Genomic DNA, 227,340 nt, shown 5'->3' with positions numbered 1-227,340 from the left:
GAGGCAGGACAATGAACCATGGTGCTCAGTAGTGAGCAGAGCAGCAGAAAATAGGACAGCTAAGATACTAGATTTTGAAAATGCAAAGTGTTTCATACATTTGGATTGAAATCTGTCTTTCAGTTTGTTTAAACTAGGAAATCAATCAGGGCAGGGGCCATTTTTTGTTACAGAGGCCAACTCTTATGGCACGGCTTGCTCCCAGAGAACAGCCCTTTTACCTTTCCCAACACACACAGGGTAGCTCCATCCAAATTTCTCACAGGGCATGGTCCCAAGGGCTGTGCAAAGCCCAGCCTGGCATGGGCTGACCAAGGAGGTGAGCTGGCACAAGCAAAGCTCAGCCTGGGAGCTCAGCAGCAGTGCAATGCACACAAGCCGGACCTGATCCCTCTGGATGCCTGCAGATGGACCAGGCATGTCTGTGTAACCATCCCAGAGCCAGAGAGAGCCTAAACTGAGGCCCAGCACAGTATTAGTGAGGCTTTAAAAGTGTTTTTTCAAACACTTCCTGTTTTTCCACATTCAGAGTTGCCAAGCCTCAGGTGTGCTGACAAACACTCGGAAATACATTACAAAATGCAACTAACTAAAAAAAATTTACTATTCCTAGGTGTCTTGGGAAAAGATGAAAAGAGGGTATGGTGCAGAGTGTGCCTCCAGTCCAGGACTAGAAACCAAGACTGTCTTTCCATTGAATTCTAGATATGAAATAAAACTAAGAAAGGGGTGGGGGCACGGGGGTGGGGGAGAACATAACAATAGTTATAATATCTCACATGCAAATCCTACAATGATTAGGAGAGGTGCTAAATGCTGACCTTACCTTCTCTTGCTGAAACAGCCACAAAGCTGTATCCCCACCATTATCTGAGCAACCTGTTATGCTGACCTCAAATTCCCACATTAAGCATTTCAGTTAATATTTTTATTTTTCCAGCAGGGCAACTAATTCCCTGCCTTCAAGTGCTTCATTAGAGCTGTGTATTTCCTCTCCTAAGCAGCTGAAACCCCTTGTCTTTGAATGCAATTGAACTTCTGGAAAATGAACAGGTTAGACCAAAGTCACAGTGTTACTGCTTTCACTCCACCTTCATGCCCACCCACCAAAGAATACTCTTTGATAAGTAGCTGAAAGAATTTTAGAGCTTGGAGGAAAAGGCCTAATCCTGTCTCTATTTAAACAATAAAAAGTTCAGAAAATGTTAGTTCACTCCAGCAAAAAAAATATTTTGGAGGCATTAAAATCCCTAGAAAACTGTATTTCAGTGTGAAATGTTTGTCTAAATAGCATAGAGAGCTGAAGGAAATACTAAGGGAGAAATTGGAGCAGTCTGGATTCTAACATCATATTACAAACATCCATGTGTAGTTACTGAGGAGTAGCTACTGATGGTGGTACAAGAACAGTATCCCCACATTCCCACGTAAACGCAGAGCATGCCTACCCCATGAGCAGTGCAGTCCTGCTGACTCCTCCACAGCCAGAAGCATTTCTATCAGTACTTGAACTCTACTACTTAATCCTCTCACCTGTGTCATCTCCTTGCTCCTCTTGTCTCTTGTAGCACCACCAGGAGCTGCTCCCTGGTGACCACATCAGGGTGTTGGTAACGTGTTGTTAGACTTTAGTCCCAGACCCATCACTCAGTTAAGCTAGAATGCCTACCAAGACAGTGTTTCCCTTTTGTACTCTGCTCTTATTAATTAGCCCCCTAATCCCCTGATTAAACAACAGGAGCTTGCAAAGGAAGGGAATCTGTCCTGCTGCACCTTTATTTTGATGAGCTGACAGCAAACTTTCAGCAAACTCTTGGGAAAAGCCACAAGAGCTGACTTTTTAATCTGCTTGACCTCATAAGGTGAGACCCTGTGAGAAAGGCAAATCCTGCAAAACAAACAGTAAAAGGGAATTTCCAAGGGTTTGTTTTTCACTCACTACCCCAGATAATGTATAGGAGAGATATGCAAAGTACAGAAAAACACATCAATGTGCAGACTTGGGCTTTCTCTGCTTACTTGAAATGCATGATTAATCCCACGATTTATTTATTAGTTTGTTACAGTATGTGTTACAGAGCTTGTTATTATGTAGAACTACATTTCTGATGCATTAATCTCTGTATCTCTTCCTTCATAAATAACAATCAAGCCTCATTCAGCTTTTATTTGCTCTTGGCCATTGTGCAATTTTTGAACATGAAATTCGCTCTTCTATTGGTTTATTTGTCGTTTTGCATGTTGTAACTAGTGGAGCCTTTAGCCAAAGTGAGGAGGGAAAAAAATACCCAAACCAATTTAGAGTGAGGAAACTCACAGGCAGTGTTTGAGTAGGGTGGAGCAGAGCTCCTTAGGGTAAATTATAAATGGATGGTATGAAGTCTAAAGAAATAAACAAGTTCCAACACCAAATCGCTGCTCTATCCACTGAGGATTTAAAAGAGGCAACAGTATGATTCGCTACAACAAATGCCAAGAGAGCTCTAAACCACTTCTATTCTTTCTGAAAAGAAAAGCTACATACAGCCATAAAGCCTTGAATGTAATTCCTGCAAGAAGGATCCCATCATTTTGAAATCCATTCTTGGCTTTAAGAAGAATGTATATTAGCAATAAAAGTATTTTTTGGAACACATCCAAACTTGTGTGGTTCCTGCAATAGGTGATAGGATCAAATTTCACCATATGGAGCTTGCACTAGTTCTACTTTTAAAATAACCTCAGATGCAATGTGGAAACATAAATTACTTTTGCTCATTTGACCATTCTTGGGCTGGACATGGAACAGATTGGCATGGGGACTGGGAGTCCAAACATCTGTTCACAGAGAAATTTCTCATGCTTTCTTTCTGTAGTGATTGGAGAAATAGTCTAAAATCCCCGGTTTATCCATCTTATATTCACTACAGTGATCCTGTCAGCTCTGTGCTCAGTCTAGTTTGCACACTGTAGCAGGATGAGGTCTCCTGAAGGAGCTTTGAGCAGACAGAGATCCTCTCTGTGGTGCCCTGTCCCAGCGAGACAGGGGTGAGTCGGACAGTGACAGAGCAGGGCTCCCATCTGCCTCCTGCCATGGGCATGGGGAACCTGCAAAACTGAGGAATTCCTCTTAGTTTTCCGCTTTCATTTTTTATTAGGCTTTGTCTGGGATCACAGAAGATTGCTCTCTGCTGATGTGCAGTCCCAGACAATGAAGGCACCCAGCCTGAGGGTAGGATGTAACAGCAACCAGCACAGGTAGTCTGAAAACCAGCGAGTTATTTCTTACTTGGTTTTGGTTTGTTTTGTTTTTTTCATGTCTTATATGCTCTTAGTTTATTTGAAATAACAGGTAATAAATAATGCCCCCCTCCAAAATCTAGTATTATTCACTTCTAATGTGTGGCACAAAACATCCAGTTTCTTTCCAGTTGCTGGAAAATTGTAAGGTTGTGGAATAAATTGTGGTTAAAAGCTGTTTTATTACTACCTGTTGTGGTTTCTTAGATTATTTTCTCAAAGTGTTACTTTAGCAGGAATAGATCACTGGAGCATTTGTGAAGTAAATAAACGCAGTTATGAAAATGTGATACATGTATCAATTTATGTTAACACTAAGTATATAGAGATCTTGCACAAGATATAAGTTGTGTTGCATGGATGCCTAAATTGGAGGGTAAATTTTCTTCTTCCCCTAGGCAAGAGTTTAGAAGACAAAATCCCTGGCTTGGAGGGGTGGGAGATACACTGCATATTACTTTTTTTTGCAATGTATTTCATAAATCCAATGACAAAAAAACTTTTCACCACTCTTGTTCCTTATAAAAAAATGAAAAATGAACTATTTTAACACAGCATTACTGAATGTGAAATTTTAAGTCTTAAGTCTTTCCTCTAAGTACTGGTGGGCTGAGATAAGAAAAGCTCCATTTCCTTCTATAAAACCACCTCTTCCACAGGGATGGATTTACACTGAATCACTTTATTTCCAACGTTTAAAATACTATTGGATCTAGATGCAGGCAATGCCAGCTTTGCATGAGCCTTCCTCTGGGCTACAGTCCCAATTAAGGAATGATTCCTGATCTCTCCCCTGGTCTTGTAAACTTCATATTTTAGGAAAATCCCTTATAGTTTAACTACTTTTTTTTTTTTTTTTCTATCTTTTTTTTTTTATTATTTCTCCGTTTTCTTTTAAATTCACTTTGGAAAGAAAATTGAAATATTTCACACTTAGACAAGTTGAAACAGCTTTTTTTTTTTGGTTGTTTTTGTTTTGGTTTTTTTTTAGCTGTGAAATAAATATGTCATCAATTGGTACTAAGGAAACAAAGGGTCAAGGAAAACCTCACCCGCTTGCATTTTTAACAGACGTCACTCATCATGGTGTTGTCAGTGTGATTTCTTCTATAGGAAAAGGACTGTTTATATGAGAAAAAAAGCTTAATGGGAAAATCTTCAAAATCAGACACAAAGAAAATATCTGGTTTTCTTGGAAGGATCAGCTAAATCACTGAAAACTTGCCAGCTAACACAAGCTAGACATGTACTTCTGTTTTTGCTCCCCACCTTGAGTTGCCTTTACCAAACCTTCTGCCTCACCGCTGCTTCTCTGACTCTTCTGGACCCACAGAAGCAGCAGCAGAAACAGATCCCCTCAGCCCTGACCTCTGATCTAACAGCGACCCCTGTCTCCATACAGAGAGATCTGGGAACAGGCATTAATAATTTCATCACTGAAGAGTCATTTGAGTTGCCAGAGTGTTAAATAAATCATTCCTTTTGCTAGAGCAGTGAGTCAGTCGTAAAGACTGTATTCACCATTTTGGATTTCAAATCTATTTCAATGGCAAAATAATATGACAAATGGTGTCATGCATGCAAGGAACAGTAAGGATAGTACATTTAATTAAAAATAGTGAAACATCAGATCATCAAGGAGAAATTGTCTGGAAATGGAAGGCAGGTCATACAAATAGGGAAAAGATGGAGGATTTTGTTTAATCATACACAAAATCGGTTTATGCAGAAGATATTACAGGATCTTCTCAACTCACAGTTGCGCCTAATTGCAATAAAAAGAAAAAAGTTTAAATTGTCCCTTCTTACAAATTTATTTTATCTTGAAATATGTGCTTGGATCTCATTTTTGAAGAGCCAAGAAAATATATTATTTTATAACAAGAGGTTATTTTTCAAATTGTGGGCATTAAGCATAGCAGCAAGAAAATGTAGAGTGAAACAAGGAAAGTATGAACTTAAACTAAAGTTTCCTTATGCAAATCCCAATTTAATATTGATTAATCTAGCTACCATGTGAGTTGCTTCATTTCTGGAGTGCAAAACAGGTCACTGCATCCACTCAAACTCAATAAACAAATGGAAAGTTATATTTAATTTTTTTAACTTTCTTTTAATGAGTGATCATTTTCATCAGAGGATATGCAAAGCCAAGTAAGTTTCCAAATTCCATTGTTAAAAATCCCTAACTGGGTAAAGTTGAATCAGCAAGACATCTTCCAAAACCACAATTTAAAAAGTTCTTTTTCCTCCTGACAGACCTGGCAATTATCCAGATGGTTGGGATTCTTTTTTTTCTTCCCTCCCTCCCTTGCAATAATGCATTTCAGGGAATGAAAGCCACTGAAAGAATCTGTTTTATTCACAGTCTTCTTGTAAGTGCTGAAGAGCCTGAACCGACAGTGACAGATTGCACTAAAAGTTGCGCGCCAGATCCCACAAGCAGCAAAGTTTTGCAAAATCCCAGTCGGCAGCCGTGGACTGCTCGTTGTTCACCATCCCATGTCTTCTTCCTACATAAAGATTTTGTACGAGGGATGTCTGTGTATTAGCATCGGTCTTTGCCGCCAGCGGCAAACAGGGCGAGCTCCACAGGCAGGGAGAGAAGGCAGGCAGGATGAGAAGGCAGGCAGGCAGGAGAAGGCAGGCAGGGAGAGAAGGCAGGCAGGAGAAGGCAGGCAGGATGAGAAGGCAGGCAGGAGAAGGCAGGCAGGGAGAGAAGGCAGGCAGGATGAGAAGGCAGGCAGGAGAAGGCAGGCAGGATGAGAAGGCAGGCAGGATGAGAAGGCAGGCAGGAGAAGGCAGGCAGGGAGAGAAGGCAGGCAGGAGAAGGCAGGCAGGAGAAGGCAGGCAGGGAGAGAAGGCAGGCAGGGTGAGAAGGCAGGCAGGATGAGAAGGCAGGCAGGGTGAGAAGGGAGGCAGGAGAAGGCAGGCAGGGTGAGAAAGCAGGCAGGGAGAGAAGGCAGGCAGGATGAGAAGGCAGGCAGGAGAAGGCAGGCAGGGTGAGAAGGCAGGCAGGGTGAGAAGGCAGGCAGGATGAGAAGGCAGGCAGGGTGAGAAGGCAGGCAGGGTGAGAAGGCAGGCAGGGAGAGAAAGCAGGCAGGATGAGAAGGCAGGCAGGAGAAGGCAGGCAGGAGAAGGCAGGCAGGGTGAGAAGGCAGGCAGGGGGAGAAGGCAGGCAGGATGAGAAAGCAGGCAGGATGAGAAGGCAGGCAGGAGAAGGCAGGCAGGAGAAGGCAAGCAGGATGAGAAGGCAGGCAGGGGGAGAAGGCAGGCAGGATGAGAAGGCAGGCAGGATGAGAAGGCAGGCAGGGAGAGAAGGCAGGCAGGGAGAGAAGGCAGGCAGGGAGAGAAGGCAGGCAGGGAGAGAAGGCAGGCAGGGTGAGAAGGCAGGCAGGGTGAGAAGGCAGGCAGGAGAAGGCAGGCAGGATGAGAAGGCAGGCAGGATGAGAAGGCAGGCAGGATGAGAAGGCAGGCAGGAGAAGGCAGGCAGGGTCAGAAGGCAGGCAGGAGAAGGCAGGCAGGGAGAGAAAGCAGGCAGGGTGAGAAGGCAGGCAGGGTGAGAAGGCAGGCAGGGTGAGAAGGCAGGATGAGAAGGCAGGCAGGATGAGAAGGCAGGCAGGGTGAGAAGGCAGGCAGGGTGAGAAGGCAGGCAGGATGAGAAGGCAGGCAGGATGAGAAGGCAGGCAGGATGAGAAGGCAGGCAGGGTGAGAAGGCAGGCAGGGTGAGAAGGCAGGCAGGAGAAGGCAGGCAGGATGAGAAGGCAGGCAGGGTGAGAAAGCAGGCAGGGTGAGAAGGCAGGCAGGAGAAGGCAGGCAGGAGAAGGCAGGCAGGATGAGAAGGCAGGCAGGAGAAGGCAGGCAGGGTGAGAAGGCAGGCAGGGAGAGAAGGCAGGCAGGGTGAGAAGGCAGGCAGGATGAGAAGGCAGGATGAGAAGGCAGGCAGGGTGAGAAGGCAGGATGAGAAGGCAGGCAGGGTGAGAAGGCAGGCAGGATGAGAAGGCAGGCAGGTCTCTCGCTCCCCGAGCCGCCCGCGCCTCCCCGCCGCCCCCAGCAGGGGCCACTGCAGCCGCGGGGATGCGGCCGCAGCTCGGGCGCACCGCTCAGGCGGCCACATCGCGAAGGGAAAAGTAGCGCCACATAAAGTATTCAGCACAAAAAAGTCGGTGAAACATTTTCATGCGGGGTTAGGCTTTGCTTCTTCCCACAGAGGTTTTCGCCCTGACCATCATTATTTGCGATTGCCCCAAGGAAATCTTTTACTCAAGGCTCCAGGTCCGGCCGGCTGCTTTGCGTGTTTCAGAGAAAGGCGTGAGCCCGGCAGCAGTTCTTGCCCCGGGGTACCCTTGGCCCCCTACACGATGCTCATTTTGCCCTGGAAAGTAGTATCACTTTATTCCCCCCCGACTCCCAATAGAGAGAATTTAATAAAGTTCATTTAAATTCATTGCTGTTTAACTTTGCTCTGGACGACAGATCTGAGACGACAGGTGGCTGCTGCGCGGGGAAGCGGCCGAGAGTCTCCGTCCGCATGGGGCAGCGGAGCAGCCGCAGCGGGACCTGCTCCGAGCCCGCACGGCCCCGCCGGGCCGGGCAGCTCCCCCGGCCGCCGAGGGGCGCCGGGCGGCGGAGCGGGAGCCCCGCGGGGCTGAAGTCGGCCCGGCCCCCGCCGCCGCCGCCCGGGAGGGGCCGGGCGGGGCCGGCAGGAAACCCCGCCCCGGGCAGCGCCCGCCGCGCTCCGCGCAGCCTGCGCTGCTCAGCGGAGCCGAGCCGAGCCGAGCCGAGCCGGGAGGCTGCAGCGGGACGGGACGGGACGGGACAGGACGGGACGGGACGGACGAGGCGCGGCGGCTCTGCCGTGTCGCGCAGCCACGCGGGACCGCGCCGCCCGTGGGCCGGCCCCGCCGCCGGGGGGGACCCCGGTATTTGATTTTCTTTTCTTTTTGGCGAAGGAGAGGAGCAGCAGGTTTATGCTAATCGCCCTCTGGGGAGCGGCGGCGGGAGGAGGAGAGGAGCCATTTTGAACTCACTTCAAAGTTGAAGGTGGAAAAGTTGGAGCTCTCCAGCCCGCTGCCCGCGGACCGGGACGGGGCGCGGGGCTCGGGGCCGGCGGTGCCCGGGAGGCGAGGGCGGTGGGGGGGGCGGGCCGGCAGCTGATGGATGCGGGCGGGCGGGCAGCCCGGCGGGTGGATGGATTGTGCAGCAGCCCGCTGCCCGGCCCCGCTGCCCGCTGAGCTCCGGAGATGCCGCGGCTGCTGTCCGCCGCCGCCTGCGTGTCCTGGGCCGCGCTGCTCTGCGCCCTGGCGTCGGCAGGCGGCGGGGACCCGCGGCCGCCCCGCGCCGCCCCGCTCCTCCACCTGCCCGCGGGGCGCCCCGCCGCTGCCGCCGCCGCCGCTGCCGCCGCCGCCGCCGAGCCGCCGGCGCTGCCGCCCGCCGGGCGCCTGAGGGCTGCGGGGACCGCGCCGCGCCGCGCTCCGCCCGCCGAGCCCCGCGGGCCCCGTGGCGGCGGCCCCTGCCCGCGGCGCTCCCGGCACCGGGCGGCCGCCGAGCCCCGCGGAGCCGCCGCCGGCTGCGCCCAGCCGCCGGGCAGGGAGGGCGGCGGGCGGCGAGGAGCGCGGCGGGCGCGGAGCCTCAACAACCCCCCGCAGTTTCAGCTGCCCAGCTACCAGGTCTCCATCCCCGAGAACGAACCGGCCGGCACGGCGGTCATCGTGCTGCGGGCCCAGGACCCTGACGAGGGTGAAGCCGGCCGGCTGGCATACTCCATGGAGGCGCTCTTCGACGAGCGCTCCAACGACTACTTCACCATCGACGCCGAGACGGGCAGTGTGGTCACTGCCCGCAGCCTTGACCGGGAGACGAAGGACACCCACGTGCTGAAGGTTACCGCCTCCGACCATGGTTCCCCACGCCGCCGCTCGGCCACCACCTATCTGACGGTGACTGTGAGTGACACCAACGACCACGAGCCAGTGTTTGAGCAGCCCGAGTACCGGGAGAGCATCCGGGAGAACCTGGAGGTGGGTTATGAGGTGCTGACCATCCGTGCCACTGATGGTGATGCCCCAGCCAATGCCAACATGCTTTACCGCCTGCTGGAGCCAGGAGCTGGTGATGGAGTCTTTGAGATTGACCCGCGTTCTGGGGTTGTGAGGACACGAGCCTCGGTGGACCGTGAGGAGGTCTCTGAGTATCACCTGGTGGTGGAAGCCAATGACCAGGGCAAGGATCCAGGACCACGCAGTGCCACGGCTATGGTGCACATCACTGTAGAGGATGAGAATGACAACTACCCTCAGTTCAGTGAGAAGCGCTACCTGGTCCAGGTGCCAGAGGATGCCCCGGTGAACAGCCAGATACTGCAGGTACAGGCCACAGATCGAGACCGGGGCAGCAATGCCCAGGTGCACTACAGCATTGTGAGTGGCAACCTGAAAGGCCAGTTCTACATTCACTCTTTCTCTGGCGCCATCGACCTCATCAACCCTCTGGATTATGAGACTATTCGGGAGTATACGCTCCGGATCAAAGCCCAGGATGGGGGCAGACCTCCTTTGATCAACTCCAGTGGCATGGTGTCGGTGCAGGTTGTAGACGTGAATGACAATGCCCCCATCTTTGTGAGCACTCCTTTCCAGGCCACGGTGCTGGAGAATGTTCCTCTGGGCTACTCAGTGCTGCACATCCAGGCTGTGGATGCTGACTCTGGAGAGAATGCCCGCCTGGAGTACAAACTCATAGAGATGGCACCGTCCACTGGGAGTGCCCCTGCAGCAGGTGACTCTGGATTCCCTTTTCAAATCAACAACAGCACAGGGTGGATCACTGTGGCTGCAGAGCTGGACCGAGAGACTGTGGAAAACTATCACTTTGGGGTGGAGGCCAGGGACCATGGTGTGCCGGTCATGACCTCCTCAGCCAGCGTGTCCATCACTGTCCTGGATGTGAACGACAACAACCCCACCTTCACAGAGAAGGTGTATCACCTCAGACTGAATGAGGATGCAGCTGTGGGCAGCAGTGTCCTGACCCTGACAGCAGTGGACAGGGACGTTAACAGCGTTGTGACTTACCAGATTACCAGTGGCAACACCAGGAACCGTTTTGCCATCACCAGTCAGAGTGGAGGAGGGCTGATCACACTGGCCTTGCCCCTGGATTACAAGCAAGAAAGACAGTATGTGCTTACAGTCACTGCCTCTGATGGCACTCGCTTTGACACCGTCCAGGTCTTCATCAATGTCACAGATGCCAACACACACCGCCCAGTCTTCCAGAGCTCCCACTACACAGTGAGCGTCAGTGAGGACAAGCCCATTGGCACCTCTATTGTCACCATCAGTGCCACTGATGAAGACACGGGGGAGAACGCGAGAATCACTTATATTTTGGACGATAATATCCCCCAGTTCCGCATTGACCCTGATACAGGCACCATCACCACCTTGATGGAGCTGGACTATGAGGACCAGGCCTCCTACACATTGGCCATTACAGCCCATGACAATGGTATCCCCCAGAAATCGGACACGACGTATGTTGAGATTCTCATCCTGGATGCCAATGACAATGCACCTCGCTTTCTGCGCGACCGCTACCAGGGATCGGTTTTTGAGGATGTGCCACTCTCCACCAGCGTTCTGCAGCTGTCTGCCACTGACCGTGACTCTGGCCTCAATGGCCGTCTCCTCTACACATTCCAAGGTGGTGACGATGGAGACGGAGACTTCTACATTGAACCCACTTCTGGAGTGATACGCACACTGCGCAAGCTGGACCGCGAGAACGTGGCTGTCTACAGCTTGCGGGCCTTTGCTGTGGACAGGGGCAGCCCACCACTGAAAGCCTCTGTGGACATCCAGGTGACTGTGCTGGACATTAATGACAACCCCCCCGTCTTTGAGAAGGATGAATTTGATATCTTTGTGGAGGAGAACAGCCCCGTGGGCTCTATTGTGGCACGAATCAGTGCAGCCGATCCCGACGAGGGGACCAATGCACAGATCATGTACCAGATTGTAGAGGGGAACATCCCTGAGGTCTTCCAACTAGACTTGCTCAATGGAGACCTCACAGCCCTAATGGACCTGGATTATGAGAGCCGGACAGAGTATGTTATTGTGGTGCAGGCCACTTCAGCCCCTCTTGTGAGCCGAGCAACTGTGCACATCCGCCTCCTGGACCAGAACGACAATCCACCCGTGCTGCAGGATTTCCAGATCCTCTTCAATAACTACGTGACCAACAAGTCCAACAGCTTTCCCTCTGGCGTGATTGGCAAGATCCCAGCTCATGATCCCGATGTGTCTGATAGCCTGGCCTATACTTTTGTCCAAGGCAATGAGTTAAACTTGCTCCTTTTGGACTCTGCCACTGGGGAACTCAAACTCAGTCGTGATCTGGACAACAACAGACCCCTGGAAGCCCTTATGAAAGTGTCAGTCTCAGGTAAGCAAGTATTTGAGTGCATGATTTTGTTTGTGAGACCTGTATAGGGGCATGGGCAGAGATAACACACTTGCAGTTTAGAGTGTAGCTGTTGGTTTCCTGAAGCAGCAATTTATCTGTGAAATTTTTGGAGAGGAACCACAAAAATGTATCAAGCCTATGTGCTGTGGATTGAAGTGGTGCTTTGAAGTTATTTAGTAAATGTGGATCGTAAGGATAAATAAATATGAGTGTGCATGGAAGGGAGCATACTCCCTCAGCTGAGGTGGTACCTTGGCAGAAGGTTTTCTCCTGTGGTTCCATGAAGGTAGTAAATGATGTAACATGCAACGATGTAGGGAATGCATGTGTATCTGTATTGCTGTCTCCCCTCTTCATTTTTCTGTAAAAAACAAAGTTGAGATTTGATATCTTTTGCTTTTTCAGCAAAAAAACAAGTTTACTCCCTCTGTGTACCCAGAAGTTTGGCTGGTAGTTCCTCAGACCTCAGCCCAGAGCTGGTGTGGCCCAGATGGATGTGCTGCTGTGCATTTCTGACCTGCACTCCTGTGGGAAATGGCAGCTCTGAAAGCAATGAGTTCTGGCTGTGTGATAGCTGATAACATGGCTAATGGCACTGGAGTTGCTTTAGTGGTACTAGGGGCAGATACTGGCCAAATGCAGCCCCCAAACCAGGGCCGTTAAGGGGAGGGAGAGAAAAAGAGAGGACCTTTACTTACCATGGCATTAACTTCGTTGGAGAACTTGTGTCTCTCAGTGTGTATGAAGACTGTTCCATATTGTCCAAGATGTACCTTTATTTGAGCACAAACAGGCTCTTAGGATATTATTCTTTTTCTGCTCAGTTGCTTGTTTATCATAGAATTACTTTTTATGCCTCTAATTGTGACATCAATCATCCAATGAGTAATTTCCTCTGCAGGTGCCACTCTATAAAGTTTACTGTGGACCTGATCCCATATTTCTGTTGACTTTCAAAGGTTTAGCCAAATACTTTCCTTGCTGTCTTTCTCTGGAAACTAATACTAAGATTTGTGTTGTTTTTGTAAAAAAGAAAAAAGCCCAAAGTACTAGGGGAGATTATTAGAAAAATAGTAATAAAACTGTGCAGTAGTTTGATTACTAATCAAATCCCAGCAGCAGTTGTTTGGCTGTAAAAATGTCCACAGCGTGCATCAAGGCCTCGGAAAAGTGAGCCACACTTTTCCTTGTTTGCAGGCTTGGGATCCTTTTTGCTTCAGAAAAATGAAAGAGGCATTAACTGAGCTGACTGATTTTGCTGCAGTGTATCTCCTGAAAAGCCACTCGTGGTTCTTCCAAAATGCTGGGGTGCAGCTCATGTAGTAAGGTAAATGTTGTTTCCATGTCCTGTGAGAACTAGCGGGAGAAACAGACAGTAGGCTTGTGACCTTAAAGAAAAACATTTGGATTAAGGTGCAGATGATTGCATGGTCACTGTCTGTTTGAACCAGTAGCTCTTTATCTGGTAGCAGAAGATAAGCGCTCATCTCGAGGACAAAGCTTGGAAAAGTTGTTAGACCAGCTGAAGTGTGTGTTCAGTGCAGAAGAATAGTTGACGTGAACGATTCCTTTCTCAGTATGATTTACACGGTTTAAGTGGGTGAAGTCTCAGGTAGGACTGAAGACCTGTTTTCTTATGCAGGCAATTGATTATTTCTGCATCATTTTCATGTTTTGTGAAGGTGTGAACTTTGAAGCTGTGCTGTGATGTTCATCAAAATGGACTGTCTGCTGCGTGTCTTGAGATACTAGAAATGTTAAAGTTTTTTATGGCTAGGATTTTAAGATAATTTTATCTAACACTGAACTACATTTGACATTTATTTGGAGAAGTTCACTGTGTGGAAATTGGAAGGGCAGTTTGTCGTTGTGTGATTAGTCCGTGAAGGTCTCGCCTGCCTGATTTCTCTGATTTATCTGATGCAGTTCAAAAAAGAAAAGAGACAGAAGAAGCTCAGACAGAAGTACTCCACAGGGTTATCTCTAAGTATTGCGTAACACCTGCAAATCATCTGCTAAAATGACCTGCCAGTTAACCGAAAAAATGTGTCTATGGAGTAGCCATTAACCTCTCAACCCAGACAAACACAGTCCTCCGCTACTCACAGCTGCTCTTAGGTCAGGGAAGGACTGGAACTCTTTATGAACTTGGGGAATTTGATCTCTGTATGAGTCGGAAATAACAGTGGGGCTATAAAAATCTTATTTCTATCCAGCGATGTGCTGTGCTGCAGAGGCATGTGAATGTGTGCAGTGCTAGCGAGGAGCCCTGCTACTCCTCTGAGTTACTTTGAGACACTGATACGTGGCTAAACGCAGCACTCTTTCATTTGACTTGGGGATTATTCAAATAAGCATGATCATTTTTGCCTTCCGCTTATAAACAAAATTTAAGAATCATGAAGACCAAGCAAATGGAGCTAATAGGCTTCATAAAGCTGTCCGAAGTTGCATGTCAGCATTGTCAGAAGCTCTGTGGGATGGTGAGCAGCTGGGGCAGGCTCTGCCCTTGCCTGGGTGCTGGGGTACCTGTGGGCTAGCCCCCAGAGCCAGCCAGGAGCCGACCCAGGCGCAGGAGGGAGGAGTGTGGGTGTGTGGATATTAGCATTTTGCTTTGGATTGGGAAGGAGCTTTTGAAGTCTGTTTCTTTTGAAGTGAATGTCTCTGGGTGCCCCTCTGCCTGTGCCTGTTGTACAGAGCGTCTGACTGAACAAACTGGGCTCCTTTTGCATGCAGCTGTTCCAGAAGTGCTCCAGGGGTCCATTAAAAGGGTGCATTCTCCTTTTTCTAGTGTACCTTCAAAATTCTCCTACAGAAAGACAGAGCTTTGGCTTTATATTCCCATGTCTGCACATTGTGTTGTTTTAACAACTGGGGTGGAATCTGGACTCTGCTGAAATCCTGCCCCTACTTTCCAGAAAGGGCAGGATTTTACTGTGACCTTCTAAAGCAGGTGGTCAAGAGTCAGTCAGTCTGTGATTTCTTAGTGTTACTAATAAATGCATGGCTTAAATTGAAAGTATGGTTGAATATGATTACTTTTTGTCCACAGTGATGTTCATGATAGTGTTAAATTGGGATTTATTTGGTAAAAAAAATGGGTTAAACCTTGCTGAAGTCACACTGCGCTTGCTTGCTAAACATTATATTGCTGTTCCTGCTGGGGCAGCGCGGGGAGGGGGAGGGAGGAAAGGCTGGTGTGAGCATCAGCTTTGCATAAATGTTACACAAGTTTGCCTGGGTATCACATTGCAAACACTGCTGGCACCTGCTTGGCTGTGTTGCCACAAGTAGTCCCACTTATCATCAACGACAGCTCGGTGGGATACAATAGATGTGTGTGCAAACTCCTCTGGGAACCCAGCCTAAATCAGCAGTGCGGACAAAACCCAAACTGCCTGGATGCTACAGCTTTTGAGTGGTCCAGATAAATGTGAAATATTATGCAACATACAATAAACAATTCTGTTAAGGCGTTGCACCTCAGGCAGTGAGGGATAGGCACCCAAGCATTTTTGAGGAATGAGCATTTTTGAGCATTTTGTGCAAGCTCAATTATCGTGTTTTGCATTTCTTTAGCTTTAAATATCCAGTGGCATTCAGTGAGGTTACTGACTATCAGCGAATAGAAATTAACATAGAGCTTGTGTTACAATCACCTTTGGGAATTTTTACTTAGAGCTTGGTAAAGAATCTTCATTATTATTGTAATTTAAAAGTCATTGTTGCTAATGATCCTGAATTTCCAGGTTTGTGCCTTTTCCATACAAATATAGATGATGCAATACTTCGCTGCCAACCTTCTGAGAAAGGTGAGGCCACAGCTGTGCCTGAGATACAAAGTACAGGGGGTTACTTGTGTGTGACAAGATTTGAGATGAAAGGAAAATAGGAAATTCTATGGAAAAGGTATCCTTACATGTACAGGGACACCTCTGGGCACAGAGGATGAGCATGGCATGGCCTCTCAGACTGTGTGCTGGGCACTGGGGCAGTGCCAGGGTGCAGCCCAGCCTCATGTCCCCACCTTTGGGCAGCAGGGCAGGTGGGGCCTCGTGAGCTCTGGGGGCTGGTCCACAGGGCAGCTGCTGCTGGCTGCCACCAAGGATGTGCTTCCAGGGACAGCAAGGGACACCTGGCGCCCAAACTGCTCTCCTTTCCAGGGAAACATTCCTACAGGCAGCTGGTGTAGGGATCCCTGTGAGCTACACAACTGTGAGATGATGGGAATGGATGGGTGGAGAGTTCTCCCCTTGGAGCAGGAGAGGTGTTGGAGCCTGTTGTTGTGCACGCTGGTGTCCCAGGGACCTTGGGCTCTTGCTCTTCCCTCCTGCATCCCGCTGCAGAGCGCTGCCGAGGCCCGGGAGGCAGTGGTGAGGGACCCATTTAGAAAGATGGCATGATGCCACAGGCTGCAGGATTGTATCCCCAGTCGTTGTGTGGTGTGTTTGGTGGGACTGAAGGATAATTGGTAATAGCTAGTAGTGGTGACTTTGGACATTTACATTAATTTTCCTAAAAATCAAATCAAGAACAGTTACCATAAATTAAAGTTAGAGTAGTTCCTGGATCTGCTGTGGCTACCTGTATCCTTTATTGCATCCATATAGGTTCCATATTCTAATTCATGCTACAGCAAGATGCATTGTACATATGTGTCCCTCCAGCCTGCTGGAATGTGACTCTCCATTTTCAGCTGTATGATGTGTTCCAGCTGACAAAAAGCTGTGGTTGCCTTGTTGCTTCCCTACAGGCTTCCTTCCACTTCATGCCTGGATTTCACAGGAGTGGGGTGTTTTTGTCTCAAAAGACAGGAAAACATCTGTGGCAATGAGGGAAAATTATTTAGTGGGAGTCTGACTGACAAAGTAACTTTTTACTGAGATAAAAGGTAAAACATGTAATAATGTTTTATTAAATTATTATAAAATATTATTTATTTATTTATATTATTATAAATTATATATTATAATATTATAAATTATATATAATATATTATATGTTTATTTATATTAAATATTTATATATTTATAGACTATAAATTATTTATTATAATTTAATAAAACATCTTATTCAATAAATAAAATGTTGATACTTTGTTCGGCAATTTCTGGGAAAGAGAGAAGCTAAGGTAACAAGGAGAAAGTGTAAGAAGAATGAGAATGGAGATATGACATTGAGAAGGATCTAATAAGCTTTACTGGATAATTCCTTATGGGAAAGAAATTAAATGTAGAGAAGATTAGTGGTGGGATTACCTTGAAAACTTTTTTGCTCTCATTTTCACATTGTTTGCAAATGAGGAGGTAGTTGTCATAAGCATTTTTAAAAATTGGATTAGTAATTGGTTTATATTTTTTGATTACTTTTTAAGCCTCAGGGTATATTAAAGAATTGGTTTCCTTGGTGTATTCTTTTGTGATTTCCTTCCATCTCAGACATCACTGAAGTATTCTTCCTTCTGACTTGCACTCATGAGTTGAGAAGAATCCTCTCTTATGTTTTTCTGGTTAGGCATTTCAGAATTGTTTTAGGCTGGGACTGCAGAACCTGCTGCAAACTGCAAAATACAGAATAAACATTGTTGTCCAAGTAATGGCAAGAGAACTCTTTGTTTAGAATACAGGAGCAGTTTTCTAAGTTTCGATGTTAGCATGATAGTAAACTTGCAGTAGAGGTAGTGGTGGGGAAAGTAGGTGATGTGAAGCAGTGGGATTTTATACTTCATTATCTCCAACATCCCAGGCGTTACCTGAGGAAGTGTCTGGCTGCTGATAAAGCCTATCATTTTACATCTGTTCACTGAATGGTCCATTTTCCTTCAGTGCATATACTTAATACCTTGGAACTCCCATCCATTGCTGACTCTTGTCTTGGAACTAAATAAATTTTCTCAGACTTCCCATGGCTGAGGAACATAATGTGAGGTTTTAAAGTACAACATTAGGTGAAGTAGGTAGTGTGTGCTCACTGCTCTTCTGTAGGGGGATTGAGAGACCCTTAGCAGACACTTGGATAGGAAGCCAGACATCCTCACATTTCAACCAGTCTGGTCAGAGCATCTTGATCAGAGCATCTTGGCATCCTGGTATCGCTCAGTATCTTCACAGAGGGTTTGAGGTGTTGCATTTGTGATCTGCCTCCTCCTCCTCAGAGTGTGCAGCAGGTCTGTCAGACACCCCTCACAAGTTGTCTCCAGTCTCCAGTCTTTGGGCTGGCCGGGTGCTCAGAATTCGTGGGTCAAGGGGCATGTGACAGCATGCCACACCTATGATGGTGATTCCAGTTCAGCCAAACGTGTAGCTGCTGCATACATTGGCATAGCTGAGCTCACATCCATCTGGTTATCTTGGGTACAGCAATTGTTGGGCACAGGTTTGACTTGCAGTTTCACTGGGCCCCTCAATTCCCTTGTGGGTCAGGTGAGACTGAGACAAAGACCCCAGGAACATGACTGCTCTGAAAGCTGGAGAAGGAAACAACTAAATGTGAAGCAGAAACCTCTTTAAACCTTTTCAATATTTAGCAGTGGAGGCAACCCTAGCAGTAATGCTCATGCATGGAGGATGAGTAAGGGAAGGATCAAATGTTAAGACACAAGATCTATGCTTTCCATTCCTTCACCCTCTCTTTCCTAAGCCCTCAGGGTTTTGAGAGTCAGTTGGTGAGGACAAGCTCTCTGTGTCTGAGTACTTGAGATAACAACACAACTTACCTGCTTACCTCAGTATTGCCTAAGTTACAGGGTTTGGGCAACTCTCTCTTTTGGCTTCCTTTGGCCTACTGACTTGCATTTCCAAAAATATCTATGGAAAGTATTTAGGAAATGTAGGAGGGTTAGAAGAGTTGAAGATACTCAGATCAGATCTAATGACAGTCTTTGGCAATCTTCAGTGTTACAGTTTTTCTGTCCTGGTTTCAGTGGGAATTATGAAGTTCTTAGACATTATAGTATTCCTAACTACTCTGACATCCACTTTGCTATTCAAGAAACAAACCTGGTAGTACTGTGTTTTCTGCACGATAGGTTTTTTTGTTGCCGGCTCCTTTTTTAAGACTAATTGGACAAAAGTTGCATAAATCAAAGTACAGAACAAGTAGGCAAGGAGTTCAGTTCTTCAAAGATTTATTCACAGTGGTTGTCCACTTGAAACAAAGAACATCTGAGATCTAATTAAATTCAGTTTTGCCACTTTGTATTTCTGTGACAAGTGACAGTATTATTATTCCCCCTGCAATGGAACTCTTTTTTCAGTGCTGAAAAACATTGAGCTATTTATAGAAGTAATACAATTTTCCAAAAGGGGAAGGATGTAATCTTTATAAAAAATTTTGAAATCTGTTGAGATTTGCCTAATTTTTATTTTTTCTATATATAATTCTTAAGACTGCTTGAGAATGAATTGCAATGTGTTGATCTTGTTGCATTAAAAACAGCACTATCAAAGGTACAGCTTTTATGGTCAGATCTCTATCTGGTACCATCCTCTATATCTCTTCAAATGCCTCAAATGCAGATTGCAGCCATGACTGGTTGATAAGCAGGAGGGCTGTTGAGTGGCAATGTCCATCTCACCTTACTGATTAAAGAGGAAACATAAATGACTGACTTGGGCTGATTGCATTTTTGTTAGGTGGCTAAAGTTCAGTGGGATGAACCCACCCTGAATGTGTGTGCCAGAAAGGAAGGGTTTGTTTTCTTTTGGAATGATGATTGTACTTATTTCTGTTACAGCAAACTACCTGTAGTAACAGGCTTAGCAGACTAGATAGAAAAGATGGGGGAGGCTGTAATTTGCAAAGAGGAAAATGCTTTGCCATAAATAATGTTGGGATATACTTTAGATATTGTCAAGGGTTTGAGTGAATGAAGGGGGAAAGTACACTTTTATGGGGATTTGGCATTCAACAAAGAAAGAAAATTTTAAAATACTTCAGAAAGATGATCTTCGCACTAGAAGAAAAACACTCAAACAGAAAAGTAGGATTTGCTGCAGAGAAAGGAAAACTGTTGGACTTTGTTTCAACAAGTCGTTAATGCTGCTAAGCTGTAACCACCTTCATATTTATTCCAGTGTTTACCCTTGCCAAGCACAAAAGAAGCAAATAAATGGAACAGCAAACCTGTAATAAATCCTCAGGAGACCACATGATAATCGTAGACATGTTATGTTCATCACATACAAAGGAAAGTAATCTGTTTTCAACACCATTGCCTGACATGTGATAGATGCTACATTCCATCAGGTCCCCAGCACTTTTGGAAATGACACATATGGTCAGAGTATCTCAGTGCTTTTTAAAGGAGGCAAAAGAAAAATCCCTCGTTAACAATTGCTGTCAACATGACGTCTCCTGCCTGCTGTGGAGTCTTTGGGCTAGGCCCAGTTTCAGGAAGAAAGGTTCTGGACCCCACACAAAGGGGCAAAGCAAGGACTATGTTATTAGATTTGAGTTTCCAAGGTGTGATGGCCAGCACCTAGCAGTCTGTCAAATCCCAAGGGGCTGTTAGGTTTGGAAGCCAATATGGTCAGGGTGTATCTCTGTAGCTGCCATGCCACCAGAGCACACATCATGGGCACAAAGATCTGCTGGATTGGTTGGGTTTGCTCTTTCCTTTCACTAGCCACAGATCAGACTCCTTGATCCTATTCAAAATTGATATTAGCAAGACACTGAGCTTATTGCTTTGAATTCCTGTCATAGCACTTTTGAACTTTCCAGGAACTGGCTCAGCCTCATTTATTTGTGTGCTTGCAGTGGTGTTCGTGCTGGCTGTGTTTCTAAAGGAGACCCTTGAACATCCAAGTTGTGATTTTTAGTTTTAAAATTAATTTGGCTGTGTGCATTTAGTTTAAGTCATGTAAAAGCTGTCCCATACCAGTGCATTTCTTGTTTCAGCAGCCTCCAGACACTGCGGGCACCACTCAGTGTGACTAGGGAGAGGCATTTGGCACCTTTCACCTCAGGTCTAGTAAGAGAACTTGGATCAAACCAGCAAGTACTACAGCATTTCACTTGTAGGTGCCTGTTCCCTGCAGCCCTATTCTGTTTTAAGCAGTTAAGTGTCCAATAAAGTGGCAATACTTGAAATACCATCCCACTACAGCTTGGGCACTTCACTCAGCATAGCGATCAGGACACTCAGCGAGGCCAGAGATGGGGTGGGCTCCAGCCCTTGATCTAAGAGCTCACACTGTGCTATACATTAAAGAGGAGCTGAAGAAGGTTCAGAAGCTGTTGTGGGACTCACATTTCCCATCTCCTTGGTAAGTGCCATAAGCCACAGGATCACACTCACTTGTGGAGGGTGCAGGAGAGGCGGCTTTCTGGCTCATGTGCATGGGCACCTCTGCTTCAGCAGCAGCGTGGGCAGTCTGGCTTTTACCCTCAGCCACTGGATGCTGTTTAGGCCATAACAAAAGTGGGATCATGAGACATTCAGGCCATGTCAGGACTAGGTCACTTCTGGTTGTAACCAGGAACTGAATTCTTCTCACCTGGGAACTTAATGGTAAAATAAACAAGAACTCTGGGAATTTCCATGGAGTACTTTCCTGTTAGTCAGAGATGATTTGTTTGCCTCCTGGCTTTAACTGTTTGTTACTGTATTCTGATTTTATGTGGAGCAGCCCCCAGATGGGCTAAAGGGTTGGTTATGGAAGAATTCATGGGCTCAGACTTAAATTAGGCTGCTAAGTATTCAGCTGCTAAATACCCAACCCATCTTCACCTACTGTTTAATCATCTTTCTCACTGCAGTTTGCCATGATGATAGACTTGCTAGTAATTGTCGACGTGTTGCTGCTTGTCGCTTGGATGCAGTGGCTTTTCCCGCAGTGTGCTCGCTGATGCTGTAGACAGCCAACGCTGCCCTACACATGTGGTAAAGGTCTCTTGGCAGCAACGACTGGGTTGAACTATCCTGTTGGCTGACTCAGTTTCCCTTCTCACGGGGTGTATTTCTGATGTTGGCCTCCTCTTACTGACACAGTGTAATTTAGTGATGTGTGCTCTGCACGATGAGCTCTCCATCTGGCAGATAATTGCCTGCTAGTTTAAATCCCATCTTAACTTCAGTTTCTCAAGCTCATGAACCTGCTGGTGCCTTCTGGTTAGTTTTGCAGGGTGTTTGCAAAAGGATTTGGTATAAGTTAGAGTGATGTGTGTACATTTCTTTGAGGTTTTTTTATCAATATTTAAGGCAGATTAATTTTTAGGTCCTACTTACCAAGCTACCTGACATTATTCTGCATTGAGTTTGGCAGCCTGACACCTGGGTTTGTAGACAAAGCTGCTGACAGCAGGCACTGGTTGTTTGCACTGGTTATGCAGAGTAGGAACCCTGAGTGTATTCTGGGACCTGGTAGATGCTGAAAGCTTGTTACACAGTGTATGCTGGTGTTCCTCTTTCATTCCTCCATATTTTTTTCTCCTTTCTCCCTTTGCACTCACTGGATCTGTTTGCCCTATTCTGTTGTGCAGCAAGGTGTTGCATCTCTGGAGTTTGCTTGCTGCAAGTTTGTACAGAGCCATGCAGAGCAGAGACCTTGTTGGGCTGCTTTTGTAATACCTGCTGTAAATAATGAGGATAACCAGCAGGCATCGGCTGAGTGAGTGCCCTGTGAGATAACACAGCAGTGCTGGGGATGTCCTGGGCCCACGGTGTCTGCAGCAGGCACAGGGCTTGCTGATGGTGTGGCAGCCTCCTTTGTCACCGCCTTCCCTCTTGCATTTGGGGAGACAGGGCAGATCTCTCATCCACTCTGCACTCTCTTCTGACCCCTGTGCTGTCACTTAGGCGGGTATGCTGGTGCAGGGCGAGGGACAGGGTCCATCCCTTCCTGGGATGTCCCTTGAGATGTGCCTGGTGAAGCAGTGCATTGCCCATGCAGCCCGTGCACTTCCACTCGCAGTTCTGGGGTTGAGACTTCAGCGGTCACGGCTGCTGGTTGCAGCTTCCAGAGGTTTTGCAGGCACAATCCTTTACCTTCTCCTCGTGCAGAGCCCTGGGAGCCACAGCATAAGGTGCTGACAGTCCCACAGAGGTCACCAGCACAAGCAGTCACGGGACATCTGTGTGCAGCTCCAGGTTGCAGGGCATGCTGCACACTGAGTGTCAGTGCTTGCTGTCTTTGCAGTCTGTGGGAGCAACACGTGTGTGGGCCAGTCTGGGTATTGATGTTGACTATTTTTTTCCTATCCCTTGTGAAAAGGTACAGTTGCCTTTATTGACTTGCACTTTTGTGCCTCAGCTACCCTATGGCTCAGCTAATAACAGTGTCTGGCACTTTATTCAGCTTTAAGAGGCTTTAAACTAAGAAATTCCTATTTACTGCTAACAGCATTGATGGACATGACTGATTAATGGCAATAAACTCAGGTGAGAGCTGAGAGACAAGGACATTTTTTCTGTTCTGTGCAGTGAACATGCTTGTTTTGTATGACTGAGTTTTACAAACTTTTGTACGATCTGCTCTTAAAATACATCCTTTGCCAAGTGGTGGGGATTTCTTAAGCTGAGATGACTGAATCACTCCTTTATCTCAGCCAACCTGCATCAGACTGGGCTGAAGCTGAGATGCTGAGATGATCAGATAAAATTCTTCACACCACTTCTGGCAGTTAAGTATCCATCCCCTTTTTTCCCCTGGGGCAAGTCCTCCAGGAGGGTTTCTCCTGCTCTGAGGTTGTGTCAGTGACTCCCTGGGTTTTTGCTCTGAATCTCTTTGATCAGTCTGAAGCTGTTAAAAGATTCCATTGCTCTTTTCAAGGCCTAAAGGGAAAGGAAAGTGACAAGTTTTGATGGCCAGTTTGAAAGCTTTCTCAGACTGGAAAGCATCCCATGGGGCAAACAACTTTACTCACACTCTACACATCCAATACTGGTCATATAGGATGGCTTAGTGCTGCATGGAATTTGGATGTTGTGTGTTTTCAGCTATTTCAATGAACTTATATAAGTGACTAATGATAAGAAAACCCTAATTAAATTTTGTTCCTGTGATGAAACTGAATTTTAGAGAAATCAGGCTGAGATTTCAGCAGTTGTGAAATTCCCAGTGTTGTTCTTTGCACTGTAGAGCCTTTGTGTTTACTGCTGTAGTCATATTACATGACATTGCCTAATACCCAGCAAGGCGTATTCTTGGCTCATTCAGCAGGTAAGATTCCCTGAGGGTCACTGGATCTGTCCATGCACTCAACAGAGAGCTCAGTCTGGTGATTTCACAGCCATGTATTTGCATTTCCAGTGCTTTTTTTCTTTTTGCCATACTTCTCCCTTTTATTCTACCATGATTATCAAAACCAAGGCTCTGACTAGTTTTGTGACCTATGTCATCCCTTCCTGCATCCCACTTGTGTCAGTCAGAAGTCAGTTAGCTGTTGGTCTGTCCTGGGGGTGGGATTTCACTGTTGAACCCCCAGTTCCATCCTCATGATGCCGTGGGAGGGGCCCACAGGTGTAGGAGATGGTCAGGTCATGGGGTGGGATATTGAACTTGCAGCTGAGAGCTCGTCCTCTAGCAAATGAGAAGCTGACCCATTAGAATTTCAGGGTAATATAATCCCTTTGGAAAGCACAGTAGTCAATAATCCAACACTTAGAAAGCACCACTGTTTCTGTTCCTTATTAGACATCTTGATTATTTTATTTTCTGCTTCTGTTCTTAGGTATTTTGTAGCATTTAATTTTCTCTATGATAATTTATGAGTCACAGAATCTCTTGGAATAGGTTAGCTTCCATGTGATGGCATTTCAGCACCTCTTGCATTTCCTTTGGTTCGATCATGTCTTGCTGCTTGTTTGGAGGAAATGCTGCTGCTTCTCTGAAGAAATGAATATATTGTTACCTGGGTGTGATATGCCAGGGTCACAATGCCCTCTCTTTGGAGATGGGCCCTCCATCAACTTACATAGTACTTACAGTGCTTGTCAAATACTGGGATGGAAAATTACTCATTTTTCTGAAATTACACTGTTTGGGTGACTTAATTTTCTTGCCTGCCCACTGTCTGTGTATTTAAGTTGTTTTGGATAAGTGGAAGCATCAGACCACCAGAAAAAATGCAATGGTGCATGGGATTTCCACCATAGGGGCTTAGTAAGTGAGATGGGCTTATTATATAAAATGAAGTATTACATGCTGTTGTACAAGGCAATGCAAATATCTCATCTTGGTCCAATACTGATTGTTCCTAGTCAAGAAAAGTTAATGTGTATTGTAAAGAGGAAAAATTGGGGAACAGAGAATTTGTTTTACCTGAGGTGTCCTTTATGGTAGAATATTGCATCCTTCTTATTGCAAAATAAAAGAAGACTGTGACTGCTACCTACATCCCTGAAGTACAGGAGCAGGGCAGTTTAAAGAAAAAAATGTGTGAGTGAACATAATGAATTTAAGGTGGAATATTAGAAGGCAACTTCAGAGAAGCAAATTTCTGGGATAACCTCTCTATGAAGGGATCCAAAGAAGTGCAGCTGGGTTTAAGATAAAGCTTGATAAATTGATAAGCTTCACAGCTCGAAGTAATATTATGCATATACAACACATTTCCTTGAGAGCCTTCCTTAAATAGAAAATTGAACTTGCCGGTGGAAAAATTATTTCCTGTTCTCTTTTTGCTACAGAAACTAAACATACATATTAATAAAATTGTGAGAGGAATTAGCCCTTTGAACTGCCTGAGCTTGTGTAATTTGTTGTGTGCCGGTAACAGCATTGCTATCTTCTCCTAAACTTGGTATCAAAAGAAGCTGAGGAATCCACAAGGTAACGTTGTTCAACAGTACGTGAATGGGGCTGGAATTATTCACAAATGTCACAGGATGCAAGTTGCAGCAAGGATGCATCAATCTTGGTTCTGGCTGTTACAGCCCTTTGTTTCCCATCATCTGTATGACCCTGTGCTGGGCTGTTTCCATGCACCAAGTTTCTAAAAAGCCAACCTGCTGATAAAAAGCCCCAACCAAAAAAGCTTCTGCCATAGCATGAAGAAACAGCTGAGTTCATTGGGTGAGTAGAAAATAATGCAAGGGAGGATGAGAGTTGACAAAAAGCCAAACTAGCAATAAAAAACAGAAAAAAAAGTTCTTACTTGGTGTGAAGAAACTGTTCAATGCAGTATGAGTTCCAGTGTAGAGGTGGAGAGGAGCTGTGGTAATCAGCCATTCATTTAACTTAGGACTGCTTTGCATTTACAACCAAAGCAAAACTATTTTTTCTTATTTGTTTGTTTGTTTGTTTGTTTGAGTAGGATTTCTGTTGCCTTATGCTGGAGCAGTTCAGTGCATGGTTGGACAGACACGGGGATGGTGTTAAAGGAGGCAGTAATTAGGTGGGTTTATGCTCTGCCCTTGGCTTGGTGGTTTCTCTGCTGCTTTTTCTTGAAGGGGATATTATATAATTTTGCCCATGCTTGCTTTACATCCCTCTGGAAGGTTAAAAGTTTCTAGAAAGTCCTTTTAAGTTATGAAAATGATGTACTGTCCCTTCCTCAGGCCTGTGTGACCACATGGGCTCATACCAAGTGGATTTTTTCCAGTGCTCTGTGAGCAATACTCAGCACCTAACCCATGTAGGCAAGAGTGTCAGCACTCACCACTTTCTTCTGTGGGTACAAAGCTCCCAACTTTCATTTCTGTGAATTTCTGCCACCTAGAAATTCTACGGCTTGAACCTACCACAGATGTTGTGATACAAAATTCAGCTGCACTGTACTAACGTCAAAACCTCAATAAACATGTTTAAAAACACCTGTCCTGAAAACACACAGAGCACATGAAAAAACAGTAATAAATGGATGCAAAAATAAACTGAATATATTTTTCCTGTAGATTGCTGCCTTTCTAAGTTCATTAATTTAAAAAATTAACAATTTCAGTTTAAAAATGGAAGAGATTCTCTGATAATAAGAGTTTTGTATTGAGATGTGTACATATTTATGAGCTCTGGCTTAGTGCTTTGAATTATCTAGGCACTACTGTAACCGATAAGTGAATGCTGATAACCCTGTTAATATTTCAAGGACTCTTTGCAGCTATAGGGGAGCACTCAGTAACTATCACATTCCTTTGCACTGCAGGACAGGTTTTTTATTTGCTATCTTAATGGTATTATATACATACAGGTTTTTTTCTAGCTCAGTTCACCATGTCTCACAGCAGCCCCTTGGCACACAGCCTCATGAGCTCTCTAAGATGCTTTTTCAGCAGCTAGGCTCATTGCCTGCTCTGGTGTGGCTGGGATTTGTATTGCAAATTCCTGATCCAAACAAAGAAGGGGAATATAAAGGGTTGGTCTCTGGCCTCTCTCACACTTTAGGAAACTTTTCTGGCTTCAGAGGATTTTTCTGGTAACTCTGGTTACACTACCCAAAAAAAAAAAAAAGGCCTCTATCTTAACAAAGATGGGTGCAGCACAACCAGTTGGAGAGAAGTGGTTCTGGGGAGGCTGCTGGGATTTCAGGTTTCCTTGAGTTTTATCCACACTTGTTCTCTTTTTCCCTCCTGCTTTGTTTCCTCCAAACCGTGGGTCTGGAAATCCATGAGTTTAGAAAACTCATGAGAGAGTGGGGAAAAAAAACCAAGATGGAGACGAGTGGCGTTTGGAGGAAGTATCCACATGCGTTCCTTCACCGGCGTGTTGGCTGCACACAAGGAAGGGCCCTGCAATCTGAGAAGCAGCTTCCTGTAATTGATTTCATGAACCAGTACCAACTGGGTAGGATTTGGCCTGTGCTGGCTTGTGTTCCTTGAGGAGCAGAGGAGAGGAGTCAAACTAAACAGGGTGACTCACAAGAGTCAGGTTCCTGCAATGGTTTGTATAAAAATGCTCAGAGTTGGGAAATGGGCTGTCATGGTCGTTAAATCATTATCTCCCTTTGGCTTGCCACTCTTTGGAGCCATTGGAGAGGCCCATGAAGTCCCTGTCAGCCACAGTCAGAGGAAAAATCTGTGTGTGACCAACACCTAGCTGCCCAGAGGCTCTGGACAAGGACAACCACATTATTGCAGGGCAGCTGCTGAGACTAAACTTGTGTGTTTGTACCTGGGGTTCCCTTTTTGCTGTCCCTATTATTAAAATTGACTAAAATTGCTCCGATCACTCATTTGCATGTAAACCTCTAGGGAGGACTTTGCACAACGGGCACTGCTGGGCTAAGCAGCCTGCAATTATTCAGTGTTTTTGTTTTAAGTGTGGTGACTGCTTCCCTGAAGCCAGATTTGTGCAGTGCAATGAGGAAAGGAGCTGCTTTGCTGTCTCTTGAACTGTGTTTTGATTTCACACCATTCTCCCTCTTCTCTTGGGCATTTGTGTGTTAAAGATGTTCACCACATGCTGGAATCTCCACCTCTCTTGTGGCATAAAATCATAGATCTTCATCTTAATGGTCTGGGAGGGACCAGGTAGAGCCAGGGAAAAGGTGGCCAGATGGACACCGGGATTACTCTGTCCCTTGCACTGGGGTTGATCAGAAGAAATCCAGTCAGGGATGCTTTTTTCCCACATGAGAAAAATCCTCCTGAAAAGGGAAACTGGAAGGTAGACCCAGTTCTCCTCTCTGGGAGGAAAAGCTTGTTTGATCTGCAGCTGAGAGCTCGTGTGGGTGCAGAGCCAGGGTGGTGGCCGGGAGCAGCCATGGGAGCAGCCGGGATGGTGGCCGTGGGCGGCAAGGAGCCCCAGGGCTCCCTCACACTGATCTCTGCAGTCTCATGAAAGCGTGGTCTTGAATATGATATGCACAAAACAAGCCTCTGGGAAAAGCTGGTGCTTGCTGGAGATGTTTTTTGGGTGTATCCTGCTCTGTGAGTTACAATTTCTGTGAGATACAGCACACCCTCTTTGGGTGAGTTTGTTAGTCAGAAAGTACACTGACTTCCTCCTGTTTCAGAGGAAGCAAGGCTGGAGGAGAGGCAGGTAAACAGCGTAAGGGGATCTCCTGGCATGGCTCATTTTAGAGCTAGGAGGCCTCCGGGACTTGGCTGGGCTGCCTGGTCAGTTCCAGGAATATAGGTAATTAAGATATATCCTCCAATTAACCTGAGTGGCCCTTTTATTGATGTGTGCGATCGATGAGCCAACTGCCATACAAACAGCAGAAAAGAGTCTGGATGATTTTAACCACTGCTTTGCATGTTTAAGTAATTTAGAGATCTGCCCTGTTAATGTTTACAGAGGCTCATTAGGCAAGACAGGTATGCTTCCCTGCCCTGCAGGTTAAATGGCAGAGACTGGCTGGGCTGGGATGGTTCTCTGTGCTTTGTCCATCCTGGTATGGCCAGATCTGTCCCTGCAAGTGAGCCAGCTCAGCAGGCTGCTGCTGCACCTGCCAAAAATTGCCCCAGGTCCAGGGCTAACACTGCTGTGCTATGTGGCAGCACTACATATGTATGTATGTATGAATGTATGTCTGTGGTGCCCTGTTTATTTAGTGCCATAAGCATCACCTCTCAGACCTGCTAAATGCTATGTGGCCAAAGGGATGTTCAAACTAACATCCACACTCCTGCTCTGCCTAGCAACATATCCCAAGGAAAGTGAATGAGAAACAGGACAAGTAGAGACTGATCCTTCCCTCCTTGTGCTGTTCCAGCTCGCAGCAGGCAGATGTTTAAGGGCTTTTGGGGCTACAGGTTTCCCCTGATCATGGCATTGACTCACTGTGGGACAAGCCAGTGCCACTATCCATGCCCCTCCTCATCTCTCAATTTCTTTATTCCCTCTGAAGTTTCTGCTTTCCCCAGTGCCCCATCACAGTCCCCAGCATTCAGATACACACACTTGCAGAAATTGTTTTCTGTTAAAACATGTTGCCTGATCATCTCACTGGGTGATCTTTAGATTTTATATTGTGAAGGACAAGGATTATTTATTTTTTGTTTCCCTTCTTGTTGTGATTTTATATATCCTTGTCATGCTTCATCTTAGCCATCTGTCTTTCCATTCTATGAGGAGTGCTCCTAGTCTTGTAATACACTGTCAAGATGATTTCTCCAGATGTGCCTGACTTGCCCAGGGGAGGTGTAAATGAAAGCATCCCAATGTATGTGGGTGCATTTATGGCCAAACCATTTCCAGGGAAAAGGCAAACTGAAGAGGTGATAACTGTCTACAGTGTCCTCAAATGCTTTGAGCTTTGTATTTTTTCTGCAAAAATTTTACTGTATTTACATAATTTTTTAAAATTTCTTTGCAAAACTTCGGCTATAGAAACATTGCTGTCCCCAGATAGCTGCTTCTGGTGGCTGCTGTTTGAAGAGCTGCAGGGTACTCCATACAGCTTTTTCTTACTCTCTTCACTCATCCCTTTAGCTGGGCTGTTTTGGATACTGGGCTGTTTTAATGCCCATTTCAATACACAAATAGTAGCTATATTGCCTTCCCACTCATGTCAGAGCAAAGCTTAGTCATATATTTCAGAGAATAAAGAACCAGGTGCAGCAAATGTATTTTTACTTTTTTATTTGTATTTGTTGGCAGCATTTTAGCCTGCAAATTGTCAACATAAGAGCAGGCAGGAGAGCTGTGCTGAGCAGTGTTTGCACTCCTCCCTCACTCAGTGCTGCTGCTGATCTAGGATAGCTGTGACCTGGGCTGGGCATCTTGTCAGAATTAAGATGTTCATCCCCATTGGGCTCTTGCTTACATTTGGGCCCATCTCCAGGTAATTGCTGCTTGTGGAAACAACCAGGAGAGGGTGGGAGATACCTGTGACGTCAGGGTCTCTGCACACCCTAAGCCAGAGTGTGCAGGTCACACCTGCCGAGCTGGTCCCTGCTGGGTGCTGCGCGGGGAGCTGGGACCACTGTGCCTCTCTCGTCCCTGGGGAAAGGCTTGACTCCAGATGAATGTTTTACCCCAATCATGGTTTGGGTTTGTTTGTTTATTTGTTTATGCATCTGGATACTTTTGCTTTTATAACCACATGAATTGTGAGCACATCTGAACTTGATACTTTAATTGCTGTATGAATTGCCTTTGAATCGCTAAGGGAAAATCCCTGTTTTTTCCTTTAACGTTGCTGTCTACCTGGTCAGGATTTTGCTTTGAGGTGGGGCAGGTGTGGCTGCCTGGTTTCTTAGACCCCTTTGCTCAGCCCTTTGTGTTTGAAAGACCAAGGTGAGTGCATGTGGGCAGATTATTTTTTTTACAAGAACTCTTTCTGCTAAAATCAGAACACACTGAAGTTTTTTTTAAGAAAGTCAAAATCAGCTCAAGAAAGATGATTTCTGTAGGCTTCTGAAGAAGACCAAAGCAGTGAGAATATTATCTGCTTGCCATATGGAGTACAGGTCTTTGGGAGCTTCATGGTGATGTGGTAGAGTGTCTTCACGGGGCCTCTGTCACCAGTCTTTTGGAGAACAACTTCACCCAAAACAGGAGCTCAGCACTTGGCAACAACATTGGATGTTATTTTTAGTTGTTCAATTTAAATTTGTCTCTGTTTACTGTTTAAAAAAAGGGACAAAAATAAAAAGCAGAAAATCTTAAGCATCATTGTTCGAAGGACATAAAAAGCAAAGTTTTTCTTGTGTTTATATTTTGGGTCATAGGGGCTTGATCTTGGTTACACTTTAGATTATAAATCATTATAATAAAATGAAAAAAGCCAGCAAGCCTGCTTTGCCTTGCACAATACAACATTTGCTTTATTTAATTTTTTCAAATTTTCCATATATGCTTTTGATTCCACTTTTAGACTTAACCAGAATTGTATTGGTTGTGTCTTGGTCACAGATGATTGAGCAGGGAATTATTAACCCAGAATAAGAGCTAACATGAGGATTACTGGAAAGTTCCTGCCTGTGACAGCTTTAAGTGAACTGTGTTACTGCAAAAGCTGCAGAAAGTTCAAATTGCTTGAGATCGTGCCAGAGGACTGTCAGTGGTCTTTTGTTAGAGGCTGACCACCTCAGGCAGGGCTCACAAAGGGAGCCTATTTTGTTTAAACCAAGCAGGGCTAGTTCTGTGCTCCAGAGTTACAGCCTAGCTACCTTCCCCTACATCAGCATTTTGGATATTAAAACTGTTACCCATGTCTCCAAAAGCCTCTGGGAGGGAACCTGGCAGTGCTGTCACTTGGGTTTTACCAGTTTTAATGGGAACTTACTGCAAAGCTCCTGCTGTGGACCACCTCTGTTTTTACCTAAATCATAAAACTTGGTTTTGACCAAATACTGCTGGGTGATGGCTCCATATGGCTGGCTGACACATGGGTCATCAGTGCTGGACTGGACATTATCCTGCTGAGGCTGAGCCCTGTCATGTTCATATGTCACTGAAATAGAGCAGTTCCCTAAAGCCTGAGCAATCTAGATGAGGCTCTGAGTCTTTTCCTGACTGTGTAAAGTCAGGAAAAAGTCACTTCCTTTCCAGTGCAAAGCTGTGATGGAGACATCTGCAAGGACCCTTGTGTGGCAGAGGTCTGGGGAACAAGCCTCCACAGCCACCAGTTACCTCCTCCAGGCACAGCAGAGCTAGCCCGGAGCAGCAGCGTCAGTAATCTGTCTACAGAAGCTGTAGATAGCCCAGGGCTAAGTGTATGCTCTCATAGCTCTGCTGCCCTAAGAGCAAGAGGTTGCATGTTTGGAAGGGAATTTGTTGCTGTCGTGGAGAGAAGCACTGCCAGTCCTACCCCATTGGCATGTCCTGCCCACTCCCAGAGGTCCTTTTTGCTTAGGCTGGGAGGCTGTGGACACACAGCCTTAACTGGATGTTGTGTCTTGAAGGTGAGGTCTGGTTTCTTGTCCCTTTACTCATGTAATTTTTCTGACAAAGCTTATTTTCATTAGCCAAATATATAGGCATTCATGTGAATTCTAGAAATGCTTTCTAGAAAAAATCCTCAGAACCTGTTGCTTAACACTTCAGAGCTCAATTATTTTATTTTTTTTTCTCTGATGATAGCATGACAGAGACAGAAGTATTGAGTATTTGGTGGCTGGACCTCTAGGAGGCCTATAAATACTTATATTGCTACATTTTTCAAGTTTATTGTGTGCCTGTATGTGACCATATATCACTGCAACTATTCTTGAGGTAAAAATATGGAGAGATTAAAATAGTGGCAGTAGCATGAGACAATATCTTGTGTTATTTTGACCCTTTCAACAACTTTGAAGCAGCAGGTAGACCCTGGTGAAGCAGAGGGACAGATATGCAGGTTTATGTGGATTCTTTCAGAAACAGAGGTGTTTCCCCAGCTCCTTTAATTGTTGTAGGGGTTTTTGTAACATCTCTCTCTTACACACGTGTGCTGCTTCTAGAAGAGAAGGTTCAGTACAGTAGTTGTACTCTCAGCAAGTCAAAGGCTACCCTGCAGCACTGTATTCTACTCAGGCATGTCTAACATAAAATTAGCTCCTTTCTTTTAACTACTGTGTATTGTATAACATAGCATTGTTATTGGATAACACTGAAGTCCTCTTTCTTGTGTGTGTACCCACACGTGTGAAGAACACACTGTGGTAAAAGGGAACAATTCCTGTAACACTTTGTTGTTCGGGCTGTCAGCTGCTGATGCCGGCGGTGGTTGGGGGTGTGTGTAGCCTTTGCATCCCTCAGATTCAATAGCAACAGCTGCTAAGGCTTTTGTGCTGGCTCTGATTGCAAAACCACGCTGTGCCTGTTTCTCCCCGTGCCACCCCTGCAGCAGGCTGCGTGCAAGCTCTGGGCAGCGTGGCCATTTGTACAGGATGAGTCTCCAAAATCCTCATTTTGCGCTCCAGCAGCTGCCACTGATTCACTCTGATTTACTGTTTTAGCTGTGCCACGTAACCTGTGTTTATTCATTTCCCTGTCAAAGTAGTAACAGGGCAGAAGTCAGAGCAGAAAATGAGCTCGCTGTAACCGAGGTGGCTGCAGATCCTCACTGAAAGGGAAACCAGGGCGGCCACATGGCTCCAGAGCATCCCGCGGGAATGCAGGGCTCGGGAGGCTGAGTTCGTGTGCCTCTGAACTGGCACTGGTGAGAACTGCACTGTCAGTGTTGAAGTCTCTTTTATCGTATTCACGGTGAGGTAATTCTTATGCAGTGAAATCAAATTATTGATGAAGGGCAATTCTCATGGAATAACATCAAATCATAGATGCAAGGGAAGCCCTTTATTTGCTTATTCTAGAGAGAGATGGCAATATAGTACAAGAAATGCTGTGTAAATATGAGTGGCAAGAAATGGTTGCATTTGATTTTTGTTGGTGGAGATATGGCAGACACTTGGCAAATAAAGACTGACAAATGCTAAAAAAATCCCTGTTGTGGATTGAAATAAAATGCAAATGTGCAGAGGTGTGTAATCTTCTCCTTATTCCCATTGATAAACATATAAAGATCCCATGCATCTTTACAAGTTTACAAACTCATGAAGTACCAAAACCTTTAGATCCCAGAACACCCATGTTTTACTCAACTGATGCTTATGTCAGGTTGGTCTGCCCTTTTTTTTTCCTTCTTATTCTTTCTGTTATTTTCTTCCTTCACAGCAGCAATCTTTTGGCCAGCTATAATGTAAAATTCCTGATTCTTTTTGAAAACTTGTGTTTGCCAAAACGGTAACCTCATAGATTATTCTCTTGTCAGCAAGGCTTTTAACCACAGTTTTGGCAGAGCCTTAAAACATGCCCTTTCTCAAGAAAAGAGTTGTCTGGGCTAGAAAATCATTGGCATTAAAAAGAGGTTGTCATAGTGATTGAAACCTCCTCGTAGACATTCCTTAGGAAAAGTAGGCTGCAAGATGCACCTTTGTAGTCCCTTTTTTGAGTAAGGGACCCTTTAAATTGAAGAGCCTATTTCATTGTCTAAATGCAGATTTTTGTCACTTGTAAAACAATAGGACTCTGGAGTGCTGTTTGTGTATCAATGCTTCTTTTAATTACTTTCTACAAGAAATGACTCAATGGGAATTAAGTTCCAATTTCTTGCTATTGCAAAGCACCAGGTTTTAGGTCTAAACCAGGATCACAGCTTGGCTCCCTAGATTAAGAGGAAAAGATTCGAGGAAGACACTCCAGCTGAGCCCTGAATGACCAGCTCTGAGCAGGCTTGAAAAGCACAGCCTGGGAAATCCTTCCTTACAGAAGTTTGGTCTCTTGCCTGAAAAGACCTAAACAAGGCTGGGAATTAACTGTTAGGTCTGGAGCAGGCAGATCCAAAAGTGTCATCAGTGTGTTTGGCTCTGGACAGAACTATGCAGATACAAAAGAGAGAATTGAGAACACGAACAAATCATTTTTATGCTAAATCTAGAAATACAGTATTGAGTCAGTATGGTGGGGTTTTTTTAATAGAGAGATGTAATCATTTATTTGAATCACTGCTATATCTGTGCTGTATTTCTCAATAAGACTAAAATAAGATGAGGAGGCACATGTTTCTTGGATGGGATCTTTACTATATAAAGTGAATCAAAATGTATGCTGGATAATCTGGGAAAAAATTGGAAGATAATTAAACTAGGAATAAAATATGTGCAGGGGCTGGGGTGAGGTTGTAGAAGTCTCTTGGCAATTATATCTTTCACTGCTTGGAGTCCCTGGATGTGCTTTATTCCACACACCTACTTTCAATTCTTTCATAACACATGCACATGCAAGGAATATTAATTAGATGAAAGCTAAACTCGTGGCTAGCCCAGAGCCATCTGTTAGGAACCTACTTTTTTACCTGGCTGCCCAGCAAGAAAGGTCTAATCCTGAGCTATTTGGGGACAGTGGCAGAATGAGAGGTGTTGATGTGAGCTGCACTGGATTTCGATGCCTGCTCCTGCAACAAAATTAACCCCAAATTCCAGTCCTGTTGGGATTAAAGAAAGAGACAAAGGAAGAGACCTTTAGGAAGATCTTGTTATTTCTGGAAGTACCCAAAGCCCTGCTGGGAATGAGGCCTAATGAGAACCTATTATTGTTCTTATTGTTGTCTCTGAAGTCAAAGGGACTTCTGCAATCGATTTGAAAGGAGCAGGACCTGGGAGCCATTTATTTTACTTTCATTCCCTGCCTGAGAGTTCATCCGTTCCAGAATAGTAACTTCAGGGTTTGTGGGTATGGGAAAATCCATCTGAGGGAGAAACAGGGACTATTTTTTTGTATTGCATCAGGGTTTCTGGGGAGTTGGCAAAGCTGAAAGCTGTGGTGTAGTTTAAATGTCTCACATAGGTGCATCTATGTCAGCGTTTTAGTTCAGATCACGAGGATGCTTTTGAAGCAGATCTGCTGATCATTTCTACTTACTCCTCTGCAAGGTGCACTGCGATGTGCTTCGTGCAGTCACTTGTGAGTGCAGGAACTGGGCTTCTCCCAGATGAAACTTGTCCAGAGTGCTCACTCTAAACACAGCCAGTTAGTTCTCAGGACAGGTAAGAGCAGGAACCCCTGAAATGCATGCAGAGAGGTTGTCAGCCCCTGCTCTGTTTCACCTCACAGATCCTGTTGTACTGCCATGTCAACATCATGTGCCTGTGCTGCCGCAGCAGCCTGGAGGGGAATATGTGCATCACCCCACGCTTCCCAGTTGTCCACCCTTGTCTGGATATCAGGCTGTAGGTTGGAGCAAGTCTGCAGGGTCTCATCAGGTGAGGAAAACCCACAGGAGGGTCACTAAGCTCACAAGAAATGAGGAGACAGGTTTTGTCATTTTAGCACACAACCATGCTTGCCCCATGTCTGCCTTCTCTTGATCTTAGGGTGCTACCACAGCTGCTGGGTTACTGCTTTCATAGAAGAGTTTTTATTTTCACATATGCAGCTGATTTTAAATATTTCAGAAATACTGGAATATTGAAACATGTTTAGTAACAGATTTTTAAAGCAGCTTAGCGTGGTTGGACATTTGTCATTACACTTGGTAAAGGGATTGCTACAGGTGAACTGATGGTTGAAAAAATGTTTTGAACACTTTTTTGTCAGTCCTTTTTTTTTTTAAAGCCCTGAAGTTAAGGAGGACCAAAATCTGGATCCTAGTCATAATTCTTATGTGTTTTCTCCACACGAGAAAAGTGCTGTAAATACTCATTCAAAAATCCTTTAGGAAGAATAATAAAGACATTTGTCAGAATTTGGCAAAATTTTCTTCACTACTCCCTTTATGATTACTCCCACCAGCTACGGGTTCTTTCCAGTGCTGTTTCAGCTTGGAGACTTCCCTGGTCCCCCTTCCCTGGGGTGTGTTTCACGCTGCAGCCTTTCATCCCCCTTGCCGTGCGCGTTAGGGACCTGCGGGAGCGCTGGGTGCAGCCTTTGTCCCCGAGTTACTCATCAATCCGAGGGGCCGGGGGCTCGGGAGGGCTGCCCCGTTGCTGTGGTTACCGGCAGCATCGCCCTCCGCTTGTAAATGCGATCTTTGACCGCAGCCGCTGCACCGGAGGAATTTTCACAGCTCCCGGAGAGGACAAAACTCCGGTAGCCGGGATGTAAAAGGTTATCTGATACAAGGTGGATGAAGCGGAGGCTTGTTCTGTGTGAAAGCGAATCCCTCTGCCTCACAGTGAGGGAAATGTTGGGAAGATTTTAAAGTTTCAGGCGTATTCCCTTGCAGCTATGGTCTTGTTAAATTTGTTTTCTCTAGCTCCGGTACAAGGGTCGTACACAGCGGTAGGAGTTTGGCCGTTGGCCATTTGCAGAGCTATAAGGTCACTCAAAATTGTTCTTGCACTTGTGTGTTCGCAGCAAGAAAATTTTAATGAGTCTTTCATCGGTAGCAGCCAGATCGTATCTGCTCCAGGGTATCACTCATCTGGCCCCAGCAGAATTAACGCGTTGAATGCCCTGAGCTACCGGCTGAAGTTGCAGAAAAGGAGCTCAAGTCTTTGTCTGCGTAGCCACAGCAACAAAACTATGGGTGAACTATAAGTTTCTCCAGGATCTGACAATAAACGTGCTTTAGCCTGAAAGATTGTAATCACCTGCGTATAAGAGGGTGTTCTCAGTCTGGGCTTTTTGTTTATCTTTTACAAATTGATGGGTCACTGAATAACAGAAACTGCGGCCAGGGCACTGGAGACACCATAATATCATTTCTTTTACTGTTGTACTTTGTCTCACTTGTTCAGTGTTACATTATGTTAATAACTTTATTTTTCAGGGGAATTTGTACCCATAGATCATATGTACCTATTCTGAATCACATTTTTATTTACTTGAATTGCTTAAAAATGTTTAATTCAAGGCATAAGTTTAACAGGGGAAAGGCTGGTGTGGTTCTGGCTGAAAGAGAAGTGCAAGAGGTGCATGTGCTGGGATTGTCCCCTCTTGCTGGGACTCTGCCTCCCTCCCATGTGTTTCAGACATTCAAAGTTCTTAGGATTTTTGAAGTCCCTTCCTTCTTCCCATATGTATGAGTTCAGGTCTTATCTGTCTCTATTCTTTCAGTTCTTAAATAGAAAATACACAGGCTCCTCTGCAGTTAATGAAAATGCAAGAAATTATTGCCTGCCTGAGTTTAAAGTCTGTGTGATGGCTCTGAGCAGCTCTTCAGCCCTTACAGAGTGAAGATGGCAGCTTGCTGCCAACAGTGGAGGTCCTGCCCCTGGGTCAGAGGACAAGAAAGGGTGACAGTGACATGCTGTGTTGGCTCCAGGTTTCAGGGACTGGGTGAACAGCTGGTGTCTTGGATGGCGTCAGCAATGAAACCAAGGTAATTAATGCAGTTAAACCTGCATCCAGTTTTTTCTTAGTTCCCACTTTGCTACTGTGGGAAGCTCCCAAAGCGAGTATGATTCAGCAGGGCCAAACAATATGAGCTTTTGAAGATGCTCTCCTTGCACCACTTTGGGAGCTGCATTCAGATCGTGAGAGGTGCCTGCAAGGAGAGACATCCCAAGGCAAGCATGCGGGTGAAGGCAATCAGGGGGGTGTAGCAGGTGGGGGCTCCATGGTGCTGCAGGATCACAGCCCCAAACAGAGATGATAGGCTAGATACAGTTTCACTGGGGCTTGTACTGTGGCATAAAGGGTTCTTTTTTAGTGCAGCCAAGAATTCCATTAGCCTTTTCTTTCCCCAAACAGCCTGTCTCCTATCCGCTGGCAGTATGTTTTGGTTACCTTGCATCATATAGTGTGTCCTATATGGTTTTGTTCTAAAATGCATCTCTTCACTTTTGCTCACATTACAGCGAATTCTGTCACTTCACTACAACCAGCTCCCACAAGCCTAGTCATACAGTGTCCTGATGATTCCATAAGTCTGTTCCCACTGGGGAGGTGAACAGAATTTGGCTGCTAGTGGGACCAACGCCTGCCCAGCTCAGTCTGTGTGACGTGGGACATTAAATGTATTGAAGAGATTTGAGTGGTCTGCAGTGTGAAGCCTTAGAGCCTGTGAAATTGCAGTGATACAATGACATTGTGAGGTGTTTGACTTTACGGGAATTCTTTTACTTCTTTCTTGTAATTTTTGAACATCTATCCCATTTGTAATGACAGAATTCCCCCATCTCTTCCACTTGAATCCTCTGAGAAAGTAACACTTCTGTTGTGTAGCTAATGTTACAGTACTGTCTGTGTGCATCCTCTCATCCCTATAATGTCACATCACTTTGGACTAGGAACTTGAGAATAGTAATTCATTACTTTAGTAATGAATTTTAGTAATTTTAGTGGAAAAAGCACCCAAAAGATCCAAGATACCATCAAAATTAAAATAGTAGATATTAGGCACTGTCATTCTCAAGTTAGTAATTTTGGCTGCATTAGAAGGAATCTAATGAAAAAGCTTTTATCTGCTAGTAAAAGTATCTTAAAACTATTTATATTCTTCGTGAATTACACATGAATGGTCCTTCTGCTATGAGAGGTAAATACTGGTTTAATTGCACTTTTTGGTGGAGCTGTTTTAGTTTTCCTGTAGATTACCAGCACCTTTTACCCATTCCTGCCATTACCCATCATTGCAGAAAGCAGACTCTCCAGTGCTGACTCTCAGAATAAATTGGTCTGAGAAACTGTTGGCAAACAAACACTGCAGTGAGATGGTTTAGAACAGCACTAATGAGGATAAATTTGGAGGGATATTTGGCGTGATTCAGCGTGGCTGTCAACCACATTTGCTGTTTATGCCCAAAATACTAGAACATGTGTAATTTGGTTGCAGGTGGTTAAACAGTTTTCAGGTATAAACAGGTCAATTGTCTATAGAGCAGAGACACCAAAGCTTATTATAATAATTTTCAGGTCAGAAAGCTCTATCATTCATAAATATCTCTTTAGGCACCAACACTACAAATTCTTGCCTGAGTGAGCTACCTTGTCTACCTTGAGCAATTTCATTAACTTCATTCTAACTGCCTGGGTAGGGAGAGGTTTGCAAGACCAAGTTCCTTTCCCACATGATGCTAGACTTTATTGTAACAAACTCCTTGTTACCATTTTCAATTCATTTTTAGGAGGAAAGACTGGTGTTGATAAGCGATCTAGACCCTGTTGTTTGTCCTCTTTTCGTATGGATTTTTCTTGCCTGTGGATTTTGTAGCATTTTTCTCTGTTGAGATCTATTCTTTTAAGAATTATTCTTTTCCTAAGAGCCGTTGGCTTGCAGAGATTTGCGTACCTAAAGTGCTGAGGTTGCTTGTAGAGTGGATTTCCATGTCTCGCGTATTTGTCTCCCTGTCGGATTAACTGTTCTTGCTGTGCCACTAGGAACATCTGTCAATCTTTTCTGCCCTGTCTGGCAGCTTCATTAAGGATCTCAAATGCAAGTAAACACCTTGGGGCTGGGTCTGTCTCTGACTTTCCTCTTGGCCAGTGCAGCGTGTCTGGGAAGTGCTGCACCAGCGACAGTTCTAAGTAACACACACAGATAGTTTGTGAGTACTCAGAAACAGTAGGAAATTCATGGTCTCAGTTTGAAGGGTTTGGGGACCAGCTTATCTCACAAAAGTCATTTGGATAGGGAAAGCTTGGACTTTGCAGGTCAAGCTTTTAATCTGCAGAACATCCAGGTTCTCTTCTGTACTGCAATTTACTGTTGGAAAGGTATTTGAGGTCTTGGTAGTTTTGTTTATTTAATGGGGTTCTGTGTGACCCCTTAATGTGTGACCACTTAAGGGAATCAGTGAGTTCTTAATTTTATTAATTAATTATTAATCAATTTAATGATTAAAATTAAAAATTAGTTAATTAATTTATGTTTCTTAATTTTATTTTATATTTGCATCACATAGGTTGTTGGACAGATCAGAGACACAGTTTGTTCTTGGTAAATGCACTTCAAATGAAATTTCCAGTGGTGGTCATAAAAAAAAGAAATCCAAGAAATGTAGAAGCCACAATCCTTTTTTAGGGTACAATTACTTTTCAAAGGTGCATAGATGGAATATGCCTTCTAATCAGGAGATACTTCAAGGAGAGGATAAGACCTTCACTGCCTGGCTTGGGAAGCAGAGGGGTGGGGCTGGCAGTCACTGGGACTTTGCCTACAGAGTGGATGTGGAGTGGGATGTCCCAGCCTGTGCATTAGGCAGGTCTGCTGTGAAATACAAGGTCTTTCTCCTTTTTCTTTTGAAGTGCATTTTGTCCTTTTTTGGAGTTCAGCTTCCTTGGGCTGAGCATAATTCAAATAATCTGTGATAAATAGCTGTTATCAGTGCTTCTCTTCTCAGGCACATTTCAGGGATGGTGTGAAGAGATGGCTACCACAAGTCAGGTCTGCCCCATCTAGAATGGATTTATTCCATTTTTATATGGAACCTGTTCTTCAGAAATGATGTGAAGACTTTTTTAGCAGATGAATTATGTCACGTGAGTTTTCAGTTGTTTTCATTATGGAAAGTATGTTACGTTTTCTGACTTGGCTCAAACAATTCACTTCAGGTTGCCCAAGTCATGGGATCAAGAAGGTGAGGGACTTCTTATAATCCTCTTGCAAATTTGCTGAGGTCAGTAGAGTTTTCCTACCTGAGCCCTTTGAGCTGACCTTTGAGAAAAATAGGGGTGCCTAATCTTTCTTATGATTTCCCTCAGGGTAGGTGACATGCAGTAGTTAACTGTAGTCAGAATAAAGCAATAACATCTCTCGCATGCATTCAATACTCTCCTAAGCTTCTTTCCAGTGCTTCTACTGTCAGTGCCAACATAGCTCTTGCTAATTAGTGCACCCTCGTGGGACTTCTCACTTTCCCACTGGGTGTGGATGGCAATCTAGGAGCAGGATCCTTCTGTGTACTCAAATACAGAAGACAAGGGACTGTAGCTATAGCTCACAGAGGAATTTGGTTTTTCGTTTTGCTCTAACTTTAGTTCAGTCTTTCAAGGAGTGCAGATGGCCCAGTTCTGAATAGTGTAGAGACTTGCATTTCCTCTGTGTTTTTCTTTTTAAATTGTCTTTTTGTCCATATTTGGGAATGTACCAATATCTATATATATTTCTCTTTCGATTAGTTTAAAATCTTGCTTTTTAAGGCAATGACAAACTATGGTATTATTAAAAGATACAAACATGTTGCCACCTTCTTATATTTAGCCCAAATACAATGAGTGGAGAGTGATTTAGTAGGGCTGTGAGAATGTAATGAGTGCATTAGCAGGCTTATAAAGTCAGATTGTGAATCAAATCCTGACTCATGCAAAAGAAGTTTTGACTTGCTGAGTTAGTCTGTTGGATTTCACACAGCCAACAAATTAATGAAGTGTATGAATTATTGGCCTTTCAGCATCTCCCTTTTCCTTTTTTAGTTAAAATGTTTTCATTTTAAGTATGGACACATTATAAAACTGTTTTGGTAACTATAGACTCCTTGTTAGCATTTTCCTGCCCTTTCACGGTAAAATTGATGCTGAGGTTTCCAGGAGATTTGCACTGGCAGAAGTCAGTGTCCAGCCTCAAAGGGCTATGGGTGCCTCCTGCTCAAAGACTGCATCTCATCCTCCTTCCAAGCTGCTCTTTGCCCATGGAGCAGATGTGGCATGGTTGGGATGGCAAAACAGGTTCCTGAGCCAGAGGAGTAACGGAGATGGCATTAGCACGTTTTTATAGCATGAAACTCTTGCAAGCAAGCACACTTACTGGTTTTCTGAATGCCCTCACACCTGAGCCCTGTGATTTCACAGCTATCAATTTTTCATTTTGGGGGTTAAAAAAACCAAAACACTTTAATGAGCAAAGTTTTAATTGCTTTAATATAAGATTTCCCAACCTGCTGCAATTTCATTTTAAAATCACGTGTTGTTATGAGAAAGCCATACTCTGACAGTTGTGCCGCATTTTAATAGAGTCCTGGGGCTTAATTCTGCCATGTTTGCATTAAGCAATGCTTTATTCCAGGAGCAGTTGTATGGCAATTACCAGGTGTACATTACTGCACACCGTGTGTAAGTATGTGATTTAATTACCTCATGGGAGATTCTCATTGATGTAAAAAGAAATATTGACTGTTCCAAAATCTAATACCTGAACTTCAGTGAAAGTAGATACAGTGTTTTCTATCTGAATACCAAGTGTACTAATTAAACAACAGGAGCTCACTGTAGAAATCTAATAGGAAAAGCTGGCCAGTTCTGGAAGAATTGTGGTATGGGCTGGAGCCTGTGCTGTTCCCAGGAATGGGAGCTTTTCCTTTGACTTGGTGAAGAGCAAGATAAAGATCAGTTTGCTGAGTTCTGAGGGACCAGTTAAACAACTCATGTTGGTCACATTCTCACGGTAAGCCTATGGACTAAATGTGCAACTACTTCAACAAGTAAATGCCTCTAAATTAACACCAATGAATTAACTAACCTAATCCTTTGCTGTAAATAATGTCTGTTGTGCACCATATTTTTGCAGTCTGAAGAGATTTGTAACAGAAGAGCAGAGTATGCACTCTAATGACTCTAACAGTCTGTACACACACCTTACTTTTGGGGTTCACAACTGGACACTAATCAGTAGAGACTTTATTAGCAATATTCTCCTTTCAAGTTTGTTTACATGTAATGCACTAAGCACCTTTTATCAGATTTTCTTTCATAGGGAGTGGCAAGGATCTCTGATGATAAAACTTGTGTCAATGTGTTGTTTGCAGGTAGCTCAAAGGAGGAGGTGTATGCTGTACAGTTTATTCTCATCAGGCAGACAAGAATCCACTCAGTGCTCATGGGGTTTTCTTGATTTTCTTTGGTTGTTCTTCATTAAGTGTTCTACGTTTTTGTTTGAAAGATGTATTGCTGCCCCATAGATTTCTCTATTGTTTGTCTCTGTAAAGTTGTAGAACTGAGTTCTCAGCTTCTGACTCTGAAGGGACATCTCATATGATGATTTTGAAGTTGGAAGCCAGATGAGCAGGAGATCTTTGTGTGTGCTCAATTTATCTTCAAATAATTTAGGAGTTAGTTTCATGGGGCAGGGAATCAGGATCTGCCTCCTTCCCTCACTGAGTCCTTTCTGGTCTGCAGACTAAACTGAGTTGTCTATCCTGCCTTCTCCACATGACTATTGCAGCCAGCCTTGGAGCGTGTGCTGTGGTGAGGAAAGGGTGCCTGGAAATGCTGGGGCAGGATGTGAGCCCGGGAAGGGCAGGGACAACCATTAGGTCTCCAGCATTGGAGTCGCCTTTGCTTCCTAAGTCACACATCCTGAGGGTTACACAGTGTATAGTTTTGTTCATTGTCTGAAAAACTTGTGTGACTAGAGGAGTCCATAATCTGTGGTCTCTTTATTCATAAATACCAGCTCAGTAATTTTGTTTAATTCCTGAAAAATTTGTGGAACTGTAAATGCCTGTAGAGGCTATGCCCTTATGGATAGCATTTTCATTGGGATCTTAACTTGCTATTCAGAGAAATTCAGAGGAAAAGTGTACTCCTGCTTAAGTATATAACATCTGTTCAGATTATTTGCTGCCTGACTTGCAGATGTGATTGGATTCATATGCCTTGTTGGTATGTTTGCCTTGCAGTATATATATTACCAAATTTGAATGTAAGGTTGCTGGAATACAGCAGACACCAAGTCTACTGTACCTTCTGCACAGTGCAGTTGTCATGCAGAAAATTCATTCCTTGTGCCACAAAAATATCTTGGTTGGTTCTTGTTCCTAAATGAGGGAAATAGGTTTCTTATTTCATTACTTTTGTCCTCTCCAAAGTGTTGGGTGAGGACTCTGTGTCAGGCAGCATTGAAATGCTGAAAAGTGGAAGACAATGGAAAGTCAATGATGTGTCCCTCTTCACAGCAGGAATCCCTCTTTTTATTTAAACGGAAAAAGTATTAATCTATAAATTCCCTTTTAAAACTTACATCTATTGAAACAGAATTAGTTTAACAACATAATAAAGGAAGTTATATAAAGTTTTTAATGGTGTGCCATGTACCGCTTTCAATTATTCATGGAGAACTTTCATCAGTGTATTTTTCTGTTTTGATGAGTAAGTGTTTTCACCTGAAGATGATGAATGAAAACTATGAAAGTTCTTGCGGAACACCTTGCTCTGGCAGATGGATGGCCTGGGGCTGCTTGGGGCAGCTCATCAAGTAGGTGCCCGTTGTTCCTGCGGTGCCAGTGGGAGCTGCTTGGAGGAAAAACACTGCTGGACTTCTCATCCTAGTGACCACCTTGCTGCTTTCAAAAATATGGCTGTCAAAGAGCTTTGTTTATGCTGGTTCAAGCACCAGCTTGATCATACAAGCCTGACTTACTTCATCATATTTGTCCACCTAGACCAAGACCAGAGGCCACTGCAGAGTGACTCTGAGAAGAAAATCATACCAGGGTGGACCTGAGGTGAGCTAGAGCTCTGGCACAGGCTCTAGCTCCTCCCAGATTGGCCTTGCAGGGAGATTCCTAAGGGGTGTGAAGGTTTTGAGGACCAGAGGGGCAGATTAACAGAAACGTGTTTAAATAAGGAGATTTATAAACTTTGTGTGTCAGATATGTAGATAGATATTTAAGAACTGAACTAGTCACACATGGGATGTGTTAAACAGTTAGAGCCATGTAACAATTTCCAACTGTGACACCAGGAGAAATGTAACTTACTCCTTTGGTCACCACACATTGTCTTCAGTTCAAAATATTAGCCTTCTGGATTTTTTTATTTTTTTGCTGCTTTTATAAACCTTTGGGCAGGATCAATGCATTCTTGGCATTGTTGGGTGTTTTGGGGGAACACAATTCCATGCATTCTTAGTTTTGGGAAGTGATCAGGCAGAAAGGTGTGAGCTAATGTCCGATGATTTATCATTGTTCCACCAGAAAAGGGACACAAGACTTTGAACACTTGCTGGCTGTATAAGCTCAGAATGCTATTTTACTTGGGGTTGTTTAAGCCCAAAATAGGAAAAGTGGCAGCCTTACATACTGGAAAGGTGCACTCCTTTTTAAAGGTATTATTTAAATATCCTATTTAAAGGTATTATCCATAGGTATTATTTACTTGGATGATAATTTTGATAATGCAATAATGAGGAAAAGTGTATAAAGGAAAGATTTACTTTCAGGAAAAATATAAAGACTCTGAAAGCTTAATATGTCAAAATGTTGGGTACTTTGTTCAGTCAGGGAGGTCTTTGTATTTGTGACAATGGTCTTCTCCAACCTAGGATTTAAGTTTATTGATGGGCTGTCTTGGTGAATGAAGAACTTCCTTTCTGTGCTGCTGAGAGAAAGAAAGCCGCATACTTGACTGAGATTCCTCTTTTATTAAATCCAAACTCAGTTGCTTGACAACTGATCATATGTTCTCAAGTTTTTCACAGCAGAAACTTTTTATTTAAACCTTGTTTTCATTCTACAGCATACATCGTGTAGTAGAAACTCTCTAATTTAAATCCACTAGTTGTAAAAGGAATAGTCTCAATAGCGCTCTCTCAATTTCACTCTCTTTCAGAAAGCCTTGGCAAATCACATAGGTAGTAAATTGTTTAAATTTGCTTATTAATGCTGTAAAAATTAGCTACAAAGTCATCATGTTCTAGGTTTTCTTGGGCATGTCTCCTTTCTCCTCCCAGCAGTTTTGTCCAGGCAGAAAGACAGGACTTTGCCTATATGAAAGCACATTATGTTAGGCCCTTAGTGTTTGAAAATTCTGCCTAAATTACCACTGCTGCTTAGGCTTTAAAGATAACACTGCTGTGAAGACTTGTCTGTTTTTAGGCACACAGTATTCTGGGTGACAGTCTTTTGAAGTTTGTGATGGACTACTTTGTACAAACACATGCATGAAGTGTTTCCAGCCCTGGGTCATGATAAGGCCTCTTTAAAAGAAATTGAGTTGTGTATTTTGTTCTGGTTCATAAAAGTAGTATTGAATAACATAGTGAAAACCTTTGCTGCTTAGTGAATCAGGAGAGGAGAAGCAGTCTGGCCTTGAGGGGAGGAGAGCTGGGTGTACAGAGCCTCGAGAAGGTGAAGTCTCAAGACCTTTGGGTTTATGTTCTGGAAGAGATAAAGTGCATTTTCTTTTAGACACAAGTCAAATTCTGACTTCCTTCAATTGGGAACCATGGGCAGAGTCAGGAACCGGTTCTGAAGCAAGGCAGGGTGAGGGGGTGAGAACTGGAGGATCGGGAGGGAAATGAGAAGGCTGGCTGTTGTGGGAAGCTGCTGGAGTTGGACACTCTTACTTCAACTGAAGTTTTCCTTTCCTGACTGTTCCAGAGCTCCTTCCCAAGCCTGCTGGGTGAGAAATACCTGGTGTCCTGGATCTGGCAAAATATCTGTCTCTCAAGGCGTAAAGATTCCTGTTTACAGCTTTACTAAGAGAAGCAATATGTGAAAGGGGAGAGTGGGAGGGGAAGAATACATGCTGTGTCTTGAGGAACTTGTTTTGTTTCCCAGCATGTGAAGGACACATGAATTAAACTCCCTGCTTGAAAAATATGACTCTCATTCATTGTCAGTGTTTGTCCTCGCTCTATGTATATATATTTACCTATGTGTGTGTGTGTGTCTTTGTAGTCATGTACTGGGATTTTTTCGTTCTGTAAAGAAAGGGTAGAGTGAGAAATTGCTTGTATTATCATATAATTACTTAGCAGCATTTGAAATAGATGGAAAATACTGAACAAAGTTCCTTTGAGTTAAAAAAGAAGTCATCACTGAAAGCCCCCCAGCAAACAAAAAATCCATTTCCAATACATGAAAAATTTTCGTATTCAGTCATTGCAGATGGAAATGCTTCACCCTCAAGTCTGAAAGTGGAGGGAGCTTCCTTAACATGAAGGAGTTGGGGAAAAAAGAAAAAAAAATCCCAAGTCCAGAGACATTCAATTTCAGAAGTTTGAACTTTCATGCTCTAAGAAAGGGAAAGCATTTGTCTTTTTTCAGTATACATACACATGTCTGTTTACAATCATAGTGTAAACCTCATCAGAACCACTGGGATTATTTCATGTTGACACCTGTGAGTATAGTATTTGTCTTGTGATCTTAATGTTTTAGCTACTCACCAGAACTCAAATCCACAGGTGAAACATGCTGATATTTTCCTGAGAAAGCATGAATTCACAATGGAAAACCTGAATGTGTGGAGTGGTATCATTAAAGTTGAAACCTAGGGGAAATCATGCAAAGTCCCAAAACACAGACACTTAGGCTTGGATCTGCTTCCATTATAGCAAATGCCAAAACTCCTATTGTTTTCCTTAGGAGCTGGATTGAGATTTCTATTGATATCATGCCAGTTTGAATTCCTTCTCTTATTTTTGATCTTGACAATCACTTTTTCCATTGCAGTTCCGTTAAAGACTTATAACACAGTATAATAAAACTAGGTGAAAAAAATAACTTAATGCACTTAAGTTATTGGTACAAATTAAATGGTACAAATTAAAATGCATTCACATAATTGAAATTCTCTCTTTGCAGCAAACAACAGAATCAAACTTTATTATTTTTGCTTGCTAATCAATTTTCAGTTCATTGTCCCTTTTTTTCAAGCGGTTTCTAGAGTATCAAAGTAATTGAAAATAATTGGTCTTTCAGTTGTTTTACAGTTAGTACTTGAATAATTAAAAATTAAACAGATTATGCATGTTGTATTTTAATAGAACAATTAATTCAGTGGCATTATTTAGTGGCCTCTGTGGAGCATGCCTGGCAGCGCTCAGCCCCAAACCAATGGAGACCAGTCCAGAACAAAGAACTGGCCTCAGTATTTTGGCAGCCACTGAAATTGCTATTATGTACTCTCCACAAGGAAACAAAAATAAAAGGACTGAAGTATCCTTTTTCTAATCCAGGAGAAGCTGCTGCAGCAGAGATTTGGGAGCAGTGGCAGTGAGAGGCTCCAGGTGTCAGAGGGTGCTGGGTCAGCTACACCTCTTCTTCTTTCACTTTGGCTTGTTTTCTAGGACTGGGATAAAGGTGTCTATGTGGGGATCATATGTAGATCTAAATAAATAGTCCTTAGTCAGTGTCAACATAGTAAATTCTGTCACAGTTGACCTCAGTATGGCCATCTTCCAAATTACGTATTTACATAATTCTGAAAAATTGTAAACTTGGTTTTAATGTGTATTGGCTCAGAATTTGCATGTAGAAGTAAATGGAGATACTGTAGGCTGTCAGTGTGCAACTTTGCTCTCACTCAGGCTGATCATGGTTTATTTTTGTTTATATTATTTTTATATGAATTTAAAGATGTGATAGCAAACATACAGTTTGAAGAAAGTTGATACATTGCATCTAAAATGTTTGTGGTGAAGAACCAAAGTGTCTTATGCCATTTTGGTTTTGGGTCTCCACAACGTGCATTCCTTTGCCTCCAGCATTTGCACAGGTCAGCTGTAGGAGCATTGCTGTACTGTTTTACCACTTCATACAGCAAATATTACAGACAATTAAAGACACTTTGAAAAATGCTTTTATTTTTCAGATTTGAAAAAGCTTTGGTGGATAGACCAGCCTCCTGTCTACAATACACAATACAGTTTTTCATATTACACCAAGTAATAAGGCACAGACAAGGGGTGTTCTGCAAGCTGCGTCTTTTTTGGGACATTTCCATTGCTTGCCTGCATGAGCAGGGTGTTCAGGTAGGGCACACAAATACTGAGGAAATAGTGGCACGATAAAAGGCGTCGTTCCCTCTTCAAACATTGTTTCCTGTTCCGTGCACACGCACACACAAGCGTTGGCTGCAGCGCTTTAAGTCAGTCCCAGCAGCCTATTGCTCCCTGTGGAGCTCAGGCCAAGGCCTTTACTGGTTAATGAAGCAGACATTTATAGCCTCCAATAATTTTCACTGTCCTTGTGACAGGGCAGGTTTTTAGTAGGGATAATGGGGGGCTGTGGAATCTGTTGCATTCGCTCAGTGCTCTGTGGTGGCTCTTAGGGAGCAGGAGCATGATTCGGTGTTTTCCCTTTGGGGCTGGATCATGAGAAGAAGCGTATGTTAGATAAACTCCGTTAATGGAAATATTAGAGACAGGTTGTCCCTAGGTTTTTCCCCTTCTTTTCATACATTTCATTCTACATACATTTCAAAAGGAGCAGGTATTGCCGAAAGGAATGAGCAGCATGCAGGGACAATGAAACCTGAATTTGGCAGCCTGCAGCCTGCCAAGGGCTGGGAACCAGGGGGTGCAGCCTTCACAAGGCGCCAGACTGAATAGGCTAGACCACATGCAAATCTTGATTTGAACTGTAAAGACAATTTTGGGATGGGTTTTGCTGGGATGGGTGTTCCAGATCGTTCTCATATGCCCAGGGCAGATGTGTTACTGTTTGAGCATTTGGTTGAGACTCAGAGGGATGCTAGCTTTACTTCTGGAACCAGGGATGCCAAGTTCTCTCTTCATAATAGCTCAGTAAGCCTCAGCAAAATCAATGGAGTTATATCAGGTTGGCATCTTTGGGGGTGAGGACAGTGTTTCACTTCTGGGCAGACTTCAAATACACAGATAAAATGGGACAAGTCCCTTTTGTCTTGCAACAAAACAGCCAGCTCTTCTCTGAGCATATTTGAGTGGGTTTTGGTGGCCTTCATCCATAGTGCCTGAAGCATGGTGTGAAGCTGCTCTGCTTGAGCTCCCTTGCTTTGCAACAGCTCTGTACACATGCTCATAGCTGGGTGGGCCTGCCTGGAAATGTGCACTGAACCTATGTGGTTTTATTCTTCAACCGTCTCCTAACACTCCACCCAAGAGTTGCTAATAAAATTGTCCTTTCCATGGAGGTCTCAGAGCATATGAGCTCTACTTTTAGCAAATTTACATTATTCCATGGCATGTGGTGACAAGTCTGAAGTGCTGCAAAGCACTGGGGTGACTTCTGCACCCAGGGCTGTAGGGGCAGCTCCTGATAGATACCCCTTGGCACATACACAAAAATCTGTGTCGCTTCTGACTGCAGCAGGTTTGTGGGCTGTGCAAAGGGATTTCAGTAGGTGTAATCCCCCTTGGTGCAGCTGCAAGGACATCAGCAGAGCCACTGCTGACAACTTTCTGCTTTTTCCTTTCAAAGGTGAGACACATAGTTTACGTGGCTAGTTTGGAGTGTTACCTGTCTAAAAAAATCCCTTGATCCCTATACTCTCTGAGAGGCCTCTCAGGTGGGTGATCACAAGCTTAGTAGAACACAAGAGCTCAAATAGTAATCAGGTGGTTGTTTGGATAGTAATACTTTTTTATCATTTTCTTCACAAAAGGCTTAGTGAAGGTGTGGATTACTTGCTAACAGCTGAAGTCAAGCAGTGATAGGCAAATCCTTTCTCTCTATTTACACAACATAACGCCAGAAAGCAAGAAATGTTTTTGAAATAGTCTCTGTAAGCACTGTAAAAACAAATGTCTCCACCCTTCACAAATAAAAGCTTTGCTGGAGAGGCCATTTGCCATGTATAGAGCAGAGAAAAGGAAATAAAGCTGGTAAAATACCCTGCTCATGATGGAAGTGAGAATCCTGGCTGCTCTTCTGTCCCTGTTTGCAAACACATCTCTGGTGACTCCATGAGCTTCACAGAGCTGAGCACGGAGGAGGAAGAGAAAAGCTCTGGGGGAACAGTCAGAACATCAACCACCTCCCAAACCGGTGCATTTTCAAAACAGGTTTGAGTAGAGTGTAATGTCATTTGGGTTTTCAAAGAGCTTAGCATGGATTGCTGGTGGGGGACTCAGTTTCTGAAGGCCAGTGCTTGGCTATAGCTCGCTCCTGCCCCGAAGATACCTGTTCCTGTCCTAGTTAGTCACTGGTCTTAGATTTTGTACATGTTAGCTACTGCTTCCCAAGCAACCAGAGGTGAACCACAAACAGGTTGCAACAAGACCCTTTAAAATGCTGAAAGGTTAAAATGCAGCAAGTGGGATTTTCGGCATGTTAAAGAAAATTCTTGTAAACCCTTCAGCCCCAAATTTTTAATGGACTTTTTGGTGTGTGTGTGTGTGTGTACCTTTCTAGGAATAAAAAAAATGATTTGAGGAGATCTAGAAGTATAAATAAACTGTAAATTGAATTGGGAAGGCACTGCCAATTAAAGAGGGAGAATAAGACTCCTCTCTAGCATTTCTGAAGTTGTGCAGTAGGATACAAGACCTTTTAATGATTTTTCCAGTTGTTTATTTTTTCAATATGGCTACTCTTCTGTCTGCCTTTTACCCATGAGAGGAGGCTTGGTATGAACTGGGAGGTATCTCAGATCTCAGCAAATAGTTTCTGAGCCCTACATCAGCTCTATTTGCTGTATTTGTGGGGTCTCCCCCACACCGAACAAAAATCACAGAAAGGAGTATTTTTTCTCTCTGTGCTCCTGCAGAGTAGAGGATTACTTAGTTGTCTTCCTTGCACTGAAAAAGATCTGTGGAGGCTTCAGTTGCAGACCATGCAGCTCTTTGAAGTCTCTCAAACTCCTGTTTCTGAAGCAAACATCTCCAAAACAGCAGAAAGACCTTCTGATGCACTTTGGAAGCTGCATGGTGCTTTCAGTTTAATACATGCTGTTCAGGTGGCATCTTGGTGCTCAGTCTCGTGGCCCAAAAAGCACAGCCACTGCTTTTGCAAACCTTTCCCAGTGGGGGCTCCAGGAGGCATTGGTGGAGGTGGTGTTCAGGAGGTGGGCAGCATCTGGCAGGGCATGGGGCCGGGGATGGATGGGCAGGGGAGCGGGAGCTGCTGCTGTCCTGGGGACACTTGTACCTGGGGCATGTTAGCAGAGTCTGGTGCTGGAGTCTAAAGGAGCTGGGCAGCCCGGGTGGGCAGTGTTGGAGTGAGTGGCAGTGGACAAATGCAGTGAAAATCCTAACAGTAATTATCTCTTTTAAAATCCCTTTTTACGTGCTATAATAAGTGGTAGAATTATGATGATCAGCCAAATAAGCTGGGGTGGCAAATGAAATGACCTTTATACAGGAAAGGGTGTTACATTGCTGTTCCCATCTTCAGATGAAATAGGTCCAGTGCATTTTTCTATTGTTTAAATTGCTTAGTTGCTATGTTCTATAAAGGCATTATTTTGCTTGCCTTATTATTCTTTAATTTGTAAGGTAAACTTTAATTTGGGGACAGAAGGTCAGATCAGTCATATTTTTTAGTTTTTAGTTAAATAATTTTGCTTTTAAGAAGTCTTTCAGTGCTAATTCGCCGTGTCCTGTAAACTAATTCTTCACTGAATAAAATGAGGAATAAGAAACATAGGCTAATAATAAAACTTATCAGGAGCAGGGTGCAACTGGCTGACCTGGTGCTACTATTGATCACTGGGTAGGCAGCATGTCACCCTTTGCAGAAGCAGCTTCTCCAGGAACTTGCTTAGTTTCTCTTGGCAAAGGTAGTCTCTGATGCAAGGAGGAAGAACTCCCCTGGGTGCCAAGCCTTGAAAGGCTGCAGACCCCTGAGCTAACCAGAATTAGTCTAGTGGAGACAGATTGATGTGCTTCTCCCAGCATGTTTTAAAATATTGCTAAAACCTTCTAAATGCTAGTCTATACAAGTTAATCAGCTGAATTTTATCCCTCTTTGGTGCCCTCGGAAGGCGTGCTCTGTGTGTCTGAGCTTTACCTGAGCTCGGCTGTTTGCTCTGCTTTGGAGAAATACAGCAATAACAGATGATAGACATTCTTTCTCACAAACGTATTCTTTTTTCCATACTCCTCCTTGAATGAGCTTGTGCCAGAAGTTGCTGAGCTGTTAGGAAGGTGCCGGAAGCTGGTAATTTGCTCTCCTATAGCTTCACAAAAGCTACCAATTTTTTGTGTAGTTCCTACCATCTAAAGGCAAATATAATTAAAAAATTTAGTTAGTTTACAAATAGGTCATGGACCATCTAATAAACTGCAATTGTTGACATTTATGGAGGCTTTTTCTCCCAAACATTGTTTATGAAAGGCAACTGGCAAAAGCAATGAGACAAAAACTGCTGTAGGCTCCTATTCTGGGCAGCGCTCAGCCTCTCCAGCTCCTCCTCCTCTTTCTCTCCCCAGCATATCTTTTGAAGCTCCCTTTGAGTATTTTCATGTATGTACATGTGCTGCACTTCAAATGGCTCAGTAGTTGATTTTCTTGTACTGAGAGCTGTGGGTTGTTAATTGCTGGGCTGGTATTAATGGGTTTCATCCAAATTCTGGCTCTCCTCCGGTGAGGCTGTGGTGCACGTTGGTGATTTCAGCTGCCATGCAGGCTAGGCAGGGTGTCCCAGCCAGGCACAAAGTGTCCTGCCAGACCTCCTGCGGAGCTGTCACCTTCACTAGGTCAGTGTGGAGGACTGTCTGTATCCAGCAGCACCGACATTTGTGTGTCAGCCCCAAAACTACCTCTGGAGCAGCTGTAGGTGCATGTATGGTCTTGTTCTTTGTGGGAGAGCAGCGGTATGTCAAGCACCAGAGATGCTGCAGGCAACAAAGGGTCAGGGTAGCGTCTCTTCTTAAAGCAGACAGTAAATTTACCGACAGGTTTTTCTTATTTCAGTTTGCTGTGCATTGCATCTCATTTTGTACCAGAATTATTTACTCCAGTCAGAGGCAGCTGATCTGAACGAATAAAACTCTTGCTGGAGGTAAAATGCATATTCTGTCTTCATTAGCCACACCAGACTGGTGAGAAAAAACAAAGGGGGAGTCAAGGAGAACCAGATCAGGGGAAGAGTTGAAAGCAGAAGCTTGGTCTGCATTCAGTTTTTTGCCCATGATTTTGTGTGCTCAGAGGTGTGGTTAGTTGGATTCAGGAGAAGGAAAATAAGGGTCAGTGAAGGAATGACTTCAACCTGATCTTCTCAAAAACTGGCAGTATTGGGTTGTGAAGTTGTGGGTCAGCACTATTGTTAAAGGGGCAAAACCAAGACTGGAGTGTAAGCTGCATCCTGTGAGGATCTTCAAGGAGCAATAGCATCTTTCATACTTCATGTCTATAAAAAGCATGAATCAACTCACCTGAGGCAAGAGAAGTCAGGAGCAGCTGACATCAACCACCAGGAGCTGAGTTGCTCATTCTTTTGGAATTAGTGCATTTTCTGACCAACCTAGCCTGCGCTCTGGAGGCCAATCCCTCCTTCCCTGCCAATATGAGCTGGGGCCAGATGTTTCATGTACTTCTGCTGCTGTGTCAGACAGCTCACCAATCCCACGGAGTCCACCATGCAGGAACATGGTGAGAGGCCCATGACACTTCTGTTGCCGGAGATAACCCCGGGCAAGAGGTGTTGGGTCGTGCCCTTGGTGGTGTCCTCACCATGTGTGATACCCTGCACCACAGAGGGTGTTGAGAACAGTCCTACCCTGAGTGGTAGGGGACAGGCCTGCCCTCCCTCACAATGGGAAGCTGGAGGTCAGTGTGCAGGCCTGGGGTTTTTGGATGGTTCATACGCAGTTCCACAGTTGTGTATGAGAGGCCACTTTCTTTGCACCCAAAATTACTACAGTTGAAGTTTTAATTTACCCATGACAAAACCCCTTGTAGCAAAATCCCACCCCTTCCTGCACGGCTTGAGTCAGTGTTTCAGACATCAATATGAGCCAGAGAGAAGCTAAATTAAACTAATTTCTTTTTCTTCTTTTGCCGGGACACTCAAAGTAGTGTGAAAGACTCCTATTAGCAGGATTATTCTCTTGTCAGATGGAAGCTGGAGATAGTTGTCCCAGATGTGCATGTCTGGTTTGAAAGCCTGATTATCTTGTTCATGTCACTTCTTGGCCTCTTATCAAAGGAACTCTCACGTACATCACCTTTCAGCTCCTCACTCTCAGCTCTGCAAGGAGGAGGAGTACACTTAAACCATTTCCAGCTAGTAAGCCGATGTTTGTAATTGTTTTCCTCTGGGGCAGTAGTAGTAGTGTCAAGAGGAACAGGCTCCTGAGCGTGTCAGGTGGAGGGAGGATGGAAGAGGGTTTCTCATGGCTGAGGACAATAGATGAGGAGAGAGCTGCTGTGCTGCAGCAGGACGATTACAGCACGGTGTGTTTGCCAAGCGTGAGGCACTTCTCGGATGGAGCCTTCTGGATGGCTGGGATTTGATTTAAAATAGTTTTAAAATACTCTTTATTGGTGAAATGGAGCTTAAAGCCTGAAAATGTTATCGGGTGGCTCAAGAGGAGACCTTAACGAAAATTCAGAAGTACTGTAAATACCTTTTAGAAAATAATCTATTATTACTTTTATCAATATGTCAATAGATTAACTAAAATTTCTGGTATTTCTGGAGTCGTTTACATGAACCACTTAGTAACTTTTTGTAACAAAGGTATCAAGAAGAGAAACAAAGTATTTCCTGTTTGTAAAATCCCCAAACATTATTCGGTGCCTGTCAAGGCGTCACCAGGCTAAATAGAGGCGTATGTCCTTCTGAAACCTGCCTGAACATAATAAATGCAGGAGCTTCCATCTCTGTCATTCACTGGAAGGCAGAGCTTGTTCTTTCCCAAGGCACATTGACAAGGGGCTGTTTAATTGAGCTGAACACACTGGTCCTTGAGGGGCCGGGGCGGGGGAGCTGCCGGAGGATGAGCAGCCCTGGCTGCGGGGCAGGCGTCTGGCTCGGCTGGGAAAGTCGCCTTCAGCGAGCAGTCCCAGCACGGAATGGTGAATGTGCATCTCCGGGTGACCTCATGGAGTGCCCAGAGCCAAGCCCACACTGCGGCTGGCAGCGGGGAGAACGAGAGGAACTAAAGGAGAGGAAGGGGGTAAGAGTTAAAGCGAGTCAGTGTGGTGCTCGCAGTTAGATTGGCACAGGCAGCAGTTGTGAATTCAACACTCTGTGACCATCTCTCAAGTCCAGGTGGACTGGAAGTTACTTCTGAGATTCCAGTAAAAACACTCTGAAGATATTCCACTTTTAGCATGTATCATTTTTATCAGTAGCTAGTCTACATTAAAGAAAAGTGAAGTTCATGTTGGGTTGACTTCTGTCATGTCTGAATCCTGCAGATGGAAGCATTACTAGAATTAACCATTTACATGTATTTGGCAAATCAGTTTTAACTGTGCTGTCTGCTGTATTTGTGCATTACTAGCGCTAAACTGCTACATGTTGCATTACCAATGTTACCAACATTAGTAGTTCCTTTTATTCTTAAGTCCTCTCAAGTCTCTTTTCTTGTAGTTAGATTCTACTGTTTCTGTATCACAGAGATGTTCTATAGATCTGCTAGCAGAATCTAGCATGTGTGGAAATGCAAGGTGTGTTAAAATTCCCTTCCTCTTTACAAGGAGGAAAAGCCAAGCAAGTTTGTATTGTGCTGTGGTCTGTTCATGATGCCCAACTTTGGTTTCCTCATACAGCTGCTTTGGGGTTTGTCCCATTTATTCACTCCCATAATGTTTTACCTCCTTATTTTCTTCATTGTCATATGGGGTTTTGTTAGCACCATCTAGCACTTCACCCACCCCTCTGCCTCCATTCTCTCTCTCCATTGCTAGTCCAAGAATCATTGTTCTCTGTTTGGTGATGTTGCCTAGGTCACAAATTGCATCATTTATTAACATTTTTGCATAGCTCACTTCTTTCCCATACCCTCTACATAGTGTGTGTACATTGATATAGCTGTCACCAAGCACTTATATTTCACTTTTTAAATTAGTATTTTGACTTTTCAGGGTTTCTTTAAGCCATAAAAAGGAGCAGAGAGTTGGCTTTGCAGAGTAACATACTCAGGCATTTCCCCAGGCTTGCAGAAAACCCAGCTTACACAGAGCTGAGAGGTATGTCTGTGTGAGGAAGATGTTTTCATACTGGGGGCCTGTCAGCTGTGGAGGCAAACACCAGCCATCAGTGTGCCATGTGTGGCTTGGCTTCTTGTAATGTATATTGTGATGTACAATTGAGGAGTGAGAATGTATATTTAGGGAGTAAGAAAAACATTTACATTTTCTTTTACACTCTATGCTGGGGCCTGTTCTGAGACCTCTGAGCCAAGTGCCTCCTGCGGTGTTTTGCACTTATCTTGAAGCTCTTCTGAACTGTCAGTTGTGAACACAGGGAGGTTAGCACCCTCTTTGCTTAAGACCATGTAATCTTAGTACTAACCTTTCATTGAAGAAAGCACCCCTGAGCCCTGCCACTGCAGGTTCATTTCTGTGGCACTCCTGCATCCCTTGGCTGCTCTGCAATCTCTGCTGACCTGCAGTGGGTACCAGAGCAGCTGCAGAGGGGCCTTCCTCTTGGCTTTTCTAGTCACACATTTCTGCATGATCCTATTAAGCACTGACTTCCCTGCTGCCCTTCTCATTAGTTTTCACTTGAAAATACTGACTCAGAAAATTCCCCGGTATTCTTCAGCTGATCCACCCTCCATATGTTTATTGTATTAATCCCATCCTAAACTCCCAGAAGGTAACATCCCATCCCATTCTCTTTGTTACAAACTACAGTAACTCTTCACCGTGAAATACCAGCCACAGTCACTTAGGTCATATCTCTGTCCGCAGGCTTTGGCTCTGGTTTGCTTTTTGACTGTAAGTTTGTAGAGTTTGGGGTTACGTGTGTCCTTCTCCATGCACTGGTCTCTGCAGGAGCTGCAGCTCAGTCAGTCTGAGCAGTCTCTAAGCCCACACAGTAAATTCTCCACAAACATATGCCCCGGGACCATAAATCCTTTTCTGCAAGAGACACCTTTGTTTTGTTACTGTTATCTTCTTGCATTTTAGCAGCCTGCTGATAACCAGAGCCAGGCCTATGGAACAGGCAGCCCCTGGGGCTGGAAAAAGAGATGGTAAATTTTGCCAGGCTCACTCAGGGTGAGGGATGGTGGAAGGGAAAGGCCATTTGTCTGTGTACTTTGCACCTATGTTTGCAGCTGGGACCTTCCCTTGTCCGCATGAACATGTGAAGAAGCCTGGGTGGCTGCAGCCACTTGCGCCTGCTGTCACCTGCCATCACAGGAGGGCAGTTTCCCATGGGTGCTTCAGAAGAGAGGAGCTTATAGTGAGAGACAGAGGGAGAACTTTGTGGTCATTCTGGGAGGTGGAAAAAGGGACAGACACTGAGAGGAGAGGAATTGTAGGGTAAATCTGAGTCTGGGAGATGGAGCCTGCTGTGCTGAAAGAGCCGAGGCTGAGTGGCAATGTATCACAAGTAAAGGCTGCAGAGTGACCTTAATGATGTGGAAATCTTGACATGCCATGCCTACAGCAGAATGGTAGCTCTCTGATGTTATGCCTTAGCTCATGAGGATCCTATGAGCCACCACCCTAACGCTTTGAGGACTATATTTGCTTTTGTTGATGAGAAAGCTCTCGTTCTTTCCCATCTCCTTTGAGCTCTGAGGGAGGATTTCCTACAGCCTTCTTTGCAAGCTGTCTGCTCCAACAGAAGCATGAGCTTCAGGTAGGGGCTGACAGGACCTGAGCCCATACTGGTAGCACCAAACAAAAACTAATATGTAGTTACCCTTGAATGATTAGTTTTCATATCTGCATTCATAGTTTTCCCCTCCATGTGCTTCTCTGCCCACTTCTTTACTGATCCTTGGCAATTTGCATTTGAAGTAGCTGGCTTGAGTATCAGTAGATGTTTTGTGACATTTTGGGGTGCCAAACTGGGACCTCTTAACCTCCTCAAAGATGCGTCTGCCTCTTTGCCCTGCTGTGCAAGTCTAGCAACTGAGTAGAGAGGGATTAGTCTCTCTAGACAGGGCTTTCAGAAACAGCCTTTAATTAAAGGTGCAGGATGGAGCTCAGTGATCACCTCTGATTACTGGTGCAAATGCTTTAAGAAGAGAAATTAGAGCAATGGCGTATTAAGAGGTGGATTCTCAGGTCTTTATCTCAAGCAGTTCAGTTTTTTTTAAGTGATTTGGCCAGTTTCTGCCTCCTAGTGCCTGTGTAGAAACCTAAAATCATTCCAATACACCAAAGGTGCTCCAGAGCAGAGCAGTTACTTTGCTGCTTTGGGTAGAGCCTGTTTTGAGTTCAGCGTTGCTGAGTGTGTTAGTCTGTGCTTGGAAAGAAGAGAGGGAAGCACCCAATTTATTTTACAGTAGTAAGTGATAATAGAGAAATAGTCTGTTTCATGCTCAAATGACCTTGTTGCCGCATTATTTCTTTTGACATTTCTCAGCTTCTGCTGGTGTCTTGGGATTTTGGTTTGGTATCTTCTAGGACTGTATAATTATCCAAATCCCATGTCTTGCACAGCATGCACCAAGTGAGCTCAGTACTTTAAAGTAGTTACAGAAATATTACTTGATTGGCAAATAAAAACAGTTGTGAAAGAGAGGTACAAGATGCACTCAGAGACCTAAGGAGCCCCTCTGTACTTCCATAATCTCCAGAGTATCCTGTGCTTTCCAGATGACTCAGTCAGTAAAATGCAGCAGATGTTAAATGATGCTGTATTTTAAGAAATTGTAATATCATACCTATTGACCTCAAGTAGTGTCTGGGTATGAGTCACGGACCTCTACAAAAAACCCCTAAATTCTGATTATGAGTGTAAACATCTGAAGACAAAAAGGTGCATTAGGTATTAGGTAGGTAATATTAAAATGTTTCTTTTTTTCTGGGTGCTGACTTCATTTTGACCACCTGTTACAGCATTTTCTGAAGCCTCAGGTTACTGCTGGAGAAACAACGTATGTAGGAGATGCCTTGAGCCAGCCGAGAAAATGAGTTGAGAGGTCATTTACAGAGCTTGAGCTGTTTTAAAGTGCACAGGAGCCTGGTGTCACAGCACAGCTTCCTGTTCACAAGAGACTCTTTCAAAGACAAATGTGAAAGGGTTTATCCACTAAACACAGAGCCAGCAGCAGTCCTGAAGCAAGAACGTGGCATTGGATTTCTGTAAGAGGAGACAGTGAAATGCCCTCTGCCAACCAGGTCTCTGAAAAGGACACAGACAAAAATTGGTAATATTTTGAGGACTAGAATATCTTGAGCTTGAACATTCTTTGGAATTTTCACAGGATTTGTTGGTTGGTTGGGTGGGTTTTTTTGTGGTTTTTTTTGTTTGTTTGGGGGTTTTTGTTTTGTTTTTGTTTTAATTATATATCTATCCATTCTAAAATTTTAATGTTTTTTTTGCTTTTAATTATACATTCATCCTTAATTAGAAGATTGTTCTCTATTTTTAATGGAACCAAAGTAGAAGATAAGTTTTTCAACTGGGGAAACACTTTTAAATTTTACTGTAGTCCAGTTATGAAATCTTGAGTCTGGCCAAACCCACCCCACAGGCTTCATGCCCATGAACAGTTTTCCACCACGGAATGCACTGTTGGGGTTTGCTTCTACATCACTGCTCAGAGCAGAGTGCCCGTGTGAACTGTCCTTTTCTGCCTCCATGTCCTTGTAGCTACAAATGCAGCAGTTTGTTTTTCCTGGGAAGACAGAAATAAAAAAAAAAATTAAAAAAATAGGGGAGTAAAAGCCAGCTTCTCTGGGACAATTCTCTGTTCTTCTAGGGGTGGTGGAGGAAGAGCTGCATCCACTTTCTGATAGTAGTCATGGGAGTCAGCCTGAGCTGGAGATCAAGAACTTCTACAGTTTTGGAAGATTTCTGGTAGAAATGTTTCTCCACTTGATGCTTTCTCCAGACATTGCAGCCACCTGTCATGACACTTCCATGTGCATCTTGCTCTGAGTTTTCTGACATGAGGAATGTGTGACAAACTGTGGAGCTGGGTTGGGTGACAGCTGGGCAGCACCACTGGTCACCACGCTGCCCCCACCCAGCCTCCTGCCTGTGCTCCCTCTGACCTGGAGCATGCTGAAGCTGTCCCTGGCCTGGCACACTTTATGTGATTTTTGCTGAGTTCCCCTAATAGTGGCCTGTGTTGAGCTGCTGCTTCCTGTGCTACATGGGCACACTGGCAGCCCTGAAAACCTCCTGATCAGGGTTACAACTGCTTTGCTTTTCTTCCCATTACCAGCTGTCGCATCCAGAGAGAAATAGTTCTTTCCATGCAAATACTGAAGTTCTAGTTCCCTTTTGCATGAGCCCACTTGTGAGACATTCAAGGAAATTAGTGCTTCAAGCAACCAGTGCTGTGAGGTCCTGCAGCTGTGGACCGCTATGGGTAGGATTTTGCTGTCTTAGAACCCCATCTCAGGAATCAGCAAGTTTCCTGCAGTCTGGGAAGTAGAGGGGGTTTCTGGTAGGCTCTCTGGAGAGAAGGAGCTGTTTTTGGGGTTATTAATGCAGTACAATGCCTGCAGGTGTTAAAACTGAGTGTTTTTTCAGAATTTAGGAAGCTGAAATCATAAAGCATCATAAAGATGCTCAGCACTGGCCACATAGAGAAATATCAGACTAAATATAAACAGGGCTAAAGAGGTTTTGAAAACTGAGGAAATTTAAAAATACCTAAAATGCATTTTTCTTTTGAGAACTTTGTCATTTAGTTGAGTGATGACATAAGCCTAATTTTATATGGAGAGAGAGAGAGAGAATGAATGTCTGGACTCAAAGGCATGGCCCAAAGAGCTGATGTATAGTCTGTCCAGTTGACCACAGAGCTCAGGTTGTGAAAAGATGTGCTCTGGACGTTGAAACACAAATGCTTTCTACTAATTAAACTTCAGCAATTGTCTGAGCTCTTGGGAAGTGACTCCACAGTATGAAGCATCCTGCAGAAATTCAGATAAAGTCTTTGCATGGAAAAATCCTGATTTACAGATGGCTGCTTTTCACAGTGTGTACTACTAAATTTTAAAAATTCTATTTCAAAAATAATATTAGAGTTTATATTCTCTCAGGGATAACATTTATCTCATATTACATGTGTACAAATGGAGGATGGGTACCCTGTACACAGGGTATGTTTTAGAGAAAGGTGATAGGATGAACCTCTCCTAATGCTTGATGAAATTTCATCCTCGTGACTCAGTGGTTTCTCAGGAAGCTGCACATTCTTGATGTTGTACCAAAGTAGTCTCGGAGCTCAGGCTGAAGGCTTCATGTCCAGCAGTCCTGTAATGCTCAGGCTGTGCTGAGATGAGTGGGATTGTAGGGGTAGGGATTCCTAGAATGAAGATTTCCATGTTTTACCAGAATGATTTACATTTTAAGGCTCTGTATTAATGGTGACTGTTTTTTCAGTATATTTTACATAGTATTTTTTATTTTTATATCAGTATTTTATATTTTTCCATAAAACATAACTAAAACAATGAAATACAATGCCTTTAAAGATACTAATAGGAATGTACTGGTACTGTAATGAAGGTGATACATAAATTCTTTAGCTTTTGTAGAACATACAAACTGAATGTACAATGAAACCTTTCTTTTTCCATAGTTTATTCCATGCTAGTTGAAAAGTGCTATTTCCATGACACCATTAAGGTCATCATATATCCAGCTTTCACCCTGTGCGTCCTCTTCTACACTTGGAAATTCTGCTTGGGTTGAAAGTGAAGGCTTTTCTACAGATGTTAAGATGTCCAGTGAACTGGTGGGAGCATTGGTTTCAATGGGTTGCCTGGAAATGGTGAATTAATTCTCACTGAACTGGAAAAACTTTGTGCTGTCCATGATGCAGGTGTCACAGGGAGTCATCCTGCCCTGTTTTGTGGTGAGCACATGCCTGCTGGGTCTTGCCACGCTCGTGTAGTAAGGCTGTTTGTTGTTGAATACTCTGATCTCACCAAATACAACTTGCCTGGATTGTCTGCAAATTTGGCAGAGCAGGAAGGACAGAACCATTGCCCAGAAGAGAAAGACACAGTCATCCAGCCCTTAGCCAGAAACGTGACTGCTCGGCAGAGCCCAGCCCAGCACAGTCCTGGTGATGCCCTGCTGATGCTGTGCTAAGATCAAGCATATATCGAGAGCACAAATCTTCTCTCTGTTTATCCATTATAGTAAATTCCTTTAAAGAGAATCTTTTCCTTATGGAATTTGTTGGATAGTTTTAATTAGCCCTAGAATGCAAAATTTTGCTCCAGATCTGTGTCTTACAAAGTGTCTGGCAGAAAACCTTATCTGATTCTTAGAGACGTGAATCATGTAGTTATGACTTCATTTCTACATTTCAGTGAATAGGAATCCTTAGATAGGCATTTGAGATTACAGTATCATTTCTGAAGATCAGTGTAGTTTCTGTGTTTCACCAGTGGCTCCGAGTCACTGCATTGCCCACTTTCATCTGTCATAACTTGACCTGCCCTTTCTCTGCGCCGGCTTCCCGAGGTGACGTGCAGCGGTAGGAGTCAAGCTCTTGCATTCTCCACATTTTGTATGGGGGGGTGCTTTTGTCTTTGGGAAAGTTTTGGGGGGAAAATACACACTGCAGGTTCAGTGCTATAGAAACAGGAAGCAAGTGCTTTGTCTCTTTTGATTCTTGTCCAGCATTCTAGTTTTAACGGCAGAGATCCAAGAATAATTTCAGTTGACCATGCAGCCAAACCCACCATGATCTCATTGCCAGTGGCCAGTGATGTGTAGGTGGTTAGTTAATCAAAAGAGGGTTGTTTTTGCATTACATTTTTAGAAGATTGTGTAGGTCGCCTATCAACAGAGAATCTGGACAAAGTACACAGCATTTTCCCTATAAATATTCCCAGTGCATGGTGAGTCTTTCCCAAAATTGTGAAGGTTTGGTAAGGGTGGTTTAGCCTGTTTATTTTGTCTTTGTGTTCTTACTTATTTAATCACATGATGCAGGCAATTTTTTTTTATTTACATTTCTTATTTGCTTACATTTATTTCCTCAAGTTTCTGATTTGCTTACTTGCTTCTTATGCTGCTTAAGTCAGTAGACCTCAGTTAACAGAAAAGACCAGCTAAACTGGTCAGCTGAAAATCTAGTAACAAAAATTAAAATTATTCTCTTTGAAACCAAAAATGAAGGAAAATGTGATATTTTATTGAATATTTTCACTCTGGGGATTTTTAATGGATTTAAGCTATTTGAAAGTCTAAATTTTTCAGGCTGTGGGAAGTGGGTGTCTTTTTGGTCAGATCCCAGCAGATGGACCATAATGAACCCCATCTCTTCTCTTGAATTTGATCTGCTTCTTATTAAAAAATCCTAAATATTAATTGAGCTTGAGAGAGGAAGGGAGAAAAGGTAGAGTTATAGAGGTCTCTGAAACCTTTTCTTTTGGACATGTGTATTGCAGGTGGGACATCCATGCCCTGTCATTGCTCCATCAAAACATTTGAGATCTGAAGCAACCTGAGAGTGTTACCTTGTTTATGTGGGTCCCTCATGTTTGAGTCTGAGTCTCCTGGGGCAGAAGGAGTGGCTGAACCAACTTCTCCTGTGCCCGGTGCATTGCCTGGTGTGTGTGGAACAGCATAATGTAGCCATTATTGCTCACCCTGTTCCAGAGAGATAGCCCTCTGTTTTTAACTTGTATTAATTTGCAAATGCCTTAGGATGACAGAAACCACAGAAAACCAAGAAGAAGTGCCCATGTGCCTAAGAACCCTCTCATTTCCCCAAGCTGGGCCTCCATAGTGCACAGCCAGCAACCTGTTGAGCTACCACAGCTGAATTTTTCTGATGTTTTTTCTGTTTCAGAGAGCTGGGCAAGTCTGCATCACCCCATATATCAGAAACTTTCAGTTGATACATAACTGTTTTGAAAGCTTGTCTGAAAACAGAAATGACATCAGAAAAACATAACTGTTGTCTTTCTTTAGTTGTTCCCTTCTTTTTTTCCACTCAAGATAGCAAAGCTGAACCCCATCCAGCAGGAAGTGTCCCCATGATTTTACTGTGGGTCACAGCAATGAGCAGAGCATATCTCCAGGCAAAAGCAACACAGGAATATGGAGACATTTAGAAAAATAAACCTGATGGGTTTAATTTAGCTGATTCTGTTTTGAAAGGGTATCTTTGAGGTTACTAATATGCAGTATGGGTGCAAACAGTGAGGCAGAGAAGCAATTTCCTTATCAATGCTCCCAGTTTTGAAACTGCCAGGCCCCCACTCCACCTCACCCTTGCCATCCTCAAAACAGGCTTCATCCATTTCTGCTTTGAAACTGCAAAGAGAGAGATTTGAATAGAGCTCTGGCTTGCTTGGGGAAGTTCTTGCTTTAATCAGACAGTGAGTAAAAACGTTGTCAGGGGATGTGTAGCTGTGAGGAGAAGGGAGGATTTTATGGCGACGCGTGGGTTGTCCCCGCAGCAGCACAGCCAGGCACCCCACACAGGGACTGTCCCTTTTGAAGTGGGGTAAGTCAGTAAAAGCATCACGGGGTAAACACGCTGCTCTTATGTCCTCTGCACAAAATGCATCATTTACTTGAAGACCATGGCCTGAATGAAGATTTAATGCTGGAGCATCCCATGACTGCAGTTGTTTGTCCAGTGCTTTAGTGGATTTTTGCCTCCTGTACACCACTGGTTACAGCTGTGGAGGTGGAGGCTCAGGAAAACCCTTTGGCTGTGGGGTGAGTGGACAACAGTTCTCACTGTCCCTGGGCTTCCTACACCCCAGTGCTGGCTGGCATCTCTGCCTGCCCAGCAGGGCCCCACACGAGCCACCGTGGCCACCACTGTGGCCACCACTGTGAGATGAGGCTGCAAGCCATGCTTGAGTCTGCTGGGAAACTATCTTTTGGCTAACAGCATTTAGTTATGCATTTAATTAGAATTAAAATGTGAATGATATTAAACCCCTCTCCCTTTAAAGTTCAGAGAAAATTATTGCAGTAATTAGGCAATAGTTTTGATTATATATGAAACAAGATCAAGCTTTATGGGAGGTGCTGGAGCCCCCAGCAAGTCAGTCTATGAATTTATCTGGTGTAGCGATCTGGAGTGGAGTTTTTCAGCTGAACAGGTCAGATGAGTGCTGTAAGATGCAGTTTCCATGGACATTAGCATTAAATGGAAATCCTTGTCTTCAGTGCAAGTCCGGAACCTGCATTGTGTCTGGCAGCTGGCTGTGGAGAAGCAGCAGGGTGGGCTGTGTACCCCACCAGCAGCTGGCAGGGCTCAGAGCAGGGCAGGTTTTGGGCTGTGCACCCCACCAGGGGCTGGCAGGGTCAGAGCAGGGCAGGTTTTGGGCTGTGCACCCCACCAGGGGCTGGCAGGGTCAGAGCAGGGCAGGTTTTGGGCTGTGTACCCCACCAGGGGCTGGCAGGGCTCAGAGCAGGGCAGGTTTTGGGCTGTGCACCCCACCAGGGGCTGGCAGGGTCAGAGCAGGGCAGGTTTTGGGCTGTGCACCCCACCAGGGGCTGGCAGGGTCAGAGCAGGGCAGGTTTTGGGCTGTGCACCCCACCAGGGGCTGGCAGGGCTCAGAGCAGGGCAGGTTTTGGGCTGTGCACCCCACCAGGGGCTGGCAGGGCTCAGAGCAGGGCAGGTTTTGGGCTGTGCACCCCACCAGGGGCTGGCAGGGCTCAGAGCAGGGCAGGTTTTGGGCTGTGCACCCCACCAGGGGCTGGCAGGCTCAGAGCAGGGCAGGTTTTGGGCTGTGTACCCCACCAGCAGCTGGCAGGGCTCAGAGCAGGGCAGGTTTTGGGCTGTGCACCCCACCAGGGGCTGGCAGGGTCAGAGCAGGGCAGGTTTTGGGCTGTGCACCCCACCAGGGGCTGGCAGGGTCAGAGCAGGGCAGGTTTTGGGCTGTGCACCCCACCAGGGGCTGGCAGGGTCAGAGCAGGGCAGGATGTGCAGGTGGGGAGCCGGCCCCACCGCTGAGCACAGCTGGGCAGGGGAGTCTGGCCAGTCCTTGGTAACAAGGAAAACCAGCTGAGGTACACAGAGGTGTGCAGAGCCCTGAAGGAAAATTGCTTTGCATTTTAGCTAGAAGGAAAATCTCCTCTCTAGTTAAATAGTCTGTAAGGAGCTGGTTGTTAGCATGCTCATGCTATCTTCCCACATATCGTACTTCCCTCTAAGTATCCCAAATCCCTTCTACTTGTGCTTTCTGCTCGGGACACGGACTTGTTTCCTTGTTCAACCTGTTGCTCCTGCATCCCTGTCAGCATCCCCTGCCTGCATCTCATCCCCTACAGAAGCTATAGCCTGTGAGCACCAGGTACCTGAAGAGCAAGAAGTGATTCTGTGGGAGGGTGTTCAAGGAAATTGGTTGTATCTTCAGCCTTGCTGCAGTTAGAACTCAAGAGTGTTTATTCCTGCCAGCATATCTAACTTGCTTTACCTCCTACCCTCCGGAAATGTTCCCCCAGACTAGTGTTATCAACCCAATTAACATTTCAAAATTCCCAGCTTGCAGGTGCTGGTTTCAGAACAACAATCTTCTACAACATTGAGCAATCCAGTTGGCATAAATTTGTTCTTAATTCCCTGTTCAAGATACAGACTGAAATATGCTCTTTTTCTTTTCAGTATTGTGTACAAAGTAAATAATCCTGAACAGCACAGGCTACATTAAAGATAATGATGCCAAAATTGGTTTGTTTTTTTCTCTTAAGCACATTGGGAATTCACACTTTCTTTGTGCACAATTTATCCTCCCACAGTTTGGGTATTTTTATCTGATTTAGCTGGTACAGCTATGGCTGCTGCCAAAGGAACTGTGGAGTGAGAGCCCCAAGTTCCACTGCCCACTTTCCCCTGGTGTCCCAGATATTCATCTTCTTTGCAAAAAGAAATACATTAAGGTTTGACTTGAAATTAAGAGTGCCTGCAGCTTGTGAGCAGAAGAGGTGGCTTTGCCTGGAAGTGTCTGAACACATTTGCTGGGATTTGTTGCTTGCAATGACCCTGACATCATTTCACAAGTGGGGATGTGGCTGATGCTGCCATGGGCAGTGCAGTGACAAGGCACAGCCTGGCATGGCCGTGGCCTGGGTGCAAACCCCGTGGCCTGGGTGGCCTGGACAGACACCTGGGGTGCTCTGAGTTGCCGCAGTGGCAGCAGCAAAGTCCTGGAGGTAATGTGATTAATGCTGGTTTGAGGAGAGCTGGTCACTGGCACAATCACACTCTGGCACTCTGCAAGTGTGGACTATTGCTTGTCTTCCATCAGTCTGCCAGTTAATCCCAGATACTTTCTTTTCCCCTAAAGACATGTCTTACCCAGGACTTTGCCCTTCCTTGCAGCTCAGTCAGGACTGGGTATGCCAAGGTACTTGCATACACCATGTACCTCAGCTGCCTCCTTTTTTACCTCACCCTGTAATCTAAAATACCCCTGTAACACCAGGTAACATGTCTTCATTTTCCCTTTTCCTGTGAGTGCTCCAAGCCTTCTTTCCTCCAAATGATGCTGGGCAGCATTGGCCAATGTTTTCAGAACAGAGCATCTGCTGAGGGGTGACTGCAGCTGCTCATCCTTCCTGGAAGTTGAGAGATGTTGAGGTACAAATTCAGACACCTGATTTTAGGAAAACACCACCTTTATGACTCAGGAAGTGCAGCCCATGTGGCATGTTTCTAGTGTCCACATGCTTGCCCTGCTCATCCCTCATGTTTTGCTTTCTGCTCTTGCCATCCTGATTTTTCAGCCCCGAGCCATTTCCTGGGCAAACTGTTCTTGTGTGGGGCTGCAGGGTTGGGAGTGAAGCTCTGTGTGAGTGCATTGGCAGTGACTCTGGGGATTAGGCTCTAGGCCAAATTTTGGCAGGGAATGAAGCCCACTGAAGTCAGTGGGAATCTTCCTGTTGGTGTAATGGGCTTGGGAGCAGACCTGGACTTTGACATTATTCAGAGCAGTGGTTCCAGCATGAATCTCTGGCATTGTGTAATAGATAGTTATTTTTATATATTGTTTCCAAAGCCCACAGCTTGTGTTGGCAGTCAGTACTCCTAAATGCAGGAGCTGACTAGCAGCTTGAAACAAAGGGGACAAAATCAATAACATAAGCTTCATGTGGCCAAGGACATCTCCATGTAGCTGCATCCAACTTGACGTAATGACAGAATTGCTCATCAGCAGTGTTTCTAATTCCAAGAAACGGGAGGCTTTGACAGAATTCATTAGTGCCTGTCTAAGAAATAGTAGGATATTATACACAATATATTTATGTTTTTACAAAGCAAGTGGTGGAGTGTATTTTTCATGGATGTTATTTTTCTGTTACTGTACCATTTAAGATCACTTTTCTCTAGCACAACAGGCTTTTGCACTTTGAGCTGTTCCTGCTACAGAACAGCCTCTTTAGGGACACAGAGAGGATATTTGCCACTGGACATTGCTCTTGTCTTTTGGAAAGTTACAACCAAAACCATCCCCTGCTTCCTTTTCCCTGAGGAGACGCTCATACACACTTTCTATCCTGAAACACTTCCTCAGTGAGGCTGCTTGCTAAGTGGGAAAACACTGAGATGGGGTATCTGTAAAGTCACAATTATGCCCATTTTCCTTTCTGGTCATTTTTCCCTGGTATTTCAGCAAGGAATCTTACTTAAGTTTTCACCTGCCATTTTCTGTACAGGTTATTTTCTTTCAGGGTATTTTCTTGGCTTTATAAGCTCCTGAACTTTTCTCTAACATAGAAGATATTTTAAGGAGTTTATCTTATGGGTGTTCATTGAGTTCTTATTTCTACTCATGGAAGTGAAGCTTTGTAGTGCCTACAGCAATGGTTTGGAAGGAACAATATTAGCACACTGATATTTTATGTATTTTAAATCTGCTTCCATGGTGGTAGAAGCACAATGAAAGGAAAGGAGTCAGCCTTGCAATGCTGATTCTCTGAAGCAAACCAAAGCTCAGTGCAGGACTGTGCACTCTGTCTCACTTTTATTGACATCTGCTGATTTTTCACTGCTGTTTGCTCAGCAGGAAGTGTGGTTTGGGTGCCAGCCCTGCTCAGACAGCCAAGCATTGCCTGTAGTATTCATTCCTGCAACCTGGTGCTTCTGATGTGCTACTGCCACCCAAGCAGTGGGAGGGACCCTAAAAGCATGGCATCCTCATCAGTAATGCCAGGTTTAGTGCTGGACTGGGTATGTATTAACTCCCATATGTAAAGACATGGCTGGAAGCAATGGGGACGCAGCTTTGATGATTCCAAGGCCTTTTACCGAGCAACGGCTGCTACCCATGGCCATGGTGCTTCTTATGATTTGGGAGGGACAAGAGGTTATTTGAACCTGTGGATTGCTAGGCAAGCATTTTGCATGGCTATTGTAAAGACTGACATCTGCTATTTCCAGATGTGTTATAAAGCAAAATTAGAAAAAAATAGAATAGTTTTAGATTAGTATATCTGTGAAAGAAAGCTGTGATGCTAAAGTATTTGTATAAAGTATGCAGCTTTCAAAATTGGTACTAAGACCTTTGTATGTAATAAGCTGAATGTACGTAAAAAAAGTGTTAATTGTTTTATTTCTTCAAACTTAAAATTTTTTAAGCAACAAAAGAACCTTTCTGGCCAGGTGCTGCCATTGCCAAATATGCATTTCAGTTAAACTTTGCTGTGTTTACATTTCTAGATAATAAAATTCTTTGGTTTATGGACTGCCAGAAGATAGAAAGCTGAGATTAAAGTATCAGATTTGATAAGGTTTGTTGTAAAGTTAATAATGAAACAATACTATTTAGTCAATTTTCTAGTTATTGATGTACTTTAGAGAACATCAAGCTTTCATCAGCTTTTCTTGTCTTCTCTTTACTTTGTAATGCATCAGGACATGTGTTTGTTATTAGACCTTTTCATTAATTTGATGAAGGATGAAGGTGACTTAATTCTACTTTTGCGTCTTCTCTTCAGCAATGACAATGACTCAAAAGACAGCAGTCTTCTTTTTCCACCTTCTAGAGAGCACTTCTGTGGAAATTATACATAGAATAATATTGCCAGAATAAAAATCCAGTGTGCAGGGACCACCTTTGTAATAAACACATTTTTGGTGTTGCAACCAGGCTGTTCAGAATTCCCTTTGTTTTTTCACAGGTCTGTGAGACATTAGGAGTCTTATTTTAATCTTTCCACCTTGTTTTTGATAAACTTGGCTGCAACAACTCTTAAAATAACTTTTTATGATTTCTTAAGGACATTTGTGTTGCTTTTGTTACCTCAGTGTCTCACCATTTCATCATCTGTACCCTCTACTTCAGGGTGCCCGTGTTAAATGCTATTATCCCAATTTTATGGAAGAGAAACTCAAGGACGAAGTGACAAAAGCCATTGGTACAGGGATTTAGGAGCCAAGCCAACAAAAGGACTGCTTGAATCTTTTTTTTTTCCCCTTTGGTCTGTCTTGTGTTTCCCTTTCCTCAGGCTATCCGGGTGGCTTGGGCTGCTAAGATCCAGGCTGTCTGCTCAAATCTCTCTTAGCAGGATGCCTGCACATCCTGTCTGCCAGAATGATCTGAGGGTTTAGAGCTCCTTCAGGAAGGCTCCTGCATCCAGCTGGTTTGCTGAAGCCCCTTCATGATGGCTGTGAGAACTGGTGACAGCTAAGCATGGGGAATGTGTGTGTACTCATCTGTTCCAAGATCTGCTCCAAAGAGTAAAGCGTAGCCAGAATTTTTCCGTGTAGCAACTTGAAGGTTGTTTCACACCACTGACTAAAACCATCTTGCACCTGCCATAACATGATAGGGACTTCTTATAGCTGTATCATAACACCTTTGGAAACTCAGATGGTCTGATCCTTTTTAGCAGATTGGGCAGCTGCATATGGTGGGCATCTCAAACGCTGAAGGCCACCAAGTATTGCCACTCCACAAAATAGTACTTCCTAATGATAATTCTCTGGCATTTTTGGCAGAAATAATTTTAAACATTCATGGAGTATTTCAATTGTAAATCTCAAAACACATACATTACTGGGTATTTAGGGCTTAAGCCATTTCCCAAAAAAAGACAAATTCCACTTTCTTTATTGCGCTTGTTCCCAACCTCAAAGCGAATGTTGTCTGTTGAAAGTAGAATAGATACTAATTTGGTCTCATAAAACCACAGATTGTTTCAACTTTCCTTGAGTTTCTGAATGAATAGATGATCAGATCCTGTGATGCTGCTCTCAGCCTAACTGGTAATATGAAAGAGGCGCTTGTCCAGCCAGCTCTATGGCTGTGCCATTCTTTTGTTGCCTATAGTACACACGCTCTGCTCCTTTTTTACTCTCTTTTTATTTTAATGCTCTGCAACAGGGTTGCACAAAGCTGAGCTGGCTTTTAAAACACAGCTTCATTTTGCAGCTATATGTCTGTGCCCAGTTTTCTTTTGTGCTGCCCATGGAACAAGGAGGCTGTGTGGTATCTGACACCAGGCTTTTCCCAGTGATTTATTAACTGTGTCAGAATAGCTGTTGTGAATGCTGGGAAGCTCTTGCATGTTGTGACAGTTGATATTGATTATGACAGTTTGTAGACTCTACTGCATTGTCAGACAGTGGATCGTATTTTGTCTTCTTACTATACATACCATGGGCTATAGATCATAGTGTTGTCTTAAAAAAGGGACCCATTGTCCAGCATTCTGGCTGGAATGAGAGAATTCCTGTAGCATGTTGTGCAACAAATAGCAAAATAGTTCAGGCACTCTATGGGACAAATAGGCAAATGTCAATTGCTTTAGGAAAAAAAATAGTGAATAGTTGGTTCTGGCCTTTCAGGGGAATGAGCTGTGCAAATGATAAGCATGGGTAAACTAGTCTGAGGATGTCATTTATAAAAATGGTATCCTGTATTGTCTGTTGGCCAGAAATCCACAGACCCTGTAGGAGGAGTTTGCAATGAGGATTTTGGCTACCAAACATTTGTAAAGATTGCTTTGGGTCTTGATGGAATCCAAGACTACACATTTCTGGAATGAATCTGAGGGATAGAAGATAAAGATCTTTGCAAATGTGGGAGAAAATGAAAGCTGGTATGTGAGCTTCTGTAATGGGCACATAGAATCATAGAATTGTTTATTTTGGAAAAGACCTTTAAGATCATCGAGTCCAACATATAGCCCAGCCTTGCCAAGCCCACCGTTTAACCATGTCCCTAAGGGCCACATCTACACATCTTTTAAACACCTCCAGGAATGGTGACTCCACCACTTCCCTGGGCTGCCTGTTCCAATGCTTGAGCACCCTTTTGGTGGAGAAATTCTTCCTCATACTCAATCTGAGCCTCCCCTAGAGCAACCTGGGACCATTTCCTCTTGTCTTGTCACTTGTTACCTGGGAGAAGTCAAACAGATCACTCCAGACAATGACCCCTCCTGACTGATTGGTTTTAGCAGGCAGTAGTTAAAGTAGCATGAAGAAGAAGGGATTTTTCAATTTGTGTAAAAGCTGCTTCAGTGGGGAAAAAGTCAACAGCTGAGCTTTTACAAACAACCAGATAGGAGGAGGGAGTCAAGAGCCATTTTGTTAGTTATGCTGCTGTGATTTACTATATTGCTGCTATAAAACTGGAGGAAAAATCTTCCAACAATACATTTCTTTTTAAAACAAAACCACACTTGAGATGAAGTGGTGACAGTGAGTAGGAAAGAAATCATTCTGATTTTTTCTGTTCTATTTCTCTGTGACCATAATAGGTCATAAAGTTACACTTTGAGATAACAAACCTTAGCAAAATGACATTTAGCAGTCTGTGCTGTTAGAATTTTGGTCTCACACTGATGGATTTAAATGCAGCTCCTGATGCAATTTTACATTGATGTGATTCAAAATCCATTTCTGCATGTACCATGTGGTTTATTTTAAGTCAGGCTTAATAGAAGGTTACTTGTGTAATCATTACCAGTGGGATACTTCAGACCAAGGCTGTGACACTGAGCTGTGGTCTAAGGAAACTGTGCTCAGTTCTTAACCCCCACTCAAACGAATTCATCTCTCTCATGAGATGAGCTCATGCCCATTTAAGGTTGTATGTTTACACTATGACATCTTTCAGAAGGAACATTTCCTATTGGAAGCCACTCTTGATCTCATCTGGGATTTCTAGATGCTGCTCTAATGCTAACCATATTTTCTGTAATGCAATCTGTATTTTAATGAGTCCCTAATGTTAGCAAGGAGACAGATTTAAAGTAAGTGATTTGATTTCAGTGATGATGTAACTTCCCATTCCACACTTGCATTGAAGTTAGATTAAATTTAACACTCACTGTGTGATAATTATTTTCCGTAATGACAGAATAATCTCGAGTTTGTACATTCACAGCACTACTGTAAGCCCCAGGGTGTACTGAAATTTTACAGTGGCATCTCTCAGTCCAGTGTCAGGTATTAGTGCTATATATTTATAATTACGTGTTTTATTGCAGAACAGCCACAGCAGTATCAGAAATGCCTTAAAGAAAGAATAAAATGGAAGAGTTTTTAAATGTCTGCTTTTCACTACAGGCATATTTAAATTTTTTTCTCATATTCATAAAATACTTTGAAGAAGTTACATATGAGAAATGAAGAAGTTCTGGCACTCAGATTTGAAGATGTGCTTCCTTAAATGACTTACATCTGAAGCTCTGGTCACAATTCTCTGTCTGTGCAGAGTTCTGGCTCCTTAAGCCTGAGACCATACCCAAAGAAGATAATTTTGGTACTGTGCTGTGAAAAGCAGCAGCTTCCCAGCACCAATTGTAGACTAGCAGTCACTGTCATGAGAGTCCCCTTCCTCTTGGTTTCCCTTGGCCATCATAGGGCCTTCAGACTGTTTCCATGCTAACTCTTGCTAGTTATTTGTCTGGGATCTTTTGGCCTCTTGGAGATGTCTTGGGTCCTTTGAATTACAATTCTTAAGAAATTTTATTTTGTTTTCGTGAGAAAAGGCAATGGTAATAACTGCAGAAGGTGGGTACATATCCATCTCTCATCCTGGTGCCCTGAACTGTCTGCAAGTCTGTTTCATTTTCAGGAGGCTGTGGGAGCCTCCTTGTTTGCAGGTTGAAGCCTGCTCTCTGACATGTTATTTTTCTCGTTTCCCTTCAGATGGTGTTCACAGTGTCACTGCAGTCTGCACCCTGCGTGTCACCATCATCACGGACGACATGCTCACCAACAGCATCACAGTGCGGCTGGAGAACATGTCCCAGGAGAGGTTCCTTTCTCCCCTCCTGTCCCTGTTTGTGGAGGGGGTGGCAACTGTGCTCTCCACTGCCAAGGACGGCATCTTTGTTTTCAACATCCAGAATGACACGGATGTCAGCTCCAATATCCTGAACGTGACCTTCTCAGCCTTGCTCCCTGGCGGCATTCGCAACAAGTTCTTCCCCTCTGAGGACCTGCAGGAGCAGATCTACCTCAACAGGACGCTGCTGACCACGATTTCAACGCAGAGGGTGCTGCCTTTCGACGACAACATCTGCTTACGTGAGCCCTGTGAGAACTACATGAAGTGTGTCTCTGTCCTGAAGTTTGACAGCTCGGCCCCGTTCATCAGCTCCAACACGGTCCTGTTCCGCCCCATCCACCCCATCAACGGGCTGCGGTGCCGATGCCCCCCGGGCTTCACGGGGGACTACTGTGAGACAGAAATAGACCTGTGCTACTCCAACCCTTGCGGGAGCAATGGGCTCTGTCGAAGCCGAGAGGGGGGCTACACTTGTGAGTGCTACGAGGACTACACCGGTATGTGTTTATCTTATCTTTGACCCATGATTTATATGTTAGACCATCAGCCAGGCCAGCTCTGTGTCAAGCTGAAATTGCTGGCATTCTTAGTCAAAGGGAGAAAAACTCCTGGTGCTGCCTTCTAGTCAGGAGAAGGTTTGTGAGTGTCACTTAGGGCAAGTCCCGTATCTCTGTGCGTGCACGGTGGTAGGAACCATGCCTTGCTCCAGGTCACGCAGGGGGACTGTCAGCTGCTGAAGAGATTTGCACTGTGTGAATTCTGCTCAAAATGCTTTATGCAAACGCATTTCTTCTGTCTGGAATTAAAAAGGTGGGACTCATCCCCTGGTTCATGGGTTTGCATGTAAACCCATTCCGGGCCCCTTTGCATACCAGGGCATAGTGTGGGTGCACAGCCTGGGTAGGAGCTCCTCAGCCCTTTGTCATCAGCCAGCACAGAGCATTAGGATTGTTCTTGTTCCCAAAATGCTGCAATAATACACACTTAAGGGAAAGACTGTAAGTCAACTCTGGTTTGTAAATGCTCAGATGAAACTCCAGAAGTACGTGGCTGACTCCAGGCCTGTCTCCGCAGCCCGCTGAGGAGCGCACTTTGCCTCATCATGGACTTGACAGCTAATAAAGATCAAAGTGCTGCTTTTCACATACTCCTGAGAAGTTACGAAAGAATATTAGGTGAATGTTTTCTGGTGCTTCAGTGAAGTCAGTGGGATTATTTATGTATTTGAAATTGCACACACATTTAAGCATTCTGCACTGACGTGCTGCCAGCTGTAATTTACACTGACAGCTCAGCAATGTCTGCTGTGACCCCCGCAAACAAGGGGTGAAGCTGAGGGGGTTGGCTCCCAACACTGCCTCCCACTGCTGAAGTTATAAAAAATTGAAAACATAAATTATTTAAATTCTGATGTAAAAAAAAAATCTAGTTGATGTGGATTCAGCCCTCCAGGTGTAAGGGTTTTCCTTCACAGTCTCTGGCTTTTGCCTCAGGGCTGTCATCAAAAATGTGACTGTGGAAGAGGCCAGGAATTAGTGAGCAGGCACATGGCAGCAAAGGAACTGGGCTTTGCCCACCATGTAGGACAGGAGATGCTCCCTCAGATTTATGCAGGGCTTGGAGCAGCAGAACCTTTCTGTGAAGATGGGGACAATTTTTTTGCCTGATGGGAGAAACCCTGAACAGAACTGTGAGATGGTTGGGATATTTAATATTTAAGGAGTTACTTTCCTGCCAGGCTTCTCCTGAATGACTTCCACAGTGAAATACATTTAAAAGTCCATTATCAATAAATACACAATACACATAGAACTGGGCATCACAAAAGAGATTTTATGGTCAGTAGATTTCATTAAAAATGCTTGTATATTATTGTACTGTAAGTGGGAGTGCTTAGAAGGAGAAAGATTCATTAACCAAAGGTATGCATAAGAGTGAATACATCCATGTCTTAGTTTTGGAATGACATGCATTCCATCACATTTTTAGAATATCATGCTAGAAATCTTCAGAAAAAAAGGCTAAATATACTTTTTAAATGAAAGATAATAAGTTGATATGAATAATTGATGAACATGTTTAATACTTAATGCTGTAGTCAGAATAAACACAGTACATATTTAGAAGAGAAGCACAATATTATTCATACACAAAGAAAGATTTGATCTGTAAGTCCGTTTTCAGTGCATAGTTGTTGAGTTAAAAATTAACCATCCTGCTGCCAGGATATTAAAGTGGTCAGAAGTCAAGGAGTGAGCGCTGCTTATGGCTTTGCTGTCTTTAGGTTTCAGAGTTAGCTACACTTAAATAAAACACTTTCTTCTTTGGAAGGACGGTTTGATCACATTCAGATTGGCCAAGGAAAAACACTTCCAACCATGATAAAGAGAGTTCTGGAATACCCTATCTCAAAAATTGATACAAACATCGTTCAATATTTCTGTTTCATTACTGGATGAATGCAGTAGAAATTTAGTGTCTGTTCTGTGGTTCATTGAAGTTACTTTGACGCCTTTGGGTTCCACGTCCCAGTTTTGTTCATCAAACCCAAACATCTACCCACATATGGTGGCCATTAGTTAGTTGATTTTCATCCCCTTTACAGAGCAAGGTTGAAAATGTTATCAACAAGTAATTTTTTACCAGAAATATTTAATGAAGATTCATTATTGAATTTTGTGCTAATCTCCTCTAAGTATTGTTATTTTACCTAAGATTTTGATACTTTCTTTAAATATATTCGTATCCATTTTCAAGTTCAGTTTATATCTGTTAATCATAATATTGTGTTTTCAGTTTGGATGTGAATTTATTGTTTACAGCAATCCAGATTTTCTATCTACCTGATAAATAGCATAGGTTGGTTTGAATAGCAGCAGTGTGTGTTGGCTCATGGGATGCAGTTGCCATAAACTGGAATGAGCAGAGAATTGCTAAGTCTGAAGGTTGGAAGATTCTCATATCACTGAAATTTTATCATGGTACTAATTTGGTGCAGTAACATACCAGTATGAGGTATTTACAAATATTTGAATTAATTGTAAAAGATGAAATATGACTGGTAATAGTCTATGAAATGCAGCCTGCTTTGGGAGCTCTTGTGTTTCCATTTCCCAATTAAGAGCCTATATAGAAAGATAATTCTAAGAAAATACTAAGATCTGTCATCTCTCTGGGGGGATAGGCTGCAATTTGATGAGGAATCACGACACAATCATGACCCTGTACTGATCCTATCTGACTGGTCACCTGCTAAAAATACAGTGTTTATTTCCTGTACAAGACAATTATGTCCTATCTTAATAGGATGGAATTTCCCCCCATTTTTCCATCCTGCTTTGAAGGCCTCCATTTGGTTTGATGTAATTGTTAGTCATTTATACATGATGAAAGTTTTTCTGTCTTCAGGAGTCTTCTGTTACAGGCACAAAGGTAAACTGAGCTTCTACAAGGTATTTCTGAAATCTGATTACTGGCTAGGCTGGGGTGACTTGGAATTCACTTCCTGTGATGTAAGGAAGTGAGTAAGGAAGTACATATATTTTTAATCCTTTTTTTTTTTTTTTCAGACTTACAACCTCTTTAACTTCTTTATATACAAATTAATGTAGAGAAGTGAACAATGTACACACTAATAATTGTGCCATTGATGGCAGAGACCTGTGTACATGACCAAAGGTTAAAGAATATAATTTTAGTTAAGCAAACAAATTTATTGAACACATTATAAAAAGCCTGTATAATTTTTCCAGCTTCATTTCATGTATCTTTGAGTGCTGCAGAAGCAGCTGAGATGAGCTTAGCACAGGTGGAATTGTCTGTACTCCCCAGGGGACAATCCCCTGAAGAGCAAATGCATCATGTCATCCACACCGGTTTTGGGGGCATGGGTGCCACAGCATTTCCTGCATGAGCTGTACTTCCAGCCCCATCCTAGTGCCTCCTACAGAGAACACTGTGGCCATAAGTCAGCACCTTTTAGGGTGTGAATTCCCACTGTTCCTGCCCTGCCATGAGTGGGTGCCTCCTCCAGTGCTACTCTTGCTGTCCTCCTGCTCAGCAGCCACCAAGACTGCTCTCCTCTATGGTCAAGTTCCCAAAAAGCAAAGTTTAATTGACACAGAACAAAAGCACTCTAATGGAAAAAAACCTCACCAACTCTTGAAATGAAGAGATTTAATGTTCCCACAGTTCTTCTTAGCATTATCACATTTTCTCTGCCTCCTTAGCTATGCAAGGAGCAGTTTGTAGGGGGAAAAAATCATCAGGGAATTCCCCATATCCTTTGCATCTCTCCTTGGATTTCACTTCAGAGAGAGGAGAAATCTTACGTGGTTATAAATCTTCTAGTAATCAAATACATCAATTAGAGATCTTTAGCGTGTTACATTTTTCCCCTCGTAGAATGTATTTGTGATACCATATTAACATGAGGAATCATGACATGTAATGTGCCTGCTATGAATTCAAACTTTGTGTCATGAGAAGGTAATTATAGCTGGTTTCCCAGCATCCTGCCAGAAGTTCCTAATCATATTGCTTAGTAAGTTCTCAATGTTTGATTCTTGCCAAACATAGAACATAAAAGTAAATGTGAGGATATCTTCTGCTTTATCTTTGCTTATATCCATTCTTCAGATAGTAATTTCTCAGCTCACTCTGATACCAGATTCTCCTATTTCAGGCCAGAGGGATTTATTTCATGGAATTTCAGCTTTCAGGTAGAGAAATCTGGCAGCCACAGTAGTCATAATGAGTGTTTTATCTTGTGCAAGAAGGTCTGAAATTCCACTCTCAGTTGCACTTTGCAGCTTGGTGGGATCACAGGTGTGTAACACCCAAATCCTGTACAGCAAATCTAGCTTTGATTCCTTCCTCACTGCATCTTTAACTCCTTGTTTAGCTTATGAAAGGCTGTGGTTTTGTGACAGCAAGTATGAACAAAGGTTATCCTTACAGGCCTGTGGGGCTTTGACAACACTTTTGAGCAGCTGTGACCAAGTTTTTCTGTAATACAAAACGCCACACAAGAAATTCTGTCATTCACAAACAGTGCCATGAATGTAGGGACATTGTCTTGGCCATGTGACATCTTCATGGGTCATCTCTCTGATACTTCATCCAAATATTGAGGGAACACCATGAAGATACTGAAATGTTTGGTATCTTTCCTGCCTTAACTGTATCTTTTAGTCTAGGTCTTCAGAGTTACATTACTGGATTCCAGGTGGTTTTACATACTAAAGAGATAAAAACCTAGGCAAGGTCTAATACTCTAAAAAACATATAGTCAATTTTAAGAGTTTAAATGCAATAACAGTTATTAGACTGCTGGATGATTTGCCATATTTCCAGAATTTGAACTCTTAATGGGTTTTTATGAAGTTTTTCTGCTGATTTTGGCTGCAGGAAAAATTGAAGAAGAGTGCTGACTAACTTTTTTTGTTTCTCAATAATGATTCAATTCATCTCAAGTAAAATACCTGGTTGCCTTACCTTGCAGTTTCTGTATGGCTGTGAAAAAGCTTGTGGAGGGTGATTGCATTCCAGTGAAGGTCTGGACAGTGTTGAAGATTTGGACACTTTTCTGATTTTTTTTTTCTTTTTCAGCAGTGCTATGCCATGCCATTATTCTGATGCTTGCAGTGAAACTAGGTCTTCACAACAGCATCACCACTTCCCTTTGATTGCTGTGGACCTGACTCTCTGCAGCTTTTCCACATCTGATGGAAAGATAAATAATTGTTTTCTTGTAAGATCCATCCTTACAATTAATACTCATTGGCTGATGTTCCAGCACAATCTTTTCCACCCATCTTCAACTTTCAAGACATGGCAAGCTGTGCCCCCACATTGGCAGCAGTTGAGTACAGCCACATTTCCTCCCAGCCCCTTACAGCTCTTGGGTGGCTGGCAAGGACCCCGTAAGCAGTGTGGTGGATAGTCCAGAAGCAGACCTTAAATCCTCCAAACACTTATCAGAGCAAGGTGTAAAAGCTGGAAAAGGCTATCATTATTGTTATTTATTATCTTCATCAGTGGCATAGACAAAGGGATTGAGCACACCCTCTGCAAATTTCTCAGATGACACCAAGCTGAGTGGTGCAATTGACACCTGAGGGATGGGATGCCATCCAGAGGGACCTGGACAAGCTGGAGAAATGAGCCCATGGGAATCCCATGGGGTTTAAGAAGACCAAGAGCAAGGTCCTGCACGTGGGTTGGAGCACCCCTGGTATCAACACAGTCTGGGGGATGAACAGATTGAGAGCAGCCCTGCTAGGAAGGACTCAGAGGTGCTGGTAGATGCAAGGCTGGACATGAGCTGGCAATGTGCTCTTACAGTCCAGAAAGACAATTGTGTCCTGGGCTGCATCAAAAGCAAGTCAAGAGCAGCTGAGGAAGGGCCATTCCTGGGCTGCCCATGGCTGGAAACCTGGGGAGAATCCCTGTGAAGGGCATTTCTTTCCTGACACAGATTCTCAGCAGAAGTCTGCACGCCCACTCACCTGGTGTGTTTAACTCTGGGATTTGCTGTGAGTGTTAAAACAGGTTCTTGTTTCTTTTTGTGGCAATGTTTTCTGTTCATGCATGCAGGGATGGGTCAGCATGCCACAGCCTTATGGCTGGATCCGGGTGATGCTGCACTGGCTGTGGCCCAGATATCACAACTGCACGACTGCTTCCTCCAGAAGATAAGTGAAACAAGAAAAACAGAGTAAAAAATTTCAGTCAAATTCTGAAGTCTATTATTGTCATGTTTCTGTTGATTATATTCCTGTCCATGTCTGTCACCAAGTCACAGGAAATGAATATTGCAAATCTGGAGTTTATATCGCAGGACACACTGGTCTACCATTTCTCTAGGTGGGTTTTTATCTGGAGGATATTTCCTTCAGCTAATCTTCAGCCTACGCTCACTTGTCAGGATGCAAAAAGCCTTTGCTAATTGGATTACTGTGGTGTATTTGTTGACAGTTTAGTTCTCAAATTATGTACATGGCCTGCAGCCTTCACAGCAATCTGCTGTGCTTTTTCTTAAACCAGGCAAAGAGTTTTATCGCATTACCCTCATCCTGATGTGCTTAAACTAGCTATGTTTAAAGTTTTTCAGTTTTCTCAGTCATGTCCAAACCCTCCTTGCCTCCACCTCAAGGTGCTGCATGTGGGATGGTCTTTGATTCAAATGACCTGCTGCAAGTGCTGGGGATTCAGATGCCTCATCTGCAGCCTTGTGTCTTATCTTCCTTGCCCATGGAAATATTTGCACTGATCAAAGTCTTTTGCTGTCATGTGGAAACCTAGCTACAGACTTAATGTTGTATTTGTTCTTTTTAATTAGTTTTACAATTATTTGACAGGACTCATGTTCTTCCTGGGTGCTCCTGCAGTGGAGGCACTATGGGTGCTTTGTAGAAGCAAGTAGCAGATCACACACCAATGTAATCACTTAGCTCTGGCTTCAGGAGCTACCTTAGCAATTAATCTCCAATATACTTATGAATCCAGCTCTTCCAAACAGTTCAGTGACTAGGAAATCCTCCTTACTGATTATGGCTTATCTTCTTTTGCTTCTCCATAGGACAGCTGTGGGGCTGGATTCTTCTTCCCTTCATTTAGCCACTCCCCTCATTTGTCAGCTGAAGAGTCCATCACTGATCATTTAACACTTTCTCCCCAGATTTTGATAAGAATAACAACACCAAAAAGTAGCATGTAGTTAAAATTCAGTAATCAGATAACTTGGGCAGTAACCTGTTTCAGAATGGTTCCATGCTCACAGTTACATTTTTACACTTGCTGGCTCTAATGCCCTTGGTGTCTGTGTGGAATGTGGAGCGAAGGCAGGTTTTTGGCTGTGAGCTGTACAGTACAAAGTCAAGCCTTGCGGACAGGAGAGGCCTGCAAGCACAGACTCTGGTGGGACAGGGTTGCAGCTGTGGGAGCAGTGCTGACCCAGCTCTTCTGCAATGCAGGTGTTTAGTATCTATCCCTGATGGCCAGGTGTAACCTCAAGATGTTTGGGGTTGGAAGGGACCTCTGAAGATCATCTAGTCCAACCCCCCTACCATACCCCTACCTAGCCTTGGTTTCAGTCTCTTTTTTAAGTCAAATTTCATGAAATGCCCATTGTGAAAATAACACATTTGACCCTGACACCGTGCCCAGCTGAGCTCCTGTTTGCTTTGTGGGAGCACAGCAAGCTGCTGACCTGCCGTGGGTACCTGCCTGCCGTGGGCAGCTGGAAAGGAAATGTGCTACGAGTATGAGCTGATCGCTGGTGTCCAATGGCAGAGACACACAGTGAGCACCTCAGGTTTCTACTGGCATCCTGGTTAACAACAGACTGGTCTAAACTCAGGATTCCCTTTATTCTAGCAGCACATGTGAAATCTCTTTTATTGCATTTCATTGTGTATGATATTGCTCTGTCAATTTTGAGCAGTTTCTTGAATTATTTTCTAGCTTTGTATTGATGGTATTTCTGTTACCACACCTAAATGGGAGTCACAATTCTCCCAGGCTTTTTGAAAATCATTGTTATAGAGCGCTTTCTTATCATCATTGGTAAAACTAAAATAAAAAAAGTGGGAAGTGTAATTAATCAAAGTGGAGGTATTTGATATTATAATTTTATAGGTACATGTAAAACCCCTCCTCACTGATGTAGCTAAAGTCCCACACACTGTCATAATTGTGAACATATATAGGCATTGCAGATCATTGGTCTGACAGAAATTACACACATGGAGGCTTGTTTTCATTAAAATATTCTAAATAGCAGTTTATTAAACAATAGCAAATTTCTCTGTGACCATAGTTTATAATTGTGTTTTTATTAATTTAGCCAAGTTGAACCTTGTATAATGTAATTTAGGGGGGTTTCTTCCCATTGTTTAATTTCAAAAAGGTTAACTGGATAAAATTTTAAGCACAAGTGGATTCTCATTACCCAAACACACACTTGCTAAATGTCAAAACAACCCATGTGTCAGACTATCCCTTAAGCGGTGGTGTTATTTTCTCACTGAAAACAAATCAGATAAGAAAAAAGGAGGAAAGAAAGGAGGAGAAAAACCCAAAAACTTGCCTATAAGTTATTTGTGCAGATGATAAAATTATAATGAGATATTATTTTTTTCCAGTATACCTTATGTTCTGAAAATTCCCTCAACAGTGTTCACAGCAGATCAGAGGTAAAGACAAAAAAAAAATTCCAGGACATCTGAAGTGAAATATTCTAGATCTTCCAAAACAAAACAGGTTTAGTTTCCAAGGATCAAGGTAATGGGGCTACTTTTCTCCTGTCTGCAACTAAAAAACTGGGAAACAAAACCAGGAAGCAGGAAGACTGAATTATGAAATACATCTTGGACTTCTCTGTATATATTTATAATTTCCAAATTAGACATTTCTGTTTCCATCATTGGATAAACAATGGGAAAGACGCAGGAAGGATGGTTGTGTGCAGAGATGAGGGTATCAGGATGATAGCCTGTTAAGAAAGAAAAAAAGCATAAAACAGTTTCTTGTGTGTCTGTTCTTTGTGTTATGATGATTGAAAGTTTCGACAGTTGAGCACCAGACTGAGGCACTTGGCCTTGAACATCAAGATAATTACAGTTGTGCAGAGCGTGGTGGGAACCACAACTTCATTGTTGTTGCAAATGCTCTTTTGTTTAGAGCATCATGGTTCAGTGCCTGCATCCCAGCCCTGCTCCTCCTGGGGCGGGTTTTGTTCTGCGACCCGCACTGTGTGGTGCCCCCGAAGCACAGCTTCCAGAGCAGTCTCCAGTCTGAATTCTCAGTTTCTAAAAATCAAGATGAAGATACTTTACTCCAGGCTGTCTCTCAAATTCTCCATAGAGAAGCATACGAGACCTTTTATACAGCATTATAAAATAGTATAATTAGAAAATATGTGTTAATTAGATAGGCCATCTTCAAAGGGTCAGTGCAACTGATGTGCATATTGTAAGAAAGATGAAGATATGAAGATTAATGCCTTATATTAATAATTAAACACATTCTAATTGAGACAATGAAGTGTATTAACTCTAATAAGATGATAATAATTTAAGGTTACTTTAAAATTGAATGGTATTTAACAAAAAGGCAGTATTTTAATTCACTGGACTGCTGTAAGCAGAGTTAATTACAAGCTGTGAAAGCTGGCTGGATTAATTTTTTATGAGTCCATTTAAAAATATTTTTTAAGAAAGTAATTTTTGAATTTCCATCTGTTCTGTAGGTTTAAAAATACATGGATTTTGAGATTTTCTATGCAAGATGTGTGTGACATTACAATCCCTTCTTCGTGACTCATTAAAAAAAAGTCAGTTTTCTTGCTTGAGTTGCTTTTTGTTTTCAGTTTGTGTTCCTGCACTCAATATATGTTTGAGGCTACCAAAACATAAGATTATGGGATTATCTTTTTAACCTTAATCCTTATAATTTGACAAGCAAGGGGGTATTTTTGATAGGGGTTTTTTCAGAATTTTCTTTTAATGTATAACAGTGAGAATCTGATGAGCATCAGATTGTTTTGCCAACGCTACCTATCCCATGATGCTAAACTACTGAACTATGATTCACAGTAAAGACAGTTAGACAGTGTTTTTAAGTGTACCTTTATTTTAAGCTGTTACTTCTCTTATAAAATAAAAATACAGAGCTCTGAACTCCTAGTTTCCTAACACATACTTAGAACAGTAGATTGACTTTAAGCACGGTTTTCTGTTGTGTTATTAATATTTTATGGCTTATCTTCAGTTATTCTCACTAATTGGCCATTACGCTTCTTTCCACCAGAGCTTCTGGGACCACCTAGGATGTTAAGGGGCATGCTTTTATTTGTGGCATTTGATTATGCCTGGTTCTAAATTGCCATGATATTTACCATAGCATTGGATTACACAGAAAATGGGAGAGTGAGATTTTCCTGGGAAAACTTCTAATTTATGGAAAAAACAAAATGCGGGCTCTCACCAGCCTTCCTTCAGTGGAGATGTATGGAGTTATCTGCTTGTGCAGTCAGTCCCAGCAGGCTGCTGGAGACAAGGGGAGATGGCTTCTTCTGTGTTTCATCTCCTGTGAGCTGAATCATCATGTCTGTAACAGCTACATGGAGAAAATTAAGTGGGATCTTAGTGAAATAAGGGCTGAACTCTCCTAAAGAAAAGAGCAATGTTTGCCCTTGAAAGGGAGACACTGGTCTTCTTTTCTGTGTATTCTTTAGCCTTCATTTTTCTTCTTCTTTCTGAGGGCAGTTATTTGCAGATTGCTGCCTTTTTGAACTGCTTTGAGATGCTAGCTTGATCAAAAACAAGTGCTAGAGTTGTGCTCTTGCCCAGCAATTTAGGAACTGGGGGTTGCAACTCTTTGGTGATGTCTTTGTAAAGCAGCTTAGGGAAGCCAGGCTGAAAGTGAGCAGGAAGCCTGATGGTGCCTGAAAGCGTGTCTGGTTTTCCAGCTCCTGAGTTCCTGTTGATAAAAGATGTTATTGCACACACACCCCTGCCACTGCCACCACGCCTTGCTTGCTTTCCTCATTCACATAAATAGTTTAATGTATTTTGAAAAGCCCAGCGTGAGGCCAAAACAGCCTGTGGAACAGCAGCCTTGTTGAGTTAATGGTCCTGGTGGTGGCATTTGTTGGCCAGGAAAAATTGCAACTCTGTGGGATGAAATAATCTTTCTTGTCATCTGAGTGGAAGCACAATGAGTCTGTCCCCTTCTTCTATCTCACTGCTGCCCATGGAAGGAGGTGAGAACTCGGCCTGGCAGGTGGTTCCCATGCTGAAGTGCCTGCAGGCATGCAGAGATGCAAATATGGATCAGCCAGCAAAGGTTGTCCCAAAGGGAATCTGTCCTGACAGCCATGGTTGCTGCTCCAGCCTTTGCTTCCCTCCATGTGCCCCTCCTCCAGTAACACTCCTGGAGAGGAATCAAGGGGCACAGAGGGCTGAGAAGACAAAATATAATATCAGATGAATATATAGTAAAGGGAGAAGGTGACTGTGGCTCTTAAAAATAAATGGAGGGAATGATATTCCTTTGTAAATGAATGTTTTATGCAAAGGGATGCTTTGTTCTTACACCTCCAGCTTCTTCATCAGTTTTAAGGTGGGATTTTTAGGAAGAGATTTATCCAAGTAATAATGCAAATTGCAGACACAATGGCATAATCTAGTTTGAGGTTTATCTTTGACATCTATAATAATGTTATCCCCCTGATAATACATCCAGAGATAAAGCTTAGGCTTTTATTGAAAGGCACTGCTTCATCACCGTATCTTACACCAAATCACTGCAATTTGCATTATGATGAATTGTCTTACATGTAAACCTGCCACAGAGTTCAACATAGCTGGAAATTTTTGTGCATTTCTTTTTTCTCATGTGTAGATTTGTATTTAGCTGTGTTTAGCTCTGTGAGAGAGACAGAGCCTGAAAAGACTCTAAAGCTTTACCTTAAAGGTCAAATGCAGAAGGAGATGACACCTTGCAAGGGCCCTGTACATTACAGTTGATGGCTCAGTAATTTAGAGAGCTTCATCACAGTTGTCAAGTCAGCCAAGAGTAAAGATTAAGACATTGAGAAATTACCCACTGGACCCCATAAGGCAAAATTTGTCATTAAGTAAAGGCTTGGATGCTTAAGGCCTTTTCCAACCAAAATGATCCTGTGATTCTATGGGTTTTTCTTCTCCACCACATCTAAAGCATTCCAAAAAAGTGCTTTTCCTCGCATTTCCTCAAAAGCCTGGGGGTGATTATGTCTGGTGCTGTGGGAGCAGGCGGCAGGGAGAAACCAGACATGTTGTGTGCACCCCTGCCCACTGGCCCATTGCAGGACACACATGTGCCCCACCTCTGCAAAACAACCATCTGGGGCTTTTTTTGGAGGTATTGGCACCAATCCATGGGCTGCAAAATCATGAGTTACCTCTTTTCTTTGCCAAACCATAAGGTGGGCTTCAGAATTGGGTGTTTTCTTAAATGGAGAATATTTTACTGTGGTATGTGGCTCCTTGCTCCATGGTGCTGTCAGGGAAAAAAAAAAAATCACAGTACTTCTGATAAATCTTGGTTGCACTTCTGATGCTCACATCATTTTGGCTGGAAGGTGAAAGGTGAGTTTCCTGATGTACATAGAGTGGAAACTTAATGCCTGGGAATTTTTATTCCTCTACAAATACACAAGGAAGAGAACACAAGTATTCAGTTGTGACTTTTGTGTATTCTCTGTTCTTGCTGGCACTGGTGGAAATTGCATAGGAGAATGAGTTTCAGTGATCATGCAACATTGAGCATATATGATCTTGAGAACATGCTCATAATTCTGGAATCCACAGACTAATTCATTTCTCCAACAGATGTGCCCCAAATATCACTAATCCTCCTCTGTGTTGTTTCTTCTCCCTCCCACCTCCCTCAATTATTCCTTCTCATTTAAATGCAAAAAACACAAAACAACCCAAATCATCAATCCATCCATCCTTCTCTGCAGGGTGTCTTTTGTTTTGCTTTGTTTTGTGACCAGGGAAGGGGAGGAGTCCAGGGAAAATGGAACATCTTTGCTCAGACTGATGCTGTTCTAGGATCCTGAGCCTGGTTTGGGGCTGTCAAAGAGCCAGGCACTGTTGCAGTGGCTGTTCTGCAGGTGCATTGCATCAGTGGGCACAGCCTGAAGCAGCTTGAGACCTGCTTTTGCTGCTTTTGCTTTTGTAAAATACAGTTTAGCTTGGTTTCCAGTGGGGAAGGACCAGCATGTAGAATGGGGTCCTGGCCTCTCCCCTGCCTGTTTGACCCATGGGATATTTTCATGGTGGTCCTCCTTCTCCTGCCAGAAGCTTGCAGGACTTCCGAGCAGCCAGGGTGCAGATATTTGCCTTGAGGACCCTGGTGGGAAGAGGAACTGGGAAGGCTCAAGTAGCATCATCCTGTTGAGGTGTGAGTAGAAATGGGAGCTCCCTCAGAACAGACAGTTTGGGCTGGAATTTGACCACCAAAAGCTCTCACATACTTTGAGACCAGCAGATGACACCCATAGCTTCAGAGGCAAATAAAAAGCCTCTCACATTGATTATTTTAAAATATCTCATGATTAAAAATCTTAGGAACCTTATTTATCTGAGTCTTACGGGTTTTGAAAATCTCAGTTGTGAGTCATCAGGGATGCCTAGGGGGAACTTCATAGAAGAAGCACAAGGAAGGGAGAAAGGTGGTGATGAAGGAGAGGTCTAAGATATATAGATATATTTGTATCCAAAAGAGCAGTGGTAAATCTGCACACTTTTTTCCCACCAGCTCAGAGCTTAGTGCTTATGCCCACGGAAAAACTAAAGCAGATCCAGAGATAAAAGGTGATTTCCAGAGTATCTTACTATAGAATCATTTCTACATATCACCTCAGAGAACTACTTTGCAAGCTATACACATAGTGTGACAGGAATGTTTTTGCTGTTACTTTGCCTAGTGTTGTACACTAAGAGAGACTTGTACTTATATACTAAAAGAGAGTATATATAGTCTCTTGTAAGTACATAATATTAAATCTGGGATGGTTAGCAACTGAAATTCTGCAGGACAGCTGTCACTGGAAGTCAGCAGTTTGAGTGTGCATGTGTGGAGTATATCTACGTAGGTTTTATGTATTATTTTACTTTAACCTGTTTCTCACAATATGACTTTTTAAGTCAGAAAGCAGCAAAGGAAGCAGAAAGCAAAAGAAAGGAGGGAAACTTTAAAATAGACCTTAAGCTGGTATTTCTCCCTATAAGAGGATTTGGGATAATTTAAATTAACCTAGATCAGGTCCCAGTTCTAAAAACATAAACAAATGAGTAAAAGGAAAGACCAAAATGTATTTTCAAATGTAAAGGTTTAGTAGCAGTGTCATTTAGAAACCTCACAAAGTCATGACCATCACTGTCATGGTATGGAGCCTGCATGGTCTCTCTGAAGTGGCAGTATGGGTTTGGCCCTTGATTTTACATCTGGTACTCAAATAACACTACTGAGTCACTCATGTGAAATGGCACATGAGTTTAGTTGTCCCCTAATTAATCTCTGTCACTAGTACACCAGTGGCTTCTAACTTTTATTTGATCCAGCTTCTCCATCATTCAGAATGAGTTGGCTAATGTTTCTGGGTAGCTGCTCTCTAGCTTCTCTCATAAACCCAGTAGATGTTTGTTTGTTTGTTTGTTTGTGTCACATTTCATTGGTAATTGGCACTTGCTGCCAATTTGCTGGGAGGTAAGGAAACCCAGTAGATTCTGAGGGTAAACTCCTGTACCACAGAGCCATTGAAGTAATGAATTTCCCTTCATGGACAAAATCCAGTGCTATTTTTTTTTATTTTAATTGCACCTATATTTTAGGCAAATTTTCCTGCAGTACATCCATGTACAATCAGTGGAGAGAGGTGGGAATCTACTGGAGGTATTGATCCAGTTCACCTAGGGCAAGCAATGAGCCACTAGACTCACACATGAGCCATCTAAAATGGCTTAAAGCTGTATTTCCATAACAGTTAAACCTTTCTAAGACCATTCCTTCATTCTTCTCCCTGGGTGCATTGTCCTGCCTCCTTCCCATGTGCTATTCATCCCATCAGTCCTAGAAGGGACTTAATCTGAAGATTGCTAACGCTTCAATAAAGAAATGAATGGTGTTTTGCCATCTTAGCTCTACAAATCAGTCAACTGCAGGATTACATGAATGCCAGCACAAGGGAGGGGGAGGAAACTGCAGCATGCTCAGGGAAAGGAGGGGACTGTGGTAACTCCCACTCAGTCTGAACTATGGTGAAACCACCCCTAAAGCGCAGGATCCCAACCTCTTTATCTCTTGTCCTAGTAGAGATTTCCAAGCTGATTCTGCAGCTAATTTGTTTTTAACAACCTTCTTATTACTTAGTGCACTGATTGCTTTGATGCTAATTGCCATGTAAGTTTAGTAGTGCTTTAATTACTAGAGGAAATGGAGGATTGATTTCCCATAATGTCCAATACAGCAAATACATTTTTAATATAGTTGGTTCTCTATTAGGACAAACAGTCAGTGGGAATTGTTTGAAGAATTTAGTTGTTCTGTTCCTTGTTGTTTTTCCTTTTGCCTTAATTCTTGTGGATTCTCCTTTCCACTTGAAAACATATAATTTTAGGTGTGCTGCTTCAATCAGCTGCTCAAAATGCTTTCTATTCTGGCAAAGCAATTATAAACATAGAGAAAATTAATATGTGTCTAGAGCAAGTGGCAGGATGAGAAAAGAGAAAATAATCAGTTCAAACAATTACAGACAGTGAGTAAAAAATTAATGTGTCCAGGAAAACTGAAGAAAAAAGAACATCAGTACAAATCTGCTGCTTCATGTAAATATGTATTTAATGTACTGTTTCAGTTGAATGCAATCAGAGAATAGTAAAAGATTTTGAGGGCTGGTCTGTAAACCAGTGTATTGGAGAAACACACTGCAGTAAACTGACGTGAAGAGGAATTCTGTATGTATTTGGATGCCATCATCTTGTTTCCAGAAAGCTTTCAAACATTATACATTGTTGTAAGGTCAAATAACTCATCAGGAAAACCACAGTCAGATTTCTGCAAAGACTGGCTCATTGATGCACACCAGTGTGTTGCTTGAAACCCACAGTGTTTAGCTACAAAGCATTTGTAATTGTGAGATTATTGTCTCAGTTTTGAGACAGCTTATTTTTATTTCTTTTCACTTTTTGCATCACCATTTATTGTTTTTTAGTTAAACTTCCATTACTTTCTTTGGAATAGGTCAGAGGAAGGCCAAATCTAGCCAACCTTTGTATTTGACTGTTCTTGCTATTTTGCACCTGCCATTGTGGTGTCCTCACTTACATAAACTTACTAATAGAAACTTTATGATTTACATCTTTGTGACATTAGTCCTAAAATTGAAGAGGATAGGGATGTATTAAAGATAGGATGTTTGTGAGTAGGATGCAGTGTCAAAAACAACAGTGACATTTCGATCTCAAGGGCTTTAAAAACAAGAAGCACTACATAAAGGGCTGCAGAAAAGCCACAGGACTCGTAGCTTTAAGAGTCATCAATATTAATTAGGAGCCTATAAGATGAGCTATTGTCATGTCACAGTAAATAATTTCCTGGCAAGGGCAGAATTTTTTCAAAGCCCAGGAATCTGCTGGCAGATTACAGGCAGCCACAGTCCATGTTATCTGAGAGTGCATGCTTTAGCTTTAGCAGCTGGAAGGGCTGAGCTTCACATCCCCTGCTTGGATTTCACAGGGCTGTGATGTGTAACTAGTTTGTTCAGTGATTCCTCAAATGCAAGCCAGTGTGAAAAATGAAATTATGTTAGTCAAGGAAATGCTGTGAGGAGCAAAGGAGAGTTGCACAGGCTGGGTGAGTGACTGAGCCATGCCGCCATCTCCAGCATCACAGACTGACTCCAGGCTGTGCATGACTGCTGTTTGGGCTCTGCTTTTATCACCCCAGCCCCTCCAGATCCTCACTGCTCAGCAGCTCTCCCTCTCCTGTACTATTTTTTCCTACCAGACTGTAAGGCCACCCTTTTGATGGCACGTCCCAGCCCTCCAACCTCCAGCTGCAAGCAGGCACACAGGGGCTTTTCATTCCCAAAGGCTGGCACGTGCAGCTCCCTTCCTTTTCTGCTCCTCAAGTAGCTCTTCCCTTAGGGCCTTCTGACTCCAGCCAGCAGCCAGCTCTTCCTTCAAGTCCATGCAGGCTTTGGTTCAAATTCTGAGGATGGTTTTTAGGCTGTGCCTCGAAACTCCTGCAGGGCAAAGCTGTGGGACAGTGGTGGGTCCAAGGGTAGGTGGCTGCCCTTGGAAGTGACAAACCCAAGGGTGACACAAAGGTGCCTTCTGCTGCCAGTCCTGATCAAAGCAGTGCTTCAAATTCTTGCTCAAATGGCTACTCCAAAAGGCAAAAATGCTCTGTTTCTAAATAATTCCAGGCAGTTTTGGAGAAAAAGGTAATTACAGTTTTTAAGTGTAAAAAGCAAAAGGTTTTTTGACAACCTTTGTGCCTCAAAGTGACACCTTGGATTTACTGTTGAGATTTCAAAACCACTATTTTAATATATTTTGGTAAATAGACATAAAATATGAAAAGTCAACATCAAAGAATATGCATCAAATGCAGTTCTCATTTACATTACAGACTTAAGAGAATTCAGAATAATTTTAGTAACTGGGACATCAATGATACTACAGCTGAATGAATATAGGACAAAGAATCTTGAAGTATTTTCTTTTAATTTGCTTCTTCACACATCATAATAAAAGCAGTGATAAACACAGTACAATAGAACTTTTCTGTAAGTTTTTCTCTTAAATAGTTTTATGCCTGATAGGTATCTAAACAAACGGTCTATACAGAATTAATACAGAAGCATCAATGACTTCCAGCTTAGGCTTTTATATTTCACCTCTGTATTGCCATGGCATTTCCACAGCATGATGCAATGCCAGGAATCTCTCCTTTTAGCTCACCCTTTTTCTCTCTGTGTATTCAAGCCTTCGTGCTATTTGCTTTTACAAAATACATCATTCTGTTCTCAGAAAGCCTTGAAGATTACATTCTTCTCTGAGTCAGAGTTATTTCACAAAATATCCTACCTCTTTGTTTAAAGCAGCAAACCTCTGTTTTCTGTCTTTCTATAGGAATTTTGTTTTTCCATTTTTTGAATGTTTTGGTACACAAGATACATGTTTAAGGGCTGTGCTTATGCAGTGGTTCATCAAGTGCTTGGTGTAGTGTCCTCTTAAAACATCTGATGCATGTGTGCACCATATCCAGTATACTGAGGGATGTCTTGGATGATGTATACAATGTTTTCCAAAAGAAATACATGATACAGCATTTAAAAATATTAAGGAAAGTGTATTCACATAATCTTGCCTGATACGTAGAGCTGATGAATGGAAACAGGAAGATATTTATCAAGTGATTTTCACAGCATTTCATTTAATGTGTTAAAGAGAATATAGGAACATCAGTGCTGAAGGGGAAAAGCTCTAAACACAGGCTTGGGCTCAAGGTTATGTAGATTATCATTTCAGAGTAATGCACAGAGCAGGTCCATCCTCCAGATCTGGCCTCACCTGGATGGGGTGTGCATCCAGGCCTGGCTCTTGATCATAGCAGTCTTGTGTTTGCTCCTGCATTTTGCCAGCTTGAGCCATACCTGTCTTAAAAGTCAAGTGATGTTGATGCAAGAAGAAAAAGGCAGCAAAGCTGGAGAGCCAAAACCACAGAGCTGCCCACCTCATCTCAGAGATCACTGCCCTTGGGGCATTGGCTAAACCAGCTGCAAACCCTGGCAGTTTAGAGCCTGGCACACAAAGGAGGTGCAGATCCAGGTCTGGGAGCAGCAGTACTGCTGCAGTGTACTTCAGCCTGCTTCCAGTGTGGGCAGCCTTGGTGTGGGAACCTGTGGGAGCAGGGCTGTGGGGCAGCAAATGGATGGAACAAAACTTTCCATTTAAATTTGCCTTTGTTAATGAGTCACTGCCCACAGCTCCTGCTGCTTTTACTTTCCTGCAGGAATGTGTTTTCACAGTTTTAACTGTGCTTGAATCAATCACAGGACCAGAATGGTCAGGATTGGAAGGGGTCTCTGCTCCTCCGAACCCCTGCTAAAGCAGGTCCACCTACAGCAAGTTGCACAGGATCACATCTGGCTGGGTTTTGAATATCTCCAGAGAAAGAGACTCCACAGCCTCTCTGGACAGCCCTGACAGTGCTCTGTCATCCTCAAAGGACAGAAGTTTTCCCTCATTCTCAGATGGAACTCCCTGCTGTTCAGTCTGAGCCTGTTGCCCCTTATCCTGTTGCTGAGCACCTCTGCAAAGAGCCTGTCCCAATGTAATTGTATCATCTGCTGGTATCATGCAAACATTGAAGTGTTAGAAACATTTTCTTCAACTGGCTGTGTCCAGTAGTATTGCTCTACATTTGTATGTCAGACACCATTACTGGTGGTGTATGCCACCTCGAGTTTCTCCGAACAGTTTTACATGTGGGATGTGAACATGCTTTATACCATAGGAAGACACGTGTCAAAACACTAATGTTAATTAATTGGCTCACACAGAGGGTTTGGCTTTCTGTACAATGATTAATTCACCAGCTGCTTTTGTCCCAGCCACAGCAGATTTTTTAAAATTAATATCCTCTTTACATTACTTTTTTTAAATTGGGATTCATTCTCAGATTTTGGGCAAGCACAGGACAAAAACCCACAGCACACATACAAAGAAAGACACTCCATCTTTAGTATTGTATTTAGCAACTCTTACTACATGCTTTGGGGATGAATAAAGACAAAGTATTTAGGGGTGAAGCAACTTCAGTAAGTGATGCACAGAATCCACAATTTCTGTGGAGAGTTAACATGCCCTGCTCCAAAAGGTTCAGAAAATGGTCATCACCTTTAGAATGCATGTGTAGGAAAAGGTGGAAGCAATCCCTATGTCATCTGTACCCTGCTTGTTCTTGCTATAGACATTTTGAGAGCTTTGTCATGAGCTCAGCCATGTTCTGCTGTCACCATGGGCAGCAAAGCCAGGTTCCATTCAGGACAAAGTGCAACCATTTATCTGTTTTACACAATTTCCAACTATAGTGAAACACCAAAACAATTTGCATGTATTTTGGTTGACAGGGAATGTGCGGGGTTTCTACCTTCTCCCATCTAGATCTGTGTGTCACCAGTTGTATATTTGTTACCCAGTCTGGAAGCAGCCAAGGAATCTGAAAAACGTAGGCCAATGTTGTTGGATATTTGCAAGAAGATTGCTCAGCAAATCATATTCTGCACTTCCCTGAAAATCCAGACTTGTAGAAGATGCAGCATCCTTACCCCCAGCAATCACGGGCTTGTACCTCAGTTGCTTAGGGGATCAGGTGTAGAGGTTTGGAAGCAGTTTAACTGCAGCAGAACCACTTGGGTAGCTGAGTGTCACAGCTTGGTGCTGGGGTGAGGTGTCACCTTCCCTGATGTCTGCTTCTCGCCTTGCAGGAGAGTACTGTGAGGTGAACGCGCGCTCCGGCCGCTGTGCTCCGGGGGTGTGTAAGAACGGAGGAACCTGCGTGAACCTGCTCATCGGGGGCTTCAAGTGCGAGTGTCCCCCCGGAGAGTACGAGCGGCCGTACTGCGAGATGACCACCAGGAGCTTCCCCCCTCAGTCCTTCATCACCTTCAAGGGGCTGCGGCAGCGCTTCCACTTCACCGTCTCCCTCATGTAAGTCCCAAGGGGAAGGGTTCTCTGGCTGGTGGTTTCTTGCTTGAGCTTGGGACTGTTTGTCACTGATGCCCACCAAAGACCTGCCCCTGCAAGTCACTGCAGGGCTTTCTGACAGTGACTGCTGCAGGCAGGGCATAGGCATGTTATCTGAAAGGATTTGATTTTCTGCTCTGCTGTGGATGTTTCTGAGTTGCTGACTCACGACCTTCGCTGTCGTAACACAGGGTGACGGTGCGGGGAGAAGTGACACCAGGACCACTCTGGCCACCCATCAGCAGCCTTCAGCCACAGAAGTGCAAGGGTGGATGTTGGGTTTGACACTTTTACTAGCTGGGCCTTTGGCTTCCTGGCCTTCAGTCCAGCTTCAGAACCAATACATTTGTGTTCCTTGTTTAGGAGAACTCTTCCCATCTCCTGCTTCCTCACCTGTGAGGGAACCTGGGCGTGTCAGGCCATGGCTGAGCACAGTCTGGTCCTTCTCAGGTTCTTGCTTTCCAGTGGTCCCCAGCTTTGGGCCTGGGACAACTCCAACTGATCCAGGTCCTCAATTAGCTCCTTCTGGCCTTCATACCCAGGTCCTGCTTCTGGTCTCATCCCACCTCCCAGGCACAAGTAGTCTTAGCCCCATCCCATCTGTGCCAACATCCCCATGTTGGGCAGTCTCCTTCTTTCCCCTGGGGGTGCTCAGGAAGGCAAGGAGGAACAATGATAGCAGCCACAGTCATGAGCTCTCCCTCACCTGAGAAACACTCCTCTTCTGGAAAAAACTTCTTGGTTCAGGCATAGGGGTTGCTTGGTGTGGAGACAGAGCTCCAGGGACACAGATGCCTCTTCTCTGAGGAGGGGGTAGATTTGCAGCTTTCCCATGGTTTAGCTGGTCAGGATTGATTTTCATTTTCCCTCACAGCTGACTGTGAGTAAGCAACACAAAATGTGTTAGTCCTGACCTCAAAGAGCAGAGCTGGGGATTTTTTGATAGGTACAGCAGCAGCTGCAACAGTGAACTTGTTTGTGTGTATGTCCAGAGAAAGTGCTCAGGAGATGAGACAGGCTTCAGGCTTATGTCCCCTCCAGTACCCAGCCATTATCTTGTCAGGAGCCAGGTCACTGTTTTACAACATGTTTTTCAGTACTGTCCTTTAGCACAGTTTACTTTCCTGAACTAAAATCCCAGAGAGGCTCCCCATGTAACACGATTCTGTTAATATAAGTAATGCCCCATCCTTGTAAATGCTCAAGGCCAGGCTGGATGGGACTTTGAGCAGCCTGGTCTAGTGGAAGGTGTCCCTGCCCATGATAGGGCATTGGAACTGGATGGTTTTTATGGTCCCTTCCAACCCAAACCATTCTATCATTTTATGATTTCATTTTATCTTTCATCTGCCTTAATCCTGAAGTCAAAGTTTTATGGAATCTTGAAATTTTGGTTAAATCAGAAAGCACAGACATGGTTTGCACACAAGCCAAGGCAAGGGAGAGTTGTGCTTCTGAAGATTGTTTTAGGGCATCAGGTCTAAGTACACAGAAAAACTGAGGAGCAAAAGGCTCTTGGATTTGTCAGACCCACAGTGAGAACAAACAAAGGCGCGGTCTGGGCTGGCTGCCAGCATGAATTGTCTGCACTACCCTTGACTTGTCCCCTCAGCCATGAGGTGTCATTTTTCAGGCTTTTGGAAAGAAAGCTTTGACTTTTAGGCTGCTTCAAGTTAAAATTACTCAAATGGCCTGTGTAGGGGTTATTGAGAAATGGCAAAGTACTGTAAAAAGGTAGTCCTGATACCAGGGTTTCTTCACTATCTTTAGAACCACAATGGCTTATTTAGTCATGAGCTAAACACTACTTAGTCCACTCAGTGTGATATAAGAATTCTCAGCCATTATGACATTCATCCCACTGTCTAGAATGGCAACACATTTAGCTTTTCATACCTGAAGTTCATTTTTATTTACACTAGCTATTTCTTTGGCTTTTATTATCCTTCAGTGGAGGAGGAAAACATGTGAGGATCAATCAGCAAGAATTAGCAGTTTGACTGCTAATGATGATGATTTGCCACTGTGTATTTTGTGATTTGGGAGCATTCCAGGGTGTCCAGTTTCCCTTGCCCTCAAGTGACTCATGACCCACTCCTAGCAAAGAGCAGAATATTTGCATTGTCCAGTCTCATAACTAAAATTTTTTTTTAAGCATTTAGGTTACTGACCATGCATGTCTTTCTGCTCCCAATGTTATGTATCTTCTTGCTTAATTCCAACACTTACTACTCATTCCCTCCGAGAGACACTATTAGTGGAGAAGTTTTCTCATTATTTATGCAAAATTTGGTAAGAAAGAGAAGCTTTTGTTTCCTGTGTCATGAAATGAAACATATCCCTTCTATTAAAAAACAGTATTTTTCCCCCCAGCTGGTGGGTGATAACCAGACAAGTTCAAAAGTAGTAGTGCTTTTAATGAGTATAATACAAAAGTTGCTTTTCACTAGTGGTGAAGAATGGAACTGAGCACAGATAAAGAAATCTACAAAATGGCTAAATAATGTAATAGTTTAATAAATAATGGTTTGATACTTAAAATTATGGTAGGAAATTGTAAGAATATGAGAAAATGAATTCAAACAAAACTAAGCTTCCTTTTATTGCTGCCAGACTAAATCTTCCTGCCCACTGAAGAAGCACCACTAGTATTATTCCCTTTTCCTTTGCTCATATATATTCTGGATAAAATATTCTGATAAAAATATTTGGATGAAGCAGTTATCCATGAAAAAATAGTCTTAGGAAATGTATTACAGAAACTGTATTCCTTTGGATGAAATGCTTGATGGTGAAAAGTGAAAACTAAATCCATGTTTTGATAATATTGATACATTTCAATGGTATAATTGTAATTAATTTAGTTTGTCTTTTATTTGTATAATATATTATGATAAACAAAACTAGAAAGAAATGTGTATATCAAAACTGATTTAAAGTAATCAAAACATTAATATTATGATGGACTATAATGCATATTCTTTGAAATTTGAATTTTATAGGAAATATCAAATTTGTGACTTCTGTTTTTTGAACAATTCATTATCCTTCCAAAACATTAAAAATATATAAATAAAATTTCCTGTTCTAGGTAGCTTAAATTGTGAAAGTTCTCTACTCAGTGTGATCCACAACATACCGATGTCTGACAAACAGCTTCTAGTAAAAAATATTCTTTGTCTTTGGAAGTTTTTCTTTCAAATACCTACCCTAGTATTCTAAAATACTGCTTCAGTCCCATTCTTTGAAATGCAGGTTCTGTTGCATCACATGAGAGTTTTGCTATTAGACATGATATGACAGGCACAAGAGTCACTTCTTGCGTCCGTGGAAGACAATTTTCATTAGCTGTGTTCAGTAGTTCATTCATTTGTAGGAAAAGTGGGTTAATTTAAATCAGGCATATTTCCTGCAGTTCAAGATACAAAATCAGATTAAATTGCCATTGGGAAATGCATGAAATTCCCATGGTTTCTCTCTTTTTTTATCTCTTTATCTAATATTAATCTCTGTAAAAATGCTTATGTGAAGTGTAATAATTTTTTTTTTTTTTTGCATTTCTGAGTAGATGAAAGCTGTGTGCAACTCTCCAGAGATCAGAGAATTCAATTAAAAAATATAAAATACAACAAGCAGAAATTTGAAAAAAATGTTCTGTGCTGACAAAAATAACCCCAAAAACCAAGGCTTTTTTAAAAGTGGGGTTGCCTCTTTTTCTGCAAGAAAGATACATCCCATATTAGTAGCACAAGAAAAATAAAATCCAAATGCACCCATTGGTGCTGATCTAGTGAAATTTTTAAGTGTTTATTTTCCTTCCTCCAACTGACTGACCTGTTGATTGACTGATTTTCGACATGGCACTATTGAAGTAACTATATTATAAAGCATTATAAAGTAACTCTTATCATTCTTTCCCCTTACCTCCCCATCAGGCTTTTTTAATCAGTTGGTGACTGTCCTAGGACCCTGTAGCATTTAGACAGCACGCAGGCAGCCAGGATCCCACTTTGATGTGAAAATGCTTTCTAGCTCCCAGCCTGTTTGCAGAGTGTAGTGTTGCTGTTTGATCAGTGTCAGATACTGCTGTTGCATCTTGTGTCTGCCTAATTTTAGCCCTCGTGAGCATCAGCAGATCTCTGCAGAGTAGATTTCTGTAATTTCCATCTGCTTGCCTTGTTGACTGTGAAAGAGTAGATTTGTCCTGTGGCTGACTCCTCAGTTTTACAGTTTTCTGTCTGAAGATTGAGTCAAAGGCTTGTTTATCTGCTAAACACAATGCCATCTTTCTTCTGTGTGACTTGACCATCAGTCTTTAATCCATAAGCTGTTAAGCAAGAGCTAACTCCATGTCTCTGTGTTCTAGGTTTGCAACCAGGGAGAGGAACGCTCTCCTACTCTACAATGGGCGTTTCAACGAGAAGCACGACTTCATTGCCTTGGAGATCATTGAGGAGCAGATCCAGCTCACCTTCTCTGCAGGTGAGGTTTCACTTGAGTTCAGCGTTTCTGCTCGAGGTCAGGAGAACCTCTCAAGCCGTTTGGAAATGCACTTCAGTGATTTTATATGGCTATTTGCTGCCTCATTAATTTACTGGCTGGCATTGCGCAGTAAACAACTGATGCCGGGTGTACTCCAGATTGTAGCGGTTTGTGGTGATTGCACTCACTGTCGTGGGCAGGAGCTTGTCAGCATATCAGTTATAAAAGCCAGAGTTTATGACTACTATAAAAGATTGGCACTAGCCTGAATGTTGGCCTCCAAGCCAATGTTTGCTTAAATGAGACTTCATTTTATCATGCTGTGATAAGTTTTGTGTGTTTATGCATGTTTACACTACACCATCAGAGGAGCATAGGTGCATAAATGTTATCTAAAAAATCTATGCAAGCCAAAGGAAAAGCTAGCAGAAGTGAAAACTGCCTGCCATTTATTAGGGATTGGGAAGGAGCAGTGCTGTCTCTAGAATGCATTTCTGCACTGGAGAAGCACCTCCTCTTAGAAGAAGCCATAAACAACAATGAATTTAGGAGAACTTCACGCTCAGTGCTACAGTGGGCCAGGAAACAAGTGGCAGCTTTGGCTTTTGCTTGCTTTCTGCACTAGGTCTAAGCCAGTGTCTTTTGGTGCTTGTAGGAAGAGAGAGGAGGGCTGAGAAGCAAAGCTCAGGCAGGACATCTGCCCTGAAGCAGATCTGTGCTTTCAGTGGCAAGGTTTTGGTGACTTCATGAAATCTCAGTAGTGTAGACAAACTATAGTTGTCACAGGTTTAAGGTGTTTTTCTATTGAAACTAAAACGAATATCTGGAAAGGGCTGTTGTCCTGTAAGTCAAGTGGAGCTATATGTAGGTCAAGTGAGATGTTTGTGCCTCTGTATTGGGCATATAATTCAGGAAATAATCCTGCTATTTCCCATTATCCATATTCAGGGTAGACACATGGGCTCAAGTCAACTCCTGTTTTATTTTTGGGGAAAGTGAGAGATTGCAAGCAGCAAAACCATAGAAGCAGAAACACAGCCCACAATGATGTTGCACACTCATCACCAGTGGTGGCTGCTGCCCTCAGACCCCATGGTAAATCCTGTGTGACCCCATTGATTTACCAGTGATGCTTAAGTGCATATGTGAGCCCTTTTGGTTGAAGATATCTGGTTACATTTCCCCTTTATTACCTCAAAGTTGTCCAAATTAGATTTTAAGGCAGGTTTCTGAATGGATTAGTGTAAGGAAATAACATACTGCAGAGAGATGTGCTTTCTGCTGTAACTTTGCTTCACCTGTCTAAACTTGAATCAAATTGCTTGGAAGGTACCCTGAGGATGAATGGGAAAAAAATAAATTCTGCTTGCACTTATATGCATTTAAATGTGAAGGAACTCCTTTAAGATACATGAAACTAAATTTAGATTTGCACTGCTGCACCTGAGAGCAGGTCTGGTCCTGCATATTACAAATGGTATTTTCTTTGGAAGGAGATGGTTTATGTTTTATAGTTTTAAGTGGCTTTTAACGAACAGTACAAGTTGTGGACACCTGATCTCAGTGTGTTACGTGTTGCAACAACTTTTTCACAGAAAGCAGAGTGAAAGGATTGCAGAACATCTTGATCTTCCTTTTGCAGACACTTCATAGCTGAATAAAAAGCCCAGTTATTTGTATAGATTTTATCACTATATGACAAAAACCATCGCAGCAGGATGTCATACAGGCTAAGCTTAAATATGTATTGTTTAAATAACAGAAATACATGGTATGGGAGTTAAAGGAGAGTAGGGGACACAAGAATAATACTTGACTTATTTTTTGCAAATAGAGAGTTGAAAGTGCATTTTAAGTTCCACAATACTATGAGCTTTGTTAGTTTACAGGAGGAGCTACCTTTCTTGTGGTTTATTATGTAGGATTTTCCAAATGTTAAAAAAATTAAAAAAAAAAAAAAAAAAAAAAAGAAAGCGGCCAATCCCTTCTCTGTGCCAGGCCCATTATCTACTTTCAACATGAATGTTTATTTTGCTGCTACCTCAAAACAGATATGCCTGGTTACTGAGCTGGGTCTGCTGACTCAGTCCTTGCTTAAAAGCTTCAGCTTTCCAATTACAGTGGTGAAGTCTTGCTTTCAGATTTGAACACTGAAAGACTGCCAATAATTTCATTAATCACGGGTAAAAGTTTGCTGAGCCCAAGGATACCATGAGTATTATGCTAGAGTACTTTTGGATATCACTTTCTTAGATCTAACAGGGAGTTGCTTCCCTCCTCTGACAAAATATCCTGTCACAATACTCATCATACCAAAAAAAACCTCAAAGGGTGCTTTTGGCAAAAATGCAGAAAATTTCACGTGCAGTTCTCCCTCAGTTCATCACCTCAGCAGTAGCTGTATCTATTGCTGAATGTATCTGTTACCATGCTTTGCAGAAGCATGATTAAATAACAACATAACTCACCCAAATGTCCCAGAGGCTGGTTTTTGTGCACCGGAGTAGCTCTGTGAAACTGGAGATATTTATTGTCTTGCAGGACAAACCCAAATTCCTCCCTGATGGAGCAAGGTGGGTGCATCCTGTGCCCACTGAGAGTCTCCCTGTGTTTCTTGCAGTGATGGTGACTTATTTTTCCCTTCTGCCTGTTTTTGCAGGGGAGACAACCACGACAGTGTCCCCGTTCATTGCGGGAGGGGTCAGCGATGGGCAGTGGCACTCGGTTCAGGTGCAGTACTACAATAAGGTAAGACTAATTGTGGTGGTGATAGCCCTGCTATTTATACAGCAGTAGAGGTGTGGGTCATCCAGCTCTGACCTGACATATGCAGGTGACCTGAATTTTATTTGTTTAGCCAGGCACATTGGCACAGCTCTGTACAAATGGTACTGGTCTTGCTTACCTTGCCTGGGACAAAAATCCTCTCATAGGACTTTGGAGTTTTGACTCAGGAAGGCAAAACTAGATGTACATTTTTTTCAGAGCTACTCCTAGGGAAACCTTCAGGTACTTGGAGCTATTTTCATTTTCAGTTTTTTTAATATGTTATAAATATATAACTATTATATAATTATAGTGTTAGTGTATCTAAACCAACTGATTCACTTGTATTTTGTTAAAAAATTGTGGTGTGCAGGAGCCTTCAGTGTAATAACTACCAAGCATTAGTGCAGAATTTTCTGAAACAAAGAAAATTCTTCCCTATAGCTGTCTTTTCTTGTCAAATGACAAGTTTAGCTAGCACTAGCTTCTCTGGTTTGGAAAATATGATTATTAAATGGTTCACATCTTTCAGTAATAAACCACTGTCTTACTAAGTAATTTTTTGTCTGCTATACACAAGAGAAATGCAAAAGTTGTCACTGCAAGCAGTCCATGGCACTCAGAGGTGGACTCTGGGGTCCCTGTCCCTCATCTGCCCCCTTGGTCACTGCCACTTGGTCACAGGGTCAGTCTGACTGAAGTAAAAGGATTGCAGGCTCTCTGTGCAGAGCAGCCATTTCATGATGAACCAGAAAGCAGGCTTTTAGAGTGTACAGTGTCACTATCTACAGGTAGATGTCAGAGATCTTCTATAAACCATAACAAAAATTAAAGAGTTCATTTAGTGACTAAGAAGCATTCCTTTTAAGTCTGACATGATAGCATTTTGGGGGATCACATAAGGAAATAGAGAAGCATTGTTGGCTGTTAAAAAGGAAACAGGATACTGGTGTAGGAAGCTGAATAGAAGGTGAAGGATTAATATGATCAGCAAGTTCTTTATTTTCCAGTGCTGCATCCTTTCATCACAGTTTGTGTGGCAGTTTGAATGGGAGGATTAAAATTTTATTTTGACTCCTAGATAGGATCTCCTAGCCTAAGGATATTTTATTGAGGTAATGAAAAGCTTTCTATTAGTATTTTATGGTTTGTTTTTTTAAAATAAAACTTAAGTTTTGTGCTTAATATACATAATATACTTTCTGCTATCTGGAGCCCAGAGAAGTAGAAGCGAATCTTGGTGTGTTGCCATGCACACATCTGTGGACACTATGAAGCTCTTACTCTGTTTCCATGTGTGCATATTTCTTAGAGGATTACTCTGGCAGAATGAGCAGTACTTGCTGAGGCAGTGGAGGCACACTCCAGCTTTCAGGCTCGTGGGCACAGCTGCAGGGAGAGCCTCTGGACCAGCTCACTGAAGTGCCAGTGAGCAGATAAGGGGCCCAAGCAGCAGAGGAATGCTCTTTAAAAGGAGATCTGACACAAAGAGATCTGACACAGATTTAAAAATAAACTCTTGCCTCATTTTCAGAGCTTGCTGTGGTTCAAGCAGACTGGTAGGTGAGCCATGTTAGCAGCTGGTGTTTTCTTGTTGTTAACACATGTCCTGTCATCATTTTCTTCTTCTGCCCCAGTTTTTTGAAGTGAAATGAGCCAGTCTCCACTGAACAGGAAAAAATTCAGGGCAGAGAGGGAGAGCAGAAGGAAATGCCAGGAAACATTGCTGACTTCACTGCCTTTGCCACTTGTGTGACATGAAAGTGATGAAAAGCAGGGTCACTGTGTGGAGAGCAGCACTGTGCCCTTTGCTGTCCGTGTCAGAGACTGAGGTCATCACCTTCCCCCTAGCAGCATTTATTGCAGGATGGTTAAATTTGGGCTGGAGGGGGGAGCTCACAACATTGAGTAAATGGCACAAGTAGGATACGCTCACCAGTGTTCCGCGTGCTCTCGGGACTCCCGCACATCTGAGAATCGCACGTGTTGCACCAGCTCTCCAGAATGAAGGAGGGAGTGGGTGCTGCAGGGCAGTGGCAGCTGGAGGCAGCTCTGCAGCCCTGCCTGCCAGGCTGCCCCCACACCCTGCCCCAGGGTTAAGCCTTCACCTCGGCTTCTATTTGTTTGTACAGCAGTTTCTTGGCTACTTCATGTTTTAACAAAACTGGAAGTAAAGTTCCTGAGGTTTTAATGAGGAGGTTGAAAAGACAGAGATAATTTAGGGATTTCAGTTGTGCTAAGATAAATGGGATAAACTTGGCACAGTTGAGATGTTTGAATAACAGAGTACCAAAACTCAGGAGTTACCTTAAGTTATGCACACATATTAGTTTGCAGGTACTGCATCCTTCCACTCTTTCCAAAATCCTACTGCAGTGTCAGTTTGTCATCCCACAACTACATAACCCCTTCATTCTGCTCAGACACTGCACAACCTTTCTGAGCACACAGAGCTCCCCTGAGCTGTCTCCCTCCTCCCTGTCTCCAGCTCATGTTTGATCCACACCTTCAGGCCCTTCTGGAGTCTCCTCCCTCCTGTCTGTTTCTGTCTTTTCCTGGCAGCAGGGCCATAGGGGCTACCTCCACCAGCATCCCTTTGGTGCTCCTTGACCCTTTTTTTATTCTGCTGGGGAGCTTCTGGTCTTTGCTCTTTTTTAGACTTTTTTAGACTTCTCTTGCCAATGTTGCCCATGGGAAATGAATAACCATTATCACAGATATCCATAGAGGTCAAATTTATTGATTTGTCTTTCTTGCATTAAAAAACCTTCAGCAGCAGCTATTTTCTTAATAGACACATCCTGGCAATGTGCAGAGTCACCCTGCACAAACTCAGGTTTTTTTCTGATAACCGTAATGAAACAAGAAGCAAGTGTAGAAGCGACTCCTGCAAAGTATTTTCTGTACTTAGCTCAGAAGTGATGTGCTCAGTAATATTTATCTTTAGTGTTGTTGAAAAATGATGGTTTAGAATTAACTGCATATCATGAAGGTTCCCTGCCACTTGGGGCCAAACACTGGAGCCTCGTCAGTAAAAGTAAAAAGTAAAAGTCAGTAAAAGTGTCTTATCCACTGTGTTTGCAGAAAGGCATCAAACCAGTTCTCTGCCAGCTCAAGTATTTGATGCTTTCTTACAATCCTGCTATGTGCCAGCACTGTAAAACATTGCAGTAAGGAAACAGATTGTATCAGAGGAAGGAAGAAATGTCATTTCATTTACTGTGTAGTGATGGAAATGCCCTGCATTGGAGAAAACCAGCTAACACACTTGGTTTCAGTAGAAGTGCCTGAGGGAAGCACATGGAACTTGTACTAAGTGTTGGCTCTGTATTGAATTTCTGGAAGGGAAGACACTGAGGGAGAGGAAATAGAAGTTATAAGACAGCAGAAGTGTTTTATAACCATTTTCTAGTTTCAGTTATATATTAGACATTTTTCAGCTTCCCAGTAGTAAAGTATCAGTTTACCTGTTAATTGCCATTATAGATATTTGCTATCAGTGGGAGAAAACAAGGAGGAAGGCCACTCACTGACTCTGATAGCTCAAATTCATTATTTAGTGGGGTCCTGATCTTGCAGCCATTAAAATCAATGGGAGGTATTTAATTAAAGGTAACCTGTGGGTGACCTGCTTTCTCAAGATACATATATTGATAAGAAATTTAGAAGAAATGGAATTTAAAAAATTATTTTGGAAGAAAAGGTGGGAGGAAGGGGAAGATTTCAGCCTGATAAATAAAATTGATTAAAAAGTAGTAAAAATAGCCTGCTGCTTGTCCACAGGATAGCTGGTGTAAGAGGCAGCAGCAATGTCAGCTGCCCTATTTGCCTCAGTACTATACTTCCTTTCCAGGTGATGAGAATATAGTCAGCCTCTGATGGAGTTTGGTCCTCATCCTCTGGCCTGCCAGCATGAGTGACAGTGACCAGGTTTAGCCATGCTGATACTTGTTTGGAATAGGAGCAAAACCATGTTTGATGGTAATGATGCTCAATAGCAATGGCATCACATGAACTGTCTGGCATTCACTGCACAGGATCATGTATGAATGTAGGTAGTGCTTGGAACAGCAGATTTTACTGAACCCAGTACTGAGTGGTGTTTTTGATTAAGTGAAAAGTTCAAGCCACTCTCCCAGACTTCTGATGAACACAGTTTTGTTCAGAATTTGAGATATACCATCAAACTTATGTTAATGTTTTACCTGACTCATTACCTCAGGGTAGAATTCATCATTTGGCACAACATAAAAATACTTTGAGTATGGACATGCTCCTTTAATTATAGAGGGCATGTACCTGTATATTTGTACTTATATGTTCTGTATATTATGTGTTACTTATGCATACATGAGATCCAAGTTGCTCAAGGATGTTAGTGTTCTATAGGAGGAAGGTACTTTAAGGGATGCATGTCTTTAAGGGAGCACAGGATCATTTTACCTCAATGACAGAAAACCTGAGAAAAGCATATAGAAAACTATCAGTGTCTGATGTGCAGTGCAGTAATTCTGGGGGATAGGATGAATAAAACCCTGAATGACTCATTGAATGACTCACAAAAGTAACAAATTCTGTGTGCTGTTAGGCTGTGTCCGTGGTCAGGAGGTGTAAAATGATGGGTGCCTATGAGAGTGTCTCCACTGCACTGGTCTCTTGAGTTACAGTCTCCTAGGATGAGCTCTTCAGGACAAATATTATTCTTTTTCCATAACTGGGATGAGGTTTCTTCTCATATCTGATAATCATTAGTAAGCTGCTGTTCTTTCTCACCCTCCTTGAATGTCTTTGATTGAGACATGCCATGGTTTTTGTTTCAGATACTTGGCTGTCTTGGGAGTAGCCCACCCCTTCAGAGTGATTGCTGTTAGTAGGGACCTGCTGATTCTCATCCCTGTGTGCTTCCCACCCAGACCTGCACTTAGCCTGAAGTCAGCTGCTGGAGAAAACAGGAAAATTATTCAGTTAGAGATAAACTTGAAAGAAGTGAAGGCTCCTTAGGATTGATCTTTGGTGTGTTGTGAATTCAAAGAACAGGAGGTGCATTGCTCTCAATTAGACTCATATATGAATTCAAAAATTTCCTGCCTGTGGTAAGTGATGGTTTCTCTTGAGTTAACTGGCCTTCATCTGGGGCAAGCTGCAGCTTGTATATCGCTGAAGACTGAGTTAATAAGTGTAGAGATTTAGCTCTCAGCCCACTCATGCACTAGAATTTGCCAGTACCTTCCCATCTCATGGAGGTTTTATCCCTCATCCACTGGCTGAAAGCTGTTCACAGGTGCCAGAGCACCCTGTGTTTCAGTGCCAAGTCCTGCACTCTATTTTATTTTCCATACCTGGGGTGGGCACTGCAGCTCTCCCCTTGTGCTTACTGAGCAGGCAAGTGAGTGGGCGGGAAGGCAGCTCTCTCCCTCACCTGAGGGCTCCTCAGCCAGAGCTCATCATGAAGGGTTGTTTTATCATGACCATACAGCTGTGCTGTAGCACCAGCAGAGCTTCATTTTAAGTCTGTATCCACAAATCCTCCATACTGTGGATCGCAAGTAGTGCCCACAGACTGGCTGTTGATGCCAGGGGTAGCCTCTGGGCAAAACCCACCACCTCCATATCTGGGACACCTCAGTGAGCCCCATTTGTTCCTGCCTGAGAGTGGTGGCTCTCCAGCACTGTTGGACAGAGGCTTGTGTACTTTGCTATGATCCAGATGAAGCTGTTGGCAGCTGAGGGTCTTGAGGATGGTGTGAATTTGGGACTGCTGCCAGCTCAGGTGTACTTGGGATGAAGCTGTTCGCAACAGAGAAGCAGATCCTCTCTGCACTTGCTTGGGACTTAGGATAAAGTGGAAGGAAGGGCAGGGTCATGGAGGAAAAAAAAGGAAGAAAAACAATCCCAGACCAGGTCAGGGTTTCATAGGATTCTGTTCCTGTAGGTAGTCAGGCAATATGATGGTCAGAAAGAGAAATGTCATAAGAAGTTCTGTGAATATAACAAAGAGGTATAAATTAAGAGCATACTTGAAGATAGTATCTGCCAATGCTCTTAAAGTTAAAACAAAAAGCATCTGTTCTGAACCACCCACCTTCACTCCATGTACACTCTTCACCTCCATGTACAATTTTTGTCATGCCCAAGTGTATTGGGTTTGGCTGGGATAAAGTTAACTTTCTTCACAGTAGCTAATATGGGCTGTGTTTTGTATTTGTACTGAAAGCAGTGTTGGTAACACAGGGATGTTTGGGTTGCTGCTGAGCAGGGTTTACACAGAGACAAGGACTTTTTACTCCTCAGACTGCCCCACCAGTGAGGAGGCTGGTGCTGCACAAGGAGTTGGGAGGGGACAGCCAGAAAGCTGACCAGAGGGTACCCCATGCCATATGATTGAAGGGAAGAAGAAGGAATGGGGGAATATTCACAGTAATGACATTTGTCTTCCCAAGTCACCATTACATGTGACAGAGCCCTGCTTTCCTGAGGATGACTGAACACCTTTCTGCCCATGGGAAGTGGTGAATGAATTCCTTGTTTTGCTTTGCATGTATGCACAGCCTTTGCTTTACCTATTAAACTGTCTTTATCTTAACCCACACATTTTCCCACTTTAACCCTTCTGGTTCTCTCCCCCATCCTTTTGTGAGGAGAGTGAGCAGCTGTGTGGGGCTTAGCAGACAAAGACTTTCTATAATTCCTCTATAAGGAGGAAAGACCTTGAGATAAAAAATGCAATGTTTACCTGCCAAGCTTGGATATTTAAAGGGAAGGTTATTGGGTTTGGGATTTGCTGAGTTTTTGCATTTCTGGGAGCGGAGGATGCATTCCCCCCCCATTTTCTAAATTCAGCATAAAAATCAACCAGTTTCAAAGTACAGTCCTGTACAACCCCTGTATTTCTTATACTCTTGCATGCATTATGTTGGCCACATGTTGGCAGAATTATCTTCAGGATTATCTTTACAGCAAATCTCTTCACATTCATCACTGCCTTTGTTTTACTAGAGCCTCTGTTTTGATTCTGGGAGCTTGTGTCACACAACTGCCTAACACTGGCCAGAGGCAGAGCACTGCTGAACAACTTGAGGATGTGTACGCAAAGCTTTTCTTTTAAAAACTTGTGTCCACCCCTGTTCTCCCACCCAGGAGCCAGCTGAGACCAAGTTTCACACAGCCACCCATCACCGAGGTGGGGGGTGACACAGTCACCAAAAATTAAGATCTAGAGGGCTGTGTTTTGTTGTAGTCATGGGAAACTGAGGCTTGGTGGCCACTTGCAATCCCCTGCCATGGGCAGGCAGGATGTGCCCTTTAATCCAAGGGCTAAGCACAAGTGGCACAGGCAGACACAGGCAGTGGGAGTGGTGCAGGTCTGTGTTGGAGAGGTTAATGTGGCAATTTGTTTTGAATAGGGTGGGATGAGTGCAGCAACCTCTGACAGTCTGCTGCAGAGACAAGCACAGACCCTGCTGCCTCTGGCACACGTGCCCCTGCATGAGGTGCCTTTGGAGCTGACAGATAGGTCATCTCACTTCCTTCTGAAAACACAGACCTTCTCTGATGATGGCAAATTTGCTTGTTGTGGAAATGTGTTCAATATCCAGGACTGACAATTCATTTTGCCACTTTGCCTTGGAAAAAAAAAGGCAGAGTGCCTTTCACTACAACATTGTAGTGAAACTCAGACTGTGACAATTGTGCCAAAAGACAAGGATGGCACTGATTACTGCTTCCTTTCCTGTAAAGGGAACCAATCCTTTTTAGAAGTTCTGGGTTCTCAGCACTCTGTTGCCCCAGGACCAACAGGCAGCATCACGCAGTAGCTCAGCACAGGCTTCCCTGTGCCACCCCACTCCCACCTCCTGCGAGCATTCCAGCACCAACACCCTGTTTGCTCAGCTCTTGTCTCCCTGCTGAGCCTGCCAAGGAGGCTGCCAGCGCTGCGGGTGATTTATGAGGCAGGCACATGCCTGCAGCTGAATAGGGATTGCCAGCTCCTTGGAGAAAAGCCACATAGCTGCCACCAGCTAGGCATAACTTTAGTCATTGGACCCTGGGTGAAAGACACTGCCCTCACAGTATCCAGGACACCACCCGGTATCGTTTGCTTCTTAATCTGAACGGTCAGGAAAAGTGGTTGGCAATTAAATTCTTAGATAGGTATTTGGTATTACCCCTTGTGTTGTGGAGCACCTCTCGCACCAGAGCAGGATTGCCCAGCTGAGTGCTGAGTTTTGTAAGTTGGTTGGAAAAGAGAGACCCTGACAGAAGTCAAATAACTGGAAAACAATTAGCAATAACGTTTGGGTATGACTTATGCAAATGTCTGTCACCGGTGACATCTGAGCAGATGTAACTGTGATCTGAGGAGAATTTTTGAGTTAATCCTCTTGGTGGCTTCCAGACTAATTTGTTAAGGGATTGAGGGAGATTTTTTAAATAAACAATGCAGTTGTTGAAGATTATGGTAATGCCATTGTTGATCCAATGTGGGCATGGCCAGAGTTTGGATTTTGCTGGCTCAGATTGACTAGCTGTGTTTACAACATTTGTGATTGACACAGATGTGCTCCAGCTTTGCTTGGCATTGTCTGATAAAGAAAAATGCAGAACGGTAATTGCCATGTCAAGCAAACCATGGAGGTGGGGAGGTACTGGAAATACTGAAAATGTTATTCAATTAGGAGCAACTTACTTCTTTGGGTATATTTTTCCAGAAAGAAATATATTTTTGTGGCATGTCAAAACCTAAATTCATAATGTTTCTAAGAAATACCAATGTATCTTTTAAAGGCTCTCTTAAGTGTGCAAGGCAGAAAGCATGTTACGATGTAGTGCTTCCTCTTAAAAGAAACCACATATTCTTACTTAACATTTAACCATATTTCTTCCAATTTTATAATTTCCTTATCACCCATCTCATTTTGAATTGTTTAATAGCAGAATGTACAGCAGGGTTTAGAGGTCAGTGGTGTTACAGCAAAGAGGTGGTGGACAGTGCTAACTTCCAGCAGAGCGCAGATGGTGCACCTCACCAGATCATCAATTTGTGCTGGATGCCTTTCCTTCTACGGCATTTTCATGGGATCAAAAGTTCTGCCATGGCTTATGCACAGCAAAGCTTGCAGGACACCAAAACCACAGGGAGCATAACTACAGTCAATTCATTAGCTCAAGTTTTTGAGAACTTAGCTGTATTTACCCATGTAACTGGGGGGCCTGTTCATCACAGAGAAAGTTACCAGGGTTCCTTCAGCTTTGCAAGAGAAAAAAAGCATTTCAAGTGTAAAGGTCACTTTCATTTCTAGATACAACCAAAATTTTTTAAGCAGCATCCTGAGAGACATTCATGTTTAATTTACTTCTCGTCTCAAGAGGGTAATTTGGTAATGGAATACCAAAGTGGTTAGCCAGAAGCAGGTTATGACAGTTATATTCACAACTTTCTTACAAGAACAGAAGTTGCTGTATCAGCAGATTATTGTGCATTTTGGTGGGTAGGCTTGTATACTGGTGAAAGATGTGGTAGGTAGTGCTGGAGGCTCATGTAAAATATGAGAATATGAGGAATTTGTAACTGAATTTGTATTACTTATCTGTGCTATGTATTTGTGGTGCTACTGGGCATGGCCATTTAAAAAAACCCTAGCAATTAAAATTACAAGCAGCTAGAGGAAAGAAGCAAATTGGATTTTTCATTACTGAATGCATTCTGCAATTTACATTTAAAGTTCAGAATGTTGTTTTAGTCAAACGCATAAAATATGTTCTTTGTGTCTGAATTCAAAAGATGTCATTTCCCACATGCTCAGAACTCAAATTTTAAAATGCCATGAGAAAAGGTAATCTCAGAAAAAACAGTTCTGTTTATGAGTCATTTCCTGACTTTCTGGCTCATGATTCACACTCACATCCTTGCTGAGGTCAAATTCATCCTCTTCCAGCCAAATCCAGAGTATCATCAATGAAAGTCCTCCTCTAGGTAGGACCATAGATTTGCTATATAGAAAATGAACCTTGACGGAGTCTGAATAGAATTAATATACCTGCCCACAGTGCTGATGCTCTTGCTGTCCCTTGAAATCTCTAAATCAAGTCCATATCTCCCTTTCTAAAGGAATATTTTTGCTTGGGTGCAAGTGATGTTATTGAGCAGGACTCACTGGGTTATGTTCTGTGGTTGTATCAAGCAAAAGACTGATTAGATGAGAACATGAGTCCCATTGATTCAAAAAATGCAACAGAATCCTGTGAAAACCTGTCGAGTTCCAGCCTGCAGTATTGCAGGTGGAAAGCTTAGAGAGAACAGAAATGTTGCACATTTGCCCTGTTCTTGCACACTTCCACAGCATCTGCCACTCCCTCAGTGGGACTTTGGTCTGGCCTATGGCAACCATTTACATTCCTAACATCTCCTGAAAAGCACTGGAGGGCTGCCTGGCTAATATTTACTTTTTCTTGCTCTGGCTGGTTGTGGAGCCCTTGCAGGTGTTAGTGGGTGTAAAGGGGTGGGGGGTGGGCAGCTGATCTGCCCTTCCAGAACAAAGATATGTGAGCCTGGACTTTAAAGCCCCTCCCTGCAATTCCAGCAATATTTATTCATGTGGATTTCAATTAGTAATTGTTTTTGTTGGTGTTTTGTTTGCTTTCTGTTTTTTTCTGGTAGAGGGTAAGTGTGAAGTGATTGATATCTGGGAAAGGAAATCAGGATTTGGCTGTGGAGCGACATTCCATTGTCTTGACACAAAATAACAAATAGCTCACCTCTAAATCTGTGTCTCGGGAAATTAAAGTGTAAAGCAGTGAAAGTCATTTGGAGGTCATTGAGATGTAAAGTGTGACCTGGTCCCCAGCTCTGAGTAGCTCTGCTCTCAGTGACAGCTTTGAGAAACCTCTCCCATGACTGGGGAAGGAAAGCATGTACCAGTGCCCAGCTTGTTCTCTTCCCCCGCCTGCTTTTGGAACTGCTGCTCTGAGAGTTTGCAAACACCACCTGAAAACACTGATCATTGTGGTGGTGATTTTATACCCAAACACGAACAGTAACTTTTCAGAAAACATCTGCACAGTAGGGGACCGTGTCTTGGCAAAACCAGCCTGAGTCCCTCCTCTTTTGGAAGCCTCATCTCTAGCAAGGCTATTCAGTACTTACTCTTTCCACATCACCCAGGTTTCAAAGGCTTAACTTGTATGCCCACCTCGGGTGTATGCCTCTCCCCTGAGCTGGGTGTCAGCTGGCTCTTAGTCCTGGTGTGGAGCTCTCAGGTCATCCTGGGGAGCCTGGCACCCAGCAATGCTCTTTGAGCCCAGTTTGTTCAAAGCCATCTGACACCTCTGCACTGCAAAAATCCGAAGACATTTAGTGCCACCTCCCAAAATGGTGATTTTCGACTCCTCCTGAAGGCTAAGGAGATGTAAGGGATGTCCATGAGATCTGGCAGAATCTGAATGGTCCTTGGCTCACTGTAAGGCCCTGAGGACAGTGCTTGAAGGTTGTGCTGTGCAGCCCAGCCTGGCAAAGCCTTGCTCAAAGCCAGTGGAGGAGTCACTGGAATGGCACCTCAGGAATTTGGTGTGAGTTCTTTGAAGTGCACTGTTATCTGCATTCAATCATGTAGTAAATTACAGTAACTCACTGATTTGCAGTAACTTTTCAGGTATTTTGTATCTGTCTGTGTAGTGAGAGGAAGCAGCATTTTGCAGTTACCTGGCCTTGCAGAAGCCTCTGTGTGCCAGGAGACACAAAGATCCAGCCATGGGGGCAGGGAGGGAGCCCACAGAAAAGTGTGGGATTCCTGGATTTTATAGGCTGAAATGGGACTCTGTTACCCACACTAAGCAGCAGTTTGCTTGGCAAGGTGTCACCAGGGATTTGTCCAGGGAGGAGTTAGTTGCTGTACATAAGTGTCACAGGTATTTCTTGGACTCTGAGAGCAGCAACACTGACATCCTGAATGCAAAAATACGTCAAAGACCTTACAAGATTTATGTATAGCCAGAAACATTTGGGAAAGGCTCTTCAGCAGGTAGATAGGTACAAATGGCAAAGGGAGAAGGATTTGCTGAACTGGGAGAGGACAGCGGGGGAAGAAGAACAAGGGGGCTCTTCCAGCATCAAAGGATGTGTTCCTCTTCCCAGTTTTCCAAGGGTGCTGGAGAACATCCTTGTTGGTGAAAAGAGAGACAACAAAATAGGCAGAAAAAGGGTTCAGAGAGCAGGAGAAGTCAGGGAGAAGTGGAGTCAGCCACAGGGGCAGGTCAGAGCGAGGAGAGGGCTGCAGAGGAAGGACAAGGACACCTACAGCAGCAGAGCACTGCGGTGGGTGCTGTATCCCACATGGAAAACTGAATGTTGTCTTGAGAGAGAGAATGATCTCTTAAGAGCCAAAACAGGTCTGTCTTGCTGTGTCACTGATTCAGCATCAAAGAGCTGAGAAGCATTTGGGAATACACATTTGAGGATAAAATTTCCATTCGCAGACTCATCTTCTCATCAGCACTACAGCAGCCCTTGCCAAAATCAGTCTAAACTAAGAATATACCCTTTGCAGTAGCTGGATGATATTTGTGAAGATATTGATCATGCTGTAGAGGGAAAGGAGCATATCTGGATGCCATGCCTGTGTGACCATGGCTTTTCACAGCCCTTCTGTGCCATTGCCACATGTTGTTACAGGAGGGGCTGCTCCTCATCTCTGCCCCAGTACTGGAAGAGCAGCAGCAATTCGGGAAGTGCCATTCACTAGTGCCAGGTCTCATAGCTGTGCTGAAAGCCTCCTGCTTTGAATATCAAAGTTTAGCCTCTGGATGCAGCCCTAAAGGAGATAACAAATCAGGCCAGTAAAACTCGATTGACTTTGTGGGCCAGCTCAGATCCTGATGATTAGTGTTGCAGGGCGTTTCTCTAGGAAAAGGAACTGGTCTGGTGGCTTTTCAGGATTTGCATTTTTTACTCACTGATGGCAAGCTCTTTGGTTTTCCTTTTCACTGTCATGGGCTCTCGTGTTTCTGTACAGACTTGAGCCAATTTGTATAAAGAAATTCCATTAAAATATTCTGTGAATAAAGGGGATACATACATCAAAGGAGTAAGGGGGTTATGTGAAATGACTTGTCCTGCCTTTCCCTGGTGACTCATCGGGATCTGTTCTTCACACCATCTATTTTAAAGGTGCTCTGGAAATCTGTAGGGGGAAACTCTAGAAAACAAAGATTAATGTTAGTGGTTTCTGTAATCTAGCCTAATTTGGAGTTTCCTGATTGATCAGAGTGGTCTGCAAGTCCATGCTAAGCTCCTCTGGCACTTCCTAGTCTCTCCCCCCAGGACTGTAAGCCATGTGCTTTCCCTGTTTATTTTTTCCTGTTTATTTATTTATCTATTTTCCTGGAGGGGTGGGGGTGGGCTGGGCTCCAGCAGCTTGTCCAGGGAGAGAGCCGCTTCCATGGGCCCTTAATGAGCTTTTTGAGCAGTGAAGCAGCACAGCATCGCCTGGGAATGGCAGGGGTTCCTCCTGTCCCCACACCAGGCCGCGCAGCAGAGGCCGGCGGGTTAACGAAGCAGCGGGGCGGCCTAATGAGCGCCAGGGAACCGGGCTGGGGGACCCCCGCGGCAGCCCGAGCCCCAGCAGCAGCCTCCAGCAGGACACAACGCCAGCTGCTCCATTTTTTCCATCATTACTGTAGCTGGAAGCGTTAAAAAGTGAAGAGCCCTAAAAGGTATGAGTGCAAGGCATTTTTCACCCAGCACTTTGCGGAGTGGTGGGGTCTGAACCAGCACATTAACAATGAAGGGGGGAGTATTAAAAAAAATAACTTGGAAACAGGTTCTTTTTAACCTTTAACCACACCAAACAGCCAATAAATCATTAGCTACTAATTAACAAAAACAGAAGGGTAACTTACTGTCTGGTAAGCAGACTCTTGGAATCACTGAAAGGCTGGCACTACTTCAGGATGGCTTTTCTTACACATTTTCACTTATTAAAAAGACAAGCCAAGCCCTGAATATTAAGCTGTGCCATGCAAAGCATTTTGCTAAAAGAACCAACTTTCTAAAATAAATGTATTTTTAATGTATACAATGAGCTGAGCAAATGCAGAAATTACAATATGCAACATCTGACCCCCAAAAAATAAATCTCCTCCTGGTGCCAAGTTTAACAAGGTAGGCTGTGTCTCATCTGCAAGCAATACTGGTTTGCTGTTTCTAAGTCTTGGCCATACTTACAGTCTGCTGCTGAATCATCTCCTCAGCTCCTTCAAAAGGCTCAATGGGGTGGCTAAAGCAGGCGGAAGACCTCCTGGCTGAGGTTTGGGCTGGAGAGCACAGCTTTCAGTCTGAGCTCAGGGAATATCTGTTATGTTGGAACACTCTGATGGCTGGCCAGAACCACTCTCCCACTTCGCATCTGTGAGAAAAGTCAAGTGGCAATTTTTTATCTAGGAATGGAAGTTGGAAAAAAGTTTCCTGGTGGAGGAAATGTTTGTGAGACCTCTGGAACAGGCTATTATCTTGCAGATTAACTAGTAAAAGGGTGAGATCCAAGAATGTGAGTGTCTCCACTGCTGCTGATTGACTAAACAAACATTTGAGCTTCTGAAATATTACTCTTACATGTACAGACACTATCTAGTCTGGTCTAGTTTAAAATAAGTCTGCCAAAGATTGGACTACTTGCTTAAACCTCTCCAACAATTTTGCATCCTGACCTGGAATCAGTAGGACATATGATCTAAATACAAGGGTTAAGTGTTTAGGACAAGGGCTCCCATTGTCCGTTGATCTGTATGTCTTTTCCATTCACTGTGCATCGTTACACCAGCTGTGTCTTTAATCAGTAACTGTGTGGGCTCTCACAGTTTAAATATTTACTTAAACATAGAGAATCCAAACAAAACTGAGATACATGGGAATATCCACATCTGACATTCTAAGTGGAATCAGAGTGGATTGGTGCAGTAGATTTGCAAACTATAAACAGATGTGTTTTGATGACTTTCTCTCCTCTGTCTGGTCTCCACTTACAAAACACAAGTTAGCAGATTAAACTTCTCAGGGTTTTTCACCTGGGAGAACCTATATGTCTTTCTTGCTGTTGAATTTATGGGGAGAAGTCCAAACATTGCTCCATAACTGAGTTTCACAAAAATCAGATTTGGCATCATTAGTAAAATACCTCCACTGTGGTGTTCTCTTACTGCAACCTGAGAAAGTCACTCCAGGTAGCCAAAGGGAGTTCCATACCCCATTGCAGCTCTAGGTCACTCCTCCAGGTCACTGCTGAGGACAGTGGATGAGTGTCACTGTTATCTCTGCTATGGTCAGAAAGGGAGCTGGAATGTTCAAAAGACATCCTAGGAGGCTGTCATTCCTGTAGTCACGTTTTGCCTGTGACTCTCTCTGGGCAAGGGTGAATGTCATGGGTTAGACATGAGATGGGAGATTGTCACTCACAGATCAGAACCACTGATCTTCATGAAAGCACAGTGAGGCAAAGTTGAGTTTCATTACGTTGTTTACAGTTTTAGGTACTAATTGCCATCATCTGAGGAACATAAGTATGGTTCATCTTGGTTTACAGACAGAGAAAAAGGAAAAGGGACTTATGCTGTCACATGTGGATCCTGAGATCCTGAGGACTGTTTCTTTCTCTTCTCCGAGTGACCCTATATGTGACTATAACATAAAAACATAAAAGTCAGTATAACAAACAAAATTAATTTAATTATGGGATACACAGAGTGTTTGAAGAATCATCATATGATGGTGATAAAACACTGCAGCACTCAGGGTTTTTCTTTATTCCTTTCATTTGAGTCCCGGAATAATCCACTTCTTTCATAGTTTGTTTAAGGGAGACCAGGCTTTCCTCCTGGCACTGTTTGGTACCTCTTCTTGCTACTCAGTGTTACAGCATGTGGTCTTTGAAATTTGAATCCCAACTTCTTTCTGGAGAAGCAGTAACTGAAAAGGCAGCCTTTAGGGTTAGGCAGCGAAAGGTAAATTTTCAGCTCCATGAGCAGGAACTCAGTTACATGACTTGCATTACTATTAACGGGAGTCATGCTGGTAAATTCCTGTACACCACATTGCACATTTATTCATGAGTGCAGAATTGGCACAGCTAATGAAACTTGCCTTTCGGGTAGCATGTGTTTCAGGAGATGGGTCTGACAGGCAGAAAGGACTGCTAAGTACCCAGATGAAAGTCTGGCTTTTAACTCCCTGAACATATTTCCAGAAAATAATAGTGTGAATTAATGCTGGTTAGTGTTAGCTGTTCCTACTGTTAGGGATCAGTCGTGCTCCAGTAGGATTTCATTGAGGCAAAGATCATGCCTGAAATGTGAATGTGTGTGCTGTCATTTAGTGTTGGCGATTCACTTTCTGGTGCATTTTCCAAGTACTACTTACTGTTGCTTATTCTCTTTCAAGCCAGTCCTCTGCAAACACCACCTTCTATAATCATAAACATGATTTTATGGTCTTTTTATTGTTTTCACCCCTGCTACTTTCCCAAAGATGATCCCTTCTGTGGCTGAGCAACACCTGGTGATTACCAGCCTACATTACCCATAGGCATCTTATACCCCTTTATTCTTGTACTGTGTCCATTGCAGTGACGGTATCTAATTCCAAAACTCTTCTCCAGCCTTTACTTTGCTAGGCTAAACATGCCAAGTCCATTTTGCATGTTTGATACGGTAAACTTGGCACTGCCCTGGCTGCTGTTCTGTGCACCTGCTGTAATTGGAAGGTATTTTTAGTAAATGAAAACAAAACTGCCCATTCTACCCTTTTCAGTGTCGTGAAACTTTCCTCATATGCATCTGTGCACAGCCCAGTGTTGTATTGCCTTTTTAACCTTTTAATCTCACCATGGTTCCTCATTGTTTTGTAGTTAATTAGTAGGGTTGTTTTATTATTTTTCATCATTTAGTGCTGAGAGTCTCAGAGTCTGCAGTAGGAATTCTTGTCATTAGATCCCAAGTTTCATGTTGTGGGATTAATTCTCTTTCTTGCATGAAACTATTCAAAGTGATTTTTTTTAAAAAAAGCTCTAAATATCCTTTGAATTACCAGTAACCTATATTTAACATTAATCAAAATATTTAATTAATAAAATCTGTTCCATGATTCATTGCTGAAGAAGCTCCTAACTTGGGCTTTCTCTGATAAAGTATTTTATTTATTTCTCATTATTTCAATTACAGAGTGTTTCCTATGTTAGCTGTTGAGAAGCTGAGTAGTGTGTAGTACTTACCACACGTTTTGAGTTCTTGTCCCATTAAATCAGTCAGAATATTTCTCCTTTTCTTTCCTACTAACATATTCTTGCATTTTGGAAAAAGGCTGTCAAATGAGCCTTTTAATATGGTCAGAAAATCACCTCGTGTTTGAACTAAGTATGTTTTGAACTGCTGAAAGATTTCTTTTCATTCACTGGAATATTCCCTTTCTTCATGGTTCTGTGTGGTCATCAGAGCCAAAGACAGCCAGAGAACTGTACTGCAGTGAACAGTCAACATCTAGAGAAACACCTTTCAGTTTCTATGTTAAATAAAAGCAAAAAATAAAAGTAAAAAAAATATCAATTTGCTACTGCAGCTAGTGACTGTGAAGGAGCAGCTGCAAAGTGCTGAGTCTCATCAGGTTGCAATCATGATTAACATTGGGCAGATCCCCCCTGCTGAGGGAATAAATACCCTGCCTTTGTCAAGGCTCCCATGTAAGGAACAATAGATTATTTCAGTGAAGCACAAGAACATAAATGTTAATCGAATCATTCCTCCAAATGAATGGAAGTAGCACCCAGAATGTAAACATTTTAATTTTGGAAGGGAAGGTCTGCCTGTCAGTTCGTTAGTTTTCCATGTGTTTTTTCATTTACTTTGAAAAGCTGCTCACTAACATTGCCATCATTGCATACAATAACATTTTCAGCACTTCAAATACACATGTTTCCTTTCTTTCCAAGCTAGGCAGTGGCAAAGTGCAGGGAGTATCGGAAAAAATAAAATCTGCCTTAATATTACTAAAGAGAGGTCAAAACCTTATACTGAGTAACTGCCAAACTATGTGATCACATTAGTTCTTGGTAGAGGAAATGGAAAATACTTTCCAACTGGAATTGACACCAGGAAACATGTTTTTAAAATGTTTTTTATACATTTGGATAATTACCCTTAAAAATAAATCTGTCTCTATACAGATGATGAAAGCGGCTGTAAGTATTTTAACAAATTTATGTGTGTGTAAGTGAAACAGAAAGAAGTAATTTATCCCCATACTGCTTCCTTTTTTGCTGTACAAATAAGGAATTTTAGAACACAGTCAAGCAGTACATGTTTTAAAGCAAGTGTACAGCAATATACAGATGCCCAGCCATCTTCATTTTCATATGGATACAGCTATTGTTGCTTAACACATCTATTAAATATGTTTTGACTTTCTGTACTAGTTTGAAATCAAACCAGTGAGAGATCGCAAGTCAGAATTATAATTTAATAGGAAAATGATAAAAAGAATAAATGCAATAATATCAAAAACACTGACAGAGTCAGAATACAGCCTGGAACCCTGTTAGGGTGATGGTAGTCGTCCAGATGAGGTGGTCTTGTTGAAGCGTGATCCTCTGGAAGAAAGGGGGTCTGGTCTTCAGCTGAAAGTCCAGCAGTAGCTCCTGTCTTCTGGAAGTCCCGTAGGTAAGGGCTGCTGTGGTGTTCGAATTCTCAGCTTATATCCAGTATGGAATGCTTGGCTCCTCCCAAGGGGAGGAGCATCTCACAATGGGATGGTGAGTCATGAGATAAGGCCTTGATGAGCCATTAACAGAAAACAGTCCAGGAGGAAGTTATCTCTGAGTCATGCAGCAAGGCAGTGGTGGGCCCATTAACAGGGGACAATACAGGGGGAAGTTATCTATGAGTCATGGGGCAGGGCATTGATGGGCCCATTAACAGAAGGTAGCCCGGGGGGGGGGGGAGGCAGGGAGCACTGCCTCACCTGGTTTCAACAGTACATGAGGATGGTGATAGAATATACTGCAACCCAGGACATAATCCACCCCTTATTCTATTACCATCTACATAATTCCAAATCAGTACCTTCCTTAAACTCCACACACACACACACACATATATATATATATATACAATGGAACTTTACACACAGTTCTCACTTAAAATGAGGTCTCCTTGTGGCACACATCGTGTTTCCTCATCTTTCCGCATTACTCACCAAGTGCAACCAGGTCCTTGAGCGAAGACAATCCCACGGATAGGTTTGCTCTTGCCTGAGGTGGGATTAATCCAAACAGTCTTTCCTAACATACTTCTCATGTGTACCACAGGGACTTTATCTCCATCCACCGTGTGCAAGGGTTCAGACTGGGCAGGACCAGCTCGATTGATGGATCCTCTGGTGTTAACTATCTAGGTGGCCTTTGCTAAGTTCACTTCCCAATTTTTGAAGGTTCCTCCACCAAGTGCTTTTAGGGTAGTCTTGAGTAGTCCATTGCACCGTTCAACTTTCCCAGCAGCTGGTGCATGATAAGGGATATGATAGATCCATTCAATTCCATGTTCTCTGGCCCAAGTACTTACGAGGCTGTTCTTGAAATGCGTCTCGTTGTCTGACTCGATTCTCTCAGGGGTGCCATGTCTCTAAAGGACTTGCTTTTCCAGGCCCAAGATGGTGTTCCGGGCAGTAGCATGAGGCACAGGGTATGTCTCCAGCCATCCAGTGGTTGCTTCTACCATGGTCAACACGTAGCGCTTGCTTTGGCGGGTTTGGGGAAGGGTGATGTAGTCAATTTGCCAGGCTTCCCCATACCTGTACTTGGACCATCTTCCACCGTACCACAGAGGCTTTACCCGCTTGGCCTGTTTGATTGCAGCGCAGGTCTCGCAGTTGTGGATAACCTGTGAGATGCTGTCCATAGTAAGGTCCACCCCTCGCTCACGAGCCCATCGGTACGTTGCATCTCGTCCCTGATGACCAGAGGCATCATGGGCCCAACGAGCTAAAAATAATTCTCCCTTGTGCTGCCAGTCCAGATCCACCTGTGATATTTTCACCTTGGCAGCTCGATCCACCTGCTCATTGTTACGGTGCTCTTCATTAGCCCGACTTTTGGGTACATGAGCATCCACGTGTCGAACCTTCACGATCAGCTTCTCCACCTGAGCGGCGATGTCCTGCCAAATCTCAGCGGCCCAGATGGGTTTCCCTCTGCGCTGCCAGTTGGCTTTTCTCTATCGATCTAGCCATCCCCACAGAGCATTAGCTACTATCTAGGAGTCAGTGTAGAGATAGAGCCTCGGCCACTTCTCTCTTTCAGCAATATCTAAAGCCAGCTGGACAGCTTTAAGTTCTGCGACCTGACTCGATCCACCCTCTCCCTCGGTAGCTTGTGCAACTCGTCGTGTGGGGCTCCATACAGCAGCTTTCCATTTCCGGTTAGTGCTTACAATTCGGCAGGAACTATCGGTGAAGAGGGCATATCGTCTTTCACTCTCCGGTAGCTCATTATATGGTGGGGCTTCCTCAGCACGTGTCACTTGCTCCTCTTCTTCAGAAGATAATCCAAAAGTCTCACCTTCAGGCCAGTTTGTTATAATTTCCAGAATCCCAGGGCGGTTCAGGTTTCCAATACGGGCACGCTGTGTAATGAGGGCAATCCATTTGCTCCAAGTAGCATCGGTGGCATGATGCGTGGAAGGAATCTTTCCCTTGAACATCCACCCCAGCACCGGCAGTCGGGGTGCCAGAAGCAGCTGCGCTTCAGTACCAATGACCTCTGAGGCAGCTTGGACTCCTTCATAGGCGGCCAAAATTTCCTTCTCTGTTGGGGTGTAGTTGGCCTCGGATCCTCTGTAGCTTCGGCTCCAGAATCCCAGTGGTCGACCCCGAGTCTCACCAGGCACCTTCTGCCAAAGGCTCCAGGACAGACCATTGTTCCCGGCTGCAGAGTAGAGCACGTTTTTCACTTCTGGCCCCGTTCTGACTGGACCAAGGGCTACCGCATGAGCGATTTCCTGCTTGATCTGGGCGAAAGCTTGTTGCTGTTCAGGGCCCCAATGGAAATTGTTCTTCTTGCGGGTAACCAGGTAGAGAGGGCTCACAATCTGGCTATATTCAGGAATGTGCATTCTCCAAAAGCCTATGGCACCTAGGAAAGCTTGTGTTTCCTTCTTGTTGGTCGGTGGAGACATCGCAGTGATCTTATTGATGACTTCAGTGGGAATCTGACGCCGTCCATCTTGCCACTTTACCCCCAGGAACTGGATCTCCCGGGCAGGTCCCTTGACTTTGCTCCTCTTGATGGCAAAACCAGCCTTCAGGAGAATCTGGATGATCTTCTGTCCCTTCTCAAATACTTCTGCTGCCGTGTTCCCCCACACAATGATGTCATCAATGTACTGCAGGTGTTCTGGAGCCTCACCCTTTTCTAGCACAGTCTGGATCAGTCCATGGCAGATAGTAGGACTGTGCTTCCACCCCTGGGGCAATCGGTTCCAGGTATACTGCACACCCCTCCAGGTGAAGGCAAACTGAGGCCTGCACTCTGCTGCCAGAGGAATGGAGAAAAACGCATTTGCAATATCAATGGTCGCGTACCACTTTGCTGCCTTGGATTCCAGCTCATACTGAAGCTCCAGCATGTCTGGTACGGCTGCACTCAGTGGTGGCGTGACTTCATTCAGTCCACGGTAATCCACCGTCAGTCTCCATTCTCCACTGGACTTACGCACTGGCCATATGGGGCTGTTAAAGGGTGAACGAGCCTTGCTGACCACCCCTTGGCTCTCCAGCTCACGAATCATCGTATGGATGGGGACCACAGAGTCTCTGTCGGTGCGGTATTGCCGACGGTGCACTGTTGCTCTGGCAATTGGTACCTGTTGTTCTTCAACTCTCAGTAGTCCCACAGCAGAAGGGTTGTCTGAGAGACCAGGCAAGGTACTCAGTTGTCTGATGCCTTCTGTCTCTAGAGCAGCTATCCCAAAAGCCCAGCGATAACCTTTTGGGTCTTTGAAGTACCCGTTCCTGAGGTAATCTATGCCGAGGATGCATGGGGCCTCTGGACCAGTCACGATGGGGTGTTTCTGCCACTCATTCCCAGTTAAACTCACTTCAGCTTTCAGTACCGTGAGCTCCTGGGATCCCCCTGTCACCCCAGAAATAGAAATGGGTTCCGCTCCCACATACCTTGATGGCATTAGAGTGCATTGAGCGCCGGTATCAACCAAAGCCGTATATCTTTGTGGGTCAGATGTGCCAGGCCATCGGATCCACACTGTCCAATAGATCCGGTTGTCCCTCTCCTCTACCTGGCTAGAGGCAGGGACCCTCTAATCCTGGTCATGGTGCACGTTGCTCTCCTCCGGTGAATATGCTCTTGATGTCCCTTCAAGAGGATCACTCATATCATCATTTCTATACCTTCTGATGTTCTGGCCACGAGAGACCGGAGCGGCGCTGGCTCTAGATGAGCTCCTTGTGGTAGTTGTCCCTCTTTTTAGTTCACGTACCCGGGCTGCTAAGGAGGAGGTGGGTTTTCCATCCCACTTCCTCATGTCTTCTCCATGCTCCTGGAGAAAAAACCAGAGGTTACCTCGTGGAGTGTATCCTTTCTCCCTGGCTGGGGAATGCCTACTCCTAATAGCAGAGACTCTTGTTGGTTCTGGGGAGACGTGGTAAATTTCTTCCTTAAGTTCCTTTTTTAGTTTCTGATGGCCCTCTTCAATCAAGCTCCGGACTTGCTCAGCCAGCCTTGTTTCCACAGATGAGACATGGGTGCGAAACGGGGCAGTGACAGTGTCCTCGTAGATTCTTAGTTTATTGGCCAGGACACCCACCCTGTCCTCACCTTCCCTCCATTGCAGTGTTGCCAGGTAACGGGAGTACATCTCTGGTCCAAGCCGTGCAAATCTCAGCCACATCTGTGACGTGCATTGGACACCATCTGGGCTCTTAGGAAATCTCTCATCTTCTGCAAAAATGATCTCTAGCACAGCCAACTCCCTCAGGCATCGGATACCCTGTTCCATTGTGCTCCATTTTCCCTGGTGCACCTGGAGGTCTTCTTTGCAGAGGTATCTGTCCCTTACACTTGTCAGCAGTCGCCTCCAGAGGCTGAGAGTTTCTTGGGTTCTCCCAATCCCCTGGTCAATGACCACATCCCGGGACAGCGATCCCAGTTGCCTGGCCTCACTTCCATCCAGGATGGTGTCGTTTGCTGCAGCGTCCCAGATGCGGAGCAGCCAGGTTAGGATGGACTCGTTCGTCTGGCGGGTGAATTCCCTCCGCAGGTCACGCAGCTCACCTAGGGATAGAGAGCGAGTGATAATCTCTGGTTCTGTCTCCTCCGCTGCGTGTGAAGGTCCTGCCTCACCCTCATCAGTCACTATGCGGACTGATTTGCTTTTTGATTTCTTTTTCTGAATGGGGGCAACTTCTACCGGTTTAGGCTGCTCTGGTTCGGTGACTGTTTGTGTGGAGGTGCTCATGGCCCTTTTGGTTCCTTTCTCCTCTGTGGTAGTCTGCGTAGACATGGACGCTGTTGTTTTGCTCTTGGTTCCTTTCTCCTCTGTGGCAGTCTGAGTGGACACGGATGCTGTTGCTTTGCTCTTGGTTTCTTTCTCCTCTGTGGCAGTCTGCGTAGACACGGACGCTGTGGCTTTGCTCTTGGTTCCTTTCTCCTCTGTGGCAGTCTGTGTGGTCATGGATGCTGTTGCTCTGCTCTTGGTTCTTTTCTCTTCCTCCTCAAGAAGACGCTGTACCACACCAAACAGTGCTTTGTTTCTAAGCATGGTGTACATGGTGCAGGCCATGCAGAGAAAACAAAACAGCAAGACTAGGCTGTCCTTGGCATCCAGAGAGAACTCAATATTTTTAAAAACTGCTGTGCCTGACCTGAAAGGCTGGAAGAAACCACTCTCCACTCTTCCCACCAAGGGCAGGGTGCGATTGTTGAGAAGGTCCCAGATGTAGCAGCCCAGACTAGGACAAGCAAACAAAATTGAGTATATATTCCGAATGGTATTCATTGCCTCACAGGTTATCATGCCATAAGCATAATAAACCAATAAAGCAATTCTCATACCATTCCCTGGTCTCAACAGGAGCAATACAACAGGCAAGTAGTTCCCCATGTGAGGGAAAATATAGAGAGCAAGATACAGTACCCATATAGACAAGCCAACCACCATGGTGGATAGGTTTCTGTTAATATGAAATTGCAATTCTGACTTTCTCTCAGGTTAATGCCCCACGTTGGGCGCCAAAATATGTACTAGTTTGAAATCAAACCAGTGAGAGATCGCAAGTCAGAATTATAATTTAATAGGAAAATGATAAAAAGAATAAATGCAATAATATCAAAAACACTGACAGAGTCAGAATACAGCCTGGAACCCTGTTAGGGTGATGGTAGTCGTCCAGATGAGGTGGTCTTGTTGAAGCGTGATCCTCTGGAAGAAAGGGGGTCTGGTCTTCAGCTGAAAGTCCAGCAGTAGCTCCTGTCCTCTGGAAGTCCCGTAGGTAAGGGCTGCTGTGGTGTTCGAATTCTCAGCTTATATCCAGTATGGAATGCTTGGCTCCTCCCAAGGGGAGGAGCATCTCACAATGGGATGGTGAGTCATGAGATAAGGCCTTGATGAGCCATTAACAGAAAACAGTCCAGGAGGAAGTTATCTCTGAGTCATGCAGCAAGGCAGTGGTGGGCCCATTAACAGGGGACAATACAGGGGGAAGTTATCTATGAGTCATGGGGCAGGGCATTGATGGGCCCATTAACAGAAGGTAGCCCGGGGGGGGGGGAGGCAGGGAGCACTGCCTCACCTGGTTTCAACAGTACATGAGGATGGTGATAGAATATACTGCAACCCAGGACACTTTCAGTGAATCTGGTCAGATCCTGCTGACTTCATGCCTTTGGGGTGTCCCTTTGCAAAGCCAGTACAGTTCAGCTCAGTGCTTCTCTTTACCTGTAATATCCTCAGAGATCTTGCACCAGAGGTAGATGAAGACCTCTCAGCTCTATATGAACACTACACATGAAAACAGTTTTCTTACAGGACTTTCTAGTTCTTCACCAAGGCTGCTATGCTGCTGTTTATACACTCACCCTTTTTAACTGTCATAATGTACTTCTCCACTGGACAAATCTGTCTCATGAGTTTCTGCACAGTAAACATCATCTCCTGTCAGTCACTCTGAGATACATCACAGATCCAGCAATGGGCAGTGGTTTTTCGTGCACTCCATCTTGTAGTGGGAAGAAGCAGGTTTCATACAAGTTTCCTCACTACAGCTTTTATAGAGGCCTGAACTCTGTTTCTAGTAGCCTTGACAGAGTATGCCCATCAGAGAAAATGTGATTTAAGCCTTTAATTTAAGCCTCAATTGTAATAATACATCATTTTAGGGTTTTCATTCCCTTGAGGTGAAGAGGTGCAAAATGAACATAATTTATTAGAATTTATGCAGAAGTGAGAAAAAACCTGTTTGATGTGATTTGGGCCAAAGTGGTTCAGCTGTGGAAAAGACCAAAGCCACTTCTGACCACCTTGTGTATCACACTGAGCATGTGTAGACTCTGACTGAAGTTTTCCATCAGGGTCTTTCCTTGCCTAAATGTCCTGGGACAACCTTTCTGCTGTTTTATTTACATCTTTTATTTTTCTCCTCTTTACGGAGCAGTAAGAAGTGTGTTGTTGAGCTGACTGAGCCAGCATTTCAATCCCATGTGTGTGACATGTGCCATTTATTTTTGGAAGCCAAACATTGGCCGATTAGGAATTCCTCATGGGCCCTCTGGAGAGAAGGTGGCTGTGGTGACTGTGGACGACTGTGACACAGCAGTGGCCGTGCGTTTTGGGAGCCTCATTGGAAACTACACCTGTGCTGCCCAGGGAACTCAGACTGGCTCAAAAAAGTAAGGATTCCCTATATTTGTGTTTTCCACTCATTCTCTTTTTCCAGTGGAGAGTCAACAGTAGGCAATTAACACTGAGCACTAAGTGATTAAACCAGTAAACTGGAAAAACAGATATGACGTAACAAGAAAAAGTAACCAAGTTTAGTTTGGGATGTGGAATTATTTCCATCATTTAAGTTAAGAGTGCTATCTTAAAAGGAGTAGACATAAACAATATAAACAAACAACTGTTGAAAATCATTGGGTGTGAGAAAGGTTCTTCTGTGAAGAATGAAAAAAAAATTAGTACTTTTGAGTTTAAAGAGCAGATGAACAGCAAGAAACATAGGAGGATATAAAGTAACGAGTGATAGCAGAGAGACTGCTGAGATACACATGGTGCTCTAATATCCCAAGAGAGGCACACTGTAAAAACTGGGGCTAATCCAAATGACCAGATGATAACACTTCTCACACAGTGTGGAGTCATTTAGTAGAACCTACATCCACTAAATGTCATTAAGACTAAGATCTTCAGAGGATTTTAAAATCCTCTGGCACTATATAATAATTAATTAATTACATAAAATTGTACTGCTTCTCAACCTTGTGCTGAGTGGCATCAGCCAGTCCCTGTGTGACTGGTGTCATAAAGAAGTGTCCTGTCGCTACACATTTTTCTCTAATTTTCATTTTCTTCTGCATCCTAGCAGCTGTTAGGGACAGGTCACTGGATTCTATATGCACATGACAACTCCTATGTTAAAAGCTAGTATTACTTGACAGTCCTTTGATTACAAGCTCTGGAAGTGCTCATGTAGCAGAGGGAAGTGCAGCTTAAATGTGCTTATGGAAGGAGTAAGATGAAGAACAAAACAAAACAAATTCTTTGCAATAAATTATGGGCATTTCTTTGTTTCTTCAGATCTTTGGACCTAACTGGCCCTCTCCTCCTTGGTGGTGTCCCAAATTTGCCTGAGGATTTCCCGGTGCACAACAGGCAGTTCATCGGCTGCATGAGGAACCTCTCCATCGACAGCAAGCCCATCGACATGGCTGGTTTCATTGCCAATAATGGCACTCTGCCAGGTATGGGCAGCTAGTGCCCCAAAGGTCAACACCAGAAACGTCTCTGCCACAGCGGTGCGTGTGGCACAGCTTAGGGTGTCAAGGAGGCTGGCACAGCGAGGAACCCCAGGAAAGGGAAGGGGGCACAGGGTTCTGTGGAAATGACCCCTTTGCCCACTGTTGAGGGCAAAGCAGCTATGGCACAGGGACATAAGGTGCTGTATGGCATTGCTGCCATTGTATCTCTGGCCAGACCGCATTTGTTTGAGCAAGGTGCAGTCCACAGCTGTGCCAGGGAGGCATACAACAGCCTGTGGCACAGGGCACACTTCCAGGATTCAGCAGCACACAGGAAAGGGCTGGGCTTGTTTAGACTTTCTGCATTGCTGGGAGTTTCAGCCAGGAATTTACTCCTAAATTAACTTTTCGTCTTCTATTTTTTAACTACCTATTAAATGTCATTTTGCTCTGAAAGCCGGTGGGATTCGTTCATGAAAAAGACAACACATACGATGACTTTTTAATAAATTGTGTTTGTTCTGTAAATAAAATTCTGCAATCCCCCAAATGTGAAACCTGCTTCATGGAGCAGCCTGTTAGAGGTTCTGATTTGGTTTCCAGTCCTTGGCTCCCTGATCAGGATTAGTTCTGGTGATTAGGTATACAGAATGTTCTCATCCTAAAGTTGTCTCTTACACACAAAAATGGAAAGTCCCTTCTGTCCCTGCTGCTGAAAGTCTGTGTAAGAGCTAAATTGCAGTTTTAAAGTATGCTGCATTGATTGTGGATTAAGGAGGGAGTCATAGCATATGCCTTTGATAGACAGACTTGTCTTTATGCATTTAACATATGATCAGCTTACATAAACTTTTGCCATCCACGTTTTGCTTCCCTGACTTCAAAAATATTTTTTTTGAAAAAGCAAAAAACCAAACCTATAGCAGTCAAGTCTTCTTTTCACATAAAAACTCAAATACAGTCATTCAGAGTCTTTTTCTTATTAAAACCATACAAAGTAATACAAAATAAATGGTTTTCCTAAATTCCAGGCTGTGCAGCGCAGAGGAATTATTGTGAAACCAACTGGTGCCAGAATGGAGGCACGTGCATCAACAAGTGGAACACGTACATCTGTGAGTGCCCTGTGCGCTATGGAGGGAAAAACTGTGAGCAAGGTAGGCTGCAGAGAGCTCTGTGTGCATTGTGTGTGCATGTTTCATTGCCTGGCATTACCATCTCACAGCACATAGGTCCTGCTGTGATGCTTCAGGGTAACAGAAGATTGTCGTTGAGACTGTCACCCGTTATCTATTTGAAATAATTTTAGAGATTCCCTATATAGTAGATGACATGCTGTCATGAGTAAGAGCAGCTTTCATTGATTTACTTACATAAGCAAAGTAGTTCCCAAGAACTTGGCTGGTATTTAGTAATTATTTGTAGTAAAAATGCCTGATCCTAAGCCCCTTTAAATCACTGGAAAGAATCCTGCTGACTTAACTGGGCTTTGACTCAAACTGAGGATGAATGTGCTGTTTTAATCACCACTTTTTTGGCAAGAAGGCATTCTGTGCTAAGTAAGAGCGCTTTCAGTTTTACTGGATTTCTCTTTGATTGAACACAATGTGCATATATGAGTTAAACCTCATTACTAAAGGATAAGGAAGGAGCAGCAGGTGAGTTTTATAGGGTGTGAAGAACTTGCAGTCAGTTCTTTCCCTAGAAGTGAGGAGTTGCCTGTGTGAGGAGTCCCACGGGGTTGTTCCTGTAAGGTGGCTGCTCCTTTGGAGTCTTCTTGGATGCTTCCAGCAAAGAAAACATGCTTCTTCTGGGCCAGGTCTAGGTAGTGGCAATTTCTCTTCCCTTTCCTGAGAAGCAGTGATACTAGGTTAAGAGGAGAGGACACAGGATGAAGTTTCTGTCTTGGAGATAAAGGTTTGCAGAGTGAAGAACAGGGAAAAGGAATGATGCAGACCTCTTCCTATGCTCCACCTCACAGAGACCCCAGAGCTATTATTACCCTTAGCCTGGTACCTGCTTTCTGTAGCAACTCCTCAAATATCTTGAGCTTCCCAGGTTTGTATGAAGATCTGATTTTTCCATGTGTCTCCTGTCAAGTATGCTTGTTGGTGAAGTTCTTGTGTTTTCTTCATAGTGGGCTGTTCTCTGTGCTACAAACCCACTCTGATGTATCCTGAAGGGAGTGCCAGGGCCCAGCTATGGTGTGTCCTGTACTGGTGTAAATGGGGAGTACTGCTATCACATGCAAGGACTATCCTTCCCTCTGTTTTTCAAATGGAAATTTAGAATTTGATCAGATGTTTGTTTTATTTACTGTTTTCTCAAACTCAAGACCAATCCACAAAGTTTGGGATTTAGGAAATCATTTAGGAGCTACCCCGCAGCCATCTCTGGAAACTCATTTTAAATTCAGCTGATAGAGATGATGGCAGTCACAGCAGCACTGCCTCCCCACCATCCCAGCTGTCACCTCTGCCCCCAGCACTGTGCATTCCTGCATGTCCCGTTTGTCACTGAAAAACCCCATGCTCTTGCTGATGCCTCAGTTTGTGGGGTTTTTCTGTTACTTTGAAGGCAGCAGGCTGCTTGGTTCTTTGATGATATGTGTGGGCCAATGTCCCTGTGGAAAAATTGCAAGCCAAGAAAGAAATGGAATGTGACCAAAGATTTCAGGAGCCCAAAGTTAAAGTCAGGAGGAACCACAGTTATGCTATACTTATATACTTATGCTATACTCTTTCAAATTGCTTATTTGAATGCTCAGCTATGATCCTAAGAGCATTAGCTATTATTAGGCAGTTATTTTTTAAAAAGTCTTAGATAGAATATTTGCATTTTTGAGTAGGAGTGCTGCGTTTCTTCAATCCCTTTGGCAGTGCTGGCTCTGCTTCAGGCTAACAGAGGACAAAGACTTTGGCAAGTTATCAATTAACCTTTTTTTCTTTTCCTTCTCTTCAAAAGCTCTGGGATCTGGTCTGCACTAGTGAGGACGGAGTGTTTTACCGCCCTCCTAGAACCTGTTAACTCACCTTCTGGCAGCTCCCGTCTCCCTCTTCTGATATATAGAAGGAAAATTAAGGAAATTAAGGAAAAAATAGTTTTACCTTTATTGTAATTTAATTCTTTTAAACTATTAGGTGTTGCAATTCTGTGAAGCAGCTGTGTCTGACTCACTCTTGGATGGCCAGTGTCATTGCACTAGCCTTGGGCTGAACACCACAGGTCTGCACCTAACATAAGCTTCCACATGTCCAGCACCCACACTGCAGGTGACATCCAGTGGGATGTTGGCATGTTTCCCAGGCCCTCCACAGGGAATAGCCCTCACATCTTTCTGCTGGCCTGTTAAATGTAGGACTCTCTTTAGAGTGAATGTAGATACACAGGCAGTGCTTCTGAGTGACAAGCCCTGAGCACACAGTGAGTTTGCATCACTGCCGATGGCAGGGAGGTGCTGGGAAGCACGTGGGCCTCTGTGGTGGCAGGAGAGGTCAGGTCCCATCTGGGGACAGAGGATGAAGCCATCCCCTCCATGGACACTCCTGGTCCCAAGGCATGAGGAAGGGCTGGGGGAAGGAAGGAGGTCAGAGGGGGCTGACAAATGGGAATTTCTATTTAACTAGCTGGGGAAGGTGTGCCCTGGCCCCAGGGAAGGGAGGGAAGTTGGGAGAAGGTGTGGGAAGTGAATGGTATTTGCAAGTACAGAAAGTCACCACTGGTGAGAAAAGGGAGAAGGCAGCTAATTGCCATGCCAGTCCCACTCTCCCAGGAGCAAAGGCAGAGTGCTCGCAAACAGCATTCCCAGCCTTCAACAGGTGGGAAACCCACAAGTTTGCATCCTCCTCTGCACTCCAGAGGCAGATGGGCTCAAAAATCTCAGCAGCAGTCCAGAAAACCAGCAGCACAGTTGGAAGCTGAGGCCATTGTGAAGGTTGGCAGGGTAGAGGAGGAAGGCTAACTTTTGCACAGGTGGAGCAAGAGAAAATAATCCTGCTCAACATTGATGTTTTGGTTACTTTTACATTAATGTGGTGCAGTGTGGGCTGATGAATTGTATCCTGGCCCAGAGAGCCAGAACTCAAGCACTGCATTCAAGTTTTAAGCAACCTAAGGATATCTGTAGCTGGTGACAGTCTTTTTTTAAGTTCCCATCTGGTTTTCAAGAGCAGTCTATGCTGCAGTTGTTCCACCATATGCCCTCTCTGGCATTTGTGGTACGACTGCAAAGGGAAGATCACAGGCTGGAACCGGAGGGAAGAAGGGCTGCCCCTTGGGACTGCCTGCCCTTAGCCTGATGTGGCATGGTTGGGTAACCACATCTTAAGGAAGGGCAAGTCAAGTTACACCACTGGCTTGACTAGTGGTAGCCCACTAGTCCCTGATTTTTTGTTTCTCACAAACAGGGAGCTAAAGGGCTTGCACTTTAATTCCTGCACTCCACTATCCACCCCAGCCTTTCCCTTTATAGACACCAGCAAGGCAGACATACAAGAATTTTGGGTTTGGCTTTATTCCTCAAAAAAATGCAACTTAACATCAATTTGACTCCATTTTCTGCTATGGTGTCATCCCTCAACCTTTTTCTAAGGACCTCCCATCTCATAGTAACACATATGCATTTGTATATATGTGATCTCTCCTACTACAAAAAATACAGACAATGTCAGCAGATAAGGTAGTGTGGAGTAGAAGACTGTTAAGCCCTGTCATTTCACTGACATTTCACTTTTTATTTCAGCACATGATGAAATAAAAGGCTGGGTGCTAATCTGTGGTGGTTGTACCCAGTCTCTAAGGCCTGTTTCCACTGGCAAAAAGCTGCCATGAACTTCACCAACATGCTCACAAGCAAGGATGTCAAGCAGGGGCTGACTGCAGATCCCCTGCAAGGTTCCACATGTGGTGGAGGTGTCATATGAGGTGTTGCAAATAGCACGGATCTCCCATGGCTTAATTTGTGCTTCTCATCAATGGGATCTACTAATCCATGGGTCTGTGGCTAGTGTTACCCATAGTAACAACTTTAAAAGTGCAAGGGGATGGATGTTCCTCTATTTTCCATCAGCAAAGTGCTTTCTGTTGAAGGCTATCATTGGTGTCACCCCATAGGAGCTGTACTTGTGCAAGGTTAGAGAGGGGGGGCAATTTTGTCACCTCAGGATATTTGAGGCAGATGTTTTAGGTAATTACACACAAACTTTCTCCCTGTGAAAAGGCTGCATAGCTGGGGCAGCTGAATAATCTGGCTCTGGAGTATTCATAATTAATTCATATTTCCTGTTGCCTCCCAGCCTTTTCCTGTGTTTAATCTGTTAATTAGGTAGTCAAGGTTATGTTGAAAACATTTGCAGCAACTGTTACCCTCATACTTCCTGCTCTGTCCACCCACTCACCAGCAGAACTCTATCAGCAGAGATCCTGAGCTTGCCTTTCTAGGAACAGCTCTCTCGTGGGTAACGCCATAGCAGTGTGGAGGTGCTGCTTTTTAGTACAGGCACCAAGACAAGATGCCTCCCCCACAACCGGGGTAGGTTGTGAATTTGCAGTATTATCAACAGCTACACTGTAAGTCCCCTAGACCAGCTCTTCATCCATGGTAGATTGAATACAGCTCACTGGAAGAGGATCTAGCTCCCTTGTGTCATCACTGTGACATAGCAACATTTTTCCTCTTACCATTTGTCCTGAAGGATAAAAAGTGTTTCTCTTCTGTATTTTGATTCACAGCAATGCCTTCTCCTCAGCGTTTCAGTGGTGAGAGCATTATCATTTGGAGTGACCTTGACATTACCATCTCTGTGCCGTGGTACATTGGGCTGATGTTCAGAACCAGAAAAGTCAATGGCATGCTAATGCAAGCCAATGCTGGGGCTGCATCCAAGATCAACATTCAGGTAAAAGCGTGGCTGCCTTTGGTTAGAAAAGAATTAATACTTCCCCAGCAGTGGATATGGTCAGATGAACTACATAGCTTCATCCACCTAACTAAATGCATGTCAATAAAAACATATCATTACTTTAGCCTTTTACAAAGATCAAGAAGTGAATTATCAAAATATTTTTATAAAAATCATATTCATTTAAGATTATTTGTCTAGTCAGAGGTAGTAGTGGATGTAAAAAAATGCGTCTATTGCTTTAGGGGTTTTTTGCTCATAAGGGAAGTTGGAGTCTGAATGTCCAAAATTATACAAGGAGTTTAACTTGCAAGTATTCCCATCTTTACTCTTCAGGGTTTTTTTTCCATTTGAGTTGTCTTAGGAAATATTACTCTCCTGCCCTCCACCACCTTCTGCATCAAGTACAAATATGTAGCACAAAAATATATGATTTTTTTCCCCCCAACAGATACTGAACAACTATGTGCAGTTTGAAGTGTACAGTGGCCTGAGCCAGGTTGCCAGTTTGAAGATGAGCCAGTCACGGGTCAGTGATGGGGAATGGCATCATTTATTAATAGAGCTGAAGAGTGCGAAAGATGGTAAAGATCTCAAATACCTTGCTGTCATGTCCTTGGACTATGGGATGTACCAGGTAAGGCAGCATCATAACCTTGCCACTCAGCACTGCACAAATGCTTTTAGGGCTTTTAGGATAAAGGACTGTGGACAAGTATTTATGCTGTGAGACATGTTCTGCAGTGATTTATGCCTAATCAATGATACTAATTTATTGAGCTTTATGATAAGATATCTTAAAAGAAGTCTTAAAAAGACACATTCCGATGTCTGGCTCCTCACTGCTTTGGTATTTTTTATGTAATCTACTGTCAGCTACTGCTTGACTCCATCACTACAGGAAGCAGGCTGTCTGTGTCTCAGAGGATGATAGTGCTCCTTATCAGCTGTTCTTTTCCTCACAGAGCACTGTGCAGATTGGAAATCAACTACCTGGATTGAAAATGAAAAGCATCATTGTGGGAGGTGTCTCTGGAGATCAAGTCTCTGTTCAGCAGGGATTTTATGGATGTATGCAGGTATGAAATGAAAAGTGTAGCAGTAAATTTTGAACTTGTGAGAAAACTCACACAGGTGAAAATGTGGGAGGTTTCTTTTTCATCTATCCTCAAACATTTCTGTTTCCTCCATAAAAATTATCTAAGAATCAAAATATTAATGTCTACCCACTTTGCCAGGTACAGATCTGATCACATAGGGGAGGAACATTTGAAAAAAAAAAAAGTCTGGGTTTGGCTCATCAGGTGATTTCTTTAAAATGTAACCTCATTGATGAAAATAGTGAAACACATAACACTGTACTCTGAAAGAAGATTCTAATTTTAAAATAACTGGTTTTTGTCACCAGGGAGTAAGAATGGGAGAGACATCTACAAACATAGCGACACTCAACATGAAACAGGCTATCAAGATTAACGTAAGGGAGGGCTGTGAAGTGGATAACCCATGTGATTCCAACCCCTGTCCCCAGAACAGCTACTGCAGTGACGACTGGGACAGCTACTCCTGTGTTTGTGACCCAGGTAACATGGTGACCACTCATATAGGAGCTGGATCACACCTTCATGTGCTCATCAGAAGCAGCACAGCAGCAGCAGCAGCATGCTGGCAGAGTGTCTGCTGATTCTTCCTCTTCCCATCAGTATTGCCCCTCCCACTCTTACTGTAGGACCCTGGAAGCTGCAGTCCTGGGCTAAGAATCCAGGCAATGTATCCACCAAACAGAAAGACAGTCGCTGGTCCAAAGAACTCCTGTGCACCTCCCCTTGTCTTTGGGGTTTGTTTTTGGTTTGGTTTTCTTTTTCTTTCTCAGCCTTTTCTGCTGTTGAATTTCAGTCTCTCACTCTGCATCCTAATCAAGATACTTCGAATGTTTTCTCTGCTTTGGAGCATGTAGCCAGCACATGCTGTCAGCACCCAGCAGTCACCTCCCAAACATGCAGCAAGAGAATACAGAACTATTTGTAGCACATGCCCTGAATATAAAAGTGGGAACCAAAGGCACAAGGGTGCCTCAAGCATGGTAACAGACTGTCAAAAAGAATGGCTTACTATCGTTTTGTCTGAGAGGGAAAAGAGTGCTTCATTTCTGACATTATCTCAGAGGGAATCTGCTGATTATCGAAGATGTGTTATTAGTGTATAAGCTTAAGACAGACAGTCTTTTGGAGACATGCAAATCATAAATTACAATGCTTGCTGTAATTTTCTTACCTTGTCTCCCCAGGGTACTTTGGGAGAGACTGTGTTGATGTATGTAACTTGAACCCATGTGAGCATGTCTCCACATGTGTGCACAAACCTAGCTCATCCCACGGCTACACCTGTGAATGTGGACAAAGCTACTATGGACAGTACTGCGAAAGCAAGTAAGAGAATTATTTTGTCCTTGGTTTCTTGATCCTTCCAGGTAGCTCTTCATCTAAGGCAGTAGTCCTCCCACTTCCTGTTCTGCTCTGATAAATTTTCCTTTACAATTTGAGTGGTATTTCAGGCTCTGTTGCCTTTTGGCATTCCTGAGCTCTTCCCAGAAACTAGACAATCTTCCATGTTATTCAGGAGCCACTTTTCTTCAACAGCTTCTCAGGAACTCAGCCAGTTCTGCTGTAACACAGCACTGGATCTCACCTGTACTTTGTGGTGCACTTGGCCTGAGTTTGCTCTGCACCTCTCCTCCAGCTTCCCCAGCACACAGAGTGATGCACCAGTTTGGTGGCCTGTAGCAGGATAAAGTCTCTTTGCAGTTTAGGTCCAGTTCCTGGGCTGGCAAAGAGCCATCACTTCTGGACAGTCTGGGGGCCTGTGTCTGTTGCTTTGTGGGAGAAACGTGCTGATTCCCTCGTCAGCAGCTTCCTGGTCTCAGATAAGCATTCAGCAACAGGCCCTATCCCAGAGGCGGCACTTTGATTTACTGTAATATGGGCCATTCATGATGTGCAAATGAAGTGCATTTGTCTGCCCATTTAGGAATGGCTCATGTGATGTTTTCTTCCCTTTGAAAACTGCAAGCTTCTTCCTCTGCCTTTTGTTGTGTGGGCTTGCAAATGTTGGCCGTGCTGTTGCCAGATTTGTCTTTCATTCCTCTGGATTAGAGACACAGAGACATTGTCCCTTGTCATTATCTGCTGACATCGTGTCAAGTGCAATATGTGGTTTTCATATTCGAAAGCATAGAAGTACAAACCTAGCAATTACTGTAAATAAAATTGGTAGTGGTCCTTGAAACAGAGGCAAATAGCTTTTCTTTCCTACAAAGAGCAGCAGGGAGGGGATACCTTGTGCCATTACCATGATCCAAGTCTCAGAGCCGTTGTCCTTCAGGCTATTGCTTGACAAAGACTCCCAGCTATCAGAGAATCAGAGGTCTCCTTGCCAGAACTAGTGTTGGGACATCTGTGGGACAACCTGCTCAGAGGCTCACCCACAAGAAATAGTATCAGTGAGAATGGGGGTTTTCCTTCAGCAGGGGTGGCCCTTGGCTTGCTGCTTAGCTTCCAGTGCTGCTACACTCAGTCTGAATCATAGTCTTTGATCCACAGTCCAGATCAAAGCAGCCACCCTCCCCTCCTCCATGTCCCCAAACACGTATCCCCTGTCTCTCCTGTGGCAGACTAGGGCTTTGCAGACCTGGTAGTGAACAGTCCAAGAAAGCCAGGTTGGCTGAAACTGGTGGCTTTTCTTTATAGGATGAGTTTGCAGACAGCTTTGCACCTGTGCTGGTGTCCCTGTGGGCTGGACAAGAAGCCCTGCTGCTCACAGCAGGGCTGGGGCAGGATGGGGAGTGGGATATAAAGTGTTGGGGAGCTGTACTCCAAGAAGTTTGTGGTGGTTGTAGATAAACCAGGGCACAGGCTCAGAGCTACCTGCACTTGAATATACTTAGAGAAACATTCCCTCTAGTGTTTCATAGCACTGATATTCTAAATTTTCCCACATTATAGTGTATTTATATTTATATATGTATTGATTGTTTGAGATATATTACTGTTTGTAAGCTGATGAGTTTGAGTGCAAATTTGGCCCAAAGCTTTTTTTTTCACACTTTTTAAGAGGGAACTTAAAATGATTTTCTTTCAATTTGATTTTCTTCAATAGGATCGACCTACCTTGTCCCAGAGGTTGGTGGGGAAATCCCATCTGTGGCCCATGTAATTGTGAGACTAGTAAAGGATTTGATTCTGATTGCAATAAGACCAATGGAGAATGCCACTGCAAGGTAAGCAAAAGAAACCAGTCTTAAGTCAAAATTTCTTTAGTTTAAAAAGGAACTGCAGCACTAATAATTACAAGTGAGTATCTGAGACAAAGTACACACAGTTGTGCTTTGTATCACATATGTATGTGTGTGCACAGTGGAGTTAATCATTACCCAAAACATTTTGCTGGCACCACCCTTCTCCAAATCATACTGTACAGCTCTTATCTTATTTGTGTTTGGAAAACCAAACCGAGAGGATGAAAGCCTGGCTCTGATCTCTGAAGTGCAGCCTGGTTTATCGGGGGAGATGGGACCGGGGTGCAGAGGAGTGTCTGGGGTTTTGTGTATCACGAGTGAGTAACAGCCATGGAACAGCTCGGGCCAGCTGGGGAAGCTCTCGCCTGTGCTCTGGCCGGCAAAAGGCCTGGCAGCTGGAGAGAGCTGGAGGGCTAAATGCTTTCCTCACTGCCATCTCTGAGTTTTCCATGGACAGGCAGGGACAGATGGGGGACATGGGAGGGGAGGCACCTCGTCATGAAGGTTTTAAAAGGACTTCTCACAATAGGTTTTACAACTGGCTTGAATGACATCAGAGGAGCTGGGCTTGTGCAGACTGGCGTCTGTGAATCTGGCCCCCTGCTCCTTTCCAAAATGCCAGCAGGACACACAGCAACTGTTGCATTAAATGGAGTCAGTGGGGTGCCAGCTCCATGCTCTTGTGCAATCCTAATGTCTCAGATCAAAAGCATGTGCAGAGGCCATTTGAATATGGGATCATTGCGTGCTCTCCACCCTCTACGTGAAGCACAAATGCACAGTGCAGGAAGTTTCCTGAGTGGCTCAGTCGTGCCATACAAGAGCAGAATTGCAAAGCTGAGAAAACTGTAAATCCTCCAAGAATATGTTTGGTGGGCATTTGCAACAAGTGCCTGAGGAGTAACGTGGGCCCTGTGGCTCCACTGCAAATGGCAACACGAACCCAGGGTCTCTGATAATAGTGATGTAATTTTTATCTGTGCTCTGCAAAATGAGCCCTTTTATGACGTGCATACTGCTGGAGCAGGTTTCAGAAATGTAAGCGGTTTGGAATACCTCGTGTCTATCATTTTGTTTCCTCTAGGCCAATTACTACAGGCCCCAAAGCAGTGACACCTGCTACCCCTGCGACTGCTTCCCGTCAGGCTCCCACACGCGCGCCTGCGACATGGAGACGGGGCAGTGTCCTTGCAAACCCGGCGTCATCGGGCGGCAGTGCAACCGCTGCGACAACCCCTTTGCAGAAGTGACGGTCAGGGGCTGTGAAGGTACCCGCTGCCCTGCCCGTGCTGCCGCTGGCAGGCCGGGGACGCCGCGGCCACCGCGGCCTGGGGCCGTGTGAGCCCAGCGGGATGGCCCCAGCAGTGGGGGCCGTGGGGGCTGCAGCAGCCTAAACATACACCCCTCCTGCTAGATATGTGCCAGTGTGACTCACGGGGGCTGAGGAAACGGGGGAAAAAACTATTATCTCTTTAATTTTTCTCAAATAGCGAGCTGAGGTGTGTTAGGGGGAGCAAAAGACTAACACCAACTTTTCTTTAAACCTGAGTTCATCTGCCAGTGCAGTGTTGTATTGCTGAGCTGCAGCTGAAGAGGCAGCTGAGAGCCCTCACACCTCTTGCCCACAGAGGCTGTGCCGTGCACCTCGTGCACTCTGCCTTTCTTCCCCATCTTGCCCATCCTGCCTTTCCTGTCACCCACCCACCCACCCACCGTCCTCCTATGATCAGCACAAAGCTGCTGCAGCAGCCATCTCACCACCGTGTGTGGGTGAAATGAAGGAGAAATGTTTTCCCACAATAAAGAAGCGAGCAGAGATAGGCAGAGCCAAAATCCAGAGCCCCATAATCATCCTGAGCTCTCCTCTGCCTGTACCTGTCTGTCTAATCTGCTGGATAAGGAGCAACTGATGGGCTACAGCTTGGAAAGCACTGCAGAGGACAGGTATCCTGGCAGGGCTTTAGAATTACAGGAAGGTCCTTCAGGCAGGTTGAAATGTCTCATTGTTGTGATTTTTATCTTGCCAGAAAAATTGCATAATTTCTTTTTCTGCTTTCAGTAATTTATAATGGCTGTCCCAAAGCTTTTGAGGCTGGTATTTGGTGGCCACAGACCAAGTTTGGCCAGCCAGCTGCTGTGCCTTGTCCTAAGGGCTCAATGGGTAAGTTCCCTGGGTAAATAATTACCTACTTTAGCTGCATGCCTCTTCTAAAAAAAAAAAAAAGAAAAAAAGAGTACATAGGGAATAGCATAAATTCATTAATTAATTCTAGAGATTGCAGCATAGCTTAAGCATGAGCAGAAAAGTATAGCTAGCTGAAATCAGAGAGCTGTAAAAATACATTTCGAATACTAGCAATAAATAAATAAATACAACAGTACAGCAGATAAACATGTACAAAGCCCAGAAATTATCTATTTTCAAAAAAGCAGAGTTCAATTTTCTATTTTTATAGAATATAGATATCTATTTTTATAGAATATAGGCACATTTCTATTTATCAAGCAATTCTTACACGTGTAACTTTTAGTTTCTAGTGATTTATAAGTATCTTTACTCATACAGTTCCTCTGGACAAAGGGAAAATTCGGAAAATCATATTCCTGATGACTCTTTTTACTAGGGTTGCAGCCTACTAAAGCTAAGAGTTGCAACAAAACTCGTGTTTTTCCACTCTTTTCCATGAGTGAAACACCTGAAAAACACCTATTATAAAGTAGATGAGCTGTGTTGTTTTTTACAACAGGCAAATGACAATCTGCTTTTTCATATATGTCTCTGAAAACATGCATCAGATTTTTGAAAATATTGTTCCCAATCTTTTCCAAAGTCTGTTCTGTAGGAAATGAAAACTCTGTCTTGGTTCTGGACCTTGTAACTCTGCTGTGAGTGCTCCTTATGCTCAGGGAATTATAAATAGTTATGTGACATCCACAAATATTTCTAGGGGGAGGCCGCTGCTTATAGGAGTGCAGATTTGTCGTCATCCTATCTCCTGTTCTAAAGATTTTAGGAGATAGATTTTTATTTTTTTTTTTAAGTGAAGAATATTTTCATGATTAAACAGTATAAAATTGAATTCAAATGTGTTTTCTGCACTGTTCTTGTGGTTGACCCAAGTGTCTCCTCTTGCTTATAGACAAGCAGGCAGTGTTGCTTATAGTAGTTGCATGTTCTAAGTAAATTTTACAGATCATTCAAAAAAGTAAGCTTTATAATAATGAATATTCAGACTAAGAAACTGAGGCTTAATTATATTCACCTAATCATGGGAGAGAAATAATATAATTAGATACAGTAAAATTAATTATAGTTCTTATTTAGATATTGGTAATTAAATGGCTTAGACACATGCAGTATGTTATGTGCAAATTAACTAGCACAAATGTAAATTTTGAATTTGATTACTTGCAATTTATGGTGAAGGATTCTCAGCCAAGACTTACATTTTAAAATTATTTGACAAACAGTACAAAATATAATAGGCTAAATTAAATAGTAAGCTGCTCACAGTCCATTTACAAGTAGCAAAAAGACAATTATGCATGTTGGCTGAAGTGTTTAGCACATGCAGCATGCAGATGTGTGGGTGTGTGTTGACATGAATACAGCATTTGTCCAGGAGATCTTCCTATATAGGCTATTGCACAGAAATCTCAGCAGGGGTTGATTTTCAGGAATACTTAGGAAGTGCAGAGTCTTTCTCTTTATTTGTATAAAGAAATGAATGAATTAATTTGAGAACAATCAGGCAGTGAGGCTGAGAGCAGTCAGGCAGAGCTTGGAGTTTGCCTGACTTTTCTCCAAAGCCTGGGGAAAGCAATTCCTGAAGATTGGTAGTCTTTAACTTCTCTCTTACAGGAATCCTGTTTGGAAATTGAAATACATGTGTAGCTTTGAGCAACTTGAAAATGTAGGAAATCTGAAAGCCTAGGATAATTGAAATCTATGAATATTTACCCTGCCCAGTTCAGAACATTGTTTTCCATTGATGCTTTGTTTCCTTCAGGAAATGCCGTTCGCCATTGTAACATTGAGAAGGGCTGGCTGCCTCCTGAGCTTTTCAACTGCACCACTAACACTTTTGTGGATCTAAAAATCATGGTAAGCTGGGTTTTCTCAGTTTTCACTTTATTTTGTAAATAAAGATCAGTTTGGACTCCAGTTTGATATCTCTGCACTCAATCTTTCGACTGCATCCTTGAACACCCTCATTTTCCATCAGGACACTGGTGCTTTTCTGGCTCTCACATTTGCCATCAAGTTTTTGCTGCCAATATTATAATAATGTATATAATAGGATTTTTTATTCCTTTTTATCTGATTCAGAATGAGAAGTTACACCACAATGAGACCAAGCTGGATGGAGACAAAACCATACGGATTGTGAGAGCGCTGCAGAATGCCACCAAATATACACACAGCTTGTATGGCAACGACGTGAGGACAGCTTACCAGATAATGATCCGGGTCCTCCAGTATGAGAGCCAGCAGCAAGGGTTTGACTTGGCAGCCACAAGGGATGTGGAATTCAATGAGGTAGGAGAAATACTCTATACTGTGCTGAGCCCTTACAGTTTCTCTTAAAAATCAGGTGGCAGTGGGTAATTGAATTTGTCTTTGACCAAGGTGAAGTGTAATTGCCTAATCTGTTCCACAAATAAGCCTTTCTTCTCAGATTAGAATGGAAAGTTGGTTATGCATGTGTCTATGCACACATACGTATGTGTAATACAAATATAGTAGAATGTCCTTTTCCAAAAAACATCGTCATAGTAACAGCCAAAAGCAATATGGCCCATATGAAAAATAAATCATCAAGTTAATCTGTTTTTCCTGGCTAAAATAATTTGGTGTACTGTATATATTTTTGCCATAAAACATGCCTAATGTGATCATGCTTATTTAAATCTGCAGTGAACAAAGTCTGAGCCAGTTACTGACTCTGAGGGTTTCCTCTAATTCAGGTTTGAGAACACTTGAGTCACGAGTTGGAACATTGAAAGTCATTCCATATCATATTGGTATTTTAAGGCACATACTAAAATGAGTACCAGAGAGCTTCTGCTACCCAGAGCATTCATGAAAGACCCAGTTGTTACCAAAGACCTGACCAGGGTTAGAGATCAAGCTGTAGCACCCTCACTGCCTGGGAAAATATGTAGTTGTGGTGGAAAAATGTGAAATTTGAAGGCAGTTGGGAGTATTCTGCAGTCTGATAATGTAAGGCTGGATGACCCATGTCAGGCTTATAGAGCTTTCCTCAATCCCATGTGTAGTGGGGTCCTGTTCTCCACTCTTGCCCATACTATTTCCAGGATCCTGACCATGGCACAACACAGAGTGCAAGCTGAAGCATCTGTTTGGAGCTGTGCTAGCAGAGCCCAGAATTGGGGCACCTGTGTGTGGAATGACCCTCCAGGGGTCAGGACTGGCATCTGTGCTGGCCAGAGATTGTTTGGCTCCCTTAGAAGGTGTGCTACACCCAAGTCACTGCTCACAGTACTCAGGAGGACCAGATAGGTCAGGCAGACTTCGGGGTGAAATTGGAGAGCCTGTGCAAAGCCAAGCTGTACTGGGAGAGGATGTCACAGGGGAGTTAGGAGCAGGAAGAAATGTGTCTGAGAAAATTCCTTAGTGTCTTGGGCTGTATAGTCAGCAGAGAGTGGAGAACTTCTGAAACATTTTATGTTTTAGATGCACTAGATTTTAAGAGATTCAGTTTTTTCTTTTTCTGTGGGCTGGGAAGCAAGCCATTCAGTTCTTGAAAAGGAACTTCATTTCTAGCGTGTTTTGTTAAGTAGAAATGCGAACAATAAGCAAAAAAAATTGGTTTGGAAATGTGTGCTTTAAGTTATTGTTCTCTGCACTTGGCATTGAAATTCATACAGATGATGTTTTCAAGAACTCCCTAAATATTTTAGGATAGGTCAGGAATTTGAAAACTAACGAGTACAGCTCATGAATAAAAGGAGGTAACATCCTAGGCTGAGGAAGCACAAGGGGAGAAGGATTTTTTTTTTTATAGTCCCACATAGAAGCCTGAAAAATAGATAATAAAAAACCATAAATAATGTTCACAAACATGGAGGAGGCCTGGTACCAAGTACAGTATGTGCCTCCTGCATTCCTGGGAACCATGTTGTGTTTCTCACCCTAGATAAGGGTGGTCATATTGGGAGTCTCTTTTAGCTCAGATCCATGCTTGCAGCCTCAAAAAATACAGACAGGATACAGACAGCTCGTTCTAAATGAAGCCTAAATATTTGTCTTGGCTATTTTAGAGCTTGTGGTGATTAATTCCTACCATCATTTACACCAATTTTTCCTTAGTTGAGAATTAGGTTTTGTTACAACAACATAGTCCATATGTACACCAAGATTAAAAACTTCTTAGCATGTTTCTCATTTAAGCCATTTAGCACTCTCTTTTGGAGTCAATCTCCTTCCATTCAGCCTGAGGGTCCCTTTGCATATTTTTCTAAGAAAGGGCCAAAGATTCAGGTCCTCAGATAGAAATGCCTTTTTAATACCATTTTTAAGCAACATAAAAAAGGGGAGACAATAACATGATTTAAGTTTTCTTATGTATTTTCAGGTTTGTTTATGCAAATTAATACTCACTTTTATCATTCTTCACACTATAAGTTGTCTTCCTTACTTAGGAAACAAAGTAAAAGAAAAAATTAAAGAGGAAGTGATATTTCTATCCATGATTTTCTTTTGTTTTTCAACAAAAAAACATTATTTTGATTTCTCTGGAGAAGTTCTTCAGTGTACCTGCAAAGAGCTGTGCTTTTCATATGTCTGATCTCTCAGGAACAAAGAAAACACAGATAGTTTTTCCTCCTGTATTTTCTTGCTTGATTTCCTGTCATTAGGGGGAAGAGAGTAGGCAGTTCTTTTACAGACTCAAATTTTGGCTTACTTTTCTTGTAAAAGTTTGGAGGGATTTGCTTTACATGACCAAAAAACCTCTGTGTGAGTAACTGATGTGCACATTTTTACATGGCTACAGTAGAACATGCCTGCATTAAATATTTCATTATACAGTCACTTGAGGCAGGCCAATCATTTTCAATACTTCTCCCTTGAAACCCAGCTCTGTGTTTGCTTCATAATTTAGACTTGTACTTTATTTCTCAGAATATTATCAAAGTGGGTAGTGCCTTACTGGACCCTGGCAACAAGGAGCACTGGGAGCAAATTCAGCGAACGGAGGGTGGCACCGCTCACCTGCTCAGGCACTATGAGGAATATTTCAACAATGTGGCCCAGAACATGAAAAGAACCTACCTGAGACCTTTTGTCATTGTTGCCACTAACATGAGTGAGTACCTGTGTTGAAAACTGCCATTTTTTTTGAGTCTTAAAAATGTGTTGGATAGAGTTGCTGGTTATTTGTTTTAACTGTGCCCACTGAGAAAAATCATTGCATTAGTTTCTGATCCATCGAGCCTTGATCCATACCTTTCTGTTGCCATGGGGGCCTCCTGGGAGATGGCTGATCTGTTTTGCCTCTGGACCATGCCACTGCTCCATGTGGCTTTTTGTTGCAGTCATAGCAGTGTAGAGATAGTAGGAAGGACTAAGTTTGTAAATAAAGGTAATGCCTTTTGAGACCAACTACTATAGGTGAATGTAGTAGATCTCATTTTTGGAGGAATCCTACCCCCTGAAGAATTACTGCAATATAAAAAAAAGTAACCCTACTATTGATTTTATTGCATATTATTAATCTACTTGCATAGGTGTAGGCTGCCCAGGGAGGTAGTGGAATTGCCAGCCCTGGAGATGTTCAAGAAGCAACTGGCATTTAGTGCTGTGGTCTAGTTGACAGGGTAATAATCCATTAAAGGTTGCATTCAATCTTATACGTCTTTTCCAACCTAGATGATTCTGTGATTATACCTCTGATTTTCACATGCTTTCCTAACCCAGAACCTATCCAGAAAATCATAATCTATAGAGATTCTTGTACTGAAAGGTATTTTCACAGAATTACCAATCCTTCAAATGCCATCATCTTGCAAAACATGTAATCAGAGCAAAATCCATGGGATCCAAAATATCCAGAATGAGTCTAAACTGAGAAGGAAACATCAGACATAGCAAGACACCTTCCTCACCTATCACAGGAAATTTCTCCTCTGACAAATAGCAGCTCCTGCACTTTGGACTGTATTTCATGGACATTCCTGCAGTGCATATGCAGGTGAAGCACAGCAACCACAGCCTGGTCAGCTTATTTCCCCATTTTCTCCCCTGCCATCTGTAATTTTCTTCCCAGCTACACACAGTCTGTGTTGAGGGGGTGTTGGTGATAGTCCTGCTCTGAGTGGGAGGTGAGATGGAGCTGTGGCTGACCTTCAGAAGTCCCTCACAAGCAGCATTGCTATTTGCTTTTTCTTTCAGAGGTGCTCTAAACTGTATCAGCCTGAACATGTGTTAAGCTTTTCAAGCTGTTGCTTTTATTTCAGATATGAAGAAGGTTATGTGCCAAAAGTTTGTCTTATTTTCCTTACTACACCTGCTGTTATAATAAGAATTTGAATTGGCTACAAACCTTGTCCCAAAAATGATTTCTGTCCACAATCACGGGGGCAGAAAATCAAAGGCATAAGGCAGTCAAGTTACAAAGGCTGTACCATCCTGCATCAATGGGGCACAGATTATTGTTGAGCTAAGCCAAATTGAAACACTTTGATTTTTCTTTAATAAACCAAAACTGAAATACATTTTTATGATTCAGGACTTTGAGAATCAAAATATTTTTATCTTCATACTCAGGAAAAAAGTGTGACCTTTAGCCCAGCTGAACTGAGATGAAAACAAACCCTAGAATTTCTTGCAGGTTGTAAATCATGATTTTTTTTCAACCAGTTCTTCCTGTGTAAAGAGGTGTGAGCTTGAGAGGGATGAGGCAACTCTGGCCTGAAAGAGGTCTGTTTTCTTTTGAACAGTTTTTCCAGGTGAACATGGTAATAGAGTTTCCTAATGGCTCATCTGGGAGTTAGTTAGAAACTAGGAAAGGAATGGGAATTCGCGGGTCTTAACGTGGATATTTCTTCATACAGAAATTTGCAGAGGATCACACATTTTGGTGTAGGGTCACCCCCAGGACATGTAAACTGGCACTCAGTGACTTGTTTTAAATGAGAAAGTTAAAGCAAACTCAACTGCTTTTAAGTATTTTGGCAGTTAAACAGGCAGAGATGATGAGGTAAGCTAGGGAGGAACTGCCAGTGGAGAGCTAAGGAGTAGTCCCAGATAAAATGCATGTTATTTTCTTTGGTCAGCTGACTTTGCAATCCAGCAGATGTATGTTTTTGAAGCAGTAGATTTAGTCTTCCCATTAAAAAGCAGGTCTAAAATTGGAGCATGCAGCACACAGTGGAGCAAGCCAGCAGCACTTGGAGGAACTCTGTGAAGCAGCAGCGTTCACTGAACAGCAGCCAGGGAAAAGCCTCTGTGAAACCCCAGTCAGCTGCTGCTGGAGAAGTACCAGCAGAGGAATCCACCTCGAGAAGGACATTAGGAAAAATTTCTTCACTGAAAAAATTCTCAGGCATTCAAACAGGCAGCCCAGGGAAGTCACCATCCCTGGAGGTATTTAAGCCATGTAGATGTGGCTCCTGGAGCCATGGTGTAGTGCTGGACTTGGTGGTGCTGATTTAACAGTTCGACTTGATCTTGGAGTTCTTTTCCACCTTAAACAATTTTATGATTTTTTATTTCCAATATTTGCAGTAGTGTTTTTGTAGTATGAGATACTGTCTTGCAAATTCCTTTCCAGTGAACACTAAATGTATAATTTGATAAATGTTACATAATGCTGACACATACACTTTTAGTTATCATATAAGGTGTTAATGAAAAAAAAAAAATTACTTTCTATTTTGGGATTTAAAGTTTTAACCTGCATTGTGCAGGCATTTCAACCTTTCAATAATATTTCACTGTGGTGATGGGAAACTTTTATCCCCCCCAGTTATTGCTGTTGACATCTTTGACAAGTCTAATTTCACGGGAGCCAGAATACCACGATTTCATGAGATTAAAGAAGATTACCCAAAAGATCTGGAGTCATCTGTTGTCTTCCCTGATACTTTATTCAGACCTTCAGAAAGGAAAGGTAAAACCCTTCTGCTGCTGTTTGATGAGCAATTATGGCCAGCTCCCAGGGAGCAGGATTGATCCCCAGGGAGCAGAGTGGTACTAGGGTGACAGCAGGGTGACCGTCTGTGCGAGTGAGCATTATTTAGGGAGGGAGCAGCTGTGCATACTTCTGAGGCATTTTGCCTGCCGGCAGTGATGGAGGCATGGGGGGCTGTGGGACTGGCTGTACCTGTCTGTCAGGTCTTGCCTGCAGCCCCTCAAAGCCCTGTCAAAGCAGGAGAAATGCTCTGCCTCTGTTCCCACCAGGATAGGATGGGACGGCTGCCCAGCGCCTGCAGTCCCACAGCCGTCTTCCTCCAGTCCCTGCAGGGATGGAAGGAGATGCTGTGAGAGATGGAGAACCCAAATCTGGGAGCAGAGAGAGGTGTTGTCAGAACTAGGCAGCAATGAAGAAGTCTTGAGCTGGGTGATAAGGGAAAATACATGGGAGAGTACCTGCTTCCCAGTGTCTTTGAAGTACCCCAGGATTGCTGCAAAGCACCACAAGGTTTTTTGGGCAAAGGGAGAGAGGGTAACTCAAAGTTTAATACGTGTACCATGGCTGAATGTCTTCTGAATAGGGAAATAGTAACACTTCTGAAAATAATACATAGTTAGCTAATACAGTTTTATGACTTTATGCTTAGAAACAGAGTATCTGCTCCTGTGATTCTATAAGAAAAAAGGGAATGGTAATTTTAAGATAATCTTCCAAAACTGAAAGCTCACTAAATGATTGAATTATCAGGGAGAAATCTTATTTGAGTAGCTGGTGTATTCATGAATACTAGTTTTGCCATTTAGAAAGGTACATGCAATTTAACAGCATGCATAATGTTTTAATGTTCTCCTTAAGTTATGCATGGGGCACTTGTATACTTATGGACCTTTTAGCTTAGAAATTGCTTATTTTATAGCTAGACTAAATGGTTTTTCACTGTTCAATGTTTATTTGATTATCAGCTATATAACTATGAATTGTGTGAAATCTTATTAAAAATATCGAATATAACATTAGGAGCCTGCTGAGTGCTCTAAGCCTGGAGCTGTAACAACTCTAATATTATTGTATCTTGGCAAAGCAAAATTACCATTAGTTTAAATGGTAGCTCTGAAGCTATGTGCAAAGAATTTAATATTTGTGTTAATTCCATAGCAGTGCCTACAATGAAACCTTCAAATCAGAAAATACCCTCTAAGCTGAACAGTGATGTGTTCAGCCCCGAGAGTGCTTTTGCAAAGAGAAAGAAGCGACACCCGGACATTGAGACACATCATACTGTTGCCATGGTCATTATATATCGATCCCTGGGACACCTCCTGCCTGAAAACTATGATCCTGACAGAAGGAGCTTGAGGTAAACTTCAGACCTGTTTGTGGATTTAGTTCCCTTCTTCTACTCTCTGAATGTGTGGGGGAGACAGAGCTGCTTTTATACCAGCCAAATGTCATCAGTGCTGCTGTTCTCACCACAGTACTGTCTCATGTCCTCTGGCACACTGTGGGAGAAGTACTATGCCAGAAGTGCTAGCAGTTTTTGGAAACACATCTGTATGGAAGGCTGATGGTATGCCTGCCTCACTTTCTGAGCAGAAGCAACTGGAAATCTTCTATTTGCAGACTGTAGCTTTGCATTTTGATGTGTGGATCACTGCAATTTTTCTCCTTGTGCAGATTGCCAAATCGCCCTATCATCAACACACCTGTAGTGAGCACAGCCATTCACAGTGATGGAGAGTTTCCTCCCAACCTGGTGGAAAAGCCCATCATAGTGGAGTATGCCATGCTGGAAACAGAGGAGAGAACGAAGCCTGTCTGTGTCTTCTGGAATCACTCCATCACGTATGTCTGCTGCTTGTTTTAGGGCTGTGAGTGACAACTGTCTGAGTAGCAAAAAAGTCCTGCCTGGGAAGATAATTCTGAAGGAAACCCTGTCTTGGTCTGTCTATTCAATTGACAACTGATTTTTGTTGGAATAGAGCCATGTAGTCATTTCCCACCAACCTGTGAAAAATGAAAATAATTATCATAACTCCTCAAACAAAGGATTAGCCATGTGGTTTCTAAGAAACACAGTGCTGTCATGTCTTTCTGCAGGGTTCATTTTCACCCAGAAATAATAAATCTCACAATTTCATTGTATTTTCCTATGCTTCTTGCCCACAGATGTATGTCTGGACAGGCATGGTCCGACTCCAGTGTCTGAATTCATGGCTTGTCTGAAATTTTTAAGTCAGGATTTTCAGGAGATGATTCAGCTCTTCCATGGGCACACTCTAGTGACTATGGACAGAGTAGATACCCTTGGTGCCTTAGCCAGGGCCAGTGCAAAAAATTACAAAACCAAATCTTCATTTTGGTAGAAATGAGGACTGAGGTTTTGCAGATAAAATTAGGAGTAAAGATTATGAATTTCTGAATCACAATTTTTTGAATCAAATGTCAATGCAAAGGCAGTTGCACTGGTAAGTAACTTAAGTTTCATTTCATCAACTATTGCTTTCATTTGTTTTAGTGAAAAATTGGAGGGAGAGGAAATACCTTCTTTGGAGCATTAAACCTTTTCAGTTTATGGAAAGTAATTGTCACACACAAGCAGGATATAAGGAGAAAGTACTTGACTCTCTAGGAGGGAAGTGTTAGGAAGAAGATGAAATGTTCTGAAAATGGTTCATTTAGGTCTTTTATATTCAGTAAAGTTTAAGATAAAGACATCTTTTTCTTGAAAATGAGAAAAATTATATGAGCTGGAACTGTATATGCTGATGTTTCATTTGTTTTATGGTGTTGTGGAAACAGCACAGTCTTGTTGGAGATATTTCAAGAGTGTGAATAAAACAAAAGAAAATGTTTTGAGAGTTAACCACTTTCATATTATGCTTTCACCATATTGTAACTATTACTTATATATTGCAATTTCCAGCTACAAACCCAGGTACGTGGTGAGAGGATGACATGGTCTGCCCAGGGAAAGGGAATAGCTGTTACTTGTTTCCTAACAGCACAAAAACTCTAGTAAATCTATGGAAAAATCCACTAAAAGGCAATATCCTGTGCTGGAAATAAAACAGCAAACTAACCTAGGGAATGTGTGCCTCCTAGTTAAAGGCTTCAGGAGATTATGTCATTTAAAGAATCGAAGATACAACAGAAATCTCTTATGTTCACAGTAATAAGCTCTTCCATTTGCCCACATGTGAGGTAGTGTTTTTGCTTGTATACACTCTGTCAATCTGCTGATTGTGAGGGAATTGCAAGTCCTTTTCCATAAATTTTTAAACATTGTATGAGCTTGAATAACTCATTAGCTCTAGAGTGATTCATCTGTTAGCTATTCGCTGGCAACTTCAGTGGCATTGTTATCTGTGTTACATATTCCTACAGCCACAATTGAAAAGCAGCTCTTACATGGCATGTAATGAAAGAGCTTTCAGAAAGAGAACTTTTTGAGAAAAAGTGATATTAAAATCTAACAAATATTTTATTGCTGAAAGAAAAAGTGGTCTTGTTATAGCTAATTGAAAAATCTTTCAGTAACAGCAAGACTATTTTTATTGCTCGTTGTCTTCAGAATAGAATAATTAATATTGACACAAAATAATTTCTGAAGTCACTGAAGTTAACCAAAACTGCACAGGGAAGAATTTTTAGGCAGCAGTTCCTCCCTATTATATAAGAGATATAATATAATATAATATAATATAATATAATATAATATAATATAATATAATTAATAAAATATATTAATGTAAGAACTCTTATATGAAATGTTATTGATTAGAGAAGGTTTTAACCTTTCCTTGTGTACTTTTCAGAGCAACTCCATAATGATATCATATTATTGCTGAAACTTATTTCACATGACTCAAAAACATGTGTCTGTCTGTGGTTCAGGTATATTTACCTTGGTTACAGACATTTTGTTTGGTGCAATGTCTTTCCCATATTGGTTGTGTGGTCACTGACTCTCAAGCAAATTTTGATTATTTTTTTTTTTAAATTCAGAACAGACTGTTAAGAACCCACAAAATCTGGTCATCAAAGCCAGCTGTCTTGTCAGAAACTATTTCAACTGAAGACCTTTTTAATTTGATGATACCCTTTCAGGCAGATGACAGCTATAAATAATTCTGTCCTGGTATCTGCAGTCCTCTCTGGTTGTGCAGCACAAGCTGCCACAGAGGGCAGTGGAAGGTAAGGAGAGATGAGAGGATGGTGCTCAGAAATGCCTTTTTTCCCCACAGGATTGGTGGGACAGGTGCCTGGTCCTCCAGAGGGTGTGAGCTGTTTTCCAGAAACCAGAGCCATATCGCTTGCCAGTGCAACCATATAACCAGCTTTGCTGTCCTGATGGACATTTCTAAACGAGAGGTGGGTGATGTCAGGCTCATGATTTTTGGAGACTTTGGTTTTCAAGGGCTTTGACTCAGAGCTTGAGCTTTGTGTGTGACTCAGGACATAGTCAGTAGATCAATCCCAGTGTCAGGAGTGTGTTGCCCATGCCTTACAGTACCTGCCACTGGTTTTGCTGAAAGAAGTTTCTTACCTGGTTGGTGCATCCTCTGGGTGCTGCCCATACACACTCAACGTGTTTAGCAGCTAAAGAGGTGGCATCATCCACTCCTATTGGCCCCTAAGTAATCTGAATATTGCTCAGGAGTAATGAAGCCATTGGCATTCTGAGTAATAGATTTGATTGGAGGAAAAAGAAGGGAAAACCCCAAGAGTTCCTGTCAATCTGTCTTTCTGCAGAATGGGGAGGTGCTTCCTCTGAAGATCGTCACTTACACAACCGTCTCCATCTCGCTGGCGGCTTTGCTGATCACCTTCATTTTGCTGGTCCTGATCCGCACACTGCGTTCCAACTTGCACAGTATCCACAAAAACCTGGTGGCTGCCCTGTTCTTTTCTGAGCTTGTGTTTCTTATTGGAATCAACCAGACTGAAAACCCGGTAAGATTTACTCTGTGTTCATTGCTAGAGTTGTTCTCAAGTTTAAATCAGGGGGTTCATATTGCAGATTTTACCTTCTTCCATCTGTTTCGCTTTCTCTTCTTTTTGGCTTCTTTTTGCTTTCAACTCTTACTTGAAAAAACAGCTGATTTTTAGTATATTCATGTGTGATATTATTAATAGCAATGGCAGGCAGTAGGACTATATCCTATTTTCAGAGAATATATGACAGCAGCCCTGTTGAAAGTTTATCCCAGGAACTGAACCTTGAATACTGACTTCTTCCTTCCTTTCCATCACTATGTTTTCTGTCTTGCTTTGCCTGTTCAGTGGAAGGCTCTCCAGTTTCTCCTGCAGCAGATACCTCTCAAGCCCAAATGGTTCCTGGTGTTGATTCACAGGTTATCAGCCATGTGGTGCTGGTCAGGTGCTAAATATGCGCCTTGTACACCCACTGGCCATTCTGGAGAAGCCACTTGCCAGGCATGGGACAGCTTGCTAGATCCAAGATTCAGTAGGAGACCAGTCAGTTTGCTTTGTGCCTTCCAGACACAGTGATTGTTGGCTTCAGCCCATCATACCTGTTGACAAAGCTTGGTGCAAGATCTCCAGCACTGTGCATGTCAAGAAATGCAAGTTATGAATAGACTGAGTACGAAATAGATATAAACTACACATGAAGTGTGTGTATTCTGTACTTGAGACCTATTGCTCTCTTACCATGTGTCATTTTATGAAGTCTTGCTGCTATTTCTTAGTAGCACCAAAAGCTATGGCTGCCGTTCAGACAGGTAAGAGACAGACAAGGGCCCCAGCACTGCCAGGCTGTACAGGCACCTGTGCCAAACAAGCTGGACATAGATGGGGGGTGACATGCAATAAAAAGTATGTCCTTAATAAATAGGAAAAATATTCAAAATGTTACTTTAGGGATTATCTGAACACTGTGAAGAAAATTAATCTTCTAGAAATCCATTGCTGTACAAGTTTCAGTCTATTTTTTGAGAGGGAAGTACAGTGAGATCAAAACAAAACAACAACAATAAAGTCATGCTGATTTCACATTGTCCAAGCAGCAGAAATAGGAGAATATGCCTACATTCAATGAATACCATCACCATCATGGTAGTGACATTGTGGTGCCTAAACACACAGCCTCATTTGCTGTATAACTTAATCCTACACTGTCGCTCTGGCTTCTAATGTCCACTTGAGCTATAATATGCATTTTAAAAAGTATCTGACCTTGGCTAATTTCAGCTTCCAGTAACTGAGTACTGACAAGAACTTTTCCTAGTAAATTTGAGAGACCTCTCTTATAAAAATTGTCTTGCCAAGAAACCTCTGTTTAATAATATTTATTTTGGAAAACTATATTAAACTAAGCTGCTGAAATTATTCAATTTCTAAGATTCAGGTTAGTCTGTTGAGTTTTTTTCTTCTTCTCCCACTTTACCTTTTGAAAAATTGTGAATGCCAAAATGGCATTAAAGCTCTCCAGCTGGTTGCATCACTTCCAATCCCCTATACCAATATTCCCCTTTACGAGGAACTCAGGTCCTTTACCTGCTGCTGTGGTGAGATCTTCTGCAGTGACCTGCCCTCTGGGATATGGTCTTATGTCATGTGTGAACTTGTGTTGTCTTTGTTTCATTATATAAATGTTTGCCTACTAAAATAACCTTGCTGAAAGGAGCTCACTTTGCCAATTGATACACAGCACTCCATGTAACTTGACCTTTCCCATGCCTTGCTGAGCACACCACTCATTTTTCACTGCATTTCACTACCAAGGGGTTTATACTCTTTCAGTTCTCCAACATATCTACTGAGGAGTTGGGGCCCAAGTCCACATCCCTACAGAATTTTACCAAAATTTATGCAGTAAATGATGGCCCCTCATTTCCAGATTCCTTTCATAGTATCAGGAAGCACCAAGCAGAGGTTTATAAAAGTAGTAGAACAGTTCATTACATCAATACTACAAGTCCTAATGGTTGTACTTGGTGAGATTGTTCTCTTTTGCTCCTTCTCGTTTTCGTGCTTTGGGGCTCATGATGTGATCACGTCCTGTAGTGTTAGCAGGACTCAAAGAAGCAGCCCAAACCTTCAAACCATTTACAAAGATCTTTAATTTACAGAGTGTATTTCATACAGCAGAAAGCTGCTCCTTACCGCCTACCCAGTCAATTTGAGAAGGTAGGAGGGCTATAAGCCATGTCTGCTTGAGACAATTATTCATCTGTCTGTATGGAATGAGAGTTGTCTAACGAGTCATGCACTGATGAACATAAAGAGGTAAAGAATGCTGGAGCACAAATAATGCTGTGCTGCTTGGCATCCAGCCTGGCTTTTATGGGTTTCTGTAAATTAACAGTCACATTTCTGGGCGAGGTTTTAATCTTTCCCTGGACTATTGATAGAAAGTGATTTATTTTCTTTCTTTTTTCTTACCTGGAAAAAGTAATGCTCAGGGCAGCACTATACTCATAAGCACGTGAGAATAGGAACAAGAAAAACATTACTTATATAGAGAGAAGAAAGATGGTTTATTTAGTGAGCCACCTTTTCAATAACACTTGATGTTATAAGAACGCTGGTGTGGTAAGTGAATCCAGAAAGTTGGCGGTCTTTGTATGGTTCTTTTGCTCAGCAAAGAGGTTAAATGTACATTGAACAGGGAAATGTACATTTCTGAGCATTACACCATGAAAAACCACTAAAAAGTCATGCCAAAGTCTCAAAGCAGGGTCAGTGCTGTGTGGGAACAAAAGGTTACAAAACACAATATAAAACATTTTTGAACAAAAACTGAATGGTTGCACAAAGTTCTCTTAATTCAAGCTTATCAACAGATCCTTGGCAAAATCCTTTGGCTTCTGAAAGGAGAAGGTTAATTGCAACTTTACAATTCAGGTGTTGGATTCTTGTTTTCACTCATCAAACTGTTAAGTTGGGAGAGAAAATTGGTTATATATTACAGAAATGCTAGTATCTGAAGGTCATAGGTTTCAAGGTGGCTATTTGATCACAAAGATGACTTCATCCGCCAGTTTTCCCATTGTAGCTGTTACTTTTAGTCACACTGTGAATCTGGTCTCTGGTTTCAGCAGGTCCTTAATTTTTGCTGCTCTCAGCCTGACAGAGCTTAGTGATCCAGTTTACTTTAAAAAAGCAAAATCTTTCACAGTATGAGCAGCTCTTCTTAAACTCTGAAAAAATTTAATTTAAGGCAGTATATTTGTTCTGCCAAAATCTTTTTATTACACTTGCCATTAACTACTCGGGGGGGAACCGGTGACTCACCAGGTTGTGATTCAGAAGAGCAACTCTAATTTCGCTGCCCTTTCCCTTCTGCAGTTTGTGTGTACTGTGATTGCCATCCTCCTGCATTATTTCTACATGAGCACCTTTGCATGGATGTTTGTGGAGCAGCTCCACATCTACCGGATGCTGACTGAAGTGAGGAACATCAACTTCGGGCACATGCGGTTCTACTACGTTGTTGGCTGGGGCATTCCTGCCATCATAACAGGTACCCTCAACCACCCCACAAAAGCTTGGTTTCCCTGCCACCTTCACTGGCCAGGTTCAGGGGAGTTACCCCATCCCAGACAGCTATGGGTGTTTTCCTGAACCAGGGCAGCACCAAGCCATGTCTAGCAGAAGTCAGCCTGAATTTGGCAGATGTGTGTACCAAACGTCTGTTGCTCCAGCTGAATTGATACTGTTGCTTATCCAATAACTGAAACATAACTGCACAGATTAAATCAGGATTTGGTAACACAGTTTGGGAATAACAGTATTTTAACAATTTTGCAATAGCTTTCAGAAATTTTCCTTCCCTGTGCTGGTATCTCAGATATGGACACAAGGTCTCTCAGAGGTAATTCTGAAGCAGTGGCTTCAGAAGCACTGCTGCCTGCCCACAGAACATTACTGCCCTTCACTGGACATTCCCACTGCCTGCTCTCAACCAGCAGTAAATACTTCCTGAAGGGAATTTCTGTTTTATTTAGCATAAAACCAAGCTGGTTTTTACTTAATTTCAGATACAAAGGCTATAACTTTCAGTTGAGGAAAAGTAATGAAAACCTGGAGGCAGTAATCTTTTAAACCGATCCAGAGTGATCTATGGGAGCACATCCATCTCTGCCCTCACCATGCCTATTTTTGCCATAGACATTTCCAGCGTTACCCTAAGCACACAGGGCTGTGTTAATTCAAGCAGACAGCTCCTCAGGAACTGTGCTTCACAGAGCAGTTGGAGTGGGGTTTTTTGGTTCAACTGTTTCAGCATGTATCTGTTGCCATATGGGAAATCAGATCATAGGCAGGCGGGTAACTTTTTTCCGATGAGTTTTATTTTTGCAGATAATTCCATACTGTCAGCAATGGCAGAGATTTAGATGTCTCTGAGATCAAACAAATAGCTATCACTCATGTACACTTGCTAAAATATTATGGGACAGGTTATATTTAAAAATATGTACTTGTTCTTTTTTTTCTGTGTGTTTTAAGAAAGTGTAATACCAAATCACAGGCTGGTGCAGGTTAATTTTCAGGGAGCTGGTAAGTCTTTCCATATCATTTTGTGCCTAAGTAATTTCTGCTTCTATCAGTTTATGGTAGAAAGCACAGCCCAGAAGGCTCTGCCATTTTAGATGTACCCCAGACATTTAAAATATAAATTGTCCTTGAACTTATGAAGCAGTTCAGACCTATGTGACTTTTATCAGTACATACAGGACTATTGCAGTATTTTCAGCAATACTGAAGTGCAGTCATATATTTGGCAGCATCATTTCTAGCAGAAAAGAAGTATCATTAAATAACAAAAACCAATTACATTTCAGAACTCATTATCTTTAGAAGAATTTTGTTGGAGGGGGTTTCTGCTTCAGGTTTACTTTCTCTCCTGAAATCTGAATTAATTCAGACCTTCTCAACAGCAGTATTACGCAATTTAAATATCACAAGCATATAATTTCTACATTTTTCTACTTAGATATTGTTCTTTGTGATATGGAACTATTTTGCACTTTTAAAACTTTCCAGGTTGTGTCCTGCAATTTAATCTCTGAATCTACTGAATTTGCAGTTCTGTTTAAATGAAAAGTCAGATTCCTATTACTGAGAAGGTCAGGGGATTTTGTGAAGTGAGGGATAAAGAAAATTAAGCCTTTAGTTTGCTCTTCCAGGCTTATAAATCATCTGAAGAGAAAATTGTTTTGTCATAAATAGCACAATGTAGGATTTCTTGCCTCTAGATAACTTGTTAATGTACATATTTTAAATAAGCTTCTTTATAAATTTTGATTTATAAACAGTAAAAAGGTTCCAACTTCATAACATGAATCCTAAACATTATTTAAATTTCTTTATGAGAGAAGGATTTTTTATTTTTCTTAATAATGGTATAGTCTAGATATGGGAAGAAATTTTAGTCTTGGAACATGCAGAGGACTTTTTTATTTTAAAGATAAATACCGTTTCATCTTCAGCACAGCTATCCTGAGAGGGGGGGGAAAAAAACCAAACAAATGAAAACTACAGTAGCAGTGGCTTTTTTTATATTATTCTTTTCTACTTTCTATTGTCAAACTGATATTCATTTCAAGCTGGGACATAGTGGTCCTAAGGCATCTGTGATGGGACTTGAAGAGAACCTTGGCCTTTAGAGAGGGATAAAACTTAGTAAAATGCTTACCGAGGAGCACTCCAACCACAAGAACCACACTTAATTACAGCATAGAAATGCAAATTTCCATGTATAAGAATGGAAGAAGGCTTACAGCCATGAGAAGAGTGGATCTGGAATAGTCCTCCATTGGGAGTGATAGTGGAACATTTTAAATTTGCTTTAAGCTTGCCCATTTAAAGTGTAGTTTAATCCATCTTGGAGAGGGATTTTATGACTTCCTTGCCACAGGAGCAAAGGGCTGGATTTGGCACTCAGCAAGCCCCCTCAGTTCTGCCTGTCTCTGTGGCAGCACGCTAACTGCTTGACATATGTGTGCAGTAACTGCTTTGCCATGGAGACTGCAGCACTCGTGTTGAAACAGGTTCTTACACAGCACTAAAACCAATATCCCCCAGAAACTGGCACTTTTCAAATCCTAAGCAAAGCGTTGAACCAGGAGAGAGCTGAGGCTGCCCCACAGCTGCCCGAGTCACACGTGTCCGCTGAGCCCTCAGGAGCTCGGAAGGGTCAAGCCATGCCCCTGCTGCAGCCCTTGGCACACTGCTGTGTGTGTGCTGGGGATGGGTGCTGGTCCCCACAGGACTCTTGGCCATAGGACCAGTCCCAGTTCCTGCAAACGTCAGCAAGGTATCACTCAGCCTGCACACTCAAGTCTGTTAAGGGCAGCCAGGCTGACGCATTTAAATGATGTGCCAAAATATTTCTCAGTATTTCATTGCATTGGCTTCATTCTGCATTTGAGTAAAGTGTTATTTCACATGTTGTTGACTGCAGTAATATTTGAACCATGTACCTGAGGACTGCAATTTGCCCCATTTGTTTAATGGAGAACTTTAGGGTAAGATTTTGAGAGTGAAAAAATGTTGCTGTCTGCCAATTACTCATAGGCCAGAGTCCCCTTAATGGGGAAATCCAGTCCTGGGAAACAGAGTGTGTCCATAGAATTACATCTGTATAAAATACTTTATGGTCCCTTAATCATTTATAGCTAATTCTTTCTGGATGGCAACTGCTGAAGGGGGTGGTGGAAGGGCCAATGGGAGCAGGAAGGGAGACTAGTCCTATCTCATTCCACATTTCAGTGAAAACAGATCCAATATCCACTGCTTTGCCAAATAGCCAGTTTGGTTTTCATAGACCATAGACCTGTACCAGATGTGAATATTGGCCACGGGCCAGTTCTAAGCAGCAAGAATGAAATGCAGCTACCTTTCCCTTTCTCAAGCATGCCTTTCATCAAAGCCTGCAGGCTTCAGTTCAAAAAAAGATGACTCTTAATGCACATGAGCCCTCCTTGCAGAGAGCAGCAAGTCGGCCTTGGCTGCCTCTCGAGACAGGACATACGCTCTTCACAATAGGTGCCCCCCATGCCCAGACAACATGCTGCAGCCACCTGCCATATGTCACTGGCCACAGGCCTCACAGGGATCAGATTCTGTGTCCTGAAGATGGAAGGTCTGTGCAGACAGGGTACGCCTGCCTCAAAATGGGGAAAGGATCTTTGCACAGGAATTAGCAGGACCCATTAAAAGAGCTTTAAACTAGGTTTGAAGGTGGAAAGGGGTAAAACCAAGCTCACTAGAGGCAACTGAGGGCAGAAAGCCAGTGTTTGTGGGATAGTGTGCTAGTGAGTCCTTCCGTCTGCTATCTCAGTGGAGGCAGGGGCTGGAGATCCATGTGGCAGCAAGGACACAGGTGTGTCTGTGTTAGAAACCATAGTTACCTGTCTTAGGGGGTGTTTTGACTGTCTAGAGCTTGATGTTGGTTATAAAGGAGTTGAGTGCTTATGGGTAAGAATCATCAGGAAGGCCAAGACAGATACCACGGTGAGAGTATATTTTAGACCATTCAACCAGGATGAGGAGGCAGAGGAAATATTTTACAAGCAGCTGGGAGAAGTCTCACCATCACTAGTCCTTGTTCTTGTGAGGGACTTCAACTTAGCAGGTGTCTGCTGGGAATACAACACAGCAGCAGAGTGTCCAGGAGGTTCCTGGAGTGTGTGGAAGAGAACTTGCTTATGCAGCTGATGAGTGAGCCAGCAAAGGGAGATACCCCACTGGACCTGTTCATTGTGAACAGAGGAGAACTGGTGGGTGATGTGATGGCTGGAGAGTGTCTTGGACAGAATGATACAAAAAGAAAGTTTTCTGTTCTCTTAGAAGTAAGGTGGGGATTCAGCAGAACTTCCACCTGCGACTTCCACAAGGCTGACTTTGGCCTGTTTAGAGGCCTAACTCACAAAGTCCCTTGGGAGGCAGTCACGAAGGGCAAAGGAGTCCAGGAAAGCTGAACGTTCCTCAAGCAGGAACTCCTAAAGGCACGGGAGCAGGCCATCCCCATGTGTAAACCAATGGGGAAGATCAGCCTGGATGAAGAGGGAGCTTTTGCTGGAGCCAAGGTAAAATGGAGGAAAAAGCAGGCAGCTCAGGAGGACTAAAAGGATGTTGTGATCATCTGTACTCAGCCCTGGTGAAGCCACACTGCGAATCACTTCAGTTTTGGGGCCCTCAGTACAGGGAAGATTGGAAAGATTGAGGTGCTGGAGCGAGTCCAAAAGGAGCTGATGAAGGGTCTGGAATGCAAGTCTGCAGTGGAGCAGCTTAGGGAGCTGCGGGTGTTTAGCCCAGAGAAAAGAAATCTCAGGGGACACCTTATCTGAAAGGTCTTTTCCAACCTAAACAATTCTATGGCTGTATGATTTTGCAGGTCAAAGGCAAATCCCAGTCCATCACCATATAGGCGAGGTGTAGGTCACCAAGTCAGACAGCACTGTAAATCAGCAGGTGAATGTAGGGCTCAGAGACCCCCTTGGAATTGACCAGGTTTTGAAAAATAAAATAATAAAAGGTGTGGTTTTAACTCAATTGCCTTGGAGCATTAACTCCATTTCAGACAGTGCCAAAAGCGAGGTGAGGTACCTGGGATGGCAGTTCAAAATTAATCCCACCTAAGCTCAAGCAGTTAACTCCCATAAGTTCCCAGGTTCCTTTGTCTCTGATGTTATTTTGGTGACAGCAAGTTAAAAATGCACTTTTTTTTTTCATAGCACAGACATCTCCTCAGTTATGATTCATGTCATTCTGCTGCAGAGGCTTATTGAAATTCCTCAACTTGTCACTCACCCTCAAGGCTTACACTGTGTGAGAATGACTATAAAACTATGCTGAAACAGAATTAATTTGGGACTTGCATTTGTTGTCATTTTTATGTAGCTGAACTTTGTTCTAGTTGGCAAAACTCAGAGTATTGTTTGATATAAAGTGACCAGGACAAAGATTTTGATTTGCAGAAGTTTTATTTCAGTTTTCACCTTCACAGAATTTTCTGTTGAATAAATTTTGCCATGATAATTTTGTTTATTTAAAACTACATTTAGTTATAGGCAGCACCTTTCTGATTTACTTTTTCTCCATTTTGTGACACAGGGCTTGCTGTTGGTCTGGATCCACAAGGTTATGGGAATCCTGATTTCTGCTGGCTGTCTGTCCATGACACCCTGATCTGGAGTTTTGCTGGGCCCATTGTAATGGTTGTTGTTGTAAGTAGTGGGAGGTGGCACTCAGAACTGTCTCTTCTTTACTGCTGCCTTTTCTCGTAAGTTTTGTCAAACAGTAGTCAGGCAAAGCAGCCATGTTCTTTACATTTGAAGCAAATGTACTCGAACTTGCATCTTTTGCTTAAATAGATAAGTCATGAGACAAGCTCCTGGAAATCAGAGGGCTGCTTGCCTATACAAAGATTGCTTGTGGAGCCATAGCTGTGTGGCCAGATATCTATTTCTCATTTGCCTTGTTCCATTTTTGAAGGGTTGGTTTGTGAGATTAGTAAACAAATTAACAAAATGAGCCATAACAAATCACTTTATCCAGAAGTCCTAAAGGAATATTAAATATTTCCACTTTCAGGAATTTAAAAGAAAGAGCTGCTGTTTAACTTTTCCCTTACAGCTTCTCCCTGAAAGTAACCAGAAGATAAATATTCATGGTTTGATTCTTATCTTGAATACCAAATGCAAGTTCTGGTCTCACCTCAAAAAGTAGACCTGGAAGCTGTGTAGGTTATGGTCACAAGTCATCAGAGACATGGGACAGCCCCCACTGGAGGGCCAACAGGTGGACTACTAGGAGTCTTAAGCCTAGAGAAATGAAAGCTGCAGAGAAGGGGGGAAGGAGGAGCCTGTACTAGTGTGTTGGTCTGGAGAAAATGGCTGTGGACTCAACCATTCAAGGTCTTTTCTAACAGAAGCAGTAGCAGGAGGCAGCAGATCTAGCAGAAACAGAACAATGGCAGTGGTAAAACTCTACATGGTTTTCAAAAATGAACAGTGGGACAAATTCTCAGCATTAATGTTCACTACAAGTGATTAAGTACAAATGTACCACCAACCTAGTACATCCCAGCTGACATGGAAATCAGTGGAGACTGGAGTTTTATTCAGAGTAATTATCACTGTATGCTCAGCTAGAAGATATACCTGAATTCTGGTTTGACCTAACTGGAACAAGGTGCTGGGCTGAGATAGACACTGGTTTGGACAAGGACAGCCATTCTTGATCTCTCAAGCATCTTTGCTCAGAGTTGTCTTACTGAGTTTCATCCAGATCAAGTGCCAGGATGTCCTTAACTATGTTGCCTTGAAACAAGGTGAATCTTGGAATTTAGAGACCCGTCAGTTGAACAAAAAGTATTCCTGGTGCCACAAACCATTTTAGGATAAAATTTGCATTGTTATTGAAAATAGAACTGTAATAAATACACAGAAAGAATCCATGCTTTTATTTCAATTTCCCTTTCAGATAAACACTGTCATCTTTATACTAGCAATGAAAGCATCATGCAGGCGAAGGCAACGTTCATTTGAAAAAACAGGAGTCATGTAAGTTTGAGTTCAAAAACCTCTAGAACTTCTGACTAGAAATAATACAAGACAGAATTGCCTAAAATCAAGTTTTAGAGCAGGAATGACTTTTTGGAGGAGAGTGTTGGTAGAGGCAATTGTAGCTGCTTCACCCCGCCCACTCCTGGAGTTCTCTTGGAGATCCTGTAAAACTTCCAACATGCTGCTGCACACCACCAAGTGTAGGCAGGAGAAAGGAGAAGAGAAAGATCTGTCCTCCATGTGGTATCATTGCAGTCCTTCCAGATCTTTCATAGTCCCTACTACACTCTCACTTCACCTCTGCCCATGGCATGCCCAGGTGGACATAATTCTGTGTCTCCCTGTGCTTGTCCATGGCTCAGAAAGGTCTCCCCTCTCAAGTGTCTGGGTTACCAGCTGTGTCATGGCAGAGACCCACTGACACTCCCATGCTGAGGGCCAGCCTCCCTGCATCCCATGCTCAGTGGGATGAGAGCATCACAAGTTGCAACCTGCCACCTTCCTGAGCTGCTGTGGTAGCCTGTTCTCATTAACATCTGTTTTGCCCAAAGCTCAGAATTTACCTGTGAACTCAAATGGGATTAGCTAGTGGCAGTACAGCCCCTTAGGTTCTTTTTTTTCCAATGAGATAGCTGTATGAGATTTCAAATGGCTGCTTTTCATTATTTTTTTCAGCTCTGGCTGTAGGGTGCTGCGTACACATTGGCATGGCTTTTCCACCCCGATGTCCCTGGGGCTAGACTTTATGGTTCTCTGAACCCTAACACTAACACTAAGCTTAATAAAAACTAGAATCTGAGCCTCCTGTCATGCAACATGGGTGGCCCAGTTAATAAAAGCGTGGAAGGAGCAATGTTGGTGCAGTGCCATGCTCCCCTTGGCATGCCCTTTCCAGCCCCAGTTTCCATGCAGCTAGCAGCTGTGTGCATTCTGAACCCTGACTCCAATAGTGTCTGGGTGTTGTGGATGATGTCTAAATCTCCCTAAACCAAGGAGTATAATTGCTGCCTAATGGAAGCAATTTTACTCATAATATAAAACTTTTGCCACTAGATTTGTTTTTGTCTTTTGAAAGTGTCTGTGGAAATTGTATCTTTGAGCAAACAAATATTCCCTGACTGCCCTCAATCCAAAACCTTGGATCATAATCTTGGGAAGGAATGTGAGAGTGAAGTTGACAAACTGAAATGAGATGGACATGGCCATTTACTGCCCAGATGTGTTCCTCAGAATCATCAAGGCTGAACAGCATGGGCTTGTAAAACAGTTAGATTTGTTTGAAGAAAGTCTTGGAAATGAACTTGGACAGAAATCACTTTTTTAACATGAACATGCTAAACTGTGGAGTGTTGCTGTGAGAGAATTGGAAACTGGGAGCTGGTGAACACTGTTCTAATTTTCCCAAAGGGCTTTTCCACTTGCCAAGTTGTTGGGCACATAACACCATCCATGGGGAGAAGCTGGGCTGTTCTCTTGTATCCCATCACACTGCAAATGTCCATCTGTGTTTGCTTCACAGCTCTGTGCTGCGGACGGCGTTCCTGCTCCTGCTGCTTATCAGCGCCACGTGGCTGCTGGGGCTCATGGCAGTCAACAGCGACGTCATGACATTTCACTATCTCTTTGCCATTTTCAGCTGCCTGCAGGTAAGCTGGGTAGCATCTTGTCTATGGTAGACCTTGGTGAGCACACTGCCACACCCAGACCTCCAAAAACCTGCTCAATATGAGCTAGCTTAAGAAAAATAGAGATCTCAAGGGCAATTGTTGCTTTCTCTTCTCAAGGAGAGGGTTCTGTTCACCAAAACTATAATTTTGAGTAATTATGTCTCTCACTTTCAGTCATTCTGAAGGTAAATGCAGCACCATAGTAACCTGTGACAGTAGGCACTTATACCTCTGTCTTTCAAGAGACAAAGTCTTTGTTACTGTGTGATTCTTGTTAAGTCATTCTGTTGCTATCACAAACAAGAGACTGCTATATTTCATCCAGAGTCAATTGCTCCAAGTTCAAGGCTTTCACAAATTAAGTTACTGTTTAAAGAAATGAAACAAATATGGATTTTCAAATGTAATGAGAGTTGTGTTAGGGTTTTCCTGGGTTGCCTGTCCCAGTTTACACAGTTGTTGATTAAAGATGCAGAAAATAGTGATTTGTGGGAGACCTGGCATGGAAGTAGTCACAGAGCTTCATGTGGTCACAATTTGAATGTGACCAAGGATGACAGTAATTGCCCTAGCAGGTGTCTGAAGTACTAAAGCAGCTACTGCAGGACACTCAGCTGCAGCACAGCAGCCACAACTTGCAGCTACAGAGAAAACAAAATCTGATGGGTCTCCTTTGGAGACAGCTGTCAGGGTCCTGGAAGCACAGCAGATAGGTCAGCCTGGAGCAAGGTGATTTTGCCACTGCAGCTAGTGTGCTCTGAAACAATTGCACCGACTCAGGCTGTAAAACCAGGCTTCCATAAATCTAAAATAAAATTAAACTAAACATAAACCTGATGAGGGGGACAAAGGTCAGCAGCCGGAATTCTCTAAACTTGCCCAGGAAGGCACAGTGTTATGTGACATTTCACATCACTGCCTCCTTTGAACTTGTATTTTTAAAGAGACATTTATGCGAATTTTATTAATGAATAATCCCAAAGTGCTAGCACCAGCTAAGATCACATTTGATTGAATGTTAAGAAAGTGAGCTTGAAGTTTAAAGTTACTCTAAGTCAATTGCTTTGGCTGAAATCATGAAATTCAGGCTTCTTATGATGTTGGTACAGCTGCAACTTCATGACTATTGGCTTTTCTATACTGTGTGTCCAACCAAAGTTGATAACAATTTGGCAGCTGCATTAATTCCCTCAGAGCAAGTACATCTGAAGGCACACACATGTGTGTTCCCTGCCCCCAGAAAAAGCTGTTAATGTGTGTTCCTGGCAGCCAACAACTGCCCAGCCCTGGGGACTTCACTGATTTTCCCACCAGAGGTATTGCTAAACCAAGGAACTTGGGCGATAAAAGTTGGGACCTCTCTGGACCCAGTACCTCTTCACATCTCCCAAGGCCTTCTAAAATTCTCACAGATGCAGTATTAAAGGCAACTTTCACAGAAGTTGCCTATTTCCAGAGGCTTTCACTAAAGTCTGTGATATTTTTCATGTGCTGCTATTGATTTTTTCTCATCATCTGTGTAAAAGCTCCAAAATCCCAAATTCTAAAATCTCTGCAATGTTTTCTAGTGGAACATTGAGGTTCCCTTTGGATTTCTTCCCAAATCAAGCTGTGCTCTGTAAATTCTGGAGAAACACATATTTTCTATGTTTTCCCAGACCCTTAATGCACATTTGAACTTGGAATCAAACTATGAAGAAGTGCTAGGAGGTCAGTCAGTGCCATTTCAGTCAAGGAAGAAAATATTTATTGCTTTTGAAATACACTGTAATGGACTACAAACTAGAATTCAGGGGTTGTTTCAAAATGGATGCCCTCTAATATCCATATTTGCAATGTGGTAGTAGTGAAGAATTTACATTTTCCTCTCTCTCTAAAATTATCCAGGGGCTGTTCATTTTCTTCTTCCACTGCGTATTTAACAAAGAAGTGAGAAAGCACTTGAAGAACACTTTAACTGGAAAGAAACCTCTTCCAGATGATTCCACTGCAACAAGAGCTACATTGTTAACTGTAAGAAAAAAAGCATTGGGATTAAAAACATCCTCTTGCTGGTAGAAGTTACCTAAAATAAACTTATAGGTGGCTTGTCTGTAATTAAGTGAACTGAATGATTGCTTTCAGTGAATTGTACAAAGATTACTGATGGCTTCTCTAGAAAATTTGGATTATTATTTTAATTTAAACATTTGAGAGAAAATAATTATTTTCCCTGGCATCAAAACCCGTTTTGTTCTTTGAAACATAATACATTTGTGGGTAACATGAACTTCTGGAAGGATCATTCACTATTGCTTTATGTCCTTTTTTTCCCCTTCAGCGATCTCTGAACTGTAACAACACGTATATAGAAGAGCCAAACATGTATCGCACAACTATGGGGGAGTCCACTGTCTCCCTAGAAAGCACCGTCAGGTCAGCCAAGAGCCACAATAGCTACCTTGCTTATATTCTCAGGTAATCTGGTGGCAGGTGCATGGCTTTCAGGTGCTTGCCTTTCCCTTTTTTATTGCTCTTGTGGAAACCAGAACTCTGGTTCAAATGCTACTTGGTTTGTCTTAACAGTTCTGTTTCGTGTGACTGTCGTTCTCTTTGGTGCATTTTCTGTGGCATGTGTCTTCAGGGCAGGGTTCCAACAGCACAGTGGTTAACCTAAGAGTGATGTTACCTATATGGGCTGTGCTGCTTGCCTGTTATAATTCAGATGTGTCTCAAGGAGCACAGTTTAGCTCATTAGCTTTAGGCTTTTTCAGAGTGTGATTCATGTGGCAGAAGGCAGCTACATCAGGATAACCTCTGTCTCGCCATAAAGTGACTGTGCAGTCACCAGGCTGGCTGGCATCCCTTGCATCTGTCTGCATGTCTGCCTTGTTGTTAAGAACAGTAAAGTGACCAAGAAGGTTGTCCACTGTTTTTCTTCTCAAAGGGATGAGGCTGCTCATAAACTCAGTGGATCCTCAAGTCAAGCAAGGGCTGGTCAGACTGAAGCAGATTCCTCCATTTTTCATAGGAATCCGTCTAAAACAAATGGTAAGAATAATTTCTAAATGCTTTGACCCATTTGTCCACCTTCTTCTCATCACTTTCTTTGAAGTCTTCTGTAACCGAAAGAATAATTAGAATAATTAGATGTTTTCATCCTCATTATGCTATTGGCATAACAAGCTATGCAATGGCTGCCTTACAAGGAAATCTTGGAATAGAAGTGTCATATATCTGCTGCTTGTGATGGTTGAATTTTTATCTGATGCTGTCACAGCTGTTGACAGTTTATGGAGTCCCCTTTCCTCCTCACAAATTATGTACTGTTGCTCTTGATTTTTAGTTGAAAAAATTTTAATGTTTGAGACCTTGAGGCAATATTCTGCTTTACTGCTCTGTGGTTTGTACAAAAAAAGAGAAGTGCCTCTTGTCTGATTTCCTTTCATTTTGGTCTCGATGTTCCATTTTGTTCCCTTGTAGCAGTTTTTAAGTTAAGTGCATTTCAGGTTCTTGGTATTTTTAGATATCCTGTGTGTTGTGTTCACTGAGATCCAATAGAGTTACAGGGAAAAACATGTTCCCACTCTGTTCTGCATGTCCTGTGTGTGTAAAAGATCCTGCCCACTAGCTGGGCTGAGTGGTTGTGCTTCCCATTGGTTGTGCTGCTGTCCTTCTGAAGTTATCCTACATACACTTACTGATGGAAGAGTCATTCCTGTCACAGCCTGAACCAGATACCTGCCTTTCCTTTCTCCTTGTGCATTTGTCAAGTAGATTTGTTCAGCTCCTATTTACACTTTGACCACTGTGTTTCCCCATGCACATTTGCAGAGCACGATTCAGACTCTGACAGCGAGCTGTCCCTGGATGAACACAGCAGTTCTTACGCCTCCTCCCATTCATCCGACAGCGAGGAAGATGGACTCGAGACAGACAAGAAATGGAACACATCTACTTCCAAAAACAATGAACATGGCCCACTCCACAGCACACCCAAAGGTACTCCCAGTGTGAGGCGAGGGCAGTGGTGCTCTTAAATAGTTTTAGATTAGATGGGATAAATTTGCCACACTACCATGCCACTGAGGCAGCATCTCTACCTCTGTGTCTTGCTTCTGTAGAGATCCTTGTTGTTTCCAGCTTAGAGACCTTTCTTCTTCCAAAGGCTTGTTTGCAGGGGTGACTGAGTACTGAATCACACAGAATGCTGAATGCTTTATGGCAGAGTGAGTTTTGCAGGCAGGTCCCCAAAGCACTTGGACATGGCATTACCAAGCCACCAAAATCTCATATGAAAAAGAGGAGAAAGAAGCCACTTGTTTTGAGGGCAGAGGGAGGAAATGCCTGCCTCTCCTCATGCAATAAAGGCATTGGTTGGTGTTGGGGAGGTCCTGGACCTAAAAAGTTGGCAATCATTGACCATTAATATAATTTCTGTGTGTCAGGGTGCAGACATTTCTAAACACAGTTGGTTCTGTCATAATGAAAGGCAACTTTGAATGACAAACATCCAGGCTGTGTGCTGTGGCTCTTCACAAATACAGCACAGGGTGCCTGGAGTGCCCTCAGCCTTCAGAAACCAACCTCCCCAAGGAGGGGTCTTTGACCCTGGAGAGCTTCGAGGGCAGGCTTGCCTCACACTTCTCCATACTGGAGCTGGCAACCTCGCTCTGGGAAGGATTTGGACACCCTGCCATCCTACCAGCAAATTTTGGGGGATTTAATGCACCCCTAGGGCAGTGCAGTCCAACAAGGACTAACTGAAGGATTGCTCTGGTTTGATACACAGAGGCCAGGCAGTGTTTGAGAGAGCATACCAAAAGTGTTTTTCGAGCTAGTGTTTTTTTGCGTTGCAGTTGATACCCTTCCCAATCATGTGAAACCCTATTGGCCCACAGAGTGCGTAACAGCCAGCGATGGCGAGGACCCCAGTAGGAAACAAAAACTCAAAGTAGAGACCAAGGTCAACGTAGAGCTTCACAGGGAAAACCAGGTGAACCACAGCAATGAAGCACCACAGGACAAGGAGAACGAAGGGCAGCAGAAGGAGAACAGACCTCTGGCCCACCAGAATAACCAGCAGCCGGAACAGAGGAAAGGTAGCACAGCCAACCCAGCCTCACAGTTGGATTGGGAGACTGGGGGGTTAAGAAGCATTAATTAGTTTAAAAGGTAGCTCTGTCAGGGAAAAATACTTTCCAAATGGCTTTAACCTGTGTAGCCAGATACACTATGGGAAGCTAGTAGGTAGTTGCTGAAGTCTAATTGTTTTGGTTATGAAATGAAGTGCCAAACAAGGAGTCTTAGTAAGAAATAGAGAATGCAGCATCTTGAATGTGCTTAGCTTGAGAAATTAAATTACTGATAGACTTTAAAAGTTTTATTTTTCCCTCTTTTCCTTAACAGGCATCTTAAAAAATAAAGTTACCTACCCTCCCCCACTGGTGGATAAGAACATGAAGAATCGTTTGCGGGAAAAGCTGTCGGATTACAATCAGAGCACAGTCTCATCCAGGACTACTTCCCTAGGGACAAATGAGGGGGTCCGCTCTCCTTCGGACTCAGGGGTAACAGTAAAAAATGTTCGCAGGGAACAGTCTCGAGACCAGCTCAATGGCATGGCCATGAGCCTCCACGTGGGAACAGGACATGCTGACACCTCAGACTCAGAGTAAGTGACACATCGGGTTGCCCTGGCCGACCTCCTTTGGTCTCACCCTTCGCCTTCCAACCACAGACTCACACATGAGCAAAAACTTTCCTCTGGTGACTGGCCAGAGTCCTTCACCAGTGACTGTCTTGCTGGTTTGCCATTGCCTTGTGCCCAGGCCATGTGTTTCAGTGATGAGAAGGCCAAAAAAGGTGTCACGGGCATGGTGCTGTGACAGACACCTGCTACTGGGTCACCCTGGCAGGCTCTGAACTGGCAGGCTGATGTGGTACTGGCACACTTGGACAGGAGCAGCCTTGCTCTGCCCAGATTTGGGTGGGGAAAGGCACAAGGCTGTGGGGGGCGTGGTGTGAGTGTCCATCTGGGCAGAGAGAAACCATGGCTGAGGCAGGAGATCTCAAGGATGGAGAGAAAACCAAACTACTGATCCTAAATTACCAGGCATGTGATTCCCACCTGCTGTACGGCAATCGGTGTGCGAGTTTACCATTGTAAACTAAATCAAATATAAACAAAAGGTTGACCAAGCTCTCAGCCAAAGGGAATTCTCAGAAACCTCATTACTCATCATAATTCTTGCATTTTAAATTAAGACAACAGCCATACGTAAAGTCTCTGCAGGCATTTTATGCATATAGTCTCATTTTTTATTAACATGAATAATAGTCTTATTCTTTCACCAAATCGAGAGAAAATTTCTCCCCCAGCTTTAATTCTGGCACTGTTCCACCAGGCTTTAAATACCCCTGTTGTCTGGGTGCACAGACCATTCCCACCTCACTATAAAAACAGATCTTTGGATTGCTGGGAGTTGGCTGATGAAATAGATCCTGGTTAGCCAGGAAACATGGATGTTTTGAATAAGCCATAAGTGAATAAGCTGCAACCAGGTAACACAGTCATTACTAGAGAATAATTCACCAGCTTGTACAAAGCTATCTCCAAAGCTTTGGCATGGTGGAAAGCTCTGCTGTTGGCAGCAGATTGCATGAATCCATCTGATACACCAGGCTTCTAACAGCTTGTGAGATCTGTATGTGGACCTTGCATCCTCAGCTAAGCATTAGACAAACACAAGCCTTCTTCACAGAGCATGAGCCCTTACTAAGAACAATTAGGTGGGTTTGGGTGGAGTGGTTTTCCTGTGCCTGTTTAACCCTAAGCCTGCATGATCACTTCTTCTCACTAACAGAGGCAGTAATGAAACTTCAATTTGAACCATCAGGAAATTGTGATCACCTTTGCACGGTTCCGACTCCTCTCCGCGGGGTCACCGCCTCGGACTTCATCAGAGTGGCCACACGGTGAGGAAGATGAGGTGGGCATCCATTCCCACATGGTTTCACATTCTGGCAGACTCCTGACTGCTCCTGGCGCAGACACCGTGCCTGGCTGCACTTGCAATAAGGGCTCTGTGTGGTACGCCCCTGCCACAGGGACCCATGCTGAAAACATGGAAATGGCCCCAGGGATGCACTGTGATGGACAGATACCTGTGCACGGTGCAGACAGTGCTGCAGGGGTTGCTTGTTACAGGGGAGAAGCAAGGAAAAACACATTGTTTCCTAGTGGACCTACAATAAGCCTGAAGACAAAGCACTAGGAGGTGTCTCTTGTGGAGTTTTGATGGCTACAGCATGAACCCTTGAGGTTGCTGAGCTCTAGGGAGGAATATCACAACAAGTGTCCTTTGGTTTCTATGCCAGCATCTCTGTCCACCCCCCTACGGACACGTCGTCTTAAGAAAAGAAAGTTCTTTATATATATATATATAAAAAGTGTAGATACTTTTATATATTTTGTATGGTGTTGCTAAAGAAAAAGTTCCTTTGTATATTTTACATTTATACTGATCTTCTTAATTTGATAATAGGAAATCAATTAAAAAGATGTTTTGATATTTTTTATATGAACATTGCACAATTTTACTTGAATTTGGCGTTTGATAAGTAACTGAGGTTTGCATGGAAGCCACCTTCAGACACAATGCAGTTTTCAAAGTAATACAGTAAAGATCACATCAAAACCCATGACTATAATTTATAAGTTTTGTTAACAGATTTTGGAACACTTTAAGGGCACAATACGTTTTCCTCATAACCTCTTCTAAACCCCACAAAAATTAGGGTTTTTTTCATTTTTTTGGTATTATGATCTCTTCCCAGAGAGAAGTGCATTCAAGTGCATTGAAGTGTTCAGGAACTGAAATTCAGGACTACACATATCTTTGTGTAAGGTTTCAACACAATCCTTGTCTGGAAGAAGTCAAATTAGTATTTCTCTTACCAAGAACAAGAAAATAATTGGTGTGGTTGTATGATAGCTTTTGACCTGGTCTGGTTTTGCAACAAACCAGCACTCTGCATGTCCCAAGGAGAGGGCCCTCCTTCCATGGCTCAAATTCTGCCTCAAGTGCAGTATTATTTTTTCTCTTTTTTGCTCACTGGATTCAGCACATTGCTAATCAAAGCAGAAATACAAGACTTAGAAGGTGTCCAAATTTGACTGCCCAGCTCTTTAACAAAGCCCTGGCCTTCTTGATATTTCAGAAAGCTCATGGAAGGCTTAAGGTTTCATGTTTCCCACAAAATGTGCTGATTTCACAAGTATAGGAAGGTTAAGAGTGACCTGCCTGCTGTCTTCATCTTCCTGCAATGTTTACAAAAAGAGGAAAAGTAAGATGTGGAAAAGTTTGCATCCAACAGTGTGAGCCAGAGCTCAGCCAGTGGCTCCCAGGGTGGGAATATGTGACTCCAAGGATGACAGTGGTGTGCCTGTGCCTGTTGTCTGCCAACAAGGCTTTCAGGAGCTCCTTGCTCACACAGCATCCCTTTTGGGAAGATATTGGCTATTATTTGTGCAAATGGGTGTGAAAGGGAAGAAACAGAAAATCGAGCTGAATAAAATGCAGGGGCTGAGGAAAAGATGAGAAACTGTATTCTGTAATCCCTGTTTCATTGTATTCCTGTGCATTTTCAAAGTATCAAGGAGGCCTTCGGAAGGGGAGAGGGAGGAAAGATCCTGTTCCTTTAAAATTTATGCAACATACTGTGTGACATTTTCTGACAGAAAAAAAATTTGAATGTTTCAAGGGTCTGGCACTTGGCTGTGTGCTCAGGCATTGTGTATAACCCATGCTAGTTGTTCTTACATCTGTGTATGTATATTTTGTCCCAGTGAGATGTAGGTAGTTTTTATTTTGATCAGAATTGTCGCAGTAAATGAGGGTCAGTTGTATTAATGACAAAAAAATTAAAACCTATTTTTATGACTTTTTAAAAGCTTTATGGCAGATTAGACACTGGAAGTTTGTTTGTTTGTTTTTTTAACAAATGTATATTTATTAATGTGCAGAACACTGGAATTGCAGCACAGATGAAAGGAGAATTTACAATAAATTAAGAAATGTTTTTGAACTTGTATTCTTCCTCTGGTGGTTTATTTTTAAGTGCAGCACAGATGATGAGGGTCCAAGTGGCATTTCCTGGGGATTAGCAGGAGCAGGAATATGCAGGTACCCATCTCTCACCGAGGCAGCAGAGGCTGTAAAGCACCAAGCAGCCAGTGCACACCCCCCTGCAGCCCAGGGCGCTGTGCTCTGGATGCTGCAGCGTGTCACATTTCAGTCCAAACCTGTGGAATTTTTCGCATGTGGGAAATGCTCCATGGAAGAGAAATGCCCTCTGCTAACCCAGAGCAAAGCAGATCACCAGGAAAGCATCAGATTTAGAAAAGGACATGGGAGAGCAGCTCCAGGGGAGTGGCAGCCAGCCAGAGGGCCTTCTCATTCGGTCTGGGCTCTGTCCTTGGCTCTCCCAAGCCAGCTGAGGCCAAGCCGTGGTCCTGCTCACTCAGTCCTTTCCAGGCTGTTGTACAAGTTCTCATTCATGCATCTCACAGGACACAGCAGTGACCTGCACATCTTGTCAGCTATCTGGAAATAAAAGTATTTCTCAGTGTCAACTGGCCAGTGTCAAGCCAGGTGGAGAGCGCCTGGCTACTGATGGAGGAGCAAAATCAAATCTTCAAGATCTTCAAAACTGAAGAAACAGCTCTGCCAAAACTTGCCACTAAATAAATTGCAGGAATTATCCCAAAGGGAAACTTTTAAATTTTATTGTATAAGTGCATTACTTGGTAGAACACTTGAGCTTTTTCTCAAGTATTAGTTTGCCATTCTGCGGAGAAGCAGAAATAAGCCTCAGGCTTTCACATAAGCAGGTTAGTTAAGGGAGAGACCAGCCCTGTGATCCTGTCTCCAGCAGCAACCTACAGCATATGTTTAGGAAAAGAGGATTATCAGCCACACGTTACATGGCAAGGTGGCCCTGCTCCCAGCTCTCTGCAGCTCAGGACTTCCCAGAGGGAGGGGTCATGTTTATCTCCAGAAACCCATATATTTCCCTCATACATCTCTCATGTCGTTTTGGATTCATTTAAACTTGTAGTACACAGTGGGCTGCCAGATTCAGTCACAAGGAGCAAGAAAAGTTTCTTCCTTCAGCTTCATTCCTGTCCCCTACAATGGACAACTTTGCTGCTTGCAGCAGAAGAAGCAGTGAGAATAATCTCTCAGTCAGCTTCTCCAGGTCAAAGAGAGAGACAGACTCTGTCCTAGAGCACTTGAGTAATCTCTTTCCAGCTGGGCAGCTTGGATCTCTGTAACTGTTCCATGTGCAGAAACACTGCTGTAACTTTTACTCTTCCTTCTTATCCTTCCTCAACCCATTTCCAGGTCAATTATAGCCTTTTTGGTGGTGGCAGGGAGAGAATACACCAGAGCAGTCCACAAAATGCAAGCAGTAGGCCTGCCAACACCCCCAAAAAAAAGGATTTTAATTTTTAAAAATCTCTATTTCATTCACTTTTCCTGTCCTAATATTTACAATTATATTTGGCCTAAGCAAATTGTAGAAAAAAAAAAAAAATAATCCTTAAGAGATGCACCACTGGCAGCAGCATGGCATGGTAAGGCTGCAGTAACACAAGCAGTCCCAGCCCCTTCAACAACTCAATATACTCAAATATATTCAAATATACTCAGGGATCTGTCTGAAAGTCTTAAACAATAATCCCGGTGGAATTGCCAGTAGCCTGCAATAGCATTTCTGAGGATGATGAGTTCCCTTGTCTGAATCCTTATGCCATGCTTAGGGACACAGCCCACTCAGCTGCAGAGGATGCTCCTGCCAAGGAGACCCCCAGCATCTCTGGTGAGATATCACCACTGTCCACACCAACACCACCCACAGCACAAGGAGCAGTCTGGGATGCATTTGGGTCTCACAGCCTCTTCTGCAGAGGTTCTGCCCTGCCTTTATGCTCCTGTTTGCACATGTGCAACTCACTTCTCCTCCCTAAAAGAAGCAATTTCTGGTAGACTCATTTTCCATTTTAGTCTATTGATTTTTGGATCCATCCTCCAGTTTCTCATAGTCGTTTTGGATTTTAGTCCTATTCATGAGGATGCCTGGAGGCAGCATCTGCAACCTTTACAAGGCTACCTTTTATTTCTTTTTCAAACCATGAATGAAAATATCAAATAAAACCGAGCCCAAGAGGGTTTTTGTAGCACATCTCTTCTTGCCAAGCAAGTTTTGCACCTTCCTTATATTGATTAACATCAGCTGCACTGACAGTGTTTTGTGTGTGGGAATAGAGTGTGGGGCAGTGTCAAACCATTAACTGAAGACATGTTCCATCTGCTGCTGCCACTCCTTTATCCACTGTGCCGGGCATTGTATTAAAGAAAATCAGATTAATCTGAAGTGTGTGTGGCTAAGGGACCATGTTAATTCATGACTGTCTTCTAAATACTTGAAAGCATTTGTAGGTGCCCCCAGGAGCCCCCCAGAGCTCTGTACTGTGCTGGTGTGTTCCCTTCTGCCTTGCTCAGACATCTGCTGCTGCCATCCCTCTGCTCAAATATACTTCTGAATAAAATATCCACTCCTTCACATTCAAGTTTTGCACAGCCTGAACATATTGCCTTTATTTGAAGGGAGACACAGACTGATTTCCCTGCAGACTGATGCTTCATGGAGATGCTGTGAGAGCCCAGCCTCTGCACTGGGTCAGGAGACACTGCAGAGTTGGAGCAGCTCTCTCTCTCTCTCTCAGGGAGAGAGCTGTGCTTAAGGTGAGAGGTGCCCTGTCTCTGACAGCTGCCATGTGTCCCAGGGCCATCCCCAGCCAAAACATGGGGCTGCTCTTCCCAGCATGCCCTGACTTCTGGAGCCCCTCCTGACCCCAACAAAGTCATCACTTTACATGAGATGCACCCAGGAAACAGAAATGAGCTCTGGCTTTCCAGGTGCTGCCACTCTCATCATTAAAATAATTCTAGTGCAACCAGTTGGGTGGTTCTCTGTGTTAGTTTCTTACAGGCTGGGGCTTTTCCGCCCCAGAAATGTAAGTTTGCAGAACCACCAACCCCTTGGGCTAGTGTGTAGGAAAACCTCCTGCTTTTGGTCATTAGATGGAAGCTCTTCAGAAGTTCATCTTGAATGATCTTGTTTGCTTGTTCAGCCTGTGCTTTCCAACTGGAGAATGTAGATTTGGGTCTGTGTTTTTGTTAGGTATTCATACACTCAAGGAAACAGTGAGCATGGGAAGTCCTGCGCATGTATAAACAGGGCAGCTGAAGCAGAGGGTCTTTGTGAATGATTCATTCCCTTCAGGTTAGGAACATCCCACTGAATCCCATACAAAGCAGCAGCTGCTGTGGTAAGTGAACAAGTTTCCAGGGGAAACAGTAAATCAGGCATTGATTTTGAGAAAAATCAATACCTTTTATTACATCTTTATGTCTTGAATCAAACAAGCAGAAACGCCTAGAATGGTCAACTCCTCCACTTACAGCTGCACAGGTTTCAGGGATGGAAAGGATCAGGGAAAAGCCCAGTTGGCTCAGGGGCTTTAGGGGTTAGGGTTCACACTGCTGGCACAAAATGGCCAAATGAATGGGTGTGAGCAGGTGGTCAGGAGGGACCAAGCTGCCATCAAAACCCTCCTGACACGGCTTTCTCCACTGGCTTGTCCAAGGAAAAACATTTTCCTGGCTGATCTTATCTAGGTTATGCCAAACACAACCCAAAAGCAGCTTGTGTATTTTCTTTCTTGTTCACTCAGTGACAGGACAGGGCCTCAAGCATCCTCTGCATCGCTTCCCTGTGGGCAAATCTGTGGCAGAGCCAGCGCCATCGTGACAGAGGTAAACCCGAAGGGGCTTCTGTCAAGGCTGTTCCTTTGCTGGAGCAAACCGGTAACAAAGTGCTCCTGTTTCTTGCAGAGTGTTCAGTTTGCCTCTGTGGTGATACACAGACACACCAGCATCCCTTGGGATTTTCTGCAGGCTCCATCTGTGTTAAACATGCCTCTTAGGAGGTTTAACGCGGGAGGTTCACCCTGGCCTCCGCTGGGCTGGCTTTTCATGGCAGGGCTCAGGACAGCAGCATTAGCTACAGGAAGTCCATTGTAATTAAAGGGTTGGACAGTTGTGGCAAGAAGCACCGGAGCAGAGCTGCCTGCTCTAATTCCCAGGATCAATCTATTGTGCTTAGACAGTATTTACATGTTTATCCTGACTCATCAGTGATGCTCTCCTCTGGCCTCAGAAAGAAGGCAGCTTGCAGGAGCCACCTTAAAACTCATCAGTCTCAGTATTGAGTTCCCCTGCTTACTCTGGAGTTCAAGCACTGCTGTTGCATTGCGCTGCAGAGGAGACACATGAGGACAGTCTCTGCTCCATGAAATGGTTGTGTCTTAAGTAAGGCTCAACACCTGGCTACTAATCAGTTCATAGATTCCTCTTGTGCTGTGTCTCCTTCACCCCAAAAATGTAGGTGCAAAACTAACTGTGTAACAATCTCATACCATAAAACACATTTAATATTTAAACCCAGTGTAGATTATTCTGATTTATTTCTAAAGGTGTTACTATATGAATGACTACTAATGGTACATAGAGTGATTCTCGGCTTAAAAGCCACACTTGAAACCTTTCAAACTTGCAATAGATTTATCACACTGTTTTACTACATATAGCAAATTTGCTAACCATGGAGCTGTTGGTGTGACATGGCCTATAGAGTCCTTCATGTACTCCCAGAGAGGAGAGATAAAAATCTGTGAAGAGCAGTTAAGTAAATAGATTAAAATAAAAACTACCTTTAATCCAGCACAAGTCTGAAATCCACCAGATGCTTCATGGCTAGTTATCTTATTTTTGCACACCAGTCCATTTTATGTTTCCAGTCCATCCTTCTTTGATGTTTATAGTTTCATACAAAGCCTCATCCAGTGTAATGAGACCATACTAGACCAGCTGAGTTTGCTTTGCCACCAAGCAGGAGCCGCAGCAGGGCTGGGGACATAGCCTTTGAGACAGACAGATTTCCAGAGATCTGTGCTACCCTTTTTAAAATGTAAATTTCACTGAAGTCCTTCAAATGAGAGAAGAATGTTCCATCACTGGTTTTTACTCAGTCTCTCCTCCTGTGTTGCACTGAGAAGTGGGCACAGCCCAGGATTTTCCTGCTGTGCTGGTATTCATCAGCCCTGCAGAGCACAGCAGACTGGGAGGCAGAGGAAATCTCTACAGTACCTGCCACAGGGAAGAGGAGCACATGGGGCATCCTCCCTGCTCCCAAGGACGTGGCTGAACTTCCTGTTTCTGCTCTGATCAAATTTCATTGAAATAAAGAGAACTGGATGCACAGAGGCATGAGCTGGCTTCCACCAAGTCAGTGCTACATACATCTTGAGTCTCCTTTCTCCCTGGGGACATTCTCAGAGTAAAGGAAGAATTCACCATTTGTCTAGGAGTCCAACTTGAAGTCTTTTGATGCAACCCAGATGTCCCATCTGCCAGCCAGAACTGCCACCAACGTGGTTTGCAGACTACATCCAGCTCAGGCAACCCCAGAGACACAAACTCAGGAGCCCTGCAAGAATGCAAAGCACCAGAGGAATTTCTGTCATGAGCCCCAACAGCACTTCCAGAGAAATCCAGGACAGAGCAGTCAGGTCACTTTTCTCTTGACGAATCTTCTTACTGGAAGTAAGTCTGCTGCTGCTTTTCACCACAGGGACGATATGCTGTAATTACAAGACTGGTATTTTCCTGGGAGCCTCCTCAAAAGATGGTGCTGTTGAATGGGAAATTCAACTGAATTATCAAAGTCCAGAGCAGGGCAGCCACATGAAAAAATTTAATTTCTCCAGGTAGAGTCTGTTGAAGGGGTATCTGTCCATGTATTTCCTTGTTTCTAGGACCTTAAGCTTCCAGAATGAGTTGGGAACTCTTTTGCATTGAAGAAGTTACTCTGTATGCTGTAAACCTACACAGAATGAGGACTCCATTCACTTTTTGCATTCTCAAGTTTCTGTATCTGGTACTATGCCTGCAGTAAAAAGCAAGACATTTTAGAAAAGAAAAACCCCAAAAGTCAGCGTTCATCAGAACCCTCACATATTCAAAGAAGTGTAAGAATCTGTTACTAGTTCTCAAGAGAAAAAAAAATAAAATAAAAATCTCCCTTTTACTTCTACCCATTCAAGAACCAGATGAAATTTGAGTGACCAGGAAACAGATGACTGGCACAGTGTGGCACAGGGGAAAGAGGGCAGGCAGGACCTGAACTCTGACCTAAGTGTGTGTTTTCCCTGCTGCCAGGGCCGTCACCGGCCTGACCTGTACCATGGTCTGTGCCCAGCCCCAGTGAGAGTCTGGCTCCAAAAGGTGCTGCTTCTCAGGCAGCCCACGGCTGTGCTGACATGCCCGGGCAGCTTTATCCCTGCCCTGAGCAAACCCACGAGGGGCAATTCTTCCAATGGATTGGGCTCAGCAAAAATCTAACACAAAAGGGAGAAACTCACAATTACGGATGTGCTAATTGCCACCATCTCCCTACAATGTTGCCCACGGCTGGGAGGGATGACCTTGATGCCCTGGTGCCTCCTGGTGCTGAAGCTGGGAATGGCACATCACTTCCCTGCATCACTGGTGTGTTTTATAAACTGCTGAACTTAAACATCATTCATTCTTCTTCCAGAGTTCAAAGCACAAACATACATTTAGTGTAAAATAACTATGTACTTTACTGGGGACAGATACCTTTAAGTAAGGGAAAAAAAACATTTCATTTATGCATAAGAGATAAATTTATTGTTTCAGACATGATTTTTGTATTAAAATTCTTGTATGTGTAACTACTATTACAGAACACTTCAGGACACCCCTTGATATGGATTAATATAAACAGCACCATACAGTCCAACAAAATTGCACCAGACTGGCTTTAGTTTTAAACTCCTTCAGGGCTAACAGCCAAGACATGGGACTCTCTGGTTAACTGGCCTTAAGAACCACATTTATTATAGCTTTTATTGTTCTCAGGCAGCAAATTCTCCGAAGTCCTTCAATAAGTGTTATGTTGCTGGTTCTATTTTGTCAATCTCTTCTTTCTTTGGACTCTCCTCTCGGTTTTTGCCCTGTTGCAAGGTATACACAGATGGACCCATCCTCAGGATCTTCCCACTGCCCAGGCACTCATCTCCCTTGTAGAACACAGCAAACTAGGAGATAAACACAGAGTCTTTTTAGCAGCTGCAGAAAACATGGTGAGAAACTTCAGAGAAACTGTGCAAAACCTGCTGGACAGCAATTTATATCAGTTCTGTCTAAATCTTAAAAACCCAAAACGAACAAAAAACCCCAAATTATAGAGGATTTGTAGGCTCACATGAGTGTAAATTTATAAACATGTTGGTGGAAATTTCATCATGAACTTCTACAAGGCTATCACAAAGCTCTTCAGTTACTGAGGTGGAATGGATTGTGCTGGAAAGTTTTCTTTCCAAGGGGGATGACATACATAACATCATCTGCATCTTCACTGGACCTTCCCCAGAAAACTGTGCCCAGCCTACGGTGGCACTTGTAAACACAAGAAGGTGACCAAGGACTATGGCAGCAGACCATAGTCTGGAGGCAACTGGAGCTCCCTGCTCAGCAGGTTCCTGCAGGAGAGGGGAGCCCAGACCTCCTGCCTTGTCTCACTCCCTGGCACTACAGAGCCTGGTTATAGGCTCAGCAGCTCCTGGCACTCAGGAGCATCTCCTGAGCTCTGTCTGGTTTCCTCTCAGCTTCTCTCCACTACAAACAGTTCTCAGTTCTCAGGTAATTTCCCTCCTGATGTGTCTCACAGGCCCCCAAGTACAGGAAGGGTGGGTAGAACATATGCTGGGAGAAGGGATGCAGGGAATGCTTGAGAGCCAGTGTGCTGGAATGTGATGGAGTATCTTTATATTGGCAATGTTAAAAGGCATCCCTTTTAGGTACAGTACCTCTTCTCAGCTCTGTTCAGGACAATGGAATTCACCAGTCTCACTAAACAGGTTTGAACGCTAAACCCATATTAAGCAGGCAATTCCCAAATTAATGCCTTTTAAAATCTATTTCCTGCAAACAACAACAGCTTCCATTTCTGCATATACAACTGATTACCAGAGATGCTTCCATGTATTTCTAAAATTTGTAAGCAAGTTTCTTAAGACTATACAGATAACAACAGATCATTAGAACTAGAAACAACAGAGCTAACCATTCGCACATGCAAATAAATTAATCACATTGCTCCAACTAATAAAAAACCTACTGTTTGGTTACCCAGATAAGGTAAAACACAAAAATAGAAGGAAAACTACTTCTAGTAACTTACCTGTCCAGGTGTGATAGCTCTTGCTGGCTTCACTAGTGTTACCCACACACTCCCGTCTTGGTTTAGAGTCAGGACACAAGGCACTAGAGTGGAAAATGATCCAACACCATTATATTAGCCATTATATTCATGTTAGAGAAGACACTAAACAGATCTAAGGCTAAACAGATCTAAGGCAAGATACTACTGCACAGAATTGTTTTGTAAGACTGCAGAAACAGGAAGGCCAGGCCAAAACCTATCCACTATTACTGCAGAACTACACGAACACAATACCAGAGTTTCACGAGAGTAAGACAAAAGAAAAACAAAGCTTGACTACCCAGTGCCATCTGGTGCCGAAATCTGAAATGACATTCCATCATCTTCTCTCTAACGAGCTCTGCTGGAGGTTCCTCTGCTATCCAGTGCACTCGGTTTGTCCGCAGGAGGTCTCTGTACAGAGCAGGGTGATCTCCTGATGGTGCCTTAAAATACGTTTATTTACTGCTGATGTTTTTGCCAAAGAGCATGTAACTTGTAAAGTGAAGCATGGAATACTGAAGAAGCATCAAGCCATAGCAACATGAAGGCAATATGAGCAAGAAAGCAAACACTTTTTTTTCAATAGCACTTAAAATATTCTAAAGAAAGCCTAAATGATTTGTCAGTCTTCTACTTTTCAGAGTCCTATCTCTCTTCTTGTATGCTTTTCCCTCCATTTGCATTTCTGCCTTCTTCAGGCTGAGTTCAGAAATCTGACATTTTTTATGCTACCTCCACCTTCTCCAACTTCCCAAATGAACACCTCCCCAGCAAAGGCATTGCCTTTGACAAACTCACTGCAGGACATAAAATTTTTTTTTAGTGCTCCTGTCTGTTTCTACTCATTGTCATTTGATTATGGTTCCCTGCACTGGCACATCATCAAGCAGCAGAACACCTCATTATAATCACATCAGTATCCAGGAAGCCTAACAACTGCATTAAGAGGAAGAAATATTATCAATGTCAGCAAGCTGCAGAACTCTGCATCCCCTCATATGATTAGCTATTATTTATCATATATATTCTGCCTCAGTTTTCAAAATTATAAAACTGTGTCACTGGCTCCTCGTTCTTTTACTAGAAAAACAAAGCAGCAATAAATCATAAACCAAGGTAATACACAATTTATAAACCACACATAATAACTAAGGTAAAATTCTCATGTTTTAGAGTAGAAAATGAGAGCTCAGAGATTGGCTGATTCTTTTCAGTATTTGCTCTTAGCTTGGAAAAGCTCTGTGCCAAAATCTAAAACAATCTGGTGCTCATGAAAAGCCTGTTTGGAAAAGATGTTTCACATCTGCTGATGCTACACTAGTTGGTTCTTGTTTCCCCCAAGAAGAGAGCCAAGAATTCTGCCCAGGTTAGGCTCATGTTCCATACTGCAGCAGTCACAAAATGCATGCATTAGTCATTTGCAAACCCAGTGTTAATTAACTCACCACAAAGACATCTCCAGTGCTGACATCTTTGTCTACAACAAACCAAGCATCCTTGAGGCCTGCCAGTCGAGCCCTCTGGCCTATTGTGAACAGGAACCAACCTAAAGAAATATGAAAATGGAATGATGCTAGCAACTTTTCATCTTTTCCTTTCAGAAGAACACATTAAAATAATTTGCCCAAACTTTATTGCTAAACAAAGAATAACAAACCAAGCAGGTTTAGAGAAGAGGGCCAGCCACAAACTAAACTAACATCTACTTGAAATTTCATCTGTACCTGAAATGCAAACTAAAGATTACACATTAATCCATTTCAACTGTGGCATTCTTAAGTCTTACAAAAGACATACATTTACTTATTTCAGTTTCAATTTGTGTGGGTTATCTACCATTCAGTCTCGCCAGTCTTCCTTACTTTTATGTACCAGTATAATAATCTATGATCATAAATTACTTGGGAGAGGAACTCTCTTCTGGCAGCTTGAACTGAGGACAGCACAGGAAGAACACACAGAGAAAAGGAAAAGTTAAGGTGCCCATATTTGATGATGTCCTGCTATGCATCACTGAGGTGCATTTTCTTCTGCAAACTTTATGTCCTAAAGAATATGGAACTGAAGCACAGTCATTTTGAAGGAATTAAGTGAACAGGGGTCTAGTCATTTTGAAGGAATTAAGTGAACAGGGGTCTCTTGGTATTAAAATAACAACTACTTAGTACCAACAGAGTAACCCTAAAACTTATTTACTTTCTTGCATTCCAGAATAAATAACCAAGAATTAGTTGTAGTTCAAGGTTCTACTATTGTCTACAGCAAGTTTTCCATGGTTTAACAACTGGGTAAAACCTATAGACTCCTTTGGAATTTCCCAAAATACTGTTCATTTATCTAAAAGTAAGTTATTAAGGTGGGTTTAGCAAATTACCTTTGTGTCTTCCCATCACCTTCTTATCTTCTATGGAAACAAAGTTACCTGGCTGAGGTTCCAAATACTAAAAAAGAGGAAGAGGTAAGTCACAAGACAGCCCAAGAAAACCTCATAGTATATTTCAGATTCTGTCACTACAAACTCTCAAAGCTGAAAAATAACTCTTCAAGAAGCAAACTCTGCCCAAGCAGCTTACTGACTCGTCCTTGACACTGCTCTCAGAGTAAAGCAGAAAGGGCAGTCCCTATGAGCAGCAATTCTAGGCTTCACCTCCCCTATCCTCATGTATGTCAGGAGACAGCAGGATCCAGCACTCTGTCCCTCTCACATACCAGCTATTTGTCAGAGCCTGGCAGGCACAGGAGTGCATATTCACTTCTTTTGCTCCAGAAAATGAGTGACATTTGGAAGAGGGGCAAGATACTTCCTACAGGATGTGGGAGTCAGCTTCTAACTAGGCTTGTGACTGCAAAGGGAGGTAGGACACTGCTACTTACAGCGGGCCACAAGCTGATAGAGATTCTTCTGTAGACAGTGTTTTAAAAACTGAACATCAAAACGGAACAAAGATTGTCAGAGATTTAGTGTTGCTCACCTCAAGAAGGAATTTTTCGAAGTTTCTTTCACCAATGAAACAGACCCCCATACTCTGAAAAAGGAACATGGAATTGAATACAAAAGCAGAGAAAAATATTTGAAATAATGTCTATTAATGATCTGTCCAAGATTTTTTTTCTTCCTATGTATCCCAAACTATCTTAGGCATTTCATAAGCAAATCCATAACATATGCTGCAACATAGGTAACCTAATTTTATAGAGAATTAGTGAGAGTTGTAAGCATAGAATTAAGAGGGATAATAGGAAGTAGAACATCTGTTCAATAAATACATTAACCTTGGTGACTAGATTGTATGTATATTAAAAACAATGTATTTCATATTAAAGTACAAAAGCAACAAAATGATAGTGATGGTCCATCTCTTGGAAAAAACCACTTTCAGAACCAAATAGGCTTTTCTTTTCCTTCCAGTTACTGCTGACGTTCTTCAAACAGCCATTTACTGACGTTGAATATAAGCATGAAAACCAACCAAGGCAGCAGCTGTAGCCACGACTGCCTGCATTACAGATTTTAAGATCAACTCATGAAGCCTTAATTCTCAGAGAAATGTAACTTTTTTTCTTTTTTTTAAAGAGTAACTGTGGAAAAACAGTATGATCCAATTTTTAAAGACATACTGAGAACTAGTTTTAAGTGAGGAAGCTCTTAAAAGTTATGGAGAATAAAGAACAAAGATTTCCCCCTTGCTGTGATAGAGGATGCTTTCCTTTAGGCTCATAGCATCCTACACATTCACCTTCATCTTAGTTCTTCTGACAAAATACACAACTAACCACAAGCTCCTAAAAGTACTTTTAAGGAAGTAGCCAGCTAAGAGAAATGCCTCCCAACCTATTATATTATTCTTTTCTATCAGAAACGGACAGGTTGTCACAGGTTGAAGTTACAAAGTTCTGTAAAGTTGTTTTATGGAGAAATATAAATCAAAACAGTGTTAAGTGTTACCATGCCTCTTTTTTCTTTAGCACATGATGAAGGTCATGTTCTGCTGCTATCTTCTTAACAAAACTTTTTGTTAAATCCCCTAAAGGGAAGATGGTTTTCCTTAAAGCTTCCTGTGAAATCTGACTTAGAAAGAAAGTCTGGTCCTTAAAGAGGTCAGCCCCTTGAAGGAGTTTCACAGCTGCAAAGTGAAACACATAAAACATCTCAACATAATTACTGTTAATAGTTCAAATTGCTTTAACATTTTGTTTGACAATCAATGTTTCTGATTTATTATTTTCAAATGCATGTTAGAGATAGTCTTTTACATACTTTTCAAGATCTAACAAAAACACTTGGATATTTTCTCATCACTAAAAAGATCTAGAAGATACTGGTTTCATACTCTGCAGAATCTTACAAAGACTTACACTGCCTCATCTATATCAATAGTGCATGTGTCACTGGCAAGGACATTGACCAGCACAAAAACAAAAAACAACTTTCACATTTCCTCTGAAGGAGAGAATGAAGATTCAAATACTTTGGCATATACTGTTCTTCAGAAAGATACTGTTTTGCCCTGAAAGCACCCTACTAGAAATCAATTATTTGAGCAATCAGAGGAGTTATTACCAATGCTCAGAGATTAGTATTTTTTCTTTTAAAATAGATTAAATCTTCTAATTATCCAGATGAAATAAAATTGGTCCAGTTTTTCAATCATGTTCTGCCCCCTCTCTTTTAAAGTAAATAGCTCTGCTGTTGTACAAACACTACTTTATGTCTTCCTTGACTCAAACACTAACTACAAGCCAATAGTTCAGCCACAACTGGTGATACAAAATCTCAGTCATGGGACAAGGAAGCCCATCACAAAACACAACTTCTGTAAATCAGAGCCTCTCACATGTATAGACCATAGGTCCAGCTGAGGCCATTGCAACTTTCCAGAAGTAAAATTAAAACAAAGAAACAAATAAGTCCCTTTAAGTTCAGGGGTGGACAAATGGAAGCAGGGAATCTGTAATGTAAAATCATGACTGTGGTAGCTTTGCATAGCTTTAGTTTACAAGTTTCTTTCCCTTTGGGTATAGCCTGCTTCTCACCATATATGGGAGACATTCATCTGACTCATAAAACAAGGAAATTTAATGCTTGAAAAGTCAGGGTCATTTTCATTAATGTAAATACCTTGTTTAGTACAACCAACCATCTACAAAGGCTGGGGCTTAATTGGTAATCATTGTGTGTAAGGCCAAAAACATCCCTGATTCTGTGACACCAAATATAGTTTAAATTTCTTTCATATGTAGGACAAAACATGAAATGAAGATACAACTTACTATTTCTAACTTCAAAACGGTTTCTGAAAAGCTTCTGTGGTCTTTTAGTATATTTCTGTTGAAACACTTCCTCATCCTCCAGTGAGGTCCTGGCATAATGCCCAGTAGCAATTGCATCTGCTCCTATTAAGGGAAGAAAAATCAAACATAACATAAAGGCTCAAACCTGAAATCCACAGTTCCAAACACAATTGCAAACATACAGTAAGAAAAACAGAAAGCAATGAAAGGAGAAAACATATAGAGAAGTCTTATACTGCCAATAATTATACTCCTGCTATTTAAATAATGCTAACTATTCACCAGCATGCCAGCACTTGTGCTTTTGTACTTTAGGGACCACCTAAGAATGTAAAACTTAACAGTCAGGTCAATGCATGTCCCTGAAATAAATCTGTTCCTACAGAGCAACCTAATCTATTAGAGCAACCTAATCTAGCGTAAGACATCCCTGCCCAGGGCAGGGGAGCTGGACCAGATGACCTTTAAAGGTCCCTCCCAACCTGAACCATTCCATGTTTCTTTATGTAAAAGCAATCCTAAAATAAAATTCTTTGCAATTATTGACACACTGCTACAGAGATATGAGTTAGGCATGCACATGAACTCATGTATTTTCCCACCTTTTAAAGAGTTTGTTTCCTTTAAGCATTTCCATGGCATACACTCTGTACTGACACACTTGAAAATGCCTTACCAAGGTTATCCATAGCATAATGCAGAAAATAGTTGAATTTGATGTGCTTGTTACACAAAATATCAGGATTAGGCGTCCTTCCCAATTCATACTCTTTTAAGAGGTCACTATAAAATAAAGACCCAAATGTCTATCAGAATCATTAATATACATAATACTATCAGAAACTGGACAATGCTTAAATATGAGAAGACACAGTCACTGTAAACATTTTATGTTAGAAATAAAATACCCATTAGACTTTAATGTTCAAAAATCCAATGTTTGGAAGTTTTTCTCCCAAGTGCACTGGTTTTACTTTTCTCCATCTGAAACAGAATCAATTGCTTTTTCCTTACCATGTGACACTACATTAAAAAACAGAAAATAAAGCAATATATCTCTTATTTTCTCTAACTCCTTCCTAAAAGTTCTGAATTCTTAAATCACCTGGGTCTACCCAGAGCTGCCTCCCTCTTGCTGGATCACATTGTACTCCTATGGTACCTTAGGAGTTCTATAAAGGAGTCACCAGAAAGCCAACCTCAATTCAGACCTTCTAGTAAAGCACAGAACCAGAGAAAGGGCAATGAAGGGTGTCTATATCTCTGACAGAAAGAACTGAAACAGGCTTTGCACAAACCATGGGAAATACAAGACCTGGAACAGTTCTCGTGATAAAACGTGTTTTATGTGAATAACTCTTTAAAGATAAAGATCCAGAGGAGGAGTAAATTTAAGATCAGTGATAACAGTAAAGAAAAATGGGTTCTGAAACAAACCAAGACACTTGTAAAAGAATGTTAGGAAACACTGTACTAATAAACCCCAAGGAGTTTTGTAGCTCTTACTCATTCTCTCACACCAAAAAGGGAAAAATGAACTTTCCTAGAAAAGAGCTGTTTTGCAGTTTTCTTCACAGACTGTCCAAAAGTTTGGTGCTCAGCTTGATGTCATTTCAACATGCAGTACAAATAGCATGACCAGATTATTCCTCAGTTTCATGTAAGGTAGTAACAGCACTACTTAAAGGGGGATGATGAAGATCAGGGAACAATTTTTATGTACTTTTATGCTGTTATACCAACGTGCCCCTTCTCGACCTACCTTCCAAGAAAATCTCTCAGCTCTTCCTATGTAGAACTTCCCTTAAAGTGCAACAAATTCATAGAAAATCTGAGCACCCTCTTTAGAGAACAGCTTCAGATTTGTTGTAAGTTGAAAGAAGCAAGTCAAGATCACAATCATTTTGTGCTAAACTGGATTCAGCACACATTATGTAAAATGCACTTTGTAAGTTACACACACAGATAGTAACAGTACCACATTAAATAATTTTTTTGAAGTTGCAGTAAGGTTGGGCCAGTGCATCAGTAGCTGAAGAAATAAGCTGCAATAAAGCAATTTCTACGCACTCACACAAGGAGAAATCTCCCACTAAAAAAAATAACATATTAAAACTAAAATAAAATTCTGACCTTAAATACAAATGAGAGAAAAAAATAATTCCTCGATATTTAACAGACTTCAAGGATTTTTCTTAGCATTGATAAAACTGCAATGAATTGCCCTTGCTCATTATCTCTCCATTCTTACTTTTCATTGTAACACAATAACATACTGGTATACTTTAAGACCAGCTATCATAAAAGTGTTTTTACCTGAATACTTCATTCCAGTACTCCTTCACGTAGGAAACCTGGTGAAACGGGATATCAAGCTTCTGGCACACCCGATAAGCATCTTCACAATCTCTGTCAATGGAGCAAGCTCCCTGTTCATCCAGAGGGTCCCAGTTCTTCATAAACACACCTGTCACCTGATAGCCTATGAAATGAAGGCAAGAATGACTCAGAAATTCTTACAGCCTGGACACAAACCCTGTTTCTCAAGAATGCCTTTAGTTACTGCATATTACCGAAGATGTGAGCAGTCCTGTGCCACGCTTTATAGCACGGTTAGTGTATAGCTATGCTTTTTCTCTAGGTAACAGCTAACCCAAGCTCTTCTAGCAACCTAACGCGACGCAAAGTCACATCTCCCGCCCCGTTCAGCGGACCCCGCGGGGCCCGGCTCTCCGCGCTGCTGGGCCCGGCTCCAGCGGCCCGAGGGGGCGGCCAAGAGCGGGGGAGGCGCCGGCCCAGACCCGGCTGCGCGGGGACCGAGCGGGGACAGGGCAGGGCCCCGCTGCCCTCGCTCCCTCCGTCCCGGCCCCAGCCCCGCACCTCGGCGGCGCAGCAGCAGCGCTGCCACGGCGCTGTCCACGCCGCCGGACACGGCGCAGGCCACGCGGCGTCCCTGGGCCGCCAGCATCGCCCCGCCGCCGCTTCCGCCCGCGCCTGCGCGCCGGGGCCGGGCCGGCACCCGCCGAACCGAGCGGAGCGCGCCGGGAAGGGACAGAGGAGGCCTCTGGCCCTCATCAGCCCACCCAAAACCCTCACAACATGCTCGGCCCGACCCCTCCCACTGCCCCTGAGCCACGGGACACGGCCCCGCCAGTTACATAAAGGAAAACCCGGAAGAAAACATCTCCCTTAGATCGCTTCATGTCCCTCACGCCTGAATAAACTAAAGTTTCTCCCAGCTGGGGGCAGCTACGACTAAACAATCCGGCAGTAACCAAGCTGTTATCTCCTTTGCAACACAGAAATTCAGGTGGTGCTGTTGGATTTGTTCTACTGGCATTCAATACTAACATGTTTCTTTGCAAACTTGCTACACCACCCTGAAGTCTGCTAGTTTTTAGCTACATATTAACATTTGTTAGTAAACAAATAGAAACACTTCTACCCAAATCAGGCAATAAAAAGTTGCCATTTTGTATAGGTTTAGCAAACAACTCATTTATTTTAAAATAAAACTTCGTTGTACATAAAAGGAAAGGAATCAAATGACAATCGGCAGAAAGTAAGGAGGCAGGTTTCCAATTCATGAACTGGAATTCCAAATTTTTTGCCTTAGTGCAACATAGTTTAAATACATCTGTTGCAGCACATCCATGAACAAAACCATTATCACTCTCTGACTGTATCAAGACTGTTAGAATTCTGTTTTGTTAATGCAGGTCCAGACAATCTACAGCCATCTTCAAAAAATTATATGTGAGGAATAACACCAAAAACACTTTAAAGATCACAGTTGCTAAGAATTCTTCATTTCAGTTCAAATTCAGAACTTGAGTAGAGGGGAATCCAGATTTTCTTTGTTTACATCAGGGCTCAGAGTGATAAGAGGAGAACTCAAATCAATTAGCTGAAAGAAAAACAGCAAAATTTAGCTAGTGTAGTCAACTGTTGTGCATTAGCTACTAGCAGCTATAATCTCTATTATTCTCAATTATGTTTCATGTTTAGGGTTCCTATTAGTATCTAGAAGACAAATACAAGCACCACACTCAAGCTTTTGGGTTCAGGTTTTTAAAAACCTATTAAAAACCTAATGCTCACTCTTAGACAAGCACAAGCTTCTCACAAGGTAGTTATTGCCCATACTTATCTTAAAAACCTAAAAGCCTTTTCCAAGTTTCATTACTATGTATATTCTAGTAACAGTGCCATCCAGACAGGACATAGCACTTCTGAACTCCTCTGAACATGTCCCCCTAAGTCAGAGTTCTGCAGTACTCCCCTTTTGACAAAATTTGAAGGGTCTGATACTCAGTTGAGCCCAACTACACGTTTTGTCAAAGGCTGTGTGCTCATAGTTACCAGCATTCATCTGACAATGATCTAAAGGCATCTTATCTTCAAGCCACTAATGTATAAAAAACACTCGCCCAGAAATGCTTGTAAAATTTAAAGCAGATTCCAACAGCACAAATCTTCTAGCTAAGGAGAGGATTAGGAGAGAGGAGCTGAACAGGAGGCATCCTTTCTTTTTTGACTAAAATGAGTTGCTGCCAATAACTGAAAATGCAAGAAAGGTGAAACAAGAATAAGCATGCCAACTTTACTGAAGACAACATTCACTTCCTGCTTCAGAAGAGGTTTATTCTGTAACAACTGCTTTAAGTACTGTTCCTTCTCCCTCCTCCTCCTATTTGCAGATTGCTCTCTGAGCTCTAGTTCAGAACACATTGTTTTTAAACATGACATTCTCTTAATTATGTATATCATATTGAGCTAATATTAAATAATTCCTACAGTATTATGGAACTGCTCTGCAAAGGAACTGCTCTGTAGCCAGTTGACATTTTTCTGCTAACAACTTGCACCAGATGATTTGAATAAAACTTACCTTTATCTGCCCAGATAACACAGGCTTTGGAGAAGTAATCTTACTCACTTCAGGAGTATTGGAAAGGTCAATCAAAGGTCTACTTCCACATTCAGAAGTGTGTGGGAGAGATTTGTCTTCTCCAATATCTAGCAGTAAAGCCTTTAAAAAAAAAAATCCGTTTTTCTCCCCTGCTAAATTGATTGTATAAGCAATCAATTTAGCTTATACAGCTGTAATAATCACAGATCAGGGTTAATTTACAACTTGGTATTTTTCATGCAGGATTCATTGCACACCATATAAAAGCCTCAGCTCCTACTCTGCCAGTGGGTAGAGGGAAAATGTGGTAAGAAAGCAAAAGAGATCCCTTGCAGCATAAAACAATTTTTCACTTGAAAGTAGAGTTAAACTTAAATCAGAAGATAGTAACCCTCTTAATACTTAAATTAAAATTAAATTTAAATTAAATTTAATTACAATTATTGTGCAATGTTATTTAGCCATATAAACTACAGCTTCACACTCTGGTGATGGGTCTGGAGGGGAAGCCTTATGAGGTGCAGCTGAGGGCACTTGGTCTGTTCAACCTGGAGGAGATGAGGGGAGACCTTATTGTGGTCTTGAACATCCTCACAAGGGGAAGCAGAAGGGCAGGTACCAATCTCTTCATTCTCATGAAGAGTGACAGAAAACATCATGAAGTTGAGTTGGGGGAGGTTTAGCTGGATAGCAAAAAAAGGTTTTTTACTCAGAGGGTGGTTGGGCACTGGAGCAGGCTCCCCTGTGTGAACTGGCCACAGTACCAGCCTGACAGTTCAAGAAGTGTTTAGTGTGATTCCTGGAATGCCCTGTGCAGGACTGGGAGCTGGACTTGATGATTCAGATGGGTCCCTTCCAACACAGAATATTCTATTATTTCATTATTCTAACACATTCTAATTTCACGTATACCAAAGTGGTTTCCCTACTTATCCCTTACCCCTTGAAATAATTCAAGCAGTTTACCTAGTAGTTTTGTAGGAAAATATATTGTCATTTCTTACCTCAGGTTGTTTCTCTTCAGCCAGTTGATTTTGTACTTCAGACAGCTCGTTTTGTACTTCCACCTCTTTTAATGCATTTTCTACTCCTTCTGTACCGGTTTTCTCTGGCGAGAAGCTAAGTACAAGAGGTTGCACAGGTGGAGAGGTATCATCTTCTGAAGATGTCCGTGTCTTACTCTCTTGTTTCTGTTTAGAACTAGGGTAAAGAGCATCAGCGATAATTGAGTTCTTTAATCAGCATTAACTACTAAAGACAGACAAGCCAATTTCTGACCTCATTTTCTCCTTTTTTACCACAAGCTTTAATGACCAAAAGGCTTCCCATATTTTAACCAAATAAATGCTAGTTACCCACGAAATACAAAATATTTCATTCTGCAGAAGTATAGCCTACCCATGCAAAAAAAGAGAAGGGACTATGAAGAATTTAATCTTACTTGATACTTCCATCCAGCCTAAACTTCACACAAGGTATTCTAGTTGTTTTTTTTTTTAAACTTGGAACAGCTAGCAAAGATGTATTAATTTTGTGTATCACTGAGCAACCCACTTCAGTCCCTGCTGAAAGGAAGTACCAACACTGGCTGGAGGACCAGAGGCTGCAATTAGTATGCGGTTAGTATGATAAAGTCATTGTAGACAAAATAATTGTTTCCCAGAGAGAAAAGAGAGACCTATTTGAGACCTTTGGCCTAAGTAACACGACAGTTTTCTAGCCATGAATCATTCCTACTTAATACAGTTCCTCTCCACCAGCCACAAAACAAGCCTGCATACATATATATGGCCCTTGACAGAAGATGCTGGGCAGACATGAAGAAGGCAACACTACTTTCACAGAAAAAAAACAGAATTGAAACATAAGTAAAGCTGCTCAGAAAATAAAGTTCAAGTCAACAAAATCTTTGGCTTATTGGCTGATGCTTTAAAAAGTGTAATTTTACAGACCATTTGCAACAATATAAAACAAAAGTCCAAATAATATGCATTTTAATCAGCTATTTCCCTTCATCAGAAGGCAATAGCAAAATACCACCAGAGCATCAGACACAAGTCTTAAATTTTTCCCTTGCTCAAGAAATACAAATAATTTCCTATTAAAGCTATAATTCTTTCCTGTTAGATATTGACTCACCTCAATGCGGCTTATAGCATTTTACCAGTCACAAGTTATACATTTTTATTAGGCGTATACAGCTTTTCTATGCTCAAATGCTTTATTCTAACATTTAGCTGAGGCCCTTGAAACCCAAGAGTCATCACTAGAATTCACTCAGAGGCAGTCTGCCTACAGTACTCATTTCATATATGAAGATTTCTGTCTTACCCAGCTGTAAAAGTCTTTTTGGTAGAAAAGCTGAAGCTTTGCCGAAGAGATGCAGCATGTGGAGAAAATGCCATTCTTGGTAGAGTTTTAGGAGTTACTGCTGGGAGCCCTGAGATCCGACGGACAGGTGTAGGTAAGCAAGACCGTTTCACACTGGCAGGAGTCATGGCAGCAGACTTCTCAGGAAAACAAAAACTCTGGAAGACCTTATTTTCTGAGGCTTTCATAGGAGTGCTGACTGCCATGGCACTAGAAGAGGAACACACCTCAGACAAAACCTTCTAGAAACTGTTTGAATAACACTATTCTACCAAATGATAGAAATCCATTTCCCCCTCTGGTCAGTAAGGGAACAGTAGCCACCTCAAAGTTGCTAATAGTAAGCATAGTAAGGACTTTACTTGATAAGAATTCTTGTATGAACTATTTTAGTCTATTTAGCCCTGCAAAGAAACCTCTTCTGAATAGAGTGGGAGGGGTTCTTTGGGTTTTGATTTTAATTAGTTCCAATAGGCATCAACATATCTAACTTGGCAGGTCACAAGGGACTAGACAATTAGTTACTTTTAAAAGACTGTTGCAACACCCAACCATGTTGCAGGCTAAGAAGGATGCTCAGTGCATTCAATTTTCAGTGAAGCCTTACCTTCCAGGTGTGCCACAAAACGTTAATCCAAGAGAAGGTGCTGCTTTTGGTGCCAATTTGTTTGGTGTTGCATCTAAAGAGAAAAGTTTTGTTAATTGCTATCAGATTCATATTTATTTCTTTTATAGCAGTTATCTTTCAGTTAAATACTAATTCCTTCCCAAAGGTGGACAGAAGTGTAATGAAACAAATAACAAGCCTTCAAGGGTAACATTTGCTTTTAATAACCAAAGTAGAAGACAGGTCATACAAAGTATGTGCTTACCTTGAATCTTCACAGGAGCCTTAGTTTGACTTGTGGAAACAGACAAAACTCTAGCCTTGGGCTTTGGACACAGGCTTCCTTTTGCTGAGCTCCCATCTTTATTCTGCTGACATAGCTGCTGCAGACTGGAAACAGAGCTTGGTCTCCAAGTTCCACTGCCTGCAGTCTCAGATGATGTTGCAGAAGCTGAAGATTTAGCCAGGCATATAGCACTAGATATTTTGGGAGTACTAGCTGATCTCACTTGTTTCCTGGATTTCTCAGTATTGGCAGCCTGCAGAGATGACACTGTGGTAGGTCTGACAAGGGCCAACCTGCTTGTACTAGATGGAAGCTTAGAGCCACTCACACTAGCTTTTGATGACATGCTTGATTTTCCTGAAATAGAAGGTTGTACTTCTGAAGTTTTTGACTAAGAAGAATAATTATACTAACCCAGGAAAGAAAAATAGCAATTTACAGTATTTAAATTTAGGTTCAAACAATTAGAGTTTAAGGAGAATATATATGGCTGCTGAAAATTTAGTCTTCCAGTTCTTTGGCAATTTTATTTTATAGTCTTCTCACCAAATTCCTGAATTACTGCAAATGAGTGAAAGAATATTCTTCAAGGAATGCCAGAACAGCTTGCAGATTCAAATTACTTCCAGCATTTACTCCCAGCAGAGCTGGCCCTGTTCCCTTAAGCAGCCTTTCAAGCAAGTAATAGGTAGAGTTACACTGATTAACACCATAGGCTTAACTACCACACAAGCATTTTCCCCAGATTTCTGTAAAGTTTTTACTTTTAGTCTGTAGGTTACTTTCATTAAAAGGATGAATCTTGATTAGACAGTTCTATTGCATAAAATAGTTCTTATTAAGCTTGTAATAGTATGTTATTAATCTCCCAGAAACAAGGTGCAAAATAAAGACTTGCTCAAACTTGGTATTTTAATAGATGTAGAACTGTAGTCCTTACATCTGTCAGTACTTTCAGGAGACTGTTTTTCCTGATCCTTTGAGGCTTACTGAAATGGATAAATTGATGGTCTCAATACAGTACAACTACAACTCTTGGCTGTGTTATCTCCCTAAAGGTGTTCTTCCCATCTGCTTGAGTAAAGCTCATTATTTATCTAGGCTTACAGAAAGGTAGAATAATGCCATCCACCTTCCTTTCAAATTTCAGTTGTTTTGGTGTTTTGCTTTTTCTTTAATTCCAGTCAGACAAGCTTAGAGTATTCAGAAGCTCATGTTCTTTGCTATAATAGAGGAGATAATGCATAAAGGGAACATAATTCCTGGGGCATTGCTTCCTTTCTAGCTGTGTCAGATGCTCACATGTAGACATCAGGTTTGTATCAGTCTAATAATCTACAAATTATGCATGACTAACATTTATCTTTAGTCCACAGGGATTTACCAGGCTAGCCTAGAAAAGTTTATTCACCATACAAAACATTTCGTAGTGCTTGAATGTACTGAATACCATTAAAACATTTCCAAATCCAAAGTCCAGAAAATGCTTAGCTATTTAAAAATTGATTCATGGCACAAACCTGCAGTAGGAGTGATTACCTTTTATGCCTATAGGAGAAATGGGTAAACTTGAATTAAGACTTGAGTTCATGCTGGAAACTGATGATGAAGATGATGATGATGAAGTAGTCTTTCTTGGGAGACCACTGGCAACACCAGGACGTTTCAGATATATCATCTTATTTAAGCCAGGCTGAATCAAAAGCAAAAAAATGCCCAATTTAACACATTATATTGCCATTATTTGTCTCAGTATTGTAACTTATTACTTGTGAATTTTAGAGGAGCTTCTTAACTCATTAAATGTAAGATCACTTTTTAAAAAGTGAATTTTCTTAGAGACATATCATTGTATCTGGATTATTATACAGAGCTGGAACATCAGATCTAGGAGGCAAACAGTTATTTTTATTCCAGCCACAAATCTGAGTATGGACTTAAAAGAATTAAAGAATAAAAAAAGCCAGCCCAGGCACCAGTATATGCTGGGCACCAACCAGCTGGAAAGCAGCTTTGCAGGCCAGGCCCTTGCAGTGCTGGTGGACAAGCTGAACATGAGTCTGCAACACACCCTTGCAGCAAAGAATGCTGATAGTATCCTGGGCTGCACAAGGAAGAGCACTGGCAGCAAGTGAATGGAGGTGATCTTGCTGTCTGCTCAGTCCTGAGAACCCACACCCCAAGATCTCCATACAGTTCCAGGTTCCCAAATATGAGAGTGATTTGGAGCTACTGGAAAGAGTCCAGCAAAGGACCCCTAAAATGATTAAGGGACTGGAGCATCTCCCACCTAAGGAAAGGCTGAAAGCTGGGACTTCTCAGCCTAGAGAAGATAAGGCTCAAGGTGGATCTCATCAATACAAAGAAATATCTGAAAGGACAGCAGCCAGTGACAGGACTAGAGGCAATGGGCAGAGTAAAACACAGGAGGTTCTACTTCTGAACATCAGGGAACACTTTTCTTACTTCAGAGGTGACTGATCACTGGTACCGGCTGCCCTATGAGGTTGCCAAGACTTCATCCTTGGAGATACTCAAATGCTGTCTGGCCATGGTTCTGGGCAAATGACTCCATGAGGTCCTGCTTGAGCAGGGCATTGGAGCAGGTGATCTCAAGGGGTCCCTTCCAACCTCAACAATTCCGTGATTCAGTGAAGTGACACCCAGCATTAAAATATGCATTTAAAGCTTCAAAGCAACTGACAGCTGTAGGTATACTACATTCATGCAAGTTATGGCAACATTTTCATATGGTATAGTTAACTACACATCAAAAACTTTTTTATAGGAAACTGCTCATCACTTACCTGCAGCTAGTGCTTTAAAAACAAAGGCATGCTTGTTAATCCAACACATTTGTAGTTGCTCTTAAGTATGTTCATGTGTTACAGACTAAAGAGCACACATTCAAGAATGGTAAATATAAAGCATTGATTACTTTTCCTTAAAATCATTTTATGCAACAGCTTTAAATCAAATTAGAAAGTAAACTATTATTCACTTCTTTTCATCAGAAGTTCTTTCCATACTAAGGAGGCTTGCCATTACCTTACTTGGTGCAGGAAGGACTTTTGTGTCTTGCACTGAGGAACTGCTACTGAAAGAAGATGGAACGGCATCTAAAGCAATATTAGATTTACCAGAAATTACTTCTTCAGATGATCCCATGCTGTTCAAGTCTCCTTTTGTGGAAATACTAGTATTTTTTCCTCGTTTGAGCTGCAAATTCCAATGCAACATTTTAAAAGCTACTACTGCTTCTAGAAATCACTATAAAGCTTTTTACACACATTGATTCTGTCCAGAAACAGAGACAACAGTCAGTGAAGAAGCCTCCAAATCCAGTGAAGTCTTCAGACAAATAGAGTTTGAAGTAAGCCTAGTGAGAGCATTTGCCAAGTACTAGGAGATGCCTGAACCCAGATACTGGACAGCAACTTAAGGCTAGTTCTGCAACAATTCATCAGTACAAATCATATAATCATATTCACCTACGTAGTGTTCCATACTGTAACAGCTGTATCTTACAACTATATTGGACTCTCCATTTATTATTCTACTTTGCTTTGGCTTCCAAAAGGTGAAACATTACAATAGTAGACAGCATCATGCAAACTGTTCAGACAGTGGGGTATAACTTGTCTAGTTAAAGCATTTAAGATAATGTCTTTTCTCATAGCACACAAAATCAAGAAATTTATACTACAAAGGAAAATCAGAGTCCTGTAATTCCTATAGATGATGGTTCTTAAGAAGCCCCTACCACATCTTCAGTAAAACCTCTAATACATACTTGAGCCTAAGCTATAAAGTGTAGACCAATAAAAGCCAAAAGATACTGTACCTAAAGACTGGGATTTGTGCTCACAAGGTCACTAACACAACTGTTTCCTTGCTATCCCGGAATACATTTCAATTGACAAGGATTAATAGTAAATAAATTTTACACATTAAGTGCAAAATTACACATTAAGTGTAACAGTGCAGTAATTTTACCAGCAACACAGCTGTGTCTGAAACCAGGTAGAAGCCAAGAACGACAGTATTCACAAAACCAGAATACAATGGAAATGTATTTGCAAATGCTCTACATTGTCATAATAGACAAAGTAATTGGTTACTATACCACAGTACCTGCCCTCATTTTTTTTTTCTGTATGTTTTCTGACTAAGGATCATATGAGGTAGAGAAGTATCAGAAGATTAAAGTTAGCTTTTAAAAATAAAAGATTGCAGACAGATTAACTACTCCTAAAACACAGACTTTACTTGAAGAAAATGTTGCCCAGAACTTGACTTTACCTTGTCAATTGTCAACAAATTGATTTTTCCAAAAGCAGATGACGGTTTTGCCACTGGCAGTTTGCCTACAGCCTTTGTACTTGCTTCCTTAGTTTTCTGTTCCTCTGTCAGGGGCAAACTGGCATTTTCCATAGGAGACACACAAATTTGAACAAGGCTTCCTTTAGGAGAAGCAGGAAGAGCATGTATCTTGCCATCTGATACAAGTTTCTGTGATGCCTTCTGAAAACAAGGGGGCAGCTGACATGCTGGACTATCCTGCACACAGAATGTCTCCCGTTTAACAGCCCTGGGACTAATTTCTATATTTTTGTTCCTCAGTATCTTCAGCTTTGAGTTTGAGTCCTCTACAAATGTTTCTACAATCTTGTTTTCCTGTTCTTCTGACTGGCTTATTTTGGTCTCCTTGTTCTCGTTTCCGGTCTCTATTTGCAGTGCCAACAAATGAGCTTCTTTGAAAATTTCCACAAATTTCTCTCCTTGAAGTGGGCTCCACATGAGTTTATCATCATAAGCAGACACACACTTTTTTGCTTCAATACTGGCAGCAATACATCTTTCTTTGTGTCCCACAGGTCCAATAAAAACTTCATCTTCATTTCCACTACAAAGAAAAATAATTTATCCCAGCACCTTACATATGTCCATTTTGAAAGGTCTACAGTATTTACATAACTTACCTTGTTGAAGAGAGCGAAAGGTCAAAATCAAACTTTTCATCAGTCAGAAGAGGAAAGTCTGAAACCATAAAAAGCATTTTGTCACAGCATGGATTTGCAATGAAAATGATTGCATTATGCTTTGACAATCTGGTGAGCGATGTCAGCTGGCAAAGAAAGCTTTAGCTACCAAGTTCAAAATATTAAACTTAGGAAAAGAAGGTCCAAGAAATTTAAGGTACAATTATGAATATGATCATAATTGTGAGATCCCAAATATTGTGAAACAGCTTAATGGTAATTCTTAAGAAGCTGTAACAGCAACATGGAATGCAGCTCATCAGCAGCCTCCAATCAAAATAAGTGAGAACGTGTAATCTAGAGCTATGTGACAACATGTTCATCCCATTCATCAGTTCTTTTCTTGTTCAGGCTACCACAGAACAGTAGCAGGAGCCAGTGAGAAAGATTACTTTCCATGTTAGTTAATCTATGCATTAAATAAATCAGCTGATGGATAAGGGAGGAGCTCAGATTAGATATATAGAAGAGAGGTGACATCAGTCACTATTACACAAGCTTTAGCACCACACTTCACAAGCTCCTCAGGAGGCTTCTGAGACTGGCAACAACAGCCCATACAAGGAAGTGAGTAAACAGAACATGACATAAGGCAGACAGAGGATGTCCTAACCCATAACGGGATATACCACATAGAGAATAACTCAGTATGTTCTCCACCTACCATTGCTCATGCAAATATCCAGTTTTTCTTCAGTCAAATGACTCAGGCTATCTGCTGACATTTCATTTTTTTCCTCCATAGTATCTGGAATATATAGAAGTAGACATGCAAGAGGTTTAAAAAAAAACCCAAAACCGAACAGCAACAGGGTCACAGACTTTGATTATACTGCTGAATTAGTGAGGAGGTAAATACTCCATTTGAAGACTCTCACATTTAGGGACTGCCACACAGAATCACGGAACAGTTAGGGTTGGAAGGGACGTCTGGCGACCATCCAGTCCAATCCCGTATAAAGGCAGGGTCACCTGGAGCAGGGTACACAGGAATGCCTCCAGGTGGGTTAGAAATATCTCCAGACAGGGAGACTTCATGACCTCCCTGGCAGCCTATTCCGGTGTTCTGCCACCCTCGATGTAAAGTTCCTACTCACGCTGAAACGAAACTTCTAGTGGTTTAGTTCAACTTAGTATTACTACTCGTTCTGTCGCTGGGCACCACCGAAAAAGTGATTTATAGGATGCCACACAGCCAACCATTCCGCCGACCGCCCAGCGCCCCACCCCAGGTGAGCTCGCACAGGTTCTCCCACCTTCCCCGACCGTAAGGGGAAACGGGGAAAGGCCTGCGGGCACACGCTGGAGCTCTGGGGAAGGGCCCGAGCCGGGCCCGCCGCCCCCGTCCCCCCGCGCTCACCGCTCGCCCCTCACCGCCACCGCGCACGAGCCGCGCCGCGCACCCACCCGGACTCGAAAAGCGCGCCCCAGTCACGTGGTGCACCCCGCGCGCCTTCATTGGCAGGTTCGAAGGATACACGAGCGCTTCCGGTGCATTCTGGGACTTGTAGTTAGCAGGGCCCCAACGGCTGCTGGGCTGCGCAGGTCGTATTGCCCCGTTCCGCCCTGAGTGCTTGCACTCGCCCTCGCCCTGTGGTCGGGGTGCGTCGCTCGCGCCGATCGTCCTTACATAGTCCGGCTTGCCTGGCTGGCCTTGGCAGCCGCAGTAGTGGCAGTAGCGCAAGGGAAAGCCTCAGCAGGGTGTGGGCGTTGTAGCAGGACTCACCTTGAGGCTGTGCCAACGTGCGCCATGAGTCCAGGCACAGCCGCCGTGCTGGCTGCGGTGGGGCCTGTGCGCCGATTCCTTCAGTCTCCTTGACGTATCTGCTAGATATCGTTGTCGTAGTAGCTTAACTTTAAATGTGAAGCTACACGGAGGTTCAGCTTGGACATAAGAGGAATTTAATCACAGAGAGCATGATTAGACATTGGAATGGGCTGCCCAGGGAGTTGGTGTTGTCATCGTCCTGGAGGTGTTAAGGAAAGACTGCATGTGGAGCTCAGTGCCTCGGTCTAGTCTAGTTGTCAAGGTGGCGTTCAGTCAAAGGCTGCACACAAAGGTCCTTTTCAGCCTAATAGATGCTGTGATTTTGTGAAAGGGATATATATCTAATCCTAAAGTGGCATACAGAATAGTAAGATTCGTGGGTGTCGGTTCCAACTACAGACTATTATTATTAGTCCCATTAAAGCAGCCTGTTAGAATAGTTTTAAAAGTAGAACCATGTTTGTAAAAAACACTAGGAAAACGCCACTCTTCACATTTCTTCTAACATGTAATGCTGTGCAGTGCTTAGGGTTTTCTCTTAATGTGCACATGGCATGAGAAAATGCGTTCCAGTGATGTATTCTAAGTATTTTGGGATGACTAAATCAATCAGCTGGAATTTATCAGCGGAATGAGAATAGTTAATCATAACCTGCAGATTTTCATATAGATAAGGTACTCTCTAATTCTTTCTCCAGTTGACCATTTGTAATTTTTTACCTTTAATGGAGCCCCACAGGCAGTATGTATGTAACTTGAGTATATAGCAAGTATCCTATGTATTGGCAAATACACAGTAAATGGCTGGGGCAAATAGGCTTCTACTGAATATTAATATGCTTACCTCACACTTCTCTCCCTTGAAATGACACGAGGAGTCCCTCCTGGCTGGCAGGGGTCAGTTGAGTGGGGAACTGTCCAACTTAGTTTCTTGTAAAATAGGCCAATCCTTATTGTTACAGTTTCTGTCTTCCAGCTTTTTACATCATAATTTTCTATCTATTCTCTTTGATGTCTTCCTCATTGCTCCTTGAATTACTCTTAGGGATGTAATGATTTCAATTTATTTATTTCTTTTATTTCTTTCCATTCAAATTCATATCATTATAATTCCTACCCAGTCTCTGTTTTCAAGATTTCATTTCCTTTTACGAAAGGAAATTCTTCATTGTGAAATTCTACATTCATGAAAGGAAATGAAATCTTGCAGTTTCAATGAGCATCAATTTGGCAAGGAGTGGTCCATTTCCCTGCACTTCATATCATCCCATGCCATTTGATTGTTTTCCCTTTGTTGCATTTTTTTTTTTTCTTCAAGTATTTAATTTCATCAATTCCTTCTCCTGTCTTTTTGTTTGACCTCATTCCCTGACTTTGGGACTTTAGTAAATGTAATTTTGTTAACTTTTGGTCCTTTTCACTGCACCTCATTCCATCCCTATCAATTTGGTTGGAGTCACTGCATTCCCAAATTTTCTTTTTTTTTCAATTGCATTCTATTTTATCATATCTCCCTTCCAGAGTGTTTGTTACACTTTCTTCTCTGTTTTCAAGATTTTATTGTTGAAATTTCTGAACCAAAGTGAATAAATGAAAATGTAATGGGATGACATGAAGCGCATGGAAATGGACCAAACCTAGCTGAGTTGATACTCTTTGAAATCGCAAGATTTCATTTCCTTTCATGAAATGAAGAATTTATTTTCGTGAAAGGAAACGAAATCTCAAAATTAGAGAAAAAAGTTAAACAGACTGGGGCAGGGTTATAATGACAAATTCAGTGGTTCAAATTGTGAAATAAAGCAAAATTGTCATCAAATGTAGGGAGATGAGATGAAATTAATTGCTCCCATTTGTATGCCTTTTGTAGTTGCAATGTCCCTGAAGTTTCAGGCTTTGTGCTTTTCTCAAACCTGAGCCTAAGCCTAACCCCAAGCGCAACAGTAAAAGCAGGCTGTCGTTGAGGCTGAGGTGCCAAGCATATGGGTGGTGGCATGCAGAAATCTGTGGAGGGAGCAATGTTGGGGCAGTGCTTCCCTTCACATGCCTTCTGCACTTGCAGTGTCCCTGGAGCTTTGGGCTTTGTGGTTTTCTCAACCCTAACCCTAGGGTGGAGCAGGAAAAGCTGCATTTGTGTGAGAAACGTGTAGAGGGAGCAATGCTGGGGCAGCACTGTGCTCCCTTTGGCATGCTGCCTTCAGTCCCTGGAGCTTTGGGCTTTGTTATTTTCTCAACCCTAACCCTAAGCGGAGCAGGAAAAGCAGCTTGTTGCTGAGGCTTTGTTGCCAGGCACATGTGTAGCACTGAGCAGAAAGGTTTGGATGGAACAATCCTGGGGCAGTGCCGTGCCCCCCTTGGCAGGCCTTTTGTTCTTGCAGTGTCCCTGCAGCAGTATATGGCTTTTATTGTTGCATCCATCCCTGTGTATGTTATTTAAGAAAACTGAATCCAGGAGTTGTAACCTCCTATATTCTCAGGAGGTCTGAAAAAGCTAGAACTGATTCAAGTCAGTAATTCTTTACTGATACCTGAATTTCTTCCAAGTCATTGTAATATTTCTGGTTTTCTATATTTAATATATTACTAATAATGAAGAATGAGTCTTTGTCCTCAGTATCTTCATTGGTTCCAGCGACACTGTTTTAGTCACATGGGTCAACAAACTTAGTCTTAATTTTCTGGAGTGTGATTTGATGAGGACATATCACTGGAAATCACTAGTTGTTTTAATAAAACTAAAGGAAGCAGTTTTATTTATATAAAAACATAAATGCAGTAACCAGGACATATCTGAAGGAAAGGCAAAGGCCTTTAGAAAGGCACCAGAACTACAAGTTCAAATTTGTCTTAATAGCAATTATATGTGGCAATAAGTTACAGAAAGTAACAGTTAAATGAGAAATACAGTTATTTTAAAGATGATGCAATAAAGTGTTTTGGGAAAGAAGTGTTTTGGTCTGTCTTTATAAATTGCAAATTTAAATGTGTTCATTTACAAGCCCCAGAAATCATCAGAGGGACATTGAATTGGTTATACTAAACCCACCATTAACCCAGCTGATCATGCAACACCCAGCTTGGCAGAAGTTCTGGTCAGCCGCTTGGTAATCAATGGCTCCAGGTGGTCTGCGAAGAACAGGATGAATGTTACTTTGTTACTAACCCTAGATGTCAAAATGTTATTTTTTGTGGTGATATATTGCTTATTGACTGCTTATTGAATGTGATCATATTATAAAAGTCAACATTTTTTAAATAAGGGATGTGCTTTTTTCATAAAACAATATTTGAGTATTAGAGCACATATAAGTGATGGTGATTTGAAATTTCACTCCAGGCAATTTAAACCGAATTGCATTTGTAGAAAGGAACTAAATTTTACCCCAAAATAGCCTATGATCTAATAGAAAGTCATTCTAAGTTATAGCTCATCCTGCATTTTTCACCACCACCCTCCATCTGTGCATTACTGGTGTTATGAATTTGGCAACACTTCAGCAGCAAGCTGTTTATAACAAGAGATCCCAGCAGCTAAAAGAAGCCAGTCGTTGGGATTACTCATAACTTGCCTTGTGAACTGCTCAAGGGAATTTCTTGAAGAACTGTGTCAAAATCAGCTTTAGAAATCATTAATTTGAGAGCTTTCACTGATACATAAGAAGTGTTCCGAAATTGTTGTTGGTCAAGTTGGTGGGCTTGGAAGGAAGATTCTTTTTGTTGGTGCTGAGAAAATTTTCTCATTTTGTGCAAGGAAACAAGAGGATCCAAAAGGCTTTTTTACTCTCTGCAAGAAGAAATCTGACGCAGTGGGAATTCAATCACCCAGACACTATGAATGCTTGCAGAAGGTAAGCTGCATATACTGCATTCCTCTCAGGTAAGAATAGAAAAGCAAATTATTGGCAAAATATTCCTCTTGTGGTCTTCACATGATGCTCCCAAATGATCATGAACTGTGTTATTTTATTTGCAGCTACACATGATTGTCCTGATACAAATGTTAAATGTCTGATTCTGCAATTACCTTCTGTAAAAGCTCAACGACAGAATTTCCGTTTTTAGATGAATTCCTTTTTGGGGATTGCATTTCCTAGTCTTTCAGTTTTAACAAATCAGTTTTGACAGCTCTCTTCTAAGTGTGCCTAAGTATACAATTTGTGGTTTAAAGTTATTTTTTACTCATAAGCCTATCTGTGCTAACATTTGTGGTAATCTCTACTCTTCTGTCATAGTAACAGCAGAAACACGTATGAACCAGACCTGCAATACATCTAATCCATCTCAGACCCCTTCCTAACAAACGTGAAAATCACAAGCTAGTTAATCTCCTTTTGGCATTCCAGTTCAGATGTAATTGCGTACATTAAACATTTCTTTTCTCTTAAAAATGAAGCAGCAGGAACAAGGGCACTGGGGCTTAGAAGGCAATTTTCAATGAAGATAGTAGCTGGAGGGCTGTTGCCATAGGTGAATGCTTCTAGTTTCAAACCCTTTGGGGAAGGTGACAAAGCAATATCAAACGTTACTGCAGAGAATCCTGCAGATATTCTTTGCGTAGTTACTCCTGACTGGTACCTTTTAATGAATGCCTTGACACAAGTCCCCTCTGAAAAGCAGAGATAGAAAAACATGCCAGAACAGGATGGAAAGATCACATGCTGTGCTTATTCCTGTGGATTAAAGCTTTGGAAACAGGTAATTTTTTATTTGAACCCTGCCACTTTCATAATATTGCAAAATGAAAGGATTTGTTTTTTCTCATACAATGATCTGTGTCAATAGTGAGGAGTAAGAGCACTGTGTTTCCTCTAACAATCCCATACCCAGTCTCTGTGCCTGTCAGGAGGTGAGAAATACCAAGTGGCTGGTAAATGTTTTGCATTTCCAATTATAGAAATTATTTTATTAGCCCCAGACAGTTTGAAGAGCTCTTTCCCAAATCTAGTCAATGATTCAATGCACACTCTGAATTTCATTACAAACACTATTGAACTGTTAATAAAGAAGAATAGTTTTTAACCTTTATCTTTCTTTTTGTTATGTCAGGATACATTCTCTCCGTGCTCACAGACAGAAAACTAATGGAAACAAAAGTGAGAACTGGCACAGCACCTCTGGGTTTAAGCACCAGCATGAAGATGATCTTGTTACAGTCCACACCCTTTACACAGTGATCATCATGATCCTTCTAGTGGCACTCTGGGGAGCCTGGTCAAGAACGGATTCATCCTTATAGCAGCAATATGGCAACTTTCTTTGTCAAATATTTAAAGAAGTATTTGTTTCAATTATCTACACTCAAGAGGTACAAAAAAGTGGTCTCGGCATATTTCAGTTTACTTGAAACTGTTTAAAAGGTTGCTACTTGTGGAAGGGAATCTATGAAGCAATTTAACAAACCATGTACAGAACATAATTTTGTGAATAACAGACCTGTTTGACCTGTACACATTTATATTACCCTCAGCACGTATATGAAACTTTAAGCACGATATTCTAGAAAGAGGAGTTCAACTTCTGTTTTATTGGTCAATGTTTTGTACAATATTTTGTACCCCAGCTTTCCATTTGTGAACTTGTCAAGTCTCTACCTCTGCTAAGTTTGCTTGTCCCAATCCATAGTAAAATGTACACTGTAAGGAGGAAATAATTTGCCATGCCACAACAACATAGGAAGACATGATCAACAAACCCAGGTATTCTGCCAGGAAAGGAAGATCATTGAAAGTCAAATTCTCATCTCCATTGCTGAAGAGAGTTTATATGGGACTTGTATTCATTATTTTTAACTTATGGCAATGACTTTGTAAGCTCAGGAATAAAATGATTAAATAAGTTGCTTTTGTGAATCCTTTGTCACAGAACCAGCTGGCTCAGTCTTCATCTTGTATATATTTATCTGCAACCACCACTTGCTTTTCCATAATTCATTAACATCTCATGGCAGCACTAGCTTCTACATACACCAGCCCATCGCTGATGGGGCATTCCATACTCCCACATTTTCAGGGAAGTAACCTCACTCAGACAACCTGCAAGCCTTCTGAACATAGAGCTATCTGGCAGTTTCTGTTCCACTCTTTGTTAGTTGTCTACTCCTGATGAGCATACATTGGTGGGCTGGTAGCTCTGGGGGGCAGTGACGCTTGGAGTCCAGGCCTTGGGAGCCTAAACTCAGCTTAAACCCCAAATTTTATCACTGCCTATGCTAATACACAGTATCCCAATAAAAAAACAAAACAAACATCACCCTGCAAGATATGTAGACATCTTAGAGACTCATAGGTACACATTTGTAATTAGGTAGTACTTGCGGACAACACAATTCTTACAAGTATTGTGTACCCCATTTTGGTATCCATCCATGATCAGGAGGGGTATATAAACTGAAATGTCTCTGAGAAGAGCTCCAGGAGTGTTACCAAAGGTCAGGGTAGCACCAGAGACACCGGTGTCAGCTCTCAATAGGCGTTGAGGTGGCTGTAATTGGAGCTCCTCCATTGACACTGCATTCTGCCAGCCTTACCCCACCGGGCAGACACCACCTCAGCATGCTTTAACATGGGAGCAGTGCTTTGATGATGCTCCCTAGAGAACAGCACACAAAGGAATACTTAAGAAAACAGATGATTAGCACATTAAATAATTGTCACAGAACATAGGGACCCACATATAAAACATGTAGCGTGAACATTACAAGTGAACACAAAACGATGGGCCCTCCCTTTTCAATATACATTTGAAGTACACAAGATGGGAGAGGGACCTACACATTCTGACAGCAGCACAAAAACCCCCAGTGATTATGGCTGTGGGACAGGCAATGGCTTCAGTGTGCTGGAAGTCAAACACAAAATCTCAAATGCACCCCACCAAGGGAAAAAAAAAACCTAGAACAATTGACCACACAGCATGATGTAGCATTTAGTTGTTCAATTTATAAATTCTGCAGGCATAACCCTGCCTCTGAAGCACTGGAGGTCCAAACAAGGTATTGAAAATACCTTCAGTTTCCTCTTTCACTTTGTCAGAGAGCAGATGAAGTATCAAAGTTAGAAGAGACTGCTGCAGAACATTAAATGTTTTGAAAAACGTGTTTTTTCTTAAATTTTTGCTTTCTTGGAAAACAGCCTTGGTTGATTTAACAGTAACATTAGAGATCTAAACTAAATAATTTTTAATGTGTTCAGAAAGACAACTGTATCTTTGCAGGGTGAACAAAATCTACTTTTATTATCAGTTTTTCTAAATAACTCATTTAACTTGGATAATGCAACCACATCTAGGGAAAATCTCTGGTCTTGCACAGCACAGTCTTCAATGCAAACAGACCCAAATCATCTGCCTGACTGAATGACACTTTGGAGACTTCAGCTCCCAAAATAATTTCCTGTAAATCCACTCATGAAAACACCTCATTCGGGTCTCACACTAAATCACAATTTAGCTTATGTCAACAGTAACAAGCTATTTAATGTCTCTACACCAATGAAGTAGATGGAAAAGTAGAAACTAAGAGCCCAGGTTTGGAACTTGTGTGTCAAAACTTTTATGCAACGATCATTTTATTACTATTTCTCCTGCATTAAGCAGGCCAGATAGATGTTTTACATGTGTTCAAAAAAGGCAGTGGTTTAAGTAAGCCTGTCTGCTGTTATTTTGAACTAACAAAAACATTGTAGTTCAGCCAGTAAATCTTCTGATATATTCCATGTACCAACTGTCAGAACTGGAAAACAAGTCTATTTTCCATGGTCATTTTCACATGCTGATGTGACACACTTTTGTTTTTAAAGACTCAAGTCCTTCCAAGCTCCATTTTTTACTACTGCCTCACATTTCCCTTTAGAGAAGATGATGCATTCTGTAAAGCCATCTTTAAAGCAAAAAGTCAGCACAGCCATTTGTCCCTAATCCTTTGATAAATCTTGTAATTTCCTTAGTACTTCACACCTAAATTTGCTATCGGTCTGGTTGGTAAGAAATGGTCTGGATGGTATTTGTACTACTCTGTTTTAACTAAGGGAAGACTTAACTGAAATCAAAATACAAAACTGAAGCTGTACATTTCTGTATTAAACACAGAAAGACAAAAACAGGTCTATATGTCAGTTCACTGGTCTGTTTACTGTACAGGACAACATTTCAACTCTAAGATTTACCTCTCCTTCAAAATGTATGTGTAAGAGTATGAGGCATTCTCTTCCAAAGATCTTTTAAGTGCACTAATCATAGTACCTCAGAAAACATCAGGGTAAAAAAAAAAAGCAGACAGCTGTAGTTTTATGCACATCCTATAAAAACAATACAGCATAAAAATAACAAGCACTATGGATTTCTACCCACTTAAGACAGTAGTTTTACTTAAACAGGACGCATACATGTGATTATATGATACACATTCACAGCTGTTGCACCTGGTGACTACTGGAAATCAATAGTCCTCCTAGTTCTCTTTCATGGCCTTTGCTAGCAGTGGTTCAAAAACCCAAGACAAGTTTCACGTCCTTTCAGAATGCTATGTATGCTCTATTGACAATTTAACTGGATACAACCTATGGTGCAAATTCTTCTGTGAATTCTGCACCTGTAACCAGGCTCTGTGCGTTCAGTATCACCATGCATGAATCAGTGTTAAGAAGTAAAAGCACCACTCCCTAGCCTTTAAAGCCAGCAATGGATGACATCAGACTGTTAGGTGCTAACACCACCACAGCATTATCCACAGACTTTATTCTTCCTTGTACAAAGCTCTGATGTCCCTGCTCCACACTGCCACTGGCTGGCACAGCACCTCTGCCCCTTCCTGACCTCAAAGGGTGGGCAGCAACTCTATCCCAGTGGCACAAAGAGGGAGATGCTGCTGATTGTTTATGGAAAATGTCCTTCCTAGCCCATCAAAAATACTTGGGCTGTAAAGATGCCTTTTCTGGCAATAGTATTGTTAAAAGGATATCATCCATCTGGTTGCCAAACCAAAACAAATCAGAGCATGATAATAAAAATGATTTACAATGTTTAAACCCTCTCTGGGTCTACCAAAACATTTGACAAAAGTACAGATTTCCAAGCCTTTTGTTTAAGTTCAGCTTAAAGTACTGCCAATTCTCCCTTGTCAAGGAAAAGAACCGAAATGCCAATGGCAAATTCTACTTGGCATGTTCTCTGTGCTTAGAACACAGCTCAGGTTACCCTTGTGTCCAATCTTAAAGCTTGTGTTAAAGCTCAGATGTCATCAAACTACTCAGTACTACTTCACTTCCTCTGAAATTTATTTCCACATTTTCACAAAACATCTTTTGTTGACATTCTGCAAACAACGCTGTCCAATAAGGTGCCGATTTTTTCTTCCTGTGGAGTAACTTTGTACATCTGCAGAAAAAAAGACAACAAAAACAGGAAAGATGTAAAAGGAAGAAAAAAAACTGATGACATACCTTCTAAAAATATGTACACAAGAAAAGATTATTCCCCTCTCCCCCACTTTTACATTGGAAATTCCTATTTTCTTGTGACTGCAAGACAAAATTTGGACTGAAGAAAATTCTGAAATTACAAGAACAAGGAAAGCTATGAAATGAATAAGCAGCACTTTTAGCTCCACATGTTAAATTCCATCATTTGTCCAGTTCTATTCATATGTCTCCTATCAGTACTGTGAAGACATGATAAAGATTTAAAGTTACTTGAATTTTATCATGTAGGAGATATAAGCTTCAAAATAGCTGTTTAGCATTTAGTAATCTGTTAAGAGCATATATACCCCAAGACAGCTCCTAACAGCTAATTAACCTGTTTTTATTTTAACCACCCCTACTGGGACTATCTATGTACTTAAGCTTATGGAACTGCTCAGGACTGAAATTTTTAATTAAATGAGTATTTGCCTGAAAAACAAGAATCAAAAGTGCTTGGATGGTAGGCAGCAATTAGGGATTTATTTTTATGTTTGAATCCCTGACAACATTAATAATTAGAAGACTTAAAACTTAGTGATGTTTGTGTGACAACTAAAATTTGTTTCAACTAAAAAATTCTAAGAAATAATAAAGGTCCACTTAAAGCAAGTTTTCAGTTGTGCTAAAAAAGTACAGATCCTAAGTTAATTATGTCTGTTGATATCTTATCAGACAACTAAATAAACTGTCCCTTTTCTCCACATCAGTCTTCTTTTTTGGCTACTCACCTTTTTAACTTTGGCAGTGTCTGTTAGCTGGGGGAGTTCATCTAGGGAAACCTGCTGACCTTCCACCTGAGATGCTATATCTGCCAGATTGACAGTCTTGTCTCCTTCCACGACCAGCACAATGAGTACTGCCGTGTCGCTGTCCGAAACGCCAAACTTTTTAAATGCATCTGAAATCTGAAAAAAGATTAAAAAAATATTATGAGTCACTTTTTCACTGCATATAATGAACCTTTTCAGTTACTGTGTCAGATACACCAAGAGTATAAACTGATAGACATTTTAAGATTAACATAATTCTGACAAATTCCGTTCCAAAGCTACAAACCATAACAGCACATTAGTGTTATTTAAAACAACAATTAAAAACTTCTACTAGTAGCCAGGTACAATATTAAAGGAATACATGTACTTAATTTGGCTGTATGGATCTTAGCAAGCTTTTCTCGCAAATAAAGAAATTTGTTCAATAAATCTTACATTGTTGCTTGGTGAAAGGCTGAAAATAATTTCTGCATAGAGTGTTCTGGTCTTCATTTTACCTATCTTCTGTAGATGCACTGCTTTGTTGGCTGCCACAAGAATCTGAAAAGGATCTACAATCTGTAAAACACCACAGAAAGAGTTATACAGAATTAACTTACTGTTTTGAAATCTGAAAAAAAAGTCCAGACTGCTTCATTTCGATAGCCTAATTCTAACCAAAAAAAAGTTTCTGAAACTATTTATGGGTTAAATGATAACAAAGGCACCAAACAGTAGATTTTTGACAGCATGAATTAATTAGCACTAGCGTTTAGACGTGAAGCAGGTTTAAAGTCCACCAAGCACGAAGTGGAATTAATCAAAACAACGTGTTTGGCCAATCTCACCCAGGCTCTGTTTTACACAGAAGAAGCCTTCTGCTGTAGGACACAATAATGAAATCAAAGGAGGGCACTTGCACAGAGGCTGGAGGACGCGCAAAGGAACTCGTGTGACAGCGACTGGGAGCCCGGGTCAGCCTCCCTGCGCTGCCACGAGCAGTTCCCCCCCGACAGGGCGCTCACCATCGCAGGGTTTATCAGTGCTCCGTCAATGGATCCTTCCATGGCTTTTTTCCGCAGAGCAGCGGCATTTTTCACGTGCTGGAAGAGGAGCAGCGTGACGCTGCGGTCAGGGAACAGCTCCAGCCGGTGCGTTCGCTCCATCCCGGCAGCGCCCGGCGGCCCCAGGGGATCGGCGGCACGGAGGCGCCGCAAGTCCCGTGGAAAACACGGCGCTAACAACACGGGGCCACTCAGACTGGGGGCTTCCCACAGGAATCGCCGCGCTTTCCACAGGAATCCCCGGGCTTCCCGACCCCGCAGCAGCCGCGGCCCCAGGGCCCGTCCCGCCGGCCGCCGCTCGCCCCTCCCCGGAAGGGCGGCCCCAGCGCGGCCGGCGCGGAGCCGGCATGGAGCGGGCCGAGGCCTACGGCTTCTCGGGCACCATGAGCGGCGCCTTCCTGCTGTCGTGCCTGCTCTTCGCGGCCGTCAGCCGCCGACAGCGCGGGCCCTACATGGACGAGGTGTTCCACGTCCCGCAGGCGCAGGCCTATTGCCACGGCCGCTTCCTGCAGGTCCAGCAGCCGCTCGGGGCCGAGGGTGGCGGGCTCCGTTCCGGGTGCAGCAGCAGCAGCGCGCCGGGCAGCGCGCTCAGAGTTCGGAACCCTCAGGGCAGCAGTGCCAGGAGCCGTCTGAGCCTGCGGGCGGGGCGGTGTGGCCGTGGCGCGGCTCGGGGCCCTGTGTCGGCAGCGGCTCCGTAACGCTGTGTGTGTCGCTTTGCAGTGGGACCCCATGATCACCACGCTGCCCGGCCTGTACCTGCTCTCCGTGGGAGTGGTGAAGCCCGCGGCGTGGCTCCTCGGCTGGACGGGAAGCGTGGTGTGCTCTGTGGGAATGCTCAGGTTTATCAACCTCCTCTTCAGTGCTGGGAACTTCTATTTGCTGTATTTGCTTCTGTTCAAGATCCATCAGAAGAATAAGGTATGGTTAAAGCAAATAAAGTAAATAAAGTAAAATAATTTTCTGCACTCGTACGAGCAACTTTGATGGCTTAGTGTATGTTCACTACACATGTGAGATGTTCTCAACTTAATAGAACTGTGAGTACCACCACCAGTTTGGCCAAGAAGACACGTTCTAATTTTTTTTTAATATATTTTTTCTCACACAAGGTGCAGTCCTCTAAAAATTCACCTTGCACATAAATAGAAGTCCCACTGAAATAAAAGTACATATGCAGACTTACTGTCCAAAAGTCTGAGTGCTCATCTGGTTGGAATTGCTTAAGAGTCCTCACAAAACTTGTACAGAAGCTCCTCAGCTACTCTGTGAGCAGCCTGTGTCATTTATGGGGATTTCTTCTTTCTCGGCTCCAGGCATTTGGATTTGTCCTCGTTGAATTTCATCATATTTTTGTTACTGCATTCCTCCAGCGTGTGTGGGTCACTCTGGATGATGCCTGTGCTCTTGAGCAAATTGCCTGGTCCTGCCCATACAGTGTCAGCTACAGACTTGGTGTACCTTTGCTGCTTTCTTGTCTTTGATAAAGCCATTAAGCAGAACAGGTCCCAGTATAGATCCTTGTGGTACTTGGGTTCATACTGTCCTTTGGGTGGCGTTCACCACCCAGCCAGTTTTTACCTGTCTAGCTGTCCACACATCCAGACCATAACAGTTCAGCTTGGATACAAGAATGCTGTATGTTTGAAATTCTGGAGCATCCACCACTCTGGTAAATAAATTGTTTTAGTGACTAATGGTCTATTTAAAATCCTTCACATTAATAAAGTTAGTTAGTTTGACTTTTAACCTTACAACATTTTTTTTCCTGTTCCCTGATAACTGAAGGCTTCCTTTACTATGAAGAAAGTTTATTTTGGAGGAATCTTTTCATTTTTAAGCACATGGTAGCACTGTACAGAATTAGATTAAGGAAATTTTTTCCACTTTTAGTTTTATACTTGGAAGTGGAAATATAAATGAAAGAAAAAGTTTCATGACAGTAGGCTAAACATTTAGTGACACTTCAACATTTCTTTGACCTCAGTGTTTTCTCAGTTCCTCTTTCTTCGAAGGTGATGAGTGGCTGTTTCACCCCACACTACATCATTCAGAAACATCATGCAACATTTTTTAATGTTGTGATTTGTAGTGTTGTCATGTAGTGAATGGAATAATTGGGAAGAGTTTTTAATGACATGGTCTCCTACCTTTTTTAGAATTTCTGACTCATTAATTATAATGATTATAAACAATGAAAGCAGCATCAAAGATTGGAAACTTGGAGTTTGCCTCTCTGTGAACTGGGTTCAAAAGAGATGATAGTAGAGCCACAGACTGATGCTGTCTCACAGATAAACATAATCTCATTAAGAGATTGCAGGGGCATAAACCACTGATTTTATTCTGCCCATTAGTGCAGCCTGCTTCTTCAAGGTATGGGAGCAATTATGCTCCTACCATGATTTTAATACCACAAATATGTGCACGTCTGACATATGAAAGAAGTTGGTGTATTTTCTTTGCCATATTTTTAGCACAACTGCAGTAATGTTCTGTGCTTTTCACTTGGATTTTAACATTGTGTAACTGTATTAACATAGCAGGAGCTTAAGAAAAATGTAGCATTTGTGCAATAATGGAAACAAAGACCATAGGAGATGTTATATTGTGTTAATGGAATTCTCAAGAATTATACTAGTTTTCTTTCAATGCACTATTTTATTGGACATTGTCTAACCATATTTTTCTGCTTCTTCTTTAGGCTGTGTCTGGTTTCCAGAGAATCTTGTCTGCATTAACTCTTGCAACATTTCCCACCCTTTATTTTTTTACATTCCTTTATTATACGGATCCAGGATCAGTATTTTTTACTCTCTTTTCCTATTTAATGTGCCTTTATGGTAATCATAAAACTTCTGCTCTCCTTGGATTTTGTGGCTTCATGTTTCGTCAGACAAATATTGTGTGGACAGTTTTTTGTGCTGGAAATGTTGTTGCAGAGAAGCTAAATGAAGCCTGGAAGACTGAATTGCAGAAAAAGAAAGATGAAAAAATTTCTTCCAGGAAAGGATCATTTTCAGATTTGACCAGAATACTGCAGTTTCTTGTTGAATATCTCTTGTCACCTAAAAACTTAGTTACACTTACTGCTTTAACTTGGCCATACATCATACTAGTTTCTCTCTTCTTTGTTTTTGTCTTCATCAATGGTGGAATAGTTGTTGGTGATAGAAGTAGTCATGAGGCCTGTTTGCACTTTCCTCAGCTGTTCTATTTTCTGTCCTTTACTGTTTTTTTTTCATTCCCTCATTTATTTACCCCTACTAAAATCAGGAAATTCCTTTTGTCATTGCGAAAGCATCCTGTGCAGTATAGCCTAATGACTGTTGTCTCTTTATTCCTGGTCTGGAAATTTACCTATGTCCATAAGTATTTACTAGCAGATAACAGACATTATACCTTTTATGTCTGGAGAAAAGTATTCCAAAGACACGAGCTTGTAAAGTACCTGTTGGTTCCATTCTATATATTTGCTGGCTGGAGTTTTGCTGATACACTAAAATCAAAATCGATATTCTGGATCTTAATGTACTTTGTATGTTTATTAGCAGTCACAGTTCCTCAAAAATTGCTAGAATTTCGTTATTTTATTTTGCCATTTTTAATATATAGGCTCAATACTCCATTTTTGTCTCTATATAGACAACTTCTGGAGCTGGCTTTTTATATTTTAGTAAATGCTGTAACTTTTTATCTTTTTCTAAACAGAACATTCCGATGGGAAAATAGTGATGAAGTACAGAGGTTTATGTGGTGACTTTTTTGATATTTTTATACCTGTAGGAAAACACAGTTCTGTTTCAGGACTGGACTCTGGAATGAAACAATAAGTTTTGCATCATGTAAGGACTGTTTTCCCTAGCTGGAATTGGGAAGTAAGCTCTTTGCTTATATTGTTGCAACCAAATGCAAGATCTGTTATAATGTGAAGGTACTCCATCCATTGAATTTATGAGAATTTTAAAATTCAGTATGAGGGGAAATGTGAGAACACCTTTGAGGGGAAATGTGAGAACACCTTTCTGTAATTAATGTAAAAATAAGGGAGATGTTTACTGTAATTTTTCAATATAATAAAATTCTACATAACATGCCCTTGAAGGTATAACAGTTTATGTTTCAGAGATTTCTCTTTTACAAAAGAAGGATTTCTGCCTGTTCAACCTCTTTGTTTATTTATCTGTGTGCATATTTATTTCTCAGATCAGACCATTTCCTTCTAGATGTACAAGTGGTCAGAGTACAAACCACTACTGAAGTACAGTGTTTTCACAGCCTCCTATGTCTCACTGAATTTTCATTACTTTTTTTTGTCAGTAAATGCTTACGTTAGTTCTGTAAGCAGAATGTAGGCTCTTAAATCATTAGAGCATTTTGAACATTTTATTTCAAACTGTTATTTAGAAAACACAGTGGATGCTATGTGTGTGCACCTTCAGAGGAATAAATGTTACTGTACAATAAAACATAAATGGCAGTTGATAATGTAACCTGTTAGAAAGGGAGTAGTTTACAGATGTCAGACTGCAACGTGGATTGCAGCCCTCTTAAATAATTGAGCTTTTATGCCCTGTGGTTCTGTGCTCACAGGTTTGTGCTGAAGTCGGCTCTGAGTGCACTCCTGAGTTGCACTGAATATTTCAAAGATCTTTGATGTGTAATCTTCAAGAAGTACTAATGGCATTATTGAATTATTTTTTTAAGTATTTTTCATGTTTAATGGAATGTGAGTGTATATATTTTGTTTGAAAAAGGTAAAATGCAAACTCACATCTATGTATGTATATATATATATATATATATATATATATATATATATATATATTTAAAAGCATCTAGTGTGCATTATCATCAGAGTAAATGAAGGCTGTAATGGTTGAATCAAGAAATCAAGAAATACTTGATTGCTAATGTGTGTGGCAGGGGAGAGTGGTATCCAAAACTTCAGATACTGTGTAGCTTTTTGAATTCATTATTGTTCTGTGCTGACAGTACTTCAGCCAAATCTGAGCAAACGTCATATTACCACCACTCAAGTTACTCTGACTTGGAATTGTTTCTCAAGAGATCAGTAGTGTTACTGTTTTCTTTTACATGAAGATATGTTCGTGGCTCCAATTCCTTCCCTGCACCAGCACTTTGATGGGTGTGGTGAATTCAGATTCTGTTCAATGCCTTTACAACCCCATTTCTCCTGAGGAAACCCTCAAACCACTCGCAGTGAGTAGGTTTGTGTGTATTGAATTTAAGATATTTGCCAGGTTGCTTTTTCCTTCATGGTCTTTTGCCAGCCTGATAACTTGTTGTCAATGTGTACCATAGGGAAAGTCATTTTCAGTCAGTCCCTATTTGCTTCTTCAAGTTGAAGGGACAAGAGAAACCTAAAACTGATTGCTTTTGAATAATCCAGTGTGGTTCTGGCAGAGTCCAGGATGTTGTGTTGTGATTTCAGTATCACAGATTTGGGAGGGGAAGTCTTGTGTGCCTTCTGCTTCCAATTTTGTTTTTGTATGTCATGCTAATAAAGTCATAAGATAAAGAGTATTTGCCTGCGTAAGTACAAGTTCATTTGTGCCCTGAAATACTGAGTTGGAATGGTAACATGGAAAGGCATGGGGCTCTGTCTAGTATTCCAAGCTGTATCTTAGATCTGAGGTTTTTTTCTGGTTTTATGTAGGGTGTTTTATGTAGGGGAGCAGGTTTTAATTCCCTTGAGAAAAACATTCCCTTGCAAAGAGTCCTGTGTAGTCCACAGGTGTTTTATCCAGCATGTCTGTTTTTACTGGTTTCAAATGCCGTCTGTGATCAACTCCATCGAGAGACTGTCCATACTTCCTATTTTTAACAGAAGTAGCAGATGTGTTTCAAGTGAAAAGAGACAGTTTAAATATGCACAATTTTAAAACATTTCTTTTTGTTGTGAAAAGTGAATGCAAAAAGTCCACTAAAATTTAGAGCACAATACCTTTCTACTGAGCTCTATCACAGGAGATGCTAGAAAAATTACACATAGATGTGTCTGTATCCTGTTGGGGCTGTTTAAGCAGTACTATGAAATGGCACAATATTTTATAATGGAATTTATCACTATATTTACAGGTTTTAATTTCAAAGTACAATTATGCTTAATATATTTGGCTCATTTGAAAGCAGGCTGAGTTGATAATCAAGTTTATTTAAAGAAGGAAGTTGATGAATTAGAAAAGTATGAAAGGAGAATGTATTTGTAGAATAAAGCTATGTTTTCACTTTTGCCTATGAACCTGAGGGTGTTTGTGGGTAATATTCAATGTTAGCCAAGTCAGTCCAGAAATCAGAGGGGTTATACTTTTATCAGAATTGGTCATAAAGAAAGGTCTCCAAATTCCATCAGTATTTCCTAGAACTTTGACAAATAGAAGTAGCACTGTTGAAATCCATTGAAAAATGGATTTGAGCATTTTGCCCCTGAAATATTTCCACTGTAGTTGTTTCTAATTTATTAGCTGTTTTCTTTAAGGACATGCAGAAGAGGCTGTATTTATCCTGCTTTATGCTGGCAAGGTCTTCTGGATTCAATAGAACCATAATTGCTTACTTTAGCTCAGTTCTCAGCAGATGTCAATGAAATTTTTTACAACAGCTTTAAAATGTTAATTTCTTGTAAATTTTATTAATTATCAATCTAGAATAAAATCACATAAATTCCTTGAAGTACTCAGGGTAAAACCAAAATTAGCATAGCTAACATTTCTATAATGGCTGCTTTGAAAAAAAAAAAGACTCAGTTTTAATTTTTCTTTTAAATAAGATGTTTTTTCAGTAACTGTTGGAATAATAAAAATAGCTCATCAGTCACAGCATGGCTGAATTGTTTTGAAGTGGGGGAAGAAATACAAAGGAATTTTTTTTTTTTCTTTTAGTTAAAAATATGTTGTTATTCATCAAGATGGGAAGTTTGATAATCCTTTATGCTGTGAACTGCATTTCCTGCTATTTGTGAGCGTTCTATATTTCATTTATTTTAACTTTGACAACACATGTTCATGTTCAAAATCAGCAAGAATTTTATAGCATAAGCGATGCTGGAATATTTTTTATCTGTTAATTTTCTAGAGGGTTGATAAATAAGATGGATTACTTCTGTTAGAAAGTAAGGAAAAAGTATTCTATAGTGTCTGGGGGCAGCTGAATTTTGTCCTGTTAATGCAGCTCTGGTGTTTTTTGTTGTTCACAAGGTGGCAGTCCTGTGCTGTCTTGTTGAGGTGACCAAGTGCTTAGTGCTTGAAATCATAATGTAGTTTCAGCAACACTCTGATAATTAGAAAACTTCTAAGTTCTTTCATGACTGGTTGCTTGTTTTAGTAACTGATTTAGTTATAATATCCTTGTTAATTTTAAATACATACAGTATATTAAATTTTACTAGGACAAGTTTTGTTTATCTGTAAAGCATCTTTCCAGCTTTTTTTTTCTGTTTGTGAAATTTTCATGTCTGCTCTAAGAGAACAAAATGAACCTTGAAATCCTGCTGTTGCAAAGATGTCATTTCTAGCAGATTAGCAGATGTCCTTTGGATGTTTTATTTTTAAATTTCACAGTATTCTTACTTTCTTTGCATATTCATTTATTTGTTTCTGTCTAAGAAGAAAAAAATCCTGAAAGACAAATTGAGAAAAGCAGAGTAACTATGCTTTTGAGACTGACACATGGTGATTTTCTAAAATATTCGCTCTTATTTGGGTGATGCACATACAAACTATAAATGCTCAAGTGTCTGTTGGCCCCACAGTAGTCAATATACTGCCTTTTAAATGCATCATCTAGTTTTCATTTAATGAAAAATTGTAAACCCCAGTCCCTGAAAATTCTTCTAATTATCTTAAACTTCGTCTGTATTCAGCATCCTAATTTTTTCTCCTGGGAAAACTTTGCTTTTCTTGCTTATCCCTTATTAGATAAGACATGCTTTTTATTTTCAATTCAATGACATTTTTCTGTCACCTGAGACATGTTTTATATAAAAACATCCTTCTTAAAAGAATGCTTTAGATAGATGCAGATAATTGATTTTGCTAACATCCTTTTGCAGACAAAAAGGATCTTTATGAAACAGAAATGATCATCTACCTAGCCATGTGTAGTTAAAATGTCCTCAATTTGCCAGTTTTCCTGCTTGATCTCAGAATATGCTGAGGACCTCACGCTGTAACTTCAGCTTCATGGGTATTTGGGATACAAGGAGCAGGAAGCAAGAGGAAAAATATTTCTGCAGCTCATTGTCATTGCAGTGCTGCTGTAGCTGGGAGTGTGCAAGGCTGCTGGGAGCAGGAGTGAGTGGGCACCACTGAATTTAGCAGAGCACTGTGGCTGGCTAAAGTGCGTGGTGATAGGGGAGAGCTGCTTGCCATACACGAGTGGGAATGTCTTCTCCAGCTGTGAGGAGAATCTGCTTGTTGCTAGAGCTGGTTGGATCTCTGGGAGAATGATCTGCTGAAATCTGATGAACTGGTTTGTTGGAAGATGTTTTAGCTGTGCATCTGTAAATAAAAAACTGTTCTTGCTGTGTTCAGGAAATGTGAGCTTACTTGAAACACAGCTGTGTGTCACAAATAGGGAAGGAGTTGCTTTCATTTTTATGGAATCATAGAATAATTATGGTTGGACAAGATTCGTAACACCATTTTGAGTCCAGCTATCAACCCACTACCAGCTTTTTCAGCACTAAACCATGCCCCCAGCTGCCAGATTCATGCACCTTTTGAACCCTTGGAGGGATGGTGATTCCACCACTTCCCTGGACAGCCTGTTTCAAAGCCTGACTACCCTTTCCATGAAGAAATTTTTTGTAATATTCAATCTAAACTTCAGACCATTACATGTGGTCATCTCACTTGATAACATGAGAGAAGAAACCAACACTTGCCTGGCTACAACCTTGTTTCAGAAACCACTTTCAGATGCCCCCTTCAGACCTAGAAGCTTAATGTATGTAAATCACCTTTTCATGCATTTTCCTGCGGTTCCCATTTGATTCCCATCGAATCTCAAACAATGCATTGTCTGGCTGATTTTCACATTGCCAGTTATCTGGATACTTTAGTGGGTTTGTAATACAAAATTGATGTGTCTTAAAAAATAAATATTGTTAAAGCAGTGTTTCTCATGTACTTTATATCCTGGTTTTTAGGTAGATGTAAATTAATATCCCATGCATTTAATTCAAATTGGGTTGAACTATTGATAGCAGCAGTGTATGCCTTTTCAAAGATGAAATTGCAAGAGTTCATGTCCTTAGCTACATTTTCATCTTCAGTAATGTGAT

General features: G+C 42.6%; 5 protein-coding genes and 1 long non-coding RNA gene across 32 annotated transcripts; 3 read left to right on the top strand and 3 right to left on the bottom strand.

Moving 5' to 3' along the window:
- The first annotated feature begins 8,522 nt into the window (after window positions 1-8,522).
- Window positions 8,523-178,154, top strand: CELSR1 (cadherin EGF LAG seven-pass G-type receptor 1). The gene is made up of 35 exons (XM_023918651.2): window positions 8,523-11,727; window positions 75,823-76,461; window positions 97,017-97,239; window positions 101,642-101,757; window positions 104,417-104,505; window positions 130,300-130,457; window positions 131,365-131,528; window positions 132,557-132,682; window positions 137,256-137,422; window positions 137,877-138,062; window positions 138,391-138,504; window positions 138,834-139,008; window positions 139,713-139,854; window positions 141,581-141,701; window positions 142,804-142,987; window positions 143,779-143,880; window positions 145,730-145,824; window positions 146,050-146,259; window positions 148,867-149,050; window positions 151,712-151,855; window positions 153,035-153,236; window positions 153,554-153,721; window positions 156,124-156,250; window positions 156,632-156,832; window positions 160,193-160,367; window positions 165,965-166,077; window positions 167,336-167,415; window positions 168,938-169,064; window positions 170,973-171,098; window positions 171,406-171,542; window positions 172,012-172,115; window positions 172,899-173,066; window positions 173,924-174,166; window positions 174,474-174,738; window positions 175,931-178,154. The coding sequence occupies exons 1-35, from the start codon at window positions 8,523-8,525 to the stop codon at window positions 175,953-175,955; spliced, it is 8,805 nt and encodes a 2,934-aa protein (XP_023774419.2). The 3' UTR covers window positions 175,956-178,154.
- Window positions 178,155-184,883: 6,729 nt separating this feature from the next.
- On the bottom strand, window positions 184,884-194,801 carry TRMU (tRNA mitochondrial 2-thiouridylase). 3 transcript variants are annotated; one of them, XM_086886860.1, is made up of 11 exons: window positions 194,658-194,801; window positions 194,094-194,259; window positions 192,454-192,560; window positions 191,757-191,879; window positions 190,437-190,609; window positions 189,458-189,511; window positions 188,860-188,926; window positions 187,931-188,031; window positions 186,784-186,928; window positions 186,462-186,544; window positions 184,884-185,316 (listed from the first exon to the last, which is right to left on the bottom strand). In XM_086886860.1, the coding sequence occupies exons 1-11, from the start codon at window positions 194,743-194,745 to the stop codon at window positions 185,170-185,172; spliced, it is 1,254 nt and encodes a 417-aa protein (XP_086742986.1). In that variant the 5' UTR covers window positions 194,746-194,801; the 3' UTR covers window positions 184,884-185,169. The 3 variants fall into 3 exon arrangements, with proteins under 3 accessions (XP_086742986.1, XP_086742987.1, XP_086742988.1); XM_086886861.1 differs by lacking the exon at window positions 194,658-194,801 and adding an exon at window positions 194,351-194,566; XM_086886862.1 differs by lacking the exons at window positions 192,454-192,560; window positions 194,094-194,259; window positions 194,658-194,801 and having other exon boundaries at window positions 190,437-190,550.
- A 447-nt stretch (window positions 194,802-195,248) lies between these two features.
- GTSE1 (G2 and S-phase expressed 1) lies at window positions 195,249-207,026 on the bottom strand. 23 transcript variants are annotated; one of them, XM_023918640.2, is made up of 12 exons: window positions 206,721-207,026; window positions 205,659-205,742; window positions 204,935-204,992; window positions 204,255-204,858; window positions 203,001-203,171; window positions 201,492-201,645; window positions 199,932-200,309; window positions 199,667-199,739; window positions 199,021-199,269; window positions 197,694-197,889; window positions 196,669-196,809; window positions 195,249-195,684 (listed from the first exon to the last, which is right to left on the bottom strand). In XM_023918640.2, exons 2-12 carry the CDS (start codon window positions 205,735-205,737, stop codon window positions 195,601-195,603), a joined length of 2,187 nt encoding a protein of 728 aa, XP_023774408.1. In that variant the 5' UTR covers window positions 205,738-205,742; window positions 206,721-207,026; the 3' UTR covers window positions 195,249-195,600. The 23 variants fall into 23 exon arrangements, with proteins under 23 accessions (XP_023774408.1, XP_023774406.1, XP_086742971.1 ...); XM_023918638.2 differs by lacking the exon at window positions 206,721-207,026 and adding an exon at window positions 205,873-206,455; XM_086886845.1 differs by lacking the exon at window positions 206,721-207,026 and adding an exon at window positions 205,873-206,455 and having other exon boundaries at window positions 204,339-204,858.
- Window positions 206,479-212,597, top strand: LOC147653442 (uncharacterized). 3 transcript variants are annotated; one of them, XR_015286149.1, is made up of 3 exons: window positions 206,479-206,596; window positions 210,514-210,610; window positions 211,809-212,597. It is a non-coding gene; the product is annotated as an uncharacterized LOC147653442 (long non-coding RNA). The 3 variants fall into 3 exon arrangements; XR_015286148.1 differs by having other exon boundaries at window positions 206,479-207,437; XR_015286150.1 differs by having other exon boundaries at window positions 206,550-207,659.
- A 1,370-nt stretch (window positions 212,598-213,967) lies between these two features.
- Window positions 213,968-218,667, bottom strand: TPRKB (TP53RK binding protein). The gene is made up of 4 exons (XM_023918644.2): window positions 217,998-218,667; window positions 217,429-217,551; window positions 216,949-217,125; window positions 213,968-216,134 (listed from the first exon to the last, which is right to left on the bottom strand). Exons 1-4 carry the CDS (start codon window positions 218,136-218,138, stop codon window positions 216,048-216,050), a joined length of 528 nt encoding a protein of 175 aa, XP_023774412.1. The 5' UTR covers window positions 218,139-218,667; the 3' UTR covers window positions 213,968-216,047.
- Window positions 218,316-223,580, top strand: ALG10 (ALG10 alpha-1,2-glucosyltransferase). Its single transcript, XM_023918642.2, has 3 exons — window positions 218,316-218,548; window positions 218,757-218,954; window positions 220,738-223,580. The coding sequence occupies exons 1-3, from the start codon at window positions 218,384-218,386 to the stop codon at window positions 221,791-221,793; spliced, it is 1,419 nt and encodes a 472-aa protein (XP_023774410.1). The 5' UTR covers window positions 218,316-218,383; the 3' UTR covers window positions 221,794-223,580.
- Window positions 223,581-227,340: the final 3,760 nt, after the last annotated feature.

This window comes from Cyanistes caeruleus, chromosome 4, assembly GCF_971803275.1.
Source record: "Cyanistes caeruleus chromosome 4, bCyaCae1.hap1.1, whole genome shotgun sequence".
NCBI classification, from domain to species: Eukaryota; Metazoa; Chordata; class Aves; order Passeriformes; family Paridae; genus Cyanistes; species Cyanistes caeruleus.
This window is presented reverse-complemented; position numbering and strand designations above follow the sequence as displayed.

Coding starts and splice junctions, on each gene's coding strand:
- CELSR1 (XM_023918651.2), top strand. CDS start 8,523: ATGCCGCGGCTGCTGTCCGCCGCCGCCTGCGTGTCCTGGGCCGCGCTG. Junction 11,728..75,822: donor TATGAAAGTGTCAGTCTCAG/GTAAGCAAGTAT, acceptor GTTTCCCTTCAG/ATGGTGTTCACAGTGTCACT. Junction 142,988..143,778: donor GACGGTCAGGGGCTGTGAAG/GTACCCGCTGCC, acceptor TTCTGCTTTCAG/TAATTTATAATGGCTGTCCC.
- TRMU (XM_086886860.1), bottom strand. CDS start 194,745: ATGCTGGCGGCCCAGGGACGCCGCGTGGCCTGCGCCGTGTCCGGCGGC. Junction 191,880..192,453: donor TTATGCTATGGATAACCTTG/GTAAGGCATTTT, acceptor TTCCCTTAATAG/GAGCAGATGCAATTGCTACT. Junction 188,927..189,457: donor TCGAAAAATTCCTTCTTGAG/GTGAGCAACACT, acceptor CCTCTTTTTTAG/TATTTGGAACCTCAGCCAGG.
- GTSE1 (XM_086886837.1), bottom strand. CDS start 206,453: ATGAAGGCGCGCGGGGTGCACCACGTGACTGGGGCGCGCTTTTCGAGT. Junction 205,743..206,368: donor GCGGCTCGTGCGCGGTGGCG/GTGAGGGGCGAG, acceptor TATATATTCCAG/ATACTATGGAGGAAAAAAAT. Junction 197,890..199,020: donor AAAAAGACTTTTACAGCTGG/GTAAGACAGAAA, acceptor TCTTTACCCTAG/TTCTAAACAGAAACAAGAGA.
- TPRKB (XM_023918644.2), bottom strand. CDS start 218,138: ATGGAGCGAACGCACCGGCTGGAGCTGTTCCCTGACCGCAGCGTCACG. Junction 217,126..217,428: donor GCCTTTCACCAAGCAACAAT/GTAAGATTTATT, acceptor ATCTTTTTTCAG/ATTTCAGATGCATTTAAAAA. Junction 216,135..216,948: donor ACACTGCCAAAGTTAAAAAG/GTGAGTAGCCAA, acceptor TTTTTTCTGCAG/ATGTACAAAGTTACTCCACA.
- ALG10 (XM_023918642.2), top strand. CDS start 218,384: ATGGAGCGGGCCGAGGCCTACGGCTTCTCGGGCACCATGAGCGGCGCC. Junction 218,549..218,756: donor GCCACGGCCGCTTCCTGCAG/GTCCAGCAGCCG, acceptor GTCGCTTTGCAG/TGGGACCCCATGATCACCAC. Junction 218,955..220,737: donor AGATCCATCAGAAGAATAAG/GTATGGTTAAAG, acceptor CTTCTTCTTTAG/GCTGTGTCTGGTTTCCAGAG.